Here is a 288,358-nt window from a genome sequence, read left to right on the forward strand (position 1 = left end):
TTTCAATGAAATGCCTTGATGAAATGGATGGCCCCAAAAATCTATATTTAGATGAGTGACTCCTGTTTTTGTAGAAGACATGATAAATGTTTCATGCATATAAACTGAAGATTGATGGATTTAATGATCGCACCCTAACTGGTAGAATGCTATTTTGGAATAATTAAATGTTCCATCATTTGCAAGTCTAAATAGTTCATTGTTAACTTGTATTTCTGTCTGTCAACAGGCTCTTCCACTTTGTGAGGAAAATTTATCATTAAAACAATTGAACATATCATCAGAGAGTGTGTGCATGTGTGGCTAATAACCCATTTCATAGGTCCCTTGTTTGGCTCCACCACTTCAGAAAACTTAATTTATGTATGGATCCCTTTCACAAAAGAAACACATGACAGGCATTATTAAGCAGCCCTTAGCAGAGATCTCATTTCAAGAGTAGCGCTAAATGTGTAGTTTGAACTTTAACTAAATATCGTTATAATACAATGGCATAAGAAGAAGCTGTAAATTATGATGCATGAAAATGTGTGTGTGTGTGTGTGTGTGTGTGTATTTTAGTTGAGTTTAGCTTTTTTGGTGCTTTGTACTTTTGTTCTGCTTGAAAACTATTCAGTAGTTGTGTTTGAACACTATCTACACATGGAGGGGAAACATATTGTGCATGGCCAATCTGTATGCATTTAGCATAAGAATCCCCTCATATAGAACAGTGCATTTTCATGCAAACAGGAACACACACAAAACAGGCTTTTAGACTGTGTGCAGAGATTGAACAGATCAGATCAGATCTTTCTAAATTTCAACCTAATTGTTTAATGAGATAGTGGAAAGGGGGGTGTGCCTCATACTTAATCTCTGTACTTCCTTCCACCTGTTTTTAACAAGTGATCATCAGGCACTACCTTTTTTATAGCTCAGATCCTGGGTCTTTCGATTAATTCAATACCATGCCCTCCAACACTTTGAAGCCAAAACCCAGGACGCCATCTTCCCATTTTATATTATGAGAGCATGGCAACCATTTTGGAAGCCATAATCTTGCACGATTTCATGCAAAAAAAAACCCCAACCCACTTTTTTGGGCACGGCACCCAAAAACGCACAGTTTGGGACACTGTGTGAGATCATGGCTCTGGGGAAAAAAAGCTCTTGGGGGGGGGGGAAATCACACTGTGATATCACACAATATCCCAGCAACCTAATGGATCTGATTCTGTGCAGTGCTGCTCCTTTGCCAGCAGCTTGCCTTGCATGCAGGGAAGCCACTCGTGATGAAGCAGCATTGTGCAGGATCAGGTCCTCCTGCTTAACTTCTTTTCTCCCTGAAGTATGCATTGGATTGCAGTATTACCATATTTTTTGCCCTATAGGACGCACTTTTTCCCCTCCAAAAATGAAGGGGAAATCTGTGTGCATCCTATGGGGCGAATACAGGCTTTCGCGGAAGCTTGGAGAGCGAGAGGGGTCGGTGCGCACCGACCCCTCTCGCTCTCCAGGCTTCAGGAAGTTATCAGCAAGCCTGGGGAGCTCACGGGAGTTCCCGCAGGGCTCCCCACGCTGCGGATAGCAGCCTGCCGCCCGGCGCGCAAAGCACCCTGAAGTAGAGCGCCCCTTGCGCCGGGCAGACACCCGCAGCATGGGGAGCAGCCTGACGCCCGGCATGCGGGGCGCCCTGAAGCAGATCGCCCCTCGCGCCGGGCAGACATTGGCCAGCCCCACAAGCTCGGGGGACAGCGGGGAGGTGCAGCGCCGCCATCCTGCTGTTCCCCGACCTGGTTTGGGGGGGGAAATAAAGGGAATTTCCCCCCCTTTATTTCCCCTCCAAAAAACTAGGTGCGTCCTATGGGACGGAGCGTCCTATGGGACGAAAAATACGGTACATCCTCTTAAGTATGCATGGGACTGTAGGCCTCTGGTAGATACCTTAAAATGCAATTTGTGATGTGTCTCATAGGGAAGACTTAATAGTTCTACCATAAAAGAAGCAGTGGGTTTCCTCATCTCCCCCCACACCCAATGCCCTGTATTTAATTCATACAATTTATGTTTGTTGTGCCTATTTCTGAGCAATAGAACTCATAAATAGACCTTTCCACGGCAAAATGCTCTTTCACTGTGAATTTAGAGCTTCCAAGTTGATAAATTCTAACCATATATTTAACTGAGACCTCAAAGCTAACCTTAGTGTTTCAAAACACTTTGGGATTAGCGAAGAGTAATTAAAAGCAAAGTCTCCATAAAAGCTCATTGTAGCAATAACCATCCATCTTTTTAATAGCGCAGCCAATACACTTTTACTTTTGGTTCACTGTTGCAGCAAGTGACCCTCCCACCTTTTCAAAGGTCAGCTGAGACTATTTACACCAAGGCTTAAGAAAATGGCCTGGAAGACTCTGTCATGGATTCTATCACAGGGAAAGGGCTGCGTCCAGAAGAAGCAATCCTACAATGATTGCAACTGTGCTGCAGTTGTTTTGTTGAAATTCAAGTTTGTACAAGAAGCAAAGTCTAGTTGAATGGGAAGTTAATGAGAAAAACTATGAAATTCAGTATCTCTTAGTCTTGTGTACATGTCTGAGCATGCACACAAGTGGAACAAATGATGGAATGCAGAGGTGGACACCCTGCCAGTCTGTGGGTCCATGAAGGTGCATGATGATGCCAGTTGCTAATACTGGATCAGTTATAAGATTCAAGGAACTCAAGATGATTTTAAAAATTGAAAAGTGTTTTTTAATCTGAATTAACAACTTAACGTAAGTGGGTTGCGTCCAACCATGTTGTTCCATTTGCACAAAGACTTCTACTTGCATAAGAGAACTTAGCCACCATCTCTTTCACTCACATGAAACCTCTCCCATATCTATTCTGAGGTTTCTCCCAACCCTCCAAAACATTGGGGAGGGGGGTGCACAAGGAGTGAAGAAGCAACTGAAGTTCTCTGCATGAGCAGAAGTCTTTGCAGGAATGGGATAACTTCAGAAGTGAACCCAGAAGTGAATTCCATGGTCCCTTATAGGGGCTGCTATAAACAGCTGCATATCCAGCTCTGACCAGAACATGGTGTTATAGCCAAGTATACGCAAGACCAGGGGTCAGCAAACTTTTTCAGCAGGCGGCTGGTCCACTGTCGCTCAGACCTTGTGGGGGGTCAGACTATATTTTGGAAAAAGAAAAAAAGAAAAAGAACGAATTCCTATGCCCCACAAGTAACCCAGACATGCATTTTAAATAAAAGGACGCATTCTACTCATGTAAAAACATGCTGATTCCTGGACCATCCATGGGCCAGATTTAGAAGGCGATTGGGCCGGATCTGGCCCCCGGGCCTTAGTTTGCCTACCCATGCTCAAGACCTATTGAAACCAACTGGAGTTCAGTGCTTAACTGTGCACTAAGCTAACACACTAATGCATGCCTCATTTTGCATAGATTGTGACTGCATTACCAATTACATGGTCAGTTACAAGATGGATACTTTAGGGCTGAGATAGAGAGCGTGTGGCCTTCCATATGTTGTTAGATTCCAACTCCCATCAACCCCACCCAGCACTGGCAGTGGTCAAGGATGATGGAAGCTGTTGTCCAACAACATATTGAGAGTCACAGCCTCCCCATACCTGCTTTGCAGATACATTGATTGATTGATTGATTGATTGATTGATTGATTGATTGATTGAAAAATATTTTTCGGCTGCCTATAATGGTGTGAAGCTTACAACAAAATACAGTGCCATGCAGTTATAAACTTAACTAAGTTTAAGAATTACATATTTCTGCTTGGCACCTTTCAGTGGGGAGACTTGTCTCCCTAGTTGCTCCTGTACAAGCTTTTCAGGGACAGAGTTTAGTTAAACCATTTTGTTCCGCTACACTTGAAATGTTGGTCAGAGTTAATGCAGAGTTATCTGTGGAATGCCTTCCCTTCAGATGTCAAGGAAATAAACAACTATCTTACTTTTAGAAGACATCTGAAGGCAGGCCTGTTTAGAGAACCTTTTAAGGATTGATATTTTTATTATGTTTTTAGGTATGTTGTAAGCTGCCCAGAGTGGCTGGGGAAACTCAGCCAGATGGGCGGGGTATAAATAATAAAATTATTACTATTATTATTATTGGTTAGACTAGTTAAGGCAAGGTTGCAACAAAGGCAAAGTTCTCCTGTAATGTTAGGGTTCTTTTCCTAAATTTTACTCCACCAACTTTGCCTCCTGGATCCTTTGCAGAAGTCTAAAACTGATGCAAATGAAGGGATTGCTTCTGCAAACAAATCCTGAGTTAGCTACTTTATTGTAGTATCGTCTTCCCCAACCTGGTACCTCCAGATGTTTCAGACTCCAGATGTTTAAGCTTCCATCAGCCTCATTCAGCTGAGAATGGATGCTATAACATAATTCTTCAGTCATATGATAGGAATCTTTCAGTTCGGTAAAGAAACTGTTTTTGAGCAGAACAACTGAAATCATCTTCCAAAATGGACTTTTGGCTGGGAAACATTTTGTAGTTTCCATGGAGGAAATGGTTCTTGAAAGCATTTTAAGGCACAATTATTGAAACTAGCAAAATTTCATGTTCTAGCACATCCATCTACATTATTTTTAGAACATAAATATGAATAATTTAAGCACATCAGGACAAGCTTCCAGTTTAATAAGTTCACAAGGTGTTGAAGTTAATGATTTATTACAAGGTCTTTAGCTAATTTGTGATGCAGTGCTATGCATATCTACTCAGAAGCTAATCCCATCAAAATCAGTGGAATGTGCTCCTAGGTAAATGTGCCTAGGATTGTAGCCTTAGTATCATTAATTGGGAAGGATCTCTGCACAAACTTTCTGTTTATATATTCCCTTTAAATTAAGATGAGACTGATATGTATAAGATTTTTTTAATTGATTCCAAAGGGAACTGTGTATAGTGGAATATGCTGACTGAGTCTATAAAACTCTAGGCTCCCATCATTCAGCAACCATTATTTTTTTTATTGACAAGTTGCTGTGCCGTGCTAAAAATATGAATAAAAATTTTCTTAATAGTCCTGATAATTGTTATAAGTTCCTACCTAATGTCATATGAACAACAGATGTTAACTACGGCTAGGAGTATTAGAAGGGCTTCAGGGAGTCAGGTGCCTAAATTCAGTGGGGTTTTAACTAGATCTGGGAGAAAATATTTAATGAATTTTATACATTATACTATTGTGACTGAAATAAAAAGAAGATGAGTGTGCTAATTATATCATCATTATGAGAATATCAAAACACATTAGCAGACAACTTCAAATATATAAAATTCTCCTTTTGATTTAATGTATAATGTAATTCAGAAGCATAAGTCATATTTCATCATAATTCTACCTTATTTCTGTTCTTATACACTATTGGTACATTTACTGCTATGCATTTCCAGTTCAGCAGGCTTTACAAACCATGTAGTACCATCCAGAATATCCATTCCCCCCCCCCAGGTCACAAGGTTATTCTCCACAACCAGTTCCGGATTTACGTATAAGCTAAAGAAGCTATAGCTTAGGGCCCCACTCTCTTGGGGGCCCCCCCAAAAATATACTTCTTCTTAATTTTATTTCACTATTAATATACTACTTCTTAATTGTATTTCAGTTCAACAATTACTTTGATAAAATACATATTTTGTTATGTGCAAATGGCTTTAGATACCTATTAGGTCCATAAATTACCATATAGCATATATTCAACACAAAAAACAGCAACAATTTGTTCTTGGCAAAGGACAGCTGGACATATAAAGGGCCCCATTACCTTCAGTAGCTTAGGGCCTCATCAAACCTAAATCCGGCTCTGTCTGCAACCCACAAGAGTTCACACAATAAAGTCAGGAAATCACAGTGTTTGTTTGAAAATGCCTATGAAATGAGTGTCTCAAAGATTGCTTCATATTATAACAACAGCAGCAGCAACAAACGATATGATCCTGTTGTAATAAATCCCTTGCCAAAATCTGTGTCAACCTCCGTCACACTTTTCCCTTTCGAGAACAGGGTTCAGTATTCTTTACCTCACTTTTTACCTGGTACCTCCTAAAATGAAGGATGGCAGACTCAAGTCATTCTGAAGTGCACCCACTGACTAATAATAATAATAATAATAATAATAATAATAATAATAATAATAATTTATTTATACCCCGCCCATCTGGCTGGGTTTCCCCAGCCACTCTGGGAGGCTTCCAACAAAATATTAAAATACAATAGTCTATTAAACATTAAAAGCTTCCCTAAGACTTGAAAGGTCTTCCCTCCTCTTCCTGAATATCTGAACATCCAGCAGTTCTTATGGAGGGGTCAGGATATGGTTAATGGTGAAGAAAAGGGCACTTTGCACACTTCTTTACTACATACAGCATGTTCCAGAACCAAGCCCCAGCATTAAAAATATATCCCAAGGCTCAACCCTAGTGAGCCCAAGCACAGTTCTTCAGCACCATCTAGAAACAGACAGCATGAGCCTAAACATGTTCATCCAGAAATAAGTACCACTGATGGCAAAACTCTCAGAAATTTTTTTCCTATATTGATTAATGTGTGTTACCAATTGATATTCCAATGAATAACCAATTGAGGTTAACATGTAAAATAAGCCATTCCAAACATTGGGGGTTTGGGGAAGGAATGGGAATTGGGTGAAGAACTAAAAGTGCACTTGGGAAATCTGTTGACAGTTAACACACCCACACAATCCAAAAAGCTGGGATGTGATTGTAAATCCACCATCCTGCATAGCTGTTAATTGATTTAAAAACCTGCTGCAAGCACATTTATATCAACAATTCTGTCATTCACACATGCGCACCAGAAGTGGGGGGAGAGAGAGACTCAAAAGGGCTTTTAGTGGCATGTGAAATTTGTGAGAAGTTAATAATTTTCTTAAAGTGGTTCATCAGATTGTTATTACAGCCATTCCGGTGTTGATGAAGGAATTACTTTGCTTACTTGAAAAAGCCACACACGCTAGGTATTAAAATTAATTTCTATACCAGTGTAAAGTGTTGATGGTATTAGTGATGGCTAAAATTCCCCCTGCTTTCCATTTTAATTAAGGCTCTGACCTTAAGCGCTCTTCTTCCAGAAATACTTCACAGAATCCTCCCACGGCATCCCCTTTGCCATGTCTGAATCAGCATGACAAATGCACAGATAGCAGCTCTGTGGTTGCAACTGAGCATCTAATAAAAATATATTCTCATGCTTTGTGGGAGGGGTTGCTTTGCATGCCAAAGCTGCAAAGTCTCCGATTATCTCTTGGTAGGGCTGGGAAAGACTCATCTGAAACCTTCGGGACTCGCTGCCAGCTAGTGTAGAAGTACTGGCCAGATGAGCCAATGACCTGATCAGGGCCTGACTTATCATTAGGCAGGGTGAGGCAGCTGCCTCAGGTAGCAGATGCTGGGGACACACAGAATGAGAGCAGTTCTGTTGGAGGACAGAACTGCGAACTCGATAGGTTATTCTGCTGCCTTCAGTGGAGGTGTCTGTCTCATCACCAGGGTTGAAGTCAGATTCAAATGTCAGCCTGGTAGGATCCTGTATGTGGAATTGGGGCAAGGGCATCTTGTCCTGCACCTCAGGCAACAAAGTGTCTTTTGCTAGACCCTGGCCTGACTGTGTGTGTGTGTGTGTGTGTGTGTAGTTCAGCCCTTCCTGTCTGAGGTACACCAGTTTCCTCCTCCAAATGAGGAGTGGGAAAATGCTTCTAATAGAGAAAAAGGGTGTATTTTTCTACTACTCAAAATGTTTCAGGGCATTAACTAAGGGACAGTTATGTGTATGTCTTTATTTATGATAAGATTATGTCCTCTTTTCACCCATTCTTTTAAAACATATTTGTGGTCTCTTCGACAGGGGCCAGGCTGGCTCAGCCCTGCATTGAACCATTAGTCATCAGATGAGAGTTCTTTTTTCCCATAAAGTCAAGCTGTTTAGGAAAGAGGTTACTCAGCTGAAGGACTGCAATAGTCAACCTGTAATGGTTCTAGGGGTTGCTCGTGCGTAAAATCGGCGCCACACCTGGCTGGGCTGCCTGAGTGAACCCTTTCTGTCCGGACAGCCACTCACCCGTGGCTGTCTCAATCACTGGCAGAATCCGTCAGTGGGCATTTCTTGAACTTCTTCCAGCAAAGAAGCTCTTTGACGCCTAGTCTCCGCCTACTCTCCCTGCCTTCTGCGCAGGGAGGGTGTGGGCAGCGGAGGACCCGTGCTCTCCACGCTGGTCTCCGGCAAGGAGTCATGGAGCCACCTCGCCGATTCCCCCATCTGCCCCCCTTCTCCACTGGTGCTACGCTGATTTCCTTCCCCAGAAGATGGGCTGCTTCTCTCCCTCCCGGGACGCTCTCCGGAATCCCTCTGGAGCCCTCCCTCTCCCTCTGGCTCCGATGGCAGTTCCCTGACACAACCTTTCATAAGTGGTTATACATTCTCCTAGAGTGACCAGCATTCTGTTGCCTACAGAGATATTATTTGTTCCATCCAAGACCTGGATTCTGGGAGTGGTCAGTTTCATAACAAAATTGGCACCATTTAGTGGTAGCGTAACTGGCTATAGAGCAAAAGTGCTCACAAATACGGTAGCATTAGAATTAGGCAGAATTGTGTTGTACATTTATCTATAGGTTTGGATCGAAGCTTCACTATACCGGTAATCAATGGGACTTAAGTAAGTCTTGGGTCTACCCTAAATATGAGTAAGGCTCCATCTCCACTATACATTTAAAAAAGTATATCATACCACTTTAAGTAGGCTTGGCTGTTCCCAAAGAATAGCTTGCTAAGCATTGAGAATTATTAGGAGGCCCCTAGTCCTTTCCATTTGTTTCTTACAACTTGAGGATAGAACATTTGGAAGCACAGGGGACCTGGAAAAATTGCTTTGGGGCTTTATCCAGCTACAGGGGCATTAGACCATCTTTATACTACTGAGAATCAGGGCTAGCTTGAACCCCTCAGGTGGAGGATAAGAATCTGCCAACTCCATCTAGCTCAGTATTGTCTACACCGACTGGCACAGCTCTCCAGGGATTCAGACAGAGGACATTCCCAAGCCTACCAGGGATTGAACCTAGGACCTTCTGCATGCGAAGCAGATGCTCTTCTCTGAGCTACAGTCCAGCACCTGTCCCATTACCTGGATTGAAGTTCAATTGCTAGTCTTATCAGATTCTGTACACTGGATTGAGGGAAAGGCATCTTTCACTGGAAGCGAAGACTAGGTCAGATGTAGCCAATATGGTGCCTCCAGATATCTCCATTGGCTATACTGGTTGCGGATGATGGGGGTTGAAGCCCACCAACAATGTCAGTAGAACAGCATGTTGGCTCTCCCTAGATTTTTCCAGATAATAATCTAAAGGCCCTATGTGCTGCTTGTATGGGAGACTAGTTCTCTGGGAACTATAGCTAAGGTTAGCAGAGAAAGAGGAGGAAAATGTGTAACACATCTGTATTAAAATGGTACAAGTTGTTCACACTGTTCATGGAGGCAATATTTTCAAGGCCGCCGTCACCTCATTTAAGCTGAGTGGAAGGTTCCAATAACATCTTCTGGCATCAGTTCTCCATGTGTCCAAGCATCTAATTCAGCCAAAGCTGCAATGAAACTGGGAAGGGAAAATCACTGAGACTGTGCCTACTTGGCCAAGTATGAGAGAGGGGAATGGGAATTTTCATTTCTTTGGGACAATCTGTGCAAAATTATCAAGCCGTCTAAAACAACAAAGGCTGTAATAACATAAGACTAAACAGAGAAGAATAATATTAAAACAAATGAGTCAGCTTTCATAACATAGCCAAAACTCTGCCGAAAATGGGGAAAATGTAATATATAGACTTTTTTTAAAAAAGCTCTTCTGTGCTGTACTTTGTGAATGTCCGTTCATTTCCCACTGAAACGCTGGCCAAATGGGTTAGATCAGAGACCTAGGTCTATATCAAGTGTATCATATCATTATCTTTCACCGGGGGGGGGGGGAGGTTTGTCTTTGATTGTAAAATGTGCTTTCATGCTCCCCCCACCCCTCTTAGTTCCCTCAAAAAGGTGTTTTCACAAATATACTCTGAGTATATTGTCTGTTTCCTATAAAATGTTCATGAGCTGTGTCCCATGTCCAAAGAAGATTGCATTCACCACTTTAGATAAACAACTTGTGGCTCATTTCCCCTCACTCTGTTCTTCTAAATGCAGAGGAGTATAAACTAAATCGTTGTTTGTGAGGCATACACATTCATATCTTATTCCCATCAGTTTGTCTTTGTTCAATGGCATGTTGTCGTGTGGCAACCATCCTGGCCACGCTGAATCCAGCTCATGCTTCATTTAAAAAAGGCAGGCTTCGTGTTTTCTTTGAATCCCATCTTAATTGTATTCTTCTCTCCATCAAGTAAATTACTGACAGATTAATGCCCATCTGTTCCGATTCCACACACTGGATTTTCATACAATAATATTTTTAACTCTGCCATTCTGAGAGTCGAGAGACTCCGAGGAAGCAGAACAAACGCTCCGCTTTTCCTTTTCTATTTTCCTTTTAAAGTTTCAAGCTTTAGAAGGTCAAAGAGTTGAGGGTTCAAAGCATTATTCTTAACCTCAAAGTGCTGGTCACTTGGGAGCTATGGGCAGATATGACAAGATCAGAAGAGGAACGTGTATACAAAATGTATTGTTCCTGAAGTAAGTTAAATTATTGTGTTTCTTCAACCTTTACTCTGCGCTCCCTACAAATAATGTGAAGGCTGCAATCCAAACACCGTATTATTTGAACATTATGGTTGATAGCCAGGGTTCTTTCAAATAATTTTATGAAACGATAGAGAAGAGTGCTAAAAAAAACACTTCAGAAGAAGAAGAAAAATCCCATTGGGAGACAGATGTAAGAATATTACAATGCAAACTGAATATATGGAGTAGCAGCCTGAACTATATCCATTGATAGCTTACTTTTTACCTTTGTTGCATTGATTTTTCTCTCTCTTTCGCCTTCCAAAGTAAACCATTAATAAATTGTACTGGAAAAGCATCAGTGTTATTGGAAAGCTGTAGTAAAGGATAATAACTTTGTATGCAAAAGGGCTGTTTAACAAGATTGTGCCCTTGAACTGCTCACATGACTGTATCAGCCACTCTCATTTACTAATGGACATTTTATGGTAGCCAACTCAACCCCCTCCCAATTTCCCATCCCTATATCTACTAGCATTTATAGTGAATATTGTACTATTGTGTCCCTGAAAGTCACTTTAGGGTATGCTTGTTAAGAGAGGTGCATCTAGGTCCGTCCATATTTTTTCAATATAAAAAAGCCTTCTGCCCTATGCCTTAATTCTGTCTGTGGGTTGCATCCAGTTCCCACCGTCCCTAATCGATCATAATCCTTGCTGGGGTTGATGAGAGCTGCAGTCCAACATTTGGACATCACTGTGTTGGCGATAATATTACCTCGTTTTTGTTTTGACAAAGGACATGGCCAGTATTAGGAGATGTAATGCTAAAGGGTTGCAGAGAAAAGGAGGAGAGGGTGTATTAGTTTTACCACAAGTTCCCACCCACCTCTACCTGCATTTCACCCACTACAGTGGTACCTCAGGTTAAATACGCTTCAGGTTACATACGCTTCAGGTTACAGACTCCACTATCCCAGAAATAGTGCTTCAGGTTAAGAACTTTGCTTCAGGATGAGAACAGAAATCGTGCTCCAGCGGCGCGGCAGCACCAGGAGGCCCCATTAGCTAAAGTGGTGCTTCAGGTTAAGAACAGTTTCAGGTTAAGAACAGACCTCCGGAACAAATTAAGTACTTAACCCGAGATACCACTGTATATACAACTGAAAGGAAATCAGTAGTCAACTCTAATCTTAAGATACAGCTCATTTGACCTTCTAGTATTGTAGTCATGAATTCAGCACCATAAATGTGCTGCATTTGGCTTTGCACTGCACCAGCCCTGTTCACCATCCTCTGTTCACCATTATATAATCAAAAACAAGCTTTAAAATACTATCAAATAAGTTGCATTTGCCATGCTCCCAGGCAACCACTCTTATCTTGCAAACTCTAAAGCGAAAGGAATAATCTTTAGAGTCCTTAAATTTACTTTTCATGAGGACACACCATCACGCTCTCTATCAAAATGGAATGCCTGGTGTGTGTTTTTTAAGGCAAGTGAGATGATTCATTATCAGATTACTTTTAACAGTTTAATGCAAAAGGGGGGGAAATGAAGCTTGAACATTACTGCCTGACTCTAGAGTAAACCACCAGCATTATGCAAAATAATCTGCAACATTTAAATCTTTTAAGGATATTCTTTATACATTTTAAAATATATATATTTGTGCCTTGCATGGGGCAGAACTTTTTATCCTGAAACTGTCAAGATGATAAAGGCAACAGCACACATTTTAAATCCCTCTTTTAGAAAGATAGTAAATGATGTATGCAAACGCTTAGAAGAGAGCTTGGGAATTTTCTTTAGGCACTTCTTGTGCCATTGAAACAACCAAGAGCAAAGCGGGAAATACTTTGTTTTCTTAAACTTGTATTAATTTATGGTGTTGAAGGTTAAGTGGCAAGTGAATTGAACTATCTGAATTCTTACAGGGGGGAAAAAAGTCTTTTAAAAATTGAGAGATATGAAGAAGCTTCTCTCCTACCCTGCTTTCACTTATATTGATGGACTGTGAAGGTCAAAGACAGATTGATCTGCAGAGTCCAGTAAAAGTTAGAAGTAATTTAATTAGAGTTGTCCAAATCTGAAAATCTTCTAATCCACTTATATACTTAATGCCAGAGGGAAAATGTATCTGCAGATGGCCATAGTTTCCACAGTGGCACATAACTGTAATTGAGAAATATTCAGCAAATGATTTCATAAAAGTCTTCTTTTTAAAATTCTTCAAATAAAATTCCCACCAAACTGAAAACAGTATTGTACTGTACATGCAAAGCCACAGTTGAGTTTTGTAACACAAAGCAAAGATTTGTAACACAAAGCAAATGGAGTCACTGTGGTTTATCAAATATGTACATATTGGCTCCAATACAAGGCTGCTTGGTCAACTGATTGCTTGAAATATTTCTAAACCACCCAATATCAAAACAGATCCCAGGGCTGTGCACAGTGGGCATGAATAAAGTAATTCACATCAGATACAAATGTAACAAAATACAAAAAATCAGCATTTGTGAACTAAAACTAAGAGACAGCAACAAAAAAAATGTTTACTTTGTTTTACTGTGTTTATGTATGCTGAAAGCCACCCAGAGTGGCTGGGGCAACCCATTCAGATGGGCAGGGTACAAATAATAAGTTATTATTACTATTATATGCTTTAAAAGGGTTTTTAGGTATACATTTGGGATTTTAACCAGAAACCATATGGTGACCATAGGTGCAGGTTTGCCCACAGAGGTTTTTCCTTCTTCTGTCCTCAGAGTCTCTTCCTCCATTGAACTTAGGCTTGAAATAAACATTTTATTATAGCCAACAGAATAAGTGATAGTGTTTGTTTGGTTGCTGTGTGTGTGTGTGTGTGTGTGTGTGTGGTGGTCACAATTGCTCTCTCCAGGTAGCAAATGTGCCCATTTGTAGTTACAGTAGTTCACCATCAGTGGAATGCTGTTCCTAGGGTGAGTGCCCCTTCCCCGATGCCAACTTTTATAATAATATTTTTATTATTTGTACCCTGCCCATCTGACTGGGTTGCCCCAGCCACTCTGGGCAGTTTCCAACATATATAAAAACATAATAAAACATTAAACATTAAATAAACTTCCCTATATCATCCTTTTAACATCAGAAAAGGACATTTTTGTTTTTCCAAACATTTGGCTCAATGGATGTTTATAGTCTATGTTTTTAAATATGGTTATGCATGTTGATTATTGCATTGCACTCTGTAAACCACTTTAGGACTTTTTTTGTAGTGAGAAGTAATATATAAATTCAATACACCCAACTTCACCTTTTCTGTGTGGAAATGTAGGCTTCCAAATACAGGATCTGCATTTGGATAGGGAACTGTACATGCAAGGTTTTTGCCTTCGGATGCCTATGCATGGATTGGGCTGAAAGGCACAGCACATAACCTGAATTATTGGATATGAGGAAAGGTAAGAGGACTGGATTAAAACTCAGAAGGGACTGGATCAAGGCACACCCCTCTTCATTGACTGTCCTGCTGGACTCTATCCAGAACTTTAGGAGCCGATCCTTTGGAACTTGGCAAAACTGTTTGGGGGGGGGGACTCGTATATACATAAGAACACTGAAGTATGTTGCCTACTTTGCAAGAAGTTTTGAGAGCTTCAAGTTTTACTTACAGTAGCACGCACAGCCACCACAAACTGGACTTACAATCTTTGGAGAAGTGACCATAGCATCTCTTTTGCCTGCAGATGGTCCCAGCTTCAACCTCATGTAGAGAAGCACCCCTATCTTCATACTCTTCTAGTCTTATAGACAATACTAAGGTAGATGGACCAGTGTATGGCAATTTCATATGTTCATATGTATATAGAATGCTGATCACAGTGAAATGATTACTGGTACTTCTTCTGCCTAGGAATTGAGTTAAAACTTAGCTAAGCACACATATATATAATTGAACAGAAATAGGTTTAAGAATGTTTAGTCAAATGTTTTGGCTTCTTCCTTCCTCAGCAACACAGCTGGGATTTTTTTAAAAAAGGAAGATATCTTAGGCAGAGGAACATGCAACAGGACTCAACTGAGCCCCTGACTAAAGAAAGCCAGAAACAGAAGTGATGAGTAGTCATAAATAAAAGAACTAGGAAACACCATCGCAGGAAAAGGTCTGGAATGAAAGAACGAATATGGTTTTGCTGATCTGAATAACATTTAGATAGGAACTGAAACTTCTGAAGTTAGGTCTGAATGAAATTTGCACTCTACGGTTCACAAATTCAGAGTTTACTATTTTATAACAGTTTGTTATGATCTCCTTGACATTATTATTTGAAATAGTGCTAGCAGTGAGACAGCCAAACCACTGCAGCATTGCAATTAATATGACAAGGCCCAGCTGTTAAGCGCTCTCAAGGAAGCTTCCTTGTTTATAGCTAAACCATATTAATGGGTATTATTTTAAGTGAATTGAAGCTAAAAATATTATTCCTGTATTTCCTCTTGCTCTGTAGGCCCAGGCTTCCCACTACCACCACAGGTCCTTAAACTTGGTCTGAGCGTAACACCAACTGATGCTAAGATTCTAGTCCTTACTTTTAGAGCTCTCCACCTCTCTGGATCCAATCATATCTCTCCATTATTATCCCTTACTCATCCTCTTTCTCCTTCATCCCTCACAAGCTCATTTATTGTGAATCGTCTTCTCCCATTCTTTTTGCTCCATGCCTCTTGTCATCATGCAACCTTTGCCCAGAAGAGTCTCTGTCTGACTGATTGCCCGGCTACCTTCTTCTGAGCTTTCCTCAACACATTATTTTAACAAATGTTCTGAATCACTTAATTTGGGGGCTGATGTTTAACGCTCCATCAGCAGATGGAATCAAGTGCATCATGACAGCGACTGGGATGGGAGGGAGGGAAGAATCCTAAAATGTTTGTTTCAGCAGTCCAGAACTTTGATTTTCAAGTAATGCTCAACCATGATGAAGTGTAGGGGAGTTTTCCTTCTACATGGGCATCCCTTTCCTTATACCAGCCATTCCCCCAGTCTTCCTTGCTCACAAATCTCAACAGCAACATTTTGGGCTTTCAAGAATATTTGGTGCATCATGTGTCAAAGAAAGGTAGGACAGTGATTCTCTTTTTCAACCCAGGATGATGTGGGCATTGCAAAAGGTGTCTCTTTCCATTAGTTCTATCTAATAGCAGAGACATCACCTTGCCGACAAAGGTCCGTATAGTTAAAGCTATGGTTTTCCCAATAGTGATGTATGGAAATGAGAGCTGGACCATAAAGAAGGCTGATCGCCAAAGAATTCATGCTTTTGAATTATGGTGCTGGAGGAGACTCTTGAGAGTCCCATGGACTGCAAGAAGATCAAACACATCCATTCTGAAGGAAATCAGCCCTGATTGCTCACTGGAAGGACAGATCCTGAAGCTGAGCCTCCAATAGTTTGGCCACCTCATGAGAAGAGAAGACTCCCTGGAAAAGACCCTGATGTTGGGAAAGATGGAGGGCACAAGGAGAAGGGGACGACAGAGAACGAGATGGTTGGACAGTGTTCTCGAAGCTACCAGCATGAGTTTAACCAAACTGCGGGAGGCAGTGGAAGACAGGAGTGCCTGGCGTGCTCTGGTCCATGGGGTCACAAGGAGTCGGACACGACTAAACGACTAAACAACAACAACAGTAGAGTGGGTTGAGTCTACACACATGGGCAGATTGCCTGTGATGTCAGTAGAGGGAGCCTCAAAACTGGTAGGGCTACCATTCCTGACACCAAGAATGGTGTCATCTCTGTGCCTGAAACAATGACAAAAAAAATCACTCCAACAAAATGCTTAAGAACATGTGCTATATGCTTCAAGTAACTTTTTTTTTCTTGTCCTACTCATGCAGTTGTTAGTTTTAGCATAGGCTGCTCAGGTAATGGAGGAGGGCCATAGCTCAGCAACACAACAGCTGCTTTGCCTGCAGAAAGCTTCGATCTCTGATGTCTCCAGATAGAATCATAGAATTGTAGAGATGGAAGGGATCCCAGGGGTCATTTAGCCTACCCCTGCAATGCAGCAATCTTTCACCCAACATGGGGCTCAAACCCACAACCTTGAGATCGTGAGTCTCATGCTCTACCAATAGTGCTGGGAGAGGCTTCTGTCTGGAAGTTGGAAAGTCAGGTAAAGAAACTGACTTCACATAGAAATATCACTGGGGTCTTTTCTTTCTATCTGAGATTGGACATAAATTGATTTAATGGTTACTACATATTTCAGTTACCTTGGGAATTACAGCATTGTGATGGGAGTAAGATGGTTAAGGGTCTCTTAAAAGAAAACTCAGCACCCACACCAAACCCACACATAACCCCCAGAATTCTTTGGAAGAAGCCATCACAGTTGTCAGTTCACATTTATTTTTCGATATCAGTTTGTATTTTCTGCGTGATAGTTTTGACTTTGTGCTCTCCATAAAAATACATAAATAAAAGAATGTATCTTTGTATACACATTTTTAGTGTAGAGCTATGTCCCCAGAGCCAAATTTACCAAAATGTGAAAATCTGCATTCAGGTCAAATCCTTGCTGAGGAATAACACTCTCAGAAAACAACTATATGCTGCATTTTCAGGTTACTAGATTTATTCTAAAAGTATATAATGTACACTATACTCCCCTTCAGGGAATTCCTTGGGCTATTGGATTTTCTGAAGAATTTCATGTGGGCAGCACACTCATCATGATAAATATGATGAGGTGGTGATAACTATTGCCTATCCAAGATCTCTCTCTGTCTAGTGGGACTTTTCTAAGCTGCTAATAATATGGTTTATTCTCCCACACGGGCAAATTTCCTGAGTCCAACAAGCGCATTCTGAATTGGGCTGTTAGAACCATAGTCAGTGAAAAGTCATGCGTGAGGTTGTCTTTTAAAAAAAATAAAATGCAGGTCTAAAGACATGAATGATAAAATATAGGAGCCATGGCAACCTCCTCTCCAGAACTCTGATAATGCATCAGAAATGAGGCGATTATAATTATTAATTCACATTAGCAGCTATTAAAATTACTACCTGCAGATTCACAGCCTGCAAATCCCTTTTCTGCTTGTGAGAGGCAGCCCGGATGCAGAAGGGGCTATGCCAGCAAAGAGGAGAGCGTGGCATTGTGAGCAAGACATAGGAAGTCCAATGGATAATAAAGCCCGTATTGAGCTTTATGTAGCTGCTTTGTAATGCAAGGGAAGCAGATGTAATACCTTACTGTTTTAATGATGGTAAAGAACCAATCCGACTTCGCTGGCACTAGCAAGAGCTGAACTCTGACTGATTTTCTGGAAGCTCAGACTAGAAATTCGACTTCAGGCTGTTTCATTACATTCCAAGCAGCATACAAAATATCCCACCATGGTGGGTAATAAACAAAACTAACAGAATGAAAAATCAGTTGAAGATTTGAGCCAGACCTGTAGGAAAGGCTCAGGAAATGGTGTCGGCTCTTGGCTCCCTCCCTTCCAGTCCTCACTCATTTAACTCAAAAATGCAATTGCATGCTGTTTCAAGTGAAAAAAAGAAACAGCATTAGACAGAGGCCACAGTGGGATATAATCAGGGGAAGCAGCAACAAAGCAAAGAAAGAACTTTTCCTTTATGGAAATGAGCAGTAGAGAAGCAACACATGAGCAGCAGTAAAAGCCAAGGAGGTCTGAGGAAATGTAACAGGCAGCAAGAGAACATTGCACTGGGCCATGAACATCAGAGACCTACAAAGTGCTCCCAGATGTCCCAAGATCAAACAATGCCCTGGGCCCAATGGACTTTGGTGGGTGGGTCAAGACCCAAAAGTAGGTTGCATAAATGGCATCATCACTACACACCTACACACACACACACACACACACACACACACACACACATGGCTGCTAGCCCTGTTTGCTTTGCTCACCTCCCTTTACCTCCTCACAGCTGCTTCAAGCCCCACATAGCCTCACAATTCCTTTGTGTCCCTCCATCACTGCTGTATTCAAACCACCTGGCAGAAGAGCATTTGTTAAAGCCCAGTGTTTGCGCAACAGCTATTCTATGACTGCCAACTGTTCAATTTAATGGATCAACACCATTGCTTGCATTTTTGGACTCAGCAAAGGGGAATAGCTGTAGGATAGGTCATGATGTGCTCCTGCATTTCAGAATTAAACACTATGAATGGTATGGAAGAAAAGTTGTCCTCTAGCCATTTGCTTCTCCAGCATTTCACACAACTTCTAGTGTTCATTCCACTTCTTTGCTATCCGTCCCCCTTGTCCCCCCCTTCAAGCCAGGACAGATCAAAGAATGTACTTCTCCACACAGCACATAATTAAAACTATGGAATTTGCTCTCATGGGAGCCAGTGATGGTCACCAACTAGGATGGCTTTAAAAGAGGATTGGACAAATTCATGGAGGATGAGGCTATCAGTAGCTACTAGCCATGATGGTTAAGCTGTGCCCCCGTAGTCAGAAACAGTAATGCTTCTGAATACCAGCTGCTAGAAACCACAAGAGGGGAGAGTGCGCATGTTCTGGGGTCCTGATTGCATGTTTCCCCACAGCCATCTGATTGGCCACGTTGAGAACAGGATGCTGGACTAGATGGGCCATTGGCCTGATCCAACAGGCTCTTACCTTCAAGTCTAGTATGAAGCCAGAGTAGTGGAATGAGGCAATGCCCTGCTTTATGTGCCTGCGTTGGGTATGACTCACTCAGCTTAATTTTTATACTACCATCTACATGAGGGATTGTTTCAATTTCTTCTTACAGTCTACACTAGGAAAGCAGTGTGAGACTCTTATCAGCTGCAGCTTTAGGTTTTTATTTGGAGGGCTACAAGGACACTCTTTATTTCCTCATAGCTCTCTCAGAGGCCTGAACTAATTAGTACTTATTAGAAAACAAATTAGAATGCATTTTATTTCTCCATATGGCAAAAGTGCGATCTACAGCACAAGGGTGGGGTGGCAGTGGAGCTCAGCTAATGACTTACGATGAATAATTTATTTGACAAGTGCCTTTTTTCCTCAGATTGTTCAGGAACAGATTATTTTAATAAATGTATTCAATATACAGAATGACTTAGCGGCCCTTGTTCATTAAGTTATGTGAATAAATACAATATACCGTAGCTCATAATGCAAGCAGCGCTTTGTATTTGGCAATGAGTCTTCACATTTTAATTTGCTCAGGAAGTTCTTTTATAGGGAAAGGAAGCGCAACAGAAGCACCATAACAAAACACTCTCTTACTAAAAGACAGAAAAAGAGAAAATTATTACCCCATTCCCTCTCATTGGCTGAAAATAATCGCAATGATTGTAGTTACTGTGGTAGAAAATAGATGTGGGTTGGGCCTGAAATCAATAGGGTTTGTGTGCTATTAGTAGGGAAAAGGCTATTAGACAGGGAAAAGGTGAAAAGTTGTGTATGCATGGCTTAGTTGCTGACTTGAAATAATCACCCCAATCCTTGACTGCAGCCTCTTATCTCATAATGCTTCAACTTCCTCTTCTGCAGCCGGTGTGATGTTCAGATCAGCCAATTCTTCAGGGCTGCATTCCCTTCTAGACAATCTTCTGAGGGCCACATGCCATTGATGGGCAAGGCAAAAAATGGGTGAAGCAATTAATGTACTGTATTTTTCCATGTATAAGAGTAGGTTTTTTCCCTAAAAAAGAATGTCAAAAATTAGGGGGCGTCTTATACATGGGGGCCATCTCCCCCTATTTTCTTAAATCTGAGTCCCCAGAAATAGGGGGCATCTTATACATGGGGGTGTCTTATAGACAGAAAAATATGGTAATTGTTACCATTGTACAGTTTCTACATACTCTTGTAAAACCCTCTCTGTTCCCCTTCCAGGTGATCAGGAAGCATTATCAGAGTTCAAGGACACATTCCAGCCAGGCAAAAAAACAAACAACCTTCGGTACAAAGCAGGACAAGTGAGAGGAGTGGCCTGAGGAGAGTTCTGAGGGTCACACAGAGAGGCCTAGAGGGCTGCTTTCAGCCTCCAGACTTGCAGTTCCCAGTCCTTGCTTCACACAGTCAGTTTCCACTAGATTAGAGAAAATTAAAGACTTAAGTATTTTTTTTAAACAAACTGTTAGTAAAGACAACTTATCTAAAACACTTTTATCCTGCCCTTCAGTGAAAATGTGTGTTAAAGTAGCTTATATGAGATGCCTGCAGGCTCACCATATGAAAGGCACCACACAAGAGGGAAAGGGGATGAGGAGGGAAATGGAAAGCAAGCAAACACAGGCACAAATCTTAGCATGCACAGTTAAAACAGGTATTATTATTATTAAGCATATCAGTAGCCCTGTGCTGTTCTTCAGGTCTGTATAGCCCTGCACACATCATTGGAGGCGAGCATCAGGTTTCTGCCCATTATCTGCACAGTGGACTATAAGCGTACAACCAAATGTACATAATCTGTGCAAGATTGTGCATACAGGCAGATACAACACTGCCAACACTGGCTACTGCACATATGCTACTGCATGTCCAGATTTTCTCAGACATTTAGCAATGCTACTTAACACCATATATCAACTATACAGACAGGGCAGTCTTAAGCATATCCGGCGCCATGGTGCAAAGATCCCTCCGACACCCCACCCCCCATTTCCCAGAGTTGTGGACCTTTTCCCAAGCCTCTGCAGGATCACTCTCATCCCACAGAAGCTTGGGAAGGAAGCTGCATGTCTGCCAGCCATATAGTTGGCAGGTCGCAGCTTCCATTCTAAGCCTCTGCAGGGATGGCTCTCCTGCCAAGGAGGCTTGGGGGGGGGGGCAAGCTGCATGCCCGCCAGCCATTTGGTTGATGGGGCGCAGCTGGCGGGCATGCAGGAGGGAAAGGGGAAGCAAAGCCGCACAGCTTCCCCACTCACTGGGGTGCCCCTGAGAGGTCAGCGCCCTGGTGCAATGCACCAGTAAACCCAATGGGAAAGACGGCTCTGTATACAGAAGCAGCATTCACAGAGATAGCCATATCCATTGATAGAGGACCAAATCCCAACCAGTTCAGGCAACAAATATCATAATCCAAATCTTTAAATATCTCAACTTTATATAAATGATTTCCTAGTATAATGACCAATAGAGAGAGAGAGTATGAGAATTAAAGAATGTGCAAATTGCACAAGACAGACGTTATCTGAAGCCAATGTCTGAGCCAGGTGCATTTTGATTATGGTATCTTCTTCAGTGACAGATAGTCAATGGAGAACATCAACTTGAACATGAGCCCAGAATACATGGTCTTTAAAAAATAACGTAGCAAAATTTATACTACATGTTTGTGAAACTAATGATCATCTTACAAGCTATAGCTTATATAGAACTGGAGCGCTCAAAATGTTTGTAACATGCTGCAACAAAATTCCTTTACAGATTGAAAAATACAGACCTCGTAGCATTTCAAAGCGCAGCACTGGACACCTCTCTGCCGGGACATTATTGCTTAGGGGCTCCCCAATTTAACAGGATCACCCATGTGACTAATTGAAGAAAGCACAGCTGTGAGGATAAAATGCTAAAAGCAGCAACAGAGAAGTGAAGCAGCAGCCACTCTCACCGTTTAGTATTTGGGGATAAAACATTTAGTCCATGTTTGAAAGCACCATTTTCAACCTGAAAACAGAGAAATTTGATTCTGCTGTAGGTATGATCCACAGGGAAGATCTCTCGCTGAAACTCCATTGCAATGAATAGTAGCTGCTCAAATGCATGATCGTCCTTTTATAGCTCTTATTCATCCCAACGGAGTTTACGCGGAAGAAATTCTAGTGAATTGTCCCCAATATGTCTGCTCTTCCTGAATTTTGTAGCTTAACATTATTAGTTGGAAACTACCTCTAATGCTGTTCTTCTTCCAGCGCATTCTGATTGCCTAAGGCAAAGTCCTGGGAATTTCCCTCTGGGAAAGCACATGTATGGCTTTAAGTTACAATTTAGCCTTCCTATATAGGTCAAAACATTGTATCTGCTTTAAAACAGTGCAAGACAGCAAACGAAGATGGTAAAGACCTCTTGTAATACCCAAACTTAGTGAAACAAGGAATTTATCTTAACACTGTGACCCTGAATTTGCAAGCTGCTTTGCTATCTTGATATGTTTCTGTCACTGTTGATTTACCAAACTATCCAAATGGCCGTGTTTTGCAACCTTCCAGGAAACTCTTAAAACACACAGTCACTGCGTGTATGCACATTAAAAAACCCAAAGTAAAATATTTAGAATTTCCTGCTCAACAGGATTAGCACCTAAAATGATATGGAACTGGAGATGGCAGTAACTAAGCACATGTCTTGCTAACTTGGGTCTCTGAATCCCAGCATTGGATTCCCTGCTGAGCCCAGTTTCTCACTCCCATCCCTTGCAAGATGTAGCATAGGAATACAGGAAGCTGCCTTATAATGAGTCAGATCATTAGTCCATCTAGCTCAGTATTGGCTACACTGATTGGCCCACCTAGCAGTTTGAAAGCACGTCAAAGTGCAAGTAGATAAATAGGTACCACCCCAGCGGGAAGGTAAGCGTCGTTTCCGTGCACTGCTCTGGTTTTGCCAGAAGTGGCTTAGTCATGCTGGCCACATGACCCAGAAAAACTGTCTGCAGACAAACGTTGGCTCCCTCAGCCTATAGGGTGAGATGAGCACCGCAACCCCAGAGTCGTCTGCGACTGGACTTAACTGTCAGGGTTCCTTTACCTTTACCTTTTTTTATCCAGGGTTTCAAACAGGGTATCTTTCTTAGCCCTGCCTGGAGATGCAGACACTTGAACCTGGGACCTTCTGCTCACAAAGCAAATGCTCTACCGCTGAGCTGTGACCCTTCCAGTTTGTGTTCATGCACATCCACACATCTGCTTTCCCTTATTCTCTAGTCAGGGCTCTCCTTATACGTCTGCACAGAAGGTTGTGCACACCAATAATGTAGCCATAAATGTTCTTGCTTGTGACTGACATTTCTTGCAGCCTGATTTTTTTGGGGGGAGGGGGGCAGTTTGCACGCAGCCCATCATAGTCACATCAGCCGATTGGACTTACAGTGAACCTATGCAGACGACCAGCCACCACACGCAAACATCTACAAAGCTGATGGGTTAAAAGAGCCGACCTTTAAGAGCGAGCTCCAAAATGGAGCCGACCTTTAAGACCAAGCTCCAAAATGGAGTCAGCCCCAAGAAAGAGCTCGAGAAGCAAGCAGTGAACGCACAGGTTCCCATTCACTTTTTGCCCAGCTTTCTTTTAATTATTGAAAAGACACATTTGTTTCTGATAAAGTCTCTGGTTCCATTTGCTTATTCAGCACGGTTAAAGAGTTAAGCAAGTGAAAGTTGGAAAAATCAAATCAGGTTATCATTTAGATCACAAAATATGGATGATTATTTTTAAAAAGCACTTCCTTTCTTTTTCTTTTTATGAATAGGCATCACATAAGAATGTGTAATATATTGGGCCCCGAGTAACTGAAGGGAGGTCACCTGGCTTAGATTATGTTACTCAGGAGATTTTGCTATATAGACAATAAACGTGCTGACTTCAGTCCTTGGCTATAGCATGACATAACTCAGACTGTTGGATCACTTGTGTGGTTGTTTCATTCAGCACTGGCTGCCAATGGCCTTAAGGCACCATTAGAACAACTCTGAGCTGCCAGGATGGAAGAGGTCCTTTCTTGTAATCCCTTTTTGTCAGTGACTTCTTGCATTAGCCAGAAAAATTGAGCAGCAAAGGGATCCTATCAGATGTGGGAGACTGCCTGCAGACACACATCTTAGATAGATGAACAGCTCCTCTTATCTCAAGTCTTCAAAGGGGTGCTTCACGTGTGTTAGCCACCTCAGGGCTTGAGAACCTGTGGTTTTTGTGGGCTGAAATATAAGAAGTCAGGAGTAAAGACCGGATAAAAATGTATATGGAAATATACACTGTGTCCTGAACCCCTGGCCTACCTGGCAGCAAGTCAGTATGCCAAGTCCAGGAAATGCAGTCTAGGCTCAATCCAAGTAGCCAAGTCTGAAGTCCAGCAGTCAGGATACAGTCCAGAGTCAAACTCAAAACACAGTCCTGTAGCGGTCCAGGAGGATCCAAGCCAAGATCCATCAACATGGGTAGTTGAGCAGACACAACACCCCAGCTCTGCTTTCTTTTGTACTTTGCATGCTGATTGCAGCATCTGGGCTTGACAAGGCAGGTGACCCTCACCTGTTCCAAGCCTTCTCCAGCTGAGGAATCACACACCACCTCTCAGAGCTAGCGAGCTCCACCTAGTCAGCTAGAGAGCTGGGCTGTGGGCCCTTGCCTGCCTCAGCCTCCTGGAGCACCCCTCCCACTGCTCCCTGTGCCTTAGAGCCTGCCATGTTTGTGGAAACAGGGGCCCCTCTGGTACTGACTCCCATTCCCACATCATCCTCCATCACCATGTGGGTACTTCATTCCCCATGCATGCCCTGCTTGCCCTCATGTGTCTATACTCATTGCCAGAATCCTCTTCCTCCTCTCCATCATCCTGCCAGTTCATGACAGACTGGGTTAAGAGCATGAATACGGATAAATTATTATCCTGTTAAATACCGGAACTTGGAGTCATCCAGTGAAGTTGAATGGCAGTGAAATGACAGCATTGCTTTATAACAGGGGCAAGTCATTTGTCCACCCATTCCAGTATTGTCAACAGCACAGTATTGTGCCAGGCAGCAGCTGCCCAGGGTCTAAGGCATGGACTTACCAGTCTAGTTGGAAGTTGAGGGATAGGGACTATTTGTTCTTTGTCTCAGGCAGAAAAAAAGTCTGAGGCCGGCCCTGGTGGCTTAATATGCATGAGACATCTCCACAGAGGGTGGGTTTATCAATGGCTTTGTGTAGCTCTGATTATCTGATTCTGTGGACAAACAACAGGGACAGACATCTCTATCATGCCCTGTTTATGAATTTCCCAGGAACACCTGTCTTGCCACTGCTGAATACATAGGCCATTGAACTTGCCCAGAATGACATTCTGCATTATGTACTAGCTCTAGAATATGTTTCAGCATAAAGCTTTCATCTTTTACCTGAAAACATTTTTTACCTGTTCGTGTGCATAAATAAGTTGCCTTATTAATTCATGCAGAATGCAGAAGGCTGTTGGGCTCTCTTTGTTTAGTAATGGTGGGGACATCTGAGGCCCTGCATGAAGATAAACCAGCGCTGGAAATGTTGTCTGGGAAACAGCTGAATAGGAGAAGCTATTCAAGTAGTTAGAAAAATGCTACAGCTAAACTTTTTTAAAAGCAGGTTAAGAAAACAATTTGAACTAGGCAATGGATCCTGCTTGCTAGGGTGTTAAGCAAATTAGTTAATTAACTTACTGAACCACTCTGTGAGAAAAACAAATGTAGCGCTAATATTCCAGATAGGACAGCATAGCAATTCTTGAAATTGCAACTTGTGAAATGCCTCATAGACGCTATACCCTAAAGGATAAAACATTATTAATTCTTCTTTGGTCTTGTGGCTGTAAACTCGGAAAAGGACAAGCACAGCTATAGAAAAGTTTGGCTGCAAACTGGAGTCCAGCTGTGTATTTTTCAGGCCCACAGCAAGGGTTGCTAAATATTTTTTTATCCAAGGGCTGTATTCACCCTTGGCCAACCCACTAGAGATAGGTGTGACCAAAGGCAGGTGTAAACACCACACATTTTCCATCTAGCCCACATGGGGATGCAAGTCAGCTCCTGCAAACTTCCAAAGGATAATCTGATGAGCAGAAAAGAGGCAACCACCACTCCATAGCTGGTGGGGATTTAAATTACAGTAGCACCTTGGGTTAAGAACTTAATTCGTTCCGGAGGTCCATTCTTAACCTGAAACTGTTCTTAACCTGAGGTACCACTTTAGCTAATGGGACCTCCCGCTGCCGCCGCGCCGCCGCCACACGATTTCTGTTCTCATCCTGAAGCAAAGTTCTTAACCCGAGGTATTATTTCTGGGTTAGTGGAGTCTGTAACCTGAAGCGTCTGTAACCTGAGGCATCTGTAACCCAAGGTACCACTGTACTTCCTCCTTGCTCATCAGATGATTGATCTGATGAGCAGGGAGGGAGCAGTTTGTATCCCCATCAGGGTGCTGGGTTGCATGGTAAAGTGGAGTCCCAGGTGCAGACATGTGCTTGAATGTCTTACTCATTTCCTTGATGGCAGTATAGGTGATACAGAGGTGTATTTGCTTTGTGGCAAGGAAACATAGCGGATTTGTCTCAGAGACTGTCATCTCTCAGCTGGCATTAGGGAATGCAACAGGCCATGTTTTCCAGGCCCCCAGAATAACCTACTGTTTGCAGACCACTGGAGCTCAGGGTTGTTGGCAGTCCTTGCATTCTGTGTGAATGGCCTTGTATTTCTGTTGGTGAGACAAGAGCAGAGAAACGAATGGTCCTCCCTTGGGCTCCTGCAAGGCCCAGGGCAGCAGCAACAGCCACTGCAGTAGTTGCCAAGGCAAGGCAAGATGGAAACTCGCCCACACACTAGCTGGCCTCTCCGAGGAAACTCTGCTGGAGGGCTGCATCTAACAGGTGCAGCATCTTCCCTGTTTCACCTGAAAGCTGTGACCTCTGGGGACCAGTGAATGTGAGCTCGCACCAGTACTGCTATTGCCCCATTCCTTTTTGCAGACTTTGCCCAATGACTGAGCGAAAAGCCTAACCCCACCGCTTCCCAGACTCTGGGCCTAGAAACTCTGGAACATGCAACACTTCCATTCTTTCTTTTTTTACAAACTTTTATATTTTCATAGCAACAATTGCTGTGCCTTTCTGCTGCATGATTACTGGGAGAGATGAAAATAAATTATAAGCAAAGCACAGCTTCCTTTCAGAACAGAAGCATTTTCTATTTATGTTTTCAGTTTCTAGTATACATATTCCAGTCAGACAGGTCTCGCATTAGCCCAATGTGAAGAGAGTGCAGAATCTGTAATCTTCCTTAAAATGTTTCTTGGCCATAAATTGCTCCTAATTTAAAGGCTGCATTGCCCCTACTGTATTCTAAAGCACCATGCTGGCCTACATGCCTAGTTTATGTAAATTACCAGCATATCCAAATCCCATTTTTCGCATTGTGAAAGACTCCTTGACCTTTGGAGGGGGTTTTTTCCTGCTGGTTTCTTTTAGGGAAAGTATAGCTATAACCTTCCTAGCACCTCTTTTAACAGCATCTCGCTAATCCTTAGGTAGCATGTAAATCCTTTTTCTTTCTTTGAAAATGTTTTCCACATTATGCCCTACATTCAGAGCTGTATTTCAAAGTGTAATTTTAATCCTCTTTATCTTAGTGATAACCTAGAATATTGTTCCCATCTTAGGTATTCTGGTCACATTTTGCCGTACTTCACTGAAACCTCCATAGAGGAATGAATGCTTTAGGCAAAATGAACTTTGAACTTTTGTGACATCAAAATTCTTAATGTGAGTGTATTGAATGCAGCCTCTGTGGCTTAACCTAAATTCATCAGAAACACATTTACATCATGAAGTTTGCACCAGCTCTCTGCAGCAAATAAAAAGTTTTAAACAAACAAACAAGATGTTTGGCTGCAAGTGTCAAATTGGCTGGTCGGAACCGTAGACGTTAAAAGTCAATTCAAAATATTTCCATCAAGTCTATCTGTAGGGAAAAATTGATGGCAAAAAAAACTTCTAAAATTGTAAACACTGCATAATTGCTATCCATGAGCTATTAACCGATTTGGCATCAGGCAGATTGGGAGTAATGACATTGTCTTGATTTGACACATTTGACTACTTACAGGTCATGATGACACTATAAAAGTTAATGTGCATATTCTTTTTTAAATACCATTAGTGTGCCCGGGAAGTGGTGCCTGCAATGAAATTGTCTTTAAATTAAAAAGCAATATTAAAATGAGTTAAAATGCCCATTTAAAATCTTCTAACATTGCAGAAAATGAGATTATTTTTGATTGCCGGAAAATGATAATTAAAAGAAAATCATTCTGTCTGTTGCTATTTGTGGGCTCTGCGGTTGCACTTAGGTTCGCTTAGAAAGGGCTGGATGTGGGTGGCATGTACAGAGGAGTCCAGTGGTTTGGGGGACAATCCTATGGTGAGATCTTCAGCGCAGAGAAGCTCAAGATGCAGCAGATCTCCAGCTCAGCCAACAGATTCCTGGCTCAGCTAGTGTTAAATTCCCAACCCTGGCTCAGCTGAAGATATGCTGGAATAGCTTGCTCTTTCTTGCTGAGGTGAAGCTGACTGAGCTGAGGCTGGTGTTAAATAGTGGCATTCTGGAGACGTTGCAGGGACTGGACCAGAGAAGGGGGACTTGGGCTGGGTCCTCAGCTGTCATGGGACCTGGCAACCTGGTGCAACATACCATTTTAAAGGCTTGTTTTCTCTCTGCCAGGCTTAGGCAGAGCAATAGGAGCGGCCCTGATGCTGAATGGGGTTTGGCTCCAGCGTAACTTTGTGACGGCTTGATTTACACTGGCTTACTTTACGCCAGAGTCTTGTGCATAAGATTGTTCCCTTAGTGGCAAATGGGATTGTTGTCTTCAGAGAACAGGTGCAAAGAATAAGGATGGATAAATCTGCCTATTTCCAGTCCATGTCACTTTTTCATGTTTTGTGCATAATTCTGTTCCACTTGTGCATTAATCTCCTAATTTAAAAAAACCTTCTAGAAACTCGTATTTAAATACTATTTAAATGTGTATTTTTTATCTCAAGAAATGTATTTCATTTGGTATTTTCTCCCTAAATACATACTTAAAACTATATTTTGATATGTTTAAGCTGCTTGCGTTGCACTGACACATTCAGAGAAGTGCAAAATCTGTTGGGTAGCTAAGTTCTCATCTGCACATTCATTATTTGCTTATACATAAATGTATATCCTGCTTTTCACCTCCAAAAGCAGACACCCAAGCTGCTTAGCAATGACCCAGAACTACTTCTTTAAAAAAAACAACAACCAAGAAGTAGAATCCCAACATTAAAAGAAAACAAATGTATACTAAGCATAACCCAAGACAAAAAAAAAGCATTAAAAGGGGGCGTGCAGAGAGTTAGTGTTAACTATGAATTATTAAGCAGCAACCAAATGAAAGGTTAGTTTAAAAAAGCAAAAAAAAAAAAAATAGTAATGGAAATGCCGGAGAAGATGGCAAAGTTAAAAGGAAGACATTTTGTACATATTTAATTTTTGTACATATTTATTTCTTTATATAAGTATTTATATACAGTGGTACCTCGGGTTACATACACTTCAGGTTACATACGCTTCAGGTTACAGACTTCGCTAGCCCAGAAATATTGCTTCAGGTTAAGAACTTTGCTTTAGGATGAGAACAGAAATTGTGGTCTGGCGGCGCAGCGGCAGCAGGAGGCCCCATTAGCTAAAGTGGTGCTTCTGGTTAACAACAGTTTCAGGTTAAGTACGAACCTCTGGAATGAATTAAGTACTTAACCCGAGGTACCACTGTACCACCTTCACAAAATGTCATACCGCAGAGCAGCAATATAGAAACATTATTTAAAACCATTGTTCCAGTTACAGATAGGTAGCCGTGTTGGTCTGCCATAGTCAAAACAAAATTAAAAAATTCCTTCCAGTAGCACCTTAAAGACCAACTAAGTTAGTTCTTGGTATGAGCTTTCGTGTGCATGCACACTTCTTCAGATACACTGAAACAGAAGTCACCAGACCCTTCTATATAGTGAGAAGGTGGGGAGGGGTATTACTCAGAAGGGTGGTGGGATTGGGTGATTGGCAGATAGCTGTGATGAGCCTGTTGACGACTCTTAACGACTGCAATAGGTCTTACAGGAAAAAGCAAGGGGTGAGAAGGTGAAAAATGGCTTTGTCATGTATAATGAGATAAGAATCCAATGTCTTTGTTCAGACCAGGTCTCTCCATGGTTTTAAGTTTGGTAATAAGTTGCAATTCAGCAGCTTCTCTTTCCAGTCTATTTCTGAAATTCCTTTGTAATAGAACAGCTACTTTGAGATCTTGTATAGAATGTCCTGGGAGATTGAAGTGTTCTCCTACTGGTTTCTCTGTCTTGTGGTTCCTGATGTCAGATTTATGTCCGTTTATTCTTTGGCGTAAGGTTTGGCCTGTTTGTCCAATATAGAGAGCTGAAGGACACTGTTGGCATTTGATGGCATACACAGATGATGAGCAATTAAATAGTCCCGAGATGGTATGTGTGATGTTGTTGGGGCCAGTAATGGTGTTGTCCGGGTGTATGTGGCAGCAAAGTTGGCATCTGGGTTTATTGCAGGCTCTGGTGCCAGTGTCCGTGTTAAGTCTGGTTGTAGTATTATTGTGGGTTAGGAGTTGTTTAAGATTCTGTATGCCATCAAATGCCACCTTCTCACTATATAGAAGGGTCTGGTGACTTCTGTTTCAGTGTATCTGAAGAAGTGTGCATGCACACGAAAGCTCATACCAAGAACTAACTTAGTTGGTCTTTAAGGTGCTACTGGAAGGAATTTTTTTATTTTGTTAAAACCATTGAACGCAGTGCAGAGCAATCATTAAAATGATTGGATACCCACAGGAAAACCTTAAACAATTGCATAGGCCTGTCAGCCATAAGAAAAACTTCAACAGACACCTGAAAGTCAAAAGCGAGGCTGCCTGCTGAATCTCTGCTGGAAGAGTGTTCCATTGCATGGGACCATTTACACTATATAGGGAACAATGCACGTTTCCAGATAATCTCAGTGATTAGGCAGTCCTTAGGCAGGGCTCAGGCAGTCCTTAAGGTATCCTGGACCCAATTTCTTCAGGACTTTGTATATCAACATGAGCCTTAACAGGGGGGGAAATTACCCACCCCTGTTCTTCAGGGGAATACAAAAGCCCTCAATAAATACCATACTTTTCTGTGTATAAGACAAGGGTTTTTTTATTGTAAAATAATGTTTAAAAATGGGACGCAGGTGGCGCTGTGGGTTAAAGCCTCAGCGCCTAGGGCTTGCCGATTGAAAGGTCGGCGGTTCGAATCCCTGCGGCGGGGTGCGCTCCCGCTGCTCGGTCCCAGCGCCTGCCAACCTAGCAGTTCGAAAGCACCTCCAGGTGCAAGTAGATAAATAGGGACCGCTTACCAGCGGGAAGGTAAACGGCGTTTCCGTGTGCGACTCTGGCTCGCCAGAGCAGCGATGTCACGCTGGCCACGTGACCCGGAAGTGTCTCCGGACAGCGCTGGCCCCTGGCCTCTTAAGTGAGATGGGCGCACAACCCCAGAGTCTGTCAAGACTGGCCCGTACGGGCAGGGGTACCTTTACCTTTTACCTTTTAATGTTTAAAAATGGAGGTCGTCTTATACAGGGATAGTGCATAGGGGGGGACGGGTGATTGGTTGCACCCGCAAGCTGCAGTTTGTCATTAGCGATTTGGTGGGTGATTGGTAGCTGTGACAAGGGCTGCTTTTGATTGGCTGCTGCTGTAGTAATTGGGTAGGTGATTGGTTGCTGTGTGAAGGGCTGCTTTTTGGCAATTGGGTGGGCGATTGCCGGCTGCTGTGACGCGAGTGATTCTGAGTGTTTGTCAGTTGGGTTAGTGATTTTCTGCATTCCCCCCCCCCAAAAAAGTTCCACAACTCTGGGGGATCTTCCCCCCAAAAAGCTCAACAATTTTGGGCCATCTCCCCCCATTTTCTTAAATTTTAGTCCCCCAAAATAGGGGGCGTCTTATACGCGAGGGTGTTATACATGGGAAAATACGGTAAACTGGAGCACACAAAGCTAAATGAGATTCTACTATTGGCAGGCAGTGTGAAGCTTCTGGATTGGTCCATCCTGGTATAAATACCATGAGCATGGTTCTAAGCTCCTGCAAGTGATCTTAGGAAACCTGGACTGATCATCACATGCATTACTTCTGGGTTGTAGCACAACCACCCATAGCCCCAGGCTGGCCCTGTCACTCAGTTCCTAATAACTGCTGTTTGGGGTTGAATTTGTTCAGAATACTCATTACAAAGTACAAAAGCATTCCTTCATGGCCTTATGGATGATGCCAGGCTTCTTCACCTGGCATCAGAGGTCCTCAAATTACACATCTATATATACAAAAGTAAGACGAAAGAGACCAAAGCATCTGATATTTCCTGGGAGCTCGAGAGTACTGGAGAAAACTGATGGAAGCTACCAGACAAGTGAAGACTTTCTCATCCCCTCTTAGGTGGTAAGTTTGCTGTTTTAAATATAGTTGTTCTACAGTACCCAGCTTTTGAGATGTGGTACCAACTGGTTGCTGCTCTTATTGGTGGTGGTGTTACTGTGTCCCATAAATGGAAGCAGGTGTAGAAGTGCCCTCTGGCTCACCTGTAGAAGTGGGACTTACCATAAATAGGATGCAAAAATAGGATGCTTTCTGTTTGTAGCAGTAAGAATAAGACAGAGATTGATGGAGGCCAAGGACGAGATGAAGTGACATGGAAGGGGGACATGGAAAATGTGGAATGACACAGCAATTGGCATAAGATAAAATGGATACAGAAGGTGGACAAAGGCAAACTTCAAAAGGAGGAAATTGCAGAGGAAACCCCCCCAAAAAAGCCACAGGAACACTGGCTAATGCATTTCACAGACAATCCTTGGTCACTATCATACTTAATCGCTACCAATTCTCACAGACGTTCTTTATTCTGTTTCCTCCTGATTCAGCTGTCCTGTTGCTCTCTCTTAGTACAGACCAATTTCTTACAGCTTAATACTAAAATTATTACCTTGAAATCCCTACGTTGCAAACCCCATCACGGCTTAGCCACTTTTTATCTCTGTTAAAATCACTATGCATTGATGGCAATCATGTTAAACTATTCTTCCCCCCCTCCCAATAGCTAAACAAAAAGCACAGGGGTGTACATTTTCAATGTTTAGGATTTTGTGAAATTTTGATTTCAGAAAGCAATAAAGATTAAAATGATATTTCTTTTTAATTTAAGCTATGGTTGTATATCATGGTCTAACAAAAAAAGGCTGTGTGAAACTGTATGACTCTTACAATCAGAAGATACCACGAATGTGGGCTAATTCACACCTGCAGGTATAGCACTTGATCTGTTGCTACTTAATGACTCTGCCCAATGTGTGGACTGTCTGCACTGAATAATGATGTTTTGCTTTATTACATTTATATTCTGCCTTGTTCCATGGAACCCAAGGCAGATTGCATATGGTTTCCAGGTGGCCTCTTATCCAGGCACTGACCAGACCCAGACCTGCTAACTGCAGCAAGGTGGCAGCCTCGTGTGCCTTCAGGCCATACTCTAGTCATCAGTCACTATGAAAATTATATTTGTGGTGATAAATCTGTAATGGATTATTCAGACAATGAGTAATCATATGGTTAGGTAAAATGACCCTTTGTGTTACAGCAGCCGCATAATTGCATTGGCGAGTTTTTGGGTGCATGGATCTGAGTTAAGATTTGAATACCAGGAAAATGTGGATTCTGTGTTACATGCCACTGCAGTTTTACATAACATAGGAAGTGGCTGGTGCTTCAAAGGTTATTTCTTTAAAAACATAATGTGTCAGCACATGCACTGTGCAGACAGAGAATACAGGTTAGTAGAGACGTCAATAATAATAATAATAATAATAATAATAATAATAATAATAATAATTTATTTATACCCTGCCCATCTGGCTGGGTTTCCCCAGCCACTCTGGGCAGCTTCCAACCGAATATTAAAAACAATACAGTGTCAGACATTAAAAACTTCCCTAAACAGGGCTGCCTTCGGTTGTCTTTTAAAAGTAAAATAGTTGTTTATTGCCTTGACATCTGCTGGGAGGGCATTCCACAGGGCAGGTGCCACCACCAACAAGGCCCTCTGCCTGGTTCCCTGTAACCTCACTTCTCGCAGCGAGGGAACCGCCAGAAGGCCCTTGGCACTGGACTTCAGTGTCCGGGCTGGATGATGGGGGTGGAGATGCTCCTTCAGGTATACAATCTCTCAATTAAGGTATACAATCTCTCATTAAGTTGCATGGGGTGAAGAAGAGACTGGGAGCTGTTTTTTTCTTCCCTTGTCTCCCTGTACAGCTCTTCTCCTCTTTGCTTTGCCATGCTACCAGCTGAGATTTCAACCTGATGCTGCTGTCTTTGAACTTCTAACCCTGTTAATATTCTGACTACATATGATGGGGGATCAAAAATGTTGGTGGTAGGGAAGAGGTAAGGCATAGGAAAGGGGTGTTGGATCTAAGCAGGGAGCAGCAAATGGGCAACAAAGTTTGGAAACATATTTTGAGGTTCACCAGAGAGAACCCACTCAAGCAACCTAATTCAAGACATTTTATTTCTCACGCAAATCTGCAAACAAAATCCTTTGCAAGAGACCACCCTAGCTGCTGTCCAAATTTGAGTCGTCTGAAATTAGAACATTGCACCAACAGAATCCATCCCTTTAACTTACCCTTGTTTCTAGCTCTGTATATGTTCCTCAACTCTTTTATGTATGAAATAACCTTTGAGCTTAATGCCACATGAAACAAACACTGCTTTTCAGGCTCTACAAACTCTGAAGGTCATGAATGCAGGCTACAAATCAGGAGGAATAAAAATCGCCCTACAGTAGAAGTCAAAGATAACTTAATCCTTGACAGTGAATTTCTTGAATTAAATAGAAGGCAGACAAATGACCTCTCTACCTTTTTGCACAGCTGACAAAAGGCAGGCTTTCGACCACTGACCAAACTACCCTAACTTCTGGAAACTGAAGCAAAATTTTATGTTAGAAGAAGAATAAAACCAGTCTTAGCATTTCTGGGGCAGGAGGAGTGTAAGCAGTTAATTAGCTCATAGGATGCTCTTTTTCTTTCCTTCTAGGTATTCAAATCAGTTAATTGTTGATATATGAAGCAATTGTGTTTATACCAGTATTTTTGCAGTGCAGCTGAAGCAGAACACACGCCTGCCTATTTACATCGCCATTGCATTATGATACCCGTGAAGCAGTGTACCCTGGCATTTATTTAAAGTGAGGATGGGAAACCTGTGTTTCTCCAATTGTTGCTAGACTCCATTTCCCATCAGCCTCAGCCAGAGTAGCCAGCTGTCAGGGATGATGGGAATTGTAGCTATCCTGATGTTGTTGGACAAGTTCCCCACCCTTTGCTTAAAGGGAGGAATTGGTGATTGTGAAGGAACAAGTGTGATCTGCAACAAATCTACCATGTACAATGGTACCTCGGGTTAAGTACTTAATTTGTTCCAGAGGTCCGTTCTTAACCTGAAACTGTTCTTAACCTGAAGCACCACTTTAGCTAATGGGGCCTCCCACTGCCGCCGCACGATTTCTGTTCTCATCCTGAAGCAAAGTTCTTAACCCGAGGTATTATTTCTGGGTTAATGGAGTCTGTAACCTGAAGCGTATGTAACCCGAGGTACCACTGTATTCTCAACCACGTATCAGGAGTGTTGTTGTAGGTTCCAGTCAGTCAGTTATGCCCTCTTGCCTGAATGCTGCATTCCACCACCACCTCAGGGTTTTTTCTCTAGCTGACACTGAACATCTCATGACTATTGAGCATGCTCAGTCGTCATTGCCCTTGCCTCTCTCCACATGGCTTGGGGAGGGGCTTGACAGGCTTCACAAGGACTGTGGCTGCTGCTCAGCAGAGAGGGCTTCTCTTTTAAATTGTTTTTAATTTTTATCTGTGTTGTTTTAAATGAGACCATCTTGGCTGTGAGCCCTGCACCCTGCCTTGCTGGCCTTTTCCCATATGGCCTAGGAGAGCGGAGTGCTGACTGACTCCAGCTACAAAAGCTGAGGCTGTTGAACAGATTCTTGGGCTAGAGGATTGTTGAGAGAGCTTGTTGCTGTTATTGATGTATCTTTAGTTTTCGATCTTATGATTTACGTGGAAATTGTTTTCATTTGGTTGTGTACTTTTTGATGTGTTTTATTTATTGTTTATGACTTCTGTAATTGTAATTATGTACGGTAATTCTTACGTTGTAAGCCGCCTTGAGCATAGCTTCAACTATGGGAAGGCAGCATACAAATAAAATGATGTTTTTAGTGGGGGGGCTCCTTATGTTTCCTCAAGCATGCTAATACCTCCCCCTTTTTCCCAGCAGCCTCATTGGGCTCCAATCCTGAGGGAGTGTTGCTAGTACAATGCAGCTACTGAAAATTAAAAATCACAGCAGACATTTCTGAGTAAATATACTAGGTTTGAAAACTGAATTCCTCCTGCAAATTATACACAAATCTAGGGGGCATTGAATATTGCAGTTGTCTAGCAGCCATGTCACAAGTTTCTCAACCATCTCCAGCTTACTTTCAACTGGAGCAAAAGGTAAGAAAGTGATTGGGGAGCCCAAATGTCTAGAGCAAGAATGCAGAACCTGTAGTACTCCTGATGTTGTTGCGACTTCCAACTAGAGGTGGAAAGATCTGTTAATCTCAGTTCTCTCAGTTTCTCATTTTTCCAATCTTAGGTCCAGTTTACATTTTGTGGTGATTTTTTTAAAAAAATAATAATTCTAATTTCAATGTGAATTTCTCCCAATAAACAATTTTTAATGTGCAGTATTGACAAATGTACACCTTTTTGCAAGGGATTTCCCCTAATATAACACACATTTGTATGCTGCTTTTGTGAATAACTTCATTTTTATGCCCAGTTCCCCTAATATATTTACATTTTTGTAAGCATTATTTACTTCAAGAACAGCATTGGAAAATTAGGATAAGTGCAAACTGATACATGTGTTTCAGTTTGCATGTTATTTTGGAAAATGCAAACATGATATATTAGATACGGCTTAGAATACATACTGAATTGAATTTCTCCTCCATACCTATTCCCAACAAGTTCTGGTGTATCCATTGCAATGTCTGGGGAAAAGAGTATTGTGCTTGACCCTAGGTATGTTCAGTGGCTACTTTGTCCCTATTCTAGACATGATGACCAACAAAGAAAAGCAAGCTAGCTCTGAAATGAAATAAAGATTGTTGATTGCTTTTTCCTATCAAAGGTATGGAGCAAGGAGCTGAACCTGTCTACTGCAGAAGACAGCTGTAACTTTTCCATCAACTTCAAAAGACCAAGAGTTTCCCTGCAATGTCCAAGTTAATTTTCTGTAGTCAATCTGCAGCCTTGGATATTCGATTTTCTTGGTAGTGACAAGCAATATTAGCGCTGCAGAGTTTCTGCTCTTTCGTGTCCTAGAGATCAAAGAAGAAAGTTTTTAACAATTGGAGTCTGCAGAGTGGAGAGAGAGAGAGAGAGAAAGAAAGAGAGAGAGGTTTTGCAAGCAGAACAGAGCAGTGAAACAATTTGGGCTGACACGTCAGTCGAGCCATGATGAGATGCAGCTCTGTGTCTTCTTTTCATCAGGCCCAGATGGTGTAACATCTCTGTGGGATGAGGACATTGCTAAGATGAATACATAGATAACAGCAAGTTGGTCAAGGGAGAGGTGATAGTAGCACGTTTCGGAAAGATGACAAAATGCCCCATTTGGCTCTTTTTCTTCAAGAGGCATGTGATGTGGACTCTTTTCAGATCTTCAGTAGCTTCTGGGAACAGAATGTACTGAAAGCGTGATCTTAAAGTTTGGCCGGACATTTGCAGCTACAGGCCATTAGGAAGGCATTTAGAATGCTGTTTTGAATCTTTTTTGACTGACCTCAAAATGCTGGTGAAGTTGTATTCACCTGACCCAAGTAACTTTAGTCAAACTATGTGGGAATTTAATACCCCCAATTTCACCCGAGTTACGTTAAACTACTTTGGCTGGTTATAAGAATTTTGACTGCAGATGTGTGGGGTTGCTACTTGGCAATGTAATTTGGTGATTACAATTGCAATGTTATTTTCTGCTTGTTTGTAGTTTGAGCCATATTAACTCTCCTCCTTGTAAGCTTTTTGGCATTGTTCAGAGGGGGAGATATTTGCTCACAATTCGTTTCTAAATATAACAATGGATTGGCTTTGAGAAATCCACTAAAATCCTTGAAAATAGTAAGCAATGTAACAGCTCATCAGTTTTCAGTTCCATGACTGACATAGGTCACCATGTGAACGATTGTTGTGTAACTGGGTGGGGGGGGGGTTGAACTTTTCTGCATAATGTGGGGTGTCAGTCCACAGTTCTTAATGTTCCAACATATGGTGAGATCCACAACCTGCCATATTTTATTCAGCCTGTTTTTTAAAGGTACCTTCTGGTATCTGGCAAGCTGCAATCTTACTGTGCATCAGAACTTAGAATAGTTCTTTACTGTTCCTCAGTTGCCTGGAAAAGGCAGCTTGTCGAGAGTACATTGCAAGAAAAGGGCTTTTTTTCCTTCATAAATTGTGCATTGCCTTACTGAAGGGATAGGATTCCCCCCCACACAAACACATATTGTTCCAACTTCCCTTTCTCACAGATTCGAGACTAAATTTGGACTCAAAAGGTCTCAAAGTGGGTTAGATATTAGCTACCAGAGAAAAGTGATCTCACCTACAAAATTTTTGAACCAACAGACAGCAGAATTAAAAAGAGGATGGTAGCTGTGCATTAGGAGGAGCCTTTGGTTCTTCAAGTGGCTTCCCCCATTACTCTTAACAGAATGCCACTACCGAGCTTCAGGAGGAGGTGGGGTTGCGGGCTCTCGACCCCACCCACACTCCCGCGGGGCTGGCGTCAGCCTCGCGGGAAGCAGGGATTCCCTTGTAGGTATCCCCGCGCGCCAGCCAATCGGCTGGCGGCAGGGGCGGGCCTTCTAGACGCCACTTAAGGTCGGGGCAGCCCTTGGCTCGCCCCTTTTCTCCTTCACAGCTGATGCGGTCTGCGGCTTCGCTTCCCCTACCCGTTCTGCTTCGATCGGCTTGCTGTTTTCATTCATTGCTTCCTCAACGCGCCTGCCTCCTTCCTTGTATTGTGACAAGGAAGTTGTCGGATTTTTCCCTTTTAATTTCGCTGTTTTCGTCAAGCCACGAGGACGTCCACAAGGGGATCTAAGCATCGGGAGGCGCTGAGAGGGCTCCTTCTTTGAGGCTGTGATACCAGGATCGCTTTATCACCCGTGCCATCGCTTCACGTACTCTGGGAATTGCGCCACCTTCCCAGTGCATTTTTTCGGGACCTCTTTGATCGCCCAACGTGAGCTGCTTTAGCGCTCACGGCAGGTTTGGTTTACAGTGTTTCTTTCAGCTAAGGCAGGCTCTTACTTAATTGTTTATCTGGCTTTAGGACATTGCTTTTGTCAGAGGGTTTTGCCAGGGTTCATTTCTCGGGGGCCCCCCTTCATTCGCCTAACGTGAGTCGCTTCGGCGCTCACAGCAGGTGAGATTTTACAGCGGTTCTTTCTGTTGAGGCAGGCTCTTGTTAATCGTTTTAATTGGCTTGGGATAATTGTACTTGTCAGAGGGTTTGTCTTGTCTTAACTCTGTTATTGTTCGTCGTCCCCTTCTTTCCTTTGGATCGTGGATTTAACTGAATACTTCCTGCTTGGTTAGCCCTCTTGTTTTCTACGTTGCCTTGGTAACTCAGGCATCCGGGCGCCATTTTGGGCGACCACGTGGTGTCGTTGGCGGCCATCTTAGGTGAGGCACTCACAGGCTCATAGGCCGCTGCCTTTAAATAAGATTAAGGTTAGCGCAACATTCTTGGAGAAGCCCTCTCCCCTGTGTCTAGCGGCCATCCCTTATACAGCGTATGTCCTGGCTCCTCGTCTCCGCACCGTGCATTTAACGGCGGTTTTATTTAGTTAAAGTAGATATCGGCGCCATTTCGGTTGCACAACGTGCTCCCCCGGCGGCCATTTTGAGTGCGGCTTCCCTCCAGCGGCCATTTTGAGTGCGGCAGCCCCTCCGGCGGCCATTTTGAGTGCGGCAGCCCCTCCGGCGGCCATTTTGAGTGCGGCATCCCCTCCGGCGGCCATTTTGAGTGCGGCATCCCCCCCGGCAGCCATTTTGAGTGGGGAGTTCCCTCCCGCGGCCAATTTGAGTGTGGCATCCTTCTCCCTTTTGAAGAATTGGGCACTGCGGGCATAAATAATTGAATTTAGGATTATAAGGATAGTCCTGACTCATTCAATATTAACAATAATAATAATTTTATCCTATAAAAATAAATAAAATAAAATAAAATAAATAAATAAATTTATATATATAATTTAATATAAATATATATATATATATATATATATATATATATATAATTAAAATTATAAATATACTTTAAATAAATAGATTAAAAAAAAACATTTAATAGAACAAGTCAGGGTGAAAGGGAGCAAGCGAATTAAATAAATAGATATCTATTCAGAAGGAGAAAGGGATCCGGTAGCTTCAGTTTAGCGTCCTCACGCATATTGCCCTAGAGCATGGAAGGCAACGGTAATCCCCAAGCACCTACGCCTGGTAATGTTCTGGTCCCAACAGGTCCTTGCAATCCCCAAGCGCTGGCTCAACTTTTCTCCGCGCTTCAATCCTTTTACGCACAGTGCAGGACACCTATCACTCCTTCTCTGTGGAAGTGTCACAGGATTGCATATCTGACACCCCTCCCAGTCAGCAGGTTCAGGATGGTCCCTCCACTAGTGCAGACACCGCAGTTCAGCAGGCTGTTAGCAGGCCTCGGACACGCTTACAGACAGCACGTGCTCAAAAATCTAAATCTGGTCGTGAGAATGCTAAGGCTACAGCGCAAAAGCATAAGGCTAGCACGCAGAAGGCCGGGCCACCATCGGCCTCCCAGGCCGTCCCGCGGCAGGAGGTAATTGATGTTCCTAGTGTTTTCCAGGACATCCCTGCCCGGCAGAGCTCTTCAGAGGGGTCAACATCGGATGAGGAGCTGCCTCCGCAACAGGATGCCACAGCCGGCAATGCCTCAGCCCCGAATGGCAGCGGTTCACGTAGTGGTAAAAAGAAGGCGAAGAAAAAGCACCGGTCCAAGAAGAGCAAGAAAAGAGACACTTCCGATTCCGAGGAGGAGACAGGTACTTCCTCTTCAGATGGAGATAGTGATGTTCCTATGGAAACGTATTGGGGGGAGGGGGAGGACACAGGAGTTCCCCTGTGGGTTCATGAAAGGAGGGCCAACTCTCACCGGAAAGCCTTCAATGGCACTCTTGACTGGAAGGACGGGGCCCTGGTCCAGGACATTAAAGTTTCTACCAACTCCGCTACTGACTTTATTTTAGGGAATCACCTCTCCAAGAGGAAGAGGAATAAGATATTGAATGTGATTATGTTGATATGTTTTCATTACTACCCCCGGCGCAAACTAAGGGCAAAGGGGAGAAAAGACGATATAATGGTAAGAAAAGGTACAGGACCCCTCGGGTGGAGCGAACCTTTGAGAATTGTCTTAACGGGTATCAGGTTTTCATGGCAGTAGTGTCGGGATGTTATCCTAAGCGTGGCATGCACCTCGCCTCCTACCTGGCCCATGTGCGGAGGGCTCGGGAATTGGCTGGAGATGAGGTTGCCATGGCGTATGATGAGGAGTTCCGGAGGAATGCCTCGTTACTGTCCTCAACGCGCTGGGACCAGAAGGACAACAACTGTTGGATGGAGCATGTGGGGCCTAACATTGAAAAGAAAACCCTCGATCAACCGAGATCTGGTAAGGCGGAGGCTCAGTGCCGTAGACAGTGCTGGGACTTCAATAAGGGGACCTGTCAGCATGTGGCCTGTAAGTATTTACACGAATGTGACAAGTGCTTGGGCAGCCACCCAGCCATCAGCTGTTACAGGGGGAAGCAGCAGCCCTTTCGTGGAGGCAGGGGCCACCTTAACCGGGGTGGCCGAGGTGCTCAGGCTGGACCTTCCGGACCCCCCCAAGGAACAACCGGGTCTCATTTCTAATGCTTCCCTAGGCTTGGCATACTCCCCGATAAAATTGTGTCCCCTTAGAACTTTGTTGAAGCTTTACCCAAATAGACAGGCGGCCCGCCTGCTAGATGAAGGGTTTTCACTAGGTTTTAGAATTCCTGTTGCTTTTACCCCTAATGCCGGCTGCCCCCCTAATCAGAAATCAGTTTTAGAAAGATCAGACATTGCTCTCAAAAAGATTCAAAAGGAGATTGCTGCTGGGAGGGTAGCCGGCCCCTTCACTGCACCCCCTATTCACGAGCTACATATTTCCCCGCTTGGTATTGTTCCAAAGAAGGCCCCTGGGGAATTTCAGTTGATTCATAATCTATCCTACCCTAAGGGAGCATCAGTTAACGACGCCATTCCCCAGGAGATGTGCACGGTAAAATATGCATCCTTCGATCAGGCAGTTAAGTTGGTAAGGAGATTTGGTAGGGGCGCCTTTATGGCTAAATGCGACACTGAGTCTGCGTTTCGCCGTCTCCCGGTCCACCCAGACGATTATCGCTGGTTAGGTTTCATGTTTCAAGGAGCTTATTTCATCGATAAAGCAATGCCCATGGGTTGTTCTATCGCCTGCGCCGCCTTTGAGATGTTCAGCACATTTCTGGAATGGGCTCTAAAATTTAGAACTGGCGCCGGTGGGGTGGGGCACTACCTGGATGACTTTATCCTGGTGGCGAGTAGTGCTGGTGAGTGCAAGACCCTGCTCCAGGCTTTCGAGTCCTTAGCCAGCGAGCTGGGGGTACCTCTGGCGAGCGAAAAGACCGAGGGTCCTGTCACGACCATGACTTACCTGGGTATAGAACTTGACACTCGCGCCCAAACGTCGCGCTTACCAGCAGACAAGTTGGTTGCCCTAAAGGAGCTTATTGGCCAAATGCTGCCTTTAAAGAAGGTCACCTTGAGGCAAATTCAATCCCTCCTGGGACACCTCAACTTTGCCTGCCGTGTGGTTTCCCCCGGCCGTCCTTTTTGTGGCCGACTAGCAAAGCTGTCCGCGGGTTTACGGTCCCCACATCATAGGGTACGCCTTCCTAAGACAGTAAAGGCTGACCTTCAAATTTGGTTGCAATTCTTAGATGGTTTTAATGGCGTATCATTGTGGCAGGATACTTTGGCCTTACAGTCGGATTTCCAGGTACATTCGGACGCAGCTGGGTCCTTGGGTTTCGGTGTTTACTTCAGGGGTCAGTGGTGTGCTCAGCGTTGGCCCCCCTCTTGGCAAGGAAAACCTATACTTCGTGATTTGACATTTCTCGAATTCTTCCCCATTGTAGTTGCAATCCACATATGGGATGATCAGTTCAAAAACCGTAGGGTCTGTTTCTGGACGGACAACCAAGCGGTTGTCTCGGTCTTGAATAAACAGTCTGCACAGTCCCCAAGAGTAGCCTCGCTTTTGCGGTATTTCGTCTTGTCATGCCTGCGGTTGAACCTTCACGCTTCCGCCAAATTCGTCCCTGGTATAGATAATGACATCGCGGATGCTTTATCTCGTTTCCAGATGGAACGCTTTCGCTTATTGGCGCCGGATGCGCAGCAGCAGCCGCAAACATTTCCGGAGCACCTCTGGAGTATTGGCAACGAGAAGCAATAAAGGGAGTATTGTCTGCACTGGCACCCTCTACCCTTAAATCTTATAATAAGGCATGGCTAGACTTTACATCTTTCCGCAGGAAGAAGGAGCAGTTTAAGCCAGGCAGGCCGCCATCTAAGTCGGAAGTCATTGAGTATATGGTTCACCTTCGAGATCTAGGCCGAGCTCCCAAAACCCTCAATATCCATTCAGCGGCAATATCCTTCTTTTCTAAAGCCCTATTCTCCGTTGATCCCTGTTCACATTTTGTTGTACGGAAGATGCAGGAGGGCTGGCGCAGGTCCAGACCTCAGGGTTTAGATAGTAGAAAGCCCATAACTCTTGACATACTCACCTAAATCCGCAGGAAGTTAAGGGTCCTTTGTTGGTCAAGATATGAAGCCAGATTATTCTCTGCCGCATTTTCCTTTGCATTCTTTGGTGCCTTGCGCATAGGTGGACCGTGCAGCCAATAGGGGGCTATTGTTGGAGGACGTAACGGTAGCCAGCTCGCATGTGATTCTAAAAATCCGTAGTTCCAAGACTGATCAGCGCGGCAGGGGAGCTTTGGTTCGCCTCCAGGCATCGCAGAGGGCTGGCCCTTGCCCTGTAAAGGATGCCAGGAAATACCTGTGTGTAAGGCCAAAGTCGAACGGCCCCTTTTTCTTGCATTACGACGGATCCCTCCTTTCTAAACATCAGTTCACGAGGGTCATGCGCAAAGCGATTGCGGCTATTGGTCTTCTGCAAGAAGAGTACGCCGCGCACTCCTTTCGTATTGGGGCGGCAACCACCGCCGCTCATATGGGTTTGCCGGCCGAAAGGATTATGGACATGGGGCGTTGGAAATCGAATGCTTACAAGGGTTACATCCGTTAGCCTTTTTAACCTCCCCTCCCCTTTTTTCACCTAACCATTACGTGCACTCCTCCTGACCCGGCTTTCTTATGCTATCCTTCCAGGTGCAGTTTTGGTGAGATTGTGGATTGTCGGCCACAGTATCGTACATTGGGCTAAACGACGCGCTGAGCACAGGCGTTGGGATACTGACCTTCTACTACCTAACAATGTCAAAGTGTCTTGGATTGCTAGACGCGGTATGCGTTGGGAAGAATTCTTCCCAGCCATATCCAGAAGAATTGCGGATGAAGGTTCGCCTGATGCCTTGGTCATACAGCTGGGCGAGAATGACCTGGCTTATCGAAAAGGGGTGGACTTAATGTGGAATATTATTAATGACTTGGAGGTCTTGAGGGCATCCCATGCAAACATCACAATAATCTGGTCATCTTTACTGGAAAGGCGAGTTTGGCGGAATGCAGAGAAACCCGCGGCGGTGGATAAAGCCAGGAGGATTGTGGAGCGTTCAGTTGCGCGTAGGGCGCTTTGGGCGGACGGGTCATCAAGCACCCTGAAATTCGGTATAGCAGAGATACGCTCTATCGCTGGGATGGTGTGCATCTGTCTGATGCTGGCAATGATATCTGGTTGGCGGATATTTTTCAGGGAATTAGGGATTGGTTACAGGTTTGAGGGTATTGGCGGCGAGCCGGCTTAATGCGGCTCGGGTGGCGGTAGGCATTGGCAGGGGTATTGTCATGCAAATGAGATGGGGGGGAGGAGCGCCATCACCTCCCCCACTGCCTGAAGGGTAGTTCGTTAAAGGACTCCGAGGGGCGATGCCTCGTCCGAAACCTACGGAGGCTAGGGCCTAAAGCGCGCCCCCGAGCGGTAACCCCTCGGGGAGCGCCTAGGGATATGCATCTCGGGTTAGCTCCCCCTGTTGGTGTTTAACCCTTCCCGGTTAGACCGGATAGTCGGATAGGGGCCAATGCCTAATGCCAATACCTCTCTTACCTGTAATCAATAAAGTTGTGGCCATTTTCGCCCATTAACCTAAATACTTGTGTCCTGTGTCTTCATTTATTCTACTTGTGGGGGGAGGGAATAGCCACGCAATGCCACTACCGAGCTTCAGGAGGAGGTGGGGTTGCGGGCTCTCGACCCCACCCACACTCCCGCGGGGCTGGCGTCAGCCTCGCGGGAAGCAGGGATTCCCTTGTAGGTATCCCCGCGCGCCAGCCAATCGGCTGGCGGCAGGGGCGGGCCTTCTAGAGGCCACTTAAGGTCGGAGCAGCCCTTGGCTCGCCCCTTTTCTCCTTCGCAGCTGATGCGGTTTTCCCACCCACCCGCCCTTTAGGTTTGCCCTTTGACATTGCTATGGGCTTCGGCTGGTCGCCGCAAGGGGCCGGGTAGGAATTTTTCCATTTGGCTAATTGGCTGGTTTGGAGCCACTTGGTTTTTTCGCCTACCTCGTAGCAAATCGTCACAACTTCCTCGGTTTTGGCGGTAGGCATTGGCAGGGGTATTGTCATGCAAATGAGATCGGGGGGGAGGAGCGCCATCACCTCCCCCAATGCCTGAAGGGTAGTTCGTTAAAGGACTCCGAGGAGCGACGCCTCGTCCGAAACCTACGGAGGCTAGGGCCTAAAGCGCGCCCCCGAGCGGTAACCCCTCAGGGAGCACCTAGGGATATGCATCTCGGGTTAGCTCCCCCTGTTGGTGTTTAACCCTTCCCGGTTAGACCGGATAGTCGGATAGGGGCCAATGCCTAATGCCAATACCTCTCTTACCTGTAATCAATAAAGTTGTGGCCATTTTCGCCCATTAACCTAAATACTTGTGTCCTGTGTCTTCATTTATTCTACTTGTGGGAGGGAGGGAATAGCCACGCAATCCAAATTTGTTGTCTGTTACACAAAACCTGCAGCCCCCAACACAGTACTGTGTGTCAAAGCCAGAGCACTGAAGCATCTCAACTCTTACAACATCTTATGCTTCCAACACTGGCTTTATAGGAACAAAAATAAAATTTCCATTATTTCTCAGCTAAGAGCCCAAATTTCTGTAGTTTTGAGTCCACCACCTATTATAGATAAAAATATTAGAACTGAAGGGCATCAATAGTAATGCAATTGCCTTGCAAACATCCCCATCTCTCTCTCTCTCTCTCTCTCTCTCTCTCTCTCTCTCTCTCGCTCTCTCGCTCTCTCGCTCGCTCTGTGTGTGTGTGTGTTTCTACCACTTTTTCATTAAGCATAATTGATTCTTTGCTTTCCAAACTATGTATGTATATCCGTTGCAATGCTAATTAGAGAAACTGTGATTATTTCAAAGTCAAACCAGTTTTGCTGCCCAGGGGTCTAATCTAAATAGAGAATGATTCATTTCTAATGATATGGCCCACTACATATAGAGTTTAATTTGAAACAGAAACCTGGGTTGAAAACCTATCTTTACCATCACATAGTACAGCCTCTTGTGTTTTGGCCTCAGTTCCCAATCTATAAAATGGGGATTATTATGACCTACCTTAGAGGACAAACCAAATAAAGCCTTTAATGCACTTTTGCAAATTAAAAGTGGTATCTAAATAAGAAACAGGAACAGTAGGTGTTCATCCAGGCCTTCAATATATTTGATTACAAAACTCAAATGAACAGCTTCTCTCATAAATAATTTCACCACTTTCTCCCCTCCAAGCACAGTTAGAATTAATAAATCTAGAGTGAGAAAAGCCCCAAACTTTTTTCAATCAACATTAACATATATATAGATTTCAGGATGGCTCAGTCACACACTTACAGTACTGCCAGCCATCTGTCACGAGCATTATTAGGTTCTGCATACTGAAGGACATGACACAGAGTTGTTGCTACCAGCAGAGATGTGATCTGTCAGAACTGGGTCACATCCAACTAAACCATTACTCAACCCTGGGAAGAACAAGCATATGGGGTTGTTACTTTACCTGCTGAAGGAGTGCCATGTCTGCATGTCACATTAGATTGCAACCCTAATGAATTAGCACTTGTTTGCCAGAGTGTTGTGAGGCCATAAGAAGAATCCTACCGGATCAGAACAAAGGTCCATCTAGTCAAGTACTCTGTTTCCAACACTTATCGCAGACTATTGCTCACAGGTTTGGAATTAACAAGACCCAGGACCTTGCCCAAGATAGTGTTAATTTGATCAGTTTATGAGAAACATACCTGGCTTTGACTTAGCTTTCTGTACAGGGATTAAGGAGAATTTTAAACTGCTAGTCCTGATTTGCTTTTGGATTAGAATATTGTATCTTCTCTGAGGTGTTCCTTCTTCTAGGTGGGTACTGCTTTGTTTGTCTGATTTAAGTGAGCTCCGATGGCCAAATGTTTGTTTGTTTTCTCTTTCATCAACACTTTAGCAGAAGGACCAGAGTGGACACAGAAGATGCTATCAAGATACAGGGAGCAGGGATGTGTCTGAAAGGTCCACCTTGGCAGAGGAGCGGGGGGATAGCAGGACATTCACGAGGCTGGAACAATTTGTGAACAGGGCCGCTATCCAAATGTCTTAAGAGTTCCAGCTCCCTCAGGGAAGCACAAGGAATGGCAGTCCAGAGGAGGGCTTTCTCTGTGGTGGCCCCTCAATTGTGGAACAGAGATGTGTCTACTATTTGACAGAAGACACACCTCTTTACCCTGGCCTTTGGCACTCAAATGTATTTCTTTCATGGAGCCCACCTTCTTTGCTGAATTTATATTGTTCTGTTCCATTTGTGGTGGCTTTACCTGGTTTTATATTTTTATATTCTTTTGTCGTAATGCGCCCTGAAATCTTAAGGTGAAGGCAATGGTGGCTGGTGCCCCGTGGGAATGGTGAGGCAGAAAACAAGTAATCTCAAAATAGGTAGAGCCAGTGACAAGCAGAGCCAACTCTTTCTAATTTTGTCTCTATTCTCCTCCCTGCCGAGTTCTACAAAAGCAACTGAAACAAACCAGGAAGAGGAACAACAACCTTTTTGGATGGTTGTAACACAGGTAGGTTGAAGAGGGTATTTTTTCCTAATGGGCCAGCTTCCACAGGGTGAAGGGTGGGGAAGAAATCTTAATAAGTAATAAATGCAAGAACTAGCAGATTTGCAGGTGGCTCAGATGAGGGACCTACCTCACACTGCGTGCAGTTCATCACGTGTACCTCAGGGATGAGCTAATTTTGACAGGGCAACATCTTGTGGTGGGGGGTTAGATCCACCACCTCAACACAGTTGCTAACTGATGGATGCATGCCATGTCCTTTAAATGTGGCATGTTTATGAGAAAATATCTGAGGTTTTTAATGTTCTCACTTCCCCACCCCTACCCTGAAAAATAGTATTCCCCCCATATATCCTCCATCATTTGTATATATGTATGGTGATCACCATTCCTCGCATCCCTACAGTGCAGTGGAATCGCACTATATCCCGGGCATTGCGGAGGATACAAACAGTGAACAGACTGCCAGTATAGTTGCTGCTGCTGCTGCTGCTGCTGCCGCCAGTTTCAAGAGCAGGAGCAGGGGGCGCTTTTGGAAATAATAATAATAATTTTTATTCATTCATTCATTCATACCCCGCCCATCTGGCTGGGTTTCCCCGGCCACTCTGGGCGGTTTCCAACAAAATAGTCCATCAGATATTAAAATAGTCCAACAAAATAGTCCATCAGATATTAAAAGCTTCCCTAAATAGGGAAGCTTCCCTTAAAAAGACTGAAGTTGTGCTGTTGGTGGTGCTTGTGGTGAGCCCCACCACTGAGAATCTGTTGGAGAATTTCTCCTCCCCCTGGATAAATTTGGTGAAATGATCCCCCAATTTTTGCCATCCACAAATAGGGCACAAGTTTTCAAGAGGCCATTTGTGCAAAGTTTTAGTTTAATACAGTGTTAGCTTTCCTGGTTACTTCTGTCCCATTTTTCAGGCTGCAGTGCTTGTTGCACTGCAGAACTGTGGCTTACATTTCATTCACAAAAGTGGGCATGGTGTGACACAGCATCAAACATCATTGGACAATGTCACTGCTCATCCACACTTCTGTCCCACCCCCCACAATTCACCAATGGAAACAGCAGGAAAGAAATCTGCCACTGCAGATTCTGAAACTTTACTCCAATTTTCTGGGTTAATGGTGTTGCAAACATTTTTTCTTTGGAAACAAATAACACAGAAATGAGCGCTAAACTTCCACTTGGCTTTTAAATAATGTGAGAGCTCAAACTGCTGTGTGAATGTAACCTTGGTAGTGCCCACCTACCTCTTCACAAATTTCATAATCATAAATGTTTAATTCTGGGATTGCCTTATATTTTATCCCATTTCTAGAGAAAATATCATTCTGACATTGTTGTCAACATTTATTGTGCTTGTTTCTAATAAATATATGATGATTCGGTAACTCATATTTTTTAATATACTGAATAAATCCATTTGTCCTAGGTGACACACATTTTTCAACGTAGCCACAGGTGGGGTAAGTTAAGTGAGGGTAAAAGTGAATGGGGGGGGGGACATCTAATGGCATTATGCCTAGAAGTGAAATACACATCAGTTGTATTATGGATCCAACTGAGACAAACTTGCTGAACATTCAGGATGTTTCTGAAATAACCTTGGATTAATGATGCTTAGATATCATTCCACATTCATACGAAATGGAAAATATTTCATTTTCCATGCAGACAAAAGGAGTACAAAGAATAGTTGAAAACATGACAGGAGTGGCGCAGATAGGTGGACTTTTTTTAGAAGAAGAAAAAAATCTTTGGTCTCCCTTTTGCTTAATTGGTTTTATTTTTCCTGAGCAATATAAAACAGCTTGGACTTTTTGATCAACCAAACATCCTTCATCACTTCTAAGAGCTTTTTATAAAACCACAGATCTGAATATTTCTCTGACAGACATATTTTTGAATCTAGAAACAGTTCTGCAGAAAGATATTTTCATCAAAAATGTAAAACCTTATAAAAAATTCAAATGTTTTGGTGCAGTAGAGGCCCTCAACTGGAATAATGCCATCCAATGTATATACAGCGTGGTTTTATTTCTAGGTGAGTTTTTCCTTCCTTTCTTTCACAGTGAAACTGATTTCAAAGGTGCCTAACTTCTATGGCTCTCAGAAAGAGCTACGGTAATAATTATTCTGATCTGTCATCACCTTGCCAGATCATGATATTTCAGGTTTCTTGTTTTGAGTAAATTTAATTCCTTATCTTTGCAGCTTCATAAAACAAAAACCCATTTTGAACAATAAAGCATAAATAATGTATTCTATTTTTGAATGTGTTCTTGGATATGATTGCAATTTATGAGAAAAGCAACTATAATTATGAATGCAAATGATTTCACAGTTATTGCAACAGATTTTGTTTATATATGTTAAACTGCCTTGAAAGATAGCCTGCTTTCATGAGGAAAACCTAGTTTTTTATGTTGAGACAACACTTAGAGTAACAACTTTGGAAACTAGGACAATTGCTATAGTGTGAATCAAAATGTGTTAGTTTGGGTCTTTTAGACTGGTATATCTCCAGCATTAAACAGTGTAACTTGGCAACTCACAAAAACACTGGCTATATCAGGGCCTATAGTCCTCTAAAATAAAATTCTAACTAGCTACATGTAGAGTCTAAATCATCAAGCTCAAAAATAGATTACAAACTGAGGAACTAATAATAAGTAAAACATAAAACATCAAGCGTTAAAAACCTCCTGATACAGACCTGCCTTCAGATGTATTCTAAAAGTTGTGTAATTCTTTATCCCCTTGACATCTGAAGGGAGGGCATTCCACAGGGAGGGTGCCATTACTGAGAATTATGACCCGTTAGGCCCTTTAGCCATAAAATCCTTCCCTATAATCTCTAAATGGTCTGCATCCAGATCCAGTATTCTTTAGAGAATACCATCCACTCTTAGAGCCCCTGAATCTGTCATTCAGTGCTTTTTATCCCATCATTTAGAGATCCATTTTGTAAGGGCACTGAGCAGAGCCTTCTCAGTGGTGGCACTGCAGGTGCAGAATGATCTCACTGGAGAGGCCTTCCATGAAACATCTTTCAACAGTGCAAAAACTTAGTTGGATACTACTCATAGAAAGTATCTCTGCCATCTTCCTGTGCCACATGATTCCTGAATATAAACATTCCTATTGCAGTACACAAAGGATGCTACAGATATTAACCAACCGTGTAAAAATGTCTTCCAGATTGCAACAGTATGAAAAGAACCACCCATAAGGTGCCCTTTGGTACTAAATGAATTGTTTACAAGTCTACAGCTTTCAAATCAAAATGTGAAAGGTATTAGAAATGCAGGCAAGGATGTGTGTGGTTTAAAGAATCACAGAATTGTAGAGTTGGAAGGAACCCAGAGGTTAGTGGGAAACCCAGAACAGATTTATGGGGTGCATGGGGACAGGGGAGAAATATTGTGGGTGGGGTGGTTGTGGGTGGGGTGATCCAGGGAAAGGGAACATTACCATTCCTGTGTGCAGTGGCAAGCAGGGATCCTGCCCTAGCTATGAGGGTGGGGGTCTTCAGCACCCTGCCAGGAGGCCCCTGAAGTCTGGCACCAGCCCTGCTCAGCATATCAGGCTTTTAATAATGCCCATGTGTCACTCAACAATGCTGTTTACACAAGAGATGTGTGTTGAATCAACATGCAAACCACCCCCAATTTCTATGCATTTATCAGAGGGGGGGAGTCTTCTACACAGAGCCTGTGCATGACAAGTTGCATGTGCAGATCCTAACCTGTACAGATTGGAGGCACATACATGCTGTTCCAAAATACAGAGGTCAGGTAGAACCAGGAGGTGCAATCCCACTTCCTCTTGCACGTGCAATTTCACATGCTTTTGTCTGAGTACAGTTTCTGTGCAAACGTAGCTGATGGAATCTTTTATTGTTTGCCCATGATATAGTGAGTTAGAGAAAAGTCCCCCTAAATCAATAAATCTGCTTCGGTAAATAAATGTAAAGCAAACCGTATCTTTTCCCACTAAGGAACTATTTCTTGCCAAAGTTTGTAATACCCTTTTTCCTGAAAGAGAAGCTGATTATGGCTGACAGCACTCTCATTTGGAGGTCAGTAGGGCAATAGGTTAAATATTATGGCTGAAGAACCTTCACTCAGAAAAAGACCCACACGGTATAATGCAATCTTTGACAAGAACAATCATATGAGGGAATAATATAATAATTATTTCTGCCACAGGGAAGACATTTTTTACACATAGAATATGTGTGATTCTCTACCAGGTCTGGGCTTTCTAAATTGTCATTCAGATATAAGAACATTGTTGCTATAGAGCATTACTAGCTAATGTTGTTGTTGTTGTTGTTGTTGTTGTTTAGTCATTTAGCCATGTCCGACTCTTCGAGACCCCATGGATCAGAGCACACCAGACACTCCTGTCTTCCACTGCCCCCCACAGTTTGGTCAAACTCATGTTGGTAGCTTTGAGAATACTGCCCAACCATCTCGTCCTCTGTCGTCCCCTTCTCCTTGTGCCCTCAGTCTTTCCCAACATCAGGGTCTTTTCCAGGGAGTCTTCTCTTCTCATGAGGTGGCCAAAGTATTGGAGCCTCAGCTTCAGGATCTGTCCTTCCAGTGACCACTCAGGGCTGATTTCCTTAAGAATGGATAGGTTTGCTCTTCTTGCAGTCCATGGGACTCTCAAAAGTCTCCTCCAGCTGAGCCAGTGTGGTGTAGTGGTTAAGAGCGGTAGACTCGTAATCTGGGGAACCAGGTTCACGTCTCCACTCCTCCACATGTAGCTGCTGGGTGACCTTGGGCTAGTCACACTTCTCTGAAGTCTCTCAGCCCCACTCACTTCACAAAGTGTTTGTTGTGGGGGAGGAAGGGAAAGGAGAATGTTAGCCGCTTTGAGACTCCTTCGGGTAGTGATAAAGTGGGATATCAAATCCAAACTCTTCTTCTTCTCCAGCACCATAATTCAAAATCATCAATTCATCAGCGATCAGCCTTCTCTATGGTCCAGCTCTCACTTCCATACATCACTACTGGGAAAACCATAGCTTTAACTATAGGACCTTTGTCGGCAAGGTGATGTCTACTTAGACATAGAAAAAACTTTTTAAAAATCAAACATTCATTCATAGGTTATTTTCTATTATAGTTTTATCAACATTTTGTATATTGCTATCACAGCAAAAGGAATAATTTAATGCATTATTGCATGCCACCCCAGTCTCTGAACGGTTCAATATTCCAGGGGTTCCAGGCACTTACTCAGAGTTCATGTTTCCTTCAGAATCCGAGCCTATGATGGAGGGGTTCACAGCATTAACACTCCAAGAGGATCTTGCTTCTCCCATAGCCACAGCCTTGGATTCCATAGAAATCAGACATAACACTTTGTCATGTATATTGGGCAGACCCAACTGGTGTTCCTTGTGCTGTTTCTCCATTGGAACCTATTTGCTTATGGAATAGGAAGGGAGCAGATATTTGCCAATTCCTTCTTAACTGCAGCCCCCAGCCCCTCTCCCCAGAAATCCTTTCTGGAATATTTGGATTCTGCCAAATCAAAAGCCCTCATCCTCATAGGAGGGCACAAACTGGATACAACTCATTACCACCACCATCTTATAAGCACTTTGATGTGATTCAGTCCTTTTTCTGTCCCTATAGTCATGCAATAACTTCTGCCTAAAGTAAAGCAAACTGCCTTCTGGCTGCATGGAACCAAACTATAACACACACACACACACACACACACACACACACACACTCTTTTGGGGGCACGCAGCTCTGTGAGCCACAATTGCTATATCAAATCCTCTATCTACATTTTAAAAATGTGCTCACTTGCACATTGTGTTCTGACAAACAGATCTTTTTTCTTTTCTTTTGACATGATACAATGCAAAGACAGAGGAGCAAGTAGCTGTTTACATGATCCTTGAAGAGCGAGCCAAGATGGCAGTCTCAAAAACAATGCACGAATGGCAGGGATTCTACAGCTCTCTCTGGGATGCACAAACAACAGTTAATAATTAGAACTGGAAGAGAATTCTGGAATAGTCAGCGGCATATGACTATCCAGTTTTCAGTCATTAAAAGAGGGCAGCATTTATAATTTTAAACCTTTAGATGATTTTTTATTTTTATTTTTTAGAAAAAGAATTGCAACAATGTAAAGCCAAGGAAGCAGTTGAAATATAAAAGCCAACATCACAGAGCACATTTAGAGAAAACCATTGGTTTTCATTGGGGGGGGGGGTTTCCGCAGCAAATAAGATGTTGGCTGGCAAAGGATATGTAGCCTTTTCGATTGCTGTCCAGATGGCCCCTGTGAATAACGCAGCACACAGCAGCGATCTACTTGTTGGACAGATAACTTACAAATTTGGAAAGAGCCACTTGAAGAGCTCCTTCATTAAGCTAATAATGTGTCTGGTTACATGGTAAACAAGAGTCAAGGGGCTTGTAACATTTTCACAAAAGGAGTAAGTTTCAGCTGCTATGGCAACCTGAGCGATCCCTATGAAATCAGTTCTTAATTATCCCAGACATCATGAATCCAAGGATGCAAATGACTTGTCACAGGGGGGAAATGTGTTTAGAAAATTACATATAAAGAAGCATATCACTGCTAAAGCCCACCTTCCCTCTTCTCCAGTCCTCCCACATCTAACTTCCACTCTGGAACGAGAACTGGAGCTTTCACCTCCACACCTTCTTTTAGCTGTGAAGGACAAGATTTTTTTTATATATATATACCCCTGCCCATACGGGCCAGTCTTGACAGACTCTGGGGTTGTGCGCCCATCTCACTTAAGAGGCCAGGGGCCAGCGCTGTCCGGAGACACTTCCGGGTCACGTGGCCAGCGTGACATCGCTGCTCTGGCCAGAGCCAGAGCCAGAGCCGCACACGGAAACGCCGTTTACCTTCCCACTGGTAAGCGGTCCCTATTTATCTACTTGCACCCGGAGGTGCTTTCGAACTGCTAGGTTGGCAGGCGCTGGGACCGAGCAGCGGGAGCGCACCCCGCCGCAGGGATTCGAACCGCCGACCTTTCGATCGGCAAGCCCTAGGCGCTGAGGCTTTAACCCACAGCGCCACCTGATACAGGGTTATAAAAAAGAAACAACTGAGTAGAGAGAAATGGTCCCCTGTCTTTTATTCACTTTATCTCAGAACTCAAGAGCCCATGGTTGTCCAGTGAAATTTATCGTCAGCAAGCAGAGGACAAGCAAAAAGAAATGCTCAGTCATGAAATGCACACAATTTATTTCTAGAAGTCATTGCCACAAGATTTTGCAAAGACACTGAGTTATATGAATTGAAAATAAGAAGACTTGTGCATATCAATTTTCAGCTCATTTTTTTTTTAAAGGTCAGAAGCAATCATATTACTATCTTAACGTATTCTAAGAATAACCTACAGCACAAGGGATTCTTACTGTTGTTGTTAAAAACATTTGTGCGCCACCTTTTGAAATTTGCTCAAGGCAGCTAACGGTCATTAGAAAACATAAAGTACATCATGCAAAAACAAAACGGAAACCTAACACTGTTAATACAGCAGTAGGATAAAAACCAAATCAGGCTATTCTGTCCTCTCCCACTAGGGCTGGCAGAAAAATTCAATTCAGTTCACATTTAAAGGCAAAACCTGCCTAATTTGCACCCTATGAAACAAAGCACAACCATTCTTCAAAATTTGCACTTCTCCAAACTTTGCAGTGCACATACATGCATAATTTTATTTGTATGTTGGCTTTCCACAGCTCAAACCATGCTCAAGTAGCTTACAACATGAAAAGAATTCATAGCTACAACATGACAAAAGTAGTCACAAACAATAAATAAAATACTTGAAAACACACAACCAAACTGAACAATTTCCACACAAATCACAAGATCTAAAATAAAGATACAAAAAAGCAACAGCAGCAACAAGTCCCCAACAACCATTCAGTCAACCATCCACTCTGGGTGTTCCCCAGGGCCACAACACAACTGCCCTTGCCAACTGGTGCACAACCTTTCAGAATGTGCCAGAATCCTTCTGGTTCCGTGGGTCCTCAGGAGTGGGCCCCTCACCTCCGCACAATGCCAGTTCCCTGCATTTTAAAAGTGGGCTTACACATCTTGTCTGACTTTCATAAAATATACCGCTGCAAACATACTCTAGTTAATAAATAACACAAACAAGCATTTAGCTGAAAAGCCATTTAACATCAACTGTAATAAGTGACAGGCAAAATTATGATGGAGAACACCTATTGAAGAAGATGAAATATGACTCAGAGAAAGGGGAGATGATCTGTAATGAATGCAGTACAACCGCTTGTTTACGGTGATTGCTGTGTTCAGGCTGAAGGGGATGCATTAAAACATGCCGAATCATGATGATAGCTTCCATTTTCCTAATAAGGCTGTATCCCTTCTAGCATTATTATGTAAAATGTAGAATGTAGGTAGTAGGAGTTATAATGTTCAATAATGGTTCAGTGTAAGTATATAAATGTACAAAGCAGGTAGATTAGATGGGTGGAACATTCATTTTCTTGTCAGGCCAATGAAAGTCAAACTTAAAGTGAGCAGTCCTTTGCTTCTTACATTATTTTTTTATTAAAAAACACACACTTCTTGTTATATTTTATGTTTTTGTATCTTCGAAGGAAGATGAACACTTAAAACAGACCAGCTGCCTCTTTAAGTTATACAGCTTGCCTTGTTGAAACAAACACTAATATTTAATTTCCTTAGCAAGCACAAAAGAAGTTGATAATAACAAGCTAATTATCTAAGTTAATTATCTAATTATCCAGGGCCTGCTCTTGCTCCCTGTGAAGTCAAATGGCAATTTTGCCATTGGAGTATAAAGAGGCCTTGCAGCATTGCAATGTCATTGAACTCTATTGAAATAAGTGGAAACACGCCAATATTAATGCAATGAATGGTCTAGAAGCACCCAGTGTTGTACTATTGTTGATGCTAAGTGTGTGAAAACCAGAAATGTGTATTAAAGGTGGGTCACTGAGAGTCCCTAAAGATGCCATCTTTCTAAAGAAAGTACAGGATATAACATTTAACATTATAATACCTAGCAAATAAGATGTCTTGGGATTTTGACTCTGGTTACTGCAAATCAGTTGGAGCCCATTAAATTCAGATTCTGAACACATTCTTTCAAGGCTGTTTTAAAATTTGCAATTTTGTGTTTTCCCCATTTCTGCTTGTGTATCCTGACTGCAACAACTACAGGTGCCCCAACTCAGGAAAGTGTGACACCAACAAATGCATGTGCTGCATAGATTGCTGTATTTGTGGCTCTCCAGAATAAGCTGCCACACAGAAATCCAGAAAGGGTAACAGATGACTATTTTTTTAAAATAGCCATGGTTCCAAACAATCCATCAGTTGGCTGGATCAAGTGAACAGTGAAGTAGCCAAGTTTACAGGTGACCACAGAATGATGAGAACCTAGAAATTTGCATGAACAATGGAGCTACTACAATAAGCAGAAGCAACCTGGTAACATTCCTAATTGTGAATGGCCCAATAGGAATGATGCTCTATCATGGTATAGTGCCATTCGTAGGGATATTCTTTTCATTTATGTTATGTACTGAGTTGAATAGGATCCAAAATGCAGCAGTCTGACTGGTCCACAGGAGCCACCCAATCCAGCTCCAAGTGGAAGTGAATCCATGACCTGATTGGCCTACAGGAGTATCCCGGAATTAGCCAATCACGTGGGGCCCATTGTGTAAATAATGTATATAAAGCAGACATTCTGGGGGAAATTCATTCCTCCTCACCACTATGAGCTGAATAAAGAGCATGAAATCCACTCTCGACTCCGAGTATATTTCAATTTATTTGTTTTTTTTTAAAAAAGGAAAGATGGTTGCCCCCATTGGACTGAAAGTTTCCAAAAATGCACTTTTGTGGGAAACAAATGGCCGCATGAAAGGAAGGCATTTTCAACCCAGCCCAAGATACAACCAATGGAAATGACTGAATTAATCCCTAAGTGGTTGTATTTTAGAGGATACATTACAGGTTCCATTACAGATTGTTGTCTCCTGTACTATGCTACTGCTGCTACTATTCCTTCTATCAGTTCAGCTAAAAATAGTGCACTAGAAGCAAAGTCGAGGACCATGCCCTGCATGCAGAACTCCCCAGGTTCAATATTTGGCCTTTCCTAGGTAGAATGACCCCTGCCCAAGGTCCTGGATAGCCAAAACCAGTCAGAGCAGACATGCCAGTCAGACTAGATGGACAATTGGCCTTCCTTGGTTTCAAGCACTTTCCTATGTTCAGAACATTGGCACAATGTATAATCATTGTTTGGGACCAATACTATTGCTGTGATTTCTTTGATATAACACCACACTGCATATCTTTCTGCTACAAGTGAATATCTTGGCTGGTTTTAATTTATTGTGTTTTTCTTTCAAAATAGCACCAAATAAATAAGCCCCTTGTCATGATTAATCACTTGCCAAACTTCATTCTGAAATGATTTCTTTCTGAGTTTATGGAAGTTCATGAAAAGGGTAAACTTCAAAGTTGCTGAAACACATTGTTTAAATGGCAAAATGCTTAATTTTTTTTTCATCTGCAGTTTTAAGTTTTATATTACATGATTTAGCTTAGGGCAGTATTTTAAGGATGAATTATAAAGTTTCCAGGAAGTAGCTTTATAATCAGAGTACAAACATTCTTCAATAGAGCACTGTAAATACAAAGACAAAACCAGAGATGGACCTGAACCAAAACAAAATCCCTAAACACAGAGCTGAAAAATAAAATAAAATAAGGTATTGTTCATCGAAATGCAGTGTTGGAAGAGAACAGAAGACCAGCTCGTCCAACCAGCTGCCCAAAATGTAAGGCCTCCCACAGATAACCTACACAAGCGAGAACATGTTGTGCTATGATCAGGAAGCAAAAACAGCACAGAAATTCCACTTCACCAGAGCCAAATAAACAAAGCCGCATACTACAGGGATGGGTATGGAAGAGGTACAGTTGAGTGATGTGGTATACTAAAGCAACGGTGGGCAACCTTTGGCTCCCAAGACTAGTTAGGCTCACCAGGCCTTTGCATTTGGCCCACAATGCCATTTTGTCCTGCCCTATTAGTGTGGGGCAGGGACGCGGGTGGCACTGTGGGTTAAACCACAGAGCCTAGGACTTGCCAATCAGAAAGTTGACGGTTCGAATTCCCGCAACGGGGTGAGCTCCCATTGCTCGGTCCCTGCTCCTGCCAACCTAGCAGTGCGAAAGCACGTCAAAGTGCAAGTAGATAAATAGGTACCACTGTGGCGGGAAGGTAAACGGCATTTCCGTGCGCTGCTCTGGTTCGCCAGAAGCGGCTTAGTCATGCTGGCCACATGACCCGGAAGCTGTACGCCGGCTCCCTTGGCCAATAAAGCGAGATGAGCGCCACAACCCCAGAGTCGGTCACGACTGGACCTAATGGTCAGGGGTCCCTTGGAGGCAGATAAAGCAGGGTTTGCAAACACTGCCAATCTGCTATGGCTGAAAAGCACTGCACCTTTGCAAGCACCACTGTGGTCATCCACACTTGCAAAGGCACTGGGCCTTGCAAGTGCCAGCAATCAGCTGATTATTTGCTTTTGCAAAGTGTTGTGCCTTTGCCCAAACTGATACGAAACCAAGCAGACAAAGGAAAATGGGTCGCATGACATGCAATTGACAGGTGGGCTGCCCCACCCACTACTCAGCCTTGGCTGGTGGGAGATCAGGGAGGTAAGGATCCAGACAGCTCATTGGATCCAATTCCCAACCTCTGTATTAAGGAGAAGTATGGTATCTGATTATTCTTTTAATTGGTTCCTTGAGCCTTGTCATTTAATAATCATTGGGTTGAGTCTACCAAGGTATGATAAATGAAGGAATAATGTGCATTTGGTTCATTTGTACATACTTAGGCTTAGATGTGGCATATTATAGAATCTCAGACAATGCTCAGAACGATAGAGGAAACAGGGTGTTCATCTACATGGGATTCCCAATTACAGAGGCACTACTAGCTTCGACTAGAAGTTGTGCATTTAGTAGCCCCATGCTAAGGAACACTTCCAGCAGAGATTCAGCAGGCATCCTCTTGCAACTGCTTTTTTTGTTAATTAGTTTATTTGTATTGTTTTTGATGATGTTTTACCATTGTTCATCACCCTGAGTTTTTATATGATGGTACAGAAATACTGTTACAGATGAATATAATAGGTAGGTAGAATGAGCTAGACACATGTACTTATTGCGTAGGTATGTGCCAAGGTTAAATATGATCTGCCTACTCAACTCTTCCTTCTGGCTCTCATGTTTTTATCTGCATAGTTTCCAGTTATGTGCCTCTCTCTATTTTGTTATAACAGATTGTACTTAAATGTCGCTGAGCTGGCTGCTGGTCTTGATGTAGGATAGAACTGTTCTCACAAAGCTGGAAGCAGTAGCACTGGACTCCTCTTGTCGTTTGCTGTTTTATATGTTGATGGTGTTCCTCACAACTTCCTCCAATTAGGAATTGTTATTTCTCACGGGCTTCAGAAATCTTAACATGTTTTGCCCTACAGCCAGATGCTTAGTACTAACATCAGCCTGAACCAACGTAGGGTTGAGTTTTGGTTCAAAACATCTGGAAGCCACCAGCTTGGCAAGTGCTAATAGTGACTAGTGGGCATAGCAGGGTAGGGTGGGATTGTTTACCTGGCTTCCCAACATGGAGGTCACTGCTGGTAACCAAGAATGGGAGGTGGCAGGTGGCATGAAGGTGGAATGATTTGGCAACAGAAAAGGGAGTATTAAGTTGGCTTTATTGCTGTGCCTGTACCACTAGCCACTACTGGTGAATGCTAGGTGGAATATAGTATTTTACTCATAGTTTCTGCCTGCACAGTTCTTTCGACACACTAAATTCGTCACACAAGAGCTGTGGTCACCCAAGGCTGCTTTTCTGTTTCAGGAATATTGCACCTCACAACACTCAAATCACACTTTTGTACCTTGAACACATTACTGATGAAAAGTAGTTGCAACAAATGTCATAGACACCCAGTGGATTTTAAGAGCTTTTCAGCAGTTATGCTTAGTGACAACACGACTCTTCCACCCCATGGTACTTGTTTGTACAATTTTGTGAAACATTTTAAAAGATAAAAATAAACACTTTTGATGCTTTGTGCCAATTTCCTTTCCAAAATTCAGAAGTGCTCATATACAGTTGTTTGTTTTAAAAAGTGGTAGAACAGGACATTAACCTTCACACAGCAGAAATATCTTATCTTTATGTGGACGTTTTGCTAAGATGTTTTTTAAATACATACTGTCTATTCTACCTGCCATGACACTAATCCATATTTTAAGAAGCAGTTGGGGTACATAGTAACAATACCTAACTAATGCCACCATCTGTTCTGAGTGGAAGTGGTACATTATATATTGCACTTATAATACAGTAGAGACTAAAATGAAGTCAGCACATTATTCTACTAATTGTGTATTTTGCCTAATTATACCTTTTTTATCATAATGTGACTAATATGAAAGCAAATAGCTTTCACTTTCTTTAGCTTTCTCTCCTTAAGTGCAAGACAATTGTTTGCATCCCACCAGCCTCCACTCAAAGCTGCTGCCTTCTCAATGGAATGCTCCCCATGTCGTCCCATAAACTACTAGATGCTGGAAATATGTTCCAACAGCAATTGTGAAAGTTTCCTTCTGAGAAATATATATCACACATGTGCACTTCAATTAAGTAATTGCCATTTTTAACGCAAAGGGAAAAAAGCACCTCAGCACATACTCTATCAGTGTATTATTTATTAGTTTATATTGGTGGGGGCGAACCCACCATACATATAATGTCCCATACTCTCCAGCCTAGTCCTGCCAAACAGGTAAACCTCTTCTGTGTCAGTTTTGGACTGCAGGTGAAGTTTCCCACGACTTAAAGGAACTCATACCAAGGAGAAGAGTTCTAGCCTTTTCCCTGACATGTCAATTTTCTATATGATTTTTTTTTTCCTGATAAAGCATTCAGTTATAGGAGTGTCCACCTGTAGCCTGAAGTGGTAAAACTTTAAAATAGGTTTAGCTCATTGTCTGCCATTTGGGAGTACTGGGTGTCAGTCTGTCACCAAGCATCACATTGACCTGGTTCACACATCACTTTTAAACCATACTTAAGATAAACTATACAGTGGTGCCTCAGGTTACATACGCTTCAGGTTACAGACACCGCTAACCCAGAAATATTACCTCGGGTTAAGAACTTTGCTTCAGGATGAGAACAGAAATTGTGCAGCAGCGGCGCAGCGGCAGCAGGAGGTCCCATTAGCTAAAGTGGTGCTTCAGGTTAAGAACAATTTCAGGTTAAGAACAGACCTCCAGAACGAATTAAGTTCTTAACCCGAGGTACCACTGTAGTTTAAATGTAAAAGGATGTGCTGGCACACATGGTTGAAATGGAAAGTGTTTTGTTCATCCACTGCTCCTGTCACATTGCCAGAAACAGGCCATCAGCCGAGACAGTGTTGCATCTGAATTTAGGCTTGTGGTTTGTTTCTCTCCAAACTATGAATGGTAACCAAGGTTTGTTCTTGGCTCAGTGTTTGTGGTTGGTTTGGAAACCTAAGGTTTAAACTTTAGAGTGAAGTGCAAATAGCTTTATCTTCATCAGTTTGCTCATGTTTGAAATATTACCTTCCTTGAACCAAGCTGGCAGGTCTAGATTACTCAATGTCTGGGTAATGTCAGGCAGAAAGGCACACAGACAACAACAGTTAATAAACTGGGGGGGGGGCAGAGAATCATTACAGACAGAACCCTTTCCACATATCTTTAGGAATAAACTGCACTGGGTGCCATATTATCCTAAGCTTCAAGGGTGCCACATTTGAGTGAATTCAAAGGTAGGAGTTGAGTGAACACAAAGCATTACTGAATACCTATTAGCGTCCCTTGTACGTATATTGAGTTTGGGCTACTTTGAGTTCCAGCTTCCTTCTAGAGCCTCACTGGTACATATCTGATGGCATCAAAAAGAGTGACATTAATGAGACTTCCAAAGATATCCAGCTTGTGTCCCATGTTTCAAATAAGCAGACACAAGCAAGCATGGGGTATCAAAAATTCTCACACATTTTGTGGAGTAGTTGTAAAATCTTTCAGCTGCATTTATCACTTAGCCTGGATTACTGATATGGCATTATGGGATTCCCAATGACATATATAATGGAAGTGTAATATACTTTCATCACTGCTGGTGTCCAGCACTATCAGGGCTGTGGATAATGGAGCAGCTTCCTACAACAAGAATGGAGATATCAATGCAGCATTCACTGAATAGTCTGGTGGCAGTACAATTGTCAGCTTCTCTGGAACTCTAGGAATCTATTACCACCTTTGCCTACCTTGTATACTCTATCTTTGCATTCTTTGAATTAAAAAGTCTATTAGTCATCCACACGCCTGAACCCTTTCTCTCTCTCTCTCTCTCTCTCTCTCTCTCTCTGTGGCTACTGACTGGTGTTTGCACAGCTGGAGCCATTGGCTAAAGAGAGAGTACCTCATCAAAACAAGGACAGGTGGCAGCACCTCTAGACATAATGTACATTTAGAAAACATTACACCAGACACAAAATTAGAATGAGTTCTATGGAGTCGTTGATCAAAGCGATTGAAATGGTGGACATATCATTAGTCAGAAGTGCCTTTATAGTTAAAGCTATTTTGTAGAATAAGCAAAGCATAAAAAGCACAAGAACTATATGGAAATACAAGAAGATAGTACTGCAAACCAAGAAGAAAGCTATCGCCAAAAACCAGATGGGTTTTAGTTTAAAGTAGCTTTGTATATTGTGATTGAGTATTCATTTATTCTCACAGAGAGACTACAAGAACCAAACTAACTAAAAGTGGAAGAAAACCATGATATTCAGATGATAGGTATAACTTTTTAATACTGCACATTTATTCTCCAGATGTCTGCTCAGTAAGTGAAACCATACCTAAAATCAGCTTCTGGTGCTGTTTAGCACACATATTTTAAGAACCTACTTTAAATATGCAATATGCTGTCTTAACTTTGGATATGCTTTCTCAGTAATAAGATGCAGAGATTGCTAGCCTAGCAACTATGAAGAAAGCTTCATCTCATTGATTTGTATTATATAGAGTTCACTTAACAGCTGGATCTGAATCTTCAGAGCACTGTGTTAACCCATCGCCAACTTATTTGAACGTCACTTAAGAAAAATACAGAAGGAGTTTGATGTACTATCTATAAAATATGCATCACAATCTATCCAGTAAATGCGTAAGTACTTCTATGATGGGCTCAGAGACTGGCTAAGCTGAGGAAATATGACAAAACTAGGACTGAGCCCACCATCTTGTCTGACTTTAGGATGGCAGACTTTTAACAACTTTGAACTTTGGGGATGTTCCTGGATCCATCTTTCTCCCTGGTAGCTCAGGCAGCTTTAGTGCCTTTTATCAGCTATGGCTGAAACACTGACTATGATTGTTCCTGTACAGGGATATCTGGCCACAGTGATTCATGCATTGGTAACCTCAAAACCTGATCATTGCAATGTGCTCTGTGGGCTTATCCACACTTCTCTTTCCTCCACTCTTTCCAGGTATGGTCCGCACATTAAAGCTCTGTGTCTGAGTGTCCTCTTTTTTTCTCCCTACAGAGGTTTCCCTGCAAAATTCTGGTTTTAAAAGCTTAGCTGAGCAAATAGCAATCAGCAGCACCCCGGAACTGATGTTTGCTCTGAGTGGGTTTCTGCGGGGAAAGTTCTGGCGCAGACATTTTTAAAACCCACCTGGACACAGAGCTTTTAAACATGGACCCGTACCTGGAAAGACCAGGACCACTGGTGGAGGAACGGGGGTGTGGAGGGAGCGGACCACCCCCGGCACCACTATTCTGGTAGGGTGCCATCACAGTGGCCACCCTGGATATGCGCCGCACACACACCCCCAGATGCCGGGCGCCACGCCCCCACAGATGGCATGTCACACCCCCTAAATGCGCACCAGGCCCCTGCGAGCGGCGCACCATGCCCTCGCGGGTGATGTACCACACCCCTGGGATGTGCACCACACCCCCGCCTACTCTCTGCCCCTAGTAGCGGAGTATGCAGCTTCATCACTGACCAGGACAAAAGGTAAATGTAGATAAGCCCAATGTCTGGCTACCCTTGAGTCTAGTTTGGAGGCTCCAGCTTGTGTAAAACATTGCAGCTAGATTGCTGATGGGAACAGACTACTGCCAACACACTAAAATGCTCAAATGCTTACAGTTGCTACCCATTCACTAACTGACCATGTTAAAGTTCCTTTTATTAATTTACACAGCCCTTAACAATTCAGGTCCAGGATACCCTCAGGAAGCACCTGATCTCTTATATTCCTGCCCTATCACTGATGTCCTGGGGTCTTTGGGAGCCCCCACCAGGTCTTTGGGAGCCATGCATTCAGTATTGTGGGCCAAATCTTATGGGCCTCTCTTCCAGTTGAGGTCAGACAGGCCCCCCTCACTGTTTAACTTCCAGCACCTACTGAAGACCTTTTTATTTCAGCAGGCTTTTTAATTCCACTTTTATTTTACAGTTTAAATGCATTTTTATTTCTATTGTATTAAGTCTCCTGTAAACTGCTTCGGCCAGTAAAGCGAGATGAGCACCGCAACTCCAGAGTCATTCGCAACTGGATTTAACTGTCAGGGGCCCTTTACCCTTTACCTTTAAACTGCTTCAAGGTGACTGCATGATTAAGCAGTATACAAATTGTAGAAATAAATATACAATAAAACATGGGTGATCCCTAATTATACCATTTGAAGAGACTGGCAAGATAATGGCATCAAACTATGACAGCTCAGGATGTAATGGAACAAATGTAAATGTGGAGAATATTTGATCTTGCACCTAGAATTCAGGTGCTCCAATCACCATGCAAATATTTGCTTATCACCTAAATGTGCAATGTAGTGAGGCGTGGTGCTGGCCTCCAAAGTCAGGAAAGATTTGATCAAAAAAGGCAAAGGAATAGATCTAAGTGTAGAATAGATCTAAGTGTTACTGATTTTTGGTGGTCTTAAGACTATAGAGAGGGAGGGAGAAAGAAGCAGCTTACACCACATATGATTCCTAAGCACAAATGCAAAATGTTTGTAGTTACACTGCCTTGTGCCTGCCAACTGTTACAACTGTTTGAAAATTATTTCAAACACAGTAACAGTCTCTTGTGTGTGGACAGTAATTTATGCTCTGGCAGGTCTTGGAAACTGAGCAGGGTTTCAGATCTAAGTCATTTTCTCACCATTTTTTATAGAAACACCTAGCAGAAAAAGACCTCTCCTGGTATGCTTTTTGGTGACCTATGTTAATACAGTTCCACCTCACTCCATATATATCTACAATCTTATTCCAAACTTCACTGAGAAACTGTCGCCTTGTTCCATATTCATTGTCACACTCTGTTGGAGATGGAGAGCTCTCCCCCCTCCTTTTTTTTTCTCCAGAGAGCTGAAGGTGCTATGATAGAAGCATCCTTGCCTGTGAAATCTCACAGTAGATTTTGCCGGTTGTTATTTTTTTAAAATCTTCTGCCATTCTTGCTTTGAAAAGTGCTCACAATGGTTTACAGTACTAAATCACACAAATACTCTTAACTGTAGACACCTAAAAGGAACTCTGCCTTTTTTGAAACTATCCACAATGGCTCAGGGCAATAAAATGTACACACATCCAAGTGCCCCTATAGGACAGAAGTAGCAGTTATCTGCAAAAGGTGCTGGTTGTGTCTTTTTACCAGAAGTAAACGCATTCAAATAATTTATATTGTTTCATGTGGTTCGACGAGTTTTCCTCTGAAGGCCTTCCCCGTGCAGAAATTTGGGTCTTGCTGTGTCCTGAGAGAAAACCCCTTTGTCGGGGGCGGGAAGGATCTCTGGAGCCGCCCTGGGAGCAAAGGCAGTTCGAGTTTGGGTTGCGGCTGACGATTGCTGCTTCGCGATCGGCCGCCACTTCCTTCACCTCAGCTCTGAGAAAATAAAAGCGATCCACTTTCCTGTATGGAATGGGAATTCGCTGCTCGCCCGGGCCAAGGAAAAGGACTGTGCGCACCACACACTCACACACCCCAAGAGATCTGGCAGTCAGCAGTTCTGAAGAGTCTCGATATTCGTACTTTCCCGCGTTTCGGGCGCACTTCACCCCGTGGGCGCCCATCAACATCCCCGCCTGCTCTCTGCGGAGACCAAAGGGAAGGCGGGAAACCGACACGCCCTCGCCCTCCTCCGCTTTTCTTCTCAGAGCGCCTCCCGGCTTGCAGGCCGAGGAAGGGAGCAGGCTGGCAGCTTGCCTTTTCCCGCCCAGGCTTCCTCTCTCTTCTCCCAATACAGAACTTTTCTCCCTCGTATCTCGCAGCAGCAGCCCCGGAGATCTCCCTCATTCCCGTGTGCGTGCTGAGAGGAAAGTGTGACATTTCTCTCTGAAGAGACAGCCCGCGTCCTCCGGGGGTGCGCGCGCGCTTGTGTCTCGGCGGTGGCGCCCCGGGGGGAGCCTCGCCTTGCGCCTGGGCTTGCCATTTGTGCTGACACAAACCCACTCACGCGCCCGCCACCTCCATCGCCAGCGAGGGCGTTAATGATCAGGAGGAGGCGGAGGCGGCGGCGGGAAGGCGGTGGCAGGAGGGCGAGCGGGGAAAGTGTCGTGACTAGGCAAGCGGGGGAGGGAGGTGGGTTTGTGGTGGGTCGAAAGATACGCCCCACACCGGCACCGTCAGTCAGGAGACAGTAATGGGGGGAGAAAAATGGAGCTGGAGCAAGGTGCATCAACCAGAAAACACGCGCCGAGGGAGGACAAGCTCCGTGCAAGGGCGCTGCTGGACAGATGTAGGCAAACACATCTGGGCTTCTGCCAGTTGCCGGCTGGCGGTGAACGAGGCTGGTCAGAGCGCGCGCAGGCAGGGAGACGGCGCTCAGGGGAGAGCGGAGTGGAAAGCGTGGGGAATGCGCAGCAGGTGGCCAGTGCCCAGTCAGCGGGCGCGTGTTGCTGAAGCGGCTTGAAAGCGGGTAGCCAGCACACGGCGCTTTTGCACGGGGGTGGAGAGGAGAGACGGGAGGCAAGAGGACAAGGCGCAACAGGGAGCAGGAGAGAGAACACGGAGCTTTTAATCCCCCCAAGTAGAGGCGAGGCGCTTCCCCGCAGGGGTGCGTGAGCGCGCGCGCCTTGCAGACTGGGCAGCAGGCGGCGGCGGGAGGGGGAGCAGAACCACCGGGCTGCGCCGGTGGGCACCACTGATCAAAGGGGAGGGGAGAGAGGATGGTGGAGGGCGAGCAAAGAGCGGAGAGCGAGCGCCTACTCTTAAAGGTGGCCGCGACGTGATAATCACGCTCCCAAGTGTCCGCTGATGGCAGCGAGGCTACAGCTGAGGCGGGCCTGTATGAGGCATCTTCAGGGGACACTGCTGCCTGAGAGCCGCGCTAAATGGACTAGCAATCCGGTTCGGTATCTGTAGGAAGGCGTCTCCTCCGGGGTGGAATTAGCATATTCTAGTGGAGTGGAGAGAATAACGCCGGCTGGCCACGTTCGGGGTGTTTTGGTCCCGAGGAGAGGGCGCTGTAGGCAGCGGTCTGTCGGTGGGTAGTTTTCCTTCGGCGACCAGCTGTGGCCGCGGGCGCGTCACGCTTTGCCCGTTTTACCTGGCGCGCAGAGACGCCCCTTCCCCTCCCCTTCGCCCACCTCCCCACCCACCCCTTGTGGAGCCTACAGAGCGCGGAGAAGGCGAGGCGGCTCCTCTCCTTGCCGGCACGCTTCTGCCCTCCTCCTCCGACTGTCAGTCCGTCGGTCCGCGTCCCTCCCCTCCCTTCCCCAACCGCTCCCCCCCCCTTCTTCTCCGCTTCCCACCCACCCAACCAGCCACCTCCCCGGGTGAATTTCGGGGCTCTCGGGCTCCTTCTGTTTGTTTGTTGATCCTTCCTTTGGGGAGGGGGCTGAGAGTGGGAGAGGGGGGGGAGAGAGGGCGGGGACTTTGGGCTTTGGAGACGGCGGCGCCTCGGCTCTTATTGCCACTGAGTTGCGCTTCTCCTCCTCAGGCTGCGGGAAGGAGCCGCCTGACCGCTTGGCACTTCTGCTGCCTTCCTCTCCTTCCACCGCCACCAGTGGTTGGATTACCGCGGGCGGCGGCGGCGGCGGCGGCGTCCCATTGCGTCGGGTGCCTTGGGGCTGCCAAGCCCGCAGCGCAAGTGGCCAGGTCAGTAGCCCTGGAGCGAGCGCTGGGAGGAGCAGGCAGCGCGCACCTCTCGGCTCTCTTCTCCAGGAAGGGATCGCTGGCGAGGAAGACGCCTGCGCCCCTCCTCCTGTGACGGGCGCGCTATCCCGGGGTGAAGAGGGCAGGAGGGCGGGGAGGGAGAGGGCTGAAGCGGGCCACCAAAAGTCGCCTCCGTCCTCACCGCTGCTTTCCCTTCTTCCTCCGCGTAACAGACAGGCGCTCATCTCATCCCGGCGAACCCTTGGAGAGTTTTGCAACCACTTGGAGAAGACGGAGAGCTCGCTGCAAGGGGTGTTGCTACTTCCCCAACTCCCTTCCCCTTCTCACTGTTGAGACTTCCTCGCTAGTTTTTCCAACGGTGCTTTTTTAAAAAAACAAATAAAGTCTGTTTGGAAATGGCAAAGGCAGTGACGCCTGGAAAGGGAACAAGTGTGGGGCGAGCCAGAGGAAGCCGGAGCTAAATGACAGGATGCAGGAGACTTGAGGAGATACACAACCAACAGAGAAGCGTCTCTTGTACTAACCGGACTCTTGCTGCTGCTGCTGCTGCTGCCGTCCGCGCTGCTGTGCCGACTGAGCCATCTTTCTGATCTTTTTGCACCGGCCCTACTGGAGGATTTAAGATCTAAGAGGAATTGTGCGCTGAAGAGACCGGATATTTTATTCTCTTTCTTCAGTCTTTCTGTACTGAGAAAGGAAGATGGATTGGGGACTCTTCCTGCACTGTGTTGCCCTCACCATTACCCTTGGCAGGGCTTTGAAGAGTGGTAAGTGACTGACACGGAATCTCTTTCAAGTGAAGCCAGGTAGCTGCAAGCAGAGGGCCCCTTACCTGAGCTCCTGATATATAAAGCCAACTGTGAAACTAACTAATATAATGGATAAAAGGAAGCTGAACACAAAACACTGGGTATTTACCTTGAGTTACACACAATCTTTGTTTGGCTACCCATCCTGAATGCTACCTGATTCACAAGAATCAGAATAGCCAATTACTTTAATGTTTCATCCTTTGGCAATTGCACAAGATTCCACTTTAAAACCTGACAGACAGTGAATACTTAAAAGGCAGGGTTTTTATTGAGAGACAGGGGGAAAGTGAAAGTTTAGGGTCATATATTTGATTATCTTTTGTAGCTATGAGTCCCCACGGGTACCTATTTCCAAATCCTCATCCTCCTCATCCATCTATATTATGCATTAGGGCTCACAGGGCACTTATTGTCTCAAGCTAAGCAACCTAAGGTACTGTTCATACACAACAGTTATAAGAGAAATCCTATGGCACAGACTTCACATCTGGTTTTGAGGGAGCATTTAAGAGCTGCTTCAAATTGATGGAGGCTTCCTTCATTCAGCAATGAAATAACACTCATACTAGCTCCCTAATCTATGCAGTTTTTAAGGATGTTCTGCCTGGAATGGTTGACATCTTACTTGCACACATGGAGGGGGGGAGTTATTAGGAGTTTTTCCTTCCCAGACCAATTTCTGAGCAATTATTATTAACTAATTACCAAATATTTATTTTTAGTCTGACTAGGATTTCAATCAAAGTAATTAAAAGGAGGTAACATTCTCCACTTAGAATGGTATATTCTTTTAATAAGGGACCACAATAGGAGTATTCTTTTACTGGAGGATGTAAATCACACTTTATGGTGGAAATCAGTCTTTTCTCAATATATTTTGAAGAGGTTGGCTAATTTAGCAAGAAACAAGTTCTTCCTCTGCTCCTTCATGACCAGGAGAAGGGATGAAAAAAAGTCTTTAAAGAAGTATTAGCATGTCAGTCCCTGAGAATCATACCTGAGATCCTGTTTGGCCTAATCTTTTTGAAGAGTGTAGCTAACTAGACCTAATCTTTCAACCTGAAGTCTTCCTTTGCAAAGATAACAGGATCACACTGTATTTCTGCATCGATTTGCAGGCAGTGTTGAATTAATGGAGATGAGTAAATAAGCAGGGATGAACTGGAGGCATAAAGTGGAGTGAGATGTATAGCGTGCCTTTTTGCTATTACGAGCAATATCATTCTCTTAAGTGCTGAGCCAACCATAGGAAGATCTGAGGGGAAGGAACTATGAAGCTGTCATTAAGTCTGAGCAGTTATAGGCATAATGTAATAGCCCTGTAGAGTCACCATGACCATCCATCTCTTCTGTAGCTTAGCAGACTCATGGATGCCACATCTACCTCTGTCCAGGACTTGTGTCTGCTAAATTAATTCATTAACCTTATGTAGGTAGACTGAGTCATTAGAAACTGCTCCTCTTAATCAAGTGTGCGAGAGATTGCACAGAGCCAGGGAGTCTAGCAGCTCCCCACATTATCTTATTATACTATCACTTTCCCAGGAGTTACCGATTAAAGTGCTGTTGGTAGTGAGCCCACCTAAATGTCTCCTAGAGTGACTCTTGTCAAGTGACTTGCAGCAGCGCTGGTTTATTTCACTCGTTTAACAGATGCCAGATCCTGCCATGTTGTTTGCATAGAGCTGGAGTGGACTTAATGAGGCGGGATCATTTTCCAAGTCAGCTTGCACGCGGCAAATCATGCAAGATTGTCTCTGAAACCACATGCAGGAGGCTTCCAGATAAATATCACTGGCTGTGGATTTTGAACTCATTGTTGCAACATCTTTTGTTCTCGGAAATGAGACACGCGATACAAACTGTCAAGGCAGAAATAAATAGTAGCTCATAACCAACTCTGAAATAGCAATTCGCTGAACAACAACAAAAACCCACAGCATACATCTCATTCACTTCTAAATTATAACAAATGTTTCTTATAACGGCTGTAGGTTATGCATTTTTGATGTGCACTTTATCTTTCATTTCCATTTGACCTGGTTATCTATAATAAAATTCTGCACATTTGTAACTTCGTGTGGAGTACAAGGAATGCCATTTCCAGTTCACAAGAATTTTATTAGATACATAAGTTTCATATGTCATTACTGTGAAAATGGGCTGCCAGTGTGTCTGATTATCTGATGTTAGTAGAAAATATTTCAGTAAAGTTTCAAAGTGTCAGTGCAAACCTGCACAGAACAATGGAACAAGTGGCCTTGGAGGTTAGATTACATTGCCTCTGTTTCATCTCTCAATATTTATTTGTAAAGAACCCTAGCATGGCTTTGGAGAGGAGCAACCAGATTTTGCTCAAGATACGGCTATTTGCACTTAGAGGGCTGGGAAACTTAACAGTTTTGTAATTAGAAATAAACTTCATTTTGTTTTTCCTTGCTTTCTGTTACACTGCTCTTATCTGGTCTCCAAGGGGGGGGGACTTCCTTAAAGGAGTCCACTGACTCATTGCTGCTTCAACAAATTCTACTTTGTTCTTTGGTAGTCTGGACTTGAAGATCACAGATAGCTTCAAATTGCTTAGATTTAGGATCTGATAAAACCAAAAGGGGGTTGTTGTAAACAGGAAGGGGTCTTGGAAGACAAGTTCTGTTGTCAAATGACATAGAGCAGGCTTATTATCAGAATGGTCAGTAAAAGAATCAGATAACATTGCTCTCTGAATCACTCTCAATTAAAACTTATTACTTAATGACACTATAGTTTCCAATAATAATTAAGAATTAACCATTCATTACTTATTAATTATTATGTGTAAAAGCTGTAATAATCACAAAGACCTCTGTCTGGATTAAGAAGTTTTGTTAAAAAACAACAACAACAAAACCACCTCCCCTGTTCTGTTTTTTGCAGGGGTGGCGATACAAAACCAGAGCTAATAACTGCAGAAAGCAGCTTTCTTTAAATCATAAACCAGGAAAAAAATGTTCTGCAACAAGGGCTTGAACTATTGCAGGAAATATAGATGTTTTGTTTGATTGACCTGAACATGAAATGTGTTTTCTTAATTGCAGATAAATGTGGTGAAAATATAAGAATTGTGGAGCCTGGGTATCTCACCTCTCCTGGCTATCCAAACACTTATCATCCAAGCCAAAAATGCGAGTGGCTGATTCAAGCTCCTCAACCATACCAGAGAATTATGATCAACTTCAACCCTCACTTTGATTTGGAGGACAGAGAGTGCAAGTAAGTGAGATGGTCTGTGAAGGGAGCCATAGCACCATCTACTGGACAAAAAGCTCCACAGTTTCTTGTTGGGGGTGGGGAAGGGAGATGAAACAGCTGATGAGTGCAAAACTCTGTGCATAAAATGAATCCCTCTGAGGTCTGAATCCATACCAGATCATATGTTTGTGGTAAAGATATTAAAGCAAGTGCTTACTGCATGTCAGGCACTATAAAAGATTGTTTTAGATATAATCTTGTAATCCCGCTGTGTCGTTTTTGTTGGAAACATGGATCCATTAGCAGTTATTTCCTCTGAAACTTTTCCCTAAGCCGCTCAGTGACTTGGAGGTTGTGGAACGCCAAGCAGGAACAGTAGGGGAGAAATAAACATTCGCCTCTGCATTCATGATTGTGCCACTGCTTTAAATGTTCTGAAGTTGCTTAGAAACGTATTGATGCTTAAGGCAAAAGACGTGTGGTTATTTAGAATTTTGCAAGTTCCAGTTCACTCAGTATTGTTTGATGGGAGAGGCTGTACATTCATGGGGCATTATAATGTATTTTAAGAGCCCGACAACTATACATGCTTTGTTTTGCTGTGCTAGTGCCATAATTGGGGATAACACATGTGTGGCATCAAGGGGAAGTCATTAGTTTTCTTAACTAATATTAACAGAAGTTGTTTTTCATTTTGAGTTGGTGAGGCAGTGTGAAGAAAATGTATGGAAGTTAGACTGCTAGGTATTGTGTAGCAGTGGTGTAGTGTGGGGGGTGCAGGGGGGCCGGCCGCACCGGGCGCAACATTTGGGGGTTAGGGTTAGGGGGCACAAATCCACGGGTTAGGGGGCACAAATTACTTGCCTTGCCCCGGGTGCTGACAACCCATGCTACGCCACTGTTGTGTAGAACAGAAATGAGGAACCTGTGGCCCTCCACATGTTGCTAAGACACTTCAACCCACTCCAACCCCTTAGTGTGGTTGATAATCAGGCATGATGGGAACTGTAGTCCAGCAACACCCCAATCCCTGATAAAGGGCTTTATCGTGATTAATTCTGATTATAATGGTGCAGGCTTTTCACAGAACTCCGTTTTCATGAGCATAAAAGTGGCTGCACATTAAGTTCTTGCCTTGTGTCAAAATATATTGTGAGAAGGACCGCTTACTGTTGTCTGATGGTGAGTGGTGACTGTGGCCTGGCATGAATGCAGCCTGAGCTGAGGATGATCTTATGGCCCTGCACGATCATTGTGGGACAACACTCCCTCCTCTGTTTGCACAGGTTGCTGGGGGCCTGCATTTTAACCAAGCTATCACAGGCAAGCAAGGGCATGTGTTTTGTGTGGTGGAGCTGAATGAAGGCTTCAGTCCCTAGTCTTTACTCAGCTCTGCTCACTGGATGTATAAAGAAGCCTCACCCAGGCTCATCAATCAGCTCGGTCGGAGCTGGATTCTCCACCCTCCCACCCCATGTAGCATATGGTCCTGCCTGAAGGTGAGCGGGCGGGTTCAGGTCCTGCATAAGACCTTGCTATGGAAATATTCAGTTGTCGTATTTGGGGCCAGGGAAGAATTTGCCAGCAGATAAATTGGGCCCGTCTGGTGTCACAGCTTGTTGGCGGATAAGGCACTGGGTTGGATCCTTCGTCTTGGGGGCGTGGGAGTTGAGAGCCCACCTCACCCCTACTTCAGGAAATTGAGGGTACCCCGTTAAAGGGGTCCAAGGGAAGATGCAGTCAGGATGCCCGGACAGTGTGGGATTCTTAATCTAGGATCAACCTTGCAAAATAATCAACCAGCAGTCGGGATGGATGAATCAGGGTACAGTGGTGCCTCGCAAGACGAAATTAATCCGTTCCGTGAGGCTCTTCGTATAGCGGTTTTTTCGTCTTGCGAAGCAAGCCCATTGACAGCTTAGCGGATTAGCGCTATTAGCGGTTTAGCGGCTTTTAGCGATCAGCTGATAAGCGGCTTAGCGGCTTAGGAAAGGGGAGAAAAGGGGGGGGGAACCTGCAGGAACTCGCAAGACATTTTCGTCTTGCAAAGCAAGCCCATAGGGAAATTCGTTTTGTGAAGCGCCTCCAAAACGGAAAACCCTTTCGTCTAGTGGGTTTTCCATCTTGCGAGGCGTTTGTCTTGCGGGGCACCACTGTACATACCCAATGCCCATGCCAAAGTCTACTTGCATTTGTAACCAATAAAGTTGTGGCCTGTTTGAACCCAAGATGTTTGTCCGGTGTGTTTATTTTATCTTTCCATGCTTTGGGTCCTGTCAGCAGTGGGTTCCCTGCACCTGGGCCTATAAGTAGAGCTCTCTGAGGTAATAAGTTCTAATGTAGAACACAAGTTTCAGTGGAAGTATTTTGAAGTTCCTCATGTGAAGTAGTGCACCAGGAGGATTGAACCATCTCAAGCTGTGAATCCTTCAGCCGAACCTTTGTAATGCTTAAAACAACTCTGCAACATATGCAGATTATAGTCCCAGTTTACAGATGGGAATGAAAAGTGATGACTTTCACAAGGCCTTCCAGTGACTTTGTGTCAGAATATGAGCTTGTATAAACTTGCTACTTAGCCACACTGGCTTCTCACGGCGGGGGGAAAGGCTATTCTCTATTCACAGTCTTACAGAAGTAACAGGGGACTTGTAGCTCTCCAGATATTGTTGGACTACAACTCCCATCATCCCTACCCATTGGCATGCTGACTGGGGCTGAAGGGTGTTGGATTCCAGCATTTGGAAGGCAAGATATTGCCCTGCCCTCTTTTAGAGCTTGGATGAACAACTCTGGATGCCACAGGTAATCCCCAAGTGGCTATGAGATTCTTTCTGGAAGAATTCCAGAAACCCCGTCTTTGAGAAACTGCTTGGACCATGCTTATTTCAAGGCTTCACTCCTACCCTATTTTCTTTCATGATTGCTACAACCCCACAGAGAACCTCTTGCATCAAATATGAATGTGAGGGTGCCTAAAGAGTTGTCCTTAGAGGCTGTTTTCCAGCTGGACAACAGCTTTCCCTTAGAGAGAAAACAATAGCAATTTCTTCAAGCTGGTGTTTTGAGCTATAAAAAAAAATAGAACAGGATCATTGTAACTATTTAATAATATTATTACATTTCATCACTGCTTTCGGTTCACTTTATTTTCATATAAGCAGAGATAACTAATTACATGTCACAGCAATGTTAAAACCAAGGACACATTAACAAACGGTGCCAAAAAAGTGTCACCATCCTCTGCATGCAACGACTCCTCCTTCATATTGGAGCAGTAGCTTGTTGATCTTTTAAAAACGGGTTTGGATGACTAGCTCTAGAAACCAGTTTAACCATTGCTAGGTAGGGCGGATTAGAAATAGAAATAAATGAATAGTGAGTTCCTACAAATGATGAGCAAACAATCCAAGGCCTTGGAAGAAAGAAGCATGAAGAGTATCACTCTAGCTGTCCCTGCCAGTTTCTAGCTCTCAATCAAAATGTGTCCTTGTGTTGTAGAAAGAACTGATACCAAGATGGGCTTGTTGGAGACAGAGCAGATCTTGTTAACATAATAGGGCATGTAGTATGTTTGCTATGCCTCTCACCCCTGTTCATTTAATTGGGAGGTACAGAAAACTGCCAAGTCCCATCCACTCTACTAAGAAGTGTTGCTGCTAAGTATGTTCGGGAAAGTCCAGGTCAGTTAAGGAGACACCTACAAGGTTTCATTGTCTCCCTACGCTTGTCTCCCTATACCTTCACAAGAATTTTTTTCTTCAATTCTGAGTCGGGAGGAAATGAAAGGGAGGGCTGGGTGGTGGGGTAGTAAACCTCATGATGAGGCAGACCTCATCATTATGTGTCAGTTTTCACAACTGGAGGGGTTCATATTCTGAACCCAAACTCCTGCCACCCATTCTGAAATTCATATCATATTTTTTTTTAGATGTTGTGTTTGTGAAGATACGATGGAACTGATTGTATGAACAGACTCTTAGAGGTGTTTGCATGTGAATATTATTCTCTTCTGAAGTTCAGAGAAGAAAATGGGAGATATTTTAATCCTTTAGTGCTTGCGAAATGCTTGTTCAGAGATAACTTACACACTAATATATCATGATAATAATAAATGCAGTGGGAGTGGTGTATTATATTGCAACCATTAGGTCAGTCTGTGTAGAGCTGATATACCTAAAACCTCTATAACTTGTCATAGGTGAATTATGCCTCTGGGCAAAGTATGTTTCTTCCTCTCAGCAGAGTATTTGTGCCTTTCAATCCAAGTCTCTGAAACCCGTCTAATTAATGTATCTTTCCCTCTCTAATTGGGCAGTTTCGTTGTCAGGCAAGGATGGGGGTAATTTTATGGGCAGAGTTTAGCTAGACAGAACAGTTTAAATTGACCTTTTGTTGAATGACTTAAATGCTTCCTGTGTTATTTGTGCTCTCTTTTAAATTCAGATCTTTGACTTCCACACTATGACCATTAACTCTGAGTGAGGAGATTTGTGTCAAACCCTTTAGGACCATATTTTCAGGAAAAGTTATTTCTTCATAGGAAACTTTTGAAACTGTATTAGGTCTCAGAGTCCCTTACTCTCTTGAGAAATTCATATTCCTTTCACCAAATCTTGGGTAAGGCAATAGATTAATGTACCAATCAGTCTGTCATGGGATTTTTAGTGTTAAGCAAACTTTTATTTCCTAACTCTAGATTTTCAGTTTATTGTCACAGCTGCAAGTGTGTAATAGTTCAGTCCATTCAATCACTGTTTTAGTTTTTTTAAAGTGCAGTGCTGTAAATGAATATTTATCTGCAGGGAGAAAGAGGTAACAAGTTAATACTTCTGAGAGAGGAAATCTGACAGAAATACAAATGTATTGGAGGAAATTAATGTTGCATTGCTGGGATTCAATTGCCTCTGCCATTCATGTTTTACCTCTACTGAAGAGTTACAAGGACACTGTATGAAAGCCCTTAGTGGTGGCAGTTGATATGGATACACACTGCTTCTGATGAGATTGCAAGAGTAGATCTACAGATTACCTTTGCAAAAAAATAAAAAATAGGGGGGGCTTCACTGTTCCTACAATTGCAGTGCTGCCTCCAGGAAGGCACTACTACATCTCTCTCATATGGCTACTGGCAAAATGTATACAAATTCAAAGGAAGAACCTCTGGTTTGGAGGCCTCCTTAGGTCTACCAGGTCTCCCCAGTTGGGTTGTGAGGCCATTTTGGGCAAACTATGACCCCTGCCCTGCACCTGATGTTATATGTGGGGCAGGTAAACAATTGCTTCAGCCGAAAGCAGGGTTTTGATCCTGCTTGCAGAGGCATGAGGCATTGATGACAATCTGTTAATAAATAAATAAGCATAATTAAGGGCTTTCTCCCTTATGGATGTCTTTCTGTGCTCCTGCATTAGCATTTTGAGGCAAACATTGGTCTGAGGTTCATTTCACAGCATGGAGTTCCATGTAAAGATCTATGGAAGAAAGCAATACAAGTTTTGAATGGAGTTTTTTTTGCCAGGAAAAGAGGCTTTAGTTTCTCCTTACTTAAGACAAAGGTCTTAAGTCCTCCTAGGTTCCACATAAATTCTCACTTACCTGGGAGTGAGTTCCATTCAACTCCACAACACTTATTTCTGAATAGGCATGTACAGGAATGAACCATTAGACCACCAGAACTATCCCAACCTAAAAACAAAGGGCATGAGGTGAAGGTGGTGAATAAAAATTGCCCCAATATTTTATAATTACTATGTCACATATGATCACGAGCACCTTGTTTACTGTTTTAGATGTAGTTACATTTCAGGATTAATAAATGTTACTATGAGAAATCCATTTCTTTCCTTAACTATTGAATATATTCCACAGGGAGGATGAGTTCAATGACCTCATGATAATATGCATCATATAATTCTCGTGCTGAAAGTTTCTTTGAGCAAGGGGGTCATCTTTCATCATTTGTAGGAACAAAGCTATAATCGTAATTAATTAAGCATACTATTAAAAAACGAGGACAGAATAACCCAAGAAATACTCTGTAATCAATAGAGTGTGTGGAATAACATACTCAAAGCCTAAAAATCCTAAGTGTAACATATTATAATCAAGATTTTTTTTTTTAAATGATAATGTAATTCTGTACCGACCGCTTTGAACAATAGCTGGAATTACATGTCTGCTTTTAAGTGGAACGAGTCCAAAATTTGGGATCTTTTTGCAGCAGATGAATATGATGTGCCTAGTGATTACTGTATGTAATTGCAAACATATTTATTATTAATAGTCTATGTTGGTGAACAGAATATAGTTAAAAATGAATGGAGGAAAAGATAAAACATGAGCTTATTACCTCCCTTCCCTCCCACATTTGTTGACAGTTTAAAATGCTTTCAGGGTGAAACTCTACATACTCTACCATTTGTTTCTGCTAATGTCCTACTGCGTACATGTAGTTATCCTGAATCTTGTAAAACTTTATATCTGGATAATAAACAAGAATGCCACTGATTCACAGTGCTTTGAATTTATGGAACTTTTCCGGTTTCCCAGCAATGCAAACTATCAGCATGATAATTTATAATGGTTTGTGACAAATGCCGCTGAGCAAAGAGGTGTGTGGTTACATTCAGATCAGATGTCATCAGCTAGGGAGCAATAAAAATTTCACAGACACTAGGTTAAAAACATTAAGAAAATGAATGTGAAGTTTCAGAAGACAATGTTTTGGAAAGGTGGACGGGGTGAATGGAGAAAGCCAAATAGCGGTTTCCTTCCTAACAAATTATTGACTCTTATTTCCAGAGTTAACAGCATTTATTTATTTTTTACAGGAGTTGCAAAGGCATAATGTCACCGAAGTTTTCGTTACTCTAGTTTCAGTGGCCATAATTTAGATATGCAGAGAGCAATATCATCCTTGTTTGACAATTACTGAGTGTGCATGTTCTGTTGTCAGATCATTTCAAACAGAAAATTCACTTGGATTTGGAAACATTGAAAGTGTAGAAAGAAGGGCTTGATAGTTAATTGTTCTTTAAATTGGTTTTAACAGGGATTAGTTACATGGCTGAGATTAGAGCTGTACAAGGATTGTTATCAATTACAGTTCTTTAGTAGGGGAGAAAGCTATTACAAAATATGTTTGTTTACATAGAAGTAGATGGATTAAAAATCAAAAACAGATGCTACAGTTCTAACTATTAACAGGAAATCCACTCAGTGTATTTACCATCCTGCAGAAATATGGATAACATAATTCTGTTGTAAACCAGTATCCATAAAAGTCTGAATCCCATCAAGTAAGGAATTGGCTCTGGTCCTGGTATAGGTTTTTGAAAGGAGAAAGTTGTGTTGTACATTAGTAATTTCACTATCTTGTCAAACCCTCCAACATGCTTCAGATGAAGATAGGGACATTTTTCATTCCCACCACCTCCACCAATTGACCCTCCTCAACCCCCCCCCCATTTTTTGTGCCCCCCCTTGAGCATTTATACCACCACTACATCAATAGCACACAAGCTCTACACCAGGCATAGGCAAACTCCAGCCCTCCAGGTGTCTGGGACTACAATTCCCATCATCCCTAGCTAACAGGACCAGTGGTCAGGGATGATGGGAATTGTAGTCCCAAACATCTGGAGGGCCGGAGTTTGCCTATGCCTGCAGTCTACACCATCTAAGAAAAACCCTTAATCCCGGTTTTATTTTATACTTCTGCAGATTTACAAAAAGAAAAACACACATCAATAAGTCAATTTTAGAAAGTTGCAAGATTAGACATGGATACACAAAGCTTTTTAAAAATAAAATAAAATTTAAAAAATCAAGACTTCTTGCACTCAACTCCACTCCCCCTTTCTTTCTACCCAGGGCAGCCCTGCCCTCTGCCTGCACCTCAGAGCCAGTGTGTCACGCAAGGTTGGGCCTTGGTTGCAGCAGGAACCTCTCCTCCTTCTCACCTGCTCTCTGAGCTTCCAAAGGGAGGAGGTCAGGAGCAGTGGCCCTGGAGAGGCAATAGGATGTCCCCTCACAGCCGCCGCTTCAGCCACTGCCATCACTGCCATCAGGCAGTGCTGACTTCAGCCACTGCCATCACTGCCATCAGGACAAGTGCTGACTCATCCTCCTGCCAAGCTCAGTGGCAGCAGTGTTGGTGCGGAAATGCAGACATTCCCAGATCAAATCAGAAGCCAGGATGGCTTTCATAATTCCAGGACTGTCTCTGGAAAACAGGAACACTTGGAGGGTACGGTGTATTCACCAATTAAAGGCCAGATCCCTTGCCAAACTGCTATTGAAGAATAAGGGTTAAGAGGATCCATGTAGAGTTCAGCATATGGTGAACAGATATAGGTGAGCCAGGACACTCTTAGTAGTGTTGTTCCCAAAGTTCCCCATATGTTCACTAACACCTTTGGTGTAGCATCACTTTCCTTTTGGAATGTGATTCCAATATTGACATTTAGGCACCTACTTTAAACTCAGCTGTTCATGCTGGCTTACCCTGAGAGGTGATTCAGCGATGTAGATATATTAATCTGATCTGTGATGTATTTTGTACTTACTTTATGTATGCAGTTTCTTTATTGATTTTTATGCTGTTCGCCGCCATGCTATATATATTTTTCTTAATGTTGGGTTTATAGAAACTTTTGCAAATAGGAACTGTGAATTCTTCCCTGGCTCATTTAAAAAAACCACAACCTGAGACAGAGAATAATTTCTCTGTCTTGCCCTCTTTATCAGTGATCTGTTTAGTTCCCTGAAGCTTGTATCCAAGCCAGAGTTTGGAGAATTTTATTGGAACCTCTTTTTGCAGCAGACAGCTGCCCCATTCACAACAGCAGACTTGAGCCTTCTAAGACCCTCTAAGGAATAACCCTGTAAGAACCTTGTTCCCCGTGGCCCTGACAAGACTGCTAGGGCAGAGAGCATAAATATCAGATATGCTTGAGTTCCACCACCTCTCATTTTACAAATTAAATCCGGGCTGTACTTTTAACTATATACAGCACATTGCTGGAATGTGCCCAACTCATCAGGCAATCTGCTTTGTGCAGCCTAGCTGCCCTGTCCTTACCATTTACTTACCACTACTCTAATTTATAAGTCATACACAAAATGTAATTAATGCCAGTCAACCTTACTTTTTAAAAATTAAAAAACAGGTCCTGTCAAACAAACCCGATTTCATGATTTGATGAGATTAAATTTGGGCTGTTGATAGTAACAGAGTTCATGTAACATCTTTTTTGCTTGTCCACAATAATATATATGGTATGTTGCTATTGTTTAGTACTTTAAAGTTTTTTGTTTTTTAAGAGTCCCACCATCTGCTGTTGAAGGCAGTTTCAAAGCTGCTATGCTTTGATGCTGTTGTGGAATGGAATACAACTCCATAAAGTCATATTTCGTGTGAATCTCATTCTAAATAGGATTATCGTAATAGAATTGTAGACGGCCATCTGGTCTAACCCCCTGTAATGCAGGAATCTCAGCTAAAACATTATTATCATGACTATATGAATATGCTTGGATTTATTTTGTTTTGCTGCTGTTATGATTGTCTTTCAAAAATTCATGGTCCTCAACAAATTGTATTCCCTTTTGCAAGTGCAGAGCCTGCTGTCTCATTTGGTGACTGAAAGTAGATTACATCTTCTATGTTCTGGAAGTACAAAGTTCCAGAGGATTTAGCCTCAAATACCCTCCATCTGTATAGACCTGCCCAAATGTTAAGCTGGAGAGATCCTGCTCTTGGTGCTGCCAAGGGTTAATGGCACATGCAAAAGCCTTCTTTGCGATGGCCCCTTGGTTATGGAACTCCCTCCCCTTGGAGCTGCATCTGTCATTAAACTCTTTTCATTGGTTAGTCAAGACACAACAACTTTGGTTGGCCCTTTGGTTGGCCCTCACGGCCCTTCACTTCAATCATATCTTGCCCTCTTTGAAAAAAGTATGGACACTACTTCTTCATTGTTGCAATCTTAGTGTTTTAATTATGGTTTTAAATGATGCTTTCATGTTGTTTAATATGTCTTATTGAATGTATGCATCCCACCCTGGTACCTTTCAGTGAAGAGCAAGTAACAAATTCAGATAAATAAGCAGGCAAAATACCACCTTAGTAAGACTTTCAACCTAGACCCTACTTTATGTCCTCATTGATCCTTGAAATACATCCGGTTGGAACCAGGGTCTTTTCAGCCGCTTTGCAATAGTTAGAACAAAGAAGAGCTTCCAGGCTTAAAAGTATGGTTTTTTTAGGCAAACAGACAGCTCTCATTTGAGAGATAAAGTACTGCCTAGAACTTTGGTAATTTAAGACTTAGACCTATTGTACCTGGTGCCCTTTAGAAGTTTTGGACAACAACTACCATCAAACTCAGTCAGCATGGCCTGTGGTCAAGGAGGATAGGAGTTGTAGTTCAGCAACATCTGAAGGACCACAGGCTTTCTATGCCTGGTCTCATACTTTAGCAAGTGTGCACACTGAGTTGTCTTGTACAATAATACCTCATGAAACCCTCAAATGAATAAGGGATGTGGATCAGGGCTTGCTGCCACGATCTTGCTTCTTTGCACATGCACTTCTTCACTTACCCAACATTTAACATCTATTTAAGGGCTTATTTCTCCCTCTTACCCTGAAATATTACGGTGAAAGATTAATAGCCCATAAGGTATTCAGATAACAGGAGACTCTAGTGGATCATTAAAAAGACTATAGAAGTATTTGCCCTTGTTTTATAGGGGAAATACTTGTCTGCTTGCCTTCTAAAGACAAGAGGTTCTAAAGATAGTTCAGGGTAATTTTCATATGGCTCTGAGTGTAAAAGAGAGTTGAAAGATGTTGGGAATTATATTGTGCTCCTGATTACTGCCTTTAATAAGCACTCTTTTGTTGCTCATCCAAGCTTTTAGCCGCTGTGAAAAGCCTCCATTGTCAAACTATTTAACTGGCTTTTTGCTGAGTAGCCTTGTCTACACTGAACTTCTGCAAGGAAAAAAATTACAGCCAACTACTGTCCCTGAATGCCTCCTACTTGAGCAGGTATTTTCTTTCGTTTGTTTTAGATGAATGAGCCAACGAACATTTTAATATGGCAGTAGTAGTGCATTTAATAACTCCCCGACCACTTAAACTGGCATACTCACATCATCTGATTGATTTCAGCAGAGCCTAAACACAACTGGGCTGGCTGTAAGAGGGATCTGCACTTGTTTGTAACTGTTGCTTCTTTTTCACAAGTATGTTGCTCATATTAGTACATTTGCCTGTAATCAATGGAGCTGCAGGAAAGGTTGGTGTTAAATTGGTATAAGAATACTTTCAATCAAGAAAGTTGATGTTTATAATATAGACCACACAAGGCCTGGTGTGAACAAGTATGTCAAGAACACTTTTTAAAAGGCAGAACAAAAGGTCAGGGTCTCTTTCCAAACTGAAATATATAGTAATTGGAATCCTTCCTTTCATATTATTGTGCTTCTTGGTGTTGATTTAATTTAAACAACCTTTTCTTCCACAGGTTAAAAGAAAGAGGTTTGTTTGCTTAAAATGTTAACTTGTTGCAGTTTATGCCTGCTGATGATTACATGGAATCAGTCTGCATGGTACTGGTTGATAAACAGAATTAATCTGTTATTTGATGTTGTTAATAGTCTTTAAATACAATATGCTTTGCAATATTCTCTATTTTTATGTCTCTGTGTGTAAGTATGATATAATAATATGCACAAAGACTTACAAACAGGAGTTTCTATTGTACATACACACACACACATATATATATCAGTTTCTTCAGGAGTTCCAGAAGTAAATCTACCAATTAAGCTATAATAGCCATCTTAATGCTGATAATTAGGTATAAGAAAGAACATGAGAGAGGATTAGTGTTCAGATCATGTTCCAAATGTTTCTTAATTGGCTGTTTGTAATCATTCCTGATTGCAGGAGGCTGTGATTTGGCAGACAAAAAGAATTTTAAAAGTTTTTAATACTATTTTCCCCTTTAGTTGACTTGGATGTAGTATTTAGGTCAGGATCCAGGGGGTATGATTTCAAACCAAATGTATTTGCCAGCTATGAGAATGGTTCAAAAGAACATGAAAAGTTCCTCTAAAGCTATTTATTTGAGATTTAAATATCGTATTCCTCAGAGCTTACTCAAACGAGTGAGCTGAACTCAGGCAAAGTCTTACAAAATGTTTTGAAATTCAAAGTCTCAAGGTGATTTTTGTCTGCAGTTGGCTTATGGTTTCATTAAAGTCCCATTGGTAGCTCTTGGTTATATTCACAGTAATGGTGAGTTCTTAACATTAAATAAGAAAACAATTATTCAAACAGAAATGCCAAATGCCTTCCTGCTACCATTAGGAAAAAGAAATATCTGGTCACAGGGTTAACGAGATCTATGGACCAATCTTGGGAATGGATTTTCCATCTCTGTGGCAAATTGCCCAACCTCCTTGGTGTATTTTCTATTAGAACCTACAATCTAAGTTGGATGCCAGGATCATCATGCAGTGAGTTTCTCATCCGCCAAAAACATGGATTTGTCCCTGTAGCAGACAGTTCAGTTTAGGGAAGCTTGCATTCTCTGCAACCAGAACTCTCCTATATATTCCCTTAAAAGGATCTTTCAGGATATCCTATCCTTAACAGAGTCCTTCAAGTGATGCTTGGTATCATCTAGAAAGCTTGTTCCATTGCTGGAACAAGTTGTGAAGATTTTCCTAATTTATGCATTGCACCCCTGCCTATTACTCGCACTGTTTTGCCACTTCTTTGCACACATTTGAGCAGCTGTATCCACCTACAACACTAAACACCACCTTTCATGTATGCGGATGATACCCAGCTCTACCTCTCTTTTAAATCAGAACCAGTGAAGGCGGTGAAGGTCCTGTGTGAGTGTCTGGAGGCGGTTGGAGGATGGATGGCGGCTAACAGATTGAGTTTGAATCCTGACAAGACAGAAGTACTGTTTTTGGGGGACAGGAGGCGGGCAGGTGTGGAGGATTCCCTGGTCCTGAATGGGGTAACTGTGCCCCTGAAGGACCAGGTGCGCAGCCTGGGAGTCATTTTGGACTCACAGCTGTCCATGGAAGCACAGGTTAAATCTGTGTCCAGGGCAGCTGTTTACCAGCTCCATCTGGTACGTAGGCTGAGACCCTATCTGCCTGCGGACTGTCTCGCCAGAGTGGTGCATGCTCTGGTTATCTCCCGCTTGGACTACTGCAATGCACTCTACGTGGGGCTACCTTTGAAGGTGACTCGGAAACTACAACTAATCCAGAATGTGGCAGCTAGACTGGTGACTGGGAGCGGCCGCCGAGACCATATAACACCGGTCTTGAAAGACCTGCATTGGCTCCCAGTATGTTTCCGAGCACAATTCAAAGTGTTGGTGCTGACCTTTAAAGTCCTAAACGGCCTCGGTGCAGTATACCTGAAGGAGCGTCTCCACCCCCATCATTCTGCCCGGACGCTGAGGTCCAGCGCCGAGGGCCTTCTGGCGGTTCCCTCATTGCGAGAAGCAAAGCTACAGGGAACCAGGCAGAGGGCCTTCTCGGTAGTGGCGCCCGTCCTGTGGAACGCCCTTCCAGCAGATGTCAAAGTGATAAACAACTACCTGACATTCAGAAGACATCTTAAGGCAGCCCTGTTCAGGGAAGTTTTTAACGTGTGATATTTTATTGTATTTTTGGTTTTTATGTAAGCCGCCCAGAGTGGCTGGGGAGGCCCAGCCAGATGGGCGGGGTATAAATAATAAATTATTATTATTATTATTATGAAATGGCAAAGAAGTTGTTACTTCTAAGCTCAGGTATGAGTTGTGAATTATGTACTGTATTGCAAAAGCTTTACAAAGGCAATTCTTTAGCTAAAAGCTCTCTTTCCCAATTCAAATCTATCTCCATTAAAAAAAAAATTAAGGAAGAGGCTTTTCTCAACAGGTACATCTTCCAGTTGCTGAGTGTTTTTTGACATTCCCACAAAACCCTTGGGAACTTTGTGTCACAATCCTACAAACTTTTATCAATGTGTATATTCATATCTGGGCTCAAATCCAGAATGTCTGTGCATAGATTTATAATAGACAATGCAAGCTATTCTATTACAAAACAGGCTGCCAAATACTATAAGTCAAAGCACTTTTCTAACTTCTCTTAAATATTTCCTAGAGACAAAATGCAAAAGTGAAAGTCTTAACACGGCATTGTGGTTGGAGATGAGCAGCTGCACTTTATGCCATATGCAGAGAGAGAGAGAAAGAGAGAGAGATCCCAGTGCATTTGCTGATGAAGCCAAACGGTAGTTTAGACGCTTGTTACACCAGCAAATAAGCAGCGACCACAACAAGGGCATAAACGCTCATCTAAACATCACCACAGAATCAAGACAGGGAATAATCTGTCACCCCTTCCAGCTCTGCCAATTGCTCTTTCCCTTTTATTCCAATCTTAAGTTCAGTTCACCCCATATCTGTACCAGGTTCCAAACTCTTTTACGTACCTCGGGTTTCATACGCTTCAGGTTACAGACTCTACTAACCCAGAAATATTACCTTGGGTTAAGAACTTTGCTTCAGGATCAGAACAGAAATCGTGCTCTGGCGGCGCAGCAACAGCAGGAGGCCCTATTAGCTAAAGTGGTGCTTCAGGTTAAGAACAGTTTCAGGTTAAGAACGGACCTCCGGAATGAATTAAGTACTTAACCCGAGGTACCACTGTATTTTATTTTAAGAAACTCTCCATCAAAATTCATATGCCTATTTGTGTGCATTTATCCTAATATATGCATTTTTGCAAGAAGTTCTCTGTAATACGCTTCAGGTTTTGCGCATTTCCATCCTTTTTTGTGCACACTTTCCCCCAGTTCGTATATGTTTTTTGGCTGAATAACTAGAAAATTGAGAGTAGCATGAATTTTGAAGGACAGCTGCCTTTTTATTCATCTATTGATTAGGTTCTCTATCCCTAGTCTAGAGCAGGGCAGGTAAGGTCAGATGGCTGTTTCTCTTCAGGGTGGTGGCATAAGCAATGCAAGCTGGTGAAAAGACACCATCCTTGGATGGGTATTCATCAGCCACTCCTTCTGGTTCTCAAAAGGTTGCTTCCTTGCTTGCGCAGAGGGAAAACTTGCCCACCAGTCATTCTCTCTGCAGACCCCACAATGGAGCATGTCTCTTGTTGCCCCCTTCTGCCAACGTAGGGCATTTTTAAAGGACGGCAGCTGTTCTCCACCTTCTGGACAGCAACAACAAAAAACCCTTTTATCTTTGTTAATGCAGAGGGAACCAATCATTTGGAATGTGTAGTGATTTAAAAAAGATGAGTGGGAAAAGTTATCTAAACTAACAAAGCAAAACAAAAGAAATGAAGTGGTAATTCTATCCATAGGAGACATGTTACTGCTTAAGAGAAGAGCGTATAAAAGGCTCGGTTCTAACTGAAAACGGAGCAGCAAATGCCATCCATTTGCAAGTAATTTCAAGCACAGTGCTTATTGTCTTTATGGAACTAGTCCGTTCTGCATTAGCAGTGTTCCCCCAGAGAGCTGTGAACCTAACAGCAATGACACAGTAATGGTTGTGTTCTCATGTGAGGAGGGGACTGGGATCACTTTAAAGGCATCTTGGGCAGTTTGAACTTGCAGACCCATTACTCCCCCCCCCCCAAAGGCTGCTCCTGGTTGGAAGTATCTGGCACATAGCTTCTTTTCCACTGTGTGGTTTCTTTTGTTTTAATGACATGTCTGGTTTTGCTTTGGTGTGGATTTGCTTGTGTGTGTTAAGAGTTTTATTTATTTATTTTGCTAAGCGATCAACTTTGGCGCACCCTCTAGTATCGTTTTTTTTTCTTTTTGCAGGGAGGAGGGGTGCTTCTCAGAGCAGTTGTAAAAGGTGTCATATGTAGGTTTCACCCTTGCCTGTGTAAATGTTTTGTTTGTTTTTAAAAAAACACCCTTCTTTCCCCTGCATTTTAACGCCTCTTTAAACTGACCCGAAGGATTCTAGTCAAAGTAAATGCCAGTGAAGAAAATGAGAAAACAAGAAAAATAGGAGCAGCTATCTGAAAGCAGTTCTGCTGTTGTGTTTGAGGCTGATGAGGACTAGGAGATAAATACATTGAATGAAATTCGGAGTATATGGCTAGTGATCATTATGTAAAGATAATTGTGGAATGGGTTGTATAGGTTTATCTGAGGTGGGGCAGCTGATGGGAAGAATGACCCAACTTCAATGAGAAAAGGAGTTTAATAAGATTCTGGATAGAGTTGTGATATTATGTCCCATAAAGTAAAGTACCCCTGACCATTATGTCCAGTCGTGACTGACTCTGGGGTTGTGGCGCTCATCTTGCTTTATTGGCTGAGGGAGCCAGCATACAGCTTCCGGGTCATGTGGCCAGCATGACTAAGCTGCTTCTGGCGAACCAGAGCAGTGCACGGAAACGCTGTTTACCTTCCCGCCAGAGCGGTACCTATTTATCTACTTGCACTTTGATGTGCTTTCGAACTGCTAGGTTGGCAGGAGCAAAGACCGAGCAACGGGAGCTCACCCCATTGTGGGGATTCGAACCGCCGACCTTCTGATCGGCAAGTCCTAGGCTCTGTGGTTTAACCCACAGCGCCACCCGCGTCCCATTTTGTCCCATAGTCAGTGCCTAAGCATAAGATGTGGCAAAGAGACATTTTACCTGGGCCTCTGAAGATCAAGGGACACCTGGCCTGGGCTGCGAGCCAGTTACCAGGAAGACACATTGTAGACTAGATCGTATGTCATGCTTGAGGGTATTTATGCAAATTTACTTCCTTGTATCTTTATGACTATCTTATAAGATTTTGTGAGATTTGTGGGAACAAATTAAATGTGAAAAGTTTGCACATTGAGACAAAAAGTCCTAACCACATACACCTCATATGCACTGATTGTATTAATGAATTGGGTGTTAGCCACGCCACCCCTAATTTGAAGTGGGGAGGTGAGTAAGAGGGAAGAAATAATAAAGATATTTAAAATTTATCCATAGTGTGAAGGAAAAAATACCAGGTGCTAGGGTCACGCAATGAAGATGAATGTTAGGAGAAGGCAGGTAAGGGGAAGTGCTCCTTAACTGTGGAATGAATTACTGCAATATGTGATTATAACCACCAGTTTAACTTTAAAAATGAGATTAGATTAAGAAATCTGTCAATGGCAACTAGTCATAGTGGCTGTGTAGCATCCTGATCATTTCAGGATCAGAAATGACATCCCTCTTTGATGCTGGTTGCTAGGAAGCAGTGGTGGGAAGGAGCTGTTGTGCTTATGCCCTGCCTGGTTGAGTTTCCCATGGGCATCTGTTTGCCCATTGTGGGAAAAAGGATGCTGTGCTAGATAAGCCTTTGGTCTCATGCAACAGGGCTGCTACTGTGGCTTCATGTAGCTTTGGAAAGGTAGAAAATAAATTTACTCTTCTTAAAAAATAATCGGTAGGAGAGCTGTCTGGAGCAAGATAGACACTCAAACCCTGTTGAAACCCAAGTTATAAGTGTGCGCTGGAATGTTTAAATCCCATTTATTTTGACAGGTTGAGCTTCTCACTGGTGTGAGTGCAGAAAAACTCCCTTCTATGTCACTATTAAAGGCACTAGAGTCAGTCCCTGTGTGATGAGTAGCTGCCCAATTGTACCTTTAAATGTTCAGATACATGTAACAAAACTGTTATAACAGTCGTACCTTGGTTCGCAAATACCTTGCGACTCAAACGTTTTGGCTCCCGAACGCCGCAAACTCTGAAGTGAGTGTTCCGGTTTGCAAATGTTATTTGGAACCCGAACGTCCAACGTGGCTTTGGATTGAGTGCAGGAAGCTCCTGCAACCAACTGGAAGCCGCACCTTCGTTTTTGGAAGTCGAACGGACTTCCAGAACAGATTCTATTTGACAACCAAGGTACGACTGTATTTCTATTCGTCTTTAAATACGACAAGCTTTTTCAGATAAGGCATGCTATGTAGTTATGATGCTCTCCATATAGTAGCGTTAAACTTGCATGGGGATACTGGTTCAATGCTTTCCAAAGGCTCAAGGAAAAAGGTCTCTGCTCAGTCTCTTCCTAAGAGATCGCAGTTTATTCCCTGTTCCCCGATGTGGCCATAAATGCAAGCATTGTCAGCCTAATCCTGAACACAATACATGAAATGCTTTGCATGTGTGAGTTGTCTGTATTAGTGCCTGGGTGGGCTCCTATAGGGGGGAGATTATGGAATGTTCCTCCTGCAAAGCTCTGAGGATGTGGGATCCCAGATTCTTCTTATGGTTTAGCTGGAAGAAGAGAGACAACCTCCCCCCCCCCCCTTTCTATTGCAAATAATTGGGAAGCTATGAATCAGCCTGTTGTTTTTACTTAAGTAGGGTACAGGAAAGAACTTTATAAAATTAGGGTTCTGTCTTTCTGTCGGGCAGCTGTTATTTTTTACCATATGGCATCTCATGATCTGAATTCTTTTTAAATGTCAGAGAAAATTACTCTTCTTTGTAAAGGACCTATAAAGGATTTTTTTGGTTTTGTACTACATTAATTTTTGTCAGGGACTTCTGTGTTGCACTGAAAGGGACTCTGAAAGAAGGAGAAATTGTGATGATGACGCAGCTATCTTCTATATCCTTCATTCTCCAGGAGTATAGGCAGCTCACATACAATGAGCCAGACCACTGGTCAGTCTAGCTCAGTGCTGCCTAAACTCAGTAGCAGCAGCTCTCCAGGATTTTAGGCAGGGACCTCTCCCAGCCCTACCTGGAGATGCCAAGGGTTGGGTATGGGACCCCCTGCATGCAAAACTGATGCTCTACCACTAATCTACAGTTCTTCCTTTTTTCTATAAAAAGAATGTTTGAATTTATTCTTCTAGTATATGCATATTGATGAAGAAATACTTTCACACCTGTTAGTAGACATACATTGCCACTATATGTTCTGAGTGATGCGGGTAGCGCTGTGGTCTAAACCACTGAGCCTCTTGGGCTTGCCGATCAGAAGGTCGGCAGTTCAAATCCCCGCAACGGGGTGAACTCCCGTTGCTCTATCCCAGCTTTCCAACCTAGCAGTTCAAAAGCACACCAGTGCAAGTAGATAAATAGGTACAGCTGCAGTGGAAAGGTAAACAGTGTTTCCGTGCGCTCTGGTTTCCGTCACAGTGTTCCGTTGCACCAGAAGCAGTTTAGTCATGCTGGCCACATGACCTGGAAAGCTGCCTGTGGTCAAATGCCAACTTCCTTGGCCTGAAAGCGAGATGAGCGCCGCACCCCATAGTTGCCTTTGACTGGACCTAACTGTCCAGGGGTCCTTTACCTTTATCTTTTTACCTGCTGAGTTGAAGTAGCAGCATATAAGTTTGGACACACAACATCCCTGTTCAGGAGATCATATATTGGCTTAATATGCAGAAGACTGCATGATCACCATCATTTCCTTCCTTCCTTCTCAGCATTCTGTGATATGCTAATAAGTCTTTAATTAACCACAGTTTAACTTCCTCTTTCATCCCAACTGGGAAACTATGGCTTCCAGAGTTATCATTGGTTTAAGATCCTTGCTTTTTCTGAACCTGGTGACATTAGTTTCCTTGTTTGCACGAAGCAAGAAATTATGGTTAATTGAAGATGTCTGAGTTTATCACAGAATAATGAGAAGGAAGAAAGAAATGACCTGTGTACACAGGCACAAAGCTTGTTCCTAGCTCAGTTTATTAAGCTAGAAAAGGATCATCTTATGAGGTCAGTGGCTCCAGCACTAGTGCAAAGGGATGTTTCTCTTTCCTCTGGCATGGGACCCAAATCTTCTCTCTCCCCCCCCCCCTTGCATTCCAACAGCTGAAGCAGCAGAAAAAAAGACAGTTTTGGCAGTTTTATATATAAGTATATGTTTATATGGGTGCCTGTTCACTGATGAGCCACAGCTATCTCCTAAGAAAGCGTCTGGGCTCACTAGCGTAAGAAAGGGAAAGACATTTAATCTTTTGCTGTCTGGAGCTGTTTTCTTGCTTCCCACTCTCATCTCTTTGTATTTTCTGAAAAGGCCTTGTTGCAGCAACCCTTGAGTACAAGTCAAACTCTGATGAAAGCAACTTTCAGTGGCTGTAACAGCATCCTCCTTCTCCGCCTCCCCCAACCGCCTCTTGATTGCTGTAGACATCTGCCTTTGTAAACACCGTGTCAGAGTCCAGCAGAGATGTTTTATACTCGTTGTTCCTCCAAAATAAATAAAAGAGGCACAGACGATATGAACTGGATGAAGACATCCCATTGCTAATAACTGAGCCATGTTTGTAATTGCTAATAACTAAGCTATGTAGCAGTCTGGGAACACTGCGAAAATGTCGATCTGGGCTGAGTAAAATGACACAGATGGCAACCTTATTGCATATTTCTCTGAAGCCGAAGCTGAAATTTCACTTGGGAGGTGGGGGGAAAGAACACCATGATTTACGGACACATTCATATTGGTTTCCAGACTTCAGTAAGGCAACACAATTATTTTTAAACCTTATGTGATATTCATGCTACCCAAAGAATGAAGTGCACTTGGTAGATGTTACTTTTCACTTAATAAAATGAATAATATGTTGTTGTTGTTGTTGTTGTTTTGCTGCCATAGCAAGGGCAGTTGTCTGATATTGTGATCAAAGGCAGGAAAGAAACACTTGATGAGCAAATCATACTATGGTGCTGTCATTTTCAGAGGGCCTAACTGCAAGTGCTGAAACTCCTGTTTCTGCATGCTAAGAGTTACTGCTCAGCAAGGAACATGGAATGTGTCCCAAATGAATGGCATCTGTCTTTGGTGTGAGCGTGGGCAGTTCTTAGATGGTTTGGAAATGGTTTTAAATTGTTTTTTAAAAGATTTTTTTAGATGTTTTAAATATGTTTTTAGTTGTACTGTTTTAACATCTTGCTTTTTATCATTCTGGGCTCCTTTGCATGGAAGGGCAGAACAGAGATTCATAAATAAAACAAAGTCATGCAGATTGCACACCTCTGTTTGCAATTAATATGCTTCCAAGACTGTTATTTGTATCCTGATGCTGACACTGCCTTTTGTTAGGCTTGGAAAAAAATCAACGGCACCCTCTATTACTCAAGCTGCAGCTTGAAGTTGCCTTTAAAAAATTGAAATGGTGTTTTATTTTAAAAATAGTGGATGCCAGAGCTTCCTTCTTATCAAAGAAAAACAATGCTGTGTCTTAAGAAGACCTTTCCTGTTTATCAGATATAAAGTTGCCTTGAAAATGTCTAGTCTGCTGTAGACTTGGCCTTTCGAAAGTAAAATGATAAAGGGTAACTTGTATTGGTGTTAACTTGAAGTTACATGTCAGGGATGAGGTCTGAGGACTTACAGATGTTGCTGAACCCATCAGCCCCATCCAGTACAGCCAGTGATCAGGGATGATAAGAGTCCAGAAACATCTGTAAGGCCACAGGTTCCCCATCCCGGCTATATAACATGAGAACATAGTGGGTAGGGAAATCCAGAAAATAATAGTGTCGTGCCCCCTTCAAAAGGAAGAGAGAAAAAACTCACTTTTTTATCAGGTTTATGGGGGGAAGATCATTAATTTAAAGCTTCTGTTTTCCTGCCTCTGTACAACAATAGCACTATTAAACCCCACATGTGCTGCACTAAATTCTGTTTCTTATATCAAGTTATTGATAACTCATGTCAGTTTTAAGACACTAAAACCTAAAGGATTTCATTTTCTGCAGTTTTAGGTTATGAATACAAAGAGTGCTAGATAAGCCAATGCCCGCTTGTTCTAATGCTCCACTGCTGTTTTATACATTAGATATTTTAAGCTGTTAATTTTCAGGATTTTATTTTTTTAATCAGCCATAAATAATAAATAAATCACGTTTTGGATGCAATCTATTCTAGGAGCAAATTGCTTAAGACACTTTGCTTAAGAAATTAGAAAAACAGCATCGCCTTTCGAAAGATGTGGGAGTAAAATGGATTCTTAAGTGCCTTCTTATACTATTTATAAAAGCAAGATCAACCATGGATCTAAAAGTAAATCTAACCCATGTGTTGCTATCTGAAAACGAATAAAAATATATTTAACTGTTGCCAAGGCTATGCCAATTGCAATGGAAATAATGGAAGCATAGGCTATGTTCTCAATAGCATACTCCACTGGCTCACTTAAGTTGCACCAGCTGAAAATTTGAACCACACTTGAATACAGCATTTGCAGTGACTAATGTCCTGGCCTTGACTTCTTCATGTGTGGCAATTTGTATTTAACATGATTTCTACTGAACCCAGACTAGTAGGTTAATTGTGATCATGTTTCCTAACTGAAGGTAGCAACATGCTTTACAATTATACGCACTTGCTAAATAGAAAACGGAGAGATTAAATGGCCTTTCCCAGATGGTTCAATGTTAAAGAAAGAAAGAAATCACCAGCCAGTTCTGAGAGGTATTGTTGCATCAATTACGTTTTTATGATGCTAGCTTAAATGCCACAATGAAGGACCTGAAGAATTACCTTGTTGGATCAGACCATAGGCCACTTCTATTTCTAACAGCAGTCAGGCAGATGCCTCTGAAAAGTTTAAAGAGATATGGGGATGGTCCTCCTGTTGTTTGACCCAGGCGTTTAGTACACAGAGGTACATTGTCTCTGAACATGGAAGTTTCCATTTAGCTGTCATAGTGAATAGCTGCTGATAGACACATTCTCCACGGGTTTGTCTAGTGTCATGTTGTCATTTACTATCCAGGATAATCAACTGTGGACACCATCAAAGCCACCATTGTGAGATATAGCATATGGCAACCAGAGTCTGGCAGGTAAGGTGTGTCCATTCTGTGGTCCTGCCCATCAGCTGCAATTCCATTTTAAGAATGGCTGCAAAACATAAGTTGCTTACAGATATCTTTTGTGGGTGGTTTTGCAAGGGTTAAAATGTAGAGCTCATCCAAGTTAGAACCACCAGGAGTAGTATGAGGAATTGTTAAAAGAGCTGGGTATTAAAGAGAGACATGGTAGCTTTCTTCAACGATCTGAAAGTTGTATCACACAGAAAATGGAGCATATGTATTCTTTGTTCTCCAGAGTGCAGGATTAGAACCACCAGTGGATGAAAACTGCAAGGGAGCAGATTTTGACTAAACACCAAGAGAAACCTCCTGGTGGTAAGAGCTGTTTGCTGGTAGAACATCCTGTCTTGGGACATGATAGTCTCTCCTTTGCTGAAGTTATTTAAGCAAAGGCCAAATGGCCATCTGTCAAGGATGTGGTAGTTGTGTTCTGCAATTGAGCAGAATATTGGACCAAATGATCCTCAATGTCTCTTCAGCTCTGAAACGCTATTTTTCCTTTTGAGCTTCAAACAGAACCTAGGGAACATTCTCTTTGGTTATATATATATAGTTGTGCCATGATATATATATCTCACTATTTATTCATGGCAGAACTAGCCATTACTAGAAGAGTATAGAAAGCTTTCGTGCCCAAAAGAGTTTATTCCAAATAGCCCACTTTTGATATGTTTTACGTTAATGCAGAGTTTGAGAAAATGCACTGTGTTGGTGTGTCTCTGTGTATTTCCTAAGGATCTTTCTCATAGATTTTAAATAGTGTATACAGAAATAATTTTTGCCCCCTTCTCAAATAGCATAAGCAAACAACAACAACAAAAACCCTCCACTTAATCTGCAGATCACTTAACACATCCTGGCTCTCATTTCATTCGTCCTTCTGTCCACAAAAGTCTGGGAACTGATTCACAATGTGTATGTGAAAAATGATAGTTTCCCATGACTATGTTAGGTTCACATCCTTATTATGTGAATGGACTGCTTTAGCTGGTTTTCTTTTTCTTCTGTGGTTTGTTCTGTGCTTTAGCAGATGGCAAACACTTAACACAATGGGCCAGATTAACTCCCTAGTGGAAGTCAGAATAAAATTGCACTCGTGATGGAATTGGCACCGTTTTCTGTTGTTGCTTACAACCATGCAGCCACAAGGGCAATGAGGTTGTACAAATGTAAAAGGAGATGGAGTGGAATGAAAGTGCTTATGTGAACATACTTCTGTTTCCTCTGCAAATTGCTAAAGTATGGATACATGGCGTATAAAAACAGTAATGTTTGTTTGTTTGTTTGTTTGTTTCCATAACTGTGATCACTGTGTCATACGTCTGACACAGGACTGGAACTTCATTAATTAGTTTGGGCAAGCTGTGAATAAAATAAAATAAAATCCAGCCCAATGAAGCTAGGGGTCTCTGTTAGCACAGGATATTATTGTTTATTAATTAAATTTCTATACTGAGAGGTGTGTTCAAAGTGAGAGAGCCAAAGGTTGCCATAGTGTCAAATATTAAAAAGGAAAACTATAACTTATATCTCTATTTACAGATATAAAAAATGGTAAAGGACCCCTGACAGTTAAGTCCAGTCGCGAATGACTCTGGGGTTGCGACACTCATCTCACTTTACTGGCCGAGGGAGCCGGCGTTTGTCCACAGACAGTTTTTCAGTTTTTCTGGGTCACGTGGCCAGCATGGCTAAACCACTTCTGGGAAAACCAGAGCAGCACATGGAAACGCCATTTACCTTCCTGCCAGAGCAGTACCTATTTATCTACTTTTGAATATATATATATATATATATATATATATATATATATATATATGATGCAAGTGTAGCTGTTTTATTTGTTGGGTGAGATGAAATCAGAACAGGATAATACAAGTAGAAACTACAGAGCAGGATGAGGGGAGAGGATCATGTCCACATAAGATCATTTAAGCCAAGCTGGAAACAATCATAGAAATATTGAAGGGTAGGTGAACATGTGAGATGCAACAGAAGGCCTTAAGAGACCAAGCTTCAAAAAGTCATACAGCAGTTGAAGCAGCTATCAGATGTTGGATCTTAGCAGAAGGCACAGGGCCAAATTAGATGTGACATGGGAGATCTGTGATTAGGATCTCTTGCTTTAAAAAAAAAAAAAAAAACACCAAAAAACCCTAGCAACAACTTAAAAGCAGCTACAGGATGATAGTAATCATTCTCCAAAGCTGCTGTTAGTCTTGAGAGTAGGGAGAAATCTGTGTATCCCAGCCCTTACAAACATCATGACTAGTTCTGCAAGATCTGTAGGAACTCTCAGCAAGTCTTGTGGGATGTCCTCTGATCTTCGTGGGAGCAGATTTACCTGTGATTGATTAAAGTTTCAATATGTGGAAGCTTTGCTTGATCCATCCCAATCTTTTGATAAGCCAGGTGTTGAAGTAGCTAGGAATATTTTCCTCTCAGCTTTTCTTGTCTTGCACACTCTGCATCTTTTTGGATAGAGATCTTCAAGTGCTGAAGTGTACTGCTATCACCTCCAGGCTTGTTTGTTCCAACACATTCAATGTGGGGTAGTCCTTGAAGACAAGGTGGAAGCTTCAGGTTGTACTTGTCTCTTAATGGTTGTCTCCTAATGGTTGTAGGAAAACATGGTCACTGTTCCAATACACAGGCTGCCAGTATGCCTCTAGCTGAATTCAACACGGTGGTGCTTACCTTTAAAGCCCTTAAATATATATCAGACACTACCTCGCCTTCTCCTGCCCACCCATGCTAGCTCTGATCATCTGATCACACCCTGCTTCATTTGCTAACCCCTGAGAGAGTGAAAACTGCCGAAACCAGAAGCAGCTCCTTTACATTTTTGGCTACAAGGCTGTGGAACTATTTTCTCCCTAGAGGTTTGCAGTTCTGCTTCCTTGTTGTCCTTTCGGAAGAGATGCAATATTCATATCTTCTGCTGGGATTTTGGACCAGGCAGGTTATTCTGCCTGATTTGTTGTTGTTGTTGTTGTTTGTATGTTTGCTTTGCTTTGTGTTATGCAGCTTTTTTATGTGTTTTTGTATCATTTGGGGTTTAATGGGGAAGTATTTGACTCGGACTGTGCACTGTAATATCACTGAATAGCCTTGGACTGTGTGTTTTGCAAGTTTGTGAGAGTGATTAACATGAATTTAAAACTTGTGCCACAGGCAGATATGTCCATATATTCGATGCATCCACCATCCTTACAATATGATTTTCATAGTCCCCCTCTCCCAAACATGTTGGCTTTATGTTATGAAGGAGTTTTAGAATCACACATTTCCTCCTCAAACTGGGGGTTGGTAGAAGGTGATTTATTTTCTTTAAGTGCCACCATGTAGCTAGAAGTGAACCAGTTGCAAGACAAACACACACAATGAATTGTTTGGTTTTTCATGGCCAGTTTTTATTAAATACATTTTCATCCACCCTGCATTATTTAAGTCTCAGGTCCTTGTGAACGTGGACTGAATTGACAAGAATGTTGAAAAGTTAATGTCTTGATAATAGTGGGAAATTTGAAGTTGGCTGCTTTATGGATCGGTTTGTGCTTGGAAAGCTTTTAGAAGTTGTAGATAAAGGTTGCTTGCTTCAGACACCCAGGGAGTACGCTCTTTGTGAAGGCACACATCATTTCCCTCCCACTAAAAGTGCTACTGGCAGAATAAGTGTGGTATTTAATCTATAACCTTCTGTGTATTGCCCCCCATAGTGTCGCACAGGGAACCAGAAGAGAAAAGCGATCAAAAAAAGATAGTTAAATGTCAAGCAATGGGGCTCTGTTTTAAACTATTTAGCTGAGATGCTCTCTTGTTTTTAACAATAGCATGGCATGCCACAGAAGCAGCCTCCCTTTCTGCTCCTTTTCTTGTTCTTCTTATTGGGCCGTGACAATTTATTCCAAAAGCGGATTTCTGCTTTGCTACATTGGCACTTCACAGTTCATGTGAGCAACTATTGAAACCGTGGGCATACATTTGTAAATATTAATGAAATATTCAAGGATATTTGAAGCTTGCACAAGCTGCAGGATTTGTGATAGGCTCTTTAGCACTGACAGAAATATGAGTAATTTGACAAGAACTGGAAATGTGCCTTAGGTGATGCTGATAAGAGCCGATGAAAAATAACGAGGCTTATCTGTAATTCTTTTAAGCAATTCAACTTTAAGAAACCCATTTTTATAAAATTCACATACATATGCTAAAGCACTAAATGGATATGCAACAACAGATGTGCTATAGCTTCCTTGTAGTTATACATTTGTTAGCAATGTAATCCTAATTGCATTCCTAAAAACATTTTGCTAGTAATTATCCTTGTGTTTGTCAGTGATAGAGATCAGTAGGATACGCTCCACAGAACTCTTTTGTTGGAGATTAGTACAGCTGATCCTTGTGGTGCATGGGTGCTGTTTCGTCATCTCTTTCTGCTTCTCCACATGTCTGATGGGGAGCAACTGCAAGATTGTCAGGGCTGGTCATCTGAAGCAAAAACAGGCAAAGAAGTATTGAGAGCCTGAATGCAACCAGCCTTCACTCAAACAATACCGTGCTCAAACTGAGGAGCCAGGCCAGAGTCTGGGACTTTATAGGATCTAGTGGAATCCTATTAGCCTCGTGACACTGCTGAACTAGAAGTTACAGGATGGTCCTCTGACCACTGCATTAGTGGCACTTAAGCACCCAGAAGTTCTTCATAACATAGGGTCAGGAGTGGCTCAGGAATAAAAAAGAGGAGTGTCCATGAAGTTAACTTTTTGTTCAAAGAAACCAAAACAGCACAGGCCTAGTGATCACAGCAACTCTTCCTAGTAGGACTTGCCCCAATAGGCTGTTGCAAGGACTGAAGGCCCCCGCCTTCCCACCTCTCTCTAAGACTCCTCCAGTGGTTCATTCCCCAGCAGCCTAAGGCTCCATCACCTTGTATTTCATTGTGCTGCCCTCTTCATTTTTCTAAGTGTCTAAGAGACCAGTGGGGAGGAGAACTGGTCACAACAGGAGGCTCCCTGGATTCTTCAACGGCCTGCCTCATCACTGCATCTTGGACCCTTCCTCTTCTGCCTCTGATTCTGGATTGTCCTCTGCCCCAGCTTCTTCTTGCTCACTAAACCCTGTTGCCTCTTCAACGTCTGACACCTCGTCCTCCCAGCTGCTCCATCTTCTGCCTCTGACCGTGCATCATTGTCCCACCACCAGTTCCCTGGCTCTGAGCCTTCTTCCCTGGGGGTTCCCCAGCTAGTGCCTCCCACCACTCCTCTGCACCCAGCCAGTCCATGACACATAGGCTGCACCAGCAGCAGAAAGAGGGAGCAAGTGCCCCCCATAGAGTTACTCCTACATTTGCTCCCCATTGCTGGGCTCTCTCATTAACATACTGTTATTTTTCTTTTGGAGTTGTGGGCCTAACTTGCCCACCCAGTAGTATACTTTGCTCCTTCTGTACTCAACCAGAATTTTATTTCCGGACCCTCCACAGCTTGATAAGCTGCCATGATGGCACATTGCATAAGATGCCCAAGTCTGGCTACCTGGGACCTCTAGTGCTTTACAAGGCTGTCTGCAGAATATGTAATCTGTATGGCTGGATCCCTGTTTTATCCACAGGGATGTTCAAAGGAAGTAGATGGTGGCTGGCTTCCATCGCATGGGAGATGGAGGGGTAGCTGCACTATTAAATTAACTTCTTCTGAAGGGGCAGGCAAATTGAAACTGATGTCACTCTCTGGCTTGAGACACCCTGACCTTCACATATAAGTGATTCCAGCTAAAAAGTATTTCCCTGCTCAGAAAGAAGTGAAAATGATCCCATAGCAGCCATCCCATCTCATGAATATGTCTCATTGAAGAGACATTGCATTGAAGTCAATGGGACTTAAGAGTGTTCAGTATTACAGCCTTTATTCTCTAGGCTCATTATAATTAAAACTCCCATCTTTGAGCACCAGCGGATGCACAATAGTGTCTTTCCAATATCTTGGGAATTACATTGCCAACTCTTATTAACGCTAATGGGAGTTATGTGCGTAAGTCCCTGTTCATCTCGACAAGTCTGTGCCCCCAAGCATTTATGTGTTATGAAGAGATGTTCTTGTAATGATGCTTATTATAGGGAGGTTTGATGTAATTGGTAGGACAGCACAATAGTTTATGTCACAGGCAACAGTGACAGACCAGAAACTGGGTGTACTGTTTAAGATCTCTTTGTTCTCTTTTCAGTGACAAAAGTTGGAGAGTTTAAGGGGCAAAGCCTCTGAGATTTATTAGAATGATGCTTGCCGTGGTATTACAGGTATGACAGAATATTTAATAGCATCCTTTCTTCAGATTCAGTGAAAGGAAAGATAACCGACACTAAGATGCTCCATTGTACAAAAACATGCTATTAAGCGCAAGATAAACCTTATACCAAACCATCAGTACAATACCAGTACTATTTGAAAGTTGTGTTTTTTTTAATGTATTTTTTATTAAAGATTTCTGGGCTTACAAAAGTATGTGCAATGTCTCTTTTTTTCAAGTTACATTTGTTGAGACATTAGTGTTACATTAGGAAGAAAGGAGGGGAAGATGTGGAGGGGGCCATGGTGGGTGGGGGTGGGGGTGGGAGTGGGGGTGAGTGGCAATGTTTCTATTTTACTTAATGTATGTGTGGGGTTTTGTGTCAGCGTCGTTTGTGCAGGTTCTCTTTGTTATTCGCTTGTGTTGCTTTGGAGGTGAGAGAAGTTGGGGTTGGCCTAGGGTGTGGTTGCTTGTTTGTGGTTGGCTGTGGTGGACTTTGTTTTCATGTGTGAGTTGGGTGGGTGTTTTTGAATCAGGTTAGCCATATTGATCCGTATGCTGTTGGTGGATTCTTGTCGTTGTCTTGTTGGGCTGTGTATGTGATAAAGGGGAGCCATACCAGGTCGAAGGCATCTTCTTCTATTTGTCCCCATGTCAGTTTCAGTTTATTGGTTAATTTTTCTAGTAAGGCTGTTTCCCATACCATTTGGTACCATTGGTCCATGCTTACTCCTGACAGGTCTCTCCAATGTCAGGTTATGGTGTTTCTGGCTGCAGAGAGTAGGTGGGTTATGAGTTCTTTGTGATGTGAGTGGGCATTATTGTCTTGGGAAATGTTTAGCAGGACCAGCTGTGGGGTGATTTTACATACCGTATTTCTCTTATGGCTGTTGTCCAGAATAGAAAGTTGTTTTTTAAAAAACAAACAAACCAAAAACATAAGTACATTTTAATGGTGTATTTGGTCTCCTACAACATGACTTTACATTCTAGAAATCTGGAGGCAGGACAGATCAACATGCTGGTGGTCCTGCCTTTTTATCTCAGTTTAATAAGTTTATCATTTCCTCTTCTCATTTTGTTAACCAGTTATAAATGTTTCTGGTACATTGCATTTGGTATGAATAAATTTCATTTGCTCCTATTGTACAGTGCCATGGAATCTATTTGCATGAAGGGTGGTGGCCTGTACATGGGACTTTAAATAAAATAAATAAATCTTACAGGGTGAAATCCAGTGGTTTCAATCCAGCAGTGGTACCTCGGGTTACAGATGCTTCAAGTTACAGACGCTTCGGGTTACAGACTCCGCTAACCCAGAAATAGTACCTTGGGTTAAGAACTTTGCTTCAGGATGAGAACAGCTAAAGTGGTACCTCAGGTTTAGAACAGTTTCAGGTTAAGAATGGACCTCCAGAACGAATTAAGTTCTTAACTCAAGGTACCACTGTACACAACTGAATAAACAGATTCCGCAACCCCCTGCGTGCTCCCCAAATTTGCTCTAAATAGTTGAGGGACCTTCCAGGTCAGATTGGGGGAGGCTTTGCAAGGGAAAGGAGAGGAATACAAATTAATGGTGCAGCCACATTTGGAACGTTGTGCACAGCTCTGGTTGCCTCCCCTCATAATGGATATTATAAAGTTGGAAAACATTCCAAGAACGGCGGCCAAAATGATCAAGGGAACGAAGAGTTTACCTATGAGGAAATGTTGCAGCATTTAGAGAAAGGTGGCATGACAGAAGTCTATAAAATTCTGCATGGTGTGCCAAAAGTGGAGAGAGAAAATGTCATGGCAGTGCACAGTACAATCACTATAGTGTACATTTATAAAATCATAAAATACAGAACAAATAATCAACACTACATCAAATTAATATTCTAAAAATGTTTGGCAAAACAGAAACCTTTTCAGCAGGCAATAAAACATCTACCGGTAAATTGTAAGTGCCTGTCTGATTTAAAAAAGAACTACTGCATTTTTATATGACTTGAGCAATAATACTTTAAAATGTTCACATGTAAGTTTCTTAAGTTTTAATTGCTGGAAAAGAGAAAAGGGGAAGGGAAGAAAAGGCTAGTCCCATCTGACTTTATATTTCCCCAAAGACCAAATTAAGTTTACAACTAATGAAGACTATATGCATTTTATTTGTTAAATGGGGATTTCTGCAGGTGTCTAGAGAGGAGGTTATTGCCATTTCAGACATGCAATAAAGAACGGGATTCTGTCTCTTGCATATTTTACAATGGAACAAATGGGGCTATGTTTCGCTGTAAAATTTCAAAAGGAAATACTTAGCAATACGTATACTGTGTGGCAAGAGCTGTTCACAAGGAATGCAATTATTTATGAAATTTTTAAAATGTCAGCCACTACAATGATGTCTACATTAAAAACAGTCGCTGCTAGTGTTTGCTGTTCCCGAGCCTTATGAAATAAACACAAAGGTCATTCTCCAGGTTCTGATTATCTTGGAAGCTGGCGTCTGGAACCACCAATGTTTGTTTTGCTGATAAAATTCAGCTCTCTAGTCATAAGAAATATCCATAGGAAAATATAAATTTCTCAAACAATCAAAGAAAGAGAGGATCTCTTTGGTCTTTTAAACTTGCACCTTGCAAGTTTCATATAGCTCCTAATAAATTTATAGGATCATATTCATTTCAGCCCAAATGTTCTATCATTTTTACTGAAATCAGTGAAATCTTTATTTACTTCAAAGAAAATTATTCAAGCTCTATAGATATTTATCCCAGTTTAGAGTCTCTCCAGCACTTCAGTGTAAACATCAAACTTTTATGTGCATTTCAATGAAAGGAGCAAGTCCACATGGACAAATGTTTATGTTGATCTCTTTTTTCTATATAAACAAATACTTGTTGATGGTGGAACTTCATGTGTTCATTGATGCCCTCAGAGCCATAGGACATCATATATGATTTTTTTTTTTTTAGAAGGAATAGCAGTATGTTTTCAGATTAACTATGCATAAAGTGTATTTTGAAAACAACAGGGATTTTACTCCCCTTTCTGTCTGGAAAGACCAAATTTTCCTAGGATGTGACAGAATGACTTCATGAATGATAATTCCTCACTATTTTTTTTTCAAAGTTCTATTTCATTTGAACATATGTTCCTCTTCTAATTTTTTTTTAAAAATATAAAATTTGATTTTTTTTAAAAAAAATTACCGTGTCTGAATCCGCCCATCTTGCAGTCATAACAGTGAGCTGTCACTATGCTTTGGGTCATGTGGCTGACCCTAGCTAACAAGCTGTTCCTGCGTTTAGGCTACTGGGAAGTTTTATTAGCCTCGATTTCCCCCCATTCTAAACACATAGTTATTTCTCAAGGCCCATATAAATCACAAGGTCACATAACTCATAAAAGCTGTGACATTCCAGGGATATATGATACAAAGAAGCTGAACTCAGGCTTAGTGGCTTTAAATTTCTATGGGATGTTTTATCATAATATCAATCTAGTTATAACTGGGGCTGTATTTACATTTTAGCTTAAACAGCACGCACAGTAAAAATGGCACTAAAAGTTACTCGACAGGATCGACTTTTATATACTGAAATTATGATGGGTACCATGTTACAACTAGCTGTAGTTTAAAATCAAGATAATATAATTCAGCACTGAAGAGGGTTTAGACAAAACGTTGATTGGTTTGTTAACAGATATTAGAGCTTTGTTTTCTTGCAGTAACATGGATAGTGTTGTTTTAGTGATTGATAGTATAATCTTAGACATGTCTACTCCAGAGTTAATACCTATTCAGTTCAGTGGTACTAACTTCCAGGTCAGTGAGTATAGGTTTGAAGCCTTAAGTTCCTTTTTTTCCATATTTCTCATATAGGAGATGTTTGAAATTGACATTCCTAGAGCAGAATACCAAAATACAAACACAGAGCAGTTCCTGAAAAAAATCACCCATGTTTCACCCTTGAACCCTGACAAAGGCAGAGAATTATAGAGAGCTGGAATTAATTGAGCAGGAAATGATGTTAATGGTTTAATCCTTTGCAAGCCTACTCAGAAGCAAGTCCCATTGAGTTCAATGGGGTTTACTCCCAGGTAAGCGAATATAGGATTGCAGCTGAAAAGAGATGAGGGATACATGGTAGAGTGTAAGACATTCTTTCCTGTGGTGTTGACACACTTTTTTTTTTATCCCATGGTCCTCTCTGGTCAGATACTTTTTTCAGGTATTCTAAGGCACTACAATTAATAATCGAACCTGCAAACAGAGACAGTAACCAGAGAGGCAACAATTCCTGTATCACACCATTCTTCAGCACCCTTCAGAAATACCCATTGTCTCCAGAAAGTTATGCCAGCTGCACTTAAAGGGGCAGTGTGCTGGTGGGAAATACCTTGCGTCTCCAGCTCAGAGGTGTACCAAAATGATAATCAGAACTGCTTACTTTGATAGTAGTAGTAACCACCTGTGTAGGTGGCAGATGGGGCAGGGAGTGATTCTAGACATGCCCTTGGCAGGGAGAAATCCTCAGATGGAGAAGTGTGTGTGCAACCCACTCTATGTATGGTGTTATAAACAGCTCAGGGGTCTTTGAGCAAAGGGGTTAATTTTAGTTTTAGACTAAAGACTAGACCAAGTCTGAGATATTTCTTTTTATTGCAACGACAAAAGCATACAAGGTTCCTGCATTTTTTAAAAAATCTTTATGCTGCAATCCTGTATACACTTACCTGGAAATCAATAGAAATTAAATCTAGATTAGATGATCCTGCAGAGGATCACAGTGTCTTCAGAACTGAACATTATTTGTATGACAATATATTACTAAAAAAAATGCAATGATATATAATTTTAATGTTATCTAAGTGTTGCTGTCCGCAGTAATTGTGTGCAGTAAATGCGTGCATGCCAGACATACTGGCGATATGGACATATAGGGGAAGTCATTAATCCATACTAATGATGCATTCCTCAGAGCAATGCCATGTATACTCTGGAGTCAATTCACATGGAGTTCATTACAGGGCCTAAGCCCAAGTAAAGGGTGTAGAATAATGGAGCCTTTTGAGTGCTTAGCCATTGGCCTTAATGGTCTTTCATGTTTCTGAATGGAATTATTTATATACTTATCAATCATGTTCCTGCATTTATAGATTATCACTCCCTGATTACCCTGGAGGAAAATTTCCATAAACTGTATTATAGAGCTGTAATGTACACTGACAGCCTGACTCCTCCTTTAGCCTCCTGTTTTATTAAACAAGAGCCCTGGCCAAAGTGCTGGTCATTGATTAACCTCAACAGATAAAGTATTTCAAATGTTTGAAATGCATTTTTAAAGGAAAAACTGATATCAGTGTGATAGTTTTTCTTAGCTGAGTTTCTTAGCTTACAGCCACACATATCTTAACTAGTAATTGCTGATAAACCAGGTGTTTAAATCATTCAGGCTGACGTGATTCATAGTTCTTACTATCATCAAAAGGGTCCTCTAAATTTCCATGGAACGTCAAAGGATCACAAGGATATCGTTCTCATTATGGTACAAACTTTATGCCCGGTGCTCATTATATATTCTAAGAAAGGGACCTGATGATTCCATATGTACCAATTAAGAGACCTTATTAGTGCATTCAGCACTACATGTTAAACAGCATCAAACCAAAGGCAAATCATTAAACCAGTCGGGCACATCAAAAGCAACACTTAATGGGTTTAGTAGCTTTTTTGTTTTGTTTTATATAGATACATTGGTTGTGTTCACTCTGTTCAGAAAATTGCACTAATTGGTTGATTATTATTTTTAATGCTTCTGGTCTAAGTCCTATTATAGTTTTTATTTAACCCTTGAGGGTTTCCAGGTTTCTAGCTTACTAAGTGGCAGCTCTTATTGAGCCTTCATTAATTCAGTCGTTTGTTTATTCTCTTTATTTACAATGTTTGTAAAATGCTGCAGTTCAACATACGGTCTCCAAGTGGTTTACATAATAAAGCCAACAAGTAAAATGTCACAAAATTGTAAAAACAGACGTAAAATTGAAATCATGGGCGGGGGAGAGACCCTAAAAGATGACAGCCGGATGTGAATTGAAATGAACTATCAATATAACGGAATCAACTCCTCATGAAAAAAGATTTAGAGGTCAGTTCACAAAAAAGAAGGCATGGAGCCATTAACCCCATTCAGAAAATCCTGGAGAGCTCCTGCCACTCATTTACACGATACTGATCTAGATGAATCAATGGTCTGGTTCAGTATAAGATCACTTTCTATGGCCTTCTAGTGATTGCTTCTCCCTCCTAGCATGCATTTCTTCAATGCCCCATAGAAAGTCACTGCCAAGCAAAGTTGTTAACAAATCCCAGTATTTTACAGAAACAAAATGATCTGTAAAAAACAAAACAAAAAAAATGCAATGAAACTGGAGAATGGATAAATACCAATGAATCAGAACATTGAAAAATGACTTGGTAATTTCATAAATCTTGTGACTTTTGAGATATACAGCCAATAAAATCAGACTGGGTTTTTTATTTTGCAGAGAACAGTGGAAAGTTGGCAGAAACTAACGTTTTGCAGTGAGGTAGGGAGGCGAACAAGTTGTAAATGACTCTAATGTCTTCCATATGTCACATTTTTACTTGGGGACTGGATCTGGAGTAATTAAAGGCATGTGAATTTCCTATAAAGACTGAACTTCACCAGCTTGACACTGGAAAACGCCTTCAAATCTGAAGTCTTTAAACTGCTAAGGGTTTTCTCTCCCCACACCACCACCCAATTTGAAATTCTTGCATTTCAGACCATTTCTTCTTTAACAAAGGGAAATCTTATTTCCAAGGCTAAAAATAGCATTTACTATTATTATTATTATTATTATTATTATTATTATTATTATTCGTGTAGTATAGAAACATTTCAAAATTATAAAACTATTCTAAAAACGGTCCTCATCTGTAGTATAATTTAATAATCACATTAAAGCATGAGTGGAAAACCTGTGGCTCTCCAAACGTTGTTGGTCTATGGCACCCATCATTCTTGACCACTGGTGATACTGGTTGAGCTGGTGGGAGTTGGGAACCATCAACATTGAGAGCGCCACGGCAGCTTTTATTTTAAAAATAAAGAAATCAAGTTATCGTAATATAATGCCATTACAGTTATAATATAATTACCATTATTTTCACCAATATAAGCATTTTTGTGTGTGTTTACCCCTGTCTTTCGTAGAACTGCATGACAAAATTTGGGGAAGTGCAAATTTTAAGTTTTTAAGTTCGTCTATTGGTGTGGGAAAGGCAAATAGTATAAATTTGTGTTACAATGCAGCCCAGATCCCACCTCCCCTAGTTAGAGGAGAAGGCGTGATGTGCAATTGAGGAGCAGAGCATGCTGTGGGTTATCAGGGCCTGGCAGGGCTCTGAAGAATGGGTGGTAGAGGATGAGGGCAAGAGGCTGATCCAGAGGCAGCAATTTATGGAGTTTTGCGCTTGGCATGAGCCAGGGCTGGAAACCAGGGAAGAATCTGAGCAGGTGGAGACGGGAAGAGGAGGTGCAGGATGCAGAGCAGAAGTTGGGGCTGGAGGAAGAGATGGCACTTGAGATGGGGGGCATAGAATCTCCTCCATCCCCTCATTTGCTGTTCCCCAGGACGAGGAGGGACTTGAAGAGACTAATACAGCAGCGACTTTTCTGTAGGAGAAGTTGCAGGTTGCTTTTGCGTGTGCCATCACGTGAGGGTGCTTAAAGTTTGGGTGTCGTGCTCACACTCTTGCTCTGGCAGCTTGGAGCACAAGAAGAAGAAGAGGAGTTTGGATTTGATATCCCGCTTTATCACTACCCTAAGGAGTCCCAAAGCGGCTAACAATCTCCTTTCCCTTCCTCCCCCACAACAAACACTCTGTGAGGTGAGTGAGGCTGAGAGACTTCAGAGAAGTGCGACTAGCCCAAGGTCACCCAGCAGCTGCATGTGGAGGAGCAGGGAAGCGAACCTGGTTCACCAGATTACGAGTCTACCGCTCTTAACCACTGCACCACGCTGGCTCTTCCCAGCACAAGCCTGGGAAGGGAATGCCAGCACAAGCCTGGGAAGGGGATGCCAGCTGAGAGAAGGACAAGATCACTGCACCCACTGACACATTCGTAGGACAGCAGCAGCTTCTTTGCCATTCAAAGCTGGATTACTCTCCATCACCAGACTTTAAGACGCTGCTATGAGCACCAATATAATCTATACACAGAGCACAGGTTGCTTTCAAAAGCAGCAAACTCAAACGCCCTTGCTCTCTGCCTTGCAGGGTAAGGGCTTGAGTCTGTCAGTTTTGCTGACAACCTCGGATCTGTGTAACAAATAGTTCTATGTATTATATAATCTCTTTCTGGGTTAGGTAGCTGCTCTTTCATATTTGTTTTACATTTACTTATACTTCACCACCTGGTTTAACATCAGTGATGGGCATCCAAATGGAAGTTTTATTTTGTGGGCATATCCACAAGGCAGCTGTCCAGCATGCCCCCAGTTCAGTTCTGTTATACGCAGCCAGAAACCAAGGCAGTCTACCAGGAAATATCTTTTTCTCCCATGACACCATAATATACAGATAGTAGAAGGGTTATACAATAGTGACAGGTAACACCTCCAGGTACTTCTTAGAAGGAAACATGCAGAAAATCAGCTAAGCAGTAAGGAAATAATACAGCACCATCTACTGGTTGGAGAGGTCATTTACACCTTTGTATTTTACAAGCGTCGTTCAGATTGGACAGCCTCTGCTGGCCCTGAGTTTTTTCAGGGGCAAACTACTCCTGATGCCAGGTACATGTTTAGACAAGTGTGCTTAACCTTTTGCTTTTGTTTTAAAGAAAAAGGAACTGCAGAATCCCAACCTGGATTGGGCTGCATGCCTGTTTTCTGATGAAAAACGTACTTTAGTATATACTTTAAATTGAGATGATGCTCCAGATCAAGATTTGACCACTTTTTCTCCAAAATAATGTCACATGGTCACTAAGACCAACATTGAAGAAGCATGTGAAGCTTCAGGTGGTCCGCAGTGTGTCTGCATTAAATATATATATATAGAGAGAGAGAGAGAGAGAGAGAGAGAGATTTCTAGTTGTATTTTTATTGTTTCTTTTATATTGCATTTTATTGTATTAATATTTGGTGTTTAAGGAACAAAAAAGCAATTAAAAATCATACAGCATCTAGCACAGCGCATTACAACTGCTGCAACAGGAAGAAAAATCGTTAAGTGGTCTGTCAAGGCCCTCAGTAATTTTCGTGGCGTCCATTGGAGGGGGCATAGTTTGAGAACCACTGGCATGGACTGAAACTTTTAAAGCATGTGTGAAATGCAGGGTTGGGCGAATAAGTGCTGCACAAAAATGCCAAAACTTAAAGAACTCAGCTAATTAGCTAGGTTCTTTAACATATTTACATTTATTTTTAAGTTTTTTTCCCCTTAAGAAATGTATTATTTTGAGTATGCCTTAGAGCAAGTGTCTCAAATGTGTAAGCTGTAATAAGAGAAAGCAACAACCAGTTTTGTACATTGCATATATCTTTGGCTTTATCTTTCTAGATAAACTGATAGCACCCTATCTGATCTCAGTGTCTCTTCATAACAAACCTGGGATTTGTATTGGGAAGTCTGGCACCCAGGTTGTCCAATATGATGTCAACAGCTATAAATACCACAGTCCCAGCCTATCGTCAGCACTGGTATATGGGTCTACTGAAGCACTAGAAGCAGGAATTCTTCCTTCAAGTAATTTGTGGCTTTTGCTTCTCTCTCGCTAGTTTAGCTGTGTGTGAAATAAAAACAACCAGATGTAATCAAACATAATATATCCTTTGCTTATCCTAACTTAATAGCAGACCCAAATGTTAATAAAACTTGGCTGCAATCCTAGCCATCTCTATTCAGAAGTGAGTCCCATTTAATTCAATGGGGCTTACTCCCAAATAAGTGGGGTTATGTTATGATTGCAGCTCTTGTTGGAAATGTTCCTTGCTTTTCTCCACAAGAATCAAACTGATCTGAACACCCATTACTTAATTGTGATTGAATCTCATGCTATTTTCTGTTTCCCCCTAAAAACAGCTATGAATTTTGCTGTCTGTTGCTGTATGTTAATACACAGACACCCAAAACTCACATGTGCTATTGTTTCGAAAATACAACCTTCCAAACATTTTTCACACCCCTTACACCCTCAGTCTCGTATGCAATACCCAGAGTTTATGGAAACAGCTGGTATTTTAAGCTGTTTCCAATAAAGCCAGATTTCCTCTACCAGGTGTCTTGAGCGAAACACCCATGGGGAGGACTTGCAATACTCAGAGGAGAATATTCAACACATAGATCAAATGCAGATTGATAGGATCAAGGGGAACAATTCTAGCTCTGAGCATATAGCATTATACTGCATGAACTCATAAAGCAGAAACTTTAAGATCCTATTGCCCATTGACATGGAAATCTCTCCAGTATAAATAACGGGCCAATCCTGACTCCTTTAGGAAGAAGGATGGGATAGGAATTTAATAAGTAAGATGGTACAGTAGCTGACTTCAACACTCAGCAATGCTATATAATTGTCTTTACTACCAACAGCAGTGTTTGCAATGCATCACGTACGAGGTCACAGGTTTGTTCAGAAGGAAAAAAAAACAGACATGGGCAATTCACTGTTGTCTAATATTTGAAGATGGGAATGTGGAATTCTCCCCAACCTGTATTTTGGAGCAGGTTTACAATGAACACAATCTCATCCTTCCTTTCTTTAAGTTTTTTAAAAATAACTGCTCCCTACCCCTTTTCCTGAAGCTGTAACTCAACGCTTTCAAAATAGTCTTTTGCAATCCTCGCATAAAGATCCTTAGAAGATTCTATGTTCATTTGCAATTCTGGCGGGAATCTTTCCCAGACATTGTTTTTACTGAACCATAAAATTATGACTGTCTAGTAGCAGCATGTTCAGCCCCTGATTGTGGAACTGGAAAAGAAATGGGGAAAGATTCTCACCCTGCCCTTGAGCCACTTTCCATTTAACAGGGAGCCATATGCAGCCTGCCTTAAAACACAAGGAGTGCTTCTGCTCTGTTCAAGCCTCCAAAGATTGTGGAAATGAGATTTCTCAGGAGAACCTAGGGAGTGCAAATGTGATTGTATGGTTATGTTTATTTACCATAATCTGGGCATCTACCCAAACACAAGCCACAAGTAGTCAGATTTTGTTTCTCCCATTTCCCCAAATACCACTGCTGTTTATAACACAAAGCTTTAAGCGGTACTTGGCTACATGTCTGTATTCAGATAGCCATGCTCTTCTAGACCCTGTAGAGCTATAATGTTGTAAAAAATATTTGCCATGCCATTGATAGCAATAACAGAGCAATGATTTTGCTGGCTGGGAGAGCCACAAATGCAAGCTCAGCATCCTGGGATGTGTGCCAATCCTGTCTGGGTATGCTGCTGAAGTGACACATTTAGTCTCCTTAGAGGAATGCCAGTGTGCCAACTTGCATCCCTGGCACAGCATTTTCTAATGACAAACTTATGGAGTGGAACTGGTACCAACTCCAGAGGGAGATGCAAGCTGCTTTCCCTAGCTTCTTCAGTAACAATGCTGTTTTCAAGTTGTGAATGTACATTCTCAGGTTTTTGTTTTTAACTATTGCACTGTGGACTTGGGTGGCGTTTTGAAATAGGTGTTGAAATGACAGATGCGCTTCATTTAGGAATCCCCATGAATTGCATTTTTAAGGACACTTTGAGCATAAGCTTATTGCTTTGATATAACTTCTAGGACTGAATAATTTTATTTATTGCTAGGATGGGATGTTCACAGACCACTGGCTGTTTTCACTTTCTCTTTTCCCATCTATATATTCACTGCTCATCTTGCCATGTGGATGTCACAGAATTTATGAAGCAATAATTGTGTCAGACTAGATGCAGAATTTGTTGAAGGCTGGATTACATTCTTTGCGATCTTAATACATCTGTGAAAGCAATTTGACTACTTCTGCAGAACAATGTGGGGGGGCGGATTCCATCTTAGTTTCTTTTGTGGTTACAGTGGAATTGGCAAACATCACGGGGATTCTTCTGGCTTTAAAACTGTGGGATTCTGGAAGGTGTTTATTCTTGAAAGCAGTTAAATGTAGGGAGCTCAGCAACAAACTAATTGATTCCGGTTATATGCAGATGCAGGTCCTCCCTAGTCCTGCTAATTTGTGTTGGTCAAAGTTCTTTTAGCTACATATATTAATCAGATGTAGTTCCTTCCTTCCTTCCTTCCTTCCTTCCTTCCTTCCTTCCTTCCTTCTTGCCCAAATCAGCAGCTGAGGTTGCAATCTCCAACAAGAGACCAGAATAGGAAGAGGAACAATGATGTCCCCTTCTGCTCCCTTTCCCAGCTGCTTTCGGCCTTAAATAGAATAGATGTGGAGGGTACCAGTTCGTTTTCTTTTGAATGGCTGAAAGCATCAGCTTTGGAAATGGGAAGCTGGAGCACATAAAAAAAGTTATGATTCACTTCCGCAAACGCATTCATGTTAACCTCACATTGAAGCCCAGCCTTCACATAAGGAAAGAAAACATCAAGGGGGAAACTACATATCATGAGTAGCTTAAACCTCATTTGGCAGTGTCAGGGAACTGCCATCGGAGCCAGAGAATGGAGGGAAGGCTCCAGAGCGATGCCGGAGAGGGTCCCAGCAGGGAGAGAGGCAGCCCATCTGCTGGGGAAGGAAATCAGCATAACACCAGGGGTGAAGGGGGGCAGATGGGGGAATCGGAGAGAAGGCTCCAGGAGTCTTCACCAGAGACCAGTGGGGAGAGCACAGGTACTCCGCTGCCCACACCCTCCCTGCACAGAAGACTTCCACGCAGGGAGAGTAGGAGGAGACATGGCGTCAAAGAACTTCTTTGCTGGAAGAAGTTTAAGAAACGCCCACTGACGGATTCTGCCAGTGACTGAGACAGCCACGAGTGCAAGGCTGTCCAGAGAGAAAGGGTTCAACCAGGCAACCTAGCCAGGAGGGGCGGCAACTTACGCACGAGCAACCCTCTTAGAACCATTACAGGCAGGAATTGCTATACTGAAGAGCCAACCTCTCATTCATGGTTAGTTGCCCTAAATTGCTGCTAGAGTGCCTGTTCTGTGCTTTAGAAAGGATTGCTGGTGCACAGAAAGTGGATAACCCTGCTACCAAGTTGTTACCAGGTCCTTACATATTGAACTAGATGCAAGGCAGTTCAGTCCCATTTATTTGAATGGAACTGCTTAAAATCTCCAAATACATCTTCACAGACTAGAGAGTCTTGCAGACCCTAGTTAGACAAAGTACTTAGATGTTAGCTACGGTAATTTATTACTGTGGAGATAAGTGAAACTGAGGGCCAAACCACAATACCAAATTGATTACTTAATAATGGGGATTGGTGGATCCATTGAAACCTAGATTCTGCCTCACACCAAGGTCAAATCATTTCTCCACCTAGGCCAGTATATTCTATTCTGATTGGTGGCATCTCTCCTGGCTTTCAGGCAGAGAGCCTTTCTCGTCGCCTGCCAGTGATACCTGTGATTCCTTTTGAGCTGGAGATGCTGGAAACTGAGGCTGAGACCTTCTGAATTCAAAGTGTGCAGTCCGTCACATAACTGCACTCCTTTCCCAAATCTGAATGTGGCACACATGCTTGAAATGGCTTCCCATCCACTTGATCTCTGTGAAAACAGGATACTTGACTACGTAGATCTTCTTACATTTTTATAAGGGCCCTTCTTACATTCTTAGAATTGGCTCAAGCACATGCACAGTTCAGCCTACACCTATGACCTTGCAGCAAAGCTTTTGGAAAAAGTAATGAGCAATAGTGTCATGAATGTGAGCTGAGCTGCAGGAGTCAGGTGTGTGCTTGATCCATCCCATGAACCACTTTGTCCTACACTAAGTTCTGTATTGATCCTCACAACCCATATTCTCAGAATATCAGGTTTTTAACTGGTTCATTTTAAACAGCTTAAATCCTAGTGTTTCAGCTTCAGCTGGGCTGTGTATCAAGCAGCTGATCAGCTAAATTTAGAAAGCAGCTGGCAGCTTTGTGTGCCTTCTTTCTTTCAGTTAACTTTTCAATAAATATTTCACAAATTGGGGGAAGGACTATCTATGTAAACAATAAGCGCTCATGAGCAATCCCAGGAGGTGCAAGAACCCACAAGTATCACCCTGACCTGCAAGAAATACTGTTGCTCTAATCTGAAAGACTGCAGCAAACAGTTATGCTATATTCATAGACACACATGTGTAGGAAAACCTCGATTCATTCTCTTCTTCTTTTTTTCAAGGCAGGGCAATTGTAAATCCGCCTTTCTGATCTCTTTTTGAGCCATCTTAACCACATGAAACATCTGCAAAACTGTCTCAGAGTGAACATTTCCTCTTTTTGTTTCCTTGCCTTTGAAAAAGGACAGTGAAGCTAATATGCTGATCAATGGCTACTAGAGCATCCGACGTATAAGAGGAAATGCTGTTAGAACAATATTTCACATATGTTAATGTTTACAGTACCATCAGGGTCAGTCTTATTTTCTGTTTGATATATACCAAAGCCGGCATACAGTTTTAGCCAGTGAGGTAATGCCATTTTTAATTTAGAGAGCCTTTAGCTGTCCACTTTAACTAGTGATATCATCTTTGCAGTTGTCTCCTGAGATCTCATGTAAACATAAGTAATGGGCCACAGACAGTTTGGAACTGCATTGTTAAAGGTGGCACTGGTCATTGTAAAGACATTTTCCCCCCTCAGCTCACTTCAGAATTGTCAGATATAGTTTACATTACTGCCATTACAACAACAAAAAAATCCTCCATACATACATTGATATAATTTGGGCCATTTCAGTGTGCATAGCAAATGGGACAAAATGGCCAGAACAAATTAATGCAACAAATTAATGTCAGTTATAGTGGGATAATGAAAAGAAAATGAGATTGTGGGGTGGGAGGGAAGCTAGTAGATGGGTTTTAAAAGCCGACATAATGGAGCAGAAAGAAATAAAAGATTTGCCATACTGGTCCATTTCTAGGTATTAGAAAGGGGCTCAAATCAACATGTGGACATGCCATTTCATGACTTTCCAGCATCCTTCTGACAGCCTAGTTTCAATCCTTCACTCCTAGGATCAGCCTAGGAGTACCCATCTTTTCCCTGTTTTGCCTTGATATTTGAGATTAGTTTTTAAAAACTAATTATATTTGTAGATGCAGTGTAGGTTGTAGTGTTGCCTTGCAGGGTTAAAAAAAAAGTTCGAATTTACGTCATTGGATCTGTACACCTAAATAATTACACATCCTAATACTAATAATGTTGATGTAGTACAGGAAAAGTTGGAGTCTTTGAGTTGTGGTTGTAAACTGTCTCTTGTTGTACATGGCCAGAAGCAATCCACTCCCCTTCCACAGTAGTTAGCAAGAACAAAAATTATGGTGGTCATTACGATGTATGGGTTTCTTTGTACAAAAGCAAAACAGGAGATCTGTAGTAATGAGGGAGCAGTAGACGAAACAATGGCCAGGAAGGGGGACATGAACAGGAAGAGGAAAATTACACGACATCTGTCCAGCTAATTGTTGGTAGAGCTATAATTATTTAATGAAGTATAAACCAGTGGCAGGCAGTCTTTCCTCAGTTCCAAAAATACAAGATTTCTTCGTGTGGGTTTGAGAATTGTACTTCCCAGAACCAGCTGTGGCAGAGTTACTTGGAAATTCAACTATCCCCCTTCTGAAAGTAAGCATGATCTGGATGTAAACTACATAAAACATTTGCAAAAAAACAAATGGGAGAATGGACCTAAACTGAGAAGACAGTCATCTGATAAATGATGGTTTGGTTGGGTGATCTGGTCCCATAGTTCATAGTAACCAGTTTGGACATCTGGTCTGCTGAATGCTGAGTGCACATGCTTGGAATCTTATAAAATCTCATTTTACACTGCCAAGGTAGAGGAGAACTGTTTTGGACAATTGCGACTTAACTTGTAATACATCATGGCATTATACAAATGGGTTACATAATTAAAAACTTGTTTAAACTTTTGCTTGGAGAAAAGTAAGAAAGTTGAGAGATTGTTGGTTATGGTGGAACCCAGGCAGACAAAATTGTCTACCACCACAAGCATGTGGTCACCAATGTTGTAATGCTTGTGAATATCAATTGATGGAAACAGGGGACGGGAAGAGAATGCTCTTGTACTCAGGCCCCTGCTTGTTTCCTACAGGCATCTGGTTGGCCACTGTGAGAATGTGATGCTGGACTGGATGGGTCTGTGGCCTGATCCAACAGGCTCTTCTCTTGCTGTTATGACATGAACATTGCCAGTGTGAACACAAAAACAACAAATACACTTAAAACAAGACTAAAGCGCTAACAAGTGGGCACTAATGGTAAAGACACATTTATCCCCCTGGGAAAGCCTGTTGGCACAAAAAATGCCTTCACTTGTTTCCAGAAAGTGCATATAGCAGGCATCAATTGTATCTCGACAGGAATTCTATTCCACAGAACAGGGACAGTCACACCAAAAGCCCTGCCCCACGTTGCTGTGGATTGAGCTTCTATTATCTCTGGAACTTGCCCTCAGACCACAGTGATCAACTGGGCATATATCCTGCCCTTCCTCCTGAAGGAACTCAGGACAGCAAATGCAATAATAATAATAATAATAATAATAATAATAATAATAATAATAATAATAAATAGAAAGCATTCTAAAGCATTTAAAATGAGATGAAGTTCTTTTGAGGATTACTGCAATAGCACATTGGGAAATTCGAGAAATAACAAGCCCATAGCCTTCCTTGGTGTGCAGAACCAGTTGTGTGATTCTTTTGGTCCTGGCCATTGACCCATAAATTTTTTAGCTGCTGATTTCACTCTTATACTTAGGTAAACTTCCAATATCAATAAGGGAGGGGGCATAACCCCTTAGTAGAATCTGTGTCTTGCATTGAAAAGGTTTTGGGTTCAGTCCTCAGTATCTATGGTTGAAAGGTTCTCTGGTGGTGAAGTCCTGCTCTACGGCACTGAAGACCTGCCTGGAGTCAGAGTGAACCACTTTAAGCTAGATAGAGTAATGGCTGAGTTTGTATAAGGCAGATACGCATTTTCAATCAATGCAATATTCATCTCTTATCCTTTCATTTGGAGTTTATTATACAGAAGTGTATTTTAACATGCCCATGCAGATGAAACAGTAGGATATAAATTATCATTATTGTGTTCTGTATGAATATAATCAATCCAGTCACTTAGATTAGACATTTCAAAATAAAACTTAAAGCCGGGTTCTTTTTTGAGTGTGCAACAGATCTAATGTTATACAGATATTTCAAGTGATGTGATGCAAAAAGGATATGTGCTAAGATATACAGTGGAGTAGTAAAGAGCGCTAAATATTTAGAGCTTCATAAATTATTCTCTGGACCTATGTTTAGAGAGCTACATACAGAAATTAAAGTATTATGCAGAAATTAAAGCTGAAAAGGCATTTTAGAATTCAGGCGAGAACTTCGCCATTTGAAAAGAACGCTGTGTATTATGTATTGATAACAATGCCGCTATAGACAAAGGATGCAATTTAATAATACAGAATTGTGCTCATGAGATTTCCTTTTTCTTGTTAATTGGTTACTTTAGCTGACATTGTCTGTAAGCATAATGGGCACCATTCTTCCTAATAGTTCCATGTTGCCAGATGATGTCTACAGACATGATGTAGTCCATTTTAATTATTGCATTTTGCTTACATCTCTCAGAATAACGCAGCTTCCAAACAGGCTAGCATTTTTCTTCATTATGTATGCTGCATGGCTATGGTTCCTAAATTAATTAGCTCTCTTTTCTTTCCTGGAAGTTAAAAGTTTCTTTCTTCAATTTATCTACCAGGTACGATTATGTTGAAGTGATTGATGGAGACAACGCAAATGGCCGAGTATGGGGAAAGTTTTGCGGCAAGATCGCCCCTCCTCCTGTGATATCTACAGGACCATACCTCTTAATCAAGTTTGTCTCTGATTATGAAACTCATGGAGCAGGCTTTTCCATTCGCTATGAAATTTTCAAAAAAGGTGAGCAAAAATAATTTAAGGTTGTTTTGTCACGCTAATTATTTCAAGCCTAAAATATTAACAGTAGGGATTGTTCAAACTGAAGAGGCCTAGTATTGGGGATGGGGGTAATTAAAATAGTAATTTGTAACGGATCAGTGGCAAGAGTGTTGTATTAATGGGAATCCTGTGTTCAAACGTCTACTCACCCATGGAGCTCAGAGAGTAACTGTAGTTAAGTTGCTATCTCTTAGCCTATCTTGATGAAAACATATTTACCATTCATATCTTCTAGCATTCTGTTTTCAGTAGTGTTTTTATAGAAATCATACAAGAAAGTCATGATGGTTATAAACTTCCTTTATTGGAGGGGTGGGGAACTGGTGACCCTCCAGATATTGTTGCACTATAACTCACATCACCACTGACCGTTGACCATGTTGCCTTTGCTGATGGGTGTTAAAGTCTGAAGACCGCTGGAGGACCACAAGTTGCCCACACTTGCTCTGTTCCCTTACCCCTAACAGAAATAATCCTTTTCCTGCTTATGACAGGACATGCTTAAATCGCTATGTCTTTGTTCACATGTTATATTAAACCATAATTGATGCTGAACTACGGTTTAACACAAACAAGCAGCTTTGTTGACCATACTGCTCCAGGAGCAAGAAATCATAAGCTTTGGTTTGCTGTTTGATCTAAATCCAAACAAGCCAAGAACATTGTGCCAGGATTGAACTTGTGCACCAGCAAACGGCTTGTTCACATTAAACTTCAAGGCACTTTTTTTAGACCTCTGCTGTTGTTTAAAACTGCCAATTTCCTCTCATTTCCCTCCATCCCTGCTTTATTCAAACTTCTGATGTTGTTTGAAACCATAATGTTTCCCCTCTCGGTGTCTTCCCTTTCTTACTCCCATACCATACTCACTGCTGTTGTGCAACCTGCCTTTAGTTTTGCTCCTCAACCCAGCCCTGACTTCATTCAAATCCAGGTTTGTGCTGTGGCACTGCAAATCCTCCAATGGGAGCTGTGTGGCGACATTCTTACATTTTCATTAAATAAAGAGATAAAGTTCATGTACCTAAAGGGAAGTGTTGGCTGAGAAAAAAATATAATGATGCATCTTAATTTAAATTACATCATATGTTTGAATGTTTAATTAAATGTGTAATTAAAAACCATTCTGCTATTATTGGATTTGTTAAGTTTAGTTCCAAGACCTCTCTTCCAGTATACTGGCAATTAGCTCTTTTGTTCCATTATTGAATAAATTTATAAAAATAATCCACTGGTTTATTTAGTTAATTACTTTCGCATTTTCACATCCTTCCTACTATTAGGATTCTGTGCTACTGTACTACTCGTAGTACTGTAATACTGATAGCATTCAGCAATATTCTCACAGTAATTAACACTGCTCACTATTTTCTTAAATTTATCTGGTGTCACCTCATCCACTATTCCTAATAACAAAACTGTGGAGTCCAAGAGCAATGTTGTTGATATTTTTAAAGCAAACACACACACACACACACACACACACTTTACTTAGAATTTTTATAATAGTGACTGTTTGCTATGTGGTTTATAACCTATATCCTAGGGTGGTTGTGAGAATAAAGCAGGGAGGGGGGCAACCATGTATGCCACCTTAAGCGCTTTGGAGGAAAGGTGGAACATAAATGAAATAATAAATACAACAAAACATTTCAGTTTTTATTAATGAGGTAAGCTTTGCAGTTGATAAGTTATTCTGTCCACTCAGGATTCCCACAGAAAACAAAGGGAGCAGATAATGAAGAACATAATCAGAGCATTTCTGCTAAGGAAGTGGGTGGTGGGTGTTGGTTTGCAAGCCCCCTCCATAGAGGTTGGCCCCTCTCACTGTCCTCGGAGCTTGCATACCGGTAACCTCCTCTGGCTGATATCCAGATAGACCAGGGAGATTTTGATAGGCGACATTTTCCCAAGCGTGGGGAAATGCACAACCCCTCCCTCCTGCTTCCGCAGGGGAAAGAAAATAAGTCAGAAATCTATTTACATGATGTTTATTTCTGACATTACAGCACTAGCGAAAAACACGTCCTTTCAGTTCAGTTCTCCCAGCACGTCTGACAAACTTCCTGAACATGCGCAGTTGGAAGGTTTCAAGTTACACTCTTCACAAAGACTTATCCAGCCTGTGAACGTCCTGGGAAATTCTTCTTTCCCACAGATAGCCGCATCATGAGATGTCAACAATCTGGCTGTCTGCAGCAATGATATTTCCATATACTGACAGTGGGTGGTACGTAACATAGGTTTTCAAGCAACACCTCACACCTAGCATGCTCTGGGTATAAGCTTTCGTGCACATGCACACTTCTTCAGATACACTGAAACAGAAGTCACCAGACCCTAATATATAGTGGGAGGGTGGGGTGGGGGTTTTCTCAGAAGGGTAGTAGGAGATGGGTGATTGACTCAAAGGTATGGTAAACCTGTTGACGACTGTTAACGACTGCAATTAGTCCTACAGGAAAAAGCAAGGGAAAGTATGCAGATGAACAAAAATAGCTTTAGCATATGTAATGAGACAAGAGTCCAATATGTCTATTCAGACCAGGTCTCACCATAGTTTTCAGGGTCTGGTAACTTCTGTTTCAGTGTATCTGAAGAAGTGTGCATGCACATGAAAGCTTATACCCAGAATAAACTTTGTTGTCGTCTAGTCGTTTAGTTGCGTCCGAATCTTCGTGACCCCATGGAGCAGAGCACGCCAGGCACTCCTGTCTTCCACTGCCTCCTGCAGTTTGGTCAAACTCATGTTGGTAGCTTCAAGAACACTGCCCAACCATCTCGTCCTCTGTCATCCCCTTCTCCTTTCACCCTCAATCTTTCCCAAAGAACAAACTTAGTTGGTCTCTAGGGTGTTACTGGACAATTTTTTATTTATTTTGACTGCGTCAGACCAACACGGCTACCTACCTAAACCTAGCATGCTGTGAGTGAATGCTGTACTACTAGAATGCAACCCTGAGAGTAGCAGGAAGGTTTTCCACTATTAGAAGGACTGGCAAATGGTCCCTAGTCTCCCTGCTCTTTGGTCAAATCTTTATTGACTGGCCACTGAGTAACAGTGAGATCATTTTTTGGCACAAGCTTTGGCTGTACTTGGAAGCAGACTAATGACACATTCAGAAGCCGAGAGAGTCCTCTAACCAAAACTAGATAATTAATGAATAAAGTAAACCCCGAGGGTCTTAACTTTTATAGGAACAAAGGTTTTCCTTCCACAACAAAAGCATTTAGATTCTTAGAGACCGCAATTCCAGCGCCTTGCCAATTAAGCAATGGACTTTTAAGGTTGGTATGCACTGGGAAAACTACTGAAAGAGCCTCTACACAAGCCATTTGCAAAAGTGAGCATTTTCAATGGGGCCCTTTCCCCTTGACATTTCAGTGACAACTCAGCAGTTTCATGCATTTATTTCCTCGTATGATCCTTTAAATCTCCTTCTGAAAGGCATTAGTTACATTAAGGCAACATTATAAATGAGAATTCGCACACACAAAAGTCAGAATATTGAAAGTTATAGGTCCCAAAGTAATTCTAACTCAAGTTTATGCCACAATATATCAAAGTGGAAACGATATTGTCATGTACAGAGATGGAAAAGATTGCACATGTATTTGTGGTCTAAGAGTTACAGTTACCGTGAAACACAGAGTTCACGTTTGCTTTTCGTCTAAACATTTTAATGCATCCAAATTAATGGTGAATTAATAAATTTACTGAATGCAAAATCTCTTATCTAGTGTTCATCTATTAAATTATTGTATTGGGTACGTTATAAAGTCAGGCTTGACCGTCACTGCCTGTCCAGACACCAGGTGGCTTGAACAGGTAATTCTAGCAGCAGAAGTACCTTATTCTCTGTTCCACCATAATTACACCGGCAGTGGAAACTATTTGCCTGATCCTTCCTGGTCTGCAGCACCACCCAGATTTTGGCTATAAAGTTGTTCTGTGTGTAATCAGCCCAGCTCTGTTGGCTCCCCAGACCACGGGCAGTGGGAGTCAGTTTAGGTGTGTGAGATAGGTAAATGTAAAGGTTCCCCTGCCCGTACGGGCCAGTCATGTCCAACTCTAGGTTTGTGCGCTCATCTCACTTAAGAGGCCCGGAGCCAGCGCTGTCCGCAGACACTTCTGGGTCACGTGGCCAGCATGACGAAGCTGCTCTGGCGAGCCAGCACCAGCGCAGCACACGGAAACGCCATTTACCTTCCCGCTATAAAGCGATACCTATTTATCTACTTGCACTTAGGGGTGCTTTTGAACTGCTAGGTGGTCAGGAGCTGGGTCTGAGAGACGGGAGCTCGCCCCGCCGCGGGGATTCGAACCGCCAACCATACGATCGGTGAGCCCTAGGCACTGAGGTTTTACCCACAGCGCCACCATGGAGGTGGCAGCTGCATAGTGCAGGAGAGGCAGGGAGGAGCTCAGGTCTGACTTTATGCCATTCCAAGTCTCATAGACCATCCTGCTTTCCATCCCTTTCTGCCTCAACATCATCTCTTCCTATCCTCCAGAAAAGAAAAGAAAAATATCAGAAAGGCTGTTGCATTTCACTTATGAAAGGTATCACACATACTTCCTCTTTTGGTTCAGTCCTGTTTTACAGAGGTAGCCTGAGTTTTTACACTAGCTAGAAAAGATGAATCCTTACGACACAATTACTTCCTCGCTACATCCTTCCCTGCTCTTCTTCAATTCACCACTCTATACATCTCTAGTACTAACAACTATCCTTATCCATCAGCGACCCTCTCATATTTGGAGAGCTGCTTTTACAAAAGCACTGTATGTCCCCAATCTCTCATTTAGGGGAAGGGCTAGATTAGGCCTTTACCTATAATTAATTCAGTTCATTTGTAGTATGACCTCCCAAATTAGAATTTGACCAGAGAGCCTGCAATGATTCATTTTTGCCAGAATGCACCACTTTGTTAGGGCCTGGATTTGCCATCTCGTGCACTTCGGGTGCTGTTTCAGAACTGAGATCACATTCTTCTCAATTGGCTCCTGAACGTCCGCTCTGCCTGGATGGTAGCCAAAGCAGCAAGAGGTAGCGTGGTTTATATCATTTCAGAAGGAATCCATTTCCTATGGTATGCCATTATTTATATACATATGCATCTAACAGACTAGTCTTCTCTTGGGAAACTGCATGTATTGGAAAGCTGGATATTTTCTAAATATTCTCTGTGCTTCCTGCCATCATTTCCAAAGAGGATACAATCTCCTTATGTGGACCTATACTGGAGATTTATTATCACAAATTTGTTAAGATTTCAGTGTACGTATACATCTCTTTAAGAGGCCCACTGGTTCCGGCCTCAATTGTAGGCTCCACAGACCTGACCTAATATTGAAAGGATGGATGATGTCATAGTTCCAGCACATCCTTTGTGTACAAAAGTTAACAGTGTTGGTGCTGACATCTCCAATTCCTAGTGTCTCCAGGCAAAAGAATGTCAGGTGGTAGAGCTGAGAAGCCAAGAGAAGAGCCATGGCTCAACTCCAGAGCATCTGTCTTGCCTGTAGAAGTTCAATCCCCAGGTAGAATTGGGAGACAACTGAAATTCTGAAATTCCAGAGAGCCACTGCCAATCTGAGTTAGATGGACCCATGGTCATACTCTGCCTAAGCCAGCTTCCTGTGTTCTTATGTTCTGGTGCGGGTCCTAAGGAGCACATAAAAGTTTTGCCTGATTCCGACTGGATGCTCTTCGCACTGGGAAATGAAACACCACATCTAACAATGAAGTGTTTTTAAAGTTGGTGCTGGGAGGGCCAAAAGGAATGCAAGAAAATCCTGTGGGAAATGGGGAATTTCCCCATGGGCCAGTATTACATGGGTCAATGGAATGATGCCTCCCCAATGCAACCATGCTCAATTCACACATGACATAAATCAGTACAGGTTACCTAGCATGATAAGGTGGGCAGGGTTTTGGATTTGGGAGTTCTAGGTGGAGCTGCTCATTTTAGGAGCTCACTATGTGGACTTTTGCAAGTCCATGTCTCTCAGCTTCACTACCAAGGCCTGCTCAAGGCCCAGTTGTATCTGGCTTGATGCTCTTGGGAAAAGGATGCAGAGGCAGATGGGTCTTGCTGTGATCCTGCATGGATTTTTATTTTCACTTTACGGCATCAAGGTGAAGATAAGGTACATAGGTAAAAGGGTAAATGACCCCTGGATGGTTAAGTCCAGTCAAAGGCGGCTATGGGGTTGTGGCGCTCATTTCGCTTCAGGCCGAGGGAGCTGGCGTTTGTTCGCCGACAGCTTTCTGGGTCATGTGGCCAGCAGGACTAAGCCGCTTCTGCCGCCACAGAACACTGTGGCGGAAGCCAGAGCACACAGAAACGACATTTATAAAGCACTTTCTGAGAGGTGATTTTCTAAAATGGAATTCAAATCAAGCTAATGCGAAAGAGTTGGGAGTAGGATAAAGTTTTGTGAGACTGAGAATTCTCTGGTATAAAAGCAGCAGGATGAGGTATGTGGGCAGTACCCAGTGTTGCTGTATGAGGGTATTTTGTGGAGCACACTAAAGGCTTACACCATGTCTGATGTTATGGGTAAGGTTAGGATGTCAACATTGATATTAGTTGGATTCCAGCAACACGACCTGTAATCACACAGTTTATCATGCATTCACTAACAGCAACACTTTACTGGTGCACCTGTGTCAACACCGTTCAGAATGAGTCAAGTCACCCTTGGTACGAGTACGAATTACCTTTCACATCTAGTTTGTCAAGGAGGCATAGGTCACATCTGGCAGAGTTACTGAGTCACTGCTCTAGGAATCTGAAACCTCTGCTCCATCTACCGAATCCACTCCCCTCCTCTTGCAAAATTTTCTATTTTACCAATAAAAGGCTGTCAGCCTTAAGATTTAAGCTTGAAGGGGCTATAATTATTTCCCTAGGGCTGTCGAGATTTCTGCAGCTTACACTTTCATTGTTCCCACATGACTTTGTCATAATTTGCACACACACACCCCTTTCTTTGGAGCTGGCACAAGTTTTCTTTTTCTTTTTTCCCATTATCACCCTGCTACAAATTGAAAATTGGAGTTCATGCAATAAATGTGAATTACATTTTAATACCAATTATCAATAACAGGAACAAGTTAGCTGGATGATTAATATGGTGATTAAAGTGAGGTGTTTCACCGAAAAGCCACTCTGCTGTTCAGAAAGATAAAATGGTCTAATTTGTTTTCTAGTGAACCAGAATAGCACAAAGTCAGCATATTGTGTTTATATTTGTTTCTTTTGTTCTGCAGGACCAGAATGCTCCAGAAACTTCACGTCTATGAGTGGGGTGATCAAATCACCAGGATTCCCTGAGAAATATCCCAATAGCCTTGAATGCACTTATATTGTATTTGCACCAAAGATGTCAGAGATTATACTGGAATTTGAAAGCTTTGAACTGGAACCAGATTCGAATCCTCCAGCAGGAGTGTTCTGCCGCTATGACCGCTTAGAAATCTGGGATGGATTCCCTGAAGGTAGGATACATATCTAAAATGAGCTGCCTGCTGCAGGGTTGTAATCCCACAGCATGCTATAGAAGGCATGTTGACTTCTAACATCTATCACATACCTTGCCACCCAAAACAGTTATCCCAAATAGACTTCCCACACCCTCCATCATATGACATACCTTGTATCTTGATGTCATTATATTGAACATTTCCCTGTTCCCACCAGCAGTAGTCAGTGACACGGAACTGAAAAAACGCACAGCATGATGACATTAGAACAGGAGGTCCATTGAACTACACATTATGGAGGGGGAAATGAATTAACACAGAGCCACCATTTCCAGTGACAGCCCTGTGTTTTTGATAGCATGCTTTTTCTGCTCTAGAAATTGCCCTTGTGCCAAATGACACACTGAGATAGATACACACACACACACACACACACACACACATATACATATATATATATATATATATATATATATACACACACACACATACATGCACACACGTTATATCTCCCTTTGATTTCAGCAAAGCTGCAGTTGGTTCGTTTACGGTAATCTCTTGCTGATGCAAGCTCTAGAGAATTAGTTTGTATGTTGTTAGCACTAATGGAGAGAGGATGTAAGTTTTTATGGCATTATCCTGTGGTTTGCTGCAGCTATTACAAGTTCAATGGAGTTTAACATTATGGTTCTCTTTGGTTGAGCACTTCCTCTTAGGATGTCCCTAAGCCAGGGGAGTCGTACATGCAGTGATGTGCAAGCAAACTGCCCTTGATAACTTCTTCAAACTTTTTGTGCTCATCTGGCAATGAACAGCGGAAGAGAAAAATATTTTGGTTGTCCCGTTCCCTAACTTCAAATAAAATCCCTGTGCAGAAAAAGTGACAGCAGAAACTGAAAATCATGAGGCACCCACTACGGGTCTTAGAGTTGTTCTAAGCATTGCCCAGAATGAGGCAGCCAGCTGAGGCAACATGCAAATTATTTGAGCAATGGAGTCAGGCAAAGCCTGGCCGAGGCAACTTGAACCCATGTTCACCATTCACATGCTGTGTCAGATGGTAGTGGTGGTTTCTCGTGAGTAACCAGTCAGGACTCCGTCCTGTCTTTTACAGGTTTTATTTTGGTGCAAAACTATTTACAGTGCGGAACCACAAGTTCATGTCTGCCTCAGTCGCTAGCAGAATTTGGGAGAGGTCATTTCCGGGTCCTCCCCCAACATAAGAGCTTCGTCACCCCCAGCCTTTTCCTTCCTTCTTTGCGTTTTACACCTCTGCGCAAGGTGGGCGACGGAAGAGGCTTGGCCAGGAGCGGTGCTGAGACTCCCAGCAGCATTCTCCGGTCCCTTCCCCTCTTCCCCACTGGAGGTGTGGCTTTCCCCACCGCAGGAAGAGGAACTGCTTCTCAAGATTTTCGGAGGTTCCCTGTATCCCAACTGCCCCTCTGCCTCCCTTCCCTGTTCCGATGGCAGTCCCCTGACATGCTGGCTGCAGTGCTTCCAGGTCAGAAAGGGACCTCCCTTCCGCCCTCTCTTCACCATGCCACAGGAGCTAGCGGTTTCACTTAGCAGACGAAGAAGAAGAGTTTGGATTTGATATCCTGCTTTATCACTACCGAAAGGAGTCTCAAAGCGGCTAACATTCTCCTTTCCCTTCCTCCCCCACAACAAACACTCTGTGAGGTGAGTGGGGCTGAGAGACTTCAAAGAAGTGTAACTAGCCCAAGGTCACCCAGCAGCTGCATGTGGAAGAGCGGAGACGCGAACCCGGTTCCCCAGATTACGAGTCCACCACTCTTAACCACACTGGCCACAACTGCTCTTTTTACTGGAGGAAGCCAGTGTCACCCCTGACGGTGACATGGTGGCTGTCCCGGTGACAGGGACATGGTGACTGCTGTTTTAAGATGTATTGCTGTCCTCATTCCCCTCCCCAAGTTGGAGGGTGAACTTCCGAAGCATGAAGGCTCCTGAAGTCATGGTTGCAAAATTCTACCTTGAACTCATGCATGAGACAGAGAAGGTGGTGCTTAGCATACTTGGTCCTGCTGTCTCCAACATCATCCTACACAAATGGGGGATGATTACTCCTGAAGGGGGAGTAATGGAGGAAGCAAAATAATGACTGAAGGTCTTTCTAGTATTTAACCTGTCCATTAGAACAGTCTCATGGCAGTTCAAGGCAGTATTATAACTGTGCCTTGAAATGTAATAATAGGGTTTTTTTAAAACAGCAAAAAGCACTCCGGTGGAAATTTCAATTTCAGAAGATGTGTGGAGAAAAAGACCAATCAGCCAAATTATTTGAAATATTTTCAAAGAGATTAGTGTCAAAGTTATTGCCGCTGAAGTAGTAATTTTCTGGTTCTAGAAAATGAATGAATTGGAATCATTATGAGCAAGTATTATAATCATCCCAATGTATCTTTGGATTAAAAGTGTGTTTTGTTTAAACTATAGAAATCAGGATTGTGACATTTAAAACATATATTTCTATAACTACTTACTTAGCTGGCATCTCTCTCCCAGAAGGGGAGCGCTCTGAAAATGTGCATGATTTAGCATGTGTAGGTATATGAAATGTCAGCTTGTAACATTAGTCCTTATTTAATATTTTGTATTAAAAGACATGAAGTGGAACACATTCTTCCTGTCAAAATGGTGCTGGTGGAGAAAGTGTGTGATGTGCACTGACAATAGGAGATGGTTGCTGAGATTAAAGCAATTGGGCAAGGCGTGGCTACTGTATTCCAGTTTTGTCACCAGAACTGTGTCAGGGGTCCTGGAAAATGGTCCATCTCACAGAGGAAGGAGGCAATGTTGACAATTGCTGGAGGACTCAGCCTTACCCTGCAGAGTCAAGCCTCTGCTTTCAGGGCTGACCCAACCATTGGGAAGAGTGAAGCAACTGCCTAAGGGGGCAGATTTTGGAGCACAACAGCAGCCCTCACCTGTTCATCTTGAATTTCCCCCATTCCACTTTGTAGCCCCACAACCTTTTGTGGTCCCCCTAATCTAGCCTGCTGTCTCCAGTGTGGTGGAGGATGCCATCCCATCACCAGTGTTGAAGATTCAACTGCTGATCCAACCAGCTTCTGTGCATGTGGGGGGAGTGGAGCTCAGTCAATAAAATAAGGATGGCCTTGGGATTAATTTCAATATCAATGGCAGAAACAAAATTATAGGAGAAAACATTCCATCACATGCACCACAGAAAGGGGAATAGAATCATAGGATCTTGATCTTTGGTGGCTCTTCTTAATGGATCACATGGCCACTCCCTCAGAACCTAAAACAGAGGCTTGAGTTTGAAAGGGGGGATATTTGTGGAGTAGCCATCCACCAGGGAGAAAGCCCTGAAAGAGAAGCCCCATTTTAAGCAGACACAGGACACTTGGGCTACATGTAACTACATTGCTGGCTCTGCATAACTCTCTCCCTGCTGTGTTCCTAGCTCCCTGCTCCTGAAAGGAGAGGGATCTTGTATGTGTAGGGATCCTGAAGCTTTGTCTGGTTGACCATCTGCCACACTGGCTCTGGCTGATCCATGTCAAGTAGGGTGCTGGGATCCTGCAATCCTATACACACTTAGCTAGGAGTAAGCTCAGTTAAACTCAGTAGTGGACACATATAAGGTTGCTCTGAAAATATTCCTGCTGCTTCAACTTTGGAACAGCATGGATGTTCTCCAAAGCCCTGCTCATAAAGGAGTTCTTTATATTATTCTATGGAAATAAAGACTCCTTACTCGCATAAGGGCTTCCCTGCCATATGGGGTGCTTTTTTGCTCTTGGAGGGAAATGGACAGCCTTTGCTAATGCAGAACTGCATGCTTGAATTGGTGCAATCAGTCCATATGACTTGGATTTAGAACATGTTGGGCTCCCAACTCCCATCAACTTCAGTCAGTATAGCCTTGGTCAGGATAATGGAAGTTGTAATACAGCAACATCTACAGGGCACAGGAGTTCTCTACCCCTGCCATAAGAAAGTCTAAACTCCACTGATAAGTATGTGTCTAATTGCCCGTTTAAGTCAGTGGAGCTTTAATCGCATTGCACTCTGCTTTTCACGTTCACTAAAGGTGGCTAGCTAACACATTCTCTCAATCAAAATGTTGAAAAATTGCAAACACTCTGTTCTTATGCAGTGTAATTGTTCTTGACATGATTATAATATCTTAGATCAAATTAATAATAATGAACAAATGACATTTTCACTTTACATTTCCATACATGAAAGTTCGGAATCTCATAAACACACAGCTCCAGGACTGATGCTACCAGAATAGGACCAAACATCTCGAAATAAAATAATTTCTAATAGCAGCTTCAAATGGGTCCCAGACACTCTATAGTTCCAATTTAAGCAGCTACAAGTAGATTTGTTGTGCTGGAATCCATTTGACCCTTCGCTCACAAATTACAAGGCAAGGAAAGATTAATAGGAGCCTTCAAGAAAGACTGACACATTCTAGCTAAGCAGGTAGTGATATAATCTCATGAATTATTGGTCAAGATGTTTTCTCCACAGTGAACCATTTAGTGTGGTCGCCTTTTGCACATTATTAAGTAATTTATTGTCATTCGCCAGTTTGAAAGCTTGAAATTGGAAAAGAGAGAGAGAGAGAGAGATGTTTAAGAATGCTCTGTATTTATACAGGAAGACTAAAAACCTCTATTTTATCCAGTTCAGGTCAGATCAATATTGCATTAACTCAGTAGGCAAAGTCTTACATGTTGTGTAAGAAAATTCAATACCTCTTTATATCATAGTCTGCAAATCTTTTGGCTGCTGTATTTACACAGCTAGATGACGAGCCCACAGCCATGATATCTAGTGGCAGTATTCAGACAAATAAAATTTTAAATTACCATGTATGTGTCTTAAAGAAAGTATGAACCCATGAGTCACGCTGAATCTTAAAAGTGTGAATCTGCTTTGAAACAAGTTCCCTTCTGTTTGCTATTTCAAAGGAAGCATCCTTGCAGGAAATGGGGTGGCTCAGAATAAGTACCAGGGTATGGAATTATAGTGGCTTCGTTTCTCTTCCTCATTAAGGTCAATGGCTGCAGTGATCAAAGGGCCTAATGGAAAAGGAGCAAAGTCACAGATGTTTGCCCATTGGACAGAAGGAGGGGAAACAATGAGAGGAAAAGGCCAGATGCTGACTAGTCAGATTCAAGATAAAACACACAAAACCCCAGAGTCCTTTTCGTGGGAGATTAAAAAAGCAGGAGCCACAAATGAAGAGACTTCCATGGCTCCATCAAAAGTTGCCAGACACTTGCAGTGCCTTGGGGTGGTGCATGTTAAGCTGCGTCACAGTGCCATATGCCTCCCTAAATTACAATGCAGCCTCCCTTCCTTGCTTCTCGAAACCTTTCTCTTATGTATGAGCATCATATGACAAACATCATAGGTTCTAGTAAACTTAATTAAAAAGTAAAGGTAAAAGGACCCCTGACCATTAGGTCCAGTCGTGACTGACTCTGGGGTTGCGGCGCTCATTTCGCTTTACTGGCCAAGGGAGCCGGCGTACAGCTTCTGGGGCATGTGGCAAACCAGAGCAGCGCACGGAAACCCTGCTTACCTTCCCGCTGGAGCGGTACCTATTTATCTACTTGCACTTTAACGTGCTTTCAAACTGCTAGGTTGGCAGGAGCTGGGACCGAGCAATGGGAACTCGCCCCGTCGCGGGGATTCGAACCGCTGACCTTCTGATCGGCAAGTCCTAGGCTCTGTGGTTTAACCCACAGTGCCACCCGTGTCCCTATAATTAAAAAGTAAACAAAAACATGCAAAATCAGTGCAGAGGCTATCGGTGTAAGTTCTGCACATGCCTTTTATTTCTGTGCCATCACAGACCAGTGTAACAGCAGCAGTCTGCCTTGGTGCCATAGCTCAGTGCTTAGAAACTGTTGTGCACACGTGTGGGCATTGCCAAATTTTAAACAGACTATAAAGTCATTTTGAATCTGCTTATCACTCATGGTTAAACTTTTGGCTCTGTCTTGCTATTCATCTTTTTCCTCATCGCTTCTTCACTTATACTAACAGCCACTAAGTGGGATGCTGGTGCCGCTGTGGTCTAAACCACTGAGCCTCTTGGGCTTGCTGATCTGAAGGTCGGCGGTTCGAATCCCCGCAATAGTGTGAGCTCCCGTTGCTCAGTCCCAGCTCCTGCCAACCTAACAGTTTGAAAGCATGCCCAAAAGTGCAAGTAGATAAATAGGTATCACTCTGACAGGAAGGTAAACAGGGTTTCCGTGCGCTGCTCTGGTTTTGGTGTTCTGTTGCGCCAGAAGCAGCTTAGTCATGCTGGCCACATGACCCGGAAAAACTGTCTGTGGACAAACGCTGGCTCCCTCGGCCTGTAAAGCGAGATGAACGCCGCAACCCCAGAGTCGTCCTTTACCTTTTTTTTTTTTTAACAGCCACTAAATCTATTGCCTTTTCTATGTCCTAGCAGTTTTCTTATGGGGATTTTCCCTCTTCTGCTGTGAGGTGATCTCACCTTATTGCATGGAGAGTTTCATAACCATACCTACATACCCTGGAGGAGTTTCTGTCTTGCAGATAAAGAGTTACCATTAGTATGCAACAGAGAGGAATCACATATAGTAGCTTTATGCAAACTGGTGCCCTCCAGATATTTTGGATTGCAATTCCCATCAGGTCTGGCCAGCACAGCCAAGGATCATACATGATGGGAGTTGCATCAGTAGCATACCAAGCTGGAAACCTTGGCATAGAATAATGCTGTCTGTGCACCATACATTTAAAGCACACGAATCCTGGGAACAATCGTTTGTTAAGGGTACGGAGAACTATAATCTTTGAGCAGGAGACTGCAGTTCACAGTATTCTCTGGGGCAAGCCATGTGTTTTGAATATGTGGCGTGTTTAAATGCTGGCCACCCACTGTTTTCAGTGGTATTTGAAATTTGCAGGGAGCCCATGGAATTGAGAGAAAAGGGTAAGCAGAAACACTTTGGCTGAAGGAGGTGAGGCAGGGAGAGAAGGGTGGATGTGAGGGGACTATGAAAAGTACGACTGGAACAGCTTGTACAGAAGCTGTGGTAGGACTTGGGGACTTATGGGGAAAGCTACTGCAGGAGAAGAGGCAATGAGTGCTGATTTTGTTATTGCGAGCAGAGAAGCAAATGCCTGGGAAGGAACAGAATCTGTGCTTTTTGGCTCTCAGCCATATGGAAATTGTGGTAAGAGGCTCTTAGGCTTAGGAAGTTCAGCCAATCTGGTTATAGATTTATTTATTTTTACTAGCAAAAGATTTGTTGTTCTTAAACTTCCAGAGGTGATTTCACTGGCATATATCTTTGGTGAATGCCTCTGAGGGATATTACCATAATGGAAAGGAAATATTTCATACTCAAAGTGAATTACTTTCTTGGTGGCACAGGCCACAATATGAGCAGAGAGGGAATGCTTCAAGCTGGAAGCTGTTGAAAGCACAAATAGGAATGGACAGTGCAAGGGAAGGAGGGAGCCATTGATTACTGGGCAATTGTAATCACTTAGGCATTTCTCTGAATTTACTGAACAATCCATGACAGCTTGCCCTGTGAACATACTAATGAATGAGCATAGATGCTCAAGTATACCATATCCTGCAGAGGCACAGCCAGCTATTCATGGTTGTAAACACAAGCAGAATAACAGAAGGGCAACCTATTGAAACCAGAATGTATGCAACATACCAGTGTGATAAACTGGCATCACGATGTCACCTAGACACACCAAAGCAAACAAGGAGGTTGCATACCATATAAAGATATCACATCATTATATATAAGCACTGATTAGTGACATGGGAAATGACAGTTTGCAACGTTTTCATTTGCTGTGTCACTAATTAGTGTTTATATTGAAGCTGTGGTGCTACTTTACCATATGCATGCAACCATAATGTTCTGATGTTGCTTTACTGCAAGGTTATGTTCAATGCATTCTTGTGATCCAATTTAAGAGGTTACCCTTCTGTTCAATCTGTGTTTATGTCCTGTGTACACCTGAGTTTCTGTTTGTTTCAGTGCAATTCACCTTTCCTTCCCATTGCCTTGTTCACTGAGTCTTGACTGTGTTCTCATTTCTCATGTATGGATGGTGAGCTTTATTTCACGGAACTAGTAGTGCAGGCTGGACCAGCTGGACCCCTTTGTTTTGTTGGCAAAGGTTCCTTTGTGCTTATAACTGTGTGCCTCGTTACTAACAATCGCAATCATAAAAATATTTCCCCTATAAATGTATGTTGCCATTTTCCACTGGATTTTTGTACTGGAGTATAGGATGCTGTCTTATACTGAGTCAGGCCATTGATCCCTCTAGCTCAGTAATGTCTATGCTGATTGGACGCAGCTCTCCAGGGTTTCTGACCAGGTTCTCTCCCAGTCCTACCTGGAGATGCTGGGGATTGAACTTGGGACCTTCTGCATGCAAAGCAGATGCTCCACCACTGAGCTATGTCCCTTCCCCCATACTGTTGGTTGGTGCCTTCTGTTTTAACCTTTAATGCCTGCTGAAATCATTTCCAGATCCCCAAACTTATGCAGTCAATTAAGAGAATTTCCATAACAGCTGACGGTCACGAATTTTTATGTGGCTTTTATTTTACATAGGTATTCTTGTGCACCATTCTGATGTATATTGCAGTCTGTAAATATTTTTTAAAAAATAAGTAAATACTGTAGGAGAGAGGGTTTGTGGTAGGATGGAACTATAAATTGTTTTGGTTAATAGCTGGTGTATCATTGTGGATATATTCTGCAACATGTTCTTGACACAGTAACAGTGCATTGGTGGTGGGCTGATATGGCTTTATTAGTTGTTTTGAGGTGCTTCCAAATATTCGTGGTATAAAATGTTACAGGATTTCAGCAGGAAGCTGCAGGGCATGCACCGATGGGAAATGAAGCAGTATGGCACACACCCCAACAAATGTTTGCATACCTTGCAACTGTCCCGTTTTAAGTGGGGCATCCCAGATTTACAGAAGCCCCCCCAGTGCTGGCTTCCGAAAGTACACTAGTGGTGGCTGCAGTGGCCGAGGAGGAAGGTGAAGGTACGAGGGAGGGAGGGAGCTGAGAGGGGGCAGGAGTAGGGCCAAAGTAAGATGGGGGGCGCAGCCTCCATTGAGGTCATGTCCCAATTTGCCGCATTCCGGTGTTGGATGGTATGTTTCTGCAGGCACAAACAGTTTTGAATGTAGGGTCGCATATGATTGCTCCAAAAGCATCATGAGCAGAAATCATCATGAATGCACAATAACAACATCTGGAGGGGGGCAAGAGATGCCAAATTCAGGGCGTTTCCAATTTTCTGTGAGGCCTCTCTTTGGGTGTGCATAAAATGCCATATTCTTTTGTTGTGGAGACTTCACCGTTGTGCTCTTGTTTACTTTCAGTTGGTCCTCACATAGGCCGATACTGTGGGCAAAACACACCAGGCCGTGTCCGCTCTTCAACCGGCATTCTTTCCATGGTTTTCTACACCGACAGCGCAATAGCAAAAGAAGGATTCTCTGCAAACTACACTGTCCTGCAGAACAGTGTGTCGGAAGGTCAGTGTTTATCCATCCTACAGAGCTGTGTGCTGAATACTCTCTATCCTGTCTCCTCACCTGCTGGGTGCTGCATGAAATATTTAAAGAAGCCTTAGATAAATAAGAGCCCTTTGTGCATCTGTTTTTAAAGCAACCACCCATGGGCAGGAGAAGACATTTCCGCTCAATTTTATTTGTCTAAAAAGTCACAACGTTGTGGAGACATTCTCCCTTCCCTGTAGAAATGTAGAGGAGTACATCTAAACAATAACATCCAGACCAAGAAGTCTAGAAGTATGTCCACAGCTGGATTGCGTACGATTTTTAAAATAGAATTCTGCTCCTTATTACGTTATCCGAGTATCAGGAAAATCCTGGTTAAATGGTTGGGAGATGCAGAATGCTACTTGGATGACTACAACGTTGTGTGGATGACGTTCATCCACTTTAAACTACCACATATATACAGCCACAATATAAAATACCAATTTAATGTACACAACGTTTCGTCTAACATTGCAGTCTGTGTTTGGCACCTCATTTCTGCAAAGGCAAGAACAGAGGTCTGAGGGTCAAAATCCATTGAAGGAAATGTTGATGTGACAGGGGGAGCTGCTCCAGCATCTGACAATCTGTCGACTATCCAGGGATGGTGAATTCCCACCCAGAGCTAGAGTGTCGTAGTGATTAGTGAGTTGGGCTAGGACTTGGGAAACCAGAGTTCAAATCCTGACTCAGCCATGAAGCTCATTTGGGCTGGCCACTGACTCTCAGGCTAAGCTACTTCGCAGAGTTATTGTAAAGATCAGCTGGAGAGAGGGTAGAACCACTGATGCCACATTGAGCTCCTTGGAGGAAAAGTGGGATATAAATGCAATTATAAATAACAAGTGTAGTAGTAAACTATGCAGGAGCTCTTGACTCTTGCCCAGCAGATCCAAGCTTTTAATACCTCATCTACAGAGCCTCTTGTATTGTCTTTGATCAAAACAATAGCCGACATCTGTACAAAATTCAACATTTCAAATGGAGATTCTGCAGCATAGCAAAGTCTGACTTGCCTCTTAATAATGTCTCTTAAAAGCCAGTTGTAATTTTTCTGTTTGACTTCACAGAATTGTTTCCCTCAGGGAAAATGCTGATCGACTAGATCTCATTTTTGGTCATGGGTGTGTTTTTAAACCTTCAAATAGAATTAAAATTGTAGGGGATACAAGGCTAATCATACCCCTGTCACATCACGGCCGCTTTCTGATTTTTAAAACATTTTATTCCACATCTCTTGTTAACATTTAATTCATTTTTTTGGTCTGAATTTAATGCTCATCATACAGACAGGCCTGTTTTACATCCCACGTAAAGGGAGTATGTGAAGACTAGAGCAACAGCTTTTAAAGCTGAAGTTTACTGTATAAGTAAAATATGGAGGCAGCATGGTAGAGAGCTAGACTTTTGACAAGGAGGTCTGGTTCAAATCCATGCTTAAGCCACAAGCTTACTGGGTGCCCTTGGGCCAGTCACCATATCTAACACTAATATGCCTCATTTGGTTGTTGTGTGGATTAAATGGGGAGCAGCATGTGTTCACCACCTTGAGTTTTTTGAAGGAAAGGTGGGGTAATTTAGTCCATTATCCTCTCTCTCAGAATACTCACCCCGTTTTTCTTGCAATGGATTTTGGATTGATCTTTATTACGGCCATTGGCCCGTTACACGACAGTTAGCAAGTTTTCTTGCAATGGAAATTGCACATGCTGGGCTACCATGGTTATATACCTTGCTTATTTCAAAACTTGCCAACATTTCAGAAATTTTGTAATATTATAGTGATTTATTACATAAGTCTGACGTAAAGAACATGAAGAGCTTCCAGCAAAGGCCCCCCATGACTTTGTATTCATGTATCATTTCTGATCTTTATAGCCCTATATTTCTACAAACACACAACCAAGGAGGCTAGACACATAGAGTCAAGATGAGTAGTTCTTGCATTGGTTTGTGCCTTCCACTGTGTTTGGGTGCTTTCAAAAACTTGACCACAATTGTCAGCAGTAGAAGAACTGCTATGGCCTCATTTGATAAAGTCACACGGCGCAGTACTTGAGCATCCCCTTCAAAGCAGGAAAGGGTGACATACTGAGATGTTAATTTCAGCGTTACTTTGCCATTGTCTTCATTGGGCTATGGATTGCAGCCACTGCTTCTTGCCATAGCTATTTTGGATTTTGTGAACCTTATGTGCTACTGACAGCATTGTTATTTTCAGATTTCCAGTGTGCTGAACCTCTTGGTATGGAATCTGGTGAAATACATTCTGACCAAATCAGTGCCTCTTCCCAGTATAGCACCAACTGGTCTTCTGAAAGGTCTAGATTAAATTACCCTGAAAATGGGTGGACGCCTGGAGAAGATTCCAACAGAGAATGGATACAGGTATGAAAGACAACCAACCCACATCTGTAAAAATTACAACTCTTGTGGGGTGTTTCAAAGAAAGCAGGAGAGGCAAAGTCATTTTAAAGGTAAATGCACCAGTGTATAGAGTGAAAAAAAATTCCTGCATAACACAGAGTCCTAGGCATGAATATTTCAACTCCCCCGTTAGATCTTTATTACAAATAGACTAGGTATGAGGTGGAGGGAAAGAAAGGAAAGGTCAAGAAGATGCATTCTTTCACTTCCTGCATGGTTTTTCCCCTCTTCATTTTTCTGGGCACAAATAACAGAGGTTTTGGTTTAGTCGGAAAAGTCAATATTAGTTTAACAAGCACTTAAAGTGAAATGGTCTGCTGAGCAGCCTGTGATAGCTTTCACAAGAATAGTATTCAATAGCTACTTGGTGCCATGAGGAGTTGAGTGAGAATTTCACCTTGGAAGGTCTGTGTCTTTCACAAAATTTAAAGTAAAAATGAGATAAGCCTATTAAATTTCTGTACATCAGAACATTAGACCCATAGGTAGACCACTAAGACAGTGTGGAACCAGGGAGTGGTATTCAACTTTTACTGCAGAGTAGACCCATTGAAACTAATGAACATGACTAAGTTAGGACTATTAATTTCAGTGGCTCTACCCTGAGTAAAAAAAGGGACGCAGGTGGCGCTGTGGGTTAAACCACAGAGCCTAGGACTTGCCGATCAGAAGGTTAGTGGTTCGAATCCCCGCAACGGGGTGAGCTCCTGTTGCTCAGTCCCTGCTCCTGCCAATCTAGCAGTTCGAAAGCACGTCAAAGTGCAAGTAGATAAATAGGTACCGCTTTGGCGGGAAGGTAAATGGCATTTCCGTGCACTGCTCTGGTTCGCCAGAAGCGGCTTAATCATGCTGGCCACATGACCCGGAAGCTGTACACTGGCTCCCTCAGCCAGTAAAGCGAGATGAGTACCGCAACCCCAGAGTTGGCCACGACTGGACCTAATGGTCAGGGGTCCCTTTACCTTTACCTTTACCCTGAGTAAAACTAAGTTGAATACCACCCAGAGAGTATAAGGCAAAAATTGCAATTGCCTTTGTTAAGTGTAAAAAAGTTCTGAAATTAAGGAGTATGAAATCCTGAACACAGAATAGAAAATTTAAGGGCCAAGGTGCAATAAATAAAATTAAGGCTATTTAAGTCTGCCTGTTGTTCAGTGATATTCCCCATTCCATTTGGCAGCATGGTTCAGAAAACCAATTTATCTAATGGTTACATGTACATTGTGGTAAGCAATTGTCAGTATTCACCCACTGAACCATATGTCATACGTACCTTTTGTAGAAAAATTAAAACATATTTCTACTCATATGCAGAGAATTCTGATTAAGATGCTGAGATGAAAGCCACATTTTGGCCCCAGTTCAGGACCATGTGTCAGGGTGTGAATTTTCTTAACTCTTTCCCCCATTCCTCTCCACCAAGGAGCAGGTTCTTTGTACAGTACCATTGTACAAAGCTGTATCTGAATATACTTATGACCCATCCTGGTTTTGAGAGTCGGTTTCTGATGCGGTGCCATACAGCTGTAGTTAAAAAATGAATGCAGAAATATTCATTCAAATATTTTTGTCCCCCGCCCCCCACACACAGAATGGGAATTGGTGTTCTTATTTCTGCAGAGGGGGATAGAGGAGATATTTACGAGATTTGGTGCCTCCTCTTCCTCTTCACCACCTTACCTCACTCCTACACCTTTGAAATAATTTGTTTTATGCTTGATCCATTTTGTTCAAGGGAGCAGTAAGCACTTCTCTACCTGAGTAATTTTCTAGTACTGTTGTGTAACCAGACCTACCATTTCGCTATCATTTATGGCCACATTAAAATTATTTGTTAGAGAATTCAACCCAATGAATGCTGCTGGGTTGTTCAATTGTTATTTTTTGTTTTACAAAAGGGAGTTTGTTAAGAATTCAAAGACCCAGTTATCATAAATATCAGAACATTCCCCCCCCCTCTACTATTTAATTAGAATCTCCACTTTCCTCTTTAATTGTGGTCTAAATGCAGTTGATGACAGCAGGAGCCAGGAGAGAAATGTTCACATTTGTTAGATTAATAATGCAGTATTGAAAGCTTCCAGTAGTTTAAATAACTGGGGCATTCTTCAGGCTTTTATTGTTTTCCATAGGAAATATCGAGCTGACATATAAGAATAATGCATCATTAACCATCAATAAGAGCGTTCGCATCAGTGTTTCCTCTGAGGTTTGCTGTCTGCAAGAAAGCTTAAAAACATGTTGAGTGGTAATCAGCCAGGGGAAGAAAGTCAGGGGAAATCTTTCATTCCTGATCCTTTGGTACACAATGGGACTCTCAGGTGTCCAGCTTATGAGGCCTCAGCACATCCTGAGCTGCTGAAAACCAGTTAATTGTAAATGATAAACTTAATCACACTTCGCAAACAGAAATCAGTTGATTCTAACTCCCAAGGAATAAGTAGCAGGGAAATTAAGCAAACCTTGACTATAAATCAAACGACGTTGGCGTTAATTGCTGTCACTTATCTTCACAGAAGTGTAGCAAACATAAAAATTGCATTCCATATTTTTATTCCCACTTCTTTTTAAAAGAAAACCCGCTTCCATATTCCCCGCTCCACAATTTAGTAAAAGAGAGTCAGAAATCTAACTTGCAAGTTGTAATTTCTCCCTGTAGCTTGCTCTAAGCAAGCATTTCGATGAAGTCAAGAGGTTCACATGGCAGCAAAAAAAACGAAAAAAAAGAAAACGATGGCAGCAGGAAAGTGAAAATAATTTTGAAAGTTAATCTCAAGGAAGAGAAGACTGGAGGTAGCAAATATGCAAAAAGTTCATTACAAAATGAATGGAAATGTATTTCAAGTGTGGCCTCATTACGAGGCTGAGCAAGTCCAGTACCTCCAGCAGCAGATTAAGGGAGTGTAATACTGAGTGGGGCTTACAAAAATCTGCAGTAAGTTCCTGAGGTCTCTTCTTTGTACTGCCAAAACCAATAATGCTGTATCTTGGGTAATGCAAAATATAGAACCTAGATTAGAGTGCAGTTGTGAGTGATGCAAATATACACAAGAGCATCAAAGTCCTGTAAATATTAGATGCTGTTCTTAAGGTGTGCTTGTATTTTCTTAACTGCCTTGGGAGTCCTCAGCTGCTGCAACAACAACAACAACAACAACAATAGTGATCTATCTTCTGCCAGTACAGAATTATCTCACACTGGCAAGGATATTATTCACCTGTGCATGCACTAACTGCCTTAGATGTCAGAATGGGCACTAGAGATGCGTATCTAGGAATCCCATTCATATCTGATAACTATGTCCATGGTTGTCCAGGCAGCATTCCTCCAATGATAGCATAGTTGGTTGGATGGTTTCAGCTACGGTCAAAGACAGCCCAGACTTCCTGTGATACTGGTGGTAACGGCAGCTGCAGAATCGCTTCTCGTGGGTGCAGAAATGAAACGTAGACTTCTGGATTCAACTAGGGAAGCGAAAAGTGGAAAGAGCAGAAAAATAGAGGCAGCTGGTTGTGTTCTAATCTCCTTAGCAAAAAAAAAAACCAAAAACCACATATGCTTATTACTAGCAGGTTGCATTGATCCTTAAAGCAGGGCACTGAGGGAAGGGGCAAGATGTGGCGCATGGAGAGCATGTTTACTTGGCAGTAAGTGTACATTGACCTGAGTGCCCATGTTGGCATGCCATGGGGGAATGAATGCAAGGCGCTGATCTCTTGGGATCTTCCTGTGTGTGGGTGGTATACTGGCAGCATAGCAGACTGAATCCAGCATATGTTTCCCATCTTAACAGTGCCAAGAAGGGGAACTAAAGATATGCAGAATAGCATGTGTGAAGGGCCTACCAAAAATAAATCTTGTTTCTGTTACATCCAAAAGCCATAAGTAACCATGTTGGCCCATTTGGAGAGAGGACCTCAAGAGGCATTTCCTTTAGGGGCAAAATGCAAAAGCAGCGTTATTTACTTCCTTAATGCAATAAATACTGTTCTATTCTATTCCCTTGACCAAAACCTGTTTGATTTTTTTTTTAATCTTCTGCTTCTATTTCAATTCTTTTTTTATAGTGAAATAGCATTATTGATATTCCACCCCCCCACCCTGCTCCACAACAATCTTTAATTTAATCCAGAAAAAGGAACAGAAGTTGAAGTATATTTCCGAGCTTCCCTCATTAACATATCCTTTCATGGGAGGGGGGTAGTGTAGTATTTCCATTTTGGTAACCTAAACAACAAACATGTTAATAGCTATCAATTACCAGCAAAGTTTTAGCTCTCAAAACTAGTAAGAACGCCAACCCAAGGGTTCCACATCTGTTTTTAGTGAAATCTGTTCCTGTCTGTGGTATTTAAAATCTGAGGAACTCCTGTTATTGTGCAATTGGGAATCCTAAGGGAGTAAAATCTTAATCAAATCCATAACATGCAAGGGTTTTATGATTGCACTTTCAGTACATTCCTTTTAAACGGATGGCAGATTTCTACCCTGGCAGCAGTAATTGCATTTTTACAGAGTACATTCAACATCCACAGTTAGGACCAACAGTTACATTTAAGCAGCACACATGAAGTCATTGCGCTTAAATAACTTTTGTAGTATGGTTAAAAGCCTTTGAGTGAAATCTGTGTTTGTAAACACAATTAGCACCTTACATCTCTTGAGTTTTGGGTTGTCCTGTGTTGCCTCCTTTAGTAAATCCCAGCCAGGTGCCTTCTCTAACCCACAGTTGTTACTGCAAACAAGAAGGAAGAGAGTCTGAAAAAATATCGCCAGGACATTTACAATGAGTTTATATAAGCAGGGAGATTTAACAAATTGTGAGACCTTGGGTGGTATGTCCAGCTAAGCCATACACAGAGTTGACCCATTGAAATTGATAGACTTGACTAACATAAGGACATTGATTTCAGTGGGCCTACTCTATGACTTAAAGCACATCCGCCCCACCCAAAAAAGTATCATGGGAACTGTTGTTTATTAAAGGTGCTTTGAACTGTGAGGGGCAAACTAGAGTTCCCAGGATTCTTTGGAGGGATGTGCTTTAAATATATAGTTTGTGTATGTAGTCTGAGTGAGATGCAGGCAGTGCTGAACGGAACCCACTCAAGAGTACAGAAGACTTAGTTCTGTTGTCAAATTCTTATGGGTGTATGAAATCAGCATTGGGTTTTTTTTTTGTTGTTGTTGTTGCTCCAAATAGAAATGTCCATTGCAATCTGTCTTCTGTGTACAGTGTACACAAATCACCACATCTTTCAGATTCGTACCCTGGGAATTGCCCTACAATTACAAGTAGAGAGTTTTGTTTGCTTATATCCCACCCTTCAGATATAATCCCCCCCACAAGGCATCTTACACAGAGATAGCAAACATGTTGGGTATCAAGATGCAGATCATTTTCATTTTCATGTTATATTTTGTCAAATTTCACTTGAAAAAATTGTGACATCTGTTCAGAGCCACAGCTGGGAGCAACATCAGCATGAGGATATTATTATTTTTTAAGTGTTGTTAATTTCACCATCCACGTAGGTCCGAACTGACTTATCCTCAGATGCCAAAAACTAATCCAATCCAAATAAATAGGTCTTCCAGTACTTCTAAAGGATGTCCAAGGTTTAGCACTGGCAAGTCTGCAGAGAAAGACCATTCTCCAACTCCGAGTCGTGGGTTCGAGCCCCATGTTGGGCAAAAAGATCTTTTACATTGCAGGGGGTTACTCGATGATTCTCGTGAGAGCCAGTGTGGTGTAGTGGTTAAGAGCTGTAGTCTCGTAATCTGGGGAACCGGGTCTCTGCTCCTCCACATGCAGCTGCTGGGTGACCTTGGGCCAGTCACACTTCTCTGAAGTCTCTCAGCCTCACTCACCTCACAGAGTGTTTGTTGTGGGGGAGGAAGGGAAAGGAGATTGTTAGCCGCTTTGAGACTCCTGAAGGGGAGTGAAAGGCGGGATATCAAATCCAAACTCTTCTTCTTCTCTTCTTTGTGGTCTCTTCCAGCTCTACAATTCTATGATCCTCACCCCAGTGCCACTTCCCTAAAGAGGTGTATGCAACTGCTTTGTAATGGTATTGGGTTCCTTTGAGAGTAAGGGCAAGACTTAAAGCTAATAAATACATAATTTGAGCTTTAAAAACAAACAACTGAGGTCACACAAATCATGTATCGTTAAGCCCCCGGATACTCTTAGGGGCGTTAGAGGAGGCATCTGTGTTCTGGTGACTCACACCTGCCATCAGTCAGAAGGTGGGCTGCTGCTTTATGAACTGTGAATATTAAAACTTCTACAGACAGTAGCCTTCTTAGCTATACTTCCACCAAAGGTCAAACAGCTGATTGGGAGACAGAAACTTCACAGTGCTTGGGAGGAACCTAATTTCCCTTTCTTTTGCCCCCCCCCCCCACTTTCAAGACTTGAAAGATATACCAAGACAAATAGGTTAGATAATATTAATTCCTCCAACAGTCTGCATTGATTAAAACATCAAAAATGCTGTGCATTTCTCCCCCTTGTTCAAGAAAAAAAATATTGATTGCGTTTAAAACATTTATTAGTATAGAATACTTCCTCTGAACGAAAGATGCCTCCAAATGGAGTCTCCTTCCTTTTCCCTTTCAGATGATTAAGCAATCCATATTCCTTTAATATTTATAACTTTGTGACTGCCGTGTGGAGAGGAACTGTTATAACACGGATGCAAAAGGGAAGTATTCCAGCAGCAGGCTGAAAAATTATTGCAGTTCATCTTATGGCATCCCACATTAACATCTGTACAATATTCTGTCTTCATGCCAGGCATATACACATATTTTCATATGTGTGTGGCTGGTACACAGTGTGTGTGTGTGTGTGTGTATTTGAGAAAGTTTATTCCTCTTTCAGGCAGTTGCTCAGATTGGCTTTACTGGGGGGCGGTCTAAATGCTTTGTGTGAGAGTCTGGGGGTGCATAGGAAACCTGCAGTGTCTGGCTTTTTTCTTGCTTTCCCTCCCCCACTTCTTTTGAGCACTCACAGTACCCAAATCTATCGTACAACAACTGCTTGTGATAAGATGAATCCTAGAAACAGCTCTGCTTTTGGCTCTTCCTTGCCTTTGAAAGGCTGCCTGAGAGCAGAAGTTCACAGTCGTCATTGTCAGCCTTACTCATCGTTAGGGAGTGCACTGACATGAAAGCCAGGTTACTGTCAATTCATTTCCTCCTCCCCTCTCTCCCCTTTTCACGAACACAAGTTATCTATTCAGCTCATGTCATTTCACATTTCATAATGCCACTCCAGAAAATTATAACAAGCGGCACTGGCTGCTCAGTTGAGAGGATAACATCACGAAGCTGGTTTTCCATATTTACTTGTTCAAGAGCAAAACAACAGATTAGGGTATTTATATCCAGGAAGAGGCCTGATTCCAGCTCAGAATTTATTGTCCATCCAGTTCAGTATTGTCAGCTCTGACTGGCAGTGCTACTCTTTGGGTTATCAGTCAGGGCTCTTTTCCTTGTTATCCAGTTCTTTTTAACTGAAGATGCTAGGGATCTAACCTGATAACTTCTGCATGCAAACCATGTTTGCTCTCCAATGTGCAGCACTGAGAGTCTAGAACGGGGGTAGGGAGGACACATTCATTCATGGACAACCTTCCAGGGTCCACATGCTGGTGGGCGGGGGCCAAATACAAAGGGCCAGAGGGCCACATTTGCCCTTGGCCCAATGGTTCCCTAGCCCTGGTATAGAACATGCAACCCAGTCCTCCAAAATACATTTACTCAGAAGCAAGTATGACTGAATCTTTGGTGTTTTTAGAAATTATTTTCAATAGTAAAGGTAAAGGGACCCCTGACCATTAGGTCCAGTCGTGACCGACTCTGGGGTTGCGGCGCTCATCTCGCTTTATTGGCCGAGGGAGCCAGCATGCAGCTTCCGGGTCATGTGGCCAGCATGACTAAGCCACTTCTGGCGAACAAGAGCAGCGCATGGAAACGCCGTTTACCTTCCCGCTGGAGCAGTACCTATTTATCTACTTGTACTTTGACATGCTTTCGAACTGCTAGGTTGGCAGGAGCAGGGACCGAGCAATGGGAGCTCACCCCATCGCGGGGATTCAAACCACTGACCTTTTGATCGGCAAGTCCTAGGCCCTGTGGTTTAACCCACAGCGCCACCCGCGTTTATTTTCAATAAACAAGCATTAAACAAGCAGATTTGGACATACTCCTGCATCACCACAAAAGTTGTTATCATAAAGCCTCATTCATATTGGGGTTTTCAGTCAATCATTTTATTTGTATGCCTCCTTTTCAAAATTAAAACCACCCTCAAGGCGGCTTGCAACATGTAAAAAATTGCATAACTACAAATGTAACAAAAGTAGTCCTAAACAATCAACAAAATATCAAAAAGCACACAACCAAATTGAAGAGTTTCCACATAAATCATAACATCCAAAACAAACATGCAAAAGGCTAATATCAACAGCTGCTCCCCGACAAAAATCCCTGAACAATGCTCAACCCAAGATTCTGTTCAGTAGCCTCAGCTTTTGTAGTGGGAGTCTGTCAGGGCCCTCCCCTCCCAGGCTAGGTGGGAAAAGGCCTGCTAGGCAAGGAGCAAGCCTTCCAGGACTCATAGGCAAGATGGTCCAACAGGGCTCTTGTGTATTGAACAATAGTAGAAATTCAACTGGTGTAACTTTTTTCCAACTTGGAGATAAAATGATAACTGTTCTGCAGCTCTTAAAGGTAGAGACTGCAGCCCTAGTTTCTACGTGTCAGAAGATCCGGGTGCTAGCAGCCTTGACAAGTTCAAGTGGTGAGCAATTAGTTTTTCAAGCACTGCTGGGGCCCAAAAGATAAAAGGGGGAAGAAACATTCGCAGTCTGAGAAGCTGTTCAAACTTGAGGAGGAACAGAAAAGTGATAGTGGGTCATTTGTAGGAGTGGAAGAGGGTGTGAAGACACTGCAGGGATCCAAGAAAGAGCTGGTAGCACAGCATCTGCTACTCTGCAGATTTAATTACACAGCATCTTGCCATCACTTTTAGGCTCAGTTACGTATCTTTGCCTGGACTAGTTTCCACATCTGTGCTCAGATATAAGCTGGAGCAATTAAGAGGCCATGATGGTCTTATTCAACTCATTGTCCCTTCAAGTCTCTTCTTGCTGCCTGGTCATTCACTGCCTGCACCCATGTGTTTTCCAGCCTTCCTTTATGCTTCCACTGAACTTTGCCCTCGTTACAACACTCTCTCATAGTGGTGGGGGGATTGCAGGTCAAAGGATCTTTGCTTCACTGAGTTAACTATCTATCTTTCCAGAATCCGTGCATTCCATCGCCTGGGCTCACGCAACCCTGATTTTGTTTTTGTTGTCACCATCACTTCCTGCCATCACAGCAGAGCTTGTGCGAACCTGAAACCATTGTGTATTCCCTTGTTTTAAAATGCAGTTCTAAAAGGCCTTGCTCTAGCCTTTGCATCTGTCAATGAACAAATGTTTCATTCAGCAACAGCTTCTTCCTTTTTTTTCTTTTTTTTAGAGTCCACATAGATTAAACAAACTGAAGCCCCTCTTTTTTGTCTATAACCAGGCTAAGTTTCAGACTGGATGTTTAAACGTAACAACTGAGAAGCAGCTGGTATCTATGCAGTCTGTTGTTTCTCTCCTGTGTGGCCTCCTGTGCTGAATCCACCAGATGACATTTATTCTTTATGTCAAAGAGCTACTCTCAAGATGTGGAAGGGTTGCTTTGTTCAGTGGTAGAGCATCAGACTTGCATGCAGAAGAGCCCGTGCTGGTCAGTGTAGACCCTACAAAGCTAGATGGCCCAAGGGTCTAATTTGGAATAAGGCAACTTCCAGTGGATTATACCCAGCATTGGTAATACTCAGATGAGACCCATTGCAATGACTGGACATGATTGACTTAGATCCATTAATTCCAATGGGAATACTGTGAGTAAAAGTTAGTTGGCCACAACCTTGTGTTCCTAGGATACACTCAGTTGCATTGTACACTGTAAAGTATGAGCTGGAGTTAAGCTGCAGAACTATGAGAATCTGTCACTGAGATTGTACCTGTTCTGCCAGGATCACAGGCAATATCTGGCCAATCAGAGAGAAGTCACTAAAATGCTTTACCTTATCTTGGTGGTGCCAAAAATATTAGAATATTTTGGAATATATTAGAGTAGGTCTTCAGACAAATGTATGTAAGGGTAAGGGCCTTGCCACAATGATCCTATTCCCTCTTCATGTGTATTCCCTTGCATGAATTTTGTCCTCTGAAAAGGGTTTATATAATCCAAGACTGAAGGGTGCCTGTTGCTCTGTGTAGCTGCATCCAAGGTTATAAGGTGAATAATATGGAGCTGAAATTATTGTGACACCATTTGAGAAGGCAGTAATTCCTGCCTGCTTTCAATACTCATTTTTTGTACTTACAAGCTAGACTTGCCTGGAATGAGAGTGACCGCTGGAAGAGATGCAAAAACCGTTTCCAAGGGAAGGACTCAACGCAGAGACCGCAGGACACTTGTGGCTTGCTTCTGAGAATTTTTGAAGCTCTATAAGTGTGTCTTGTTTTGAAAGTGCAATTCAATAAGAAACTTTGCTGGTTTGAATGCTGTTCCACTAAATACTTGTCTGTGTTCCAAACTGCAGGATTAAGCTACGGTTTAAAATTAAATTTAAATCACAAAAAGTATTCCAAAATGTTAATTAAAAGTATTAAGTTTCTGAATAATTTATAGCTTAGCAAGGGTTTCTAGGGGATGAGGGGTATGGGAGAGCCCATTCACATCTATTTCTTTTGTTGACCCATTGATTGCGAAATGTCTTAGGTGTGCATTTGCAGGCTAATGTGATGCTAAAGCAAAGCTTTTGGCTTCAGAGAAGTAATATTTTACAATAAGCCGTGCTCCTTGTAGACAGAAAGCATTCTTTTTCGAAGGTGCCAGGAGTTAATCAGCCTCTGTCCCTGCCACAGAGAAGTTTCCAATTACATAAGAAGTTGATTGCTTTGGTTTGAAGCACAGTCTTTTTTCTCTCTCTCATAGGAATGCATTGTGCCTTCATGTCCAGATTTTTTGGTGTTGCCAAGCAAGAGGTGAAGTGGGAAAAGGGATATGTTCTCTGACTCCTCCGAAAATAATATACCTTGAAATCTATTTTGAAAAGTTGTGCAGATGGAGCATAGCTTACTGGCGTGCATCTGAAAGCACATTTCTCCTTTGTTTGCATGGCCAGTAAAAACACACTGTAAAGCACACTTAGCTGGTTTCAATGGGACGTATTGTATTCTGCCCAACTTCTCAACCAATCACTTTTTCGAAGGCTGCCTAACACTTAAGAATACCACACAGAACTAATGTATACTAGTGTCACTGTCCTCTCCCTGGATGGGAATAGCATTCCTCCCTGCACCTTACCCTGCACGCTGCTTTCACATTTAATTTTCATAGTTTCCGTGCCGGAGCTGTTTGGTATGCTGAATTTTGGAAATGTCTCAAGCTTGAAACGCTAGTGTATGAACCTGCTGTACTGAGTCGCTTTTGTCTCCCCTTACCAGAGTACTGCTTGCCAATTTTTACAGCTACAGCAGATTTTTTTTACTATTCAAAAACAGAACCAGATGGAATGCCAGTTCAAAGAACATGTCAGAATTAAATATTTCTCTTTTAATTAGTTGCTTCTGATTTATGCGGGGGAAAATTAACATAAGAGTAGGAGAATGTGCCATGAATCCAGATGTGACGCAGCCCACACACACATTATCTTTTCTCTGTCAAAAAGATAGATCTTTCTTTCCCCCCCCCCACCTTATTTTTTGGGGTAGGGGGGTGACAAAGCTTGCAAGCATAGCCGTGACAAGTGTCAGAGGCCCTTTCTGCCTTCCCTCAGCAGTGCCAACAATTTTAAATTTTAAAAAAGATAAAACAAAACATTTCATTTGAAAATAGCGCATCTTACTCCTTTTTTGCTGTTATCAGTCATTTCTGCGGCATGTTCTGGTGCAGAGGTTGTTTCATAATTTATGCTTCTTTGGGCTTCCCAACAGCTCTGTGAGGTAGGCCACTATGATTTCCATTTTTTCAGAAGAGGGTCCCAAGGCTGAGAAGGAACAGCTCTACCAAAGAAACACTGCTTCCGACACACTTTCCCTTCCACAGAGGTTTCACCCCCCATGACAAAATCATGTTGTGGAAGCTCTGATAAGCAAGCAATTTACATGCAGGCAAGGAAAAATGATATACACAGCAGATGGCAGATTGGCACACGGCTAACAGCAAGAAAAGCATGTGTGCCACATTTCATAACTTACACAGCACACATGCATCTTTTCTATCTTGATCTTAATCTTCCTGTAAGGCAGGGTCGGGGGTCTATTTTCTTACTCTTTCAGCTTTCCCTTGTGGGAAGTCAATTTTGCAGGGGTCACAGGCACAAGCGGGTGGGGCTAGAAGCAAAAGCAAGCAGAGCAATGGGTGATATTTGTATAGTAGGCTGCATTCCAACCACATAAATATGTACATACATTGACAATCGGGACCGCCAGTAGGCTGGTGCAAATGGTACTGGTATACTGGGCCCAGAGCCAGCAAGGGCCCCAGACTCTTAGCTTACATTTTTTTAAAAATACCCCCTCATTTCCACCTGCTCTGAAAGGGAATCTGAGAAGCAAAATGTGGAAGCCCACCCCCACCGCCTTCCCTCACGTTGGCTCTTTTAGTGCTATGTTGGCAGTTTCTCCTAGAAACTGCCCCAGGGTGTGGTCTGAAGACATATGTGTCTACCAGCTTGCTGAGGATAAGCAGATCTGGCTCTTGCCACTGACTGCCAGGAAGCACATTCATGCTGCCTTGGGTTCCATGACAGAAGAAAGGCGGAATATAAATGTAAGAAATCAATATCCCCAGGGGCTCTTGCTTGCTTTCAGATATTGCTTTCTACTTTTTGCCTGAGAGGCTCTTTTATCCCTGGATACAATGGTACCTCGGGTTAAGAACTTAATTCGTTCTGGAGGTCCGTTCTTAATCTGAAACTGTTCTTAACCTGAAGCACCACTTTAGCTAATGGGGCCTCCCACTGCCACCACGCCTCCACCACACGATTTCTGTTCTCATCCTGAAGCAAAGTTCTTAACCCGAGCTACTATTTCTGGGTTAGTGGAGTCTGTAACTTGAAGCATCTGTAACCTGAAGTGTCTGTAACCCGAGGTACCACTGTATTTTATTTCCTTTGTCTCGGGTAAATGACATTTTCCGCCTTGTTCTCTGCCATTTCCTATCTCCCAGGGATAACTCCTGTTGTCAGGTACCTGTCGCTACAAAACCACTGTCTCTTTCTTGCCACTTTCTGTTTTGAGGGAAGTCTTGTTAACATTTTGTTGGTGAGAGCCAGTGCTTTTTTGTGGTGGTACTCACCAGTACACCATACCGGCACACACACACACACACACATCCAGGAGACGCTCAGTCACATGGGGAGATGTGGTATGAGCAAAGCCCGGCCAGGGTCCAGCCACTGCCACCCCCCAGAGCTGGCTGGAGAGCAGAAGTCCCACTCCCCGAGGTCTGTGAGAGTCAGTGGTTTTCCCCCTGCCATGCACTGCGCTCTGCTGCTGTCCATGTGTGCCCTGGTTGCCTCACTGGGGGGGCTCATGGTGGGCAGGGCAGGGCCAGAAAAAAGGCACTGGTAGATGTTGTTCTTCAGCATTAACTTCCCTCTTAAGGGTCTTGAGGGGTCATTATATCTTTGGATAGTGGCACTCCAGAGTGCAAAACAGGTGCATGGTGGCATGTGAGCACCCTTGAATAGAACTCATCGCTGCATGGAAAAGGTGATACCTTGATGAGAAAAAGTGCTAGCTGACCACAAGCAGGAGAAGAATTGTAATGGCAATCAGGGTAATAATGTAACATAGTGGTTGATTAGACACAGACCAGTGCTTGCTATCTAAGGAAATGACACAATTCTCTAAAAACATTGACTTTTCAGCAAATGGGGGGGTCAAATGACAGATTCAGCAGCTTTCCAAGTCACAAGACATGCTCACAAACAAAAAGCTTCCTGTTAATCAAACTCCAGCCCTTCATCTTCTGTTTTCTCAGGCAACAGAACAGACAGACCTACAAGGAGGGTGTTAAAAAAGGCTGGTAACAACAACCGCTCCCTTGCCACAGCAGTCTCAGCGGACTATGTTTTATTGTGCATGACAGATTTTCATTTCTGAAATGAGTCCTTTGCAGTTATGGGCTTAGTTATGTTTGTGCGATTATAGGAAGCAGCAAGATTCATTTCATGGCCTGTGCGCCGCACACAACTCTTTAACCAGCTGTTTTCGTTCTGTTTGCTACTTGATTTACTACACAGTAGCTAAACATGCTACTTTGTTCTCCTGCTGAAATTATTGCAAATAAAATGTGAACACCAGGCCTGCACAACTTAGTGACCCACCAAGCAGAGCACGCCCCACTGGACATGCAGTGTAGCCTGCCAGGTGATCGGTGATTCCTTGCCCCAACTTCCCAGTAGAAGGGGGGGGGGGGAGAGGGAGCTTACTGAGCCCCTTACATGGCTGGTGGACTTTCTTTCGCCTGGTGAGAGAGCAGGCCTAGTTTATGCAGTCCTTTCCAATGTCATTCTACTTGCAGTATTTAAGACAAAAGCTTAGCTGCAAAGATATATTTTTACCAGATGCCAGGCATCACTGTGGAAAATGGAGGGACAATAGTTCTTTTGAATAAAGAGCTATCACCATCCAGTTTGCTTTCACTAGGCCCCAGTTGGAAGACTGATGGAAAAAGCAGGAGCAATTCCTTTGTCTTTCATTTCCATCTTTTACCCAGGAGCAGGGAATATGTGCTGCACATGTTTCTTTTATTTCCAGTCCTGCACACTGTTGGTAGTTTTAGTACTTCTAGTACTAACTTGTGCTTGTAGTTCTCACTGTTATTGGTCCATTTGTTTATTGTAAGCTCTAGCAGTACTTATTAGCGAAGGTCATTTTAAAGGTAACATACTCAAGGTTTCTTGAAACATCGTGTTAAGGATCTGTGGGTTGGTGCTCACTTAAATTTAAAATCCGGTGCTATGGAAAAGAGAGAAAAAATCAAGAAAATAGACCTCTTAAACTTGGAAATGAAGAGTTAAGACATTTGAACTTTGCTGGCATTTATAGTTACAAGTCCAGGTAATAGACACAGAGGAATGCTAAATATTTTCTAAAACAGTATGGAAAAAATATGTATAAAAATATTACTATAAAATATAAATCAGAGGCACAGCAAGGATGAAAATGCTTAAATAATGCTTGGGGGGGGGGGCTAGGGTATTTGATGTTCAGCTTCAGATGTTCCGTCTTTCATCACCACATTCTTCCATTGTTCATCTTAATGCAAAACAGAAGTTCTCCCAACCAAAGTGTAGCATGGTCTGTAGAAGAGAGTCAGGGGGAAAGTTAAAAGGGCTCTAAGGGCAGAAAAGGAGGGAACAGCTGTCAAGTAATCATATTACTGTCACAACTATAGATGGGCTCCCAGTGCCTGACAATGGCAGGGAGAAACCTAATCCGCCACATTTCCTTTCTGACGAAAGGTCAGCACATGCTGATGATCACAGGTGAAGTCCAGGCAGAATTGTTACCCTAAAGAAATAGGTCGGCATCTAATGGAATGATGGCATAGCCCTTAAAGGTGATAGTTCCAGAAATTATTTCAGTAAGACACTGTGTCTGATGACCAGAGTTATATTCTTGATATATCCACCCACCAGTTTGGTTGGGTACTCACACAAAACCTACACACTCCAAACAAACAACAGCTATCCCCAATCATTAATAACACTCTTCTTTGTCTATAGGCACATCAAAGATTTGTAACCGTAGAAAGAAAAAAAGTGCAGTGCTTGAGTACCTAAAATGTTTACTCAGGAGTAAGACCTGCTGAGTTCATTGGGACTTTCTGCAGCAAATGTTATCATTCATTTATTTACAGAGTGCCATCTATGTACATAGTGCTTTACAAGGAATGTTCAAGGGGATTACAATCTAAAGTAGACATAGAGACACAACAGAGGATGGCGGGAAATGGGGGAGGGTAGGCAGAGGAACAATAGGTGGTTATATCAATCCCATGTATTTTTGTCAATTCAGCCTTTTCCAGCACAGATAATTCCACAGCCAGTATGGCCAGTGATCAGGGATGGTGGGATTTTAGTCCACTATCTAGGGTTGAGGAAGGCTTGCTTTAGGCCCCTCCAAACTGGTGTGTTATTGCGGGCATGTTCTGCTGCATGTTCTTGACACACCAATAGCACATTTGTGGTTGGATTTATTACACTTTAGTTTGCTCTGTGATGCTTCCCTAGTGCTACCACATCACAGCTGTCAGGATGATAACAAAAGTAGGACAAAAAAGAACATTCGTGGTATAAAAAGTTGCAGGATATTCACTGATTGGAAGTGTAGCACTGTGACCACCCCAGAACTTTTGCAAGTGCAAACAATATTTTATTTTATTTATTTATTTATTCATTAGATTTAGGGGAAATAAATGCCAGTCGATGGAGAACCACCTCTTCCAAGGTGTTTTATTTTGTCATTTTTTATGGTGGTGGTCTAAATAATCTGGTTCAGTAATGCAAATTCTTAATTATTGTTACATTGTGATAGTATGTCAGACAATTGGATCCCGTATAATCAGCCACTTCCCTTCCCATTTCTCAAAGCCTAAATTTTAGCATAGGCTTTAATCTGTAGAACTCTCATAATGGACCATCGCTTGACTTCACTCAAAATGAAGGACTTACTGATTATTTAAAGAGAGAGAGAAGGGGGAGAGAAAGACATAAAAAAAAGGAGAGAAGGAAAAAGCAGCCACATGAAAATCCCATTTAGAGGCATTTCAAATCAACTTTGAACAGTATGAGCTTGGGACCCTAATCATTTGAAAACTGAAGAGCTGTTTGAATTTTCTGAGAAAAGGATTTCATTTAAGTAACTCAGCGCTGCATTCCCTTGGTCTCCTAGATTTTTGAGAGTCCTTCATCTTGGAATTGAATGTCATAACTGGACGTGACTCAAAAATGCAGCGCTCTTCACAATCAGCAGCGTACAATTTGGAGAGCATTTCAACTTAAGTTGCGATTGCTCTGCACCATAATGCCGACATTCTCCCCATTAACCCTCAGATTGTTCTTTGGACAAAACAACACGTGACACTCAGTGACATGATTCTCCCTCCCCCCCCCCTTAATATTCTTTGAGGCTTTAACAGGGAGTGGAATAGCAGTATAGGCGAGGGGAGGGGTGATGAACTGTTTCTTACCTTTAATTTCTCCCCTGCCCAGTTGTCCTACCTTTGCTTTGGGATGTATGGCATATTTGCATACATATTTGCATAAGTTTGTGGGAGTCTGTGTCTTTTCCCTATGGGTGAAAAAGCAATTGGTGAAGGAAAGTTTTTCACTTTAAAAAACCCAAATAAGTGGAGGAATGGTTGGATATCTCTTCCACCACCCTATTTTAAGAGTAAGAGCTTTCACTCCGTAATTTCACACAAATCAACCTGCATATCACAGTTTCCCCCACCCTCCAAATATACTGTTTTCTGTGTCTCAGGACTTCCACCTTCTAAGTGGATTATATTAGCTGTGCCTATCTAAATATCAGCCCCTCTGACTTCAACAGGACTTCCTTCACATTTTCCCTAAGCAAATGCAGGGTATGTTGATTTAACCCACCCATTCCACCCCACCCTTGCTTTTGGATGTATGACATACTTCCAGGAAAAAGGATGCTTGTGGGACACTAGAGACATACAATCTGTATCCTGCATGTTTCAAAAATAATTAAAAAGTCTCTGATGTGCAGGAGGCATTTAGCAGAAGCAGAGTCAAAGCACCCCGATGAATGTCTGGCCAGCATTTGGACAGAAACCTGTTAAAAAGAGCTTCATCGGGAACAAGTAGCAAGTCCTCAAATGCCATTTTAAGGGGAAGGAAAATACTTGATTTTGTGTGGAAATGGTTCTTTAGAAATTCCATTACTTAAGTGTATACCCCTTGTGACAGGTCAAGCAAATGTTATCATGTGCTTTGGTATATAGAGATAAGAACCATACTTGGTGATGCAGTAGAAGTGTGCCTTTTTTCTCTCTCAAGCGACTGCCTTTGGGCCAAAAAACAGTGTGCAAATAAACCAAAGCATAACGAAGCAACTTACTGGATCCCTGTTTTAGTGAGGCAGGTGCACAAATATTAGTTCTGTATGATGAAGACAATATATGCAGAAGCTGGGATGTGAAGAGACCCTTACATGTGTACAAAATGTTTTCATGCAAACATGGACTTTCTGATTTCGGAAGGTCCTTTGATGTTCACAGCAGTTGGGGGAAAGAAGAGGGGCTGTAAAGCACAGAAAGCGGCAACCATGCTTTCTAATTCTTCCTTGAAGGTCCTGTTTGCATGCATGTGAAGCCATCAGGCACTCAGAGCAAAGATGGAGTGTTGCTTGTATCTGCACAGTGCTGAAATAAGTCATAGTGTTGCATTCACTTACACATACAAAAGTCTTGCTTATATGAAAGCAAAGCAGGGGGGTGCTCTTACTGTTTTCAACATGCAGAAGGACCCTATGTTAGTTTACGTACAAAAGGAACATAAGCAAATTTGACCATTTCCCCCACATGCAGAGAGCAGCTTCTTCTACCTGCACCCTAGTGTTCTGCCATACCATGCGTGGAAAGAAATTGTTGGATCAGGTGTAAAACATAACAATCTATTATTATTATTATTATTATTATTATTATTATTATTATTATTACTAGGTTTCTGCAGTGTACAGTGTGTGGGTATGTACGCACACACACGTTATATAATATGGTAAATAGAGTCCTTAAATCATAGTGATATAATATTTTTTATTGATTTCTGCACAAAAAACAAAATTATTATATTAAAAAAAAAATTTTTAAATTATAACAACTGTAATCCCCAGAACTCCCTCTACTCCATCCCTTGGTTCCTTATATTATCTTCATTTATGCATGTCAATAAAATCTTTATCTACAATTGCCTCCAAATCTAAACATTACCCATAACATTACAAGTATTTTTTTTAAATCCTGCTAATGTATTAGCTTGCATACATTGCTTTTGTAAATATGCAATAAACATTTCCAATTCTTTATTATATTTGTTGTCATCTTGATTTCTAAGTTTCCCAGTTAATTTAGCCATTTCCACATACTCCATTAACTTAGTTTGCCAAGCTTCCTTGGTGGGGGCTTCTTCTTTCCAATGTTGGGCTAGCAATGTCCGAGCAGCCGTTGTTGCATACATGAACAAATTCTTGTATCCTTTAGGTAGATCCATTCCTGTAATACCTAATAAGAAAGTGTTAAGTTGTGGGTGAACATATCAGATGACACAGCGATTCTTCAAACAGCTCTTGTTTATTCAGAGGCCAGAACAGAACTGAACTGAAAGGCTCAGTCAGCCTGCTTATATAGAGCTCCAGTACAATGTTACTGTAGCAACTTTCTAAAACTATCCAATCACTGAACGTCACTTTCGATCCTTCATTTGCATAACTATCTACAGTATCCCCCTGCTGGCCCTGAGTGAGAACTTCAGTACATAACACCCCTCCCCACCGAGATAAGGTGTTAGTTACAATAGTAATGGTTTCCTTATATACAGCACTACACGTAATGGTTAACAAAGGTTATTTTTAACTTTTTTTTCAATTCGTTATATATCATTTCCCCAAATAATTTAATAACCTTACATTGCCACCACATATGGTAAAACATACCTTCTACTTCTTTACATTTCCAACACTTATTTTCCCCCGTTTTATACATTTTTGCCAATTTAACGTAACTGGTGTTAAATACCACCTATACATAATTTTCATATAAAGTCCTTATATCATAAACACTTATGAGCAACAAAATCCTGCATGAATAAATCAATTTTCTGGGCTAAATAATATTTATTCATTGTCTTGCTCTGATACTCACTTATGTCTATACGTTTTCTAATAAAATGCGTGGGTCAACATTATCCGGAACTTCATTCCACCAATAATTTTTAAAAGCTCCTTTTTGCAATAAATTGATTACTGAGTTGCCTTCCTGCTCTGGTCCTAACTGGATTTTACCTTTTGAACTGCCTCATGTTGATTTTCCATTGATCTGTTTCTTTGTCCCTCCATTATTCTCCTTTCTGCAGGTGGACTTGGGCCTTCTCCGCTTTGTTTCTGCCATCGGGACCCAGGGAGCCATCTCAAAAGAAACGAGGAAAGAATACTTTTTGAAAACATACCGAGTAGATACCAGCTCCAATGGAGAAGACTGGATTTCAGTCAAAGATGGAAATAATAAACCTTTGGTAAGGTTTTCATCTTCACAACACCTTGAACCGCTTGTGAATTTCTAGAGTGCTTTATTAGTTGCAGTTACAGTGGTACCTCTGGTTATGAACGCTTCAGGTTACAATTTCCACTAACCCGAAAGTAGCTGGTCCTGGTTGCCCCAGGATGCGAACGGAAATCGCGCACCAGAGGCACACAAGTAGCGGGAGGCCCCATTAGCGAAAGTGCGCCTCAGGGTAAGAGCGGTTTCAGCTTAAGAATGGACCTCCAGAACGAATTAAGTTCATAACCAGAGGTACCACTGTATTTATGTTGTTGTTGCTGCCTAAACAACATATTCAGTGCTTGGAGTCAGACAGTGCTACCCATATTGCTCTTTTTAGTAAGTAATCAAAAAGAGAGAGAAATTCTCAAGCTACGAAAGAGCTGGAATGACAGCATAGTGAAACATCCAAGGTTTCTTCTTGCATTCTAATTTCAGAATTCCCCTTCCTCACAATAGTTTGCCCTTTTTTATCCCTGATATATCACACATGGATAGATAATAGGCACATCTTAATCCAGTTAGTAAAACAGTTCTGTTGCTGTAACATAAAAAAACAGGAAAACCCATTGGATATGATTTGGCCAAAGTAAAGCACTTTAAGACCCAATTGAATACATGCATGCCTATCTCACTGAAGTTGATAGAAGTTGCTGTGTTTTGTCTGGATTGCTGTACCCAATGTTTTTAGACTTTCCCAGTTTTGTTGTTGTTCAGAAATGTCAGTTGTGTTAGACTCTAGCCACTAAAACCCATGCCACAGCAATATTTCTTGTCCTTCCCAATAACTACTTGGGCCCACTGTCTAGCTTTCATCACCCATCACTTCAAGTAATGCTGTTTAACATTTAAGAAATGGCTGGCCAACCTTTTTAGGGCACTTTTGGATTTTTGAGAGCGACTGCTGTGGGCACCCCCCCCTCTAGTTGCTTCTCTGCCTCCTTCCCTTGAATCAGTTCCCTCCCCACCAAGAGACAGAACAAATGTGACAGAACACACTTCACTGTTCAAAGAAACCTGAGTGAAAATGGGATACAGTGGAATTAATCAGAGTCTTGCGAAGCACATGGAAGCTGGAAGAGGAAGTAGGAAAAGAGATTCACTCTTCCTATTTCCTCCTTCATCTCTATATGCTTTTCAAGAGGAGTTGCTGATCTCAACGAAGTCTTACTAACCAATTTTACTGCTGGTTTTATATTGTCAGAAATGTGGAAGCAGTTGTAAGGCATGTAATGGTGTTAGGGGAGAGGGGAGAAGAGAAATGTTAATTGTGTATTTCACAACTGAAGTAGTACACATGCCCATCTAAAGGGGAACCCTCAAAAGATCATTAAGTCCAGGGTCTAAAATTACCTAACTGCACCAATGGCCTTGACCAAAGGTAGGGTTGTACCCATGACTCCAAGACTATTTTCTTTTCTTTTCAAGTTTAGTTTTCTTTTTAGAAAAAGAGAGAAAATAGTGACCAGATACAACATGAGATAGAGCTCATTTCATTTTAATAGCTGTGTAGAACAGAAAAAGGTATTTCGTTAGGTCTAGCTTCTCACCCATGTAGGACAAGGTGTTCCTGCAAAAACCTTCTTGTTTGCATACAACTATTTCAAATATAAGGGACGCGGGTGGTGCTGTGGGTTAAACCACAGAGCCTAGGACTTGCCGATCAAAAGGTCGGCAGTTTGTGAGCTCCCGTTGCTCGGTCCTTGCTCCTGCCAACCTAGCATTTCGAAAGCTCATCAAAGTGCAAGTAAATAAATAGGTACTGCTCCAGCGGGAAGGTAAACGGTGTTTCCGTGTGCTGCTCTGGTTTGCCAGAAGTGGCTTAGTCATGCTGGCCACATGACCCGGAAGCTGTCCGCCGGCTCCTTCAGCCAATAAAGCGAGATGAGCGCCACAACCCCAGAGTCGGTCACGACTGGACCTAATGGTCAGGGGTCCCTTTACCTTATTACAAATATAGGTCCCTCAACTTCCTTTGCATTTCATTGTCCTAACAAAATACAGTGGTACCTCGGGTTAAGTACTTAATTCGTTCCGGAGGTCCGTTCTTAACCTGAAACTGTTCTTAAGCTAATGGGGCCTCCCGCTGCTGCCGTGCCGCCGCTGCATGATTTCTGTTCTCATCCTGAAGCAAAGTTCTTAACCCCAGGTACTATTTCTGGGTTAGCGGAGTCTGTAACCTGAAGCGTATGAAACCTGAAGCATATGTAACCCGAGGTTCCGCTGTAATGCCAAAAATGGGTGTATTCAGGACTAATGGTGCATCTTTGAGATGGAAATGCTAAAAACTACTAAGCTATGGGTTCCATGTCATCCTGGCGGCTTGCCTATATGTCACCAGTTCAAGGCCATAACTTTTTTTTTGTTGGGTGAGGGGGGGAATCAAGGTGCTGGAGTTTAAGGGAATCTCAAATCTCAAATCTCAAAACTTTTAAATATTACGAAAGTTGTAACACCTTATTTTATAAAAACACAGTATATACCTTGAAGGAAAAAAACTCCAGCATTGCACCTTGTGCCAAATGAATATTCTTTACTAGGTATGATGTAGGTACCATGACTTCTTCAGCAAGGCTCATGGGTCAAAGCCCAAAATATCCCCCACTGTTGCTATTTGTGCTTATAACTTTCCTGAAGGTCTTGTGCCTCTTCTATTCTTCCTTATCAGGCATAGCAGGATAAGAGCCTAATAGTTTTTTCCTGTTTGTCCTCTCATACTGAAAGGGAGCCAAACTCTACCACAGGCCTTGGCCTAGCTTTCCTGTGCAATTAATGTTAATAAGTTAAACAGATGGTTGGTAGTAAATATAGTCAATGTTTGCAAGACATTCCTGCTGATCTTCTTCCATGGCCGTTTCCTCCCCATTAAAAAAAGGAAGAGCATTTCTTAGCAAGACTATAATGAAAGAAACAGATGAGACATAAAAGATGCTACATGGGCAATATTCAGTGTGTTATGGTCTTAATTGTCCAAAAACAGAAAGGTTTCAATGGGATTTGTTCCATGATAAAGATGGAGAGCAAGAAAAGTACGCAGGTTGATGACCTGGAGCTTTTTGATGAGATAGTCAACTTCCTTTGTTATAGTCTGCTCTGAGCAAAGGAAAAAACAGGAAAGTTGGGGGAAGGTGTAAGAAATTACTGTCCATAAAAGGAGAACTGCCTAAGATCTGTAGAGTGGAGTTTTGCATTGTTTAATGAAATGAGGAAATTAGTCACCTTCCTTGAGCTAAGTCTGTGGAGAATTTGTCTTTCCTATGGTACGGCTTTCCCAAATGGCTGCAACAGATGCATTATATATTTATATGGTGGTATTGTTTGTCTAGCTGGATGAGACTGTCAAGGGAGAGTAGAATGAACATGTAGTGGTGGCAAACAAATCTAGAGCATTTCAGACTACTTATGGAATTATCCATAAGAGAAAATGGTTCCTTTATAACTTGAAAGCTGCACTATTGGAAGGAAGTATGTGATGCTGAACTCAGTGGCTCCTCTTTATTAAGCATACTTAAACTCATTGGGTTTAAACAGCCCATATTCAATTATGGATTTTTTTATCTAGGTAAACAATGAGTCAAAGAAAGTCCTCCTTTACTCCTCTATCCCTTTCAGACTGTGAATGCTGTACTTATTGTTATCAATCCCTTTATTTATGGGCAAAGAAGAAAAAGTTTTGAACATGTTTAAGAGAAATTGCATTTCCTTCTCTCCTTCTGTAGGTGTTCATAGGGAACACCAACCCCACTGATGTTGCTTACAGACCATTTCCCAAGCCAATCCTGACTCGTTTTGTTCGCATCAAACCTGCAAGCTGGGAAACTGGGATATCACTAAGATTTGAAGTGTATGGCTGTAAAATTACAGGTAAGGATTAAGTTTTTGTTTTTCACCTTTTTTTAAAAAAAACAGAATTTAGCATTAACTATTTGTTTTGGGATGTGGGTGGTGCTGTGGGTTAAACCACAGAGCCTACGACTTGCCGATCAGAAGGTTGGCAGTTCAAATCCCCGCGACGGGGTGAGCTCCCGTTGCTCGGTTCCTGCTCCTGCCAACCTAGCAGTTCAAAAGCACGTCAAAGTGCAAGTAGATAAATACTCCAGCAGGAAGGTAAACGGCATTTCCGTATGCTGCTCTGGTTCATCAGAAGCGGCTTAGTCATGCTGGCCACATGACCCGGAAGCTGTAAGCCGGCTCCCTTGGCCAATAAAGTGAGATGAGCGCCGCAACCCCAGAGTCGGTCATGACTGGACCTAATGGTCAGGGGTCCCTTTACCTTTACCTATTTCTGTTTTATGAATATTTGCAGACGATGATATAAGTATAACCAGGTTGCAATCACAGAAGTAATCCCTATTAAAGACAGTGGGGTTTACTTCTGATGAAACATGCAAAATTCCTTAACTGCAATACAAATATTTGCCAACATGCTGAAGAAAATGACTCTAAAAATTAGCATTGTTTATTAGGTGCTCCAGTAGCCAACAAACATATAATATTTAAAAAGTAAAAGTAGTTATAAATGTTTACTAGGTAGCTGATAATGGTTCGGTGATGTTAACTAAACCATGGCTAAGCATGAACACACATGTGTGCAGATACAGGTAAAATCTCACCTGCTTCCCTTGGACTTGTTGGTAAGCCAAGAACAAACCTTGGTTATAGGTTGTGGTTTCTCTGGAGCAAGACAGATCATTCAGGCATATCACTAAGCCAAACCATGGTTAGCTGTGCGTAGAGTAGCAGCAGCAGGACGAGGGAGAGGAGCAAAAGTAGCTGCAACTTTTGCAGTGAGGACCTGCACTCTCATTCACACTTTGGCTTAGTGTCAAATATGAGCCAAGCTTATGTATTTTAGCTAAGAGAAAGTGCCATTTGTTAATGGTACCATGCTATTTTTATTTTAATTATCCTTATGATTTTAATAGATCTCTTATATTTATATATAGTTTTAATTGTATTAATGTTTAATTGGTTTTTAAGGATTTCCCCCCCCCCCCATGTTTTTAGCTGTCCCGATTTTATCTGTAAGCTTCATTGAGTCCCTGTCAGGGGAAAAGGCGGGGCAAAAATAAATACATAATAATAAGCAATCTCTTTTTAATTAAATATATATAGATTCCCACGTTTCAACACCATCCTGTATTTCAAGACAAGCACATTTTTCTGACTTGATTTTTATGATACCAAATGAAACATCATTTATGAGGGAAAAACAGAAGGAGAGAGAGATATGGCTAGAGGTGGTAAAAATCAATTTAAAACAATAATAATGATATTCTTTATCATTCCTATTATAATGAACTGTACAACAGCTATATTAATGGATACAGTTAAGAATACTGAAAATGATTCTTTGGTCAAATATAAAAGTTCACAATTAGAAGTTACTTTTTCCATTCAGAAATTAGATCTATCTCTGGAAAAGAAAAGGCTCTTCATGGGTTTTTGTGGTTTCCTGCAGGGAAGAATTTCTTCATGGTATTTTTTCTTCATTTTTCTCTGCATATTTTTTTTAAGGAAGTAAAACTTTGATTGGTCAGAGAATTAAATTACATGCATTTGAGGTATTACAAAATGGGTAGAATATTCAAAAGACTATCCAGAACGGACCCTGCACTGAAACAGTACATATAGGGTATATTGTGAAGTACACAGATTTACATATATCCTTCAGATGTGGTGAGTGGAGTGATAATTTAATAAAATGTAGTGAATAGTCTGATCCATCAAAATCCCAGTTTGTCCATAATACAAGGGCAAAAAACTGGTTCATTTACCACTTATAAGTCCTGTATGTATATGTATACATTTTATTATTGTTATTGTTATTATTAAGATTATCCTTGCTCTGGCATGCTGGGTATGGTGTCTGGACTCATCACTGACTCTCAGATTACTGCATCAAATGAATTTGAGCGAAACTGGATCCCAGAAAATGTGCGTCTTATAACGAGCCGTGTTGGGTGGGCACTACCACCACCCACCTCTCACACATATTCAAAGGAGTGGCTTCAAATAGACCTCGGTGAAGAGAAGATAGTGCGAGGCATAATTGTCCAGGGAGGCAAACACAGAGAAAACAAGGTCTTCATGAGAAAGTTCAAGATTGGATACAGCAACAATGGATCGGACTGGAAATGGATTATGGATGCCAGCAAGAGGAAGGCCAAGGTGAGGTTATAATCAACATGTGGCAAGGAAGAGTAATGTGTAGCTCGGTGGTTGAGCACACTCTTTGATTGCTGAAGGTCCCTAGTTCAAACCCTAGCTTCTCCCATTAAAAATTATTAGGTAGCAGGTAATGGTACAAACCCAACAGTCCAGTCCTAATTCCACTTTCCTGGAATAAGCCCATTGAATTCAACAGAACTAGCTTCTGATGAGGGATTCAGAGTAAATTGGGATAGTTTAGCTGGTAGAGAATGAGACTCTCAAGTTCATGGGTTTGAGCCCCACATTCTGCAAAAGATTCCTGAACTGCAGTGAGTTGGACTAGGTTATTATTGTGGTTTCTTCCAACTCTACAGTTCTAGGATTCTATGAAATTAAATTCAGTCCACATTTAAAGGCAGACCTACCTAATTCACACTTCATAAAAACTGAAACACAGCAGTTTCTCAAAAATTGGAGTTTTCCAGATTTTGAAATTAAAGGAGAGTCTTTCAAAAAAAAATGTGTATATTAGATAAAATTGTATGTAAAATGTTATAGTAAATAATAACAATATACAAATGGTTTTCCAAACAAAAATATAGGGATATTGGACAATAAATAGCTTGTTCCGGTGAAAAGGACTTGCTGCTAGATTTGTCAAGCTTAAATGAACATGAATGTCAGCCACTTGTACACGGGCTTGCATGTACAGATTCATCCCATATTTGTAAAGTCAGAGATTCTGTTAAGCTGTCCACTTTTACAGCCAACCACCCTACCTGGATAACTGGCCTGTGGTCAGAGAATGAGCTACATGGTTAAGGGTGGATTTGAACCCTGATCTCCCAGGCCCCAGTCCAATACCCTAACCACTACACCACAATGGCTGTTATAAACAGGTGCAGCTATTTTCTTCCCCATTTCTCTTGCGAGTGAGTGCAAAAGTAAGCCTGTTTTCAAATGGCCTTGATACTGCAAGTGTGAAGAGTAAATGAATCCCAACAATGAGATCTAACCACTTATTTTTGTTTTTAAAAAACACATGTTGTTTTGACATATTCTTACAAACCCTTGGGGAAGAAAATAGAGCACCATATGCTTTTGATGTGACATACCTTATGCTGCACAACCTTCTGGTTCTAAATTCAAGGCAGTTGCCATAACTGTCAAAACTGGCAGCCTTTGACAAAAATGAATGCTGGCAAACACATTAAGTCCACTTAGAGTTTTCATTTCTAACAATAAATAAGCTTCAGAGATTAGCACTTCCTTAAAAAAAAAATCCCATATTGTACAACATGCATAATCCTACTAAAATATTCAACACATTTAATAATGTTTCTTTCATGATGGAAAAATGTATTATAAAGGAATTTGATAAATTCCTAGGATTTAGGAGGCTGGTGGATTTTAAAACAGGACCAAGGTGTTTTGAAAACGTTAATCAAGCTTGACTGTATGCAATAGTAACCACTGATTAAAAGCAATAAATTAAAAGCAGCTCTGTTTCTTGAAATGAAACACAGTTTAATCACTGCCCTGTTGGAAGAAGGAAGCATTGTATGCTAGAGTGGGGGACCAACACATTTTGCAGAACCAAGAAACTAAGCTGCACAGATTATTCAATAATTTTTTATCCCACTTTCCTATAGAAGACATTCAGATGAAGCAAGATAACAACAATGCAGTATAAAACGGCAAAAGAAGCAAGCATATTGTAACATAAAATAATCAAGAATTTTTATGCCTGCATAAAAATATAAACAGACCAAATTCTATATACAGCATTCAATCAGCCACAAAGCTCCTGTTGCGAAAAGTGGCTCTTAAACAGACCTCCAGCAAAATCAAGACCAGCAAGGATCAAGCCAGACCCCTGGGAGGGCACCAGTCTCCAATCTAGTGGAAGGGGGAAGCATCTCTCAAAGGACAGGCAGGCCAAACACCTGACAGTGGCCGACTCAGAACAGAGCCTGCTGAGGTTGATTATAATACTTCAGCAGGGAATATTAGCATGGGGAGGGGGAGGAGATGAGCCCTGGGATCTCATGTAGCATCACAGAAAACTCTCTGACATTCTGTAGCATCTATATTGATCTATATATATAAAATCTATCTGAACAGAACAGCTGCATGGAAGCAAGAGCATGTCCAGAACTCAGTTTTCCATGATTCTACTGCATAGCACACAATGAGGGCTAAGAATCAAACCATTAGTTCTAGTAAAAGTCAAGGCACCATGCAGAGCATACATGCAACCCATATTTTGTTTCTGTGTGTCTCACAGTCCCTTCCACTTGCTTGTCATTAGCTTAGCCTTTCTTCTTCCAATTCCTTGCCATTATTGGTACAAATGTCTCAACCATCCCATTTCTGATAATCTGGAACTACCTTAAAAACCTTCTTTTGGAAGGCATCTCAGGAATCCACATTTTATTGGGGAAGAGCTATAGCTCAGTGGTAGAACACCTCTTGCACTCAGAATGTCCCATGGCCACTACCACTCAAAACAGACTAACCTAGTGCCCTCCAGATGTTTTGGACTACAGTTCCTTTCATCCCTGACCATTGGCCATGCTGATTGGGGAGTGGAAGTGGTTGTCCAGAATATCTGGAGAGCACTAGGTTGAGGAAGGCTGGAGTAGACAATCCTGGGCTACATTGGACTAATGGTTCTGAACATCACTGTGCACTTTCCTTTTTCCTGTTGAAAATGCATTTCTGTTTCCCTGAAGCAAATCAATAAACCTGGTAGTAGATGAAATAATAGTATCTTTCCTCTCTTCACCCCATTCTGAAAAGACTTGTGCATGTGAATGAACAGTCATAATTAAATCACAGATAGGTCTAGACTACACATATGACACAAGACAATGATTCAGTATAATTAGGATTCAAGGGACCATTAAATGTCTATTGAATTCTATGCCTGTGTGTCAGTACATTGTTCTGAAACCTTTTATAGAAAGTTTCCATTATTATATATTGCTATTTAAACGACAATTAAGTCTGGATCCCATAGCTAAAACTGCATGTGCCTGCACTGTAAATAACATAGACCCTCTCTCATTTAGCAGGGTGCTTTTATGATGCTTGAAACAAAATGCGACCGTAAAATAAATCCTAATAACTATGAATTAATTAGATATAAATTGCCACACCCTCCCAATCCTCTTTAATGAGATGTATTTACTGACTGCTCTGAGTACACTAATCATATATAATAACAGTGAACTCTATGTACTTATCAGATATATATAATAGCAAAGTCAGCTCTTTGAATGCTACTCCTTAATGGCACCATCCACACGCACAAAAAGAGATTTACCAGAGTTCTCAGGGGAATTGCAAGGTTTGCAGAAGCACAGGAAAAAAATGGGGTATGGAAAAATAACAATGGGATAAAGAACCCCAAGCTGTCCCAATAAGGTGTGAGTATAGTCAGTGGTGGTCCCAGAATGCCATCTTTTGGGAGGGCAAAACACAGAAAAGTGAAGATGAGGGGGGATGAAAGGAATTTTCCTGGAAGAAGGCATAATTGATTGGCTTGAATCCAGAACAAAAGGACTACACACATTTTGTCGCAGGTCCCACTTGTTGATTCCTTTTCCTGTATATTCCTATTATCCAGGATGTGAAGAAAGAACATGGTTTAGGAGATCTCTATTCCCCCCCCCAACCTCACACACACACTGCTTTCTGGGTTCCTCTGTTTTATCAGCTTCTGGGTCATCTAGGAGGAATGTCCTGCTCTATTTTGAGTGCTGTTTTCTCCCTAAAAGAATTTAGTATCTTGACAACTTGTTATCAAAATATGGTGGGGGAAGAAGGAAGACTAAATGCTGGGAATTCCCTAAAATGCCTCCATAATCTTCAGACTGGATTCCAAAGGAGAGTGTAATTGTAATTGTGCTTTTTTTCTCTGCGTCTCCGTGCATCTTTTCCTTCTAAGGCAGTGTTTCCCAACCTTGTGCCTCCAGCTGTTTTTGAACTACAACTTCCATCATCCCTGACTAGCAAGACCAGTGGCAAGGGATGATGGGAATTGTAGTCCAAAAACAGCTGGAGGCACAAGGTTGGGAAACACTGTTCTAAGGAACCCGGGTATAAGTGGTTTTTACAGGACCAGAATTTAGAATTCGGCATAATGCTTTCAGGATTAGGACAATAATTTTAAGAAGATCCCAACATCAGGTTTATGCATCAGATATAAATTACATTTTCCAACTTGTATGTATTTTGCAATGTATGGAAAGCGGCATGGTCATTTCTGCTGAGGGTACACAGTACAAGCAGTCACCAAGTTTGTGTATTTACATTGGAAGATTAACTTGCACTGTCCATTCATGCTGGTTCCTATTTGGAGATTCATCTTCATGTTGGAAAAAGTAGCATGCTAAATGGTGCCATAAGCCAGCCACATGGATACCGTTGTGTGTCAGGATTATAACGTACATAAGTAAATCAGCACATGGACCAGATTTATTGAGTGAAGACACTGCACTCCAACCACTTCCAGAAACATGTAGCACTGGACTGTGTAGTCCACACAGCATCAGGCCAATCCATAAATAAGCCTTCCCATGGAAAACACCTCCAGACAGAAGCATTTCTGGTAAGGTGACTTCCATGTGGCTGCCAAAATATATGCAGTAGACAGAAGTGATCAAGGTAGAAATACAGCAAGGTTAAAAACAGGCTAGACGATTGAAACAGGAAAATATGGTTGACTTCCTAATTATGACATTTTCACCTGCTCATATAAAAGACTCATTTCATTTTCCACCTCTCTCCAAATTACATCGCACACAAAAGCAACATTGTACAAAGTCAAATGTTAATATTTTCTCATTATATTATCCACTACAGTGTTCTGTTGTGGGAGACCTCACATCTGATGAAGGAAAGCCCACGAGCTCTTCATCTCTATAACAAAAACAATGATTAGCAATCTGTAACATTCGCCTTTGGAATTCTTGCTGTCTTCACAGTAACAAGAGCACGTGTATTCACAAGTTGTTGGTTTTAAATAGCCACTTTTGAAGAGTTATTGCGCAAATTAAGTGTGGCTTTAGACAACTTCTGTTCTGTCAAGATCTGTGTTATACATATAACAGAACTGACTGGTGTCCAAATAAACTCGTTATCCAGTTTCTCATACATCCTCAAAATGTCCCACCACATCTAAGTTAGCAAGCATGTCAGCCATTAGCCTTTCCTAGGATTAGTTTTAAAGAAATCTGTCTCATGGGCACTGCTTCTAAAGTTTAATTTGTACACTTACAATATAACTATAATTTGTGAGCCTCTGGGCAAGTGGAGAAAAGCACAGTTGAAGTTTCTCTCTTGAAGAGGTGTCTTATCATAGCTAAACAGTGCCAGAACTTAAACCACAGTGAATCCCTTCCTCCGAAGTCATCCATGTAAATTTCAGATGTGAGTCTCATTTAAAAGATGTCTCATTAAAAAAAAAAATCTGCTTCTGTGCTAATCCTGACAGATTGATTTCTGGAAACACTTTCACTTCTACCCCTTCCCATTTTTTAATGCAGAGTCAGCCACTTGATAAAATGTTTAAGATTTGGGCTACCTGTTGACTTTCTCAAATGCTAAAAGCATGAAAAATCTCAGCTGGCTAAAAATGAAAGATCTCCTGTGATTATTAAACAGCATTCCTGTGGTTTTGTATGTAGGTTTTTGAAGGCAACACAAACTATGACACCCCTGAACTCCGTACCTTTGAGCCTATAACAACCAGATTCATCCGTGTCTACCCTGAAAGAGCCACCCACAGTGGATTGGGACTGAGGATGGAACTATTGGGCTGCGAAATTGAAGGTAATTGCACAGCCTAAGATTAATGTTGCATTAATTATTATTCTTTTCCTACATACAGTCCTGCTTATGCTACTGCGGAGCGAGAAATGTTTGATCTCTTTCTTTTCCATTAGCTGTTATTGTTAATAGTATTGTGCTTTGCAACGGTAGTTAGGCTTTTAATTTCCTATCCTACCTTAGCATCCTTATAATCTTTGTTAGAGAAGATGTAACGCCGACGATCGCAACAGCAAAACAAGGGGGACAAATATTGATTTTGTCCTTTTTGCTCAAATTCACTGGGGCTTATTTCTCAGCAAACTTCTCAGGAACTGGCAGTTCTAATGTGAAGCAGCCATTGTGCAAATTGGAGCAGGGCAGTCTTTATTCCAGATTAGCTAGTCCAGAACTCATTTGTCTCTGGCTGCACCCATCACCTGCTTTTACCCTGACTACCACCAGCATGTGACACACACCCCCCCCACACACACACATAATCCCCCAAGGGAATGAATTAATAGATCATTTTGCCCATGATAAACAGTCCACAAAAGGTCAAAACTCATGCAGATCCTCCATATCTTCCTCTAGTTCAAGGCATTTGGTTTTATTTGAAAACAGTATCAATCTTTTCACATTACACATATAGGTTATAGAAATGTGTCATGACAACTCACTTGGGAAACTAAGGGGAGCAGAACTTTAAAAAAGCAATCTAATGTGACATGAAGACCTGCTTTTCAAAGGGGAAAATGCTTTTTTTAAAAAAAAAACATTTTGCGTGACCCTCACTAGCTCTTTGTATGCTGACCAGTATGTATGAATAATCGACAAGAAGACCGTCTAAGAGCAAGCAGCTTGTGTACACATTATCTATGAGGGGCCTAATTCTGAAGCTCCCCGTGTAGATAGGGGCCTTCCGTTGGTCACATGGCGTTTCTTCTCCACCCACCAATTCAGTGTTTCATGTAAATAGTGGGTATACATAAAATGCAGTCCACTGAAGAATAGGAAACCTCTTTCACACAGAGAACTCTGTTGGTACAACACATCCCACCTTCCACCCCCAAGTGAGTTCAGTTTCAGGTGGAGTCAGTTGTTTCCAAATCTGCATCTTGAAAGCATATTATTTGACTTGACAATATTATTCTTGGCCTTCAGCTTAGACAGTACAGTACAGACCATGTTAAGGGCAGGATATGGAAAAATGATAAATAAAGAGATGTTTCCTGTATGAAATGAATGGTCTTTGTTCATCACAGAATCATGCTTGCGGGCTGAAATGCTATCAAGTCTCAGAGTATGTTTTAATCAAGCCATGTTGGCTTATTTATTTCAGTACCTACCTCTGTCCCAACCACTCCTGACAGCAACCTTGTGGATGAGTGTGATGATGACCAAGCAAACTGCCACAGCGGAACAGGTGATGACTTCCAGTTGACAGGTGCAGAAACCATCCACATTCCATTGCAACGCCATTTTTGTTCAGTCCAATCCCAGTTGCAATGTTTGCTTTGCCTCTATCACTCACAATAAGAAAGCATGACACGTGCATGACTTTTTTTGTTGGGCGAGCATTGCCACAACTTACGTATATTCATTTTTATTTGCACAACAATTTAAGGAACCTGGAGTGGATCAGTCACTTGTCTTTTAACCAATGAAACCATTAATTAATTGACCCAATTCAGATCTGTTTTCCAAGATTTAAATCTTTGTTCCTTTTTGAGATAATGAAGTATTTATCTAATAAACATATGGTTTGTTAAATAAAATCTAACATTCATTTCTGGGTTGTATGTGGCCTTAGGTACAGCAATGTATAAAGGTGGCATACAAGTTAAAAACAAAATGAAAAAAGGAACAAAAAAGCTACCTTTAAACCATTGCAGAAATAGCTTCCAAAGAAAACCCAAGTTTGCATTTAACTCTCTGTTCATTAGTTAAAATTGACTTCCATGGCTTAATCAACTAAACCTTTAGTTGATTAATCTACCAATTTAACCAATTACAGCTTGCAAGCCTAATGAAAATCTAGGGTCTTTTAAATTTATTTGTTTATTTAAAGTATGATTTCCCCCAGGTGATATTTTAACACAGATGTAGACTAATCAGTTATCATTTAACTGCCCTTTTCCAAAGAGTAGTTGGATGGGTAAGTATAATCTTAGAGCTAAGGTGCATCTTGTCTAAGACAGAGTTTCATTACAACCTGGGGAGATTTCTGTCAGTTTCCATTTAGCAATGAGGTCATTTAGGACTGGGGGCCAGGAAAGTTTTCTTCTATATCATTAGCATACACAATTTTGCCTGAACTGAAACTCAGTGGTGGTCTATCCTTCTTACTTCTTCAAAGTCACACCTAAGTCTGTACAGTACTGTTAAGCACTAGAAAGGAAAAAGAAGCTGTAGAGAGCAAAAGTCTCCCATGGGCTCACTTTTATGAAGACCAGAGTGTATCTGTTTCTTTTATATACCATAATTAGCTTGGCTTATGTAGCTGTTTGGAACTCTCTTCTCCCATAAGGGTATATGTCTGATCTGCTGGATAGAGCCTATGCTAGCCAGAGCTAGATACCTACAAATAAGTGGCCTCATTTCCCTCCTCCTACAAGTTACTGCATGATTGCTCCCTTATGAGCTGGAGGGCTAAACATTTATTGTTTCCTACATAGCAGTGCAGCTTGCATAGCTACATTTCCAAGACAGTTAAAATCTGGCAGTGCGTACTCGGAGGACTTTAGATAACCTTAGCCAGGTAGCAAACAGTTGTTTAGGGACTTGGGATGGGTTTTAGTTTCCCCTTTAGTCAGCAATTAAATGGTGGGGAGAGGGGGGGGCTACTAAAGCTAATGAAAAAAATGCCTACGAAAGCAAATACACTCATTATTTAAGTGTTTGCCTCATTCCGAATCTCACATTCCCCCCAAAAAAATTTTTTTACTAACAACAGTGTAGTCTTTCTATATATTATACACACCCCGCACAGTTGTAGTGCATGCTTTTCACATTACAATTTCTCAGGCTGCCTTTGCTGCTTCTTATGTAAGTCAAGTGTAACAACCCTTCAAAAAAGCTGCAAAAGTGCTTAGAAGTTCAGCAAGCCCTCAACACTGAAAAACGTCCTCCTGCCTCTTTACTGACCTTTCTGACTACAGACGCCTGCACACAGCTTCAGTGCTACGAGATGGAAATTATGGCATAGTCTTTGAATAATATTCTGTAGGAGGCTTTTAAGATAAAGGACCATATATACCCCACCCCATGGGTACCACCGCCAAGTCCCAAAGCCACATCTCTCATCCATTCAACCCAAATCTAGATTTGCCACTAAGACAAACCAATGGGGGCAAGAAGAAAAATGTATGAACAAGCTGGTTTCCAAACTTCCCATTGATCTTACCTTTCTGTTATTCCACTTCATTGAGTTGCTTTCCATCTGGTTTCAAGACATTAAGAGACAGGAAAAAACACTGGGCTGGTTCAACATCGCTCTCCCCCCCCCAAAAAAAACCAACCCTATTCCGTATCTGGTATTTTCCTCTTGCAGAGGAATGCAATTACTCTCCACCTGACCCCTCTGCCTCTCAGGGCCAAAGCAGACATGTGTGTGTTTACTCACTAGTTTGACTATAAAGTGGAATGAAGAGGTCTACTTTTATCCCTAAATGGAGTGGGCCACAGACAGGAGTGCCCCTCACCTTAAAGGTAAAGGTAAAGGGACCCCTGACCATTAGGTCCAGTCATGACCGACTCTGGGGTTGCGGCGCTCATCTCGCTTTGTTGGCCAAGGGAGCCAGCGTACAGCTTCCGGGTCATGTGGCCAGCATAACTAAGCCGCTTCTGGTGAACCAGAGCAGCGCATGGAAACGCCATTTACCTTCCCGCCAGAGCGGTACCTATTTATCTACTTGCACTTTGACGTGCTTTTGAACTGCTAGGTTGGCAGGAGCAGGGACTGAGCAACGGGAGCTCACCCCGTTGCTGGGATTCAAACCGCCGACCTTCTGATCGGCAAGTCCTAGGCTCTGTGGTTTAACCCACAGTGCCACCCGCGTCCCTGCCACTCACCTTACCTCTCTACATTCTGCTGCTTTTATCTGCCCCCTCCCACCCAGTGACACAGCTGGGAGGAGAGCCTTCAAGCAGCAGAACCTGGGTCAGTGTCTGGGGGCAGAATGGTTAGGCACCTGTCATGGGCCTAGAGCTCAGATGGGCCCATCAGTGATCCTGCTGACCCCACTGCCGTCAGTGCTTTGACCCCTGCTGCCATACAGGCCGTTGTACAGCTCTGCTGCTGCTTGCTTCCACTGCCAGGCACTTTTGTGTTCTGTACCCATCAGACCTAATGGTGTATATGGAAGGAAGAGAGATCAAAACTCATAGCTCATAGCTCAATACTTTGTGACTAATGGTCCATCACATTTTAAAACCAGGATAATAAAGTCAATATTATTTTACGTTACTATTAAATTGATATTTTTATTATTATTACTTCTGTTACTATTATTAGAAATCTACAAGGAAAAGTAAACAAATCATTGCATTAATAAATCTAGTAAACTGATTGATTGATAGTAACCTAATCATTACATTAATAAATAAATCTGTGTGTAGTGCAATACAAGTGAGTGAGTTTATGTGATAGAATACAGGCGCAAGCTTTAAAACAGTATTACTCTAGGGCAGTTCAGTATCTTTGTACATTTTTCCGCCTGCAAAGGGTTTGAGACCCACAAAGAGTGCTCCTCTTGCTTTTTTATTTCTTTAATATGGAGAGTTTACGAATTATGCTCTTAGGGTTCTATTAATTGCACACAACCCAGAAAGCCTAATTGCCAAAGTGCATCAAAATAAACTTGCCTAAGTTGTATAATTGCAACTGCACTTTAAGCTAATTGCTACTTTTACCAGGCCAATAAAATGTTTCAGTTAATAAAGGCAAACATTTGCAATGCATGCATATTTTGTCCTATATATATCCTGCCTGTCTGACTTGTACCTTCACCACTCACTCTCTATCGCTCTTTCCTTGGCGTGAAAGTATTATAGCTTCATTAAACCTCATCACAATCATTATAGCACTTTAAATATTTCCCTGCAGCGATAGGAGGAAGGCTTGGTTGATCGTAATCAGTGGCTTATTACTTGATACATTTGGTCCTGACTTTTCTCCCCCTTTTTTCCAAAGCCTTTATCTATATGCTTAGAAGAACAAAAAATACATTTATTACATGATAAAGTAATCATGGACTTCAAGAATTTCACTAGGATGGTTAATTATACGAACAAATTCTGGTGATAGGATACTGGTAAATTATCTAATTGTCCCTTGGACACTTATTTTTGGAAGAATTGAGTTAGAATACACAGCAGCAACCATGGACCACTCTCTAATTCACCCATGTGGAATCATGTAAATATCTATTGCATGTGAAATGTCCACCTTGCAAGACCATCACTCACAACTGCACCTGTCATTTGCCTTCTGTTGTGATCTGTTGCTAAGGGAAGAGTGGGACATATTATGTTCCTAAGACTTTTCATGCCCCACAAACACACCCATGAAGCCGTTCGAAGGCATTGGCTCCTTGAGCTCATCCATGCAGGAAGTTACTGTGATTCTGAATTTGCTTGGGACTTGTTTTTTGTGTGGCATCCTTCTCAACCAACAGGAAAAACTGTCTGTGGACAAAATCGGCTCCCTCGGCCAGTAAAGCGAGATGAGCGCCGCAACCCCAGAGTGGTCCACGACTGGACTTAACTGTCAGGGGTCCTTTACATTTACCTTTAAAGTTCCAAGTAACATAAATGAGTTCATGTTCATTGGTCTTGCGATGTAGCCTTATATAAATCACCCTCAGTTGCTTCCTCTGTAAAGAGGATCAATTGGTTGAATGTGTACGTTTGTGTCCAAGACCATAAGTCTGAAGAAGTTTTTCAAGTATTATCCCTCTTGACAAAGAAAACCAAATCTTGAGTGTTTCGATTTTGGGGTTAATTTATGCACGAATGCTCACATAGCTAGATGCATAAGCAAGGAACTTTTCTAAGTTATTTACATATCTACTTTTTCTGTTCTACGTGACATATCATATGCAATTCCTTTTCAGGCAGTACCACAGCCGTGATAACAGAAAACCCAACAGCAGCTGACACTACAGTACAGCCAGGTATGACGCTTTTCTTTTCTTTTTAAAAAGTGTTTCCAGTTAAAATAGAGTGCATTTCACAATTGCTATCTTGTGCCAAAGACAGATATAATGAATTGCAGGACTCTCTGGCTTTCCATCCCTTCAAACTCTCTGAAGTATAAAGTAGCATCTGGTCTCCAAGCTCAGTACAGTAAATATTTTACTCCTTCCATCCACATGTATATGCAGCACAGAACTAGCTTCCCGTCTGTGTCGTTGCATGCCAAATGGTGACAATACTACCCAAAAATTCACAGGCCAAATCACATGCTGCACTTTCTGAGGTGAGGGGGTGTGTGAATAAATAAATTGTATCTCTTCTGTGACAGAATATGTGTTTGCAAACTAAAAAGGAACAAAAGCCATAAATAACCGAGGAGGAGGCCATCCTATTTTTAGCTTCCACCATTCTGCAAAACCCGACCCAAAAAAGCAGTGTGTGTTCGTTTTTCCCCCCACCACGGAGCTGGCAGTTTTACAATATTCTTTTCTAGCAAGAATCCTTGAAAAGAGTTGTGCAAAGTGCTACGATAAACTTGGGCAGAGAGGAGAGAAGCTGTTAGTGGCAGCTGGTCCTTTCTCCCCCTCAATCAATACAATAGCTAATAGCTTTTTGAAAAGCTCTTAATTTGCAGTTACACGGGGCTTTGTAGTAGGAGTTCTGGCCATTTTTAATATCCTGTATGGCTTGAAAGGAGAGAAAGAAAGAGCATTTCCCCAAAGTTCTCCAACAGTGATTAGCACCAATGTTAATTTTGTTGTTGTTAATAATAATTGTAAAGAGGGGAACTGGTCACTCCTCGGTTACTCACATTTCCTTTATTAAACTGCAATCCGGCACAGTCTCCAAAGTAATTTATTAGCAGGGTGTGTATGTGTGTATAAGTATTTCCACTACAACATGACACTGGGGGCTTTGCTACAAGCAAAACATAAATGTATTAACAGCATTCATGCTTCCTTAAATACAACTCTGTTTCAGGCCTGATTAGCCAAAAGAGAAGGTGGTTAATTGCAAGGTTGTGTCTCTTAACCTTTGGATTTCCATGTCATGAAGGTGAACACTTTCCCCAGCTCCAAACTGTTTTCTTCCTCCCAAGATTGTTCAGTCAGCATAGGCTATTGTGAGCAACATCCTGCCCTCTTATTTCTTGAGACAAACACATTTGTATCTGTGCTTTTGCAGACATTGTATTGATGGGACAGACATTATATTGGCAGTTACATTACTAGATTGTTTGATTACTTTCAAGTACGTGTGCATTCTGACATTTATAGGAAAGTCCTGAGCTACTAGGTAAAGTATCTTTTATATAAGCTTCCAATTGAAACAAAAAGATGGGCTTTCTCACATTTCCTAGGTCTCATTTTATTTCCCAAATGATCCCACTACCACCTTCCCTGCGCAGTTTAAGGAAGCAAGAAGTAAAGTTGCAGAACTAATTCATTACTAGGGAACGCACGCAGTGCCCAGTGCTTGCATTTGGGGACAAATGGAAAACCAAACTGAATGGTCCCCATTTAGCTCAATTTCCATTTGTCTCAAAATGTCCGCTCAGGGGATATGAATGGACACCAATGGGAGTCTCACTCGACTCACATTCCTGCCCATTTTTGAAGGAAGGAAAAATGCGAGGGCAAGGAAGCACATCCTGCAAGCGTTAGCTGAATGCCACCCCTTGCAAGAAGTCATGGGCCTGTTCAGCACTGTGGGGTAGATGCCAGAGCTACACTCCATTCAAGCTTCCATTCATGCAAGAATTGCAAACTCCCTGCATGCCAAGTTCAACCTCTTAAATTCAATCTTTCTTTCTTGCGATTCAGCAAAGTACATGACATTGAGACATCAAAGTGGCAGAAGCTTGAGAAGTGTGGGCTGGAGGAATGAACTGAATTCCTTTAGGAACCTGCAAAAGCAACATGGAAGAAGAATACTTACAAAGTGCTTGGGCAGAAATGTTGTTCTGATCCTTCTGCATGTGTACCCTGAGAATCGAGTCTCACTGAGGTCAATCAGGCTTACTCCCAATTAAGCAAACATTAGGAGTGCAGCTGTAAACCTTCTAAGGACACCGCATATATTTTTCCAGGTGTCCGTTGTCACGCTGCAGCAGCTCCTTGCTCTAATCAATGTTCTTCACACTACTGTAAACATTTAAAAAGTAACATTTGCAGGGGCACAGATAAAATTGCCCTGTCAAGGCACTGAGCTGCTGCTGCTGCTGCTGCTGCCAGTTGGCGACAATTGGTGACAGTTAGTGGCCTCCATGTGAGAGCCATAATGTGCAAGCCACCCCTTTGTCAAGAGCTCCCAACTGCTAAAAGTCCATGCTCAAATTAAAAGTTGCATAGAGTGTTTTGAAATTAGTCTCTTTATTCAAATGTTCATCTTCTTGTAAATGGTGTTGGGTTATAGCTAGCATTGGTCTTGCCCAGAGAAGGCACACTGAAATTAATGAGCATGGCTAACAGGCCCACTGATTTCAGTGGCTCTGCTCTGAGTAGTGCTTCATTTGATGCAACCCTTTGTGTCTCCAAAGTGGATATTTGACTGGTGGCATCCCATCCCTTCTTGCTTAAAACAGATGAGTGGGGGGGGGGAACCCACGTGAGGGGACCCTGTGTAGACCAAGATAGACAAATGGTATTGCACAGAATTTGTCCAACTGCTTGTTCATGTGGAGTATTAATGATTCCAGCCGAGAGCAAGATGTGGCCAAGAAACGCAGCTGTTGGCTACTCTCACAGGCCAGATTTGTTTTAATTACATAATGCCATGTACCTCTATGCTTGTTAAAGAGTCATATGGAGATTTTGCTACACATCACCCATTATCTCTAATTCAAACAGCTTGTTAGGCAACTAGTGCTGCCGTATTTGCTGTTTTTCTCTGTACCTCTGGCAAACTGGAAATGTAGGAATTTGTAGGGGGGTTTCTGAGCAAAGCAAGACCGCTCCTGCACTTCTGGTTCTGTTGACTCAAGGCAGTAGCTCGACTGCTAAGTCATTTTCAGATGCCAGCCCTGAAAGCCTAGCCAAGACATTCAGGGGCTTATTTCAAGTGCTCTACATATAATGGAATCATTTGGAATATTGCAAACCAGCAAGCTTGTACTCACTTGAATTGGCATTTGCCTGCAATATATATTTGCCTCATCACTTGGCCATCTTTTAAATTGCCTAACTGGGTATTTTAGACATCTGCTGCTTTTGCGCGTGTGTGTTTCATGAGAACATCTGCACTAAAACCACAAATGGGCAATTGTAAATTAGCATCAATTAATTGAAATAGTATGTTCAATTAAGGTTTGTGAGCAATGAGGACCGCTACCTGAGTTCCAATGGAATATTTGAATTATTGTGCAGTTCAACAGGTAGAAAACAAATTTAGCTGGCACGAATTCCTTCATATTGCACACCTGACCCACACCTATTCTGTAATGTTAGTGTGCAATATTTTTCAGGCCCACAAGGGCCCATATTTAACCCAATTCTGCAAGTTGCCACTTACATTGATTTTTTTTTTCTCCTTCTCATTTCAAAAAATTAAATGCAATTGATGCAACCTACCAGGTGTGGGTCACAGTCCATCCGCTGAAATCTGATGCAGTATGTTTTCATTATCACAAGAATGCTGATGGTGTAGGGTTGCCCTGCATTACCTCATTCCTGGTGAAAGAGAATTGAATTGTTGCACTATCAATCTTCCTAGTTGAGCTTGAAACATCATCAGTCACAACAGCAAGAAAGTATTTCAAACATGAGTTCGTGTTTGAGATTATGGGAGTTTCTTTTCATTCTTTTGCTAATTAGGGATAGGTTTTTTTTAAAGTTGGATGATGTCTTTAGATATTGTATACCTTCTTAATGTTACCTGGTTGAGAAAGAGAGGAGGGTTATTAATTTAGGAGTTGTCCATGGTCAAGTGGGCATTTTCTCCCAACAATGAAAGTATATTACCTATTTTGAAACTTTTTTTTCTGAAAATCCCAAAAAACAAAAACAAAAAAGGATTCAGTTGAGCGGAATTTGTTTTTACATTAAAATTTCAGGCTCCATTAAAAGATAACAAACTATTTCATGTAAGACTACTAGGCAGAACTAGACAAAATCTGGAAACAAGATATGATCTCATCCAGACCAAAATAAGCTACATAATACCAGACTTCCATTGTTTTACAGGGAGCTTCTTTTGAAGCCTATTTTGTATTTAGTTGGCTGTGGGCCACATTTGTCTCTCGTCCTTTCCAAATGTATTCATTTAAATGCTGCCATCTTGTGGGCCAATTAAAGTGCACGCAAATTTTTTTTTTTTTATTTACTTATGCTCATTGTTACCACCTACAATATACTGTATGATTTGCAAAAGTAGAAAATAAGCCCCATCCCCACTAATTCCCCTGACACACTACCCACTATTCCACCATGCAGCACAAAACCTCCAGGTAAAAACTTGGCAAGCCAAAAGCTTATACCGCCTAGCAGACTTCTACAAAAATAACAAACCCATATCAACACAAGAAATACAAAACAAACTAGGGAGCACCCAAATGCCCTGGCTAACACACCACCAATTACATGCCCTCTTAAACAATCCAGTAGTAAAATCAGCAGCAACTAGGCCCTTGACTACCTTTGAAAACCTCCTCCTAACAACAAAGAGACACCCGTACTTGTGAAAGTTCCCCACACATTTTAGAATCCTAATTTTCCAGGGTTCTCAAACACACAGAGAACCCCTATGAGTGCAGGAATCTCCCCATTGCACAGTCACCAACCACAAGTTGAGGGACATCTGAAATGGCAAAGCAGTGGTAGTGCCAGCACACTTGTCCTTGCTGCCACCTTCACATACTTCCTTGATACCACATTACAATGATTGAAGATGGCTACAGACCACATCTGCATTTAGGTGCACATCTGGATGCAAATTTAGAATCTGGAATGCATGGGTCTTCTTATCTGTGTTGAGGTGCAAAAAAAAAGCATTCTGAAATCAAAACATAAATCATTCTTCTAACACTGAGAATAGTCTTTCTGGAATGCTGAGAAACTCTTGAAGCACATACTCAGGAAGCAGATGGAGGAAACAGATTATTTAAATGTAGAGCAAGAATTGATGCATTGTGGATACCTTTCTGTGGTTGCCAGGTACAAATAGGATATGAAGTCCATCAAGAAATTCTCTTAATAGTGTTTTCACATGTGGAGCATTCCCTGATATTGGAAGAAACTGGACAAGATTGCTCTTATGCAAATCTCTCTGTGCACAATGGAGCTCCCATTGCCAGATTGAAACAACAGAATGAATTTGAGAAGGACGTGACATTTGTTAAACATTGGGGGGTGCTTTCCATTTGGACACTGTGTGTTAAAAGTCCAATTTATAAATGATGTGCTTTGTTGTCCATTTGTGAATTAATTTATTATGGATGTTGGTAGATCTATTGATGATATCATGATATTATTGCTCACCTGTGTCCCTGCCTATAGGCTTACCAAGTAGTAGCAACAGGCAGTTGACAACCCACCACTTTTGTGTTCCCACAGTGGCCTGGACTGCTGCTAGTTTGGAACATTGTGGGAACTTCAAAATGGCGGGCAGCTCAGAGATGGCTACTGCAGACTGTGACAATGCTCCTGCTGCTCACTGCCCACCACTGTCCGGTGGAGGAGACCACTGGTGTAAGAGGGGACCCACTACTATTGGGCACTTTGCCATGCAGCCCTCACATCTGGCACCAGCTTTTCCATCGTCCTTTCTTTTCTGGTTTCTTCCAAGCCATACTTTGCTGTTACATCTAAAGCAGCAAACTGTAGCTTGCGCTTGCCCTACAACAAGGGTTGTCAATCACAATTTGAGCTGCATTTCAGCCTTGCTCACATAGCATAGCACCATGGTATGGTGTTACGTCTGAACCAAACCATCACCCTCTAACCATTTTCAGCAAATGGTGCAAGAGCCAGATGAACATTGCCTAAAAATGTTGGGCAGACATTGACAGAGCATTAGGGACGGGTGTTCTATTTGTGGGGAGGGGTGTAAGAGAAAAATGTGCTGTTATTAACTTACCAGCGTAAGTAATTCTCTCTCTCTCTTCTTCCCATTCCTCCCTCCATTGCTGAAGAACTCCCAGCATATGGTTTCAACTGTGGTTTTGGCTACAGTTCTCAGAAGACAATCTGCCGTTGGGAGCATGACAGCCAACTGGACCTGCGGTGGGCAGTGGTCGCCAGCAAACCAGGACCCATTCAGGACCACACAGGTAAAGTAGGGTTCACAGCTGAACTAGCAGTGGCGGGAGAAAGAGAGCACTGTGTTCAAAATCAAAAGGCCTTCCAGGGAACGGTATTTCACGTTACTGAATTTCACACTGACAACAACAAAAAAGAACTGTGCTCTTTTAGGTTCCTTCCTAGGATTATGGTCAAATTGAACTGAATGTGCTACAGCTATTCCAGAGCCTTTTGTCTCCTGGATCAAGCTATATATGTTACAAATATATCTAGAAGTCCCTTAGCAGCACCTCAGGCTATCTCATGCTTGATACTTGTTACCTTCCAAATGTAATAAGCAATGGGGCATTTTGTGACCCACGTGTGCCTCAATTATTGGTCTCCTTTTCATCTATGCAAATGTCAAATGTGCTGGCTGTGACCCCCCCCCTCCTCCCATCTCCACTTTCTGCAGCCGCTCTCCCTCCCTCTTTTTACTTAATGAGAATGACAAGGAAATTAGACAAAATTGAGCTCCTTAAATTTAGAGACGCTTTCAATTGAATCCTAAGACAAGTACATTTAGTTTTATGGGGTAGAAGGGGGGGAAACTTATAATACTTTGACTATAAATGGTACTGTACAAATAAATGGCATCAAATTAAGCAAAAGGCAGTTATCTGAAACGAAGGCTGCAATAATGGGGAAAAATTGATGCAAAGTAAAATGAAATGACTTGGTGAGATCTGACATTGAAGGGAGGTTAAAAGCCATGTTAGCCATGGACTGACAAAATCTAAAAGGCATGCATAAGTTGAGCACTAATTAAGACAAAGTAGGCAGAGTTCCTGACCCAGAGCTGCAATAATATTCTTGAAATGAAAAATATTTGAACTTTGCCATCAGTGTCTGGAGGCAAGCACAACTTGTCCTTTCATTGAAAGGTTGTGGAAAAAAATGATACTTCTTAAATGTGGTTTTGTTATCATCAGGTTTTCGAGTTTCAGGTGCCTTTTACATTCCAACGCTGTAATCTGGAAACATTTTCACAGAAACCTCACAAGTTCTGGTTTCTTCTTTTCTGCAAAACACTTGGGCTTGTCTTGCCAGTTTGTAAAAGGCTCTCTGTGCCACACACCACAGCTGCTTTCTATATTTTACACAGAGAAGCGGAGCTATCAATGCATTGGGGGGGGGGGGTAATTTTAATCTAATAAATTAACTGCAAGATCACTGTAGGGAATGATTCCAGAACTGCAAGCAGTAATGTTGAGTGGCACAAGTTTTTGGGATCAGGGTACAAGATGTTTTGAATTCCTTCGGAAAATCCATGTTTCACATATGTTTTTCTGCCATCTTGCTTCCGTTAAGTATAACCGGGCCAAAATGTGCACGAACGAGTTGCTAAGGTTGCCATTTTGTTTCCTTTTGTTTGTTTGTTTAATTTATACCCTGCCATTCCTCCAGTGAGTTCAAGGCAGTGTACATAGTCTTCCTCACCCCCATTACATCTTCACAACAACCCTGTGAGGTAGGTTATACTGAGAGTTGGTGACCAGCCCAAGATTTCTCAGTGTATTTGCTGGCTGAGGAGAGCTGTGATAAGTGTAGCCTCCTATGGTCCTAGTCTGACACTCTAACCTCTACACCACACAGAGTCTCTCTTTACAAACTTGAAATTATACCGCCTCCTCCCACCAATTCCTTCTCTCATCCTGCCTGTTATTGACCCTCACTAGCTGCACCAAGCAGGAATCCACAGCAGACAGGCAGTGTATAAAAAGAAATAATAAAGAAATAAGTTCCTCTCAACTGTCGGAGCCTCCGCTACAACCAAACTGGAAAAGCTCATCCTCTGGTCGAGTCCTTCGGAATCGCCTCCGACAATGATTAACGACCTGAGCTTCTGATAAGGCTGCAGGCACGTTCCCTCATTACGCAGAGTATCCAGCAGCAGGGAAGGACGAGAAATATGAGCTACATTGCAAAGAGTTTTATTTCTCACTACGCAGACAGAAAAGAAATATACATGCTCTCTCTGTGAAAGGCAGAGAGCAATTGGAAAACAAAGGAGCAGGAAACCAGTAAACATCACATCCGTCTCCTGTCTTCCGTGAGACTTCCAACAGTCTGGAATGTCTGGAATGCAAAACAGTCTTGTGACTCCAAGCACTGCACAGTGGCACAAACAGAAACCTAACATCAACTGGGGCTTGTTTTGCTAAGCAAACTCACGGCCTCCTTCTGTGGTGCCATGGTCCCTCCAGCTTATCCTGCCTACTTATGCATGGTGTCCCATTGAGACTCTTGTCCTTTTTGCCAACACCATCTTTTCAAAACATGTTGCCCTCCAGGCATTTTGGACTACAACTCCCATCATCCCTGGCCATTGTTCACATTGACCAGGAACTGATGAGAGTTGTAGTCCAAAGGGCAACAGGTTGGGGAAGACTGGTCCACACCATCACCTGAATGATCCACAGTGCCACATGTTCTCTTTTATGGGACAGGAATACAGATGAAGGAACAACCTTGACTTACTTGAAAGGAATCGATGCAGCCAGAGGCGAGAGCACAGGGTAACCTGCAAGACGCTTCCATTGCAAATCTATTTTTCTAAAAAGGCTAGATTAGTTTTGGAATACTTGAGGTTCATCAGGCTTAAGGGAACCAAAAGCGGGCCATTATTTCTAATGCAGTATGTTTGTCACAGCAGGAGATGGCAATTTCATTTACTCACAAGCTGATGAAAACCAGAAAGGCAAAGTTGCACGGCTCATCAGCCCCATCATCAACCCGCAGAACTCTGCAGTCTGCATGACGTTCTGGTATCATATGCTGGGCGAACAAGTTGGCACACTGAGGATCAAGCTGCGGTACCAGACGCATAGAGAGTATGATCAGGTCTTGTGGATGCTGGCTGGAAATCAGGGAAACAGCTGGAAAGAAGGCCGGGTCCTGCTCCATAAGTCTGCAAAGCATTATCAGGTAGGCAAATAAATACAGGCACAAACTTTTAGCTTGAGGATAGTGGGTGTGGCTGGGGAGGCAATGTAACCTGGAATGAGTCCTCAGAGGCACAGAGAAAGGGCAGGAGAGACCATGATTTGAGTTCCCCACCCCTGATTTAAAATGATCTCAAAATGGGAAAGACTTCTCTCAGCAGAAGACCTTGAAGAGCCATTGCAGTCAGTGCTGCTCTGACTCGGTATAGGCAGGTTCACATGTTCATCAAGCCAGGGCCAAGCACCTGCTGCATTTGTGCCCTGATCTATTATGGGCATTCAGATTTTGCAGTCTGTATCCCGTGGCAGACAGTTGAGTGCAACTGTGATGTTAAACTTTTAAAATGTCGCCTTGTTTCTTCTGTAACAAGGGTTGTTTCTCACTCCAACTTCTCAGTTTCATTATCTTAAAATGTTACATAACCACCTTTCAGCCACGCTTCCATATTGTAAAACAGGATGAAAGTACAGTGGTACCTCAGGTTACATACGCTTCAGGTTACATACACTTCAGGTTACAGACTCCGCTAACCCAGAAATAGTACCTTGGGTTAAGAACTTTGCTTCAGGATGAGAACAGAAATTGTGCTCCGGCAGCGCAGCAGCAGCAGGAGGCCCCATTAGCTAAAGTGGTGCTTCAGGTTAAGAACAGTTTCAGGTTAAGAAGGGACCTCCGGAACGAATTAAATACTTAGCCCGAGGTACCACTGTACACAAATATAATAACAATACAAATAGACAGTACAAAGCTGCTGCAGCTAGAACAACTATTAAACTTTGAAAGTGTGGAAGAATTCTTAAAATAGATTCTTTCCCTGGCACTAAAAAGGTAGCAAAGTTTGTAGCAGCCAAGCCTCCTGAGAGAGTGAATTCCACAACTCCTTCACTACCTCTATTGTTGCTAATTCATAACTCCAGAAAAGCTGAGAAATCTATGATATATCTTCAGCCTTGATAGGTAGACACACAAATCATATGACTCTGTACTCTTCAGTGGCATGTTGGCCTAAGGACTGGTTAAGGATTCTGCTTCTAGCTATTAACTGTAAACAAGCAAACAAGTCATTTAATTTTTCCAGGTGATGGTAGAAGGAGAAATTGGAATAGGAAATGGAGGAATTGCAGTGGATGACATTAACTTTGACAACCACATAGCACCTGAGGAATGCCGAAGTAAGTATAATCTGACAGGAGCTACCAGATAACTCATTCAGAGCACTATTAATTCTGATAATGGCAGCTTTGTAAATAGATACAGGATCCTGCCTCTATGTAGTAAATTCTTTATAATTAGTTTTCTGACTTCAGTGTTGCTGCAGCTTACCTGGGCAGGGCATGGGATGCGGGTGGCGCTGTGGGTTAAACCACAGAGCCTAGGACTTGCCAATCAGAAGGTCGGTGGTTCGAATCCCCGCAACGGGGTGAGCTCCCATTGCTCAGTCCCTGCTCCTGCCAACCTAGCAGTTCGAAAGCATGTTAAAGTGCAAGTAGATAAATAGGTACCGCTGTGGTGGGAAGGTAAACAGAGTTTCCGTGCGCTGCTCTGGCTCATCAGAAGCGGCTTAGTCATGCTGGCCACATGACCTGGAAGCTGTACGCCAGCTCCCTCTGCCAATAAAGCAAGATGAGCGCTGCAACCCCAGAGTCGGTCACGACTGGACCTAATGGTCAGGGGTCCCTTTACCTGGGCAGGGCAAGTGTGGGGCAGAGGAGCAGTAATGAAGTTGGGGCTAGGACTACACATGGGCATGAGCATCCATGCACCCTCAACATTGCTGTCTCCTTGCTACACCCCAGTCCAGGTAAACTGCAGTAACACCCATGTCAGGAGGCTGGCTCCTTCCCAACGCACAGGCTGCTACTGGTAACAAATAGTTTTGTAATGAGTTTTTGGAGGCATACCAGAAGTAGATTTGATGGCAGCCGCCTCATGGCTTCAAATGGAGCTTGTGATGAAAAGCAGTGCTTGGGGAGGATATTTCCCCCAGAAAGGCAGCAGGTGGGGGGAAAGTGCTGCTTCCCACCAGCAACACAACCCATTCCCTCCCATCACTTTCCAGCTCGAAGACCAGAAATAAGCTTGTTAGAGGGGGAAATAGCCTTGGGAAGGGAATGCAGCGGAGAAGTGGTTGGCAAGTGAAGGATTTAGCACCCCTCCCATCTGCTATTTTTCTGCTTGAAATCATCCTCATCCTCCGTTTATACAGTACTATTTATAGCTATTACAGCTGTAGACTCCAATCCAGTTCAGCCCTTGGTGGGTGATCTTCTGAATGCATCACAATAACCACTCACATGAAGAAGCTGGTTATTTATAAGAGAGTTGCTCCCTAGCAGTCTAGAAGCTGACTTCCTAGTTAATCTCACACGCTCCTTGTCATTTAGGTGGGTTATTCCTAGATGGGATTGTGGTCGAAGGATTTATATTTCACAGTTCATACAACACATCCAAAATCCCTTGCTTGTGCTCTGTAGCCAGCAAAACTCTTTCTTGACGCTAAGGGCTGCTTGTATATGATTAAGTGTTTTATAGCACCGGGCTCCAAGATTATAAATACAATGAATGAAACATGCTAATTTTGCCTACTGATTTTCATTTTCCAGAAACAGAAGACCCCTGCTGATAACTCTCAAACTGTGCCAAGTTGGGGCAGTGGGAGGGATTTTTTTTAACCTTCCCCTCCCCCCCCTTAGCTAATTTTGGGAGACCAGTGTAATGAACAGCTCTGTCAAGCTGACATAATCATGCTCTAAGGCAGGAGGAAAATCCTCAATACCATTATTGCCAGCATGATAGCCAATCAGTATTTGTTACCCTAATAATCAATGTCAATTCTCTTTCCTTCGCCAGAGTCAAACGACGCAGGGAGCAAGAAAGCCAAAGTAGAGCCAGATATTAATCAAACAGGTACAGGGTTTAAAATAATGATTTTATTGCCATGTGAATCTTGGCAGCATATTAATTGATTTTAATCGCCATTCTAGTAAGATCTTTTCTGTGTAATATATGCAGGGCTTGATTGTGTACACAGCCCTTGTTTCATTTGTACATGGGTTTTAAAAATGTATAAAATCCCCTTGAAAGCTGTTAAGCCTGGGACAGACGGTAGCAGACAATAGTTGTTCATAGAATCAGAGAAATGTAGAGTTTGAAGTATACCCAGGGTTCATCTAGCCCAGCCCCCTGCAATGCAGGAATCGCGGCTAAAGAATCCCTGACAGATGGCCTTGCAACCTCTGTTTAAAATAGAATCATATAACTGTAGAGTTGGAAGCTGTTGTTGTTTTTCAGGACATGGCAGGTGGTGTGAGAGAGGGATCGTTGCCAGTAGTCTAGGAGCTAACAATCATCATGATGGCAGTAATCAGCAAAATAACATAAATAAAAGGCATAATAAATACGGTAGATACTGAATTATGTCCAGGCTGCTTTGCTGAGAAGTGTGTCTAAACAGTGTTGTTTTTAGGTGATAGCTAAAGTGATACCTCAGGTTAAGAACAGTTTCAGATTAAGAACGGACCTCCAGAACAAATGAAGTTCTTAACCCGAGGTACCACTGTATATACATTATTTACACAATGGGTCCCGTGTGATTGGCTGATTCAACTCCCCTCCTGGAGCCTGACTGGACTGTTCCTGCAGGCCAATCAGGTTGCTGAGTCACTTCCTCCAGGAGCCGGATTAGGCGGTTCCTGCAGACCAATCAGGTTGCTGCCTTCTAGGATCCTACCTGCCTATTGTTCTAGGATCCACGCTCAGTACATAACATGGTCCTCTAGATATCCAAATCCAAAACTGTTTCGAAACCAGCACTAGAACTGGGCCCAGAATTAAGTTAAAACACATTGAACACACCCATCCATAAAAACGGAACAAAACAACCCCCATCTCAAATGTATCAACTCCATCTTCTGTCACTGAACACACACCATTCACATCCTCACACCAGTCTTTCATTCATTCACTCCCTCAGCTTTAGATGCCCGAGTCACATCCTCACTGTTGCTCTTTGTTCCCCTGCAGGTTTTACTCCTGATTATCATGAGAACGGGGAGACTTTCAACGACAACATCTCCAGAAAGCCAGGAAACGTGCTGAAGACTCTTGACCCTATTCTAATCACCATCATAGCCATGAGTGCACTGGGCGTGCTTTTGGGGGCGATCTGCGGTGTCATTCTGTACTGCGCCTGTTGGCACAATGGGATGTCAGACAGGAACTTGTCTGCCCTGGAGAACTACAATTTCGAACTGGTGGATGGTGTGAAATTGAAAAAAGACAAACTGAACGCACAGAATACTTACTCAGAGGCATGAAGATGTAGGAGCAGCTGAAGAAGTTTTAGAGAATTGAGGCAGAAGAACATGTAACCAGCTTAAGGCTGGGGAACTGTGGATCTTCTATTACTGTACAGCCTGGAAACTGCGTTGAGGACGCTGAGCCAAGCTTTTCTCAGGAGCTTCAGTGAGTGTAACAGATATCCTAAAACTTGGACAACAATCTGTGTTAAACAATCTGAATCATGTACAGTCTACTTCTGTTTCTGTTTTAATTTGAAATAATCAAATGCTGGTGTTGAGACCAAGTATGATTGACTTAAGAAGGGATGTTTTGTTTTGCTTTCATTTTGCCTTCCCTCCCCGCCTCCCTCTTGGTTTGTTTCCTTCCTCCTTCCAGCCCCCTCTGCAACTTTTGATGAGCAAGTTTTACTTTTTACTGTGCAAAAATCCAAGATGCTGTCACAAAGTGTATTCCGGTGGGGGTCCTTTAGATGGACACGCTCTCTGTAGCTCAGTGCCCAGAAGAAGACTAAAACATTTGGGAGCAACAGCAACTTGGTGGATTCCTGAACCTGTATTTGTGTATAATTGCTTGTGTTGTGCATAGGCAATGGAGGTTTAGGGGTGCTTTTGAAACAAAACAAAAGTACTGGTAGCATCAGTACTGGTCTAGTGTGTCAGCTCTGTTTACCAAGCAATACAGTCAGAATTTTATTGATGTTTCTCAGTGTTGTGCTAAACTTTGTGCTTGTGAATTCCATACAAGAAACATGTGCCATCACCCAGAAACAACCGGCGAACCAAGTGTACTGCCTAACACTGTAACAAAAACAAAGCAAAAGTCCTTGGCACTGGCTAGTGTGTGTCCTCTCAAGTGCCTTTTTGTTTGTACTGCTTCTCATTGTGTTATCATCAACTCCAGCTTTGTCTCTCTCTCTCTCTTTCTCCAGTTAAAAGTCCTTGTCCTTATTTACTTACCCTAAGGGCTCACTGACTAATGAGAAAGTATATTTTAGCGTAAGTAAACCTTGGGAAGGCAAGGGCTTAAGCAAACGGGACAACCTGGTGGCTTGATTCTTCCACTTCCTTGTATTTCAGTTTCATGTCTCTGGACCATTTTTGTACAAAGCTGCAATATCTCCTGCCTTCCTCCTCCTTTTACGGTTCTTTCATATAGAATGTATTTTCAAATATAAGCGATCTCTCTCTTGCTCTCTCCTCCTCTTTGTCTCTATGTAGATTGTTGCATAAGCATTTGCCATTGCCAAGGAAAGGGAAATGCAGCTTTAATTTGCTGGTAATGGCAAAAATAATTTTATTAGACTTTTGTGTTGTGTTGTGTTTTGTTTTGTTTTTCTAAAGTAAGGGAAATTTCTTAACTCTACCCTCCAAAGTTGAACTTTGGGTTTTCTTGTTAACAGCATAAAGTGACAGTATCTGTTTTTTCCCCTTAAGTAAGCCATGCATTCATATTCATAGACGACAATGAATAATTTTTCCTGCAAAGTAAAGGCCATTCTTGCCATCTCTGAGCCTTGCTGTCCAATTTAAAAGTGGTCGTCTCGGTGTAGGATTGATTTGTGCTAATTAGGGTTACACTGATGCTGCTACACATAGATGGTGCTTATGTTGGCTTGATCAACAAGTTGCTTGCTAAACAAAATTCAGTACATAACATATTAATCCTAAATGAGGACAAAACATTCAAACAGAGAATGTACCAAACCACATGGGGATTTTGTTGCAAATTACTCTTCTAAGAGCACTGTGTATACAAATTATTTGTAGGTCCACGTTTTTTCCCCTTCAGGAACAGCTGACTTAATGTTGAAATTAATGTCTATAAAAAGTAATTGATAACTGATGCAGTGCATTTAGGAATTAAATGATTTTCTGAAATAAGATCTTAAATGACCACAAGAATCACCACAAGGTGATTTTGCCACCTCAGTGCTGTGCGTATGGCAAATGTTTTGTTCAAATGCACCTTGACATGGTGTGAGCTGGTATTTACTGTAGCAGAGCAAAACTTTGAAAACTATGCTTTGCTCCAGGAATATCGCTCACACAAGGCTGTATTTTAGGCTCAATATTTACCATGAGAAAAATCACCTTAACGAAACATAGCATGTGATTCAGCTTTTAGATATCCAACCTATACTGAAATTGGCTCACTTTGCCAGTTAATTATCCCAAAGGGAAGAGCAAGCTGAAATATTTTTTGACTGCACTTGTTTCATGTAATATTTAGTTGTGTTATGTAATTATTGACTCTTCTTTCGTCACATGAGCATCTTAAGATCCGTGACCTAAATGAGTGCAAACATCGTTTAAGGTTGGTGGGTTTAGTTGCAAAGATATGCACTTGGCAGAACTTGGAAACAATGAGCCAAGCTCATGTTTCGTCATTGAGAAAAACTGGTTCACACATGCATGAACATACGAATGAAGAAACTGCCTTCCACTGAGTCACACCATTGGTCCATCTAGCCTGATATTGACTATACCAACCTCCCTGAAGTTTCAAGTGAAGAAGGGTCTTTCTTAAATCTGCTGTATGATAAGCTTTTAAATCTTAAGTGTGCCGGAGATTGACCTGGGCATGTGCTCTACCACTGAACAATGGCATTTCCTTATCACTTTATCTCATCACTTCATTATTCAGCTTGGGGTGATTCTCAGTTAATTCTGTGGACTGTCTCCATAGAAGAATATTGTGTTTTGAGCTGATGCTAGATAATGTGTTAAAAAAAAAAATATTTGATGCATCATTCACACGTGTGGGTAATCACTATGAAACACGTCATAAACATGCATGTGTGAACCAACCCCAGTAGAGTACAACCTCTACTATTATTTGGTTCATATTGAATGCACCAAATGTTATTTAGTGCAGAACCAAACCCAGAAGCGGCACGTTCTCTGCTCCAGAGGACCGCTTAAAACCTTTTAAGTGACGTTGCATGGATCTTAAGTTGCTCATGTGAAGAGAGAAGTATCACAAGCCTCTCTCCGGGAGCAACATGGAAGATGCAAGCATGAATATAGACTCATGACTATCACAGAGGGGAGGGGGAAGCCCAAGTAAACTCATTCAAAAAACATTTCAATTTGTTTAAATGGATGTGGGGTTAGCTATTTGTTTTGTTCTAGTTGGAACAGTAAAGCTTTTGGCTGCAATCCACCAGGCACTGCCAGTGTGCATCCTCCATTTGTTTCAGTGTGTGCCAACTCCACGGAAACAGATCAAGCTCTACAACAGTAGTGCTTGGCGCATTGCACCCTTTTTCCTATGGCTTCATCTAAAATTTCCCGTGCCAGCAACTCAATGCCTGTGATGGGGAGCATTGGCTGCTGCGCCACTGTCACATCCTAGAATAGGGAAGGGGGAATTCCGTGAATATTATTCCAGCAGATATGTCAACATAGACCTTTGGAGCTGATGAGCCAGAGTGCAAATTTGTATGAACAGAATAAGGAAACCCCAGTGCTGGGGCTGTTTAATGCTAGAACGGAAGAACAAGGGATATGATTTCTTCAAACAGGAATTGAATGAAAACTGCCCTTTCAAGCAAAGGAAAAACGATACTGCAACTTTAGATGGAAAAGAAAGTATCTTGCACTGATAAATATATTTAAAAAATATATGTTTATAAAGTTATTAATTTGTAAAGGCAGTGTTACGAAATGTTCAGTTTATATTGTTTTAGATTGTTTCATAATTTTGAAAGTGTAAAATAACATATTTTTTTCTTTATCAAAAAAAACTTATAAAAATCTTCTGTAGTAAAATGAATTCATTTTACTGGTATATTATTGCTTCATGTTTTGTACCATCATAAAATTTTGTGCAAATTTTTTTACAGAATTTTTTTATTTTCTATGACAATATGACACTTTTAAATTGTTATTTCAAAATGAACAGCGAAGCCTTAACTTTAAATGACGTTTGTATTCTCGGACACTGAGTAGCATTTAAAAAAGGGTGGGGGGGACACATAGGATTGAATTGTAATTTAAAATTTCCAAACAATGACTACTACATTCCAAAGAAACAGTTGAATTAAACATTTTCATAAAATACCCCATACCTTCATGACTTTTATTATGCTTACAGCTGTACTGGTTTTAAAAAACAGCTTGCCTTTTAAAAGCATCTTTTAACAAGCACAGATGTTAAGATTCTCATCTGCTAGTCTGAAAACTTGCCTGAAAACAGACTAAAACAAAGCAGCACTGAAGGCAATTCCATGTTCAAAATCCACTTCTGGAATGTCCCACATCACATTATGAAGACCGGCTTTAGCTATCAACTATTCAACTCAAAGTTCCTCACTGAGTGAGCTTGCCACAGATACCCCGGACAACACAATCTTTGCACTGAAACATTTTTTTTCTGTGCATGGATGAGCCTTTTGCAAAAGCCAACTGAATGGGAGAAAAGCAGACCACTGCCAGAACTTCCCATTTCATAGAATCAGAGTTAGAAGGGACTCCAAGGGTCATCTAGTCCAGTGCAAGAATCTTAGCTAAAGTATCCATGATGACAGATGGCCACCAACCTCTGCTTAAAAACCTCCAAGGAAGGTTGGTGGCATGGAGGTCCTAGCTGTCAGTCCCATAGGGATGCTGGACAGGCAGGCAGGCAAGCAAGCAAGTGGCTATGAGAACTTACCCTAACAGAAAATGGACTCCTCTTTTATAAGAGATAGGATCAGACAGCGGATGCTGGTCCATTAGGGAAACTGGGACACTGCCCCATCAACCTCAGGCAGTGCCGAACTGCCTGATTTCTCACTTACAACCAGCCCAGGGAGGTGGCACTGCCTGTCATCTCCCTGCTCCGTAGTCTCTGTGTTGCCCTTGTAGAACTTGGCAAGGAGAAGGATGGGCACACAAGTAGATTTGAGTTTACTCCACGCCTGACATTGGCTCTGGTTCCAGCTGCTGTCGGGCTCCTTGCCTTCCACCTCATCATTTCCAATGGTCACCATCCACCACTTGATCAGGTGGGACCTTTCTGGGCCTGTGAGTCACTGCTAAGGTGCTAAGTCCCAACAGCACTCTCCAGCCATTCAGAATGGCGGTGCTGAAGTGTAGCAGAAACCCAGGACGGCAACTCCTTCACATGACAAGCTGCTATACAGTTTGCTTAAATTTTGTTCCATAAAATAGCAGAGCTTTAATCCCCAGCTCAAGACCGCATGCACTTTACCACCGCAGCAAGAAACCTGCTCCATGCCTCTCACATGCCTTGCCCTAGCACAGGAAATTGAAATAAGAAGTTTGGGGCTATCATGGTCAAGTCACTCACACACATTTGGTCCATTTGGCTTGGGAGTGTAGAGCCTACAGATGCAAACACTACTAAGGAGATGGAGGGTATATTCTGGTGCAAACCCCAAGCTATTAATTTTACTTTTTAAATTGCACTCACACACGCCTTTCTATTCTCTTTCCAAGAGATCTTATCAGACATATTCCAGACAGGCAAAAGCACTCGAGGAGGGTGCAAAGCAGGGGCGATGAGGAAGTGGCCTGGAGAGAGTTCTGAGGGCCAGGTGGAGAGGCATTTGGCCTGCTTGCAGGCTTCCCATTGGCTCCAGGCTTGGCCACCTTGGGAACAAGATCCTGGGCTAGATCAGCCATTGGCCAATCTAGGCAACATGGTCTGGGGCAATGAGAGAAAGATGGCAACCACAATCTCTCTGCTCACAGGGCAGTGTGCCTTCCGTTTCATAGCCACCAAGAGTTTTTGCCACTGAATGTCTGCTGCTCATTGAGGAGTTCCTATGTGTGTGAGAAAGGGCCACTGTGAAATGATCAGCTACAGCTATCTGTCCGCTCCTCTAGAGGCAGATAACTGATAAAAGATATATTCCATTATAATTTAACTAATGCTAAAGTTTCTTTTTTTAAAAAAAAAAATGTGGTCGAGGGTAACCAGAGGCATGAGATACAACGGAGAGGAAGAAATTAATGCTTTAACAAATCATTGCTCTGAGAGTCGACACGCTAGTAGGCACAAAGAGCAGGATACAGTAATTATGAGCTGTAATATGAATTAGCTGGACTGCTGGGATCAAGTACCATTCATGTTACTAAATTTAACACTTATCTGACAGTCAAAACCAAGTTTAGAAATTGTGACTCCAGGGAAACTAAAACTGCAGAACGGTTTGGGTTTGTTTTTTTTTAAGAAGAAAGAAAAAAGCCAAGTGAAGCAATTATGAATAATAAAAGGCAGACAAGGATCAGATTTAAAATAGCACATGTAGCGACAGTGATTCATACCTTCTTTCCCAGACTATGACAGAACTGAAGCTATATTAAACTAGGTATGAGATAAACCTTGGTGTCATATTTGAGGTATGGAGTAGGAGAAACCAAAGCAGAGATCTGAATGGGAAAGAACCAGAGACACAACTGAAGCTTTGCTGGCTTCAGCTCCCGTTGTTAAAGAGTTAAGCTATGATTTGCTAGATCATTTTTTTGTCTAACAATATATGTGAACCGCTGTGATGAAAACAGTGCTTCTCTCCTATGGGTTTATGTCTTTTTCTTGGATCCCATAGCAATGACCACCATCATCATTGCCAAATGTATTACCTGCTCTTCACCAGAAAGTCCCAGGTTACAACAATTCAGAGTTCAAGATAGTAAAGAGCAGATTGCAATCACAGCAATAGGGCGGGTCCCGAAACACATACAAAGTGTCAAAGGCCAGAGTAAAGTAGTACATTATTATTATTATTATTATTATTATTATTATTATTTATATACCGCCCTATACCCAGAGGTCTCAGGGTGGTTCACAGAAAAGATCACAACATATATAATCAGAATGAAAACAACAACCCAGTAACACCCACCCACCCTTTTAAAAGGGTATAGGATGTCAAACACATCAACCAAAGGCCTCGTTAAAAAGGAACGTTTTTGCCTGGCGCCTAAAGGTGTGCAATGAAGGGACCAGGTAAACTTCCCTGGGGAGAGCATTCCACAGACAGGGAGTCACTGCAGAGAAGGCCCCTTCTCATGTTGCCACCCTCCGGACTGCTCGACAAGGCGGCACACGAAGAAGGGCCTCAGAAGATGATCTCAGGGTCTGGGTAGGTTTATATAGAAAGAGGCAGTCCTTGAAGTATTGCCATCCTGAACCATTCTTCAGAAGTTACCAAAGGCTGTATAGTGAAGAAGCCACTATACAGAAGAAGCCTCTATGAGAAGGGAGATCCACAACTTAGGGGCTGCCACAGAGAAGGCCACAAATACACCCATAACTTCAGAGGAAGTTAGAATGATCAAGAGAGCCCCTTCTGCTGATCTTAACACCCGGGGGAGGCGGTCTGTATGGAAGAAGCAGATCATTTCTGAATCTGAATCTATACATATAAATCAGTGTGTGCAAATTTAATGCAAATCTATATCCTCTTTTGTGCTGATACATTTCCTCTTTTGGGGGCCATGTGTCATGGCAACCCAACTTCTGGTCTCTAATGTAGGATTGCGGCACTCAATTTAGGATTGTGTAAAGCCCCAGGTATTGCTGCTGCTTTTGCTAGTGCTACTAGTGTTTAACATTTTGTGTCAACAATGTACCAGGATCTCTAGAGAACCACTGTCCTTTCTGTGAGTTATTGATACTCACAAAATATCTAAAAGAAGAATGAGCTGGATTCCAATTGGAGGTCCAATTGGAGACAACAGCTGGCACCATCCAGCATTTATGCAAATTACTTTTATTGGCTCATCAAGCATCGTGAGCAATTTCCTTGGAAGTTAATTCTCTTGGTTTCAGTGGAAGATATGACAGTCTAGAGCACGCCTCTGAAGGATCAGAGCAATGACTTCTGGGTCAACGATACTTTGGAAAATAATTCTTGGAAAAACTTGACAGAGCTTCAGAAAAGGTCATCAGTTTATAACTTTCCTAGAAGATCTGAGGCCAGCAGCAATTTGTTAATGTGCACATGGGCTTCATCCAAAGGTCCTAACCAGAGAACTTCCACACCACATACAGAAACAGAAACAAGGCAAGAATTTGAAGCACATCTGTATGACTTGGCGTGAAGTCAATATGGCACAGACAACAAAATTACGCTGTGTTACGCTGTAGACTTGGCTTGACAGGAATAGCTTTTGACAGCCCTTGTCTCTTTAAATTCCCCTTCAGTCACACACTAATTAAACTCTATGCAGTTGCTAGAAATCCAAATTAAACTTTGCAATTCATTACTTTTGATTTGATGTCAAAGATGCATCCATTTTGTTGTTGATGTTTCTGCAGAGTTTCCTCAAATACTCTGACCCGTGCCATCAAAAAATGAAAGGTGGCAGTAATCTTTTAATCTGGCGTTTGTAGGAGCTGGCTTGTCACAATGAGATTGTCACACAGCTGATGAATCAGGGCCTCTCAGCAAGAGGGAAGAAGGATCTGGGTTGAGCCTTTTACAGTCAGTTGGCCTGCCTGTGGAGTTAGCCTAAGGAACAGGTGAAGGAAGGTCAGAGGTAGGAAAGGTGAGATGAGATCAGCTCCCCAAAGGCAGGCCAGGTAGGAGGAGAGCAAAGCAGGCTAAAGAACCAGGGGAAAGGCTTATAGGAACAGGCAAGTACAGAATGAGGAGCAAAGGTGCTGAGCTGTTGTACTGTAAAAAGACCTGGTTCTTACAAAGAGCCAATAAAATGGCAAAGCTATGTTTGGGCTCGTGTAATTGAATGCTCTCTCTCTCTCTCTCTCTCTCTCTCACACACACACACACACACACACACAAACTATGTACTGAAGTTCTAACCCAGGGCCAGCAGAGGGATACTGTAGATAGTTTTCACTCAGGTCCACATATGCAAATAAGGAATTAAAAGTGACATTCAGTGATTGGGTAGTTACAGAAAGTTGTTACTGTTGCTTTGTAGTTGAGCTCTATATAAGCAGGTTGGCTGAACCCTTCAGCCCAGTTCTGTTCTGTTCTGGCCTGTGAATAAACAAGAGCAGTCTGAAGAATTGCTGTGTCATCTGATATGTTCACCCACAACTTAACAATGCACACACAAAATCCTGGCACTGAAAAGTTAGATGTTAAGGTGGACTCTAGCCTAGCCTTTCCCCTGGCATGCTAGTTTTCCATGTTTGTGTGTTCATATGAGCTCCAGTGATGCAGTCTTATCAAGGACAGCCCAGACACAAGTTGAGCATCTCATCTGGTGTTTGTGAGAAGTAGGGAAGACACATTTAGAGAGGGGCAGGAGAGGAGAGTGGCCAATAACAGTTGAGATGGAGTGAGGAAAGGCATGGAGCCAATCAAACAACTAAGGCCTAAGGAGACCCATGATTTCCCCCAAGAGATGCACTGGTCCATGGATGAAAGCTCCAGTCCAGTTCCTGGAAGGCAGAGCCAGCCCTATCATTAGACAAAATGAGGCGGTTGCCTCAGGCACCTGATCTGAGGTGTCATGAAAATGTTTTATTTGGTTCTTACTCCCAGGCGCTTGTGGCATTCTTCATCTCAGGTAGCAAAACAACATGGTCAGTCTTGCACTCAATGCAACTTGACTCAGGCGTGTGTGTGTGTGTGCACGCGCGCGCGCTATTTGCTGCTTGCTGCATTAGGCAGCAAAATAACTCAGGCTGATCTGCTGGAAGGCCTGCAATTCGACAAAAACCATGGCAATGTGTCTGAACCTACCATATGAGGCTTTTCCTCAGTTGTGAGTTGCACAAGTGCTTTGGAGTACATAGAACCATAGAACCATCCTTTTACTCACACTAAAACTGGTGGCCACCATGAGCCCCAATCCCTAGTGTGAGGCATGTCATGAACTTTAAGGGAACATCCTTGGAGCATATCCATGTGTGCACTGAGATTGTGGAGGAAGATTCCCACAAATGGTTTGCCATATGCGCATTCAGTTTATACTGCAAAGAAGTCTGCGCGGTTTAAAGAAAGTGCTTTACCAGGGGCCTCGGCCCTCAATTTTATTAATTTCCCCTTTTCTGCCAACTCATGTCTGTATCTTCTGGCTCTTTTCTTCCTCATCTGTTTTCTCTTTTTAACCTCCAGACTCTTAAAATCATGCAGTTAATAATAGCTGTTGGGGAAATATTGGAAATCTTGACTAGCTGGGTAGATCAAGCATTCCTGACTCCCCACGACTTGACCACAGAAATCTAAAGGATTTATTAGTTTCTGAGCCTGAGAACAATGGAATGACTCTAGCAATGATACAGGTATGACAGGCTCTGCGGAGAAAATAAAAGGAGGGCTGTCTGGGCTCCCCAGCAAAGAGATAACAGAAACAGCTAGACCAGATCCACAGTCAAGATACAGCAAAGTTACATGCCTAGAAGTTGGAGCAGAATTAACTCCGCATGGTAGTAATGCCTGTGTGAGACAGATGGAGACTACATAAAAGGGCTGGCAGCATCAGAGGTTGTTGAACACAGAGGAGATTGGAAAAAGCGGGGATGCAGAGGGCAGATGGGGCTGGAGATCACAAATTGTGAAACTCTGCATTTAGAAGGGAACAAAAGGCCTTCTAGTCTAACCCTGTTCAGTGAGCTAGGGCCATTCATTCACTAAATGCAGCCCCTGTAAGTCAGAGTATGCATACAGTACTGTACAGCAGTGCATTGCAAAAAGGAATAACAGCCCTGGGTAACTTAAGAAAGAGAGCCACACACTAAATGAAAAGGCATGAGAGGAAGGAAGGAAGGAAGGAAGGAAGGAAGGAAGGGGAGGGAGGGAGGGAGGGAGGGAGAGAGAATCTCTTAGAATCAGGAGAGGCATCTGAGTCCAGGAACTCTGCTTCCATCACTGATCCAGCAACATGTGTAGGAAGTATCACATTGGCAGGACCAATGGCACTGTGCCTTTCTGTGCAAATGCTGCCCTTCATTTTGGGGGTGCAGCACCTGTGCTAGAAAGGAGACACCCACCACCCTCTGGGGAAGTGAAGGCGGAAGACGCAACTTAAGTTTTGCTACACGGGAAGTCCAACTTCTGTAAAAAGATTTTTTTTAAGGTAACAAAAGACATCACAGTGACTACAACTATGCTCCACCCCCAGCAGCAGAGCCCCAGACTTGTGCCCTAACAAAGTTGACTTAGATGTAGTCTTGAGGCTGCGTGTCCTCAGCACGCTTAAAGAGCGCCGTGTCTCAGGATCAGGGCTCCCAGATTGTGGCACTCCCTTCCACAGGAGACTAGGCTGGCCCCCAATCTGCCTTTGCTTTCATTGGCAGGCAAATACTCCTTTTCTTTTCTTAGAGAGGCCTTTGGCCACTAAGTGGCTGTTGCAGCAAGTCTTTTAACAGTGGCTGTTGAATATTTCCTTGCCACTTTGTTGTGCTTTTAAATGGTTTGGTTTTGATTCAGTGCTGTTTTTAATATTTGGGGTTTTTTTATACTAATAACTGGTTGTTGTTGTTGTTGCTGCTGCTGCTTCTGTTTTAGCTGCATCCCTTTTTAATTTGTGTTGTGAGCTGCCTTGGGTCCTACACTGGGAGAAAGGTGGAATAATTTAAAAAAATACATCCCGCCCACAAACAGAATTCTGTGAACCACACTTTACCCCACACAATTCCCAACACTCTACGGATTCCATTATTTTTTTGTTGGGGTGGAATAATGTGTTTTAAATGTGTGGTGTGTATGTATGCAATGGAAAAGTCCATATGTAGTAACGTGAGGCTCTAAGCTCCTTTTTCTCTCTGCTCCGCTACTCACTCCCCTACTCTGGAGAATAGCTGATTTCAAGGTATCATTTAATATCTTTGAGAATATGGTTTGCATCCATCATCCTTGAGGGCTCTGGGAAGGGAGGAGGGCAAGATTTCCAGCTATTCCAGAGCTCCCCCCATCAATTTAGGCCTCCAACAGGTTTACAGCTATTGCCAGAGCAGTTTGACTAGGTGAGGATGGACACGGACAGAGTCCTCAGTTTAAGGTCCAAGGCACACCGGAATGATTCATCTTTTCAGAACTGCGCCATATGTTTTTCAAGCCTCAGCCTGCATAATGCCAGAGCATTATGAAACTCATTTCCCACTGGCTGGCAGGAGATGCACAATTACTCCGAGGACGGTTATTCTCAACGTGAAATGAAGCATGAGCCCAAATAAAAAAGAATGTCACCTGTGGCCATTTTAAAATGTAATCAATTTTTATGCTTCTGGGACTTGCCAGAATCCAGCAGCTGAAAGAAGCAGGGTGAGCGTAACAATATCCTTCGGCGAGAGTTTATGCATCCCTGCAAAACTTCATGGGGAAAGGCTTTGCCGAAGATTATTAGGAGGAGGAATTCTCAGAGCTACTTTTCATCCCAAGCGTTCCAGCATCCACTTGCTCTTACACACAAAGGCAGACGGTAAGCAGGCTCTTCCTACTGCACAGTGGAGAAATAACAGAGCTCCCAGCTCCCAGAATTCCCATTTAATAATTGGGAAAGGGAGCAGAGTGTACCCTTTAGGCCAGACACCTGGGCCTGGAAATGCCCTGGCAGCCAGAGAAGAGGAGAAAGAGATGCCATGATATGTCTGTAGCAATGCCCTGGTGCCGGCCTGTCATTCCTGATCTTCTTCCACGGAATCCCAGAGTTCTCCCGGATGCATTTTGAAAATCGCTGTCCTAAGGACAGGATCTCCGGGTGCTTGCCTGACTTCTTCTAAAACACACATCGTCGCTAGCAGCTCCCTTTAATGTTAATAAGAGAAATACACACACACACGTGTGTAATGGAAGAACAGAGCTTTTACAAAAGAGTGTGTGACAGCTAAAGTGCCTCAGTCAGCGGGGGAAACAAAAGAGGTCATAATTTATGTGAAAGGTTGATTAGGAAATGCCCCCAAAATGCTGTGCTAACAGGTCTGACCCCCCATGACATTTGGCAGCTTGAAATAAAAGGGGTGAAACATTCACTGCTGGCAGGTGACTGCATAATGGGGAGAGATTGATTTAAAATCCTTGTCATTGTCATTTTGCACCTGCATACATAATGATCTTCAGCTCCTCATTAAGGGCTCCTTGTACTTACAGAGCTTTGGGGAATGGAGAGCTGGGTGTGGAAGGGGAGGGGGGTGGAAGGGCCTGGCAGCTTTGAAATGATATTTCATTGTTACGGGATTTTTGGCAGCTAACTCCGCTTAGAAGGTATCAAAGCCATTTTTACAACAGATAGTCTCCGCGCTGGCACAGTCCATGCATATATTACTGCCCTGCTTTGTGAGGGCTCAAATCTCATTCGACTACTGAGCACAAGTGCCAACTGCAGGGCATTACATAATAAAACATGTCACTGGGCATTAGAGGAAACAGGGGGATGCTAAATGGATCCAAACTAAGACAATGTACTGAAAGAAGGGGGGAGATGGCAAAAAAAAACCCAAAATCCTTGTATTAATAGGGTTGCCACCTTTGCCCTGGCTGGGCTCTTCTGCTGATGACAGGTACAGGGCAGGTGGGCAATCAACAGGTGAAGCTTTTGCTCCAAGGTTGTAAAAACACATGTCAGAGTGCTGTCTGCTATGCAGCAGCTTAAAAGGACAGAGCGTCTGCCCTCTCCAAGAATGGTGACAGCCCTGTCTGGAAATCATGTCTGCAAAGGATTGCTGTCCCTGCACTGCAAATTGGCAGTCTTTTTACATCATGTGGGCTACAATATTACCCTCAAATCCCCTGAGGCAGAGGTTATGGGATATTTCATACAGCAATCTTCGCTCTAGATCTTATGTAACATGTGGACCTGGAATCCACTATGGCCATGATTTTCAGTTACCATCATATTTCATGAATCTGTCTGTACCTAACTATGGCAGATTATTCACCATAGCCAGACAAAATGTATTTCCATCAGAAGTACTAAACGGCAGGTTGTCTGGCATACCCTGCCAGAATAGGCTCTGCTTATGTTCTCAGGGTGTCAACTCTATGAGGCATATCCCACTACACTGTGAGCAGTTCAAACAAGCCAGGGATCAATTAATTAAACCCCTATTGGTAAACTTAACTGGAAAATCCGAAACCTTCTACCTTAAGTACCTCCTTGGAGATATGTCAAATGATACTATCCTGGCCCTGGCTAAGTTCTTCTCGGAAGTAATAAGAAATAGAAACCTACATGCTCTGGATAAAACATAGTGACTGCCTTGGAATCCTTTCCCTGCATTTCTGTTTTATTTTGCTTTTGAGAATGCTTTTGTGGGTCTTCAGACCGAAATAAAGAAGGTATGTATTAGCATATATTTAGGTGTTAATAGTTCTGCCTACCACCCATGCCAGACAGGCCCATTGAAGGAATCTGGAATCTTTAAGACTGCAAAGTTTGTAATTGCTTAGTTACAGGGAAAAAACCCTGTTCTGTGGAGCAGGTGTTGGGGTGCTGCTTTCAGGTGTAATTGCTAGGGTTACGATGGATCAATAACGTAGTCACATTTTGGGACCTGGGTCATATTAGGCTTTCCCCCTCCCCACAAGAGATGCTAAGAATGCCATCTGATGCTAATTTCCTCATGAGAAATAGTGAGTGAAAAAGAATCATTTTCACATTGACTGCACACTTAGGCTGCAGTCCTATCATTTCTCTGGGAATAAGTCCCACTTAACTGCATAGGAATTACTTAGATATGCATGGGACAGAGCTGTTTGCCAAAGTAGGTTTCGCAAGGAAATTTTATAGGCGCAGGAAATGCATTCCTTGTGAAAACTGTTTTGCAACTTGCCTCTGTACCATCACAAAAACTAAGATGGAATGGTCAGAGTTAGGATCCTAATCCTTCCACTGTGATGAATCCAAAGGCAGGTGTTACCCACGAATGGCCTTCGCCTCTATTTTGTCTCACTTGCCTTCCATGCATGAGAATTAGGAATCTCATCCGAGCATTCGTTTTGAATTAGCCCTGACACACTTCGAGGAAGACACTGCACAGTAATGACTGCGTCGCTCTCGCTCCGATAGACATCAGCTGCAGGTCAGAAGTGTTGAATGGATTACATTGATAAGGTCACTGTATGAACAGCTTATTGTCATTTGACATTTCAAGAAGCAGTCTGCAGAGCACAAATGAGGGTTACAGGCAAAAAGCAGGGCTTCCAGGTTCAGTCACAGAGGCTCTGCCCGTTGCCTTAGGGATGGAGCGCCTCCAAAAGTTGCTAGACTCCAACTCCAGTCAGCTTCAGCCAGCATGGACAAATGTCAAGGATGATGGGAGATGGAGTACAAGCTCTGGAGGGTCACAAGTTCCCCAGTAGGTAGAAGTAGTGAGAAACATTTTTTTGCCTGAGGGCTACTATTCAGAGGCAGACTTCATCAAACAGTGAAGGGACAACATATTCTTCACTATGAGAAGTATGGTGAGAGCCTGTGTGGTGTAGTGGTTAAGAGCGGTAGACTCATAATCTGGTGAACCAGGTTCGCGTCTCCGCTCCTCCACTTGCAGCTGCTGGGTGACCTTGGGCCAGTCACACTTCTCTGAAGTCTCTCAGCCTCACTCACCTCACAGAGTGTTTGTTGTGGGGGAGGAAGGGAAAGGAGAATGTTAGCTATTTTGAGACTCCTTTGGGTAGTGATAAAGCAGGATATCAAATCCAAACTCTTCTTCATGCCACTACACCATGGTACCCAGGAGAGGCTGTTTTTCGCTATAGTACCCAAGATTTGGAATAGCCTCCCAAGAGAAGCACACCTTTCCTGCCTGCTTTTAGATTGGTGGAGGGAACATATTCATTTATTTGTCTCTGGTTTTGTTTTGTTTACTTTCAAAAATCTTACATTGCTCGCTGGTGCTTTAAATTTCTTTGTATTTTGTGGTGACTTGCTTGGTTTATTCTGAATTTTATCTTATTGATATTATCTTATTTTTGTATTGCATCGCTAATGGTCATCAGCTACTTTGGTAATAAAAAAGTGGCACTTTTGCAAACTGTCGCGAGTATCACAACCAAGAGCAAGCACACACCACAACACAACCCGGCCACCCCTTTGACAACCCCAGCATTAGGCAAATGTTTCCCTCTCATAAGAACACTCCAAACGAATAACCTAGGCTTTTAGTCCACTGATTTGAGAGATACAAACAAAAACACCTGTAAGTGGCAGCCTATTTCATTCTTTCACAGCTAAGAAGAGAAACGCTGTGCAGATGAGTTTATTTTTAAGCTCTGGAAGAGCGAGGTGGGCGGGAGGAAGAGTTGGGCATATGTTCTTTTGTTGTTAAATCTTGTGCTTTTCACACCTATTAAACATCTGCTTGACAAGATGTGTTCGCACTTGACAAGCATCTTCAAGGAATATGAGCATTTGCTACAAAATTTCTGTTCCTTGAAAAGTACAATCCAAGCATCAATATTGTCTTGTTCCTATTTGCTACTATGCCCTGATAACTGCCATTATGGAAATAGGATAGTCATTCAATAGCAAGTGGAACACAGCTAAAAAACAGCTTCACTATACTATGAGTCAGAAGAAACACTACCACCAACTGGAAGTCTTAAGTGGAGTAGCTTAATACCATTGGCTCTGTTGGGATAACTCCTTAGACTCACCCTGACCCCTTATTTACTTACAGAGTGAGAAGTCAATCAGAAGTTCAAAAGTGCATTAAAAAGAATAACAGCAAACCACAGCAACACCAAAGCCTTCCAGTTTGTCTCTTTTTCATCCTGGGATATGAAATTGTGTAAATATTACCATAAATATTCTCTCTCATATTTAGAGATAGTTGAAAATGTCCATTTTTGTTTCTTTCAGTTTCTCATTTTTCCACTCTTCAGTTCACCACATTTCCATTAAAAAAAAAGTCCTCATGAAAAGTCATCAGCAATTCAGTGCAAATTTATCCTGATATATACACATTCTGCTAATGCACACATTTCTTAAAGCAATTTCTCCTAACACACTGTATTTTTGTATGTTCTTCTGCCTAATATATGCATCTGCAGGCACACTTTACTCTGTTATAGGCATTTCTGCACAGAATACTTGGCTGGAGAACTGCATTGCAAAATTCAGAAAAGTGCGAATGTCAAAGGATAGCTGTGTTTCGTAAAATGTAAATTAGCTAAACTCATTGTTAAATGCAAACTGAATTGAATTTCTCTCCAATCTCTGATCATTAGTGGATCTGTTCTGTAAAAAAAAAGAAAAAGAAAGAAGATGGAGTCAGATAACCACTTACAAAGTTAATGCTGTCCAGCACAGTCAAGAATTTCAACACATATCAAGTGCAGAAGTTCTTGGATTCCAACTCCTATAAGCCTCAGCAACCATGGTCAATGGTCATGAATAATCAGAGGTGGAGTCCAACATCAACTGGAGGGACACAGGCTCCCTAACCTGGGTGCTAAGTAGTAAGAAGAACGTTGCTATTCATAGAGGGTATTGCTGAAAACAGATTTGAGCAACCTGCATTAGGAAGGCAGCTCACGTTCCAGAAATAAATGAAAAATTCAATGTGTGATGAAATAGCCCATCTGCGTCCATTCCAAGTGCCCGGTATAGGAGCCGTGATAGCCAGCAGTGTGACGGAAACATCCTGGAATACTTTCAGTGTTTGCCTACGGGTTATCTCCAGATAAGAACCCTGGGAATAACAACTCTGAAATAACTGGGAACCTTGGTTGCAAGGTTGCAAGGGGACGCAGGTGGCGCGGGGACGCAGGTGGCGCTGTGGGTTAAAGCCTCAGCGCCTAGGACTTGCCGATCGAAAGGTCGGCGGTTCGAATCCCTGCGGCGGGGTGCGCTCCCGCTGCTCGGTCCCAGCGCCTGCCAACCTAGCAGTTCGAAAGCACCTCCGGGTGCAAGTAGATAAATAGGGACCGCTTACCAGCGGGAAGGTAAACGGCGTTTCCGTGTGCGGCTCTGGCTCACCAGAGCAGCGATGTCACGCTGGCCACGTGACCCGGAAGTGTCTCCGGACAGCGCTGGCCCCTGGCCTCTTGAGTGAGATGGGCGCACAACCCCAGAGTCTGTCAAGACTGGCCCGTATGGGCAGGGGTACCTTTACCTTTACCTTTTTGGTTGCAAGAATGAGCCCATCGCCCTCTGCCTTGTCAATTCCTGTTGCTTCAAGCCACCAGACAGCTGTTAGGAACCCAAGCTCCGAGGATCGACAGACCTTATGGCGTCTTCAGAGATAAAAGCCGCTGCGGAGCTGATTATCCAAACCCAAGGCGCAGCCCCTGCCTTTCAGCGGCCGATCAATAACAGTAATGCATAATCGTCAGTGTTCGCATTATCTGTTGTCAAACGGGCAGTGTTCTTCTGTTGTGGTTATCTAACTGCCTTCAGGTAATACTTACAGATGGAACTTGAGGGTTGCTGGTGATTTTAGGAATGAGATAGAGAGCACCATCCGACTTTTTTTGTTGTGCACTGCAATCCTGCTTAGCACACCCGCCTCAGAATGTAGACTTTGCTGTTATCTTTATGTTTCAGTGTGTTAAGTTTGCCTCTCTTCCTGTGTGTCATGAGCCAAATGTGTGTGTGTGTGTGCATAAACCCGTCAACTCGCGTACGTGACAAAGCATATTTTTGCCTACAAAAGCTCCTGCCATGAATGAAACGTCTCTCTGGGCTAGTGTGGCGTAGCAGCTAAACCAAACAGACCCAGGTTCAGATCCCCCCCTCAACCATGAAGCACATTAGATGCCCTTGAAACCAATTTGCCATCTGCTAGCCCAATTTACCTCACAGAGCTATTGTGAAGCTATGCACACCACCTCGCACACCTTAGAAGAGAAGCAAGATTTTAAAATGTAATAATAATCTGAGCCTGAGGTGGGATTAATCAATCTTTCTTTCTTTCTTTCTTTCTTTCTTTCTTTCTTTCTTCTCAGACTTTCTGCAGGGATCAGCTGCATGATTGAGTTTTCCGTATGACAACAGGTGTGGCACAGGAGCATGTCACATGGAGAAAATGGCTTTGCGGGCCAAATTGAAACAGATCAAATTTTGCCCATAGGCCAGACCAATAAAACCATAAATTGATATGGTGTTCAAAACAAAAAATCTAAGTTCCATAAATAGGCGTAGTACAACTTCCTTAAGATGCCGGGTGAAACAGAAAGGTCTTTGTCATTGTGTTCAGTCTATGGTGATTACTCTGTGAGGGTTAACTCACATTTGAAGAGTACGGTAACTACTGGGTGTCACAATCAATGAGCAACAAACATGCATTCATCAAGCTGCTCTGTTCAGTCATTCATATACAACTAGAATCATGGGAGTGTGGAGTCAGCAACCTCATCAACTCATCCACTCACTGGGGCAGAAGTTCTTCTAAAGAAGGACGCCTACTCCATTCATGAAGGCACACTGTTTGATTTTGAACCCTGACCACACAGGGCTCCAACGTCACACGGAGGTCTAAATCATGCAGGAAGGCTGCACATATACAGCAGGTTCCCAGCTTCACATCCTCCTCCTCCTCCTCTTCCAACGCATGAAAAGTGTTGAGGCCAGATGATGAAGACGCAACACAATCAGGGATTCTTGAAGCAATTATAATTGTGTGAACTCCCAAATCCAGCCTGTGAGTCTCTAAGAAGTTGCAGTACTTTTCTTTTGCTACCACAGATCAAAATGAGCTCTTATCTGGAATTTCCTGATCTTACGCCATCCTCTCTTCTTCTACATTTCTCCAAGAAGCTATTTTCTAGTTTAACCCTGCTAATTTTAATTTCCTGACCTCCCCTGATACTAGAAAAAAGCTTCACAAATCTATTTAACAGCACAAAAGCATCAGACCTGGCAGCACAATCCGTCTCTTTTTGTTGTCAGCCAGACAGCCCAAAAGAAAGCTGTAAGCAGTTGTGTTAACAAGAAGGACACAATTGCCCCCTTTTTTCCCAGGAAAAAAAAGGCAATCAAGCACTGTTGTCATTTGAAAGTATACAGCTCTGTTCCTGATGTTAGATGCTGAAAGGGCTTTTAAGACTCTTTAAGCCATTGATTCACCTGCAAAAAAAATAATAATAACCCCATGCCATGCCACAGATCTGAAAAATATGCACATAAATGCAAGCAACTGGATCAGAGCGATGCTGAAGAACAGTTTACATCAAATCTTTAACCTAGTCTTCAGATTTTAAGGCTTATATGCAACTAAGTCCTAAACCTCTGGAAATCAGTGACCCTGAGTTAGTCATGCCCATTAATTTAAATGGGTCTACTCTGAGTAGAATGGGACACAACCACAGAGCCTAGGGCTTGCCAATCAGAAGGTCAGCAGTTTGAATCCCCGCGATGGGGTGAGCTCCCGTTGTTCGGTCCCAACCAGCATTTGTTCATAGCAAAGTCACTGTTATAGCAATGCATAAAAAGGGGGCGGGTGGACTGGGAAATCTGGCAAGGAGATGAAAGGAGGAAGCCCCCCAGCCGTGCCATGGTTTAAACAGCCCATGACCACGCCCCTGGCTGTGACAATTCGACAGCCGGGCACGTGGCAGGGCCAGGAGTCAGTGCAATGAGGGTGGCATTCCTCCACCTCCCAGTCGGATCACTAAGAGGTCCCAGATGCCCAGCCGCAACACCACCCACCAGGAAAGGTAAGCGGACTTGTGGGACAGCAGTAGTTGGCCGACAATGCTGCAGGAACAAGGGGAAATTAAAGGAGGCACAAGGGGCTCACAAGCCACACTAAACCAAAATATGGATGTAAGAAATCTGTGTGCAACACATATTTCCAAACCTCTGTTTTTTTCTTCTGAGATCTACAAAGAATCCACCATTTGAGTTGCATCTCCAGGGATGGGAAACCTGTGGCTCTCCAGATGTTGGACTCCACTTGCAGCAGCCCCATTGGGTCACCTGGACTCATTGACTTAACATCCCTGATGCTTGCAGGCCTTTGAGGAACCTTGACAAACTCTCCTAGGGTTGACTTCTCCTAAGGCACAGCATCACTTGGTTTCTTGCATGGTGGGTGACTGATGGATGTGAAGAAGTCCAACAGTGAAGCAGTAGACTGAAGTGATCACCTTGTGAAATATGCCATGTCAGATTGCAGGAACACAAAGTTGTCCTTTGAATGCTCTTCATCTTAAAACTAAAGCTCCCTGAATAGGGTAAACTGCATGGGGTAAACATTGGAGCAAGAGAAACTATGCTAAAACCTTCTCCCTGGTGTACTACTTACTACATGCAGAGTGGTTGCTTGAGTTTTTACGTGGGATGCGGGTCGCGCTGTGGGTAAAAGCCTCAGCGCCTAGGGCTTGCCGATCGAAAGGTCGGCGGTTCGAATCCCCGCGGCGGGGTGCGCTCCCGCTGCTCGGTCCCAGCACCTGCCAACCTAGCAGTTCGAAAGCACCCCCGGGTGCAAGTAGATAAATAGGGACCACTTACTGGTGGGAAGGTAAACGGCGTTTCCGTGTGCTGCGCTGGCTCGCCAGATGCAGCTTTGTCGCGCTGGCCACGTGACCCGGAAGTGTCTCCGGACAGCGCTGGCCCCCGGCCTCTTGAGTGAGATGAGCGCACAACCCCAGAGTCTGTCAAGACTGGCCCGTACGGGCAGGGGTACCTTTACCTTTACCTTTACTAGAATTCAAAGAGATGAATCGCCCGCCCACCTGCAGCCTCCAAATAGATCTGTTAAATTAAAAGCCATACCTACTAAACGTTTACTGTTAAATTTGTTCTGTTCAGGTGTAATTCTTTGCCTGATTAAATCTTTAAATTGCAATTTCTCCGATTCAGTGATTATGCTCTTTCCCCACAAAAGCACACGGCCGCACTTTGAAACAACTATAACTGCAGCGCACAAAGCAGAGTTCACATCCCACTTCAGTCAGGACTCATGGGCTGCTTCTGACCTACAAAATGCAAAAAATGATCTCATCTCATCTCATCTCTCTCTCTCTCTCTCTCTCTCTCTCTCTCACACACACACACACACACCAGTGTTGTAAGAGTGAACAAGGCATGTAAACAACTTTGTAATTAAAAGTAATTTATGCCTGATTGGAAAATACTGTTTAGTCTTTATACAACACTTATTTATACAGTTATACAAACACATTCTAATGCTTGTCAGGCATTAGAATTACTACAGTTAAATATATTTCATTGTGCTTCTTAGATCTCAGATTTGAGCAAACATATTTGAAAGAATCTTTTACAAAGGAAGCCCTCTTGCACTTGAATGTGACAAAAACTATTTATCAGGATTATAATCTCCTTTTTTTAAAAAAAATGATATAAACGAGTCACTCAAGGTGCAGCTGGAGAAACTCTGCATAAGGAAAATCCAAATTCCCTACAGTGTCCAAGAGTGAAACCTTTAAAGAGGGGGGGAAAGCTGGTTAGACATTTGCAATAACCAATCATGTAAAAATATCTCATGCAATGACATTTTACCTTGCGCAGTTGAAGACCACGGTTCAAGTCTCTTTTGTGCTTTATTTATGAGTTCAGGCACCACTGTGGTGTTCCGAGCTTCTTTATGAGGGCAAAAGAAAAGATCAGACTTCCAGTTCTTTATCTTCATTCTCATTGTGTTCATCCAATCACCAGTTGTGGCCATTATTTCTTAGGCTTCTTAAAAAGCAACTTCTCTCCTGGGCTGACGCATTTTTATTTTTATTTCTTTAAAGGAAGGTTAAATGAAAGACTCAGATATGAGAACTGAATTTCAAGAATCAAGATTAGCTTCTTTTAACTCAACAGCTCCCTGCTACTTTCAAGTTAACCTTAATGTTTCAGATTCAACACAGCTTTGAAATATATGGGCCACTAACAGTATTACAGTTGCTTGAATGTCAGGGGGTCTTGCTGGTAATACCGCCATATTTTCCTCCATTTTTGGCCATGTTTCTAAGGCCCCCTCCTCTCTGGCATTTGCCCAACCCTTATCAATCCAGCTGCTCTTGACAGAAAATCCTCATACCACCCCCAGTCCTTCCTATACATCCATATGGAAAGTAAGGTAGCAATATTTCATGTTCAAACAGTATGCTATGCAAGTGAGGTGAGGTCACCAGATGGAAAATATCAAGAACCTATTGTGTCTTTTATTGTTGCGTAGGAGAGAAGAATTTCAGCAGGTGCAGCTTCCATGACACCTGCTTAAACTCCATCTTTTACCCAACTGTTAAAAGTGCAAGAGCACATCCTTCTTTTCCATCCAGATTCTTTTTAAAATAATAATAATAATAATGCTGTTTTCCCTCCAGCAAAACACAATCATCCTAATTTTTGTTTTGGCCTGGAATATATTCCCTTAACTCACAACTTCCTTGCTCGCCAGAACATTTAAATTAAGGTTTCACGTGTATCGTTTCACAAACAGATGTTTGTGTGACATTTTTATGCTCTCCCAAAGCTTACATCTGCAGGGCTTAATAGTTAGAGAGAGAGCCTCAGTTGGCTATATAAATCTAAGCTACTTCGAGCATAAGCACGGGAAGGTGCAGAAACACCACACTCTCTTTGATACTAATTTTAGATTTGTTTGCCTTCCTTCCTTCCCGACTCTCCTGCCTAGGAGGCCATCCTTTACTGTCAGTTGTATTTTGACTACGACTTGCACGCCATCACCTTTTCATGTTTTGTCATCAGGGAACAATCAGCAAGCCCACGGAGGAGCATCAAAGGCATCTCTACAGGAAGGCCTAACTCATACAGTGACCCGTTTCCTGCTTCTGGCTACCAATTGGCTAAAGAAACCAAAGGCTTTGCGGCAGAGCGTAAGTGGGTCACACAAAGGTCACAGGAAGGGCAGCAGCTAAGATAGTTAGGGAATTATTGTATTAGCTGTTGAACCTTGAAAGGCAGCCTGGAGGGCCACAAGTTCCCTATAAGTGTATATCTCTCTTCAACCAATATAACAGGTGAGAAAACTGCACCGCTGCAATGGGTTCTGTCTATATGATGCATTGTATGTGCTTCAAATGACACTATCTCCAAAACTCCAAAACTCTTTGTCCAATTTGTTAAGTTGTGGGTGAACATATCAGACGACACAGCTATTCTCCAAACAGCTCTTGTTTATTCACAGGTCAGAACAGAACTGAACTGAAGGGTTCAGTCAGCCTGCTTATATAGAGCTCCAGTACAACGTAACTGTAACAACTTTCTGTAACTATCCAATCACTGAACATCACTTTCGATCCCTTATTTGCATATGTGGACCTGAACTATCTACAGTATCCCCCTGCTGGCCCAGGGTGAGAACTTCAGTACATAACACAATTCAATGCCGCTGGTACAAAACATGAAGCAAGCTTGGCCCTAAATGTGCTTGCAGCATGTACTCCAGCTTGCCCCAATGACATATCCTTGAGCAATAATGAGCCATGATTTTCCATCGTGTGCAGGTGACCAGCAACGAAAGATATAGGTGGCTCACCCTCACATACACACACATGTTCTATGGTAGCTATTGAAAAACAGCACATTCTGAGGGCAAGGCAATCCCTTACTTGACTTATCTTTCTCCCCTGTCCACTTCCCTCTCAGAATGAATTGTGACCTCCTAAGTCCCTTTAACTGACAGTCCATCATATGAGCCTTATCTGCAGGGCCGGCCCACCCATGAGGCAAGGAGAGGAAGGTTGCCATTTGGAGATCCACCTCAGGTGCCAAAATGTATTGGGCTGACCCTGCTTATCATGGGGAAAGGACTAGAACATGGGTAGGCAAACTAAGGCCCGGGGGCCGGATGTGGTCCAATTACCTTCTAGATCCATCCCATGGACGGTCTGAGAATCTGTGTTTTTACCTGAGTAGAATGTGTCCTTTTATTTAAAATGCATCTCTGGGTTATTTGTGGGGAATAGGAATTTGTTTTGTTTTGTTTTTCAAAATATGGTCCGCCCCCCCCCCCAAAAAAAAAGGTCTGAGGGAGAGTGGACTGGCCCCCTGATGAAAAAGTTTGCTGCCCCCTGGACTAGAACATACCTTCTGACAATTCTCTGATGAAAATAGGGACATTGCATTCCATAATGATAATTTTACCATTTATAGCCCACACATCTTACTGGGGTTGGATAATTCCATACCCTCCAACATTTCCCCAATTAAAATAGGGACATCCTAAGGAAAAGTGGGACATTCTGGGATCAAATCAGAAACCAGGATGACTTCTCTAAATCAGGGGTGTCCCTGGAAAATAGGAGGGTCTGCTAGAACAAAGCAAATTCCAAAGCAATTTGTGGGTTGCACAACGCATACTTGCCCCCCTGCCAGTGCCAGCCTCTTTTCAGCTCCTGTTTCCACATGCCACAGTACCTGCTTGACAGGTACCAGATGCAATGGAGCTGGAATTTCTGCCTGGGCTCTGTTGTAATAAACCAGAGAGAACAGCTGTGCTTTTAAACATCACCCCTTCATTTTTAAAGAACTTGCATATGAGAAGCTCTTCAGGGGGCATGGTTATTGCCTAAGGATAGTTAATAAGTAGTTAAATACGCTGAAACGCAAGCTGGTGGGGGAGAAATAAGAGGGTCCATCCCCATCCCCATCCCCATCCCCCCCCCCATTTCTTAAAATTTAACTTAATGTGCATCCTGTTCTATTCTGACGTTGTGGACTGGATAACCATAGATGAGCAAAAAAATATATACTGTATGAAATAGAAAGCCGCACACCTAAAGACTTAACCAGATGCAAAAGTACTAATAACTCTTGTTCAAAGTGGAGAAATATTCATACTAAATAGGACTAGAATATTAAATCACTGAAAACGTTCTTGTTTGTAACCAAAGGTGGTTCCAATTGCTGAACAAAACATGTTACAAATAAACAGTGATTTGGCAATGTCTTTCAATTGCACCATCAAGCAAGCCATTTTCAGTTTACTCCCTTTTACTTGGCTGTTTTTCATCTGCATTTTACTACTTACTTTATGACTTTTCTAATGTGACAATTTAAATATTTCTCCATGGGATGCTTCCATTCATCATTCTGCAACTTACTGAATTTGCGCTGAAAGGGGAAAGGAAAAAAAGGCAGTGAACTTTAGAGAAAAGAGTTGCTCAAGTCATTCAGACTGCTTTGCTATATTTCAATAATAGATTAAATTATAAATTTTATCTCATTTGGTTTACTAATCTCATGCTAATAGCTGGTCTTTAGTTAAATATAGTCTTTTATTTATTTTATCTGATTATTAATTTTTAAATTCTCAGCTAGATGTTCTACATCTTTTGGAGTGAATTTTGATTGTGAGACTTGCAAGTGCTTTATATATAGATAAATGTAGCGTAATGAAATATCATACTCATCTTCAAATCTGTTTAACTATACCTTCATTCATTTCATAGTTTAACTGTGCATCTATCGAACTGAAGTAATTCTGTTAATAAATATTAGTAGTCTATTCAGTCACAACCTGCTTGTGCCCTAACATGTGTGTATGTGTAAAAGAAGTTGTGGAAGTGGAAACCTGGGACTGGGACCATGGCACACACTGCTGTTTCAAAGGCAAATGGGAGTGTGGAGTAATGTTCAGTGGGAAATTGTGCAGAGGAAAGAGTCAGACCCCATCTCCCAGGAATACTGCAGTCCTGATCCAATTGGGCTCCACCATGGCTGGTATTCATTAAGTTACCTGGGAATACGTACCACTGAATTTACTAGGACCTACTTCTGAGTTAGGATTGCAAGAGGGGGACTTTGGTTTTTCAGATTTCAGCAGCACCCTGTGCAAGGCTGGAATTTGGCGCGCGCGCACACACACACACACACCACCTTCTATTCTGCTCAATTCACTATGTCCTAGTTGCAATGCCCTGTGGCGCCCCCTAGGGTCAGAACCCAGTGTAGTGGAACCAGTCACACTGCCCTAAATCCACCTATGGGGTAACGCACTGGGGAACAAGGTCAGAATTGCTCCGCACTGACTTTAACTATGTACTACTGAACAAATTTAGGATCTGGCTGTGGTTTATTTTAATTCAGTCTAGTATAACCTTTGTAAGGTACTAAACAACAAACTGGATGACTGAATCACCCTTGTTTACAATTTGGGACAAAATAAAAAAAAGACCCTGTCTTTTTAATCTCTGTGAAGGTGGGAAAATATATTTGGAAGCGACTTCTTTTCAGGCTGGCTTAGAAGGTTTATTGCAATGCAATTTACACAGTTGGCAGGTCTACAGGTGGCTCAAAATGCATTAGAGAAAGTGACTTGATTCTGCAGGGGGGGGGGGAGACAGGAAGTCTCTCTGGGATTGAGGTTGTGCCAGGCATTAACACAGCTGACTGGATAGCAGGTGGCTGCAAGTATAAATTTCATGCTAACATATTCATTAGAGCTCCCTTGCCTCTGTCTTCCTGGAATTGTAAAGTGCTGCTGATATCACCCTAAGCAAGCCCGTGCAAGGACACACTGCTTTTCTCAGAACAGAGGGGAAAGCGAGCCCAGATGAATATGAAAAGAATGAGCACTTCCACGGTCCTCATCCCTTTTTCGTCACCTCTGCAGAGCATTGCTTTAGGGTGAGACTTTCAAATGCTGCTTAGGTATGCAAACCTGATTCCATTCGGAGCTGAAATGGTTTGGAATATCTCAGCCTCAATTAATTTATTTATAAGAACCCAGAAGGTGTGACTGTGTTCTGCTAACTAGCCAGTCTCTTCAAATACCAATTTATAAACCCAAACACCCAAAAGGCTTAAGAGACATACTTTCTGTAAGGGTTTATTAAATAGAAGGGGGGGGAGAGATGAATATATCAGTGATGTTTGCTTTTAATTTGTTTTTGTTTTTTCATTAATAAATAAACATATTCCATAAATGTGCTGAATAAAACAAAAGCAGAAAACACACTTCAAGAACAGTGGCAGGAAAAATTTGAACTGATGCCCGAAGCATAAGGTTTCTCTCCCCAACCCTGTAAGCTACACAAGACAGCATCATAAATCTTCCTTTTGACCTAGTTTAGCATATGCTACTTTCCTTGCTAAAATATTCACACACAATTAAATAGCCATGGGAAGGCAGGAAAGAGACAAGAATGTGGGGTGCCAGGGCTAGAGGAATCCATAAGGAAGACTGTAGCTCAGTGGTAGTGCATCTGTCTTGCATGCAGAAGGTCCCAGGTTCAATCCCCAGGGTCTCCCGATTGGGCTGAGAATGTCTGCTGTCTGAAATTGCTCTGAAATACTGGAAATTTGCTGCCAGTCAGTGTTGGCAGTATTGGGCTAGATAGACCAACTGGTCCAAAATTGCGGTTTCGATCTTTAAACCCGCTGAATAGCTTGGGTTTTGGTTTTTTCATGGGACATTTCATCTCATATAAGATCCCAGCCCTAAATCCATTGAGGTGGCCCTGCCCAAGGTTTCATTTTATGTAGAGACCCGGGCAGTCTCTATAAGGAGCAAAGCCTTCTCTGTGGTGGCCTTTAATACTCTGGCACTTCCTTTCAAGAGAGGCTCATTCCGCCTCCCCTTACTGTTTTTTTCAGAGTGGAGGAGCATTCTTTTTTGTTCTGATTGATTCTTGCTCTTGTTCCATTGACTGAGCTGTCTTTACTGCTGTTTTACTACCATTGCTGTTTTATTGAAATTGTCTTGTGATTGGGGGGGGGGTTGATTTGTGCTCTTTTATTGGATGTTGGTTTTATTCTTCAAACTGCTGTGACATTTTATGAACAGCGGTATAAAAATCTTTTAAATTAATACACCCTGGAGCTTGTGCTTGCTAAACATGTGCTCTGTCACTGAGCTATTGATTTAAAGTTCCCAGAGAAACATGAGATGTGGCTGCCATGCCTGCTGCCCGGGCCTCTGCCATCTGTCCCTCCTCTTCCCTCACCTGTTACAACAAGCAAGATGCCAGGTATGCCATATAGACGCTGGTGGAAGAGGGCAGATGAAAGGGCGAGGTAGGCCAAAATAGGCAGAGATACCAAGTGGCAAGAATCACATTGCATTTTGAGGAAGTGCCATAGCTCAGGGATAGAGCATTTGTTTTGCAAAGACAGCTTCCTACGTTCCTATATATCCAGTCAGGGACTGAGGATCATTCTCACAAATGATTCCCAAAATGGAACTAGTAATATATGGGGTTCCAATACTTTGGCCACCTCATGAGAAGGGAAGACTCCCTGGAAAAGACCCTGATGTTGGGAAAGATAGAGGGCACAAGGAGAAGGGGACGACAGAGGACGAGATGGTTGGACAGTGTTGTCGAAGCTACTAGCATGAGTTTGACTAAACTGCGGGAGGCAGTGGAAGACAGAAGTGCCTGGCGTGCTCTGGTCCATGGGGTCACGAAGAGTCGGACACGACTAAACAACTAAACAACAACAACAACAATATATGGGGGGAAACGGGCAATAATTCAGAGGAGCCAAGTGTGAACACTCAGAAAACCTACTTTGACATCTGGCCTCTTCAGTTTCTCACACAGCAGCTCCCTACACCAAAACTATTTCCTTTTCTTTCTTTCTTTTTCATTAAAAGTAGGGCTGAGAACTATGGCAGGGAGCAAGAAGGCAAATCCAAGTTCACATGCTGACATCTTCCACTCGTGCATTGCACCAAAACTAAACACCTGCATGCCTTTTCATGCCATATACTCATATTTAATGGAATTATGAAGATTTTGTTGTTGTTTAAACAGAGGAATAATCTTAATCAAATAAATACATAATTGATATCACACGTTTGGAATGAGTGAGAACTGGACAGTGGAAAACTGACTTCTGTAACCGCTCAAATCCCCATGAAATATTTTTTTATATGTCACATATGCAAGAAGCAACCTGATCTTGAATGTCATCTGTTCTGAATTATACATGCAATTATGGTAAAATCTATACCAGATCGCATGTTATTCCTTAGGATTATGGTTCAATCGTTATTAAAAACTTTTAAGCACTTTCAGTTGGCAGATTTATGAAGTCCTTCATTCGGAGGCCACATTCTACAAGTCTGAGGTTCCCATCGTTTAGTTAGTCTTCTGGTATGGAGAAACACAGGGAGATTATAATTGGACATCTCACTGAAATCTCTTAGTAGAGTAACATTTGGCTGTATTCTGGAGAACCCTGGTGTTTCTCAAAAACTTATTGGGAGTACGTCAAAGAAACCATCAGTAATGACAACAACCCAATGAAGTTTTGAATATTATTTTTGCTGTTTTAAAAATATGACCTGCCCTTCACCAGCAGGCCCCAGGGTGGGTTACAACAATTTAAAATACAGAGTTGAAAACAGATACCTGTTCTAGGACACAACTCTGTCAATCACAAACTAGATGTGACTGGGACAGCTCTGTTTTGTTTTGTTTTGTCTTCTTCTTCATCATCATCATTATCACTTTTTACAAAATGAAAAAGCCTCAAAATGACAAGCAAATACAACAGCTGAGAAGTTAAAAAGAATAATTGTTATGTATTGAAGTTCTCACCCTGGCCACCAGGGGGTATTGTCTATATAGTTTTCACTCAGGTCCACGTACATTATTTTAGGCGGGAAACCCTGGGCTGTTGTTGTTACAATGTTGACAGCCGGCTGCCTATAAAAGCAGGCCGGCTGAGCTGTTTGCTGTTCAGTTCAGTTTCAGCTTACTTATAAAGAAATACAGTGGTACCTCGGGTTAAGAACTTAATTCGTTCTGGAGGTCCGTTCTTAACCTGAAACTGTTCTTAACCTGAAGCACCACTTTAGCTAATGGGGCCTCCCCCTGCCGCCGCAGCACGATTTCTGTTCTTATCCTGAAGCAAAGTTCTTAACCCAAGGTACTATTTCTGGGTTAGCAGAGCCTGTAACCTGAAGCGTATGTAACCCGAGGTACCACTGTACTTGGAGAAATCTCTGTATCATCTGCTATGTCCACCCACTAAATAATAATAATAATAATAATAATAATAATAATAATAATAATAATAATTCCAAAAAATGTTCAATAATTCAAGTTCCTACCCCAGAAAATGGTGGGCACCATTTTACAGAGGCCAGCTAAGTTACCAAAGGCCGTAGTGAATAAAAATGTATTAGGCCTGGTGCCTGTTTGCACCTGTATCTCTGTGTAAAGTGTGAGGAATGAGATTTAATTTTATCAGAATTTAAAGATAGGGTGTACATTCCTGTAAGTACAGGGTGTTCGTATTTGTCAAGGGAAAGGTTTAACACCTCCATTTCCTCCTGATCAAGATCCATCCGTCGCCATCTTCAGTGCCTCTCACCAGAAACTGAAGACAATTCTTTTGGTGGCCTTTAAATTGATTTCTCTCCCACCCCACCTCCTGACCACTGCTCCTTTAAATGTCATTGCATTTGATGTTTTGTATTAGTGCTTTTTGGTTCTTTTGACTATTTGTACTTTAATGTATTTAGGCTACACTAAATACATGAAGATGAAGAAATACACTAAAAATGAACAGTAACTGGTTTTATTTCTTGGCTTCTGAGGTACCGCTATCAGCCTGGCATCCATCTTGCAACCATTCACCAGAGGGGGAAAAATAAGCCTTGAGGGTGTGCAGTTCCAACTTTTTTCTTCAAAGAAACACTTTTGCCCTTTGGTCACTAGGTGGCAACCACATAAACATATCTTACATACTGTATTTTATGATATTTGCATTGGTTCTGCTACCTAGATTTCCTGTAGGCTTCTAGAGACAAAAACAGAAGAAACACTTTGCTACTGCTACTACTACTCCCACTTCTGAAAGCATAAAATAAGTCCAAGTTCAATATATCAGGACAAGCATTGACATAGCTTTGAATGAATTAGCAGTTATGACAACAACATTTCTGCTGAAGCAACTTCAGTCAGGCTCCTTGGGTAATGTGAGTAGGAACTAAAGGTTTTTAGAAATGGTTGCACTGGGGGGAATCAGTTGTGGGACGGGAAAGAAAAAGAAGGGTTATCTGACTAGTCTGGGGGCTTATTCACACTTTTCTTTTCTCTTTCCAAGCGTGGTTGGTGATTTAAAGCTCCCTGTCCAAGCACCAGGTTTGAGGGGTTTTATTGCTCCAGAGCTTTCCCTATGAAAACCCACTCTTTAAATCTCAATCAGATCAAACGTCAATCTGCAGAAAATTGATGTTTGCTCTGATTCAGCTTTAAAGAGTGGGTTTTTGTGGGGAAAGAAAAAAAGGGCCACTCTGATACAGAGCATTAAAGCTGGATAGAGTGGGGCAAAAGGTAAGTGTAACTAGGCCCTAAATCTTGTATACTGTATGTATTTGCAGTAGCACTAAGTGAATTTTGCTGCTCCTTCAGTCTTTGTGGGACATTTATAATCTTGCCAATACTATGAAAACTGAACATAAGGCAGAGAAAAATGGACCAGCTTCCTCATTCTGCTCTCCAGGGATCATCTCTATAATCCCATCCCAATGCTTCTTGCAAGGAAATGTCTCTACATTTTTACTATTAACCACTACTAGAAATCTGGTCTCTTTTAGAATATCTTAAAGCAAGAGATATCTATATAGGGTAACATCTTGTGTAAGCTATTTCATATTCTAAGTAATTATTATTTTTTACTTTTGAAGGGTGAGTGAGAGTGACTGAACAAATGAGTGGAGCTGAACAACTGTCACTTAACCTAGTATTCACATTCTCCCTCTTCCTCCTCCAGGTACTTTTCCCCCCAGCTTGCCTTGTTGGAAAAAGATGAAACTGGGAGGAAGATGAATGGAGATAAGAAGATGAAGAAGGGAGGTAAGGTGTGATTCGGCTCATTCACTCGTGGTTCTTTTGATATTAAAAGTAGACCTTGGTGTCTACCTTAACGTGAATGGGACAGATATGGAAATGAGAAATGTGGCTGTTCCATCACCACCATTCAGGTCTCAACAAGCTTTTCACCATGTGAATAGTGGGCGAAGTAAACTGCACTGAAACCTGTAGAATTTACTTCTGGAAGTCCAGTCTTTTCCCTATATGTATGGGCATTCCACATATTGTGCATCAGTGGTAGCAAGCACATCTTAAGATGGTCATAAAAAGGAATACTGTAAACCCAACAACTATTAGTTTATCTATGTATCACTTCTCACTATAAAAAGTTCTAAAGCTATTAAAAACAAATCAAAAAATGAATAAAGGAATAAAAATACATAAACATAATTAAAAGCATAACTAACTAACCTACCTACCTACCTGTGGCCATATAGAAGATATTGGACTACAACTCCCCTCAGACCCAGCCAGCATAGCAAATGGGTTATGATTTTATTTTCTCCTTTTTCCTATGTTGATAGGAATGCTTTTAACATTTTTCTTTTATTGTACCTCTGATATTGTATCTGATAAAGGAGAGGCTAAACGTGTGTGTGTGTGTGTGTGTGTGTGTGTGTAAGTAAGTAAGTAAGTAAGTAAGTAAATGGGACTTGAATTCCAGCAATAACTGGAGGCCCATGGATTAGCCACCATTGGATTCTTCCTGGGTCTGTCTTCCCAATTATGCAGAAAAATTGGGTTAATTTAGGGCTGCAATGTGTAGATCACAGATTCAGGACAATTAAAGGAAAGTACTTCTTCACACAGGGACGCGGGTGGCGCTGTGGGTAAAAGCCTCAGCGCCTAGGGCTTGCCGATCGGAAGGTCGGCGGTTCGAATCCCCACGGCGGGGTGTGCTCCCGCTGCTCGGTCCCAGCGCCTGCCAACCTAGCAGTTCGAAAGCACCCCCGGGTGCAAGTAGATAAATAGGGACCGCTTACTGGCGGGAAGGTAAACGGCGTTTCCGTGTGCTGCGCTGGCTCGCCAGATGCAGCTTTGTCACGCTGGCCACGTGACCCGGAAGTGTCTCCGGACAGCGCTGGCCCCCGGCCTCTTGAGTGAGATGGGCGCACCAACCCCAGAGTCTGTCAAGACTGGCCCGTACGGGCAGGGGTACCTTTACCTTTACCTTTACCTTTACCTTTACTTCTTCACACAGTGCATAATTAAGTTATGGAACTTCCTCCCACAGTGGAGGCAATGATGGCCACCTACGTGGGATGCCTTTAAAAGAACTTCAAGGCTGTTTAGTGTGTTTTTACAGATACACCTATGTATGCCTTAAGGGAATGATACTCTATATATTTCTATAAATTGTCTTGTACATATTCAGCTCTCCTTTTTTCTTCCTTACTTTTTAAATTAAAAAATATATAGCACTCAAATATATTCTAGGTAAATAAAGCAGAGAATAAACAACATATATCCACATTTGTAGGTGGAGGGGGCCACATAGTGGCCAAACGTGGGAAAAAGTCAACCCTGCAAATCAGGATATGCTTAGTAGATTTTCCTGGTAACCTCCCAATCTGACTATCTGTAGGGTTACCCTTGAAAACTGGTTACGAGTATGGCATCTTGGCTTCCATCAGAAACTGACAGCACTAATATCCCTCAATCTCAGTTAATAAGCAGGTGTTTCACTTCACAAGGTTCGACTTTTTATCTTTAAATTCCTAAACTGGTTCCGGTCATAACTGTCAACTTTCAGATTTGAAAATAAGGGATCAGCAGCCTCACCTGTCCCGGGGACAGTCTACGGGATATCTAACAATCTGGGATAGCAGCAGGAAGCAGCGGGAAACGGCGCTGGAATAAGGGAATTTCCCGCAAAAAAGGGGAAGCTATGGTTCCAATAAAACTTAGGGAGCTCCTTCTCACATCTATACACATCCAACTGGAGAAGCTTCATGTGCCACCACTTTTATTTTTTTATTTATTCACTGCACCATATCAGACAGGGATGGGGAGGCAGCAGTAAGTCAGCACAGCACAAATGTGAAATGGAACATGGGAGATCAGGTAAGCAGCCCTGCCCTACCAACTGTGGCTGATCCAGAATATAGGAAAACTCAAACAGGAAATTAGTCCAGGTAAAAATGGGGGAAGCAAACTTTTCTTCTCTCAGTGTTTGTTCCATTACATTACACAGTTTTGTGAGATGATCCCCTTCATCATGCCTGAGGGTGGCTGCTCCTACAAAGAGCTTTTTTTTTTTCTTGTGGAAATAGCCATACTATGAAGAGCTCTCTGAAGGGACAATGAAGTAGCCTACTGAATTTCACATGGTTGGTTAAAACGTACGTTGGCCATCAAGGAATTATTTGAACCCTGGCCGCTTTTATTTTTATTTAGCTTATTTTAATTCCTGACATGCTAGTTTTAAAAATGTATTTTGTGACTGCAGACACATACTAACTTGTTGTTGTCGTTTAGTCGTTTAGTCGTGTCCGACTCTTCGTGACCCCATGGACCAGGCACTCCTGTCTTCCACTGCCTCCCGCAGTTTGGTCAGACTCATGTTTGTAGCTTCAAGGACACTGTCCAACCATCTCGTCCTCTGCCGTCCCCTTCTCCTTGTGCCCTCAATCTTTCCCAACATCAGGGTCTTTTCCAGGGAGTCTTCTCTTCTCATGAGGTGGCCAAAGTATTGGTGCCTCAGCTTCACGATCTGTCCTTCCAGTGAGCACTCAGGACTAATTTCCTTAAGAATGGATGTGTTTGATCTTCTTGCAGTCCATGGGACTCTCAAGAGTCTCCTCCAGCACCATAATTCAAAAGCATCAATTCTTCGGCAATCAGCCTTCTTTATGGTCCAGCTCTCACTTCCATACATCACTACCGGGAAAACCATGGCTTTAACTCTGTGGACCAACTTAACTGGGAATAATTGTCAAGTGGACTTACTTCTATATATAGGATATATAGGATTGCACAGTAAGTAACTGGTTGGCTTTACACCAAATTTGCAAGCCTTTGTGTTAGCCCATGAGGAAACAACTTCAAAGTGGTACCTCGGGTTACAAACGCTTCAGGTTACAAACTCCACTAACCCAGAAGTAGTACCTGGGTTACAAACTTTGCCCCAGGATGAGAACAGAAATCATGCGGTGGCAGCGGGAGGCCCCATTAGTGAAAGCGCGCCTCAGGTTAAGAACGGCTCCTTGTTAAGAACGGACCTCCGGAACGAATTAAGTTCGTAACCCAAAGTACCACTGTAGTTGCTCCTAATAAATGTTTGCAGTATTTTATACCAGACATTATTTTGGCACCCTCTCTTTCCCATGCTTAACACTAGATGGCACACAATAGCTACAGTAGCTCTTTGACACAGAAAGTCACAAATATCCAATCCTAGTGAGGATGTCTATGGGAAAGTTTTAAGCTATATTGATTTTAGAAATTCATGTTTTTGAGCATGTTTGCTTACAACTCAACCTTTAGCCAGCCTTCACTAGCCAAAGTAATTTGCTAGAAAAATGGGTGATCTCAGAGAATGAGAGTGAAAGATGTCTTTGAATTCTGTGGGATTCACTTTTGAGTAAGCATGCATAGGTTTGTACGTTTAGTGTGTTGCAACAAAACAGCAAAGAGCTTTGCAGTATTGTATAGCATAATACATTTAGGAGAGTTTATGCTATAATAAATTGTTTCAGGGAAATGCAAATAGTGGGTGCCTGTGGCATTTCGACAGGATTGCTGTCCAGCAGAACAGCGACAGCTACAGTAAAAGCCCTGCTCTGAGTTAATGTGAAGCAGTATCTTTGTTACTTGCAGAAGAATCTATCTTGCACCCTACAGCAGAGATATATATACTGGATGGATAAGGAATAAGGCAAACTCTCAAGTAACCTGGTCCTGAGCTGTATAGAGCCTTATATGTTAATACCAAAACCTTGAAGTTGGCCCAATAGCAGATTGGTAGCTAGTGGAAATCCCACAAGCAAAGTGTTATATGCTGGTGGTATTTTGCCTTCCCAAGCAACCTAGTCACTATGCTCTGCAGTGTCTTGGCTTTTGTGACATGTTTGCATGTAATGTGCAGTTAGAGATTGTTGGTTTTTTATCAGTGTAAGTTATTTGCATCAGGTATGCCCAGCCATTAATGTTTTTGTACCTTTTTTTATTAAATAATTTTTATTAACAGGCCAATCACATCACATTATTCAAATCACATTAGTTCCAAATTATACAGCCAAATTTTAAATTTTGTTAAGGGTACCCATACACCAAGCTCGGCACGAGTCCAAAATTCCGGATAGCTCCAGACATCACATATTTTACTGCTTTAAATTAGACAGTTCTATCCAGTTCGATCCGGATAGTCCTTTATTACTTTCTTTCTCATCTTGTTGTTATCATATATTCCTTTCTTTGCGATCTCTGATGGTTCTCACAAGCAGACTGGAAACTGGCATCTCTGTGTGGGTTTTGTACTCTTCAAAAACTATCTCTCTCAGGGACAGCCTCTGTTCGTCTCTTCCATAAACAAAGTTAACCTTTGGTCTGTCCTTTATTTTTCCTCAGGCTAGCCAGATATATCAAACAAATCAGGGGGCTCTGTCAGGTCAAACTTACATTCCAACATTCCTTCTCTTTCGAACGATCCTGATTCTCCTCCCCCCTGTCCTTCTTTCTCCAGCAAGCCTGTCTTGGCAAGACGCCATTTTTTAACTGCGTTATAAAAATTTTCCTCTTCCTCACCGTTCACCAGTCTTCTCTTCTGTTGTAATCCGTCCCCACACAGTTCTTAAAATCCTGCTTATGAAAAACACGGCAATCTTATTTCTTTCTGGGGTGAAGGGTTATTAATATCACATCGTGTAAAGAAAAAAAGGTTTTTTCCTCCACCACCACCCCTTCGTTCCAAACATACAGTCTCCTAGTGGTGATTCATCAGAAGATTTACTTATCTGTCCGTCACTCCCGGTCACAGAGATCCATTAATCAGCAGCCTTATCTCGAACTTTACTTGATATATGTGCTTCAACTTCCTTTCCAATCGTATATTTCCAATTATAGTTCCAAGCTGAAGCAACCAGCACGCGCTAATTGGAATCGGCGTCAGGAAGAGCTGACTTCACTGAGGGCTCGTGCCAAGTGTTCGGCACCCCCATCTCTCGGATCAGGGGGTGCATTGTGAACACCGCTGGCAAGACAGGGTCCTCCACATCCTGGGGGGGGGGAGGGAAGGCTGTATACTTCCCATAGCAGCCCCTTAATTACCTCGTATGGGTCAGAGAGATGTTATTGTTGGCCATCTTCCAACGCGCCACCTGGTGGGGCCCCCCCATTAATGTTTTTGTACCTTTAGAAAAACAGGCATCTTTAAAAATACAGATTTAGAAATACACCTCTCTCCTGACATTTCCGGGTATGAATTCAGTTATTTAATTATTTCCCAGTGCTGCACATATTTGTGGTTGTGAACAGGTTGATCTACCTGTACATTCATCTGTTTGAAACACAAATGATTGCATTCTACTCTTCCTGTCCTGTGGTCAACAGACCAGATACTATGTTTACCTTTGGCAAAAATTAGAGTTGTGCGCCAGTAATGCACACTTTTTAGATAGCATTCACACAGAATTGAGAAAATATGCATCAGCTAGACCATTCAAATAAAATAAAAATGCATTCAATTTTTCTCAATTTCACGACACTGCTCTATTAAAACTATACTGTTAATATTCATATTTAACCTTTTATTTAGCTCAAACAATGTGCTCAGTGAAAGTGCTGAAAGTTCATAACAATTAAAATGACAAAGAGTCTGATATTTTTAATAGTGGCTGCTCTGAACAGTAGCATTGAGTGGCTCAATACTGCAGTGATTTTGAATTCAATATGATGCTAACGTGTCTGGCACAATCTGAGCATTGTGTAAAAATGCTCCCACTGGTATAAATACCCCTTCCATGCACAATAGCTAATGAGTATATGAAAGAGCTCTTTCAAGACAACATTAAGTCATTCAAAGAGATACAAACCCAGCATTGAGAGAAGAGCTACAGTGCATTTGCTCTAATGCGGTATATGAATCACTTACTATCCTTGGCAATGTATCAAAGCCTTTAGATATATGATATGATCCTAGTGAAAGCCAATAAAATTCTCGAATCATCACACCTTGGAGAGAGTGTAGTTCTTTTTTTATTTTAAGTACCCCCTTCGGAAAGTTCCTTGTTGTTGATTTATAGCAACAACATATGAGTATCACAATTTTTAAATGTTTGGCAGGTAGTCCAGTATTTTTAAATACTCTTTAAGTCACTTTGAGACATTTATGTAAAAAGCAATGAAAAAATGTAATAAACAATTCTCCTAGATTATTTACTACTGCATTTTATCCAATATAGTTTATAATCAACAAGAAATGGTAGATACGTAGCTACTTTCCTTTTGTGTGATGCTGTTAAACTGGAATAATGGAGATATAAACTGAAAGTAACACTGTTACAGATATATGTCAACTGTTTAAAAAGGCGAGGAGGACCTAATCATAACAAAATACTTTCATTGCAAAACCCTTGTTGCAGTAAATGGCTGAAAGGGGAGGTTTTTTCCCCAATAAAGCCTAACTCTGTGTATTATACCACCCTGAATATATCCCACAAGGAGAAGAGGTTGTATCAGGAAGAAGTATGTCTTAAGGACTTCTTTGCATTAACTTTTATGGGCATGATTAAAACCAGGGTCATTTTTGTCAACTTTTATACTGCTCTGTGGTGTGAGTATTTGTGAAAACATTAACCATGTGCCCAGTTTCCTTTGTAATAAATATAACAAGTTCACTATGATGACCCACAAGCTCAGTTAAACAAAACTGTCATTATGCTCAGAATACATGTTCCTCATGAGCAACAATTTAGGATTTAGGTACAGAAGCTGCGGTCTTCCAGATATTGTTGGATTCTGAACCCCATCAGTTCCAAACAGCTTGGCCCATTATTAGAGGCCATGGGACTTGAAGTTCAGCAATATCTGGAGGACCTCAGGTTCTCCACCCCTTATTTAACTGACAGAGGGAAATTTGCAAGGCTTCTGAAAGGAGAACAGAGAAGGAGGTGGCTTTATGAATCACTGGAAATCTAACACAGTCATCTTTCCATGCAGCATCAGCAATCGTCCTGGGAACATCTGATATGATTATAAACGAGACAAAAGAAATAGATTTTTTAAAATAGGGTTTTGTTTAAAATAACCGCACATGTATTGTGTGATCTGGAATGGAAAAGAGTTTGTGTAACCACAAACTAAATATATCAAAAGGCAAAGTCTTTACCATAGCTGCAAGCTATAATACTTGTTTCTCGCCTTCAGAACAGGCAGATTTAGCTAATTCCACGGCTTGACTGGAGTACATGCTTTTTACCTATAATGGGACAATCACAAAATAAATCCCCTTGGATTATTGAGCCTTTAATAAGCTTTGGTTATTTGGGCATGGTAAAATAATTCATCCTCCCTCCCTCCCTACTTTTTCTCATTAAGAGTGTGTTTAAAGGATGAAGTAGAAATCCTAACCCACAGTGAAAATTATAGGAACATTCAGGATAAATTTGGCTAAGAAATTGTTTTAAAGGGATCCTATGTCTAGAAGGTCTTGGGGTTTTTTTCATGAGGAAGCTTAAATGTGCTGAGAGTGGCAGAATCCATCCTTTTTTACCACTACACTGCACCATGTGTGGATTCCCCCCCCCCATACCCTAAGGCTATTAATGGGTTAAACTGGATCTTTTTTTACCTCTATACATTTTCTCCTTAGAGGCATTCTGCAAGATGAGTTAGGCTGAGATCTGTAGTGAGTTTCCAAAGTCCCCCAGTAATCCACCCTCTGTTTTAACTGAACGCTAATGGGTGGTACCAATGACTAAGTCAATGTACTCCACCCTGCTTCCGTCAGATGGGTGTCTGTGGAACTGAAATAGAGGACAAAACATGGGTTTCTCAGTGTTCCAATGGATACTGGATGTATAGAGTTAAAAATGAACTGTTTACTCTAAAAAGAGGATATCTTATTGGTGACTGGGCTTCAGTTAAGAGACAGCTTATGCTCAGATTCCACTTCTTTGATAGGTGGCTCTGTCCACTTGTCATAGTTGGCCTGTGAGGTGGAGAGAGATAAAGATATGGGCCAAAGAGGTTCCCCACCCCTCACCTAAGGGTACATTTTATCTCCAAAACACCTTTTTTCAAACACTAATGGAAGACAGCCAATCACTGGCCTCATTACAACCCCTGAACATTACACCACTACAGCCTGGACAGCAGATTTCTATTACTGTCATTAGAAGTGCTCATTTTTTAGAAAATTCTTCATGCGCTTTTTCTGATGAACCTTTCCTTTTAACCAAAATATTGTTTTTCATAACACTATTGCCAAGGAGCTTGGTGAATGTCTGGGGTGAATCTGATTTATAATTATTCTTCCAAGTTGTCAAATTTTTGAAATATTCTAGTGGAAATGGTAATTCAGAACAGCTTTCTTCTTAGAAAATGCAGGACAGATTACCCATCAGTTTCAAAAGATGAACAGATATGGACCCTGATAGATCTTGATGATGGCAAGCTCTTGACCAAACTCTTATGGCAGCATGACATAAAATTCCATTGTGTTTTGCCAGCCAAAATCGTCTATTTTTGCCTAGCATCCTAGGCAAATATGTTTGGCATTTCACTATGTATCAGTGCCAGACTTTCTGGTGTGTTTTCAAGAAAGGAATGAAAACACCAGGCCACAAACTGCTGTAGTATATTAAGTGCTCGGGAGGATTTCTTGGCACCAACAACAGATCTTAAAAATCACAGAAATAGTTGCATATGGTAGTTAATAACAAAGTTACTACAGTATATGTGACGCCCAAGCCAAGGAGATACCGTATTTACTCAAATGCACACCTTTTTTTTGCCAAATTACATTGCAAAAATTAGGGTGCACATTAGATTTGATGGTGCATTTACATTCGCCAGCAAAAACCTTTTTTGGTTCCAAGGTTTTAAAAATTGAGGTGTGCATTAGATTCGATGGCGCATTGTTGTTGTTGTTGTTGTTTAGTTGTTTAGTCGTGTCCGACTCTTCGTGACCCCATGGACCAGAGCACGCCAGGCACTGTCTTCCACTGCCTCCTGCAGTTTGGTCAAACTCATGCTGGTAGCCTCGAGAACACTGTCCAACCATCTCGTCCTCTGTCGTCCCCTTCTCCTTGTGCCCTCAATCTTTCCCAACATCAGGGTCTTTTCCAGGGAGTCTTCTCTTCTCATGAGGTGGCCAAAGTATTGGAGCCTCAGCTTCACAATCTGCCCTTCCAGTGAGCACTCAGGGCTGATTTCCTTAAGAATGGAAAGGTTTGATCTTCTTGTAGCCCATGGGACACTCAAGAGTCTCCTCCAGCACCATAATTAAAAAGCATCAATTCTTTGGCGATCAGCCTTCTTTATGGTCCAGCTTTCACTTCCATACATCACTACTGGGAAAACCATAGCTTTTACTATACGGACCTTTGTTGGCAAGGTGATGTCTCTACTTTTTAAGATGCTGTCTAGGTTTGTCATTGCTTTTCTCCCAAGAAGCAGGCGTCTTTTAATTTCGTGGCTGCTGTCACCATCTGCAGTGATCATGGAGCCCAAGAAAGTAAAATCTCTCACTGTCTCCATTTCTTCCCCTTCTATTTGCCGGGAGGTGATGGGCCCAGTGGCCATGATCTTCATTTTTCTTGATGTTGAGCTTCAGACCATATTTTGTGCTCTCCTCTCTCACCCTCATTAAAAGGTTCTTTAATTCCTCCTCACTTTCTGCCATCAAGGTTGTGTGATATGCAGATATCTGCGATTGTTGATATTTCTTTCGGCAATCTTAATTCCGGCTTGGGATTCATCCAGCCCAGCCTTTCGCATGATGAATTCTGCATATAAGTTGAATAAGCAGGGAGACAATATACAGCCTTGTCGTACTCCTGTCCCAATTTCCACCAATCAGTTGTTCCATATCCACTTCTAACTGTAGCTTCTTGTCCCACATAGAGATTTCTCAGGAGACAGATGAGGTGATCAGGCATTCCCATTTCTTTAAGAACTTGCCATAGTTTGTTGTGGTCGTCACAGTCAAAGGCTTTTGCATAGTCAATGAAGCAGAAGTAGATACCTTTCTGGAACTCTCTAGCTTTCTCCATAATCCAGCGCATGTTTGCAATTTGGTTTCTGGTTCCTCTGCCCCTTTGAAATCCAGCTTGCACTTCTGGGAGTTCTCGGTCCACATACTGCTTAAGCCTGCCTTGTAGAATTTTAAGCATAACCTTGCTAGCGTGTGAAATGAGTGCAATTGTGCGATAGTTGGAGCATTCTTTGGCACTGCCCTTCTTTGGGATTGGGATGTAGACTGATCTTCTTCAATACTCTAGCCACTGCTGAGTTTTCCAAAGTTGCTGGCATATTCAGTGTAGCACCTTAACAACATCATCTTTTAAAATTTTAAATAGTTCAGCTGGAATATCATCACTTCCACTGGCCTTGTTATTAGCAATGCTTTCTAAGGCCCATTTAAATTCACATAAATACAGTAAATAACTATATATAACAACCTTTGGAAGACATCTGAAGGCAGCCCTGTATAGGGAAGCTTTTAAATATTTAATGTTTTATTATGTTTTTATATGGTATGTTGAAAGCCACCCAGAGTGGCTCAGGCGACCCAGTCAGATGGGCGGGGTATAAATAGTAAAATTATTATTATGGAATAGGATGTCCCCAGGCCCAGCTACAGCTAGCAAACTGATAACGGGGAACACAATGATCTCTGGTGTATGACTTTTGCAGGCTGATGGTAGGGCCTTTGATAATAGCTTCATTGCTGCTCCACTGAGCTTTTCACATGCCCCCACAGGGCTTTTTGTAACAAAAGGAATAGTGCAAGTGTAGATAGACTGATGGATGTTCAATGGGTCATGAACAAATGGTAGATCTAGGTTTAAACATGAGCAGCAGCAACAACAATTTTATTATTTATACTCTGGTCATCTGGCAGGTTATTTTAAAACTAAGAGGGAGTTTCAGGTTGAATATATGTTAAAGTGCAATATTACTGAATTTAGCTATTAATTGTTAAAACATAATTGATCACAACAACTAAACTTTTACAGTGACTACAGTGTATTCCAGAGGCTCAGAAACTGACAATATTTTATATATTATTCCTGACAGCTTTTAAATCAATTTCACAGGTTGCTGAACTTGTGGTTTTGAATTAAGGTAAAGGTAAAGGTACCCCTGCCCGTACGGGCCAGTCTTGACAGACTCTGGGGTTGTGCGCCCATCTCACTTAAGAGGCCAGGGGCCAGCGCTGTCCGGAGACACTTCCGGGTCACGTGGCCAGTGTGACATCGCTGCTCTGGCGAGCCAGAGCCGCACACGGAAACGCCGTTTACCTTCCCGCTGGTAAGCGGTCCCTATTTATCTACTTGCACCCGGAGGTGCTTTCGAACTGCTAGGTTGGCAGGCGCTGGGACCGAACGACGGGAGCGCACCCCGCCGCAGGGATTCGAACCGCCGACCTTTCGATCGGCAAGCCCTAGGCGCTGAGGCTTTTACCCACAGCGCCACCTGCGTCCCCGTGGTTTTGAATTGGGAGCTGGCAATTATGCAGTTCTGCTTTCTATAGAGCCCCATCTATACATCTGACAGCTCCTTTTGAACTTCCCTTTGTGTTCTCTGAAAGCCACACCATTTCCCTTACTAACATTGTAATGTGTGACTATAAATCAGGGGAAATCTGAATGGTCATAAGAAACCATAATCTAAATTTATACAACTAACTGTGCAGGCAATGCTGGAAAAGATATATAAGGGAGGAATATGTTTGCTATTGCAGTTACAAGGAAAGGCAAACTATTATTTTAAAGTAGAGAGGAAAGCTGGACAAGGGTATATTTTCTAAAAGCATTGTGCATGGAATCACCGCCTAATTTATTATTGTAGCTGTTGTTACTGTTGCTGCTAAAGTCTTATAGACTAACTAAAGTATTAAAGATTAATCAGGTGTTACACAATATGTAGAAATATTTGTCTAACTAAACTAAACTAGACTAACTAAAGTATTAAAGATTAATCAGTTCTTACACAATATGTAGAAATACCTTTCTTAAGCCATAAGAAAAGGCGAGGCAGAGGAAGCTGGCTCAGTCCCGCCACCGACTTCTCGAAGCCCCCGGATAAGGGTTGGGGAGGAGCCCAAGCTCAGCCGCGGCCATGGCACAGGTAGCGGCAGAGAGGAGAGGCAGGCAAGGGGGGGTCTGCTGGGGGGGGGACAAAACAAAGCCTGGGCGTTGAGAGTGTATCTTTTTGTGTGCGCCTTAAATATTTATTTGTTATGACATTTGGTTTTATAGACAAGAACCAATTCCATGCATAGAATATAAAAGTCAAAGCCCTATGAGATCATTTTATTATTTTAGATGTGATGCTGGCAGTGAGGTGAAATGAGCAAGGACAGTTATTGTGTATTCAGAACATGTGTGGATTGTTTTAAGGGAAAAGGCACATTGACTCTTATCCCCTTGAGTTTAACATGTGATTTATTTATTTATTTTTAGTTAACTATTGAAAAACTCACACACTGTTTAATCTTATTAACTATGTTGTGTTTAACCCAGTTCTGTGCACTATAGATTGTGTTACGGTTTGAGGTTTATTTGTCCTTGTCACCTACACTTTGAGGAGTTTCTCACTGCCCAAGTTGAAAGATGGCAGTGGGTACATATAGTATAGTACATCTCTTCCAACACCGGCCAAGAAGGCTTCCAAACATGTATAAATGGAAGACATTTCAGGTTTAATAATAATAATAGGAATTTTTCAAGGACTCTACAGTCGTACCTTGGTTCTCAAATGCCTTGAAACTCCAATATTTTGGCTCCCGAATGCCGCAAACCCAGAAGTGAGTTACTGTTACATGAGATCTGTGTGTTTGTCTCTGTTTTTCTATGCTGTGTTTTTCATGCCTATTTCTGATCTGTAGAGCTTTGCTTCCAGGAGGACAGAATACAGTATTCATTCTCCTCTTACTGTAACATTTTAAACAGTGACTGTATATGTATAACCTTTTTACAGTGCAGTTGACAGTGCTATGTATATACTTTTGACATAAGTGCTTGTAACAAAGGAATAGAAATAGTTAACTAGTTCAATTATTTATATTTTATTTTACAGGCAAATTTCAAGTTTCTCATCTGGATTGGATTATTAAGCTGCTCTGTGGTCTGCGGATCTGCCCAACAAGGTAAATGGAAATATGTACAGGTTTAGAAAACGTAGACTGATTTTCTATTCTACAGTGCAGGTGACCTTTTAATTCCAGAGCTATCCAGTGTAAGCTTGCTATGCTTGTTTTGAATTGATTCAAGGACAAATGCTGCCTGTTTCACTTTCATACAACATTAATCCATATTGGTTTAACCTCTTTGCTCATGTCTCTGAAACTGTTGGCAAAGAGGACATATGAACAGGAGGACTGTTTGCCCTGGAGAAGAGATTGAGCTGTATCTTCAGAACCACACTCTTGTTTCTCTAGTGTAGCCACATCTGAAGGATGCTGAACTGCATCTACAGCTTGAAATTGTACTCTTGTCCCACATCAGGTCATTTGAAATGTTATGCACCTCTTATTCTTCCAAGTAAGAAAAACCAAACAGCCTTTCCGAACATGCAGTGAAATAGATGCAGGTGCAATTTCTCTTGCAGAACGTCTTTACGTTCCACCGTTTCATCCTTTATGTTTGGAATTCACCTGCATCTATTTTACTGTTTGTACATACATTGGAAAATCTTGATTAGCGTCACCTTTTCATCATGTGTGTGCAGTGCAATGAATGCATGTGCAATTTGTCATTCATGACTGTTGTGGTTTTCATGGTTTTTCTTATGTGGAGGATTGTTCCATGGCATTTGAAGCATTCCTAATTAACGAGTTATGATTGGCACAGAAGAACTGTGCATTCTCTTGCGGGGGCCCAATTAGTGCCATTGCCTTCCGTTAAGAGTTTGGGTGTAATCCTTGATGCCTCCCTTTCCAGGGAGGCGCAAGTTACAGCAACAGCCAAGGCGACCCCTCCTCACGGGGTCTCTGCCACGGGAGCATATTCACCCAGTACTTTTCAAACTGCACTGGCTCCCGGTAGAGTACAGGGTCAGATTTAAGGTGCTGCTTTTGACCTTTAAAGCCCTTCACGGCCTAGGACACTCATACCTACGGGACCGCCTCTCCCGGTATGCCCCACGGAGAGCCTCAAGGTCCATAAATAGCAACACCCTAGTGGTCCCGGGCCCTAAGGAAGTTAGATTGGCTTCAACCAGAGCTAGGGCCTTTTCAACTCTGGCTCCGGCCTGGTGGAACGCTGTGCCTCATGAGACCAGGGTCCTGCAGGATCTGATTTCTTTCCGCAGGGCCTGTAAGACAGAGTTGTTCCGCCTGGCCTTTGGCTTGGAGCCAATTTGATTCCCTCCCTCCCTTTCTTTCTTTTTTCCTTTCCTTCTCCTCCTGCAATGAGGCTACATTTTAATATTTTAATGTTTCCATATTTTAATGTTGCATTTTAATTTTGTTTTTAAGTTATAATCATTCAGTTTGTTTTTATTATTGCTTGTAAGCCGCTCTGAGCCCGGCCTTGGCTGGGGAGGGCGGGGTATAAATAAAAAATTATTATTATTATTATTATTATTATTATTATTATTGGTGCTCCAACTTTCACTCTAGACTCTGAGCACTTGTGGAATTGATTGTTAAGCAACACTTGCAATCATATGTTAATTATAGATATAATGATTAGTTTGAACCTCTGTTTATGGCTAGTAAGACATTTACTTATACAGTACATTAAATTAGGTATGTGTTGTCATTTCTTTTATAAAAAAAACCCTTGCATTTTCTTATAGGTGGGAGCAATTGTATAAAAGCTAATGCTAAATCATGTGCTGATTGTATACAGGCTGGACCAAATTGTGGATGGTGCAAAAGTGCAGTATGTATTTTTAAAAAATATATTTCATTTGCAATATTTTGTTTCCTATTTCATTTTATCTGTAGCTATTATGCATTCAATAACTTTTTATGATTCACTCCTTTACATTGATAAATAAGCTGCAAATGAAAGCTACAGGTTTCTTTGGTCAGTGTTAGACTCTACAAAGTGCAGAGCAGATGTGAACAATAAGTCTGCAGTTAAAATTTTGGTGGTGGAGAAGTGGAGGCTGTCATGTATGTTTAAGATTGGCTTTGTGAATAACAATTCCTAGCATGGGGGTTAAGTTTTTATTGTAGTTGTTGTTGTTGTCATCACTGTTATTCTGGAACTGGTAGGAAACAGTGTTGGCGGCAGCATCAAGACCAGCAAAGATTTTTTTGTCAGAAATAACCTTCCTTGTTTTAATGATCCCTTGGTGCCTTTGGAAGATGCTTTTGTGCACATGGAAAGGTTTTTGAGAGCCAGTATGATCTAATGGTTAGTGCTGGAATAAGAATACAGAGACTCTGTTTCTAATCACTACTCAGGCCATAAAGCTCTGTGGGCTACCTTGGTTATGCTACGCACTCTCAACCTAATTACCTTTCAGGACAATTAAATGGGTAGCAGGACTCCTGTGCTGCTTTGAAGTTCCTGTAAGGTGCAAGGTGAAAGACTGCTTTCTCCATGACAATACACAATAGGAAGTAGCAAGAGCAAGACCTTCTCTTAGTGCATCTGAGTTTCCCTGTTTGTATCTGGGTGAAACACCTTTGCCTTATTTCCCAACTCCTCTGCATGTGCCAGAGGATTTGGAGATGGAATGGGTCTGTTTGTTTCACACAGCAGAATAAAAAGACCCTGGTGCAATTTGAGGGTAAAGAGATTCCTCATTTGGTGCTTTGTCCACAAATTCAATTTGCAGGGAAGGGATTCCACCTCACCCGTGACCAGCAGGAGAGAAAGTGCAGCTGAGTTGTACACAAACAGGCAGATTTGCAAGGAAAGATTCCTTGCCATTTCTCTCTTTTAATACTCCACTGAGCATAGAAATAAGTGTGTCCCTTATGCATCAGTTGAAATATATTGACTTATTTACAAGTTATCTATCAAATAGCATGCTGTCGCTGTTCTCCATTTCTCCCCGTCCCAGCTCTTCTACTTTCCAACTGTAATGATCAGATTGGCACTACTGGCTGTATCCATATATAGCTTAGTTCACACTGCTGTTTTTCCATGCCCCCTTCCCTACACAGGGGCAGGGGTATTTGTCATGTGGACATAAGTAGTTGACTTGTATGCATGAAATAGTCTGAGGTCTCTTGAATGCCAGGTGAAGGAGGTAGAGAGGCGAATTCTCTGAAACGATCCACGTTGCCCTGATTAGCTAGAAGCACTTGCTGTCTGCAGTTGGAACCAGGCGAATGGGTAAATTCTTCACTCTGTTGCTAAAATCTTTTTTTATTTTAAGAATGCAGTCTCCTTAGGCTTTGTCCTCTTCCCTTTGCCAGTGGCAAGGACTCTGCCCCCTCCCAAGTTCTCCCTCATAGTTATTTAAAATCATTCCACTCCGGAGTCTCTCTGTCTGGATTTAATTATATTCTCCTGGTGATATTAGAAGGGCAGTAACTTTAGCTGCAGACAAAGCAGGTGGACAGGGAAACAGAATTTTCTGTGCATTTTAAATCCAGTTTTACTTCTGGAATGTCCTGAGTCCTAAGTTCTGATACAATCCTTAGGCCCAGTTTCTCAGAGGTGGTTAAACCTCCGTACGGAATGTACTATTTCAGACTGCAGATCGGGACTTGCATGCTTGAATATTTCTCCGAAACAACAGCAGCAAAAGTAACAAAAATCCATGCACAGAGATAACTGAAAATGCCTATCTTTTACAGGCCTTTTGATTCATGAGATACAGAGAAGACATAATGTACATAACTTGTTTTTTTTAATTGTGATTGATAGTTTTGTTTTTGATTGCCATAACCTATCCTAAAGTCTACAGACAAAGAGTGGGATATAATTTTTTTTAATGATAAAAGCAAAATGTTGAAAAGAAGACTAGACTAGAGCCCTGCTTCTGACAGCTACAGTTTCCACTAACAGTGAATAGCTTCCTGTGTTTCTAACCTCCAAAATAAAATATCTGTATTCTGCTTTGCAACTTTGCCCTGGCCTTTGACACCTGAGGTGTATATTTTCAGGACCCACTCTACTGCTGTGAGCATAAATTGTTTTAAACTGTTGAATCGTAAATTCCTGCAGCCTGCCTTGGAACCTTACAGTGAAGAAGTCAAATAAATTACAGTAGTATGGTATGTTGTAAGTTGAAGCCAGAAAAGGCAAAACTTAACTTGGTCCCTTTTTGTTTTTCCACTGCTTGTTAATTCTAATAGTTCCTTTCTAGGGCCATTGCTAGTTTGCACAATTTGTACTTGGTTTGCTGTTTTGTTCACTGGTGTTTTCCCACTAAACTTCAGGGGATAAATACAATGTATGAACTGGGCTGTCTGACAGATACAGCAAAGAGCAGTTCCTGTCCTCCTGGTCATCCTTTTACAGAAATTACTTCCAGCCCCATCCATGTGTGTGAAAGTGATAAAACACAAATTGCTTTTGTGCTGTAGCATATAATAATGGTTCTTCATTGGATTTTACATGCAAAGTGTCAGGTATTGGCTGTTTGGTCGTGTAGTCATGTAAACCAGCAGACAGCAATGACTCACTGTTCCATTCTGGGTCTCGGATGGGCTGCTTTGAGTATACTTCCTCAGGAACCTGTCTGGCATCTTCCTCTGGGGCTCCTATATATTTAAAATAGGGTGAACGAGCCATAGCTGAGTGGCAGAGTCCTACGCTTTGCATGGAGAGGGTCCCAGGCCCAGCCCTTGGCATCTCTCGTTTAAAAAGGTCAAGCAGTAGCTGATGTGAAACACCTCTTCCTCAGACCCCAGAGAAATGCTGTCAGCCCAATGGAAAGATAATTTAATGGAGAATGTAATGCAAAAAAGATTGTTCAATTATCTGTATTCTGTCAAAAGTTATAGCCAAATAACCAGAAAAAGGAATTTTTAGAGAGCCAGTCAGGTGTCATCTTCTTTTGGCAATGATGGTGGATAACACCACTTTTTTTTTGGAGTAATACCATAAAATTATATATCAATGGAAAGACAATTTTGGCCACTAGTGTATATTCTTATCAAGATGCTACAGATGTGTATTGTGTACTTATTTCCAAGAGGAAAGAATCTAACTTTGGCATCCTCCACACTTGAAGGTACGCATACATACATACATACATACATACATAATTTTGCTTGTATGCTGCCTTTCATCCTTCTAACCATGCTCAAGGCAGCTTACAGCATGAAAAAATACATAACAACATTATAACAAAAGGAGTCAAAAACAATGAATAAATCAATTTTAAAAGAACACAACCAAACAGAACAGTTTCACATATATCACAACAATATCTAAAATAAAGATACAATAAATCAACAGCAACAACTCCTTGCTCCCCCCGCCCCAAACCACCCCAACCCAAGATTCTGTTCAGCAGCCTCAGCTTTTGTAACTCTCAGGCCAGGTGAAAAAAAGGCTTTCAAGGCAGGGGGCAGGTCCTCCAGGACTGAGAGCTGTGATGGGGTAGCTCTACATCAAATGAATACATTACTCCCTCCCTCCCTTCAGAAGTGATCTCGCTAAAATTATGTATAAAACCTTCCTGGTTTTGGTCTCTTCCTCACAGTTGCAGGCACACTAACAATGACAATGTGCAGGGCCCCCCCCAGATTTGCTGTTCGATCTTTCTTTTTCGTGCTTGGACTAAACACTTATTTTTGTCCCGCAACTGGGCTGTTTTTCTGGCTGTGTTGTCTCTCGAGTTCAGTTCCTGCCATGTCTCCTCTGCCTCTCTGGCACTTGGCTCCTGGCAAGAGCCCAGCTGGTTTTGGCTTTACTGCTCCATCACAACCCCTCTGCTGGAAGCAAGAGCCCTTTCTTTCAAATGCCAGGACTTCTTCCTCTCTGAGTCTGCCTCACATCTCTTTCATTCTCCTCCTCTCCTTGTAGCTTGTGGTTGCAACCGTGACCCACGCCCACACCGGTGTCATGACTCCTTTTCTGAGTCTGTGCCCTTACAGTCTGCCCTGCCCATTCTGCAGCTGTCTCCTGTTTTTGCTAGCTCTGCTAGGCCCTTGCATCTCGACCCTTCCCCCAGGACTTCCTTGCAGGGACAGGTGATAGCTTTGAAACCTACCAAGCCCGCTTACAGCATCTTTCTTGAAAACTACTGCCGAATCAACTGTCATTGCTGCTTTCAATCATCTTCCAAGGAGCTATTAAAAATAGTAAGACAGCTAAGATAACATTTGGAACAATATTACAGTTTAGTACAAAATTAACAATTAGACTTTGCTGTACCCTGCTGTGTGTATCTTTGCATTTCTGAAAACATACCTTTACTGAAGGTGATCCCCTCCTGCAACTAATACAGCAATACAAAGTGAAAATCAGATTTGGTTTTTAAAATGTCAATGGTGTTTTGAATTGTATGCGGAATGAACCACGGTGGTAGTATAGTTGGAGATGAACCTACTGTGAACAATTTAGAACCTGATTTTGTTTATGTTTGCTAGATCTTCTTTGAAGAAGGAGAATCTACTTCAGCACGATGTGATGATTTGGAAGTTTTAAAAACTAAGGGCTGCCCTCCAGATGAAATAGAGAATCCCAGAGGCTCACAAGCCATGCTGAAAAACAAGGAAGTAACCAATCGTGTCGAAGGGGCTGCTGAGAATCTTAAACCGGAAGACATTACTCAGATTCAACCACAGCAAGTGCAATTAAAGCTGCGAATAGGTAAGGATGTCAGGTTAACAGTGATGTCTTTTTCCTTATGTTCTCACCATTATTCAATAAATTGACTAGAAATGTCAAAACATTTAGATGATAGATAGATAGATAGATAGATAGATAGATAGATAGATAGATATAGATATAGATATAGATATAGATATAGATATAGATATAGATATAGATAGATAGATAGATAGATAGATAGATATAGATAGATAGATAGATAGATAGAGATCGATCCAGTTTCAACTGAGGTGGGAAAGTTGTACCTTGATCAAGCCATTGTACCTTGATTTTCTAGTAGTTTCCCCACCTTAAGTATATTGCCTTGAGCAGCATTGGTCAGAACAGCAACTGAAATGCCTTTCGACAGACACTTGCACATGAACATTCCACTTACCCTATTCAAGAAAAGCATCTGAAGATCTTTAAATGACCAGTCTTCATGAAACATGGTGTGGGATAATTTCCAGAATATTGGGGCTTTCTAAACAATTTTGGAACATGCATAAATGGTTTAAGATTCATTTGGGGTCAAAAATGCTTTTCTTCACCCTGAAAGTGCTTTGGAACTCCTCAGAAGAAACACAGAATGCGCCCCAGGAATTGATAACCGTGATACATATTTTGCAGTCATGGCTTCTCCCAAAGTATCCTTGTTAGGAGATGCCAATGTCCCTCTCAGAGCTATACTTGTGTGGCAAGGCCACGAACCCTCCCCTTATGTTGGAATAAAGGGCCATCTTCTGGGGGCCACGTGCCAGTGGTGTGCAGGGCCAAAGGTAAATGTGGGTGGAGCAACAGGTGTGACTTCGTACAGTGGACTATTTTCCAACAATGCCCAAGAGGTTTTAAAATAAGCTGACACCTCACACACAAATCTCTGCCCTCCATCCAGGCAAGGAAGAGGCGGCTTCACAGCTCAAGGATATATTCTAGCAAGACAGAGGCACTAAGCATTGGTGGAAGTGTCAGTGCACTTGTATGTTTAGCGTACTTACTGTCTAGTGCCATTATGGAATTTTTGCTTTAAAACTTTTATTTCTTTTTCTGGGATTAGGGGAACCACAGACATTTTCATTAAAATTTAAGAGAGCTGAAGATTATCCCATTGATCTTTATTACCTTATGGATCTCTCCTACTCTATGAAAGATGACTTGGAGAATGTGAAAAGCCTTGGAACTTCTCTCATGAGTAAAATGAAGAATATAACTTCAGATTTTCGAATTGGTAATAATTTTGTTTAAGATCATTATAAATTAGGGCTTGCTTTTCTTTACAAACAAAGTTCTGTTTATCATGTCACAATGTAAAGAGAAATATACATGTGTAATATGCATGTGCTCAGAAATATAAACATGATTTAGTAAGTTTGTACTAGGAGAAGAAAATGCATACCTTAATAACATAGATTCTGTATTAGATTGCTGCTGGATAAAAACAGATATGGATAGAGCAAACCTGAGAGCCTATATGCAAGCTAGTGGAAGCAAGGATTATAATAAAGGTAAAGGTAAAGGTACCCCTGCCCGTACGGGCCAGTCTTGACAGACTCTGGGGTTGTGCGCCCATCTCACTTAAGAGGCCAGGGGCCAGCGCTGTCCGGAGACACTTCCGGGTCACGTGGCCAGCGTGACATCGCTGCTCTGGCGAGCCAGAGCCGCACACGGAAACGCCGTTTACCTTCCCGCTGGTAAGCGGTCCCTATTTATCTACTTGCACCCGGAGGTGCTTTCGAACTGCTAGGTTGGCAGGCGCTGGGACCGAGCAGTGGGAGCGCACCCCGCCGCAGGGATTCGAACCGCCGACCTTTCGATCGGCAAGTCCTAGGCGCTGAGGCTTTAACCCACAGCGCCACCTGCGTCCCCTAAGGATTATAATAGGTTGCATCAAATTTAAGGCATACTCACAGTAGACTAATTGGGATAAGTAGACTTAAGTTAATCAAGTTTATTGTCAATGCTTTTGTTCTGAAGATAACTTAAGTCATGTACAAACTGAACACATAGTATTCAAAGCTAATGAGTAGTTTGAGTAGATCTACTTTTAAGTAGGACTTGGTTGAATACAACCCAAAGTTGATTGGTTTCTATGTAAACATTGGAATTCCTACTGGGTTTCATATACAGCCTCTTGAGAAAGTAAAGTGTCTACATGGTCCCAGTTCATAGCACTCCTTCCAGGCAATATGTCCTGCTTCTTTGGGATGAACACATGCACAAAAGAAACCCACATGACAGCCAGATAGCCTCTCCGGGTTTCCAAACATGTCTGCTGTGTAGAAGACATTCAGTATAACCCTTGCTAAGGGTGAGTTCTGACCCTTCAGAACCACTTCCTCCTGAACACTTCATTACCTGGTAGACCAAGCTTCCCATTGTTTCCTGATGAAAAAGAATGTCTTTTGCTGGAGTGCAACCTGCCCTGAAACTTGGTGGCTTCTCTATAGGGCTTTCTATTGCTCTCAGAACTAATAGAGTTCCATTGTATGTCCTCTCTCTCTTTCTCTCTTTCTCAGGTTTTGGCTCTTTAGTTGAACAAACTGTAATGCCTTATATTAGTACTACACCAGCCAAACTCAAGAACCCATGCACCGCTGACCTTAACTGTACAAGCCCTTTTAGCTACAGGAATGTACTCAACTTTACCAGAGATGGAAATCTGTTCAACAAGTTTGTAGGTGATCAACAGATTTCTGGCAATCTGGATTCTCCTGAAGGTGGATTTGATGCAATAATGCAGGTTGCTGTTTGTGGTGTAAGTGTATTTTCATTTCTTTTGCATATTACTATAAATGCAATTGACTTGTAGACCCTTGGCTGTTATTCAGATTTAATGGATCAAAAGTGTTAATTTAACTTCTTGGACACAAATATTGAAAAGGTACAATGATAAGCCAGTGGGGATCCTTAAAGGGCATTCAACCACATGTGTACTCGTAAAGGTTTATTTGTTGCAGCTCTTGCACAGGAAACAAAAGGCGTAGTCATTGTGTACTCTCTCTCTCTCTCTCTGTTCAACAACAACAAAAGGTTTCAGTCACCAGTCTATGATTTGCAGACCCTCTCTTCTACTGCTTCTGGTCTTGCTCCTATAAAGTCTAGCTGCTGATTTTCAGTTCTAGTAGTTGTTAGCCAGCAGTGTATTTTGAGGGACCCCAGCTCATACCCCCCACCCCACCTCACCCCAGACACACTTAGCTAGTAAAGATATAGAGTAAAACCCTGGACCAAAACTCTGATCTGGATGCCCAAGTGACTGGTGCCAGCAATTTTCAGAGGGAATTGGGAAGGCGACTTCAGTGTACAAGTGGAATCCTCCCCCTCTCTTGCTTTGAAGCTTTCTGAGTCAACCTCCAGTTGCAAAGGTTGCATGGTAATTTCTCCATGCCTCTTGACCATAAGCTGGAGCAACTGTATCCTAGTGCCAACACATCCCAGCTGTCACTTCCGGGTGTGTTCAGGTGGCTTCTTCCCACATTGTTTTTATGTCATGCACATGTTCCTGAAGCTACTATCAAAACTGTACAGTAGTGATGGGAGGAGAGCTTATATTTGCTAAAAAATACATGGGGATACTGATCACTCATTTTTCAGTTTTCTCTGCTACCATATTCTTTCACAATGATCTATGCTTTTATTTATATATATATATAAAATTTCTTCTCAAGTCAGAACTTATTTGGAGAAATGTCACTCGGTTGTTGGTATTTTCTACGGATGCTGGATTTCATTTTGCTGGAGATGGGAAACTTGGAGGAATTGTCTTGCCAAATGACGGGCAATGTCATTTAGATAACAATATGTACACAATGAGCCATTATTATGTAAGTATGCTTAAGAGAATGTTTAATTTTGTGTTTACATGTATGTTACTGTGTATATGTGCCCCCCCTCTCTCTCTCACACACACACACATGCAAATATACACACGTGTTGTAGAAATGGGAGACAATCCCAGTATACTCCCCCCCCCAATGTAGAAGAATGCTTTGAGAAGAACACCCATTAAGAGTTTAGCTTATAATTTTAAAATAGCAGGCACTGTAAGCTTTCATGGACCAGTGCTAGCAGAGCTTGTATGTAAAAACATGTAGAGATTTTTAATTTTGTTATAGTAGCCCTCACATTTTTCTTCATGGAGGAAGAATGCCAAGTTTGGTTTGCCTATTTTAAAACCAAGTTATCCTACTTTGCTAAAACTCCTTTTCTGAATCCAGAAAGAAACCCAAGAACTGGAGAACATTTATTTAACTGGCAAAATAGAAGAAAAAGCCTAAGTAATGCTTTGATAAGAATGAAGAATCTGAGAATTAGAGGCTTCCGTTAATGAGAGTTGATGGATTGCTTTAAAAAAAATGTTTTTGACTCTTATGTTTGCTCTTGCTTATGTTTGTATAGAAAATTGTATATAAGACTGTTATTGTGTGTGAAATTCAAGTATATATAAAAAGTAAACTCCATTCTTCAGGATTATCCCTCCATTGCACACCTTGTTCAGAAGCTAAGTGACAATAATATTCAGATAATATTTGCTGTTACACAAGAATTTCAACCAGTTTACAAGGTAAGAGCAAGTGACAAAAGCTTCTATAGAGTCCCTTCCCTCACCAGCTGAGATTCCCCAGCCTGAAAATGCCTCCACCCACACGACCAGTGGTGCTCTCTAGGCAATAATGGTATTTACCCCCACCCACCCTAGGTGGGAATGTAGAGAGAGTTGATGGGTTGCAGTTGTCCCACCCCTGTTCTATGCATGTGTTAGAAACTTGAGCAATTGAATTCTGTATAACTATGGTTTTCTATATGGGACACAGGTGGCACTGTGGTCTAAATCACTGAGCCTAGGGCTTGCCGATTGGAAGGTTGGCAGTTCGAATCCCCACAACCGGGTCAGCTCCCGTTGCTTGGTCCCAGCTCCTGCCAACCTAGCAGTTCAAAAGCACGTCAGAGTGCAAGTAGATGATAATAATAATAATTTATTATTTATACCCTGCCCATCTGGCTGGTTTCCCCAGCCACTCTGGGCAGCTTCCAACCAAATATTAAAAACAATACAGCATCAGACATTAAAAACTTCCCTAAACAGGGCCACCTTCAGCTGTCTTTTAAAATAAATAGGTACTGCTCCAGCAGGAAGATAAACAGCGTTTCCATGCGCTGCTCTGTTTTCACCAGAAGCGGCATAGTCATGCTGGCCACATAACCTGGAAAAACTGTTTACGGACAAATGTCGGCTCCCTCGGCCAGTAAAGCGAAATGAGCGCCGCAATCCCAGAGTCGTTCACGACTGGACTTAATTGTCAGGGGTCCTTTACCTTTTTTATGGTTTTCTATAAATGGCATTTTGTGTATAGAATTAATCTATCTGCTGCTTATGATTTTAACTGAATGGTTTTCTCACTCTTCTCATGTAAAGGAGCTCAAGAATTTGATTCCAAAATCTGCCGTGGGAACACGCTCTTCAAACTCCAGTAACGTGATTCAACTGATAATTGATGCCTACAATGTGAGTTCACCAGTTTTCATTATCGCCACATACACCCAAAGACAACGTGTTTTGTATACAATAAAGGATGTATTTTGTTGAAGACCCCAGTGGGGATCCGGACCTGGCCGCATATACATATACATCTACATCTACATCTACACACAAGTCAAGTTTGACAGGTGGACAGGGCCACCCCCTTGTCAATCACCTGATGTTGCAATGGCAAACTTCACTTGCATGGTTTGAAATCAAATGTATAAGCAAAAAATGTGTGCAGTATTGCCATCAGTCAGCTGATGGTCAGCACTGAAGAAACCCTTTGTGCAGTGCTTCTCCAGCACTGATGATCAGCTTCAAAGCACCTTTTACCAAGCCCTGCCTTTACGTGCCCCACACTTGTCACATACAACATTAGGTGTAGGGCAGGTAGCCATGGCTTGGACTCTTGTGCCAAATGGGGAGGCCTGGCTGGAGGTTCCCCATCCCTTATTTAAGCAGATGAGGTTCTGAGTTGTATATGTAGTATAAAAAGAGTTGGTAGCTTCCCATTCTAGCCACCCAGAGACCTTGCTAACAGGGCAAGACAGGTTTGAGCAGATTACACTGGTGCTGGCTTGACTGCACTGGCTGTCAGTTAGTTTCCAGACCCAGTTCAAAGTGCTGATTTTAACCTATAAAGCCTTAAACAGTCTGCAGTCCTTTACAATATGTTTCTGTGTGGTTTTTCGGGGGAGGAGTTGGGAGAGGAAAATAGCAGTGCTGATCTTATCAGCAATACAATTTTATCAATCTCTTTTATCCGTTTTGTAAGCTACAATGATGCTGGCTGCACAAAACCCACAAGAAAATGGTAACACTAGTTCAAAACTTGCTGTGTCAAGATACAGAGAAAACTAATACAGTGGTACCTTGGTTCTCAAACTTAATCCGTTCTGGAAGTCTGTTCCAAAATCAAGACACACTTTCCCATAAAAAGTAATGCAAAATGGATTCATCTGTTCCAGACTTTAAAAAACAACCCCTAAAACAGCAATTTAACATGAATTTTACTATCTAACGAGACCACTGAACCATAAAATGAAAGCAATAAACGATGTCACACAATAAATCAGTAGCTGAACTGGGTTCCACACAGTAACAAAAACAAAACAAAAAAGAGCCACAAAAACAAAAATGCAAAATAAATAGCAAAAACAGACAAAACTCAGCATAACTCTCAAAACGTAAGTGTGGCACTCAAAACGAAGCACGTTCAGCTTCCGGAAAAAGTTCACAAACAGGAACACTTACTTCCGGGTTTGCAGTGTTTGGGTTCCAAGTTGTTTGAGTACCAAGGTGTCTGAGAACCAAGGTACCACTGTAGTCCCTTCAGAAATGCACGTTTTAAAAGGACTAGATAGAATCTGTTGAACATGTATCTCTTGCAAGAGAGTATTTTCCAAGTGTTTTTAAGGAACTGTTTGGACATCTGGGAGACCACAGAGTAGAAAAACCTGTGGCTTTCCAGATGAAGTGGGGCTGCATGTTCCATTATCCTTCACTAAACTACTTGACTTTTGTGTTAGTCATTGTCTTCAGAAGTCATTCTGGAAAACAACAAACTACCAAAAGAAGTCACAATTGAGTATAAATCTTTTTGCAAGAATGGAGTGAATGGTACAGGAGATGAAGGAAGAAAGTGCTCCAACATTTCAATTGGAGATGAGGTAACTTTCTGCATTCTGGAATCGGTGTGCTATTGCTTCACACACACACCCCTAATCAGTGTCAAACAATTTACCTATGTACTCTTTATTTTGCTTACAGGTTAGCTTTGAGATTAAAGTAACAGCCAACCAGTGTCCAGAAAAAGGGCAGGGTGAAACCATTAAAATCAAGCCACTAGGTTTCACTGAAGAGGTAGAAATTAATCTGGAGTTCATCTGTGAATGTGAATGTCACAAGGACAGAATTCCAGACAGCCCTATTTGCTCCTATGGAAGTGGAACATTTGAGTGTGGTGCCTGCAGGTAGATAAATATTAATGTTTTTTCTCTCCCTCAGATAAATCTGCTAGGAAATAAAATATCCCTTGACTGTAAATGGCCAAAAAAAATATCCCAGACTATACACAAATGTAGTTGGAATACCTTTCCCTGATTCTTCTTGGGTGGAATCAGCGCTGAAGGGAATGTGCTGTCCACCAGCTCAGGAGAACCTCTATGTATTCCTCACATGCTTCAGGGTTGAGCCTCGACACTGAAAATAGATGCTTTGGAGAACTCATGAGAGTCCCTATTCTCTGCCACTCCCCTTTTCCTCCTACTTTAAATGGCCCTTCACTCATTTTTTTCATTCATCATTTCTATCCACCACCTGCCTCTCTTTCTCCAGACCTCAACTTTCTCCCAATTCCTACCACATACCTCATTTTCCTTCTCATTTTCCCGTCTCCTGCTATTTCTGCACTGCGTCTTGTTTCTTTCTTAGCCTCTTTCCTTCCTGTGCCACATAATCCGTACTCAAAGTGAAGTTGTGTGTCCTTTCTCCTCAAAAAACATATGAACAAAGGGAAGGGAACCCAAGTCAGCTCCTTAAGCAAGCATGAAATTTGTATTTTAATGCTGGGCCTTCAGGTACCTTCAGTCATCCCATACTGGCCCCTCCTGCCTTCCTTTCCCCCATGAACACCGGCAGCTTATTCCTACCAGGATCTTTAAATTCCCATGTATTTCTAAAAGTAATTTTGACCACACTGTTTTTTTGTTTCATTTTCGTTTTTGAAAAAGCTAGGTACTTTATGGGTGTGGTTTTTTATCTGTTTGAGTCCTGTGGGGAATAAAGTGGGCAGTAAACAAATATATAACTATTATTATTATTATTATTATTATTATTATTATTATTATTAAAGTGGTGAATATTAATACTGTTGCAGGCTAATTGGGCCTGTTCTTAAGTGCAATTGTAGCAGACCATTCTTCAAGACCTTTCTAGCACAGAAAAATGAATGTCTGTTGTGTCAAGCAGGCATGTGCCACATTTCACCTTTGAAATAAATTAGCATTTATATTATTTTTACAGCAATTAGTAGCAGCTGCTATATTAATGAACTTTGTAGAAGAGTCATTCAGCAGTTTCCCTAAACTGCTGCTCTTCAGTTTCGGAACATCTGCCTCTAGGATGAATCATGCTCTCGTGAAAGAGACTGTTTCCTGTATCTATGCACCAGTATCTCATCTCACCCCCTTCTCAATATGTATATAAGGGAAAAGAAAGTTTTAACAGTTTAGTAATGAGAACCATTTTCTGTTTTAGGTGTAAACCAGGACATATTGGAAAGCTCTGTGAATGCAGCATGGATGAAGTAAACAGTGAAGATATATCAAGCACCTGTAGACGAGAAAACAGTTCAGAAATATGTAGTAACAATGGAGAATGTATTTGTGGACAGTGTGTGTGCAGGAAGAGAGAGAATGCAAATGAGATCTACTCTGGCCGGTTTTGCGAATGTGATAACTTCAACTGTGATCGATCTGATGGCTTGCTTTGTGGAGGTAATGAACTAACCCTTTTAAACTTTAAGGATTCAGAAGTTCCTCTGGAGGAAGGGGGATGCTTGGATGCAGTCCTGTACTTATTTCTAAGCATGAGAGCCTAACATTTGGGAGATCTTCTTGGCTTGCGATACTCTGCTGTGCAACACAGTACACAGTAATACTATTAGTAAAAGGAGAGAGGCTTTTTCTGAAGAGAATCATACACTGTAGCCCTTATATGCCTTCACAAGACTTTAATTTATAAATTTACGAGAGACATCAAGTAAAAGGCAGGAGGTATGTGGTCTAGAGTTCAACCACCAGATCTGGTCCTATCTTACCCAAGCCAAGTTGTTCAGCTGCAGCTCCTCTATCTACAGTGTGTACTTCCTTTGGCCCTTTTTGTTGGTGTTTGTTATTTCCTACTCCTTTTTCTGGATTATTCCTTTTTGCCTTAACAAACAAACAAAACTTTTATTCTCCACTTTTGCTTTTCCTCTTATTTTCTGACTCATGGGGCCAACTGGGAAATGAGTAATCACTGAGCCTACAACTAAGTATTGTCAAAGACCCTAAAGCGAAGACCCTATACAGCTGCTCTGGCCCCCACAGGGACTTCCAGTGCCCACAGTGTCTCCAGTTCTTATGATCTAGAGGCAGTGCATGCTGGCCCTTGCTGTGGTGGGAGCCATTCAGTGGGAGTGCAACTTGATAGATTACAGAGAGAGCCAAAACTGTCCACTTTGGACAGTACAGGTTAGGAAGATAAAATGGGGAGGAACCTGCCAAACACCATTAATCCCTTACCTTTGTGCCAACTTTTGACACCATTTTGAAAGGAGAAAATTCTGATTAGGAGCTCCAAGTGACAGTGCAATCTAAAATCAGCACTCTTTGCAAACTGCCAGTGGACATAGCAGAGTGAGTGGTTAGATAATAGCATGCAAGATGAACCTCAAAATTGTTCAGCAACAATTATTTTCTGCCCTTGCTTTCTAAAGGCACATTGTTCCCAGGTTTGCTGGCCTCTGAGGCAGACCAAGGTCTTATACTCTACTACAGTCATGTGGTCAAGTCATGTATAGCCACAACATGCAAGATCCAACTTTTACCAAACCTCATTCTATGAAAGCACACTCATAGCAGTTCTCCACCAATTTCATAGAAATTTGTAGGGCTACAATGTGGACCTCATATCCTGCAGACAGGACACCATTGTCTCTATAGAGTTGGCCTTTGGAGATTAGTGCTACAGCATGTCCTCTCATTGGAACTGTGGAAGAGACTTGCAGTACGGGATCTTGTGGTTGAAATAGAAGTCACATGATCTATTCCTTTACCTGGGTGGTAGGAAATACAATCAACTTTGAATGCTTCTGTCAAATTAAATCAGATTATGGCAGTTGTTGATGTTCAATTTCATGTGCTTTATAGAAACTAAATACCTGTCTTTTTATTGCAGGACATGGTGAATGTAAATGTGGTGAGTGTGAATGCACAGAAAATTACACAGGCTCTGCTTGTGATTGCTACATGGATACCGCCCCATGTGAAGCTGGAAATGGGCAAATCTGTAATGGCAGAGGAATCTGCAAGTGTGGAGTCTGTAACTGCACAGATCCCAAATTTATGGGGCCAACATGTGAATTGTGCCCAACCTGCCTTGGATTTTTTGCAGAGAGCAAGTAAGGCTTTTGGATTTTTAAATAATAAAATAACTTCCTGCTGGGATATTTGCAAATTGCTCCAGGGGAAATTTTGTGTTCCCCTTTGTAAAAGGAGCTGTTTCTTGTGGCCCATGTTTTTGCTTTGCTTTCTCTCTCTCTCCCTTCCCCCCCCAAACAAAATTCTGAAAAAAAAAAATATTGGTAATTAGTGTTTTATTATATTGGTTCTCTTGTTGTAAACTGCCTTGGGTTTTTTTTCTTGTGTATACTGAAGTGTGTAACTTTTCAGTTTAAAAAATAAATAGTACCTGCACTTGCAGATACCATTTAAAGCCAACTAGTATATCCTAAGGGGACGCAGGTAGCGCTGTGGGTTAAACCACAGAGCCTAGGACTTGCGGATTAAAAGGTTGGTGGTTCGAATCCCCGTGACTGCCAACCTAGCAGTTCGAAAGCACGCCAGAAGCGGCTTAGTCATGCTCCCTCGGCCAATAAAGCAAGTTGAGTGCCGCAACCCCAGAGTCAGTCATGACTGGACCTAATGGTCAGGGGTCCCTTTACCTTTACCTTTTTAGTATATCTTAAATCTGTGCAAAAACTGCACTTGAGTGCACCCAGTTATTTCACAGCATTGTAGTTCAGTTGTTGAATACCTATTACTAGAATGTATTAGCAACTCATTTTAAATATGCTAATTGATGGAGCCCGCGCACGCGCGGTTTCAAATGCCAGTGAGCTCAGGAAGAAGGAGGGAAGGGACTGGAAACAGCCAAGAAGTGTTTCGTCTGTCAGCGCCCTGGACATTTCGCGAAGGTCTGTCCCCAGAGAAAAGCCTAGCAAGGTGTCAGAGCTGCCCCAAGGTCCCAGCTCACAGAGGACCAACGCCAGGTCGTCGTTATGTGCAAAAGTCTTTATTAAAGTTCAGTTTCCATTTCAAAGCCGTAGCGCGCAGCTCTACGTCTTAGACCCTAGACCGCCGAAGCTCCGTCTGAGTCTCCGCCCCCTAGACACCAGTTTAAGACTCTAGCCTTACTCCACCTCTTCCGTTGTTCTTTCCTCCTCTGGGTCCGTCTGCCCGCCGGGGTGTTGCCCTTTCTGGACTCTTCTGATGCTGGAGAGTCCCCGGATTCTTCCCCCTGCCTCCGGCGTGCTTTAGGACCTGGCTCCCAATCCGAGCCCCCTGCTGTCCCGCGCGCCTGTACATTTGAACTTGGCACGCGCGCCCACCCGGCCACCTTTCTCCTGACCGTTACACTGCTCCTGTCACTGCTTCCCCCTTCGGGGGGGCTAGCTGGATCTGACTTCCCCTCTGTTCCCTCACTCAGCGATAGGGGCGTGGTCAGCCCTGACTCATCTTCCCTCCCCACTGGAGGGGAAGCCTGCCCTGACACATGGGACTCTTCCCCCCCGCATGGTGGGGAAACTGGTCCCGATCTCCAGCTGCTGCTTTGGGAGTCGCTGCTGGCCCCTGGCTTCTGGTGCGTCCCTCCCGGGACCCCCCTTGCCCTGGCCATCGGTGCCCCCTTCTGGGAATCTTCCGAATCGCTGGAGAAGCTCATGGAATCTCTCGTCTCACTGTCATACTCTCCTACGCTGCCCTCGGATTGTTCCCCTTCGCTCTCCTCTTCCTCTCTCCCCTGTGCCTCTGCTCCTGAGCCCCTGACACAAGGCATGAGAAGGTGCAGGTGCAGGGAAACGAAAAAGCGACCAGTAGAAGAGCCCCAACCAGACCCTCCCAAGGCAGCCATAGCAGTTGAAGTGGTGCTAGAATTCCCAAATGGGCACCCAGTACAAGTGAATGCTCTGCTGGATTTGGGTTCGTCGTGTAATTTCTTCAGTAGAGACTTTGCTCTGGAGCACCAGCTACACCTGTTGCCACTAGATTTCCCCTTGCAGGTGACCACCATTGATGGCAGGGAGCTACTGGGGGGGGGAGTGACACACCAGACACCACCAATGAGGATGAGGGTTTCTAGGCACACTGAAACCATTGCCTTTCACGTGGCCACACTGGCAGGACCCCCCCCCCCATTATACTGGGAATGAGCTGGCTGGCACTCCATGACCCAGTGGTGTTGTGGCATCAACGTTCACTCACTTTTGTGTCAGCTCACTGCTTGGAACACTGCTGGGAGGGAAGGAACCAAGAATGACTATGACCAGGGTGGCTGGGGTGACTCTGGAGGAGAAGGGGCGCGTGCCATCGCAGTATGCAGATTTGAAGGAGGTGTTCAGCGAGAGACCATATGACTGCCAAATCAACCTGCTTCCGGGGGTCCAGTTGCCGGTGGGTAAGCTGTATGCCATGTCCGACCAGGAGATGCATGAGTTGAGGCAGTTTCATAAGGGAATCCAAGGCTGTAGGGGGAAGCCCAGTATTCTTTGTGGACAAGAAACAGTCTAACCAGCCTCGTTTGGTAGTGGATTATAGGCTCGTGAACAGTAGAACAGAACCCGTAGCCTTCCCCATGCCCAGAATTGACGATGTTTTAACGCGGGTGAGGCAGGGCAAAATGTTTACCAAGCTGGACCTCGGGGGCGTACAGTCTGATCAGAGGGAGAGAGGGAGACGAATGGAAGACGACGATGTTCACCCCCCTGGGGGCGTTTGAATATCTCATCATGCCGTTCGGATTACAAGGGGGCTCCGCCTGCTTTCAAGCCTTTATGCACCACGTGTTGGGCCCCCTGCTGTACAAGAATTGTGTGGCCTTTTTGGATGATGTTTTAATCTTCTCTGAAAATGAAGCACAGCACGTGAAAGACGTCAGGCAGGTGCTAGAGAGATTGAAGAAACATCAGTTGTGGGTTAAGCTGGAAAAATGCCAATTCCATGTCCGGGAGGTCGAGTTCCTGGAGTACCGACTGTCGGACAAGGGGCTGGCCATGGATCTGGAGAAAGTGAAAGCAGTGCTGGAATGGAAGACCCCAAAACAAAGAAGGATGTGCAGAGGTTCCTAGGGTTCAGCAACTTCTACAGGAAGTTCATCAAGAACTTCACTCACTTGGCAGCACCCATAACGGATTGTCTTAGCAGCAAGAAGTTTGCGCGGACCAAGAAAGCGCAGCAGTCCTTTGAAAGGTTAAAGAAGGCGTTCGCCTCTGAGGAGCAGCTCCTGCACGTGGATCCGGGGAAGCCACTGAGAGTGGAGACGGACGCTTCAGACCGGGCCATCAGAGCAGTACTGCTGCAACAAGGTTCAGGGGAAGACTTGTGACCTTGTGCGTTTTTCTCCAGGAAACTGAGCAAGTCAGAGCAAAATTACACTGTTTATGACAAAGAATTGCTGGCCATTTATGTGGCCTTTCGGCTGTGGAGACACTTTTTGATTGGGGCACGGCACCAGATCCAGGTCTGAACGGACCACAAGTACCTGGAATACTGGCGGACAGCGCGCGTGCTTAACCAGAGACAGGTCAGATGGTCACAGATGTTCTCACAGTATCACTTCAAAATACAATACGTACCTGGGGGGGGGGGAATGTGAGGGCAGATGCACTTTCCAGGAAACCTGAGTACATGGAAGGGGAAGGACCTCCTGTGGCCAGGCACGTGTTCCCAGAACACTGGTCGTGTGGGGGAGCACTGGTAGGGGAGCAAGAACTGGTTGGGCTGACCAGACACGATGAGTTTGCTCAGACTAAAATCAGGGAGCTCAGAGATGGAAAGGGGGGAAATGGGGGGGGGGGTTGAGGAAAAAGGAGGGCTCCTGTACTACAAAGGGGCACTGTATGCGCTGGGAGAGACATTGAGGGCCAAGATACTTAGGCAGCTCCATGACAACCCAACAGCTGGGCATTTTGGGCAGCATAAGACCATTCTACTAGTCACCAGACAGTTCTGGTGGCCCAAGGTAAGGGAGGATGTACGAGAATATGTCCGGGGGTACAACAGGTGCCAGAGGGCCAAAGGGGAAAGAACCACACCAGCAGGGTTACTGGAACCCTTACCAACACCGGAGAGGCCCTGGGAGGTGGTGTCCATTGATTTTATGACAGATCTGCCCAAGTCAAGGGGGGAAACAGTGGTGGTGGTGGTCGATCTACTGACCAAAATGTGCCATTTCGTGGCCTGCTCTCATGCGGTGTCAGCAGAGGAGACAGCCAGGCTGTTTGTGGACCACATTTTTAGGCTGTGTGGGACTCCATTGAGGGTTGTAGCTGATCGAGGAAGACAATTTACCTCGCGGTTCTGGCGGGAACTCATGAGCTTGCTGCAAGTAGAGGTGAGCTTCTCGACGGCAAGGCACCCAGAAACCAACGGCCAGGCCGAAAGGGTGAATGGAATACTACAGCAGTACCTACGCTGTTATGTCAGTGAGAGGCAGAACGATTGGGTAGAGAAAATGGCGCTAGCTGAATTTGCGTACAACAACGCTGAACACATGTCCACGGGAATGAGTCCCTTCATGGCCAATTACGGGTGTCACCCCAGGGCCTTCCCAGGGTGTGAGGAGGAGGAATGGAGTGTGCCCGCGGTGGAGCAATTTGCAGAAGAGATGGAGGCCTTGCACCAACAACTCCAGCTAAACTTGGAAAGGGCTAAAGAAGTCTACAAAAGGCAGGCAGGCAGGCACCACAGGCCGGGGGAGGTCATACGGGTGGGAGACAGGGTGTGGTTGTCGTCCCAGGGTTTGCCCCTAAAGGGAGGTTGCAAAAAGTTGCAGCCTAGACGGCTGGGGCCCTTTGAGGTAATACAGCAGGTTAACTCAGTGGCCTTCAGACTGAAATTGATGGACAGCATGAGGATACATCCGGTGTTCCATAGGTCCCTGTTTTTGCATCACAGGGAGAGGTGGGGCTTCCCGGAGAGGGAGGGAGGGGTGACTACCCATCCACGGGCAGAGGAAAGGGAACACTGTAATGAAGCAAGGGAAATACTCGATTCTAGGTGGAGAGGGCACCAGGTAGAGTACTTGGTGGCCTGGGAGGGAGAACCCAGATCCAAAAACACGTGGGTTCCCACAGAATCCATCACAGAGGGTTATCTGGTGGAAGAATTCCATGGTTTGTTCCCACATAAGCCTAAACCAATAGCTAGGTTCCAGGAGGAGGAGTTCAGACCCATGGACGACGAAGGGGACTTCATAGGTTTCCCTGCCTCAGAAGAGGAGGGCGGGGAGGTGTCCGAGGGAGAATAATCAGACTGGGAGGTTCAAGCAGCGGGAAGGGACCCGAGAGGATGGGAAGCAGCTTTTGAATCCACGGAGGATGATGATGGTTCTTTCCGGGGTTTTCCTACATTGCCGGCTGACGATATAGAGGAGGAGACGTTCAAAGACCTCACCAGGGGGAGGGGGGTCTTGAGGAGGGGGTGGATGTCAGGGAACTGCCATTGGCTCAGGGGGGAAAGGGGAAAAGCCAGATGGATTACAGAGAGCCCCCAAAGATCGTGGGAAGCAGCTCCTCCTCAGCGGAGGAGAGTAACCACGCCTCCAGTGGAGAGGAGCTTCAGGGCTCGGAGGAGGCGAGGCGGTGCCAGGACACCTTGCCTGGGGAATAAGCTTCCACGCCGAGAGGGGAGGCGCAGATTGGGCATCAAGAAACTACTCTGCTGGGAAAAGTTTAAGGACCGGCCACTCATGGATTCTGCCAGTGAATGAGCCAGCCGTGGGAGAGTGGCGCTCTGGACAGATAAAGTTTATTTTGGCATCGAAAGCAAGGCTTCACAGCCGAGCAGGGAGGCATTTGCCTGCTTACTCTCGAGCAACCCCTTGGAAACCTAACAGGTACCATTCCCCCCCCCCCAAGAGATTGAGATTTTTCTGCCTCCAGTGCCTTGTGTCAATGAACTGTTAAACAGATAATGAGCTATAGCCTAACCTCATTTAAATCACAGTGACAGAAGAGTTGCTTGTATTCCTTGCCAATCTGCACTCAAGAATTGCTGAAGGCCTTAGCTGAAACCAAGAAGCAGGAGTGAACTCCTTCCTCAGACAGAACGGCCTGGTTTATATTTAAGTAAATTATACATATGAGGCAAGAGGACATCTTTACTGAGTTAAAATTCAAAATCTTGCTCCATAAACACATCATTTGTACATGACTTGAACTCCTTATCTAAGACAAGGTCTCACTGGCAGGAAAAAATGCTGCAAACTCAGAGCAGCTGCATCCCAAAAATGTACCTGGATAACAAATGGCTGTAGAAAGATAGCTTAAGAAAGTGAGCCAAGCCAACTGCACGCTGTGGATGAAGGCAAATAAATAAAGGACAAATGTTTAAGAAATAACTTGTGAATATTATGATTTATAGTGGACCAAATGAGTGCATAAGAGATTTTGCTAGCATGAGGTTCACAGAAAAAGAATGGTTTCTTAGCAATCAAATCATGTCAGATGAATGAAAAAAACTCATATTACAAATATAGTGGAAGAAAGCAGTACAAAAGCTTCAATGAAGAATAATTTGATTCAGGAAGTGCATTTGTGATAAAGGCTACAGAATTTAAACCTTGCAACATTAATCAGATTTAACGTCAATAAATGTGGTGTCTCAGATAAAGGACTGCAAAGAATTACCGTACATATGGCACTGTAATAAATTGAACAGAATATAGAATTGTCTCTTGGAGACCTACAAAAGTTGGCTGTTCTGTCATGACACTATAATTGTCTCTTCATGTACTATTTTGTGCATATGTGTGGGTGATGTTCATACACCAGGCAGCAGGCAGCAGCAGAAGTCTACTTTTAAAAATCACATTAGCCAATGTACCGTAGGTAGTTTAGTCCAGTATCAGACACAGAGTGCTTTTTAAGTGGCACGTGATAACAGCCTTAGTTTGTAATCCTAAACATACTAATTTAGAAGTAATAAAGGTACAAAATTCCAAGTAAGCAATTCTTCTTATCTAAACCCATCCTGATGTCTATGTCAAAAAGCCGACAGCATCTCAGAGCTGCATTGTTCTGTAACATCCATATTAAGAGGTATACAGGCTGCATTAATGTGGACACATATGCTCCCTCACACAGCTGGTTGTTCTGGTACATCCACATTAAGAGAATCACAGTTTCTCATAATACTGTGCATATTTTACTGCACACAGTTCTGATGCATTCCAAGATATGACCTTATAAACAGCAGGTATCAATTGCCTATGGCTTGTAAGTGCATTATCTAGAATCATTCCATTTGCATGAGGAATTCAGTCATTCAAATACAGTGGTACCTCGGGTTAAGTACTTAATTTGTTCCGGAGGTCCATTCTTAACCTGAAACTGTTCTTAACCTGAAGCACCACTTTAGCTAATGGGGCCTCCTGCTGCTGCTGCGCCGCCGGAGCAGGATTTCTGTTCTCATCCTGAAGCAAAGTTCTATAGCAAAGGTACTATTTCTGCGTTAGCGGGGTCTGTAACCTGAAGCGTCTGTAACCTGAAGCATATGTAACCCAAGTCTTGTAGGCAATATGCATGTGCTTGAATGTACCAGAGGTTTCATGTGACCAGTCTTAGAATTCAGATTCTGCACTTCCCATTAGCATTCAGCTAAGCAAAAGATCCACAAGAGACCCTGTCGCCTCATTCTCACACAGGGTCACCATGACATCAGAGCAAATGAGCCAATGGCCTCACCAGAATCAGCAGAAAAGTCAAGAGGTCAAGAGAGAGATTGCAAAAGTGAAAAGGTCAGAGAATAAAAAGGGGAAGCTCAACAGCACTCACAGAAAGCATTACAAAGGAGCCAAAAAGTTATTTTTGGAGTTTCAAAATTCCGTCTCAGGCAAAAGTATATTCCCATTAGATTCCCTTGGGGTGGGGGGGGATAGTAACAACAATTCAGTAAACACACAAATTGGCTGACTATAAGCATTGAGGTCCGAGGTCATTTCCAGTTTCTCAGAAGAAAAAGAATGTCAAACATATGGGGCCTTTGGCTTTGGAACCCTCCTGGATACTTCTGTCATTAAATCAAAGAGAAAAGGAGACGCAGCCAGCTCCTCAGTCAGTAGGAATCAGGCCAAATCTAGAGGAATTCTAAGGATTTTTTTTCTTTAAATGGGCTTGCACATTTAAGCTGCTCCCCAGCCCCTCCTGCCTGCCTGATTGATTTCTCTCTCACACTTGGACTAAATCATGGTTGATTTTGCGTTGCACTTTAAGTGGAGAAAAATTGGAAGTAGCTGTGTTGGTCCATTGAAGGAATGGGGAATCCTTAGTAACAGTAGTGTGGTGCTGTTGGAATCAGCTGAAAGGTCACAAAGAAGTGAGCAAGCTTCCAGATTTGTCAGCTGTCGCCAGGAGGCTGGATCTTAATCATAAACGGGGCGGGTGCTGCTGCCGCCACTGAGCAAGACCAAAATAAAAAGGTCTCATCTGCAGGAGAGTTTCAAAGCACAAACTCCAACTGCACAAACTCCCTATCAGACACCTCACACTAAAAAAATAAAGGCAGGACAAACACAAAGCGTCCTTTGTTCCTTGCTTATCCCCTGTAACAGTGGTGGTTTCTCCGTAGGAGCCTCTAGTTCTTATCTCATTTCTGAATCTCACTTTGTTCAATAACTAACAGGTGCAAAACCAGGAATACTTTAAGGGTATTTATAAGGATGCTACGCCCTCTTACAATGTCCCTGGGCAGGTGTGGATACAAACACACCCATTGCCCAGGCTGCTGTTTTCTTCTGTTTTCAAATGGACACACCGCGGGGTAATGCAGAATCAGTCGGCAATGAGTTGTTATGTTCCCAAGAAGTCCTTTTCCGCAGGGGGTGGAGATATTCAATAGAACTAGATTATACGTGGACTATATAGGTGATGGGACACACCAAGTATTCTGTCCCCAATGATTTTAAAATAAAATGTGTATACATAGCCTTATTTCTTATGAGGGATTTCTAAAAAAACAAAGTTTGCTTTAACCAAAACAAGGTTTGACAGTCTGGATAAGAAATACCCAGTGTGGCAGGGCTAAACTTAGAGAGGGCTATTCTGAGAGAAAAATGACCTGTAAAGGAAGAGATAAGCTCCTCTCCCCACACTCCTCAACTTCCGATCTAGATTGCAGTTCTGCACAGCTGCTTTTGGTTAAAAACAATGTCACTTGAAGAAAACAAGTTGATCCTGAGGGAGAAAGAAGTAGACTGATGGCCCAGAGTCACCCAGAGGCTAGGCAGGGATTCGAACTGAGCCTTGTACTTCCTAATTCTGCATCTTTTCTATTTGTTTCATTTGGCTAGTCCTATGCTTATATCGGATTTCATGTGCTGTTGTTCCTCATAAATGTACATTTTTTTATTTAAAAAACACATCAGTAGCTATTTAAAAGCCAGAAAGGAATCCGTGAAAGGAATTCTAAGGCAGCATTTAGTAGTAAAGCAGCTGAAAGTATGTAGCAAAGGAATCGCATACCATTGTGGTGTTAAGTGTTGGACAGGGTGCTGGGAGACTAGGGTTCAAATCTGCACTCAGCCATGAATATCACTGGGTGACCTTGGGCCAGTCACTATCTTTCAGCCTAACCTACCTCACATGGTTGTCGCAGGGATTAAATGAGGTGGGAGAGAACCATTTTGCACTCCTTGGAGAAAAAGCGGGGATATACATGCAATAAATAAATAAATAACACCCCCCACACACACATTACAAGTGCAGAGTTTTCTTTACACATAAATGAGAGCTGTGAAGCCCCCTGTCCCTGTGGTGCTCCCTACACTTAGCTTGATTGCAGCCAATAATGCCTTTTAAAAATTGTATTGTTTCTTTCCTTTATCAGTTTTATTGCTGTGAAATTTCTCCCCCCAATTTCTTAGCGTTTCATAAAGACAATTAACAATGTTTCCCTTCATACACTTTTATTCCCATGCATATCATATTAATTTTACATTTAGCAATGGCACTGTACTAAAACATGCAGATAACGAATTTATGCAGATTATGATCGTCATAATGTCAGCAGTTTTTGCTGTGGAGTATCACGTACAAATTAGCACTGATTGTCTACCTTTCACCAATCAGGTAAAAAATTTAAAAGGGGGGGGGGGGGAACAGCCCTTATATTCATTCTTGGAAAATTGATCAGTTCTTTTCTGTGCCCCTATGCCATCTTGGCTGCAAATCCTGGAAGACCTGCTCTGTGCCTTGCAGGCCTTTTCCCACCTGGCCTGGGAAGTTGGGGCACTGAATGACTCCAGCTACAAAAGCTGAAGCTGCTGAACAGATTCTAGGGCTAGGGTACTGTTTAGGGGGTTTTGTTGTGGGGGAGGGGTTACTGTTCAGTTTTTTGTATCTTTATATTAGATCTCGTGATTTATGTGGAAATTGTTCAGTTTGGTTGTGTATTTTTTAATGTTTTCTTTATTGTTTATGACTATTTTTGTTATGTTTTAATTTATGTGCATATGGTTCTCGAATTTTTTTTCATATATACATTTTTAATCTTTTTTTAACATATCATTTTCAACAGTAATTAAACATACTTTTACATCTTATTCAAATTTTTGACTTCCATCAATCCTGTCTGAAAATTTTCCAATGTAATCTCTCAGTATGCATGTCTTATCTTCCCTATTACATTTCAAACTCATAACCAATATCTCTATCTTTTTCTACTTTGTAACACTTCGTATATTTCTCCTTACAAAACTTCTTGTAGTCCTACTAGCGTAATTTGTTGATTACAGTTGCTCTTCAAATAATTCATATACTTCTTCCAATTTTCTGTAAATCTCTGATCCCGCAGATTTCGAATCCTTCCTGTCATTTTGTCCAATTCTGCATTGTCCATTACTTTTGTCTGCCATTCTCCTTTCGTCAGAATTTCTTCTGGGCTAACAATACTCTTGCCACATATGGTTCTGGAATTTAATCAGAAGGAGTCAGAGACAAGGAAAAAGAATGCAGTCCTAAGTAGATTGGCTGAAAATAAGTCACACTGAACTCAATAAGTCACACTGAACTCAATGGGACTTCCTTCCATGTTTGCACATTTAGAACTGGGCTGTACAAATCCAAGAAAGATGCCAATGAAGGAGGGAATGTACCAAGTATTGGAGACTATAAATGGCATATGCAATCATAAGGGGGTAGGAATCCCCAGACTAGGGATCCAGCAGTTTAGAATGATTTCCACACTGTTCTTCGCCACCCATGTGATTCCTGTATTGCAGGGGCTGGATGATGCTCGGGGTTCCCTCCAACTCTTTAATTCTTTGATTCTATGAAATGTACAGCTGTTGCTCGTCTGTTTCCAAGACCCTGAAGAACTTTCCTCAAAGGACTGGTTGTGCTGCTGTTTTCACAGTACTCAAACTACATTGTTTTGTAGTTGTGATTCAGGAAATGCTATTTCCCTTCTCTCCACGGCTATTGTGAAGGCTGCACTGAATGTGGCTTTATGACCTCCACACTCATCCATGTGCTAAAACATGCATCATGTGATGCTAATTCCTTCCACACATGTGTGCTATTATGTGAACTTTTTAAAAGCAAGTTTTCCACATTGTATCACTCATGAATGAGAGCACTCCTACGGCTTTTTTTAAAAGGTTGAAAACTAGCAAGGTTGCCCACTCCCAACACAGGAATGCTTTATGTTTTTATAGGCATTTCTTTTGCTTTTTAAAAATGTAATTGTTAAAACTGGCTACATGTTTTCCCCTCTCCAGTGTTTGCCCAGGCTCACATTCCCTCACTGTTTTTATATAACGGTGGAGAAACAGAAGTTGATCTATTTCTTCTGGAGCGAAGCTATTCCATTAAATGTACAAAGCGATAGGATCAATCGGCTCTAGAATGTATTTGCCACAAGGAGAAAAATGCAGGATTTTAAATCATTTGGACTTAACAGGAAAATTTGGGCCAACTACCAAAGGCAGAGGAGACCTTAAAATTATCAGACTGTGGAACACATTCAAGAAAAATGATGTGTCTCATCTGTTGGGTCATTTAGAACAAAGCCCTGGAGAGAGTCTTCTCTGTGCAATAATCCTGCTCTGGCAAATGTATGGAAAAGATGACCTAATGCTCAGGAATCAAAGTACCATAGAGAGAAATGAATTATGCTGTATTATTGCAAAGCACTCAAGACGTCTGTTGCATTCTGCCCAGGGATGGAAAAATTATGTGCTGTATAAATGCTTACCATTTAAGGCTGCAATCTCAAGCTGCATACTGTACTCTGAAACTGTTCTGCTGCCTTCTGTAGAACTGCTCTTGAGTTAGTGATTTGAGGTTGTCCCCTTAAGCCTAAATCTCACTGCCTGGCTTTTCTAGAGAGCTGGAAAGAGTCTTTCCCCTATGTAACCTGTCATATCAATGCCAGGATTATTCAGAGCAACAGAATTGAAGGAGTTACAGCCCGATATTATGGACAACAGTCTGATGGCACTGTTGTTGTTGTTTAGTCGTGTCCAACTCTTCATGACCCCATGGACCAAAGCACGCCAGGCACTCCTGTCTTCCACTGCCTCCCACAGTTTGGTCAAACTCTGACGGCACTACTTCTGCTAAAACAGTATCCTGGGCAATGCAGCACAAGTTGGAAAAAACTTCATGTTCAAGAGTAGTAAACCTTTGACTCTGACAGAGGCATCAGTTTGGGCACTGTTGCAGATTTAATACTGGTCCAGTGGACCAGTGATTTAATGGTCTTATGTTCCTAAACAGCTCCAATGGAAAATGTAAACATTTACATGACTGGGCAAGTTCCACCACTGCTGATAATTTTTTGCCCGTTGATTTGTGAATGAGTGCTGCAAATGCCTCAGTGTAATGGTTTATAGCAGAGGTACCCAATCTTTTTGGGCCCATTGAGGGCACCACAAGATGCCCATTTCACAAAAGAAAAACTGGTGACGCTCAGAGCTGCTTCCTAACAGACAAAACACCAAGACACCCATCCAAAAAATACAACCCCAATCAAACAACAAGAATGTCAAAAATACTCAGTGTTAAAAATAAAAAACTGGACCTTAGTGGCTTCCAAGGAGCATATCTGAGTGTGTTGTGGTGCTTGCAGGCACCGCATTGTGGGCCCCAGGTTGATAGCAATTTCCCTTGACCTTTTTGTGTCTTAATTTTAGCACATACATGAGGCTTATTACAAAACTTAAATAAAAAGAAAATGAATTATGGTACTACTGGAGCAGCCCACCTTAGTTAAAACCCTGTTGTGGGTCACATGACCCACCAGTTGAAGCAAAATGGTTTAGGTGGTTGGTATGCTGTATTTTAAGGGATGCGGGTGGCGCTGTGGGTTAAACCACAGAGCCTAGGACTTGCCGATCAGAAGGGTGGTGGTTCAAATCCCCACGACGGGGTGAGCTCCCGTTGCTCGGTCCCTGCTCCTGCCAACCTAGCAGTTCGAAAGCAAGTAGTGCAAGTAGATAAATAGGTACCGCTCCAGCGGGAAGGTAAACAGCGTTTCCATGTGCTGCTCTGGTTCGCCAGAAGCGGCTTAGTCATGCTGGCCACATGACCTGGAAGCTGTACGCTGTCTCCCTCAGCCAATAAAGCAAGATGAGTGCCGCAACCCCAGAGTCAGTCACAACTGGACCTAATGGTCAGGGGTCCCTTTACCTTTATGTTGTATTTACTGCCATTGTATCACCGTGCTGTGTTCAAAATCCAACTAAAGCTTAGGCAAGTATAGATTAGGGCAGTGGCTGTCCATTTGGTCTTTGTAAGACCACAGTGTGGCGTCAGAGCATGCTGGCTGACTGAAGGTATAGCTGTGGCACAGTTATACACCACAGCTGTCAAGCCAGCTGTCACAACAAAAGTCCCCTTTGCCTCATATTTTTTCTTTCCTTCAAAATATGTGCGTTGCTTACTTTGAGGGAGAAAATATTTCAATGTAATACCTTTAGCTGTTCTTATCAGCACAACATGTCAAGGCAATTTCACCTTTTACGAGAACAGACTTGCTGGCCTGACTAATCTGCCATGCAAAACGGTTTATGTCTGCAAGCTGAGATGTCCTTCTGCTGCTGACCCACTGCCATTACGAAAGTACATTTTGGGATGTTAGCAGACTGCACCAGAAAGCACACCATTGTAAAGCAAACAGTTAATGTGCAGCCATCTGAAGGCAGACTAAATGTGAATGCCTGTTTTACAACTTTTTAAAGGCAGTTTTGTGACACAGCCATGATACTGGACAGTAGTAACACGTTCTCTTTTGTTTTTAAAGAAAAAGATTAAAACCTGTATAATCTGAAACCTATGTCAAAAATGCCAGTTCCAACCGTATGATCAAAAGCTTCCCTCTTAGGGCTGAACTACAGATTAAACAAAAGAGCCATGACTGGGTGCTGTGCATGTCATGTTGAGTTCCTTGCAGGAAAGGTTGGCTATACATGTAGTAATAAATAGGCAGATATTATTGCCAATAGAATTGGCAGCTGAGGCTTTGGAGGGAGAACATAAGAAGAGTCTGAATCAGGCCAATTTTCCATCAGACCCAGCATCCTGTTCTTAGAGTGGCCAACCAGATGCCAGCAGGAAACATGGAAGCAGGATCAAACTGCAAGAGCACTCTCCCCTTGTCTTTGGATTCCAGCTATTGCACTGGCATTCAGAAGCATTACTTGCTCCAATGGTGGAGTCAGAACAAGCCATCATAGCTAATAGCCATTAATAGCCCTATCCTGCATGAATTTGTCCGACCCTCTTTTAAACCTATCCATTGCCTCCAGTGGAACTGATTTCCATAGTTTTAACCATGCATTGCACAAACAAGTGCTTTCTTTTATCTGTTCTGGATTTTCCAACTTTCAGCATCCATGAATTCTAGTGATTTGAGAGAGGGAGAAACATGCATCATTTCACCAGCTTCTATTTCTCATTTTCCTCTCCACGTTTTACCTCGCCAAACACTGCAACCATTCCTCCCAGGGGAGTCAATCTGTTCCCTAAAACCCTAGGTCACTTTGGTTGCCATTTTCTGTCCCTTTTCCATCTCTGTAATATTCTTTAGAGAAAGGCCCTTAAGAGATGATAAGGTAAAGGGACCCCTGACCATTAGGTCCAGTCGTGGCCGACTCTGGGGTTGCGGCGCTCATCTCGCTTTATTGACTGAGGAAGCCAGCGTACAGCTTCCGGGTCATGTGGCCAGCATGACTAAGCCACTTCTGGCAAACCAGAGCAGCACTCGAAAACGCCGTTTACCTTCCCGCCGGAGCAGTACCTATTTATCTACTTGCACTTTGACATACTTTTGAAATGCTAGATTGGCAGGAGCAGGGACCAAGGAATGGGAGCTCACACCATTGCGGGGATTCAAACCACCAACCTTCTGATCGGCAAGTCCTAGGCTCAGTGGTTTAGACCACAGCGCCACCCGCGTCCCTAAGAGATGATAAACAAACACTTTAAAAGTAGGGTGGAGGTGTGAATGTTGTGAATGCCGCTCACCTATTTCAATCCGTTTGCTTCGCAGCTGCCAAGCAAAGAGATGAGTCTTTGCTCCAAAAATCTCACAGCCCTACCTACATGCAGTGACAGGAAGCAACAGGAAATGGACAGAGGCAAGAAAGTGATTCAGCATTTATCAGAATCAAAGAATGTTGAGGGTAAAGAAGATTTTTTTAATATACTGTAATAATAAAAAAAACCTGGAAGTTATTCTCTTTAAATTAGCAGGCCCTTCTTCACCCTAATGGTGGAACTTAAAGGCGTTAGACAGAGTGTAACTTTCCCTTTTCTACTTATATAATTGCCACAGGGATAAAGCAGCAAATCACATCAAATGCACATCCAGGTTTCCTTGCCAGAATGGTAAAAATAGTTGTTTTCAGGCACTAAGAATCTGTGAATAATTAACTTTTGCAGGGGATGCATTGAAGCTGTGACCTCCCCTTCCCTCATTAGAATACAGATAGAATATATAGAGAGAGGCAGGGTTCCTGATCATGTGCAGAGAGCTGTAGATGTGTACAGCTGGATGCTATGAAACTTCTAGTGATACATGTGGGGCTAGACCATCCCCACCCACATTTGTTAGCCTTGGATTTAGCATAGCTCAAGAGGGGCAAATATAGTGCCTTAAAGGCTAAGAAATTTATGATAGCCCACATTTTCCCTAGGCAACAGCCTGCTTCATCAGATGCAGCTGAGGAAGTAGGCTATAGCATAAAGGAGCTCATGCCACAATCAGCTGTTGTACCTGCAGTGCCCAAGCTGCAACAAACTGGCATGGCTCTGCTTCTGAAATAACAGGAAAATTAGTGCCAAGGTATGTGTAATATTGGGAAACCCTTGAATGATCTCCCAACTTTCTTTTTCAGCTAAACACTGCTGCAGGAAGAAGAGAAAGGTCCTAATTTGGTCAAGGAAGTGGCATAAAGGCTGGGTGTGTTTAATCCTCCCTGCTCTCTTTTCCTCGTGCTTCCTGGGAGGAAAAAAAAATACAGGAAGAAATTTAAACTAGCAAACATCAATTCTGAGCAGCAAAAAGATTCAGGGAATGTTAAAAAGCTCCATCCTCATTGCTCCTTCCCCAGTCCAATGAGCAGAGCCCCCCCCCCAACGGATATATTTAGCTAAAACAAAAAAACCAGAACAAAACATCAAGAGATCAGTCACAGATCTCTTCTGGCAAAACACATAGTTTGGCCCTGAGTTTCTAGCACACTAAAGGCTTTGCGTCAGGAGTTTGATTCTCTTTCCGCCCGTGTCAAATTCCATATACAGACATAATCTGGAGTGCTGCTTCAGGCAGAGAGATTCTACTGCCCATAGACTAGCAATGGAGAGTAAATACTCAGTGCACTCTAATTTCATTGTACTGTATCTTCTTGCTGAATTCTCCCCACAACCACCCCCAGTTCTGCTGGAAATCCTTGTTGGGTGTCTCCTTCCCCACCCCAGATAAATAAACTGTATAACAGATAGATTTCTGATCTGTTCCCTGCCTAAACTTCAGTTTAAAGATCCCTCAATTTTACTGGTACATTATCACCCACACATGTGATTTTTTAAAAGATTACTTAGATCATCCATCCCTGAAGATTTCAGTGTGACTTGAAAGTTTTCATTACCATTTTGTATGCTAAAAGGCCCTACTTGGAGTAGGACCAGGGATCCCCAGGTTCAAATCACCACTCAGCCCCAAAGCTGGGTGTGTAACCTTCAGCTAGTCACTATCTTTCAGCCTAGGCTACCTTGCAGGGTTGTCATAAGCAAAGAATTGGGAGAAGAACCATGAACTCCACCCAGAATTTGTCAGATGAAGGGCAAGATAAAAGCTGAGTGGGAAACCAATGAATTAATTGCTCAGTGAGCCTTATCTGCACTACCCTTTCACACTGGAGACTCCAATTTCCTCCTTTTGACATTCCTTTTGTCCATCTACATGTTTCCCAACCTAGCATCTGAGATATCTAGCTCATTCATCCCTCCTCTCGTTTTTGCTAATGGAAGGAGCAGCACAATAACTCACAGGCCTTGCTTTTACTCTGGGAAGTGAAATGTGGATTTAGAATTATGGTAACCTTCCTTGCTTGGCAGTCAGTGTCACTGTTTTGCGAGCTAGAGTCCAAAGTGATTTGGTTTGCTTTCTTTGCAGTTTATACAAGTTCAAGTCAAATTCTTCTCTAAGCTATGCAGCTCATGGGGGTGAGGGAGCTAAGTCATTCTGGCTGTGTCCATGGGCCCCCATCAAAAAATTAAAAATAAATACATAGCAAACTGAGGTTCTGCTCCCTCTCTAACAAAAGGCCTGGCTACGCCCATGGCTGTGTCTGTGTTTGTGAATAATAATGGATCTGTACAGCCACCTGCATTTTTGGTATGTGGCTTAGGGGGCAGCCATGATGAGTCTCCTGCACTTTGAAATTCACTATTAAACCACTGAGTAGTAGGATATGGTTGCAGAACGCAAACATGGGGCAGGATATTTGAACTCCTATCGTTTGTTTGTTTGTTTAATAAAATGTGCATGTCACTTGATTGTAGAAAAAAATCTCAAAGAGGTTTAAAAGAGAAGCCATGCAGGGACATGCTCTTTTCGATGATTCATTTTTTATTAAGATTTTAAACAAAGACCCTGCTACAGCTTACTTTATTCTTTGGCAGCACATTCAATAGTGCTGCCCTGGTTTGCAAGGTCACGATGACACACCCATTGGACAGAGAATGCCCTTGGGCTATTCTTTTTGTTTCCTATCTGCATACTTCTATATTGCAGAAACACCGTTATTTTTAAAAGAAAACCAGAAACAATTGATTCAATGGTTTAAAAATTGGTAACAGGGACATTATAGCTGAAGTTAGTACAGTATCCATTTAATAGTTTCCTCTAAAATAGATTTAGAATGGTGGTGCATTTTCTGATCCTTGTTCCTTTCAGTTCCTGGACATCCTCCCCCGTTACAGTAAAGTAGAAAACCAGTAACCTTATATTTGTATGTCTAACCAACATTAAGGAAGTAAAACATCTGGAAGGACTGAAACGCGTAAGTCATAGCTAACCTTTCTTCAACATTTGAGGAAACTGATCTCAAGAGCCCCTCCAAAACTTATTCATTTTTATTGGGTCAAAAGATAAACATTCGAGCTAAGCCTACATACATTGACCTGATGATAATAAGTCCCCACTGAACTGAATGGGGATCACTTCTGCATAGGTTGTGCTGTCAGGCACATATTGGCTAAATGAAGGGGTTTTCAGAACTAGTAAGCAAAACAAGCAATGGTGGAAGTAGTGAAGAATGCCTTCTGGCTTCTAATGTAAAAGTGGTCTAGAAAGGCCTTACTTCTGAGCAGACGTTGTCAGGATTATGCTAGTTACAGGTTTTCTGCTCACTTGCCCTAGGGACAACACAGCTGTGTTCACACTCCTGTTTGCTGTGCACTTGCTGCGTTTTCATACATCAAATGATGTTATTCAAAATGCATGTGTATCCTAACAAAATACAGTGGTACCTCAGGTTACATACACTTCAGGTTACGGACTCCGCTAACCCAGAAATAGTACCTCGGGTTAAGAACTTTGCTTCAGGATGAGAACAGAAATCATGCTCCGGCGGCACGGCAGCAGCAGGAGGCCCCATTAGCTAAAGTGGTGCTTCAGGTTAAGAACAGTTTCAGGTTAAGAACGGACCTCCGGAGTGAATTAAGTACTTATGAATACCTTTGCATAGGGTAAAAGGCATTTCCCCACTGTCAGGGACTCAGCGGGAGCGCAGGGAGGAGAGGAGATGGAAAGCGAGGGGGAGCAATCCGAGGGCAGCGTAGGAGAATATGACAGCAGCCCGATAGATTCCATGAGCCTCTCCAGCGAATCGGAAGATTCACAGAAGGGGGCGCCGATGGGCAGGGCAAGGGGCGACCCAAGGGGGACACCCCAGAAGCAAGGGGCCAGCGGGGACTCCCAGAGCACCAGTTGCAAATCAGGACCAGCTTCCCCACCAGAGCGTAGTGGGGGGGAGGAGTCCCAGGTGTCAGAGCCCACATATGCACCACCAGCGAGAGAAGATGAGTCAGGGTGGACCACGCCTCCATCGGAGAGCGAGTTAACGGTTAAGAGGAAAGTTGCAGGCTGGGCGCGCGCGCCAAGTTCAAAGGTACAGGCGAGCGGCACAGAAGGTAGCCCGGATAGGGAACCAGGTCCTAAAGCCCGCCGGAAGGAGGGGCAAGAATCGTCAGGGTCAGCGTCAGAGGAGTCGAGGAAGGATGAGACCCTAGCGGGCAGGAGGGCCCAGAGGAGAAAGGAATTTAGGAAGAGGTGGAGCAAAGCGAGAGTCTTAAACTGGTGTGGAGGGGGAGGAGACTCAGACAGGACTTCGCCGGTCTAAGCTCGGGACGTAGAGCTGCACGCTGCGGCTTTGAAATGGAGACTGAATCTCAATAAAGACTTTTGTACATAACTACAGCCTAGCGTTGGTCCTCTGTGAGCTGGGACCTGGAGGCAGCTCTGACAGTAAGTCCTGTCTCAAATTTCAAAGAACCTCGCAACGTGAGAGGACGCAGCGAGGGGCGAAGATTGGTGCTTCGCGAGCTCACAAAAGCAGCACAAGATGACTACAGAAGAACGACTGGCAGCTTTGCAAGAAGCCGTGGTACAACTTCACGCAGAAATACGAGCGGCAAGGAGGAGAGAAGAGGAATCAGATGCTGTCTGCAGGGATCTGCAAAACAGGTTGGAAATGTTGACTAAACAGGGGCCACCGGCAGCCAAATCAGAAGGGATCGGGCTCGGGAAGAGAGGGGGGAGCCTGGTGTCGCATTTCGATGGGAGTCTGCAGCAATATCCTAACTTCAGAGCAGACGTAGTTTTTGCGCTAAAGTTGCTGGAGAAGGACTTTAGAGATGAGCAGGAGAAAGTAGGCTTCATACTAACGCATCTCCATGGAGAAGCTAAAGCGTGGTTGCGCAATCTGTGGAGAGATAATGATCCAGCCCTCCAAAACGCAAAAGCCTTCATTAAGGCGATGGACGATTGTTTTTTATCGGAGATAGATGTCGATGTCGCTAGAAAAGAGATTCACGGTCTGAAACAAGGCAGAGCCACTGTAAGGCAATATCATTCCCGCTTTTTTGCATTGGTCAACGCGCTGGGATGGGAAAAAGACTCAGCGTCCGTCAGGGACCTGTTCTGGGAGGGGCTGAACGGGGCTGTGAAAGACGAAATCGCAAGGGGGGAGAGGCCACGGAGCACTCAAGAAGTGGTCCAGAAGGCGTTGACGATTGGTGTGCGGCTGGAAGAACGTCCCTGGAGCAAAGATGAAGGGCGTTGGGGACGCACGGCAGCAAGGGCACCTCCTTTCTTTCCCAGAGACTCAGCGCGCGCTCAATCCACGCCTCCACTGGGAGGGGGAGAGGAGCCGATGGAGATAGGTGGTGCCAAGGCTCAGTCAGCGACCAGAGCCCTCACACCAGGAGCAGCCAAGGTGAAGCCTCCTAGAGGGAACAGGAAGTGTTACATCTGCGAAAGTGCTCAGCATATGGCAAAAGAGTGCCCCCAGAGGCTCCACAAGCACAATGCAGCCTCAGCAAAAGTAACAGAAGCAGCTCAGCAGAGGGAACCGCAGCAGGGAAACGACGAAGTCTGGCTGGAAGCAGAGCCGCTGGGGCCCAGCCAGACGAATCAGTGAAGCAGTCCCCAGGAATCTTACAGCCCACAGACCCCCTCCCGCCCAAACCAGTGGTGCAGCTCACCGCAACACTCCAGCTTCCCAATGGGCTCACCATGGAAGTGCCTATTACCATTGACTCTGGTAGCAATGCAGACTTTATGGGGGTGGATTTCATCAAGCAACATAGCATAGCGCTCCTGCCTGCCACGATGCCCCTGAAAGTAGTGACAGTCGATGGAAGAGAATTGCTGGGGGGACAGGTGGTACAGCAAACGCCGCCAATGGTGATGCGCCTTGGAAATCACCGCGAAGTCATCAGCTTCAACGTCACCCAACTGTCAGACACGCCCATAGTGTTGGGCATGAGCTGGTTGGACAGGCACAGCCCGGCATTGGCATGGTACCAGCGTAAATTGACCTTCTGCTCCTCCTACTGCGCAGAACATTGCATCATGACTAACCAGGAGGACGAGGGGCAAGAGGATGACCCACAGCTACAACTGGGCATGCTGCAAGCTGTACCCGACAAGTACAAGGCGTTTTTGGAGGTCTTCTGCGAGAAGGAAGCGGACAAGCTGCCTCCCCACAGACCCTACGACTGCAAGATTGACCTCCTGCCGGGGGCAACGCTGCCGACCGGAAAACTGTACTCCATGTCTGAAGACGAACTGCAAGAGCTCAGGGAGTTCATAGATCACAATTTGAAGCGGGGATTCATCCGAGAATCCAAAGCAGTGGGGGGCAGTCCTGTTTTCTTTGTGAAGAAAAAAGACACGCCCCAGAAGAGGCTTGTAGTTGATTTCAGAATTTTAAATTCGAAAACCAAGCCCACAGCTTTCCCGATGCCCAAGATCGACGACTTGCTCGCGACGGTGAGAAAGGGACGCATCTTCACCAAGCTGGATCTACGAGGGGCGTACAATCTTATACGCATGCGGGAGGGCGACGAGTGGAAGACGGCCATGTTCACGCCCTTGGGCACCTATGAGTATAGGGTTATGCCTTTCGGTTTACAAAATGGCTCCCACTGCTTCCAAGCCTTCATGCATCACGTGTTAGCGGGGCTCCTATACAAGAAGTGCGTCTGCTTCCTGGACGACATTCTGATCTTCTCGGAATCGCAGGAGGCTCACGAGAGAGATGTCAAGGAAGTCCTGCAAAGACTACGGGAGCACAGGCTTTACGCCAAACTGGAGAAATGCCAGTTCGACATGACGGAGGTGGATTTCCTGGGCTACAAGCTGTCCGACAAGGGAATCGCCATGGACAGCGCCAAGGTACGATCAGTACTGGACTGGAAGAGCCCGCGCAATCGGAAGGAGGTCCAGAGGTTTGTCGGCTTTGCTAACTTTTATCGCAAGTTCATCAAGGGTTTCGCTATGCAGACGGCGGCCATCACGGACACCCTCAGCTCCAAGAAGAAGAAGTTCATCTGGACGGACCAGGCGGAGCAGTCCTTTCAGAAACTCAAGCGTCTTTTCGCTTCCGAGGAACAACTGCTGCATGTGAACCCCAGCAAGCCCATGAGGGTGGAGACGGATGCCTCCGACAGAGCCGTGGGGGCAGTCCTGTTGCAGCGAGACCCTCAAGGGGATTGGAGGCCGTGTGCTTTCTACTCCAGGAAGCTCAGCAAGTCGGAGCAGAACTACACCATCTGGGACAGAGAGTTGCTGGCCATTCATGCAGCATTCAAGGCGTGGCGGCACTTCCTCATCGGAGCCAAACACACGGTGCAAGTTCGCACGGACCATAAGAACCTGGAGTACTGGCGTACGGCGCGGTTCCTGAACCAGAGACACATCCGCTGGGCGGAGTTCTTTGCGGATTTCGACTTCAGGATAGAATATATCCCCGGAGACAACAACGTCATGGCTGATGCGCTATCCAGGAAGCCGCAGTATCTGGAGGAAGCAGCACCGGTAGCGGCCAAACACATTTTCGCACCCAAGGCGTGGGCATGCGCTTCTGCCACAATAGACCTGGAAGCGATACGGCGCGAGCTGCGAACAGATTCCTTCGCGCGCTCCAAGATGGAGGAGGTGCGCAGCGGCACGGCAAAGGACGACGAGTTCCAGATACGCGACGGACTGCTCCTCCGCAAGGGGGCCATCTACGTACCGGGAGATGAACTCCGCGCGACAGTACTGCAACAGCTACACGACGCACCCAGCGCCGGACATTTCGGCAGGGAAAAGACAGTGGAATTAGTAGCCAGAGACTTTTGGTGGCCCAAGATGCGGGGAGAAGTCGCGGAATACGTCACGAGGTGCGACACCTGCCAAAGGGCCAAGCCAGTACACAGACCGCCGGCGGGACTGTTAGAACCGCTACAGACCCCGTCCGAACCGTGGGAGAGGGTAGCCTTGGACTTTGTCACTGACCTGCCCAGCTCGAGGGGCAAAACAGCAGTACTTGTGGTAGTCGACATGTTCACCAAGATGGCGCACTTCATTCCTTGCGCGAAGGTGGCCACAACGGAACAGACAGCCAAGCTGTTCATAGACCACATGTTCAAGGTACACGGCCTGCCACGGTCTATCCTGTCTGACAGGGGGCGCCAGTTCATCTCGAGTTTCTGGCGGAAGCTGATGGGGATCCTGAACGTCAAGGTCAACCTAGCGTCGGCAAGACACCCGCAGACCAACGGACAAGCGGAGAGGGTCAACGCCGTCATGCAGCAGTACCTGAGATGTTACGCCAACCAGCAGCCCTCGACCTGGGTGGACTATCTGCCCCTGGCCGAGTTTGCCTACAACAACACACAACACGTGTCCACGGGGGTGACACCGTTTTTTGCCAACCACGGGCGACATCCCAGGACCTTCCCGGGCTTAGAGAAAGAGGGGGAGGGGGAGCCACAGGGAGCAGAGGCATTGGCAGAGGAGTTACAGGAGGTCCATGAACAGCTCCGTAGACAGTTAGACCTAGCAAAACACGTATACAAGATGCAAGCAGACAAACACAGAAGAGTGGGGGAGGACATACGGGTAGGGGACTGGGTCTGGTTAGCGGCCCAGGCAGTGCCGGCCAGGTCCTTAGCTAAGAAGAAGCTAGGACACAAGCAGTTGGGTCCTTACCTAGTCGAGGCACAGATCAACCCAGTGGCTTTCCGTTTGACACTACCGGAGGGTTCCAGAATGCACCCGGTCTTTCATAGATCGGTGCTAACGCCCTACAAGGCACCTCACAGGTTTCAGGAGCCAGGAACAGCTCCCAGTCCGCTTAGAGATGCACCCATGACAGGGGGGTCGCCGAGGGCGGGGCCACTCAACGAGGTGACGGAGATTTTGGACTCGAGATGGGGGGAAGAGGGAGTCGAATATCTCATCGCAAGGGAAGGTGCCCCGGCCAGCGCCAACAGCTGGGTGCCGTACTATGCGGTGGAGGAGCACTACCTCAAAGACGAGTTCCACGCACTCTTCCCACACAGGCCCATGCCGGAGGATTATTTTGACGAATATCTTTTCACCCCCACACTCTCAGCCAGTACGTTTCAGGGGTTCTCCTCGGTTGAGGAGACGGTTCCAGAGACTACCTCGCCGGAGGGGTCGGTCTCAGACTTGGGTGCGGAGCGCTCTTATTGGTGGGACACTCAACCCGAGGAGGAGTGGCGCAGGAGACTGCTCAGAGGGCCCTGGCACGCAGACTACCCAGAGGAAATGGGGGAACAAGGGGGCATGGACGGGTTGGGGGAGGATCCTGGTTTCGAGCACGCCGGCAACGAGATGGAAGCGGAGGAGAGCGACGTCGATGTACCCGTCACGGACTGGCAGCATGCCAGGGGGGAAGACCGGTATCCGGCATGCACCCCCACAGCATTGGAGCACCCGGAACCCACGCCAGAGGAGGGGGAGGGGGGAAGGGGGGGCTTCGAGGGGGGGATGGATGTCAGGGACTCAGCGGGAGCGCAGGGAGGAGAGGAGATGGAAAGCGAGGGGGAGCAATCCGAGGGCAGCGTAGGAGAATATGACAGCAGCCCGATAGATTCCATGAGCCTCTCCAGCGAATCGGAAGATTCACAGAAGGGGGCGCCGATGGGCAGGGCAAGGGGCGACCCAAGGGGGACACCCCAGAAGCAAGGGGCCAGCGGGGACTCCCAGAGCACCAGTTGCAAATCAGGACCAGCTTCCCCACCAGAGCGTAGTGGGGGGGAGGAGTCCCAGGTGTCAGAGCCCACATATGCACCACCAGCGAGAGAAGATGAGTCAGGGTGGACCACGCCTCCATCGGAGAGCGAGTTAACGGTTAAGAGGAAAGTTGCAGGCTGGGCGCGCGCGCCAAGTTCAAAGGTACAGGCGAGCGGCACAGAAGGTAGCCCGGATAGGGAACCAGGTCCTAAAGCCCGCCGGAAGGAGGGGCAAGAATCGTCAGGGTCAGCGTCAGAGGAGTCGAGGAAGGATGAGACCCTAGCGGGCAGGAGGGCCCAGAGGAGAAAGGAATTTAGGAAGAGGTGGAGCAAAGCGAGAGTCTTAAACTGGTGTGGAGGGGGAGGAGACTCAGACAGGACTTCGCCGGTCTAAGCTCGGGACGTAGAGCTGCACGCTGCGGCTTTGAAATGGAGACTGAATCTCAATAAAGACTTTTGTACATAACTACAGCCTAGCGTTGGTCCTCTGTGAGCTGGGACCTGGAGGCAGCTCTGACACCCACCCTATCAATGCCCCCTGGTGTGTATACAAACAGGAACGAATCTGACACTAATGAAGCTGTGCTGATGTGAACAGCTGGGGGGAAGGGAAGAGCTGTGAAGCACATGGAGATGGGGAAGCAACTTCACTGTGTTCTAAGGAGGCAACATGAATACACTCCATAAGACTGAACCCCCATTAACAAGAGGCTTCTCTCTTAGCACAATTCCATATCTTGCTTTCACTTTGAAGTCTCAGTTACTCCTAACAGCAATAAAGCTGTAATCATCACTTCTATTGTTATGTAGTGAAGTTTCACCCTGGGCCAGCAGGGGGATACTGTATATAGTTTTCACTCAGGTCTGTAGATAGTTTTCACTCAGGTCCACGTCAGTTATTTTAGGCGGGAAACGCTGGGCTGTTGTTGCTACAATGTTGACAGCCGGCTGCCTATAAAAGCAGGCCGGCTGAGCTGTTTGCAGTCAGTTCTATTCCAGCTTACAAAATAAAGAGCGACTTGGAGAAATCGCTGTGTCGTCTGCTATGTCAACCCACAACTTAACATCTATCAGTTTCTATACTCAGTGGCGTAGCGTGGGGGGTGCAGGGCGGGCCAGCTGCACCGGGCGCAACATTGGGGGGGGGGCGCTCGAACTTGCAGCTCTCTGTCCCTACCTGGCTCTCACTCTCTCTCTCACTGCAGTGCTGGCTGTGCGAATCCGATCCGAGCTGCTGAGTCACCGCCCACTGTGGAGGGGGAGGGTGCCAGGCTTGTGTTGCGGTACGGAGTTGAGAGCGAGGGAGGGACTATCTGGGGGAGGGACAGTGCAGCGGCCGCCCAGCGCAGCGCTGAGCGTGGGAGAACCACACCCGACCAGCCCAGGCAGCAGCAAGAAGAAGCTGGCAGCGGCGGCAGGTTAGGGGTTAGGGGTGCAAATTACTTGCCTTGCCGCGGGTTAGGGGGCGCAAATTACTTGCCTTGCCCTGGGTGCTGACAACCCACGCTACGCCACTGTCTATACTGAACTTACAGTAACAAAGAGGATCTCTTCTTACCAATTACCTCCACAAAAGGAGGACATTCACTTGGCACTTGAAATTTAATTTATAGCAATGCTTACTGATTTGCAACTGAAAGTAAGAAGTGAAATGTTCAAGGGAGAAAATATATGTGTGTCATTTTAAAGCCTTGGGATGGTCTTTCTTGTGTAAACAGCCAGTGATTTTATCTGGATGCTGCTGAACTGGAGGTATAAATCTATCCTTCAAAATGAGTCAGAGTGAATCATCAAAGTTTACTGCTAGGGAGCTATTATAGATTAGGACGAACCCAACACTGAGTCCTGCAACAGAAACATATGCAGCATGGAATGCACTAACAACAAACCAGTTTACTAAATTGTTTTCATAAAGAGTTGTAAATGAATAGAGGTTATCAAATCTGTAATCTTATTCTGCAATTCATATTGTTCTGCACTTCCCACCACCACAAACCATGGTGTATTCAGGGAAGGACTTATTGGGATTGAAGTCTAAGCCCTCCCAAACAAGAAGTAATAATGTAAGCTACAATAATAAGGACATCATATGTGTTAGATTTGCTATATAGCTTGCTTTTATAATCCACATTAAACTGTATGTATAAATTAAATTTATGGATTGTTAATTGCTGTGTTTTAAGATCCTAACTTTCCTTTTTTGAATAGAGAAAAGTTCAGAATGGGGCTTTCTGACCTCACTGCCCCACACCAACATGTGCTCCTAGAGGTTGGGGGGCCTTTGGGCATGATATAGGGTATGATGCAGGGGATTGCAGATGGCAGAATTAAAGGAAACTATGGAATTGTTATCAGAGGATTGATTTCCATTCCATAAGTGGGATGAATAAGCAAACATGAGCAATTTTCACTCATGGTTACATCAGAATTCTTCAAAATCCCTGTTGAGGAACCAAATCTATATATTTATATCTTTGGGAATCCACATGGAATGAAGCTTTAGAAGGCAACCGAGATGTCTTTTCATGGGAAATTGACTCATCCTGGCCACAGCTGTGAGTTTCTAAGGCTATGCTTTCAGCTTTTGGGAGAACTGATACTGCTTTAAAGACCAGCATGCATGATTGCCAAAGTTCTTGTCTGATGCCCCCTGCTCAACTTGTATATTTTTATGCTTACAAAAAATACACAAGCTTCTCAAAAGGGAACTCAACTCTGTAGCAGCTGGAGTTTCCTACTGCTTAGAGAAATGGGAAGCATCACAACACATTTTGTAACACCATCTGTCTAGTTTTCAAAGCTTGAGCAGCTGTTAGATAGGGTTTCTAATTGTGATGTGGAAATTTGTGCGCAAACCAAACCTGCAATCAAGGCAATCCACTTAGAAAACCTTGTTGAATAACTTTTTTAAAAAAGCACCTTTCCTCAACCTGATTCCTGCCAGATGTTGTTGAACTACAATTCCTATCAGCCCTAGCATGACCAATGATCAGGGATGATAGGAGATGTACTCCAAAATATCGGGGGGAGGCACCAGTTTGGGGAAGGATGCTTTAAAATGACACAGTCATTTCCAAATCAGTGTTCCAAGCAGCAAACTCAAAATTCATATCATATTCATACCGGAAATGGGATGCTTCCAGATATTCCCTTGATGTCTACCCCACAGCATACAACATATTTTGGCCAACACAGCCAGCATGTTTATACTACAGATTTGGTGATAAGAAGCAAGCAATCTCACAGCAGCATTGCTGATTAATCCTGCTTGACAAACTATTTGTGTTACTAAGTGCAAACAGTGCTGTGTGAGTAAAACCCTGCTTATGGCTTACTCACATCTCGGGAGATAAAGTGATAACATAAAGAAAAGTCCTAAAACGCCTTGGGCTTATGCTGATTCTAAGATGGTCATGAACTATTTCTAAATTTGCACTTAACAAAACATATGCTAAGCACCATGTGCTGGTTTAATGCAGAATTAAGGATAATATGTCCATAAAATGCTTCACCCAATATATTTACCTTGTTTCAAAGGCATATAAAGAATATGAAGTGGCAAGTACCTGTCTTCAGACAGTCTCTCAACATATGAGTATCACAGTTTTTAAATGTTTGGCAGGTAGTCCAGTATTTTTAAATACTCTTTATGTCACTTTGAGACATTTATGTAAAAAGCAATGCAAAAATGTAATAAACAATTTCCCCAGATTATTTACTACTGCATTTTATGCAATATAGTTTATAATCAACAAGAAATGGTAGATAAGTAGCTACTTTCCTTTTGTGTGATGCTGTTAAACTGGAATAATGGAGATATAAACTGAAAGTAACACTGACACAGATATATGTCAACTGTTTAAAAAGGCGAGGAGGACCTAATCATAACAAAATACTTTCATTGCAAAACCCTTGTTGCAGTAAATGGCTGAAAGGGGAGGTTTTTTCCCAATAAAGCCCAACTCTGTGTATTGTACCACCCTGAATATAGCCCATATGGAGAAGAGGTTGTATCAGGAGGAAGTATGTCTTAAGGACTTCTTTGCATTAACGTTTATGGGCATGATTAAAACCAGGCTCATTTTTGTCAACCTTTATATACTGCTCTGTGGTGTGAGTATTTGTGAAAACATTAACCATGTGCCCAATTTCCTTTGTAATAAATTGTCAGGGAACTGACATCAAAGGGAGAAACGGAGGCAGGGCACCAGAGCGATACCGGGGAGGGAACCAGCAGAGGGGAAGGATTTCAGCGTGACACCAATAGAGAGGATAGGGAGATGGAGGAGGCGGTGTCAGGGCTCCAAGACCCTTCAAGCGAAACTAGCGGAGAGAGTGCTGGCATGCCCCTGCCTTCCCCTTACTTGCGCAGACGCGTTCCGCGCAGAGAACATAGGAGGAGACTTGGGGTCAAACAGCTTTTATGCTGGAAGAGATTCAAGAAACGCCCATTGACGGATTCTGCAAGTGACTAACAGGTCACGGAGGGCGAGCTCTAACCCTAAACTTGGTTGAGCAAACGATCTAACTGAAGTAGAGGCAGTTTACACACGAGTAACCCACCCGTAACCATTGTAGCAATCCGTCAATCCCTTGCTGTTACTCGTGAGTAAGCAGTGGAAACATGAGTCAGACTGGAGGTGCCGGGGCAGTGGAGCCAGCTGCGGAGGCGCAGGACCTGGTGAAAAGGAACCAGGAGCTGGAACGGCATGTAGCACTGCTGATGGCGCAGCTGGACGAGAGGCGCACCCAGGACGCGCAGGTGAGACCCACCCCAGTGGCAAAAAAGGTGCCCGGACTGGTACACAAATTTGGGGGAAAGCCCCAAGAATATAATGGATTCCGGACAGAAATAGAGTACGCACTGCAGCTGCAGCATGATGACTTTGCTGACAAGGCAGCGCAGGTGGCGTATATCGTGGGGCACCTTGAGGGCAGCGCGAGGGAATGAGTTAGACCCCTAATGGCCACGCACAACCCCGCCATGAAGGACGTCCGGAAGTTTCTTCAGGCAATGGACGCTATGTATTCAAGCCAATTGGGGGAGAGTGTCACCCAACGGGAGCTGTTGAGATGCAAGCAGGGGGACCTTTCCGTTAGAGACTACTGGTCCCGCTTTGCGATGCTAATACACAGGCTCGAATGGGATATGGACAGCCCGCCCATACGGATGCTGTTTGAGGAGGGGTTGTCCCCAGCCGTTAAAGATGAGCTCTCCCGTGCGCCCCGCCCGGAGACTATGGATCAGCTGACTAAAGCGGCGCTGGCGATAGGCTCTCGCCAGGAAGCACGCGCTTTGGAAAGGCGGGAAGGGAGAGGGGAGCGTTGCCCTGACTACCGCATTCCTGAGATGCCAAGGCAGCCTTCCGATGACGTGGTGCCAATGGAAATTGATGGGGCGCGCGCACGCGAGGTTCCGAGCGCCCGCCAAGGAGGCAAAAGGGAAGGAAAGGCTGGGAAAAGCACCAAGAAATGTTTCCTCTGCCAACGGCCAGGACACTTTGCCAGGGTCTGTCCACAAAGAAAGGTTTGGCAAGGGATGGTGGGAGCCGCTGGAAACGAGGAGGGGGCAGAGAAAAAGGTGCAGGGAAACGACAGCGCTTGACTGCCCACAGGGGGGCGCAGCAGCCAAGCGAACAACTAAGTGAAGTGCCCCAACCTGACCCACCCAAGGTTTCTATAGCGATAGAGGTGACGCTAGAACTCCCAAATGGAAACCCAGTCAAGGTGAAGGCAATGTTGGACTCAGGGAGCTCCTGTAATTTTTTTAGTAAGGAGTTTGCACTGGAGCACCAGATCCACTTGCTGCCACTGGATTTCCCACTTCAAGTGACCATGATTGATGGCAGGGAGTTGCTGGGGGGGGGAGGTGACACATCAAACCCCGCCAATGAGAATGAGTGTGTCCAGGCACACAGAGACCATTGCCTTTCACGTGGCCACACTGGCGGGACCCCCGATAATACTGGGGATGAGCTGGCTAGTGCTACATGATCCAGTGGTGGCGTGGCACCAACGCACAGTCACCTTCGGGTCAGCGCACTGTTTGGAACACTGTCTAGGGGGGGAGAAGCCCAGGGTGAGATTGGCCAGAGTGGCAGCAACCACGCTGAAGCAGAAAGGGGAGGTGCCGCCACAGTACACGGACTTACAAGAGGTTTTCAGCGAGAGGGAAGCGGACAGACTGCCGCCACATAGGCCCTTCGACTGCCAAATCAACCTACTCCCTGGGGCGCAACTGCCGGTGGGTAAGCTGTATGCCATGTCTGACAGAGAGATGCAGGAGTTGCGAGACTTTATAGACAAGAACTTGAAAAGGGGGTTTATAAGAGAATCTAAGGCAGTAGGGGGCAGCCCTGTGTTTTTTGTGGATAAGAAAAACACGGATCAGCCGAGGCTCATCGTAGACTATAGAAAATTAAACCTTGTGTCGGAACCCGTGACCTTCCCAATGCCCAGAATTGATGATATTCTAACCAGGGTAAGGAAGGCTAAGATTTTTACCAAGCTGGACCTTAGGGGAGCCTACAATTTGATTAGAATGAGAGAGGGGAGCGAATGGAAAACCACCATGTTCACCCCCCTAGGGGCCTTTGAGTACTTAGTCATGCCATTTGGATTACAGTCGGGCTCCGCCTGCTTTCAAAGCTTCATGCACCATGTGCTGGGCCCCCTGCTGTACAAGAACTGCGTAGCATTTCTGGATGACGTCCTGATCT

The 288,358-nt window shown here is 42.8% G+C and overlaps 2 protein-coding genes and 4 long non-coding RNA genes across 17 annotated transcripts in view; 3 read left to right on the forward strand and 3 right to left on the reverse strand.

The window, feature by feature from the left end:
- Nucleotides 1–37,352: 37,352 nt before the first annotated feature.
- On the reverse strand, nt 37,353–74,267 carry LOC307199376. Of its 4 annotated transcripts, XR_013831944.1 has the most exons (4): nt 74,158–74,267; nt 55,632–55,713; nt 54,255–54,446; nt 53,949–54,075 (listed from the first exon to the last, which is right to left on the reverse strand). It is a non-coding gene; the product is annotated as an uncharacterized lncRNA (long non-coding RNA). The 4 variants fall into 4 exon arrangements; XR_013831942.1 differs by lacking the exons at nt 53,949–54,075; nt 54,255–54,446 and adding an exon at nt 37,353–37,915; XR_013831943.1 differs by lacking the exons at nt 53,949–54,075; nt 54,255–54,446; nt 74,158–74,267 and adding exons at nt 37,404–37,915; nt 70,484–70,576.
- On the forward strand, nt 70,503–197,378 carry NRP1 (neuropilin 1). Of its 3 annotated transcripts, none has more exons than XM_079996454.1 (17): nt 70,505–71,069; nt 74,189–74,363; nt 121,469–121,650; nt 128,970–129,197; nt 138,604–138,759; nt 141,008–141,174; nt 161,445–161,603; nt 165,349–165,493; nt 167,466–167,800; nt 173,476–173,620; nt 174,939–175,022; nt 179,713–179,772; nt 185,922–186,059; nt 188,726–188,997; nt 190,094–190,187; nt 191,866–191,922; nt 193,039–197,378. In XM_079996454.1, exons 1-17 carry the CDS (start codon nt 71,003–71,005, stop codon nt 193,329–193,331), a joined length of 2,757 nt encoding a protein of 918 aa, XP_079852580.1. In that variant the 5' UTR covers nt 70,505–71,002; the 3' UTR covers nt 193,332–197,378. The 3 variants fall into 3 exon arrangements, with proteins under 3 accessions (XP_079852581.1, XP_079852580.1, XP_079852579.1); XM_079996453.1 differs by having other exon boundaries at nt 70,929–71,069; nt 174,939–175,043; XM_079996455.1 differs by lacking the exon at nt 191,866–191,922 and having other exon boundaries at nt 70,503–71,069; nt 174,939–175,043.
- A 12,587-nt stretch (nt 197,379–209,965) lies between these two features.
- Nucleotides 209,966–225,007, reverse strand: LOC307199338. Of its 2 annotated transcripts, XR_013831898.1 has the most exons (6): nt 224,252–225,007; nt 219,127–219,209; nt 215,643–215,870; nt 213,979–214,097; nt 213,036–213,245; nt 209,966–210,416 (listed from the first exon to the last, which is right to left on the reverse strand). It is a non-coding gene; the product is annotated as an uncharacterized lncRNA (long non-coding RNA). The 2 variants fall into 2 exon arrangements; XR_013831897.1 differs by lacking the exons at nt 213,036–213,245; nt 213,979–214,097.
- A 7,330-nt stretch (nt 225,008–232,337) lies between these two features.
- LOC307199367 overlaps nt 232,338–288,358 on the reverse strand; it is a 63,866-nt gene continuing 7,845 nt past the window's right edge. Inside the window, exon 3 of the long non-coding RNA XR_013831933.1 lies at nt 232,338–233,342. This is a non-coding gene — a long non-coding RNA (uncharacterized lncRNA). The remainder of the gene's footprint in view (nt 233,343–288,358) is intronic.
- On the forward strand, nt 238,120–274,903 carry LOC307199096 (integrin beta-1-like). Of its 6 annotated transcripts, none has more exons than XM_079946728.1 (16): nt 238,120–238,219; nt 239,171–239,240; nt 240,893–240,978; nt 245,601–245,823; nt 246,881–247,051; nt 248,340–248,578; nt 249,492–249,647; nt 250,292–250,387; nt 251,240–251,329; nt 252,877–253,017; nt 253,118–253,320; nt 254,606–254,844; nt 256,289–256,511; nt 264,032–264,116; nt 271,876–272,008; nt 274,786–274,903. In XM_079946728.1, exons 1-16 carry the CDS (start codon nt 238,211–238,213, stop codon nt 274,812–274,814), a joined length of 2,193 nt encoding a protein of 730 aa, XP_079802854.1. In that variant the 5' UTR covers nt 238,120–238,210; the 3' UTR covers nt 274,815–274,903. The 6 variants fall into 6 exon arrangements, with proteins under 6 accessions (XP_079802854.1, XP_079802852.1, XP_079802853.1 ...); XM_079946726.1 differs by lacking the exon at nt 274,786–274,903 and adding an exon at nt 272,723–272,880; XM_079946727.1 differs by lacking the exon at nt 274,786–274,903 and adding an exon at nt 272,522–272,670.
- Nucleotides 283,311–285,736, forward strand: LOC307199384. The gene is made up of 2 exons (XR_013831953.1): nt 283,311–283,391; nt 284,066–285,736. It is a non-coding gene; the product is annotated as an uncharacterized lncRNA (long non-coding RNA).

Source organism: Podarcis cretensis (assembly GCF_951804945.1).
Source record: "Podarcis cretensis genome assembly, chromosome: 12".
NCBI lineage: Eukaryota > Metazoa > Chordata > Lepidosauria > Squamata > Lacertidae > Podarcis > Podarcis cretensis.

Excerpts from the sequence above, each read along its gene's own strand:
- LOC307199096 (XM_079946726.1), top strand. Across the intron at positions 253,321-254,605 it reads TTTGAGTGTGGTGCCTGCAG|GTGTAAACCAGGACATATTG; the intron begins GTAGATAAATAT and ends TTTCTGTTTTAG. Across the intron at positions 256,512-264,031 it reads GGATTTTTTGCAGAGAGCAA|GGTCACCATGACATCAGAGC; the intron begins GTAAGGCTTTTG and ends ATTCTCACACAG.
- NRP1 (XM_079996453.1), top strand. The coding sequence starts at position 71,003 with ATGGATTGGGGACTCTTCCTGCACTGTGTTGCCCTCACCATTACCCTT. Across the intron at positions 141,175-161,444 it reads CCAACAGAGAATGGATACAG|GTGGACTTGGGCCTTCTCCG; the intron begins GTATGAAAGACA and ends TCCTTTCTGCAG. Across the intron at positions 188,998-190,093 it reads AGTCTGCAAAGCATTATCAG|GTGATGGTAGAAGGAGAAAT; the intron begins GTAGGCAAATAA and ends TAATTTTTCCAG.